Genomic DNA, 271,777 nt, shown 5'->3' on the forward strand with positions numbered 1-271,777 from the left:
TTATTTATTTGTCAAAGAAAGGGCAGAGAAAATACTGATCCCTGCTTCTAAGAAATGTTCAGCCCTTACGCCATGTACATGAGTTGTATCTACAGTCATTATTTACATACGTTGACACACAACCCCTGCCTTTTTTCCCTGTAGCCATATTCTTTAATGCAAGGATAGTCCTGTAATCAGGCAGACACCAAGGCCCAAGCTGCACAGCTCAGGGTTTTACATGCTGTGCCACCAGCTTATACTGGAGAAGAATCTGGTAATTTTATAGGTTTCCCTAGTTTGCAGTACACAAAAGCAAGGCCAAAACTTATTAACCAGTCAGGCAATGCCAAGACAACTGAGCTGGCCATGTTGGTGTCCATCTGCTCTAGGTATGATGCTGTAGGTACAAGCAGCAACTGTGGTGAAACACTGACTATATCACGAAATTGTAGACAGGAATGTCCTTGTGCTTCATGTTCACCAAGTCCTCCAGTGACTAACATTTCCTGAACCAGGCAGGAAGCACTCGTTTCCCTAAGTTATGTCATTCCCTACACTCTCACTGAGGAGTTCTATCAAAGCAGAAATAAAGAACTTGCATAATCACTACCAGGTTATTTCCAAATAAGCACATAATGACTGTGCAAATCATTACCATACATTGGTTTTTGAAATTTCTTTCCTGGAGAATTTCCCTGTATCCACTAACATCTCTTTCTAACTGCTCTAATTGCTCTGGTAGCTCTTCTGGTAATTCTGATTGTACCTGAAACAGTACTTCTGTTTCTGTCCACCTCCTCAGTTCTCCATTTTTTTCACCATGCAAGAAAATGTCCTCCAAACCCTAAACCCACAAATACTTCCTTGTAAATATTCCCTAATTTCATAACAAGAGCAATGCAGTGTGACAGCACAGGAAAGGGAGCTAAAAACTTAGAGTGTGCAAAATACCAAGCTTAAGTCTTCATCAAAAACTAAAAAAGAGCTTTGGATTTGGGTTCTATTTTTTAAAAAGCTCCCACCTTCAGCTTTTAATTTCCATTTTATTTCCAGTATGTTGTAGTGTTGGAAAAATACACAAGATCAGAGCCAAAATAAAGTAAGAGCTGGTCCTAATGTATGCTCAGCACTTTTGAAAACAGGAAGCCCCAAGAATTTGGGTTTGCAGTCAGCTTAGGTGGTTGGAAAACATATTCATATTCTCTAGGTGTTTTTCCAAACTGAACTTTCAACGTTTTTGACATATAAGCTTTAACAAAATCGGTAACTTTATGCTTAACTGGAACCCTAATCAACTCATATGACCCTTTTTTCATCTTTACTTACCATTGTGGTATTCACACTGCTTTTGCATTTAGAGACCCATAGTCCTCCTATACTCCCATAACAGAGATTAACGTAAGTGTAAAATTAAATGCCCAGTTCTATCAGTTTAACACACATCCCATACAATAAACTGTTTGGCTTCAATCCCACAAACTTTTACACCCCTAAGAAAATCAGTCTCTTTAAATTAGATGGAAGAAATAAAGTATTTGAAAGCTTCTCCTTGTGTGTTTCCAGAACCAGCTTGTTAGCTACACACTAACATGTGGTCTGTACAGATTTTATAGGTAAGGAGATGGCCATTTATCACTGACTTTCGCAGTGACAGGCTGTCACTCATACTATTTCATTTGCAATAATATCTCTTTTCATGATCTGCTCTCCTCAGGGAGACTTGTTTTGAATCTTTCATTAGTTGTAAACTAAAGCTCATGTGTTTTAAACAAAAGAACATCTTCCACGCTGCTCCCTGCCCCTCCTTGGCATGTCCCTGCCCATAGTGTGGCATGAAGGAGCCCAACACCTTCTCTCCTGGCTGCAGCTAAGCCTGACACGCCAGTCCAAACTTGTCCCTCCTGGGATGGGAACAGCAACAGCCAGGTGCCATCACATATCCATCCAGCACTCGGCCACTGCTGAGGGCAGGTTGTGCAGACAGACCTCTAGTCAAACACAGAGCGACTGCTGTTCCCTGTGTTTGGTGCTCCCATGCCTCAGATGGGCCAAGAGCAGCTCGCAAAGGAGTGGAGGACCACTGCAGTTAGGTCTGCCCCAGCCAATCTGTCATGGCACTGAGTTCCCTGTTTGACAGAATATCACTGTTCTGGAGAGCAAAATAAAAGAAAGCCACATAAACCAAGCAATTAGAGAGAAAGGTTTCATAACTGTGTGAATCTCAGAGCAACATCTATCAAGGATTATTAGTGTCACAGTGCAGAATTAAAATCCTTACTGCTAGGATTTCTCAGTCACTGCTGTCCTACTTCCTTCTATCCACTGACCTGTCCTAATATTTTAGTTTTGCAATTATAAAGGCTTGCCTCATTAACCATATCCCACCTATCAAATCAGTTTACCTTCCTAGTACAATATTTCATCATCTTAATCCTATTGTTCTGTGTTACATTGCTTACCACCTTTTATCAGATTTGGTGGTTTTTATCCGAGTTCCCTGCCTTTCATTTCTATTACGTCACACTGTTTATGCATTGTGTGTGTGTTTGCATTGTCCTCTGTAGACTATCTTGCATACAAAAAATATTTAAATGAGCAAAAATTCAAGGACAGACATGTAGAGTTTACACAAAGTTACTCTACAGATTCAGTCATTTTTGCTGAGCTAACTGAACAGTTGTTAGTAGTTGACAGCATCGGTACAATTCCCATACAAAACACAAAAGAAGACCTTTTCCCTGTCGTGGAAAGTTTTCTTTTAAATTATTAATCAACAATGTAGTTAGGATATACTAAAGATATATCATAAAGACATAGAGCAAAAAAATTGCACTTGAGTGGTTTCTTAGGAGCTTTTTACCCAGTTGTGCTACTCATGTTTCATTCTTCATTTTTATTTTTATAATTTTTTGTGAGGATTAGCAAGAGAATGATTCTTTATGGAAACACCTAAAGTGTTTAATTACCACAATTAAATTGCCTGGTTTTAATTTATTATCTAAACTAAGTTATTGACATTGTGGTACAGACTGCCTGATCATAAAGAAGTAGTAGATGAGGCCTTCTTCAAGCCACTGGAAAAAGTCTTACACTCACAGGCCCTTGTCCTCATGGGGGACCTGAACCACCCCATCTGTCAGAGGGACAGTACAGCAGGCAGCAAGCAATCCAGGAGGTTTCTGCAGTGCATTGATGATAACTTCCTGACACAGAAGAGGGACTTTGCTGGACCATGTGCACCAGTACATGCTGGGGACCAACTGGCTGGAAAGCAGCTTTGCAGAGAAGGACCTTGGGGTCCTGGTGGACAACAAGCTGGACACTAGCTAGAAAAGTGCCATTACAACAAAGAGGGCCAATGTTGGCCTAGGGTACATGAGGAAGAGCATCACCATCTGGTTGAGGCAGGTGATCATTCCCCTCTACTCAGCACTGGCGAGACATCTGGAGTGCTGGGTCTCATTCTAGGCTACCCAGTACAAGAGAGACATAGACATACTGGAGTGAATCCAGTGAAGGGCAGCAACAGTGGCTAAACAACTGGTGCATCTGTCATACAAGGAGAGGCCAAAAGAACTGTGATTGCTTAGCCTGGAGAAAAGAAGGCTCAGGAGGATCTTATGAATGAGTTGTATAAATACCTGATGGGGAGGAGTAAAGAAAACAGAGCCAGACCCTACTTGGTGGTGCTCGGTAACAGGACATGAGTCAATGGGCACACACTGAAATACAAGAAAGCCTATTTAAAAATAAGAAAAAACTTCTTGTAAGAGTGATTGAACACTGGAACAAATTACCCAGAGAGAGCGTACAGACACTGTCCTTGGAGATACTGAAAACCTGACTGGACACAGCCCTGACCTGCTCTGCACGAGACTGACCTGAGCAGCAATTTTGGACTGAGCAATCTCCAGCAGTGCCTTCCAACCTCAGCCTTTCCCTTTTTCTGTGAACTATCTTTATTTGAATGCTCAATGAGTAGGCTCCAATCACACAGCCTCAGGCACCCAGTCTGCACTTCCTTCAGTGCTCTGGATGTAAAGGTTAAAGTTCTTTCTCTAATCAATGGAAGAAGCTAATGGCTCCAGTGGCAAATTTTATCTGCCTAAGCATGAGGGGCTTCTAACTTAAAGCACAAGGTTGTTAGCTGAATTACATGGACTGGAATTCATCCATTGATTGTTCTGCTTACCGAAGGCTACAGTTCCAAATAACCTACCGAACAAGGGAATTTGACCGAAGTTCAAGTGTTGCGTTTATCAGAGAGCTATTATTCAAATAACTGGAGCTAGCACAAAGGTCTCATCCATGGCTGAGTATATTGCACCTTACTGCCATTCAGCTGAAGCACTGTAATGTTTTACCCTTAAGTAAATTGTCCGTGTGTCTGAGTCAGTTCTGAGTTTGGGGTTACATGATGCAGATGAGCCCTTTTAATATTTGCTGTGATCAGAAAGGAAGTCTAAGCCCCCATACAAACATTCATTCCTGCCTGCATCATCTTTCCTGCCTCCACCATGCTACCTCTAATGCACATTTGAACAAGCAGTAACCAACTCGCTAGCACAAAATAAAAAAGAATATGCTTTTTTTCATTGGATTGATTTTCTACTAGTTGAGCAATTTTGCATTTGCTTGGAGCAAGATCAGAGGAAGCACAGAGCCAGCCCAACAGAGAGGTCAGGATTGCAAGGCAAAGATCAGTAGGTAAAAAGGAGAAAAATGGGACAGAGTGAGGGGGTCGAACTGCCCTGGAGTCATCACTGCACCTCCAGACTGGCTCAAGTCCCACCATGTAGCTTTACCCTTAGCAACCAGCAATGATAATTCATAACATCCCCAGGCACAAACAGGTGACAAAAATGAGATTCTCAGTCACGGACAAAGAATATGACACTGGAAAAATGAACAACAATGTGAGTTTTCTTCTTTAAGCACATGGACAATGCAGCACAATGTACACAGGTATTCCCATTCAGGGATGAAGGCAGGAGAGCAGACAATCAGGGCTAACATCACTCACAGAACAGTGAAGGGTCCCATGTCATGTTGATAAGAGAAAAAGTTTGAGCAGGACCAAACAGGAGAGAAATATTTTGATCTACAGAAATAGGTTGACTGGATATACCAGCAGAAAAAAAAAGCCAAAGCAGGGGAAAAAGGTGTTCTGATAGCTGGTGCTTCACTTCAGACTTGCACTTATTTTCACCAGCATTGTTAAACTTTAAACAAAGTCCCACATAATCAAAACAACTGTTGAGAACAGAATGCTGCACCTGGTAATATGTAGCTCTGCTCTATACCTCCCAGGCCCTCCTACAATAAAAATCTACCCTTCTCAGTGTTATCTTGGCAAAACCATATATTTTTTCAAGCTAAAAATAAAAAATGCTGAAAATATGAAATTAAAATAAAAAAATAAATCCAGAAAAATATCATGTCTGTTCATTTAATTCTACACAGATTTTTTTTATCTCAAGTCTGAGAGTTGAATCACTCAGGTTAAAGAGATAGAAATGCACAATCTAATATGTAATTTTTTCTCACTGCCCTGTATAAACAGAACGGCATATTTTTTAGTGTTTTGTCTATTCCCATTTAAAACCTGGCTATCCCTCATTTAAAAATGGGAAGAAGCTGACAGCTCTCTCCATTTTTCTCTTGATATTCAGCTGTTGTTCTAAACATAAATTGTGCTTTGAGCACTTATTTGTCCACTGCGATGAAATGCACAGTTGTTACTGTTGAATTTTATTAAAAAATAGCAACTTGTCATTAAAAATTTCACTCTTCTAGGAAAATCATTGTCTTCCAATTATGTGTTAGGCAAAACTTTCAGAAAACTGGAGCTTTAAAACTGATTTAAAATTAAGTTTTCATTTGTAACAATGAAAGCTGTTTTCCAATTCAGCAAGGATGTCAATGAATAACTAACAGCATCTTCATGAGATATGTTCTTTTAGATTTGTATATGCAAAAAAGCAGTGAGTATAGTTCCCTAGCCCATATGTCTGTTTTGGTTAACTATTTGGGTGCCCTTGGTATGTCTTTGTCTCATGCCAGTCAGTACTCTCCCAGGTAATAAACATGCATGATTTGGAGCATGGTACGTGCTTGGGACTTGTCCACGTAGATACATTGAACTCAAAGTCCTCTTGGGGCAGAAGTAATGTTAGATATGGCAAGAAGAGCCACACTGTGAGTGACAGAGAACAGTTCTTGGCCTGTTTCATTAAATACATTAGAAGTGACCACAACATCCCTGGAAAGTATTTTGAAAAACTACCAGCCTGGTCAGTGGTAATTGTTTGAAACCTACATAAAACAAATAACTTCACTGTAGTGGCCCTTGCAGATCAGCCAGTACCCGTGCCCTGTGGCCAACAGTGCAGACATATAGCATAAGGATGATCTCCAGCTAAAAATTATGAGGGTATTTGTCTTCATCTTCCTGTTGTTATAATTTATTTGTTTTAAGCATTTAGTTTAGTATCTGTTGGGGAAAGGGGGTTCCAAATAAAGTTCACTTTCCTGAATTTATGATTAGCAAACAAGAAAATAATCAAGGCAAAGACAACTGCAAGTAAACACCAGAAAGCTATAATTATATTTGTTTGCTTTATTAGATTGCAAATAGGTGTTTTTCTCTCATCCAGTAATTCTGTGAAGTGAGTGAATCAATAAAAATAAATAAATGATGGTACAGTAGAAAGGCATTATCTACAGCATGAGCACAGGAGGGGTGAAATGAATTTATTTAGGTAGATGACATCAAACAAGTGCTAACATAACTTTTAATACCTCTTTTGCATCTTTAACTATTAGTAATTGTGTCCTGCTAGACAGCAGAGTCTCAGATTTTTAAAAACCTGTTCAGGATTTTTAGGATCCTTCAGCAATCTTTGTTTTAGTTTTTTTTACACTTGTAAACCTAGGAACTCTCATTACAGCCTCAGAGAGCCACTGAAATCCACGAGTTCAATGCAGTTCTCACCAGGGCAGCAGGTTTCTTAGAACCTTGGTCATGTCATTTCATGGAAATCTCACCTCGCATTAGGAAAAAGGCTCTAGAAGCCACTTTTGTGAAGAGCATAGAAAAAACTGTGCCATGCTCCTTTCCAAAGAAAAGGAAACGAAAAGAAAGGATTTCACAGCTGCAACAACACTTATGAATAAGTACTTCATAATCAGGGGAAGAGCTCATGGTTTAGGGGATAGATTTATTCATAATGAAGCTACAAGGAATGAGTTTTGACAACATCATTCAGTAATACACAAAATGTAGTGAATAAGTTGGAGAAGGAAGTCTTAAAGCAATTACACTTCTCATTTTATTGCTGCAGAAGACCTAGAGAACTAGTTCACTTGGCTAGAACATAAGCAAGGACAAATGATCAGGAGCAGCCCTGCGCAGAAGGGCTTGGGGGTCACTGATGGTTGAAAAGCTGCACATAAGCCAGCAATGTGCGCTTGCAGCTCAGAACGCCGAATGTATCCCAGGCTGCATCAAAAGAAATGTTACCAGCAGGTCAAGGGAGGTGATTCTGCCCCTCCACTCCACTCTGGTGAGATACCACCTGGAGTGCTGCATTCAGCTCTGGGGCCCTCAGCACAGGAGAGACACGGACCTGTTGGAATGGGTCCAGAGGAGGCCACAAAAATGATCAGAGGGCTGGAGCACCTCTCCTATTAGAAAAGGCTGAGATCTGGGGTTATTTAGCCTGGAGAAGAGAAGAGTCCAGGGAGATCCTGTTGTGGCCTTTCAATACTTAAAGGGGGCTTATAAGAAAGATGGGGACAGAAGTTTTAATAGGGCCTGTAGTGACAGGACAAGTAATGGTCTTAAACTAAAAGAAGGTAGATTCAGACTAGATATATGGAAGCATTTTTTTACAATGAGGATGGTGAAACACTGGAACAGGTTGCCCAGAGAGGTGGTAGATGCCACATCCCTGGAAACATTAAAGGTCAGGTTGGACAGGGCTCTGAGCAACCTTATCTAGTTGAAGATGTCCCAGCTCATTGCAGAGGGGGTTGGACTAGATGACCTTTAAAGGTCGCTTCCAACCCAAACCATTCTCTGATTCTAGGTACAGCTTCTGCAGGAGACCTGTGCAGGGGAAAAGAGCAGCAGGTACCAGCTTGAATTTGAAATGCAAGTTGGGTGAGAGCATATGCAAAATAACAGATAAGCAGAACTGTCCTGCTAATTCAGGACACCAGCCTTGAAAAAGGCAAATATTAAGAAATTCTGAGAACTACTAGATAAGATCCAATAAATCTAAACTTCTTTAAAGAAAGCTATCTCGGTGCAGAAAAGAGAAAAAATGAAACAATGGTAGGGAGGTAAAGGATCAGTCCTTCAGTGATCTTAAAATCAAATCCCATAGAAACTGCAAATGAGGCAAAACCGATACAGGGGAATTTGGAAGAACATATGCAGACAAAAGGAAAAAAGTACAAAGACCAAGGTCCAAAATAAGCCATTGCAAACAAGAGAAAACAAGCATACATAAATGGAAGCCCAGGGAAAGTTTTCCTGTTCCATGCTAAGAAGGCGCTTATGGTCCAGTGTCGTCAAGAAAGAAAAAAAATGCCACCTTCACGTCAGGCAGGTAATATAACTAGCATTGGTGAGAAACAAGTAAGAACTCAGATGCAGCAGGGGAAGAACAGGCTAGAAAATACTTTGATAAATTAGCTGTTTTCACATCAGTTGAGCCTAATGAATTTCACTCTCATGTGTGAAACAGAAGTTTCTGAACAACCTCAGAAGCATTAGCAGTTGTCACTGAGAACTCATGGAGGACGGAGAGATATTCCAGGAAATAAAGCAAACGCAACACTGACATTCTTCTTTCTTAGAAAAAAATTGAAGGAAATAATCAGCGTGTAAGCCCCTAGAAAATAACAAGGAGATAAATGGCAGTCAAGAAAAACAAGTCAAGATAATATCCTCTCTTCCTGTGACAGAGTAATGGTTCTCACAGACTGGGGAGAAGCACTACCTCTAAACACTTTGATTTCAGCATGGCTTTTGACACTGCCTCGCATGACTCTCACAGGCAAGCACAGACTGGAAGGTTCGCTACCACACCAAAGAGGTGCATCTAATGGATCCCCTATGAGGTCTGCCCTGGGTCTTATGATTGCACAGCTTATTGCTTGCACCGATGGTTTGGATGAAGGAATACATCTAGTTGGGCCACAGGAGGGGTCGCAAACACACCAGAAGACAGGATTAGAATTGTAATCTAAAGCCTCTTACCAAATATGAAAAACCGTCAGGAAGAAAAAAGATGCACTGCAGTGAGGACAAATAAATAAAGGTCTGTGCTTAAGTAGGAATTATCCACTACATAAATACAGTGTACAACAACCACTTCAGCAGTCATCATGGAGGAAAGGATTTGATGTTATGAATTACCATCTGAACTTGAGTCAACAATGTCACAAAAAAAGACAAATAGCATGTATAGACTAAAGACAAATAAGTTCTATAATCATGGGTATCACCAATCAGCATGGATGAATGCTTCTGTTAAGCCATGGTAGTACAGTAAAGCACAAGCATGGCATAGGAGAGCACCTTATCGTATCTTCCCATTGGAGACTTTAGGCTAAGTTAGACAAGCACCTGTTGGGAACTGTACAGCTGTGGCTGATCCTGCCTTTGGGTAGGTGATTGGACTCCATGGCCTTTCAAGGTCCTCTCAGCCTTATCACTTACAAGGTCTGCCACCAGTGAAACTCTCCAGAAGAGCTTAAAATTGCAGTGGCGGCACTGCCTTCACCTCTTGCAAGTGGAGTCCAACTCAGTCAGCCTCACACAGGACACCAGCTGTCGCAGCACAAACAAACTAGTAGGCTGCAACAAGGCTTTTACTACCAGTCAGATTCTACTGTCCATACTGTTTCTCCTTCCCCCAGAGATCACACCATACTGCTCCTCCTCAAGCCTCAGTGCTATTTAACTACTTAGCAGAATGAGCTACAGCTGCACATCATCAATGCTAATCAACCCACTGCCTTCATTCCTCTGCATTCACCCATACTTCCCTGGTGTTAGGATGGCAGTGGTGAATGCTGAGTGCTGTCCTGTAGACGCACACATGGTGAAATGTTCCTTTTCTTCTGCCTGTGAGTTCTGGTTTTGGAAAGGATCTCCACTCAAATACTGAACCTATGGTGTACTGCTTTGACACTTTGAAACTGAGACACAGGCATATATATATATATATCCTGATTTCCTTTAAAAAACCCCACTTTTATTGCATTTTGTCCCAGGAATTGGAAGGGAGAAGGGAGCAAAACCAAGCGGCCTGGCATCCGTCCAAAGTCCACAATGAAATACCTCCACAGATGAGGTAGTTAAAGCAAGCAGAGTAAAATCAGGACTTGAGAGTTGTATGGACAATTTCACTCCTGCCCTGCAAAGAAAATGACAAAACAAATTCAATTCAACAATATTGGCAGAATGAGTTGGGTGGATTAGAGATTTTAGAGACTGGACAAAAGCAGTCATGAGGGTTGTGGGAAGTTCCAGGGGGCTGCAGGTGAAGGCGCTTCTTTGTCTCTGCCCCTGCCGCACCCGCCTCCCACCCCACCCCACCCCAGCAGACCCCCCTCCTCCTTCCCCAAAAGGGACTGAACCCCAGCATCACCTACATTTCAGCCAGCTTCCAAACCCCAGTTGCACCCAAAGGACTCTCTATCCTCCTGCAGGAGCCTCCCTCCCATTCCCACTGTGCTGTCCCTCTACCTCCATCCCCAGCTTTTTGGATGGGTCGCCCTTGCACCTCTCTGGGGGGCTGGGCAGGGCTGGCATGGCCCCTGTTGGAGGCAGGGAAGGGAGCGAGGCACCAGGGCAATCTGTGCGGCCTGCAGGGACCTCTCTCCCTCGCACCATCACAGCAGCAACAGCAACAGCAGCAGCGAAGGTCTTTTCACGCAAGGGAAGAAGCGAAGAAAGAAGTTGCTACCTTCAGCGCTCTGCTCCTGCAGCCAGCTGCCTACTCTGAATTTATAGAAAGCCCATCCTGGCTTGTCTGTGGGGTTGACATACTGCAGTGCCTGCTGCCTAAATACTCTGCATTGTAACAGCTTTGCACCCTTCTCTTTGTCTTGGGGAGCAGATCATCCTTCTCGTCCCCAGACCTCTTGATTTGGGTTTTTTTGGATTTTTGCCATAAAAGAGTTCCAGTCTGTAGCAAAGCATGTGTAACAAACCTCCTCATGCTGTAGACATCCTCATCATACAAACAGCAAGAATTTGAACAAGATCATCAAGGAGAATATGATGCTGCTTTGAAATTGTTACTGAAGAAAATCCCAAGGAAAATAAATTAAAACTTCCCAAATTCCTATTTAATGAAATTACATAAGTAGTATCTGAAGCTACAGGTACTGGAACAGAAGTTACAGCTAAAATAAACAGTTTACATGTATTTTATATACAGAAGTTAGAATTCTTTCCTTCGTTGCATTCTTGAGTCTTACACACTAATTTAGCTACAATGCAGCAAAGCTCACACTGCAGTAATAGAATATTGATTGTACAATGTTCAGAGACAAAGAACTCATGTTGCTGAACTTTATACACATGCATGTTGTTGCAGCAAGAAATCTGCATCAATTTTCCTTGCCAAATATATCCAACCACAATGTGCCTGCTGGTGATTTAATTACAAAATATAGAATTTTTGGTGGGGGACAATCAAATTCACATTAAACTAAAATGCGAGTAATGGAAATGACCTTGAGAAAGGAAAAAAGATTAAATGTTCAAACCCAATAAAGTGTGATGTTCATTTAGTTCTACTTCTTTACTAGTTTATTAATATATAGAAATATACTTCAGAGTTGCCAGGAACTTCTGTAAAGATGAGTAATATCCCTGTAGTGAAGATTTCATAACCTAATTCAAAATAGCTTCCATTTTTGTAGGTCTTCATTGGTTTAAAGCCCACTGTTAAATGAGGGATAATGAACCAGCGGTCACTATGCATGCATTCCTTAGAACAGCTTCCCCGTACACTTCTTCAAAACAAATCAATCATAATACTGGAGTAATTTGAGAGTAACGCAGGCTGCTTACCTTGCACTCCTTGCTCCTGCCCAGAGGACACACATCTCACTCCACAACTGGGGGGGGGGCACCTCTAGCATCCACCTTGCTTCTGTTTCACCACTAAATCTCATCATCCTCCAAAAGATCCTCTCTTAACTCCTTTGTGTGTTTTCCTGACAGTGCCGTGAATATAACATCAACGTCACATGTATTTTAAGACAATTTCAATGAATTGGTAATTATACAAAAATGTATGCATAGTCAAGTTTTTCTTTGAGATTTTGTTTCTTTGTTGATGGTAGAGAGAGGATTCAGCATTTAGTCAGCTACCACTCGCAGCTCCTAGACAAAATACTGGACTGATGGTCTGATCCCCTAAAGCAATTTCCATATTTCTGTTTTCTCATTTGGAAGAGAATAACATTATTTTATTTGGTCACTGAGCAATACCCTACTAATGACGTATTATGAACATACACATCCATTGAGCATATTCAAGAAACTGTAAGTTCCTTTAAAAAATCTGTACACTGTTAAAATCATGGGAAATAACTTCAAGACACTCAGAATGCTTGCAGTAATTTTTTAATTGTGCAACGCATAGAACTTTATAAGCAAACAACTTGCATATTCCCAGATTTTTTAGTCCAGATGTATTTCAGTACCCCATGAAATAGTGTCTGCTGGTAAAATAATAACATAGAAATAGAGTGAGATCCTGCCCCCATCCATTTGTTTTTCCTCTCCCATTACACCTTTAACACCCTTTCATCCCGAAGAGACAAATGTTAACTTCTAGGTCATGAGTACTGCTCCCCACTTACAATATAGAGCAGGGGAGCAATATATATTGCAGCCTATTTGTTTGTAGTCTCCTCTGTGTTCCCATTAACTGTTAACTAAAAAAATTGACTTATGATTAATTTTAATCCTTTAGAGGAAGAGAGCTTAGTACCATTAGCTGTTCAAGTTCAACCTTCCCCTGATAAAAAAATATTTCCTTTAAAATGCTTATAGTTGCTTAGAACCTAAACATGTCTTAATCTTACCTAAGAGGAAAAACATAGTATCTGTCGTCTTGATTGGTATTCATTATGGTCTGCTATGTAATTACCTTAAAAATGTTTACAGAAGATACTGCTTGCAACCATCTTTGTATCCCTTCGTATTGTCCCTTCAAGGCATTAGTTTCATATACTATAAAGCGCAAGAAAGATGCCTTTATTACCACAATTCATTAGAATGTGCTAAACAGTGCCAAATGAAGAAGCATTTTTTTCCACAGACAATTATTGTTATTACCTAGTGCAATTGACATTTTGCTGAATAGAAAAAAAAAGAAAGTTTTCTTTTTAAATTAAGCTTTTGTGAAAAATAAGTGTGATTCTAAACCATAGTGCAGAAAAGCCTAAAGGCTCTTTACCTTTGCTACTTTGTATTTGAAATCCATTAACCTGCACCAGGATCAGCTTAACTAATATTGAATATTTTTGCAAGTGCACCAGCCTTATCTACCATCTAAGACACCTGTATACAAAAATAAAGCGACTTCTGCTGGAGGACCTAATTTCCAAAACATAATCTTCCTTCATTTGGAAATATATTTCTAGTGGATGGACAAAGGACACTTAACAGAATTTTCATTTTGCATCCCACTTTTTAATAGCTATCAGGATTCAAAAGACAAATGGAAAAACACCCACCTAGATTGTTATTGAGCTACTTCTGAGGTAAGAAAAAGCTGTGGAAGGGCCTGTCTGGAGTAGTCCCTTTAAGATTTTGGCTGGTGGAAAAGGAAGTCCTGCTGCAACACGGAGAGCTAAGGAGGCTTCACACAGGATAATGTTCTTAAACCCACTGAGCCAGATTTCCCACCACTTGGCTAAGTGAGGGGATAGCTCCTTTCCCCAGTCCGAATCCTTGTACCTGAGGAAAATGACCTCTGGTAAACAGCAGGCTATCTCTATTCATATCCTCCTGCAGGGAGCACAGAAGGAAGATGTTGTAGGACAAGAGGTTTAGTCCCAATTACCCGAAGTGACCAGCTTTTTGAGCCACTTCCCTCACATGCACGTGGTCCACTGAGCCCAGTATTTGTTGCCAGGCCTCTTCTCCAGCACAGAGAAAAGGACTGTCTGAAAGACTCTGTGTTTGCACAGGCAGAATTCGGGGTTGAGAGATGAGCATCATAAGACCTCAGCAACAGGGAAAGAGCAAAGCTTTGCATATCGCACATAAAATCAATAAGCTTTGTCTCAATAAGAATTACAAAAGCGAGGAAAGGCTCTAGAGAGGCTCTGAGTCAAGGAGTCCTGCAAAGGTATAAAATAAATTACGAAAAGAGCTTTCGGTGTCTGAGAAACAATGGCTGCAGTACAGGTGATGGAAGAACCAGACTGATCAAATTTCAGAACTCTTTAGGTTCAGTGAACAACAACAATTAACAAATAAAAATAGCATGTACCCAAGGAGCTGTGTTGTTGTGATAGGATGCTTCTTGAGGACTTCCAAAGCAGAGAGATTTTATTCATCCTGGGAAACAACCTATTTCTTTTAGCTACATCTCAAACAAAATAAAGGAGAATTATGAATCTGCAGTGTTAAATATCAAGGGTCAGCTATGATGGCATCATCAGAACTGGAAGTCCAGTGAACCGTAGCAATGACAATATTCTTCAAAATATGCTCAGGTGTAAGGGTCTTTTATGGGAAATCTGTGATCAAAACCAAGGGGGCACGGAATCATTGTGCTGGCTCATACCTACAGACACTTATCTTGCACTAAGGTATCTGGGAAGTTGCTTACATTTTCCAGTGTGGTTTCCCTCAGGGCCACATTGATCTTATGTGTATTGGATGGGCATCTGTATCATCTCCAGAAGTCAGAGAAAAACAAAACTCTGACATTAGAGGAAACTGCAATTTATGTGAGGGGAGACAGGAAAAGAAAACCAAAGAATCATGCATTAAGAGATGCCTGTGTCTAGGAAGGTATTACTCTCTTTCCAGTGACAAAGCCTTCTGCAATTAGTTCATGAATAGAACAAAGTAATTGGGGCAAACCTAAAAGAAGACAGCAGGCTGGATTTAGCCCCAGAAGATGATGTGTCAATCACATTTTTGCTCTAAATATGGGAGAGAATGTCCAATAGCAAAAACCACATGCCACAAATGTCAAAAAGATTTTTCAAAATATTTGGCAGCCTGTACTGTGGCTGACTCTGGACCATTTTAAAGTGAAGTAGCATGCCAATAAAAACAATTACCATCATCAGGGTTTTGTGTTAAGGTGCAGTTTGTGTAGTCAAAGAAAATGCAGACTTGATAATTTTTTTAAAAGGTGTCAAATGAGGGTGCATTCCTGTTTAGCACTGACACTAGCTGCACTGTTAGAACAAGCATGTGCACAAGGTAGGCAGACACAACACTGACACAGCCTATCTTGACTGCACTTTAGAAGAATTAGATTTCAAATAATGACATGGCTTTTCCCAGTAATGGAGGAGCTGATTTGCAAGCTGTGGCCAAAAACAAAGGTTGAGTTAAAGCTATGACAAAATTTAATTTAAAATGTCCAGAAGGATTCACAAGAACAAATTTTATTTTCCCCTCTCCTCTTTCCCTGAGTGGACATTTTGCCAAGTACCTAATAGTTTAACCTGAATAAGCCTCCTCCGTCCTCACAGCACTGAAGAGGGCAGCTCCCTCGCTCTTTGAGGTCCCCTCACATGGAAGAGAAACCCTAGTCCTTGCCCAGCTCTTCTCTTCTGGCATCCTCTCCCAAGATAAAGTGCTCCATTAAGACAAATCCATATAACAGAAGAAAGCAGATTACATACTTGGAAAGTGACAGGATTTTTTTCCTCCCAGAATGGAAAAACATTACTAATTGGTAAGGCCAGACTACAGGCCTTCAATTCTACTTCCAATTTAACATACTGATGTGAAACCTGGAAATCTACCCGTGCACAAGAAGGGATCAAAATGCCTTCAGAAGCCATAAATCTAGAAAATACTAGGCAAGTAGGAAATTAATTTTTAATGAATGTTATAGTTGTCCACAGAGTTCAACAGCACTCTTTCCAAAGGTATCTAAAAGGAAAACACCCTGGGACATGTTAAAAACGAATGCGGAGTTTGGCAATGTTTGGCAATGTATGTCATTGGGCAGATAAAGGGATGTTGAGGAGGTTGATGGACATTCATCTGTTAAACTGTGCGTTGAGAGGAAACACAACTGTTTTAACAACAGTTAAACATAACATTTTATTTTAATTTGAAATTAAAGACAACAGCAAAAGGATGCAAGGGTGAACCAGTCTAGACAACACAGGCAGAGCTCTGCCTGTGCTTAAAGCAATGTTTGGCCATGCAGGAAAGATTCAGAGCTGCTTATTGGCATTTAGGATAAATGAAGATTTAATTCATCACATTGCAGTAATTGATGCAATATACTGACTTGTAGTCAATTCTACAAAGCTTCTGGGTGTAGTTGTAATGAAACCACTGAAAAATGGAATTCAGGAGTAGTCAAAGTGAGAATACTTGAGCAGACAATCTACTCTTGTGTCTGAGGAGATTGGAGCAAGCAAATTCCAGCCTCATGAGATGTAATAGAAATTCCATTAATTTCAAAAGCATCCAATTGTCTTACAGTTGCAAAGAGGTCCCTTAGGGACAGAAACAGAAATAGGACTCTGAACAAACAACTCAAGATCATTTTTCCTTTTTTTTTTTTTCATTTTAATCACCAACTCCTTTAGTCATGCAAAAATACCACCTGCAACTTAGCACAGTTCCTTACTAAGGAAAGCAGCCCTCCCTTTCCCAATATTTGCAAAACATGGCATTCTAAAATAATCAGATTTCACTTTTGAATCAAATCTCTTCATATATTTTTTTTTATGTGTTAACATTAAATTAATGATATTGCAGTTCTTAATTATTTGGAACAATTAATAAAATTATATTTTCTGTGTGATGCTGTACTTCCTACTTTGTGTTGTTTTTTTCTATAGGTCTGAATAAAAAAGGGCTGTGAATATAACACTGAACTGACATCTTTACTGAACAATTCTTTCTGTGCGTTCTTGTGAATGCTGTAGATGTATATTATTCTTATGGATTTCAGTACATTTTAATCACTTTTTATTAGCAACTTATTTGAATGGCACTTTCATAAAAAAGCATTTTTTTCTGGTTTTGCAGATTGTGTAAATTTAATGTGTTCCATACCAGGACCCCAGTAAGATAAAGCATATAATGACATTAAAGAGTAATTTGAGTATTTTACTGGCTTTATATTCTGCCAGTATGTTTCATGCCTCATTTGGTAGAAAACTCATTAGACTAGTGCGAGGCATGTTTTAATGCAATAGGTTGAGACTTCTTTCCCAACTAACTTGAGTCCCTGCCTATTTTCAGTACTTTCATGCTCGAGTTCATAAATTGCAAACATTTAACTCTTCAGTTTGCTCTAGTCTCCTTTACATACCATTTATTGGTAGCTCTATATTTTGAGAGAGAAGGAAGAGACAAAGAGCAAATTATCCCTTTGGGCTCATGGAATAAATTTTGCCTTCATATAATCTGTATTCTTATGGGGTGTTATATTTTATTGAGCTCTCAATTTGTGAAAAAAGCATTCACTGAAACACAGAAATATCAATAGGGAAGAACACTTAAGAGCAAACAGCTGAATGGTTTCAAACCCAAACAGAGTTTTAGCCATGATTTCAGATCTGGTAGCTGAAATCAGTTGGAAGATCTGCTGCTAGGATCTAGTGTATTCAAACATCAGACATAAGTGATTGCTGAAGTGCTTACAAAGTGTAAAATAACATTACCACTAATTAATCAGAAATGGTGCATATGCATGCATATTGGTATGTATGTGCAGTGATATGTGTCCTGCACTAGGTTTCTTGGTTAACCAAATGACTGTCCAGCTAGTGGAAATTCAGGAGTGGGTCCTTCAGCAACACTGTGTTGAAAGCTCCAAAACTCCTAAGATACAAACATGCCTTGCCTGGCTCCAACGTTCAGAGAATTTACGAAGTCTAGTCCTGAAAGTACATACAGTAACTGGCAGGACAGCACTGAAATCTTATTTAGGTCATCCACCAGGAGTGCAGTCAGCAACATATTATTTGTGATTACAAAGCAAGAGCTGATAGGACTGTGGTTGCATCATGTACATAATAAGAGGTGGAAAATGCCAGTTCTAGTCTTGCAATGTAATTACTTGGGAACAAATTTTGAAATTTTTGGAAGTGGACAAATTTACAGTCTCAAGGCCGTGGCTATGTTAGAAGATCTAGAATGCACAAAATAAAAGCCTCCCTAATATTACATTTTTTTCCTAAAATTACATCCCTGGATAGGTTCATAGGATCAGAGAATCACAGAACAGTTGAGACTGGAAGGAACTTCTGGAGGCCACCCAGTCCAACCCCCTGCTAAAGCAGGGTTACCTAGAGCAGGCTACCCAGATCCATGTCCAGATGGCTTTTTAATATCTCCAAGGACAGAGGCTCCACAACCTCTCTGGGCAACTTGTGCCAGCACTCATTCCATTAACATGGGATAATTCAGGATGGATGGGGGTGTTTCCCCACTGGCTGAATGGAGAAAAGTCTTTTCCTCGTATCCCACCTGAACCTCTCTAGCTTGTTTCAGCCAATGCCCCTTGTCTGCCCAGCTCCTTCTTCGCAGTCACCTCCCATAGGTACCGAAGGGCTGCTGCTGTTAATCCCCCCAGAGCTGTCTCTCCCTGAGGCCTGCCTCTCCTCACAGGGCAACCCATTTCCAGAGGTTATTCACCATGCATTGGTCCCCACTGAATTTCACAAAGCTCCTGTTGCCTGTTCCTCCAGCCTGCCTTGCTCCCTGTGAATGACAGCCCTGCCTTTGAGATCCATGGATCTTCCCATCTGCTGTCACCTGCAGACTTGATGAGAGTGCAGACCATGTCTCCAGATCACTGATAAAGGTGTTACATGGGACAAGTCGCAGGACAGACCCCTGTAGTACCTCATTTGGTACCAGCCTCCAGGCAAAATACAATCCATTAACGACCGCCCTCCCATTGTGCAAATTGTCCCACCACATCTCAGCTATTCCAACAACACTGTAGGTTTGTGACAGAACACGGTGCTCAACATCCTCTGGCTTGTTTCCTTGGCTATGTGCCTTTGCACGAATACAGTTGAGGAGGTGTCCCTCTACATAAATTTCTGGAGCAGCCACTGGACCCCCACAGCCATTGGAATCTCTTTTATTGTAATTCTTTTTGTCAAGGGTGGAGCAAGTAGTCCACATCTTCATCCACCCCAGAGAAGTATTAAGAAAGATTTATGAAGAAAAGTATATGTAATTATCACCATTGATTTTACCAGGATTTGATATGTCATCACTTCTGATGCAATTCATACTTTTGCCTCGGATTCATGTGTAGACAGAACACGTTACTGTCAGCTGTTAGTGAGATTATTGTAACCAAAAGGTGTTGTCACAATAGCACAACTAAAGAAACAATTTATAGGAGTGATTTGTAGGTCAATAAATATCACAGTTGAAGGAAAAAGAAAATGAGCTTGTAGTTACTCAGAATTGTCTGCAAAAATTAAGAGTTCAAACAATAATGTAAGCACTCATAGAACTGACAGACAGAAGATAATTTCATTTTGTGCCTGTGATACCACCTGCACTCTTTTTGTTCGTTTCAGACCAAAAGCACTAAGAATGTTAAAATAGCTACACTAAAACATAATTTTAAAATTATCTGACAATTAAATATTTCCTTCTTCCTTGAAGAATACATGTCTGCTGGGGCAGAATCATTCAGTTCTGGATCAGTTACATATTTCTGAGATGTACAAATAGTTAATGATTCAAAAATCTAGTGGATCTGCTAGGCATTGCCTTTCCACCTCACTTCCAGTGAATTCTTTTGGCTCCTTTGGCTTTGAATTCCAATGTTCTGTTTCTCCCACATTATGGCATACGTTTTGTTTGGATCTACGTCATTGCCTATGTGGATCTAAAAATAATTTCAGGTTGCATCTAGAGATAACATTATTATAAATTAAATATCAACCTTTATGTAAAAGTAGAAACAAAAAGGCTCAATAATTAATCAAAAAAAAAAAAACCCAATATTTTTTTGTGTATCACATAACAAAGGGCAGTCTCTGTGTGAGGTTTGTTTGGTACTTTTTGAGATGACCTATATAATTAGCTTTGGCTTTTGTTTCTCTTCAGTAATGCAGGCATCTTATACTCATGCTGATAAATTCTTTATATTACACGACCATGTTTTCCAGATACATAATGCATCATGCATGGTTTGGGTATTTTTTGTTGTGTGTTTCATGCACAGTCCCATGTACTTCTGTTTTCCTGAGGGAGGTGGATTGAAGAAAATATGCAAACAGGAAAGAGAAAATGTTGGCACAGCATAGCACTTACTTATGCGGGCACACACAGCACATGTTCTCTTTGAGTTATGCAACAGTTGAATAATTCTGGCCCAGCACATCTGGTTTAAAACATTGGAACCACTTAAAAAGTTATACATAAAGCAGGAGAGGGAGAAATGAAAACAATATTTACTCCAGGGTCTTTAAACGCTGCACTTTTTTGAGAAATACATATTCTGCCAACTTGATTCTCCTTAACTTATTTGGATTCAAAAGTTACAGGTGAAGGTCACATCTGTAACATTCTATCAGAATTTTTGAGTGAAAAGTTGTTAAAAAGAAATTGTGTCCCCAGAATACAACAATGCAAAGAGCCAAGTTTATTTGCTTTTCTCAGGGTCCTGTGCACAGGAGGGACTCTCATGCAGGAAGGGACCCCTTGCTTCCCTATCATGGGTAACATTCTTCAGAGCCTTTAAGGTGCTGTGGCCAAGCTGCAGTATTCTAAAACTAATTAATCTGTGGCACATTTGTAAGAAGCATCTGCATCTCATTATAGATATATATATCGCTATAGTGAAAGAACAGCTTAATCTTTCTAAATATCTAGTCTTACAGGGTTTATTGCACAGCTTCTGGCATGCTGATTTTTCACTTTTTTGACTATTTCTCTAATGATTAACAAACTTTCTTACAAAGGTGCTAAGGTGAGCCCATTACTCAGTTTTAAGATAATTTAAATTGTGATTTTTTAACACCTGTGAAGTGAGACCTGCGACTAATGTGCAGGTGTGAGGCCCGGGTCAGAATTAGAGGACATGGCACTGCCCGTTGTCCTGCCATGGTGCCCCGTGGCTGACAGTGCTCACCAGCTGTGCTGGGATATTGGAGGCAAGCACACCAGAAATAGTAAGAAAGGCAGAGATAGGACTGTAATAAACACTACGTGACTGCAATAAATATTAAAACCGTATCCCAAATTACTGTGATTTAAGGTAAGACAACTAGCCATTTGTGACTGCTGCATAGATCAGGTGTTAAAATCTGGGGTTACAGAACAATAAAAATGCTACTGAGTTGTACTCCATTAATCTCACTGAAGATAAATTCTTCTCCTTTTCATATCCTCTCTTCCATGCACTAGTATTTTTCCAGTGGTACACATTAGTAGCTACAGAATAGAGTTCTTTGCAGATGAAGTGGAAATATTAATTTAAAAAAATGGGAGTCTACAGTTAGGTTCTGAAATCTCATTTTTTAAAAAAGTTGACCTTTCAGTATTGGTGTGAAAACCCAGAACTCTAAATCTTCAGTGCAAGCAGCACCTGGACAACTCAGATTTTGCATTTGTGTTCATCTCTTTATAATTTGAACAGTTTTTATAAATTACTTGTGCTACCTATGGTAGCATTTCCACAAAAAAAAAAACCCAAACAACCAAACTCTGAAAATAATTCTCAGTAGGCTTGAATGTTTGGGAAGTGGCTGCTTTACACACAAATACCTACAGCTATCTGTAGACATGACTATCAGTGTGTGAACAGTATTTGTTTTGCATTTCTTGTAATTTTGTTGTTTGTTTCTTGTTGGTTTTTTTCTCCTCTATTTATTTTCAGTTACCCGAATAAAGGCCAGGTCCAACGCCATATGATACATTTTTTTCACATCATAAATATTCACTGTGAGAAATTGCAAATAACCATTGTACCTAACAACTATTCAACTAATTTGGCACCTAATCATAACTAACAAATACTTGCACAGAAATGAATGCACAAACCACACATAGAAAACCAGTTTTAGCCATAACGTATTCACGTGGAATACAATACCAGCTCCAGTCCTTACACAAATATCTGCCCCAAATATAGTTTCCCCAAGATAGTTCTATTTTTTTTTTTCTTAAGTTTTTTTGTTTTGTTTTGCTATCAGCCAGAACAATGTTCACAGTGCACAGCAGAAAACAGCTAATTTAGGAGAATGAATCACCAAACCATTTCACAGCCTGTCAATATGATATCAATACTTGGAATTGCTATTGTTTCTGTCATTAACAACCCATTCAAATAAAGCTTCTTAACGAAGATATGTTATCAGGTGTGGTATGTTGCCATGACACATTCATTCTGGATGCCAGGAGAGATGCAGTCTTCAGAGGGAAATCTTTCCTTACTCACTTATCAAGGAGAGCTGTTGAAACCTTGACACTTCCAATTTGCAGAGATCTATGCAAACCTTTGCCTTGGCACAGATTCAAGCCTCCTGAATTTCACTGTGAGCTTTAGGTTTGAATTAGTTCAACCCCCACTGTAACACTCAGCCAAAATTGTTAATTTCTGCCAAATTCACAGAGTTTTGAATGGTTTCCATTTCTTGTTAAATCAGTACTGTATAGCTGGCTTAAAAATTGGTTCAGGTTTGGCAGTAAATTCGCAAATTAAATCTGACTCAGTTCTGTGCCCACACTAAATCATGCCTAGTAAGTGCAAACCCGCAGAGGGAGGGGGGAGCCGAGCTCCCACTGCGGGGAAGCTCTCGGGGGAGCCCAGCGGCAGGTTTGAAGAGCAAGTACCCCTTTGGCTGCAGCAGGCATCCCCTTCCACCCTGCTCTGTACTGAAATGACTTACTGGATGCTACTAAGAGGCACTCATCAGGACAAGCATACCCTGCTTTCTGCTGTGGAGATTCCTTCTCCCCAGACCCTGTCGCGCTTTCATTTCCTACGTTTCATGTAGCTGTTCTGTCCTCACGATAGTAATCAATATGCTCCCATCATCTAGTGCTGACTAAATTTCAAGGACAAAGCCCTCCTGATACCATTTTTCATCTGGATTAGAGCTGTCTGAGGCAGTTCCATCGCTGTGCCAGCTAACTGGGATTCAGGGCTCTGACTGACAAATGGGGGCATCTGCCTTTGGACAGCCATGGTTCCCACTGCCAGCTCTCTGCTCCCCCTCTCTGCCTCCACTGCAAGGGTGACACAAAGACTCTCATGTGCAGGCTGTGTACCACGTACTCAGGTAAGCTGGTACCCATTTCACATTGCCAGGCTACAAGCTAGGGGAGCCAAGCAAACAGCTGAGCCAGCCAACAGGAGGGGTGAGAAGCTCTAAAAAGCAGTAGGCTGAGCAGTCGGAGCCAGCAACAGCTAGAGCTTCCCCCTATTGTAAATCTGCAAAACTTCTGAAGGTAGCAAGTCAAGTGTCAGGAACATTAAACCACCTCTGCTGGATCTGGGGCTTTTTCCACAAAATTTAAGATGGGATATATTGCTAAAATTTTGCTAAAATTTTGAAAATTGTGAAATTGTAATTTTCCAAGTTTTCAATAATATTCTCTAATATAATACAAACTGCAGCCAACTAACAAATTTAGTTTTCTGATCGCAAATAAAGCATATCTTTTGCTCTTAATGGGCTGTGATTGATTCATATATGTTTCATCACCGTGAAGAAAAAACATGTATTCAAATCTTTGCTGTCAAGATAAGAGCAGAGTCCTACAACCATTTCAAAAGCATCCTTTATATTTTATTACAAAAAGAACATTGCAATAAATATATCTCCTATTCTACTCAAACTCATTTGGAAAATATTCCCTTATTTGGCAACATTCACAACGCCTAAAAAAAAAGCATATTTAAGTGTATCATAAAGTTGGCTTTTTCAGAAAATTCCAGCTCATGCTTAGATTAAATCTGGCGTCAGTGGCAACCAACTTGAACACTGTGTGCACCCAAATCTAAGCTGCAAAATCATTTGGCTTAACACACCAACAAAGTAATACAAAAAGAAGGTAAATGTTTAAAAACCTTTAATCTGAGTTTCCTTTACGGGATTCCCTGGGCAAAGCACACACACTCCCCCCCCCCCCCCCCCCCCCCCCCCCCCCCCCCCCCCGTTTCCCATTGTGTGTACCTGCTCTTTGTTTCAGAGCAGTGCAATGCAGATGAACATCAGCAATTGGTCTGAAAACAGTGTCTTCATTTATTTTTTATCATTTGTAATAAAAAGGAAACCCAAATCTTTTCCTCACAATGGATGTCATTGCTAGCAGCTCTATAGGCAAATCAGTGAGGAAACAGCTGTGTAAGGAGACCTGTCCCCCCCCCAGGAGGGGCGCGTTTTGCCTTGCAGGGCAGTTGCTCGGAGCAGGGCTGGCGGGGGCACCTGCAGGGACCAGACTCAGGTGGCCTACCTCCACATGGTGGTAGTTTCTGGATGGCTGGTCAAGCACCCAGACACTCGCAGGATAATTCTCCAAAAGCGTTGCACTTGAAGACTTGAGTTAGCTTGGCAAAAAAATAAAACACCTGGTGTTTTCATCTCCTTGTACTACATTAATTCTCTTCCTGCTTTTCTCACCTTCTTCTGATTGCTCTTCTCCTTCCTTCCTCCTCGGCCGCCTTTCTGCCTCAGGCAGATGTCAGAGGACAACTTTTATGGCAGGAGACCTCTATCTGTGGATGGCTGCTAAGTGTCACCTTTAGTCGAAAGAGGTATTGCTGATAATGGTAATAGACATGAGGCAAATGGTGGATTTTATCAGTGAAAAAGTAGACTATGTTTAGGAAATAGGCAGGGAGGGAAGAAAAGCCACGTGGTAGGGAGCTGGTGGGAGATGAGGGATCCCTTCACAGAGGGGACCACCCCCATCCCTTTGGCTAGAAAATGGGGAGCAGTGAACACCCTCCATTCCCATGCTCCTTTGCTTTATGCTTATCCTCCCTCCCTTCCTCATTTCTGTCTTACCAGTCCTCTCCCCTTCCTTCCTCTGCCCTGTTATTTCACACTTCATCCTCACTCTTCTGTCTTCTTGATTCTTTTCTTCTTTCCCACTTTCCATGTCTCAGAAACCTAATGTTCCTTACAGTGGAAAAGCCTGTCTTCCTCTCCAGGTTGAGGATGGAGTCAGTTTCCCCACCTGGGCTGTCCCATTGTTCCCCCAAACCTGCCCCCACAGTTCCCAAGGGACTGACTCCCAGCACAGGAGTGTCCTGCTTTGGCAGAAGGGCTCCCCCGGGGACTCCCCTGCACGCACTGGCAGCAGACACCTGGCTTGTTGGGACGTGATGGGCTGCCTGGGAACTATGCTCACAGCCAGCCCACATGCAGGCAGTTTCACTGGGAGGGTGGGCAGCAGCCCCCGAGGAGCCCCAGCTTCTCATATTTGCAGATGTTAGAGCAAAACACTTGATTTGTGTGAGATAAAAGCTGACGGAAATGCAGCGATGGGCCCTGAAACCAGCACACATTCCCAGTTACTAGAGGTAGGTGTTCTCTTTTGCAGTGTTTTCACATGCATCCCTTCAGGGATGGTACCAAAGGAACTTCACAGAGAGAGACCAGCAGGACAGCACGGATCACACGGAATGAGCACTGAGGAGGAAAAGTACAATGGTTTCTGAAGGAATGCTGCGTGCCTCAGTCTGCCTGCCTTTTGCTGCTTACAAGAAAATACTCCTTAATCAAATGCTTGTATTGAATGGATCCAAATCATCCTAACGGAAAAGTAGTGCATTTAATATGTCCTTAGTATGCTAGGATGGGTTCCATTAATCCTTCACATACTGTTAAGATTTCAGCCAACAGTCATTCATTGTATTAACACATCCTGGATTTTCTAGTCATTACTTTATCTCCTACTGTTTAACACGCCACCAAGCATTTCCAGTTCTGCCCTAGGATCTATTTCCTGCTTTATGCTAAACTTAAACCTTTTTCACATTCATTTTATAAATTCTTATTTCTTTTATAGAATTATTATGCTAATTCCAAGTCAATTTATGAACATTTAAGGATGCAGTTGTGATAGTATAACAAAATGTTATTGTTTTCACTCAGTTGTAACATTTACAATGCAGCTATTTTTATGAGGGATTAAACACCTCCAAATTTATGAAGGCTATTATGTTTTCAATGACAAAATTAAATGATAGTGAGAAGAGATAGGAATCGACACATTCAGACCAGGAGTAGAAAAAAGCTGAAATAATTGGGACGATCCTTTTGACAGAGAGAAACAGGGAACTCATTTTCTACAGTGCTGCACAAGCTTTACATCAGGATAAGCATGTCATCCAACAGACATTTCTGGGTTTCCCTGTCATTAAATTGGAGACAAATCAATGAGAACCTAACCCAAGAATTTTCTTCAAGATTAGAGGACATACTGTGTAGCTTTGGAAAAAGGACAATTTTTCTGTAATACTCTCTGGAAGGCTGTTCATGCAGGAAGTTATTCCAGAATAGCTTGGTTTACTATACGCTCATGTTGTTCAGCTTGTACATGTTGACAGTCCCTTATGAACAGGAGAAAAAAAAAAGGTAGAGAGAAAGAGGAAAATAGCACAAGGGTAAGAGAGACTTAGATCTGTGAAACTGGGAGGTTTCGAAGCAAGAAGAGTAAATTTGACATTTAGAAGGTGAGCAAAATCATCTGTTCAGGCAGAAGAGATTATGACCGTATGTGCATATGTGCAAAGGGATATACCATTCTAGGTATGCTGCAATATAGAAAATCACAGAAAAGGGGAGACTGTAATGTCCTTTAGCAATTTGTAGAAGAAATTAAATAGTGCATTGCTCTTTGCTCGCGGCAGGAAAGAAGAAAGGGACCTGTTGAGCAAGAGCTGGGTTATAAGTAAAAATAAAAAACCCTAACTCAAAAACTCATCAGGAGCAAGACCCTGCCACTTGCACAGGTGATACCTTGTTTCAGGGAAGGGCAAGGGCACGCTCCTGAGCTCTGAGCGTGGCCAAGGCTGGGGACCCTGCACTTGCAGAGGCTGGGCCAGGCAGCAGGATTCACTGGGAGTTCTGTCACAAGCCCCGAGGCTTCACCCCTCAAAGAAAGGAATGCACGGAGGATATACTACCCCCAGAAAATTCTTGGAGGCAGTCGAAGGGGAGTTTTCTTTCTTCCAAATGGCAAAGTGAGGCCATCCTACAGGAACCAAAGGATTTTTTTTTCATACTTCAGCAAGAGATAGTGTGTTTTGCTTTCCCTCCAGTGTAAGGTGTATGAGCTATCCCAGCAGAAATGCCCTTGCATCTCTTCTCTTTTTTTCCTGCTATTTTTCTTACTCTGGTCACACAAAGGTAAATTAGTATGCAGCGTGGAAGGCAGAGGGGAATGAGGCAGTCATAGCAGATTTATAAGAGGAGACTTTGGCATCTGGGATAACGTGATGCAAACAAGAATTCTGAATCACAGAAAGAAACTAGAGATGTACACTGCTCAAGAAGAACACAAAGATAACAAGTCAAAGGGGAAAATTATTTTCTTCAACACCAAAACAAGGCAGGGATATAGACAAAAAGACCTTTACATCTTCTTACAGATGGTACTATGAGTGTACAGTTGAGAATCATCAGCATTAAACCATAAGATATGAAGGTCACTTATCTAAACTTCCATCCAGTCTTAAGCAATGTAGATGTTAATATACACTCATTACTTTGAAAGCTCAGATGACTCATAAAATGGGAGCTAAAATCTTCCATTCCCCAGCATTATTGTAGCATTTTATTAGTTAAGGCTATAATACAGAGCGAATTCTCCCCATCATCAACATAACTTTTTTTCATGCTCTTTAAGAAATGAGGAGTTAGCAACAAAAGCCCCATTTCATTATTGTTAATTTTTTTTATTAGCTGCCATGTTTTTAAGCTGCCCCATCATCCTCCCTCTCAATTTCCATCAGTTTATTAAAAAAAACCCATGCAACTACAGCTGCTTTCCAAAATATTACTGTTGTTACTTGAAGCTTCTTAGTAACACCGAGGATCAAGTTTTGATTGCTTTCTCTCAGAGCTGAAGAGGCAGGACTAACCTGATCTTCTATGACAAGGTGACCCACTTAGGGGATGAAAGAAAGGCTGTTCATGTTGTCTACTTTTAGGAAAGCCTTGGACACCATCTTACACAGCATTGTCCTGGAGAAAATGGCTGCTTATGACTTGGATGAGTGTACGCTTCGCTAGGTAAAAACTGGCTGGATGGCTGAGCCCAAAGAGTGGTGATGAATGACGTTACCTCCAGATGGCAGCTGGTCACAAGTGTCTTGTCCGGGGTTCAGTATTGGGGCCAGTCCTTTATCAATGATCTGGACCAAGGAATCGAGCGCACCCTCAGTAAGTTGCAGACAATATCAGTTTGTGGGCAGAGTGTGGATCTGCTTGAGGGCAGGAAGGCTCTGCAGAGGGATCTGGACAGGCTGGACCAATGGGCCAAGGCCAGTTGTATGAGGTTCAACAAGGCTGAGTGCTGGGTCTACACCTGGGTCACAACAACCCCACGCAGCGCTACAGCCTTGGGGAAGGGTGGCTGGAAAGCTGCCCAGAAGAAAAGGACCTGGGGTGCTGGTTGATTCAGCCGGCTGAATGTGAGCCCACAGTGTGCCCAGGTGGCCATGAAGACCAACAGCATCCTGGCTTGTATCGAAAACAGTGTGGCCAGCAGGACTAGGGAGGTGATTGTCCCCCTGTACTGGGCACTGGTGAGGTCTCACCTCAAATACTCTGCTCAGTTTTGTGCCACTCACTTCAACAAAGACACTGAGGTGCTGGAGCATGCCTAGAGAAGGGCAATGAAGTTGATGAAGGGTCTAGAGAACAAGTCTTATGAGGAGCGTCTGAGGGAACTGGGACTGTTTAGTCTGTAGAAGAGGAGACTCAGGGAAGACCTTGTCGCTCTCTACAAGTGCCTGAAAGCAGACTGTAGAGAGGTGGGTGTCAGTCTCTTCTCCCAAGTAACAAGTGATGGGACAGGAGGAGATGGCCTCAGGTTGCACCAGGAGAGGTTTAGATTGGATATTTAGATTGGATATTAGGAAAAACTTCTTCACCAAAAAGGGCTGTCAAGCACTGGAACAGGCTGCCCAAGGAAGTGGTGGAATCACCATCCCTGGAGGTATTTAAAGGAGGTGTAGATGTGGTGCTTAGGGACATGGTTTAGTCATGGACTTGGCAGTGCTTGTTCACAGTTGGACTTGATGATCTCAAAGGTCTTTTCCAGCCTAAATGGTTCTGTGGTTCTATAACTTGTCTCCCAGTTAAGACACCTAAGTGCAGGTATTTTATCCACCAAATTCACATGTTGTCATCCAGTTAAGTATCTTTGGAGATGAATCACACTCTAAACCCTCAGTAGTGAGATTATATGGGAGTCTGTTAATATTTCAACAACATGTATGGCAATTCCAGTAATTCTTATTTTTTTCTAGAAGGCAATTGTACACAAGTGCATACAACAGTCCACATATTGATTGTGTACAAGTACATATGCACCCTAGAGCGTAACATTTTTCCCTGTAATGATAAAACTAAATGCATTTGTACAAGTGTTTTTCTTATTTCCACCCATGAGGGCAAGTGATAGTAGTAGATAATCTTTTCAATGGCATTGTACCTTTTCCTCTTCAGTTGCCACATTCTGCCTGTGCTGTTTTATCCTTTTCATGGTTGTCTGTTGCCACCTCTCTTGCAAAAAGCCACTGGCATCACTGGAAGCAAGGTTGTAACAGGTTAATTTATCACTGCCAGAGGTATTTTATTTCATTCTATCTATAATGACTGTTATTATTAAAGCACTTCTCTGACTACGAACTATTTACATGTTCACCATTTGATACTAGGGAAATCATTTGTGGTTTTGCAAGAGAAAATTAGCAGGGTCATGTAACTTTTCCACATCCTATTTTGTATTGTTAGGTGGAAACACAGCACTCTCTTCATACAGAGTAATTGCTGCCTGTAAAAGGGAACATTTGCTCCTCCCACTGCAAAGGCCATGGTTTTCATATTGATTTATCATTTTCTGTGGGCCAATTACCTCAGTGATTAGGAACTCCTGTGATTCTTTTAATGTGACTCAACAAAGCAGGTAAGCTTCCTACGCAAAGGTGCCCCTTGATTGAAAATTCACCAATGTGCCTCTGTTTCCCGGCACTGAATGCTTAGTCCTCATGCCTGTCAAATCACTCTGGGTTGCACTGAGAGCTTACTCTCAAGCTTTATATCCTCAGGGGATTCATATAGTTCCACCTCCCTATACACAGCAAAACCTTACCTACATGCAGAGATCTTCATGGAACTCCCTTAATATCTGACTTCATCATCAAATATATGAATCAGGGATACATAAAGTATGCAAGAGTTCTCCACAGAATTGATTTAAACACAAACCCCAAAGAAATACTTTAGCAACACTGAGATCACAGCTTACCTGATCATTCAATGCAATTAATGTCCAAATGTTGTTTGTCTGGCTTTGAATGCAGCCCTTTGAATGGAGAGGGTCTTTGTGAATAAGTCAGACTATGTCTTGACAACAAAAAGAGAAAGAAGTTTCTTCTGAACTACCAATTACACCTGCATAAACCAAACTCCCAGCTCTCTTGGTGAGCAAACTAACAGACAGACCTTATTCCCCAGGGCTTTCCACCAAAATGGCTTGCTCTTGATGTCCTAAGGGAAAGGTTCCCTCACCCCCTCCCTGTGCAAGGTGGAAGTGATGGGAACACTGACAGAACCACAGAAAACACTGAGGTAGTCAAAGCTCACAGCCCCGTTCCACCTCCCTCCATGCCCAGGCATTCAATTTATGGACTACCAAGGTCCATAAATTTAAGGCTGGTCCTGACAGTTTCATTGGGTCAGGACTACAGTGCTTAGTACTGTGCTGGATTCAGCTGCAAGCCTGGCTGATCTTTCTGGCTTGGCTTTCATCCTGAGCAAGGATGCCTCCAGGAAGTTTCAGCTCCAGCCACACTCATGCCCAGGAGATGGGCTGAACATACAAGCTGTATTATTGTCCCTCACCTCCGGGCTACAGTGCTGCTTTGAGGATGTTCTGGGTTTTTTTCTGATTTGGCCCTCCCCCACAAAATAGGCTTCTGCCAGTATATAACCTTATGCCTGCTGACAGCACAACAATTGAAGCTAGCTCGGTACTGTCATTAAACTGTCATCTAGTATAGCCAAATTTGAGGATACACTCTTTGCATCTACAATACATTGGCTTATGTAGACCAACCAGTGGTTCCTCATCACACTTTATTCTTCATGTCATGCCTCAGATGGCAATCCCTCCAACCCATCCTTCCAACCTGGGCGCTCACTGCAAACACACCCTTAACAGCTTGTATCAGAACAGGGGTTCCGGATTCCTGGTTTGTTATTGTTTTGGTTTTTTCTTAAACAAAGCCTACACAGGCCTATCACAAGTAATTTGCAATCTAAGAGAACATAAGCAATATAAGAACTCTGATGGAGTAGACCTGCAAATCAAAGTAGTTCTTTGAGCCATATCTGTCTACACTGGCAGGTCATGGGAACATTGCACTTACTCGGCACACATAAGAATAGTGACTGAATCAGTCTCTCAGTGCAGAGGTGGTCTTTCCTGTACATAAACTGTGGAGCAATTTTTACACCAGAAAAAAATAAATAGCATTAAGGTGATGAGTAATGGCAAAAAAACCCAAAAGGAAAACATCGTGCTCCCCATTCCTTGATGTCTTCTGGAAGTTGTGCATTTATCAAAGATCTGAGCCTGGCTAAAGAACTGGAAGAAATTCACACGTTGACTTTCATAAGAGGTGAAATTCAGTGACCTACTGGTTTACTTTTGGCCTTAAAATCTCAGATTACCTGTCCATCTAAAGCCTCGTACAAGGTCAAATTCATATTAAGGGCTTTTTGTGTGTGAAGATCCGAAAGATAAGCAAATTCAACCTGCACTTGTGTCCTGAAAGAGCAGCAGAGTCCAACAGTCTGATGCCTCCTAGCAACTCACTGGCTTAGTCTGCAAGTAAAAGTGAGAGCACAGAGCAGACAGATTTCCTGCCTGTCAGCCCAGTACAATTTTGTACTTTCCATCACACACAGCGGTAGTAATGCAAAGGTTAGCACGCCAAAGTGTGCAAATGCAGGAAAAAACAGGATCTGGTCCTTTTGCCAGGTGTCCTATCACAGCAGGGGGAACAGATGGGAAAATCAGCAAAATTTGGATGCACAAAATAGCTGCTCCATCGGGCAGCATGCTACCTATTTGAAAGTATGACCTTCCAGAAAAGAGCTTTCCACTAAATTTACTAGCTTAACATTGCTTTACATCAAAAAGTAAATGTAAATCAAAGAATTTGAGGGAAGCAACAAGTATGATACTTCTGGGTTTGTTCTTGAAAAGGCAAATTTACAACTGAATCAGTCATTAGAAAGTCAATTTGCAGCTGTGACAAACAAGGGAAGAGCCCTGGTATCACCAATAGTTATTAATGAACTTGGTAATCAAAAGCTGATGACTTTTTAACAAGTGTTATCTAACACACAAGAAAAATGCTGTTAAGTATGAAAAGTCTCTTTAATTACATATAGAGTTTAGAGGCTTGTGAAAAAACAAGCATATTGATTTGGGCCATGTCCTTTACCTGTCACTGAGAAGAATAATGCCATTGCTCAATTACTGCCAGCACCACCAGTGCCTGAGCTCTGGCTTGCCACAACACGTGGAGGCACAGGCTTCTGTTCTGGATCTTTCCATCAGGAAACTGTAGGTTCAAGGCAATTGCAAAACCAGTGCTGAGTGATTCTGTACAACTGGGTAATAGAGGTGTTGCAGGTTCCCAACTAAAACAATTTTAACTCTGGTGGGTGTTTTCTTTTTCCTGTGCAAGAGCCTTACAGAGCTGCCTATGTTGTGTCTTTTTATGAAACGCTGACAGTGACAAGGGCATATTTTATCCCTTGCAGGATTGTTAAAAAGGCACAGTCTGACAGGTTACCCAGAGAAGCTGTGGATGCCCCATCCCCACGAGTGTCCAAGGCCAGGCTGGATGGGGCTGTGAGCAACCTGGTCTAAAGGTAGGTGTCCTTGCCCATGGCAGGGGGGGTGGAACTAGATGGGTCTTTAAGGTCCCTTCCAACCCAAACCATTTGATGATGATGATGATGATGATGATGATGATGACAGTAAATTCCTGACCAGGTTTGTAATTTAGAATTCAGCAGGCTTTTGTTTCACTGCCTGTGATAAACAGCCTGCTTAAATGCTTTTAAATGTCTGTCCTGCTTTTCACCAAGATGGCAAATGTCTGTTTAAGAAAAAAAAGATCCTTCCCAACCTACACAGTTCTTTACATCTGTATTTTTATACCAAAATTTGAAATAACAAATACAAGATGAGTCTTTTTTTTATTTTCATAGGTAATGTGCTTTCTTAATATTTCCAGTGATTCTATTAAGTTCTTTTGGTGAATGAACTTAGCCTGCCCTAGTGAGTAACAAAGCCACATCCTACTACTACTACTCCATAGCAGGAGCACAGGAGAGTATTATAGTTTTATAAAATTGCACTTGCCGCTACATATTCTACACCGTCCCATCTACTGGCTTGTATAAAGAGTCTCATTGAGCTAAAAAAGCTAAGTCATGTTCACACTAGCTTGGAGGGTAGGGCTGGAGTGCAAGTCTTCTCTCACAGTGAGTGGGAGGAACCCTTCAGCCACAGAAGAATTAAAATCTCAGATGAATTATTTTCTATGCAGTATTTTCTTAAATAAATCAAATTTTGGTTTTGATTAAATTGAACCCTTTGTCCACTTATGTCTGAAAGACATGTATAACTGATCTGTCAAAAATATGGCATATATAAATTAAATTTCAATAGCATATACACAGTTATTGTTGACATATTGGAAAACTTCATTTCATAAAATGAAACCAGTTTAATTTAACAGAGAACTAAAGTAAAAATAGTTCTAAGGTGCAGGCCTCTGAACACTGGCTAAAAGCTCCTAGCAGGTGTGTATATAATGCGTATAAAAATATTTGGCATGAGTTTCTATGTATGTCCTCCCAGACTTCCTGGGTCCACTCAAATATGAAATAATATTTCCTATTTGGTTTTTTGATATTTTTTTTATTGAAAGATGAGTTCATACTTGATTGAATAGAAATTCTAGCTATGGCTAGGAGGAAGAGAAGGGAGGGAATGTGGTAAAGAATGAATCCCTGAAGTATCTTCACTTCACTTACCAGTTGTTTGAAAACAGAAGTAAAATCAACTTCTCCCTGGCTTCCTGAATGGCACTTTAACTGCATTGCTTATCCTGTAAATTTTCACTTCTTTGCCACCAGCATTGGAAGGCTTTTGTATGGATCACTTAGCGGTGCCCTGAGTAGCAATTTGGGTGTCATACAGGTGAGTATCTAAGCTGACAATCACAAACCGTGCAAACTCCAGTAGGAACTGAGACTGTTGTACCTCACAGGATTGATGTTTTACATTTGGTGCTGCCACTTGCTGTCGAGTCACATCTGGCTGCTTTTAATAAGATTATGGAGTACTGCACAACAGATTTTACACCTAATTGGCAAAAGTTGCAACACCTGACCCTGCAAAATGCATTCCTTCCAGGAGTTGCTCAGCTCACTGCAGGATCCAGTCTGTTTAGGCCTGTTACCATTCCCTGTGTATTAATTATCATTGCCATAGAAACAGACATAAAGTGCATTTGACTTAAGAAGGAAGCACAATTAATATTTTGTAGTTCCAATTTAAAATGTTATTAACCTTTCATAATCAGAACCAGATGCTCTCAAATTTTGAAATTATACAGTATTTTATTAAGTTTTGAAGCTGCCTCCATTAAAATCACTGGAGGTGTTAAAGACGTGCTTTTGACTTTTAATGGGAATGAGGTAAACTCCTAAGTACCTGAACTAACCACAGGAATTTTTTATGAATGATGGGGTATGATGCTGCCATGAGAATATGGAAAGAGTTTCACATATTTACAATACTAGAGAGTCTTGCTGTATTTATTGCTCACTTTCTCCTGGTCTAAGCATTTGAGAGGCCAAAAGGGGATGGTGAAGGGAGATGTATCAGCAAAAAACAGTGTGAAAAGGGCGTCGAATTATCGGATTATCAAAAGGAGATAAAAAGTTTAACATGTTTAATTACATCATTTTAATGAAATTTTTAATCCAAACCATTGTCCACCTTTATTTTGCCAAGCAGAACTGAATGCTGTAATTCTTGATACCTCTGGGACCAGTCACACTGCAGCAACTTGTTAGAAACACAGCGCATAGCAGTATGTCCAAACTGGCTAACAGTACGGTCAACCCTGTCTGCCGATACCCACCCGGCTCTACAGGAGGAAGCATTTCATTGCATTACCAGAACTGTCTTTGCACTATGCTTCTGGGTGGGAACACAGATTAATTTTTTTTTCATCAATATGCAGCTCATGGGCAGCTCAGAAGCACTGTGGGAAGGAGATGAGCCACCAAACTGCACAATGAGTAGCTACAGCTATGGTGGCTTTAGCATCTCCTTCTGAGCTCACTGTCTTAGGAAAAATCACAGCATAAAGGCAACATGCTCTGTGGTATGTTTCTGTGCACCAGATCTTTGAGTGTCTTCAGCTGCCTGCCAGCTTGAATCGCCAACACAAACATATACGCACACATGGGATACCCAATATGTGAGTTGTCCTGAGACCTCTGCAGCAGCTTGACTGACACCCTTGATGCAGTAAGTAAAGCTGGGGAAAACATGATAATATCCCGGCGTCTCAGTTCCCTTCACCTGTTGTAAATCTACATCCCATGTGTTTAAGAGGCTCTTGCTTTGCCCAGAAGGCAGAGTCAGAGGACCGGTGGAGTGCAGTCTGTGCTTACTGCTACCTCCATGCCTACATTTCTTCAAAGGCAAAATTCTTGCTGACTCCAACGGTGCAATATCAGAGGGAAGGTTCTCCTCAATATCATCTGGGGATCTGACCATCCTTGTTAGGTGTAATACCACAGATGATGCACACACTCCTGAAACAAAAACATTTTCTATCTCAGGAAACAGAACTGTAAAAACAAAATATTAATGATTCGTCTGGTAAAAGCTTCACAACATGTTTGATCACACAACAGTCAGAAACTGCCTTAACTTTCTCTGTTTTTAGTGCAAAGTACAACACAAAGCCTCCAAATGCAACAACCCCCCATAGAGAAATACCTCATATATAGATGCATTGTAATTCACACAGACTTTGTTAGGCTTACTTTTTGTACAACCCTGTCTTAAAAATCACACCTTAAAGTCACGTGTAGATTTGTAATTATGAGTAAATGACATGAATATCTTTAAGCTGCATTACAAACACAGTGAGAAAAGTCAACTTATTACCTAGAAAAACTTATTACCTAGAGTTATAAACTGCAGGTATATTAAGACCTTTTGTGGTAACAGATTCATAGTATGCTGTCCAGGAAATAAACACAAATGATTGTGAGTTTTTATTTTTCCCAGTCTAAAATAATGAATTGGTTGGTTGGTTTTGATGAAAAAAGGACATCCAAACAAACCAACTCCTTAACCCTGAAAGGAACCATCAAAAGTTTAACATGCACAAAACCACATACATTAATCTATACACATATGTGAATGTATCTATCTATCTACCTGTATGACATACAATGTAGTTTCAATACCTTTACTCCACTATTAGAAAATAAAGTCACGAAAAGCAATAAATACATGCTTATTTAAAATGGAATTAAATTTAGCCCAAACCTGTTTGCATACTTATAGCTGTACTCTTCTTTTAAGTAATAATTAGCATTCTTCCATCTATTTACATTTACATCAAAATGCAGCTATTAAATCATTATAAAGCATCCAAGGGAAACTGAGGATGTCTTACTCCTGTTTTATAGGCAGTTGGGCAGCAGAGACGGAAATGTATCAAGCAACAGTCCATAGGCACAGGATGAACCACTATTAGAGGCAGAAACCAAATTCAGAGATCTGAATGTATGGAAAATAAAGCATAATGTCTTGATTAATCAAAACTGCATAATTGTAGAAACATATTGGGAAAGATCTCCCCATGCCTGCCATGGGGCAGGGGAGGAGTTGGATTTTTTGTTGTCAAATTCAGAGACAGAGGAAAGCTCTGCCCCAGAATGGCTGAGCAGTTCTGTATTTGTATCAGATGTGGGTAAGAAAAGGTCCTGTCCCTGGGCTAACGTAGATTATTAGGGCTTTCAGTATCCAGTGTGAATGCCCCAAATACTCAGCTGCTACTCACTGCTAGTGCCTTCACTTCAAATAAATAAATAAACAAAATTATCACAAAAAGGTCTTGTATTCCTCTCAGTATAAACCAGGAAAAAAAAGAATTCTCAAAAATTTTCGTGGGAGGTAAAATATCCAGGGAGTTATATATGGGAAGTGTGAGCTCCTAAACAGGTATTTTTCTCCAAACCACGCTACTACTATATCTTTCTATCAGAGAAACTTGGAAGCAGTAGGGCTGGGAGATGCAGCCAAGTGCAGCCACCTGCAGATACGAGGAAACCCACAAAATATTTCCTGGAGCCACAGATGCAAATTTTTTGCTTCCTGCAGAGACTGAGGAGAAATAGGGGAGGAAAGGTTCAAATAGCAAAAAAATAAGAAGCAAGCTTTGGTGCTTAATTTACTGAAGGATGGAGAGATTAATAAAAAGGTGGCTAAATGCAAATGTAAATCTGTGTTCATTTGTCTTTTCTGGAAGGTCTAAAATATGCAGACTAAGCAGTAATGTATAGACCTTTGTTGTCCCTTGATTCAGGTTCACATCAATATTTCTTGTCTCAGAAATGTTCTCTCTCACTGAAAATGAGGTGCTCCTGACAGAAGGACTTCCATATTTTAGAAGCGTTTAGCCTAAGGATCTGAGCTGAAGTGAATATGAGTCATTAATGTGAAATGAAACTCAGTAAATAATTAAATCAATGGAAAAACTCCCACCAAATCTAGCTCCCCGTGGACTACAGCTCAGGCCGTAAGGCAGTAAGAATACATCCGGTGGAACAGAAATCCTGAGAGGAAAATGTATTTAGGAAAAAGTGTTTCCACATTCCTTAACGTGATTAAGAGCTATGGAAGGAATTCAACCATTTGGCACTGCAGTGCCCCTCGCGATGATGCAATGACCTACCTCAGCAAGAGCCCAACAGTAGCAATGTGCAACATTTGTGCAAGAGAGCAAACTGTTACTGGGGAGAGAAGCTATGTTCCTTGATTGCTGTGCATATGGGCAACAAATCCATATTTTCTGTCTGCGAAGACTTTTAAATTTAGTTTTCAAGGTAAAAGAAAAAGAAAACACGCTCTGCCTGAGAAATACACTAGCAGGAATGAACACATAGTACTGTAAACAGGAAGAGGTCAGATCCTTTCTTCTACTTGCAGATTTCTTCTCAAAGGCTTCATTAGAACAATGCCTAAAAATGCTGAACAATTTGTAAAGGTTGATTAAAAAGCAATACGGAGTCATTTGAGAAAAGTTGAGAAAAGCACCCACAGAAAAGGAAATGAAATATACTAGGAGTGTAAAAATATTTCTGCTTGTCATTTAAAGAAATATATCTGATTACGTCTTTCATCACTTGCCTTTTCCTGTTTTCCAGTATAGTAGAATTAAAGGAGCTTAGTGGGTCCCTTCAGCTGTACCATTTTGTTTGGCCACAGCTTTTAGAACACCCAAATTTGTAAGGCATTTTTCTGGACAAGAACTAGGGGTCGAGGGCTGCTTACCACCCAGGTTTCTTAAACAAAGACACAAAGCACAGACTGATTAAATAACTTGCACAAGGCAATATGAGAATTTGGAGCAGATCTGAGAAAAAAAACCCCACAGCTCCCCAGACAGGATTCAGCACTGTAACACCTAGACTACGCTTTTGTCACTACCCCAGTGTTATCATAAAAACAGAACAGGAATTAATTCTGACAAATAATCAATTATGTAAGCAAGGCAATCTGTCCTGGGGAAGGTACGTTTTAATCACCAGTTTCCCTCAGTCTTCAGCCAAAGGCCTGATGGCTATGGTATTATGAATCAAGAGCTCAGATCTTGCAGAACAATACAGAAAAAGATACATGTTCTTTAGTGTTATGACTTACCCGCACTTCATTAAGGGTAAAAAAATGCAATAATTTTTTCTGCATAACTGAAAGGCTAAGGTTCATTGGAAATTCAGGGCATGATTCCTGACTGCTTGTTACTTCCCAGTTCCTGGTATCCTGTTAAGAACAGGAGAAACACTGCTGGCTGGTCACACTTTTGAAATGATAATGAAAAAGGTAATTCTCTTGGAATTCATTAGATGCTACACAACATTCTACAATTATTCTGTTGAACAAAGGTGTGTCTAAAGCAAAATTAGTCTAACACCTCTAAATGATGCAGTCACATCTATTTTCAGTTGCCACACATAAGAGAGCTAGTCACGCTCTTAACATCATTTTTTGTTGTATGATTTTGTGGAAACTATTCTCTTTAAAACTCGTAAGATCTCTGTGTTCATTTAATTTCAACTGTTCTAAAGAAAGATATTAATATTTTGGCAAAGATACAAGGAAACATTGTTTGTAATGAGGACTGCCCAATAGCTGGATGAGTTCAAAGAATGCCTGCCTTTTTTAATTCAAGACTGAATAGCATTATAGCCTCTTTTGAATGCTGGGCTATAAAACCACCTGCCCGTACAGTTGTTCTAGGTTTTTCATTATTTTAGACTTCATTCTATGTGTTTGTTATTTTAAATTACAGTTCTGTAATTCACATCCACTGGCATTAGAGATGGAAACTGATAAATCTTAATGTCTGCTAAAGGATGTTGCACTCAAGGGAGAGCAAGAAGCATAAACAAGTTCACGTTAATGCCCTTGTCAATGATTTTTGTACAGCAGGTGGGTTGAAACTTGTGCTTGCTGATGATAGAGATATAAAATCATTGTGTCTGGAAGTCTTGGCTCAACATCTGTTACTTGTAAGGATCTGCTGGCCCATCTGATGGCTCTAACACTGTGTGCAGAGTACTTGTGCTGAAACATACTTGAAGATGAAGGAGCCACTACCAGGCACTCTCCTGGTGATGGACATCAGTGTAGGTGCTTTGTGAATCAGGACCCCAAAATCTTCCAGACTGACCAGAATAATGCAACCACTGATACATATATACAAAAAAGTTGACACCCTGTAATGCTTGTTAATACCTCCTTAAGAAAGTCCCACACATTCATGAACTATTATGAAATGGTCTAGGAAGGAAACACTTATTAAAAGACAAACTCCTTGCTGGGAGTTCCAGAGGTCTAGACCTGGTGTAGTGATTTTCCCTGAGATTTCCAGCACAGGTGAAGGGCCACTGACTTCTTCTTTCTCACCTGCATACTATGGAGATCCACAAAAACTTCTGCCTACAACCTTGCCACATGTTGCTAAGAATTTTCTATAAATCTAGTGAATTAAGATATCATGCAGCAGAAACCTGATGGCTTGCTCCAACTTTCTATTGCCCTTTCCTACAAATAGCATTGAATGTTCACACAGGGCATCTAGCTAAAAATGTAATATCTATTACATTTGTAAAGGTGCAGCCTAAATTGTTCTGTATGTATTTTCTTGTGTGGGAAAGCCTCTAATTCAAGCATGTTTATACAACCTGTCTAAATAATCATCCCCTTAAGTAACTTAAAAATTACATTTCTGACAAGTGGCTAATAAGTCACTAGGGTCAGCATAAACTTTTTCCTAAAAAGAATAAAGAGTGACAGAGATATGGGAACTGGGTTAATCAAATCACAGAATGCCAGCTTTATTTAAACAAAGTTAATGCTATCTGTAAAAAGTTTTCAGTGTTGAAAATCTGGAAACATTAGTGAGGAGTTCAGTAAACTACTTGTTGCTTCTGTTACTGGAGTCTCAAGGGAGAATTCGAAAAAAAACCCACACATCTATGCAATGCCACTACATTCAATCAACGGTATGCTCTGCTTTAAAAAAGATGTGGAAGAACTCAGCTGGAAATTGAGTGCCCATGTTCTCTTGCATTGACCACAACATATTTGTCTTAGTGCTCTGACAGTTGAACAAGCAGGTATGCATGAATGATGCTTAGAGATGGCACTTGTGTATGTAATGCTTCCCAAAACCTGTTCAAGGACACATCATCCTTGGAACACACAATTCCTAATTCTGTCAAGTTAGGGGCCTCCACGGGTTATCTGCCAGGTAATTGTCAGTTCTTTAACCTAAAGTTGTCTGGGGACAACTTCAGAGATCAATTGGAACACAGAGATTTTGGCTTTCTCCTCTCTATACACTCATCTCCTTCCAGCTGCAGGTTTTCCCACATCGCACCCTGCTTTCATGCATCCAGGTCCTCATCAAACGGTGATCCAGCCATAACATGGAGCAGTATAGGGCAGACTTGAACCAACTTACACTGAGCACTGCACAATCAAGGTCACCATAGTGCAAGGCCTGTTACAACAAGGGAATGCTTGTAAGCACTGCTGGCCCTCACCCTAGTTGCTTCCGCACTCCTGCCTCCCTGTCATCACGCTTCCGCTACTGCTTTCACTGCCAGCTGCAGCTAATCTGCCTGCACACATCCCTACTCAGCCTTCTCCATCCCACTTTGCTTGGAGGATTCCTGGCTTCACCCCAGTGTTGTGCTCAAAGCCATGCTGTAGCTCCCAGCAGCCTGTCCTGGGCCACCTCGCCCAGGGCTCAGGCTCGGTTCTCTCTACCTCTCTGGGAAGAGGTCTGCAGAAAGCACCAGTTACATCCTCGGAGTGCAGCAACGTACCTCACTGACTGCTGCCTGATCACAGGACTGGACAGACCAGAAAACACCAGGCATGCACATTGAGGGCATGGGAGGCCAATGGCAAAAAATGGGGACCCAAAGCAGCCCTGACATCCACACTGACCCAGCTTCTGAGCAATGCCCCAGGCACACATCCACATGCTCATCAGCAGGGTCAGGAACACACATGTGGATCCCAGAGGTGAGCAGCTGTGCTCCATCCTCTTTTCAGTCCAGAGAGGAATGACATCTCAGAGGGACCCGTAGCCCTGAATCACCACCTCTTCTCCTTGGACTGACTGACTCAGAGTACAGCTGGGTGAAGGTGATCTGTACGGGGGAACAGAATGAGAGCTAAGCCTGTCAGCAGGGCAAGGTATATTATGAAAGATTTGGGTGAGGTTTTACTCTCTAATTTCAGCTGTGACTTCCCAAGTGCTCAAATGGTATGTTGTCAGCTCACCTCTAGTTTTCTGCTTACCTTACCTCACCCCTGCTTTGAAAATGCAGACGAACCAAGGTAAAAATGCCATGCCACAATTGTAGTCTTGCAGTGTTCAAACCAGATGTCATTTTTCTTATGGTAGAGAGGCAAAAATAACAAGCTTTATGCTTGTTGTAAAAAATAATATGCCATAAAATGTTATTAAATGCACCTCCACTCAAATACTATTTCATCTAAGTCTCCCTCTCCCAAGAAGAAACTGAGATTAGTTTGATCCATTACTGGAAAATGATAAAATACTATGTGTTTTGCTCAGTAAAAATTATAGGTGATCTCTGTAATTTCTTTTTAACATTAGTCTCCCTCTACTATCCTTGTAAATTGTCATTTTTATTCTGTCACTAACCCAGCTATCTGCTAAAGATGCAGGAAAATTCCCTTTACAAAGACAGAGAAGATCTTGTCTTCACAGCCCTTTTCCTGCTTCACTGTCAGGGTGAGAGAAGAAGGGGAATGCTGTCCTGGTGACAGAAATCAGGTGATCTGTAGCCAGCTTCTGCACCAGCCTTTTGACAAGGAGGCGGCTGCAGGAGCAGAAGACATGCGCTTTGCCTGCCTCTGCTCACTTGGGTGAAGGGGACCGGCTCCTGTCACACCTTCCCATTTCCTCCTGCAGCCTTCGAGCATGCAGACTGACCCACAGCCCTGCCTGCAGGCATGAGATTCCACAAGGCGAACCATGGGGTGCCCCATACTCTCTATCCCACAATCACATATGTGATAAGGTGGGGACAGAGGGGAAGGGACACGATAGGGTAGCTGTGCCATAGCGTGCTGACAAAGCCATTCACTAACATGCTCTTGCTGACCTGTGGGCAGACAGAAATTAAGACGTGGCCTTCTGCCTTATTTTCTGATCTGTAGCTATAATAAAAATATCACTTTAACAGTTTAGGAACGGGCATTCTGTTCTTCTTGCTGGTGCTGCTGGCAATAAAGCATTTGGTAGAAAGTAGAGTTATGCTATATAACTTAACAGCATGTGGTGCTTTTTTACAGCAGAAAGGCATAGTGCCCCTTCAACCCACAAAAAATAAAACATAATTGCTTTGTAGTCTCAATTATAAAGACTATCTTATATCAAAACCTTGAGACTCTGGAGTAGGAAACATGACCGTGCTCCGTACAGAATGTGTTCATACTGGATATGAGCGTAGCACCTACAAGGCCCTCCAGATCGTGTCCCTTCATGCACCACAGTCAACCTAACATGAAGGAAAGCTGCTCTGGATTAAAATCTCTCTTCAATTGCTCCAAAGTTTGGGTTAAAATGTTGATCAAAAACCCAGAGAATGTTATATAATCTTACTCAAGTTTGCTAATAAATGCTATATATTCCAATTTCTGACTCCTTCCAAAAGAGATACAAAGTCATTCTGCCTTCTCCCATTATCTCTAGGACTTTTACCTTTATATTTATGGCAGATTGGAAGGTTTAGAAATATATCTGGCAATAGATTTTACTTTCATAAAAATAAAAAAATGCACTTAAAACAAGTTAGGAAAACAGAAAATATGGGGGGTTTTCATAAATCACTGTTTTCTGACTTGAGGGGATTTGTGCTGCTACTGGGAGGGGTTTGTACAGTGGCAACACAATGAACAAAGTCCATGAAATCTAAGTGAAAAAAACTGTAGCTAGAACTGGAATTGCAGTCTCAGATAAAAGGTGTCAACTAATAAAAAGATGAACTCTCATGGGACTTTCAGAGAAACACTTTTGCTCATTCCTTTTCTAGGCGTATATCAATGCAGTGTGATTCTACCTGTGTGAAAGGCAGAAAACAATTCCACTCCACTGCTTCTGGATCAGCAAGTGCCTTCTCATTTCACTTCTGGTGCCATCTTATTTCCTTGTGCACTGCTTCTTTTGAAATATCTCTTTTTTATCCATCTGCCCAAACACCTTTTTTCTGGTTAAGGAACACACGTGAGAAAAAAAATATGAATGCCCACTGATTTTAAACTGTGCAAATGAGGTATGCATCACTTTATTTTCTGGCTGTTCTATATATGCTGATACAAAGTCAGTTCTTGTAGAATCTAAGTTATTCATGAAGATAGTCTCATTTGCCCTAAACAATGCTCTGCTTTTAATTACATTGTCACAGAACAGCTGAACAAGTGTCAGGAGTCCACTCTGAAATACTAAAAAAAATTACTTGGCTCAGGCAAGACTTCTGTTTAATGCCAGGTTGTATTTAAACTATATATCTCTATATACATATGGAGTTAAAGATATAGGTGATAGCTCTGGTAGTGGTGCCACTTCTTGGCTGGTGTTGCATCAAAGGTACAGTTGCCTCTGTGAACTCCTTGGAAAGCAGAAACACAAGAAAACAATACAGCTGAACATAAAATCCCTGAAACTTAGACCTTGCTCCTTCCCATGCACTTCATAGAATAACAGAATCATTTATGTTGGAAAAGACCCTCAATACCATCAAGTCCAACCATTAACTTCTACCCCAAACCCTATTCTCTTGGGCCATATAAGCCCCACTGTTACAAAAGTTGCTCAAATCTTCTGCTTCTGCTTCTGTCAGTTTATTTTCTCCCAGACATTTATTTAGATATGTAAATGATGTACCTTAATGATGCAATGATCTGTCTTGGATCTACCTATATAGCATGGCAGAGGTCTTCATTCTGTGCTCCCTAGTCCTGTTTCTCTAATAACACAGATATGTTAGAGCTGTGTTTTCCTTGGAAACTATACCATAGAAAAGAGAGGTGAATTGTGTGCACAAGTATCATGTCGCTGCAGCTCACACATTTATCAGTGAGCTGGGAAGAGCTCCCAGGTGGTACATGGGCTTGCTTTTTCCACGTATTTCACAGTTATTTAGGATAGCAACGAAAAACGAACAATAATTTATTAGGTAAAGCTTTTTTTAACCTCTGTGAGACTGTGCTACTGCTCGGGCTACATTAAGCCTGACAGTGAAAAATCTGTTCCCTGTAATTGCAGATATGTAAACTGTAAAAGATCTACCTTAAATGGCTTCCCTTAACTGAAAGCTGTGACCTAAGTCTTACTAGAATACTTTGATAACAAGAAGCTTCCTTACAATTCATTCAGAATCATATTGTGACTAACAATAATTTAAAACAAATGGAAGACTGAGCCGCTGGAGTCTTAAAATCAAACCCCCGTTGAGGGCCTTTCTAAAAAAGTGTTTTCTTCCCACAAACCTGTAATGCAAGAGAAAAACAGATTGACCAACTAGTTACAAGTTTAAAAACTGACATTGAAATTGCCCTTAGGTTTTGTACCCGGTGCATCACCTCAGCTACAGAATCAGCTCTGCAAGACTGTCTTCTGGTTAGAACCTGCCAGGATGAAATCAAGTTACTTTTCATTAATATGGTACCTAGAAACGTCACACAAGGCACATTTATTCCTAAAGATTTCTGAGTTTTAAAAGTCTTGTTTTTAAATGATGTTTTTAAACACATTGCTTGGCAAACTTTGCATTCATTATAATATTAAAAAATAAATACTACCCTACAAAATAAATATTTTGTTAAAGAGTGCAATTGTGCTGAACTTTGTCAATTAAATGTTTACATGGGATTACAGTTCAGTCCTCAGAGATTTAGCTGTTTGGTTCTTTCAGTCATTGTTGATATATAGAAGAAGAAATTGTATAATTCTAGTAAGCTACTTTTAACTTCCAAATAGTATTTTCTAATTATTATTTAGGCCACTGACATTCAGAAGCCTGTGCTTACTTATTATGCTATAGGTGGGGTTATTTCCTTTTAAATCCATTTTTCTGTCCAAACCTCTTTAGTTGTTCACTGGTTTCCAAAGAAACAATGTCAGATATTCTCACAACTAGCAGTTTCCTGTAGTTTAAGTAACTCCTGTGCTAGAAAAATAATTTCTTCAGCTGAAAATTAGGCTTTTTATAAAGTGGTTACAATTACAAATAAGCAAAGTAATGTTTTACTACTATCTTTTCTACTTTTTCACACCCAATGGAAAACCAGCATACAGCATTTGCCCAAAGGAAAACTTGGGAGGCAGAGCTTAGCCTGATAAATTCCTGCCTCAGTGCATCCTTTAGGAATGTACTTAACTCTGTGTCTAAAAAGAATGTGACTGAAGGTTTGCAGGAATCAGGACTAAGAAGCCTAGTGCTTATGGCAGTGATGAATAAGCATACTAAATTTGCTCTGCAATAAATGGTAGCTTTCAAATCACAAAAGACATGTGAAAATCACCTTTGTGATTTGAAAGAAGAAAATATCGAAGTCCAGGTACTAAATAATAAATCCATCAGGGATTCAAATGACTCCGCTAATTAGTAACAGAGTCTGAAATTTTAATCTCTAGGTCACCCATTCAAATCCAGCTAAATTCAGTAATAAAAGGTTATTGCTGTTTAATGACAGCTTCCTGAACAAGCAAAAAGAGTGTGTTTAAAGGTACCCTTAAAGGAAGCCCAGGGACAGAGGGAGTCCTTTATGAATCCACTGATTTATGAAAGAAAAGACACTGTCATTAACGCCAGCTGCAACACATCAGTATTTCCCCCCACATTAATGGCAGAACTACAATAATGTTATATTTGAGTAAGCTGGGAAGTTTTTCCTCTTTAATTGCATTAAATTACCTCAGTTCTTCACAGTGATCCATAAGGCAACATGTCCAGATAGCCAAGAAGACCAACAGCATCCTGGCTTGTATCAGAAACAGTGTGGCCAGCAGGACTAGGGCAGTATTGTTCCCCTGTACTTGGCACTAGTGAGGCTGCACCTCAAATACTGTGTTTGCTTTTGGGCCCCTCGATTCATGAAAGACATTGAGGTGCTGGAGCATGTCCAGAGAAGGGCAATGAAGCTGGTGAAGGGTCTAGAGAACAAGTCTTATGAGGAGTGGCTGAGGGAACTGGGGTTGTGTAGCCTGGAGAAGAGAAGGCTCAGGGGGGATCTTATTGCTCTCTATAACTACGTGAAAGAAGGTTGTAGGCAGGTGGGGGTCAGTCTCTTCTCCCAGATCACAAGCTACAGGACAAGAAGAAATGGCCTCAAGTTGCACCAGGGGAGATTTAGGTTGGATATTAGGAAAGATTTCTTCACGGAAATAGTGGTTAAACACTGGAACAGGCTGCCCAGGGAAGTAGTGGAGTCACCATCCCTGGAGGTATTTAAAAGATGTGTAGATGTGGTGCTTAAGGACATGGTTTAGTGGTGGCCTTGGCCATCCTGAGTTAACAGTTGGGCTTGATGAACTTAAGGGTCTTTTCCAACCTAAATGATTCTGTGATTCTACGACTCTGTGAAGGAGCTTCCCCATGTACAACGCTCCTGTTTGCCTGAGTCACTGCACAGGAAAGGCTTTACATGAAGATGGCTTTTATAAGACAGAAATTTTTTTGTGAGGGTAATATAACAAGCAGGGCTCAAGGGGAAAGGAAAACATCCAAGATATCATGGGTCTGACTCCATCTTTTCTTACATCAGTTTTAAAAAAGCTTAACTGCGCAGGATTTCAGTACCTAGCGTGAACACTTCAGAGCGCGTGGGCACTGCCAGACCAGACTGTGGATATTATATCACCTCTTCACAGGGTAAAAAAAATGCTTGAAACAGTGCAAGGCACAGGATGGTCAGGTGTATAGGATTCATCCCCAATAAGGGTTAGATATATATCCTTGGGGGAAGAAAAAGATCATCCGTCAGCACTGCAGCCAAGAATACTGGTAATGAACTGCAGCTCAGTGCACCTCAACACAGCTTTTGAATCAGCTCTGTGACAGGAACTTGTCAGAGTGCAATTTAGTTACTTTTCATTAATGCAGTGGCTGGAAACTCATACAAGTCCTAAAGTTTTACTCAGTGCTTATGAGAGAATTGTAAGAGAGAAAAGCCTGTATTCACTAACTGTTCATGCTTTTTGAACAAGGATGCAGAACTACTAGCACATACTGCTCTCAGGCAAGACTGATCTTACTCTTAATAGTATACACCAGCTCATTCACTTGCCTGCTTCCCCGTCTGATTCAAAAACAAAACCTCCAGATCTTTCCTACACCTCTGGAAGAAACCACTGGTGCTTCTCCGCCGCTCCTGGGTGATTATCACAGGCATTACTCTATAAGCTCCAGGAGTTCTTTCTGTTGCTGAACTTTATCATCTCTTCCAGAAGAGATTCAGAACAAAAGCCCAAAGCAGCTGAACTTTATCACATCTGAAGGGGCTTATCTTTCTCCTCTGGCTACAGAGGAGTCCACAAAAATGGCCCTTACTAGACTAAGGGTAGCCTTCCTCCAGAGTGTATGCTTTCCCATTGCTTTGTTTACAAGCAGCCAGAAAAGGAAAGAGAATATCTGGCTGTGTAGGCTTTTTTTCCCAATGTTTATTAGTAACAAATTATATTATCAAATTATTTTTAACATATATTTACTGGAATATTTAGTGTCTTGACCTCCTGAATTATAGGCAAGTAGAACAACAAACAACAGAAGAGAAGAAGCATCCGCTAATATTAATGTCTGTATTAAAAACTAGTAATATCACCTTAGGAGACAGATATTTCTAAGACACCAATATTCAGACCATTTACAGAATCGAGAGGTCTATATCAATAGTTTTTATTTCATTTAAATTAGCTAGAAGATGGTTTAGATCACGGAGTACTGTAGAATACTTTCTGATACCTGCAATTGACTGCATTCCATATTGACTGAAGTTTCTCAGTAGCCTTTTCATGTATTCTAGTCTAACAAAGAAAACAATCAGGGTGAGGTAAAAGAAAGAGGGGAGCAGTGTTCTTGACTGGCCATAGCTGGGCACAAGGAAGAAGCTGGAGATTTAGTGGGATCACAGAATCACAGATCAGGACCTTGTTAAGAACCACTCAAAAAAGGGTCAAGCATAAATTTTCCTCTTCTTGGTGTGTTTCTTCACTTGTCAACATTATTTCAGTCCTGCATTGCACTATGTCCTAAAAATCCATCTTCTTCAAGGCCCAAACAGACCAGACCCTCTGACTCAGTACTTGAGACTGAGTGAAGCCAAGACACATTTTACCAGTTTACAGAGCACTACAGCCTAACCTCAAGATCCCTTTTGATGACAGAAACCAACCTGAGTATAATCAACTGCAGGATTACATTTATGTTTGTAAACATCTCTGTTCTGCACTTAAAAAAAAATAATGCAAGTGTATTTGCTTGTCCATTCGTTACAGTTTTATGCCTTTGAATAATGTCCACAGTGGAGTTTTTAGTGGTAGAACCACAGAATCACAGAATGGTTTGGGTTGAAAGGGACTTTAAAGACCATCCAGTTCCAAACCCATGGGATACCTCCCACTACACCAGGTTGCTCACAGCCCCATCCAGCCTGGCCTTGAACACTTCCAGGGATGGGGCATCCACAGCTGCTCTGCACAAGTTATAACTAGGTTATAACAGAAGTTATAACTAATAGATTTCCGTACAGTATAAAATAACTTATTTAAATCCTTTATTATTTTTTTCATTAAAAGCAAAGAGAAATGAAAATAAATTTTTACAGTTTATTGCTTTATTGTGGGATATGTGGGAGGAGAAAGGAAACAAGTGAGTGAAAAGGACACCCTATGAGGGGCCAGTACCCTACTTGGAGACAAGGCAATCTGGTGTACATTACTTGCAGTTATGCAAGGCTTGTTTAAAAGCTGTTTTAAGAAAAAGTCTGAACTGAACGAAAACTCACTCAAGTCTCTTTAGCGATACCTTGCTGATCAAACAGTTCAGTCAGGGAACTATCTTCTTTCCTACTACTTTTGTTCCGGTGAGAAACTTTTAGACAGGAATATTGTCTCTGTCAAGTTTCTACAGATAGTATGAGCGAGAAATTTTAGTAGTTGCCACTTCACAAGTCTTTCACTAGTATCAATCTAACCTACAGTAAAGGAAAAAACAGTGGCAATGGAGTGGTAAACACTGGAAATGTCATATGACTGAGTTAGTAATTGCCTTTCAAGTGAAATTTACCTTTGTAATTCATAGATGTATTGGGGTTTATTAATATTATTCATATTTATTCATTATTCATATATGTATTTGGTTTGTGTGGCAAGGTTTTGGTAGCAATGGGGCTACATGAATGGCTTCCATGAGAAGCTGCTAGAAGTTTCCTCTGTGTCCCATGGAGCCAATGCCAGCTGGCTCCAGGATGGACCCACCACTGGCCAAGGCTGAGCCCATCAGCAACAGTGGCAGCACCTCTGGGATAATGTATTTAAAAAGGGAGGTGGGAAAACCTGTGCAACAGCAATTGCAGCTGGAGAGAGGAGTGAGAACACGCGAGATCAACAACTCCACAGACACCCAGGTCACTGCAGAAGGAGGCAGGAGGTGCCCCAGGCACCGCAGCAGAGATTCCCCTGCAGCCCCTGGTGAAGCCCATGGTGAGGCAGGCTGTGCCCCTCAGCCCATGGAGGGTAACGCTGGAGCAGGTACCCACCTGCAGCCTGTGGAGGACCCCACGCCGGAGCAGGTGGATGCCCCAAGGAGGCTGTGACCCCGTGGGAAGCCCACACTGGAGCAGGCTCCTGGCAGGACCTGTGGCCCCGTGGAGAGAGGAGCCCAGGCTGGAGCAGGTTTGCTGGCAGGACTTGTGACCCCACAGGGGACCCACACTGGAGCAGTCTGTGCCTGAAGGATTACACCCTGTGGAAGGGACCCACACTGGGACAGTACATGAAGAACTGCAGCCCATGGGAAAGGCTTACATTGGTGAAGTTTGTGGAGGACTGCCTTCCAAGGGAGGGACCCCACACTGAAGCAGGGGAAGAGTGTGAGGAGTCCTTCCCTTGAGGAGGAAGGAAGAGCAGAAACAACGTGTGATCAACTAACCACAACCCCCACTCCCCATCCCCCTGTATCACTGTGGAGGGGAGGTAGAGAATTCAGGAGTAAAGTTAAGCCCAGGAAGAAGGGAAGGGTGGAGGGGGAAGATGTTTTAAGATTTAGTGTTTGTTTCTCATTATCCTACTCTGATTTGATTTAAAATAAATTAAATTAATTTTCCTCAAGTCTGTTTTGCCTGTGATGGTAATTAGCGAGTGATGTCTCCCTGTCCTTATCTTGACCCACAAGCCTTTTTTTGTACTTTCTTTCCCCTGCCCAGCTGAGGAGAGGAGTGATAGAGCACCTTTGGTGGGCACCTGCCACCCAGCCAGAGTCAACCCACTACAATATATTATTTTATTAGTCTTATAAAAAATCTGACTAGTATTTGTAAATCTTAAAGCTGATTACTTCCCATATTCCCAAATGCTTAGACTCTCTTTGGTACCCTGTCTAGTTCTCCATCTCAATGACGGGCATCTCAGATTAAATCACAGCTCAAAACTGAAGGAAAGCAAAGGATAAGTAACACTAGACAGGCCTGACACAGGACGCAACTCAGCAACTTCTATTTATGGATCCACTTTCCCCATCCACCCATCCTGTTTTGGGAAGGACAGTAAAGTAACTCATTTTAGGTTAGATTATTAACCTAAAGCAACCCATTCACATTTCCTAGTTCTTAATATTATGCCTGCTTTACCTATGTATTTAGGCATTAATCCTAGTGTCTAGTTCACTGTATTAACCATTCATGAGCCACTTCACAAACGTGGTAGCAACCCTTCTGCCCTGGTGGCTTAACCTCCAAGGCATTCTTATGCAGATTCAGCTGCAGGGACAGCACAGTTCCTATGCAGAATTTGTTGGTCTAGGCTTCAGAGCACACAGCTGACACTCCATGGCATGGATCATTTCCACATCACAGAAAGTAATCCAATTGACTAAAATAGGACAGAATTAGGCAGCGTCTAACAGCAGTAACAGTAATGAAACTGGCTTTAAGTAAGATTTCACCCATAATCTTGAAAGGCTTGTACCATGCCTGTATTTTCCCTGGTCACTATGCACCATCCTGGTCAACACCTGGCTGATCACAGGCCAGTAAGGTTAAGAAAATCTGGTGTGTAGAGAAGGTGAGGCATAGCTGTTTTAAGGTCTCCTTCTTGCCTCTGGCTAGTGCAAGAGACAACTATAAAGATATCCTGTCCTGGACAATAAATATGGGTCGTAACTCAAGCTGGCAACAAATAACATGTCGTGACAATATCTGGTTTCCTGACACAGTGCCTCAGGGACAGATTTTTATTCCCAAATGACTGCTTTCTACTCCCTACTTTTCCTTCCATGTACATTCAGCCCTAAGAACTCCTCTCTACCATTATCCTTCCAGCAGTTGGTGTACCATATGGTCCATATTCCATGGACAAATTATCCATATTTGTGTTGTCAGTCTTGAATTATTCAAGTAACTCATGGAAGAGAATTACTGGACTGGTGGCCCTTGCAGTATATGCCAACAGGGCCAACTCAAGGCTGGGGGGGATGTCTTCTGTGCAGGCTACAAAAGCATGGGAGAATGCCAGTTGGTTGGTCCTTCAGAACAACTAGATACAGGGGCACACTGTAGGCAAGTCTGTGGCCTGAAAGTCTGGCACCAGCCCATGCTCCTGATCTCCCATTTCTGCTATGAGATGCGGATGGGCAATGGCTTAAATGAAGTTATCACCTTTCTGCAAGACCACAGGATGGCTACATGTGGCACAAAAATGTCGGTGACAGAGTGATCAGCAAGAGGTGTAAAAAGACCTTGGTGGTAAAATTATGCCCCCTGAGATGCCTTGTGGAGGCCTTTGTACAGCCCCAGCAGGACTGTTAATAGGACAGGACTAGTGAGAGGACAAGTCAGCACGAGCCTTCACTAGCACAACAATCCAACCAGTACAGGTCTGGTCAGAAAGTCATTTCTCGAGTTTCTTTCCACTATATTCAGAGCTCTTTGCAGTTTTCTCAAACATTCTGATATATTTTTTGTAAATAGGGCATTGCTTTTTAGTAGTGTTGTATAAACAGTTTTCCACTAACATTCTGAGGCAAACACTTGACTATGAATTCTTCCAGCCACCTGAGTTCTATCAAATTGTCAGTATGAACTGAAACAGACAAGTAAACGTGAGGCAACGCAAGACAGAAAATCTTTCTCTGAAGAGAGGTGGTGAGGTTGTAGTAAAAGACAGCATGACACCAAACCACTGCTGATAAAGATCTTTAGATAGCCCATCCGTTTTTTTCAAAAGCAGTACTTGCAGCTCTCAAAAGAAGGCATGGAGAGGTCATGCCATCCCAAACCATTAGAGAAACATGACTTTTCCCTGCCTGCTAGCTAGGATGGATTTATTCTTTCTTCCACTCCAACTAGAGAGAAGAATAAATTACTTGCAGCTGCTTAAATGCTATGTGGTAAACTTTGTTGTCTATCAGGAAACACTCCTTACTGATCAAGAAAAAATCCTATCCTAATTTTAAAGATCTATTTCAGAGCAGTTTGTAAATCACTGTTCTCCTACTATTGAGCAAACAATAATGTGTATGCCCATGAAAAGAAACTGCCTCTGTGCTAACCTTTGGGTGCAAAAGTGGAACAACAAGGTAAACCTGCGTTTGATGGGTGATTCTAGGAACATGACAACCTTATCCAGATGCCTCATTCTGCTCTAATTAGAATGTGTCCTCTGTGTTCATACCTTAACAATTAACTTATTTTGCTATCTCTCATCTGTTGATTCAAAAACAAAAGGGGAAAGACACACCAAATTATTTTTATTTGAGCATAATATCTGATGCCAATAATGAGTCAAAAATAAGGAACAGACCATGAATATTTTTCAGATGTAGCCAGTTACTGGTTAACTTGAGAAAATACCAGATATTACCTCTTACAGTAGCTATCTAAATAGACTGATGTTCACCCACTGTTAGAAAAACTAACTATTCACTTTCCACTTTTGCAACTGCCTTGTAGGTTTATTCAAGAAAAGGCAGGTTTCCAACCTGCTGGCAGGGACATTAAAGGAACAGAGTGTATAAAAGAGAGCTAAAGAAATATACAAAAAGGCATGAAACTATGAAAAGCTTAGAGGACTTTTTTCCCCAACTTGTAGATTTGATTTACGTATAAACATTTACCCTTTTCTCAAGACAATACTCTACATTCGTGAAGATCTTCATGCGACAGATACCGGTCTGCAAGTGAAAAATACATTCTTCAGTCTCCAGCATCTTCTTTGAGTTAGGAGGGTTTCCGCACAAAACATTTGCTTCTGACTCAATAATTACCTTCCCTTTTCAGCCTTGATATTTTTCTGAGTCTCATTCTAAACAGAAATCTGCTTGTCCAAAAGCTGCTTGCTGCTGTATCACTTCTGTCATGCTTGAATCTGGGATCACACGCTGTCTGGTGCTTTTGAGGGACATAAAGCACTCAAAGATGACTTGAATTCAGGAAAGTATTACACACTGCAAGCTCAGAGCTGCAGCAATAGACCAGAGCATCAGATGACATGGAGGCAATACAGCTGTCAATAAAGCAGAAGACTCAGGGACAACTGGACATATGTGGAAGAGAAAGAAGACCTGTGTTTCAGGAAGACAGCCAAAAAAGTGAAATGAACTGGCCTGGGATAGATTGTCAGTGGTGTGCTAAAAGTTCTTGGATTAGTAACTGGGCACTGAAAACTAGGAAGAATTTAATTTCTAAGGAAAACAAAGCATAACTTTGCACGTCAAAACAACATTTCATCTAAGAATATCAAAGCAAACTCCATACATTAGGTCTCACTGTCAAATAGGTTAGCTCTTATTTTACAGCTGAGGAAACTAAGGCTCACCATCATACAGACAAAAAATGGCAAAGCCATTTTTCTTATCTAGGTTTTCAGTAAGATCCTGGTTTGACCAAACAGCAAGAGCAAAGGTCAGACTAGCTCTGATTTTTTCTCCATTATTTAGCCCAAGCAGTAAATCAAACAAGGGAGTTTCAGTAGGATAAAAGATCAGATTTGAACTGAGGCTGAAATTGCTGGATTTCATTTAGAGAAGACAAATAATTCACAACTGTGTAAGGTCTGAGCAGACACACGTGCACTGCACACACACCAGCTGGCAGTATGCAGCTGAGAGCCACTACTCTGGGAGTGATTTTAGCAAAGAAAAATTCACACAGCTTGTCAGGGGGTAGCTGCACACATCTGACACATTATCACTGCGTGCCAAGGTCAGTCAAAACACCCATGGCTCAGACAGGAAAATAAAAAAAAAAAAGATTAACTCTCCATCACCAACAGTTTTCTGTGGCTTGGGGTAAGAGAATCCATCATGAACTGATGGAACTGGCCACAATAATTTTGAACAAGATTCTGTGAAGAGGAAATGTGTAGTGATCCTAATTAGAAACACCGGAAAAAGGTGCATCAGTTTTTTTCAGATGACAGAGCCAGTAAACAGTGGAATATTTTTCAATAGGAAGTATTAACTAAGAAAAAAACTAAATACATAACCTCTGCTGCTTGTAACCCCAAAGCTGTGTAAGACCTACAGAAAGAGAAAGCTCAAAAACAAAGTAGATTTGGAGTGATGCCTCAGTCAATCAGGGTACAGTCAGTAAGCCACGTCTGTACTTGTTCTTTTAAAATGTGCTGTTGAGCAGAATTAACTCATCTAGTTAGGGAAACAACCACTAGGAAGAGAGGCACAAGGACACCACTTCAACTATTACATGAGGGCAATTTACATAATACACGTGGCATCACACATGGTTGGGGTGATAAAAGCTCAGGAACATTTTCAGCTTTGTTTTTTATGAAATAGCCAAGGAGCCATTAAATACGGAATTAAAAACATGTACAAATGAAGCACTCCTAATATAAAGAAATAAATGAGTAATTCACCGTGTCCTTTGTTTTTAAGATCTCCTATTAATACTTTCAGTCATCTGCTATAGCACACTTTTATTCCTTAGCAGGGTTATTGGTTTAGCAATAGTCTCTCTAGCCACTTTTCCTTGGGGCCGTATAGTAAAAGAGCCAGCTCTGGTTTGCAACCAAGATGTCCATTTATTCCCATCATCTGGCTGCTAAATACAGCTTTTGAACAGTGCAAAACCCAGCTCCAACGACTATGTCTTGTTTTCTGCCAGCGCATGTCTCCTCTGGTTCAGGAAAGTGATGCTACCTTGGAAAGGAAAGTAAGTCTGTTTTCCAAGGATCCTCACAAAATTTTGCCTCCTTGTCTTAATTTAATCTTGTCAGAATAAACTCTAAATTCATACCTGTAAATGTGGTACACAAACTTCATGACAGAAAAAAGCACTGCTGAGAGAAAGCATTTGCTACAGTCATAGTGCTGGCACAAGGTATTTTAGTGCTATTGGAGAAAATTAAGACTAAAGGAAAGCAAGGTAGTAAATTACTTTCAGTCACTCACAATCCACTGAGCTTTGTCCCTTAAATATATGCCATGTCTGGTGGCTTTCTGCCTTTACTGGGGATTGCAGCTACAGAAATGGGAGCCTGGAAGTGAAAGAACATATCAACCTCTATGTAACAGGAGTCTCTTCAATTCTGAGGGACAAGGGAAGATAATAGAGGTACTTCACATGGCTTTTAACAATCTCTTAAACATCTAAGGTCCAGATGGAATTTCATGGGGTTTCTCAAAACAACTTCATCTTTAATTGCTCTGAGAATAATTATACAAGATGCCTATCTGAATCTTAAATGAATGAAACACCATAAACGCTAACTTCCATTTCATAGCTTCAAGGATGTGACCATTGATAAACTGTTCTGGAAAGAGGGACAAAATTTTGTAGCTTTTTTTCTTTCCTTTATTTTCCTACCTCTCCCTTGCACACATAACAACTTGGCCTTGTTTGCTTGCTTTGAGGGACTGCAGAATGTCTATAACAGAAGCAATTAAAAAAAGATGAAAAGCAAGGATTAATTTAAGTGAGATATTCTCAAAAATGCCATCTGAGGTTGAGTATGATAGCTTCATTCTGGTACTGAACATGATCCTGCAAGTGGTCAGAGTTCAAATTCTAGACTCAGTTTTCTTGCAGTGTTGAAGAAAATGCTTTTAATCTTTCATGTTTTTATAGAATGAGAGTCAAGTATTTCCTTCAGGCAGCATTTCTTGCAGTTCATCTGTGCCTTCTGAAATCTTGAGGTGCAGAGAAAGGGCAGAGCTTTTCCGCTCTTAACTGGATGCTTAGCTGGATGCTTTTTAGCATACACACACCCCAAAAAGCACTGAAAGCTGCATGCACTACAGAGCCTCCCATTTCAGAAATGAATGATCCCTTCCCTCAGGTGGGGATGGAAAGAGTTAAGAAAGATAATTCCAAAGATACTGGTAGAAAAGAGACCTTTGGTAGCATGAATGGGCCATGCCAGAAGAGTTAAAGGAGTGAAGTAAGAAGGTCTGCAAGCTTACAGCTTCATATTCCTGTGACATTTCTACAGTATTTATAACGTTTGGCTATTAGCCACATTCATCCCATGTTTAACTAGAGGAAATGTTTGTTAAAGGCTGTCACAGAATTTAATTTTCTTTCTTCTGTTTTTCGTCCTCGGGTAGGAGATCAGTCTTCAACACCTGTCTCATTGGGAAGGCACTAAACTGGTTTCTCCTGTCTCAGTTTAGTGCCTTAGCTCGTAGGCTGTAGGCTTCTCTGGGAGTGAGGTGTTCTCACTTCAGGGCTGTAGAGCAACACCCTTTATGGAAAACTTTTCTCCTCTTTGCCCTCAGAGTCCTGCACTCCTCTCTGAGTCACAGCACCACTTCAAAAGGAAATGTGGTGGGGAACGTACACATTCTCCAGGATATTATTGCAAGGCAAAAGAGGATAATTTGAATCGCCTGAGACTGGAAAATGTGTTGAACATAGATGTCCAACTTCCTGAGCAAGTGCTTTAACCACAGTACTGTTAAATAAGTGGTCAACACTTCTTTCTTCTGAGCTCTTAAAGAAAAGCACGCAGCAGTCCCTTATTCTCAAAGCACTGAAGATCAAGCAAAGTTTTTGTGGCTGTGAATCACATTTTCCTCACACACTATACTAAAAACTGCAGCCAAGCACAAAAATCGGAGAGACAGAGCACATTTTATACACATCTGGTCCTCAAATGGCTGAAGCCTCCTTCCAAACAGCATGCTGGGTGTTATGAATCCAGCTTGTGAGCCCTAGGAAACCTATGTGTATGTCACGCTACTTACTCTACAAAAAACTGGATGTCTCCTGGGTTTGTGAATCATAACCCCAAAGGCAAGCCTGTTAAAAGCATCTCTGAAGAGCTGGGCAAAAGTGTTGCATTTTAAAAAGAAGCGGACAAGTAATTTTTTACAGTAGGCTTAACCAGAACGTAACACTGGGAACCCCTTGTAAGGTAGTGGTACTGTTACAAACTCACTGTTCAAAAAGATGTATCAGTCAGTATCTCTGCTTCAGCTGAACGTGCCTAAAAATGGGCCAACTGTTAATACTCTCCTTATCTGTTACATGTATCTTTCAGACCCTGTAAACTAATTCCCTATCACTAGGCAAGATCCAAGACTAGAACCACAACAGATTAGGCACAGCTGATTTTAGAAGAAAATTAAAAAAGCAAAAGAAACTGTAGCTATTTTTTTCCAGGCCTTTCAGTCAATATGCAGCAAATCTGCCCATTCAGAACATTTATTATAGGAAAAAGCCTTTGTCCCTTGATTATGCAAATCTCCCTCTCACTACCTCTCATGTATCAGTTCTACCTTTCTATAAATGCCTGACTTGTGCATGATTGCTGGAAAGTGATTCCTGATCCTGCAGCTGCACCCACAGAAGCAGCAGTTCGCTCCACGGGAGGGATGCAGCCCAGTGTTTTGTTGGTGTAACCAAACTGGATAGGACCTAGCCTTAACCAGCATAGCAAAATGACTGCCTGAAGACTCTTGGGTTTTTTTCCCATTTAGCAGATGTCATCCTGGAAATAATGCAGATCAATTAGGAAAAAGAAAAACCAAAAAAACAAGCAAAAACCCAAACCAAATGAAAACAAACGTGCACACACACACACACACACACACAAAAAAAAAAAAAAAAAAGAAAGAAAACAAAACAAACAAACAAACAAAAACCCCCACACCAACCCAAAGTGTCAGCCAGCTCAATGTTTCCACCAGCCGGACATGCTGGCAAAGCTGTATCAAAAGAGAGAGACTACTCGGGCTTTTCCACTGCTGTCACTAGGTTATTGCAAACATCAGGCTTCGTTTGTTCCTGCTTTATTTGGATTATTTTTTTTTTACACTATTTAAGCACCTATCAACATGGTTTACCTTTACAGCTGCATTGCCTGTTGGACACAGCCAGTCGAAACCAAGCATGTACAACCTTTGGTTCTACTATCACATGTTTTCCTGAGAAACTGCCCAGATTTTCATGTTCTTTGGAATATCTTGTACAGTTCTGTATTATGTCTAAAGCAAATTATTGAGAAAAAAACCCAAGGGACTTGTATAGTAATGTTGGATTGAGGCAGGGTGGTTTGGTTTTTTTTTCTTTCAGTCTTCATTGCCCTCATCTTGTAAACAGCTCCGCATCCCGGTAACTTTACATGCATCAATAGTCCCACTGAATAGTTCCCACATGACTTTGTTGGTAATTGCAACATCAAGTGCTAACAAAGGGAACGCTTTGCGTACAAAATTTAGGGTCCTGTCCAGAGGAGGAGTTCCATTTTAGGGCCTAGATTAGCGTCGTCCTTGGAATGACACCTCCTCACTGAGACTAGTAACAATTTCTGTCTTTGCATAGAAAATGCTGGTTGTTGCTTCCCTCAAGCTCATGAAAGGCGCAGGGTGTCCCAAAGATAGCGATGAGGGTGGCAATGAAACCCCTGGCACGGATTCACATTTAAGCCCTAGCACTTAGGATGGACACCAAAAGAAGGCAACAGGCTGGTGAGTGCAGAGGCTTCAGTTTAGGAGACACAGGAGCAGAGCCCTGTGTGATGGTACTTCCCACCCTTGCATCTGTTCATGAAGTGCTATAGAAACACGGCAGCCTTAGGAATTACTGTAGAACACTGAAGAAAGGCAGTTCTTCCAGCAATAAATTCTGCCTCCAAATATTATCACATAAGTAGCGATGAGTTTTGAGGGCAATCTGTGAAAAATATTGTACACCCACATACACAGCAACTGAAGCAGAATATGCTCACTGAAGCTGAGTGTGGTATTTCACCATTTAGGAAGCTCTTTCATTAGTCGACTGTCTTTCAATTGCTAAACTCTATATTTGCTACCTTAAATGTTGCTTTAAAAAAAAAAAAAAAAAGTCAGCATAGATTCTTATCTCCTTTTCCAAGCAGGCTAAATTCTTCAATCCTAAACAGTTTTATCTTGGCACAGCTATCAGGCCACGTTACACATTTCTGGGAAATGTGTGTTAAAATCAGAGTGCTTATTGTTTAGTTAAAGGAATACTCTTACATCTAAATGTGGGGAAATGCAACTGAGGAAAAAAATAGGATTTAAAAAAAAGCAGACCAAAACCTAAAGGAAATGACTGATTTTGCTGGATGCAAAACTGGGCCCCTGATCCTTCACTTTTACATATAGTCCTGAAATTTTACAGAAGTATTTACTTGTATACTGACGGGAGTTTTGCAGAACTCAATCCAACTATGTAACTGTCTTCTCTAAACCTGTTTTTAATTAATCTATTACATATTCTAACTTCTAAAGAATGGGATTTAGAAAAGCACTGGGCAGCAGCCTTACTTTATTCCTATTAAGTCAATGGTAAAACTCCCCTTAATTCCACCGGGAGTGGAATTAGCCCCATGCCAAGTCCATTTTCAAAATCATGTCTTTACAGTTTACGCAATGCCTTCTCCCTGCCCTTGTTTAAAGCACAGGCTTCCCTCTGCTGTTTTGTTTTGGTTTGGTTTATTTTCCCCCTTGCAAAACAAAGTCATGCAAATATACAAACCGTTCAGCCTCAGCATCTTAACTTCCGGGAACAGCACATCTCACTGTTTTCTTTGACTCTGTGGTTCACATTTTGGAGGAAACATTGAAGTTTACAGTGCTGAACCAGTGTGAAGGTCCAGGTAGGCTTCTAAGTATGTTCCAAAAAAAGCTGGAGATAAACCTCTGGGTGTTGGCTGGATTCCCTTTTCCAGTTAAAGTGGTCCAGCATTTTATTGTGTTTCCCTGCTTCTCACATCCCCACTGTTTATTGCACTGCTCTGTAACAGGAGCAAAATAATAAACCAGGTATCTTATTTTTTTAAAATGTTTCACAGGAGGCCTGGGGAGCTTGATGCAGCAATCCGATCAGCTATCAAACAGGACTTTTCTTTGGGCCAGCACATGTTGTTTTTTCATTTGCACTGGCGTAGAGGGAAAGTCGAATTCTCACACTCACATGGCTAGGTTCCCCCTACCTCCTTGCAAAAGATGGACCTTTTACCGGCAGAAAAATAAAACCGCACCGAAACCCCGGGTTCCTGACGGAGAGCACGGCTCCTCCTAGACCAGCGGGAAGGGCACTGCGCCCAGCGCCACCCGCCGCCGGGCCGGCTCACCCGGCCTGTGCGCACGTGTGAGCGTGTGCACACGCGTGTGCGCGCGTGTCCGTGAGCGTGCAAGCGCCCCCGCGCGCCGCTGTGGGGGGCACACGCGTGTCTGCATGTGTGTCGCTGGGCGTGCGGGCGCGCCGGCGAGTGCACGCTCACCTGGGACACAAGTGCGCACGTGGGTGCGCGTGCCCGCCGGCCGGCACGTGCCGGTGCCGTGCGCCCGCCTCGGGCCGCCGCCGCCCGCGGGGGACGGAGCGGCAACACCCGCCGCCCCGGCCAGGCGGGCCCCCCCCCCCCCCGCAGGGCAGGCAGCGCCCGGGCAGCGATCCGCCGGGCCGGCCCCCGGGGCCCGCGGCGCCGGGCAGCGCGGGAGGGCGGCAGAGAGGCGGTGCCCGCGCCCCGCCCCGCCCCGCCCTTGCCCCGCCCCGCCCTTGCCCCGCCCCCCTTCATTGGGCCGGCGGCCGCCCCGCCCCGCCCCCGACTGCCCGGCAGTTCCGCGCGGGCGGAGCGGGGAGCGGCACCCGCGGCGGCGGCGGCCCGGCGGCATGGGCTGGAGCTGACAGCGCCCGCCCCGCAGACGCCGAGCGCTGCCGGCGCGGAAGGGAAAAGTTGCCGTGTCCGCCCGGGGAAACTTTCTGCCGCCGAGGCGGGGAGGCGGCGGCGGCGGAGCCGAGCCCGGCCGTCCGGTCCGGTGCGGTGTGGTGCGGTCCCTGCGCGGCGGCGGCGGGGCGCGCTGCGCTGCGCTGTGCTGAGGCGGCGCGGGGGTCATGCCCGCCGCCAGCCTGCTGCCGCTCTTCGGTAGCGCGGCGGGGCCGGGGGCACTGGGCGGCCCCGCGGGCGGCGGCGCGGCCGGCGGAGGCAGGAAGGCGGCGGGCCCCGGCGCGTTCCGGCTGACGGAGAAGTTCGTGCTGCTGCTGGTGTTCAGCGCCTTCATCACCCTCTGCTTCGGGGCCATCTTCTTCCTGCCCGACTCCTCCAAGCTCCTCAGCGGCGTTTTCTTCCACTCGGCCGCCCTGCAGCCGCCGCCGCCGCCGCCCGGCGGGCAGCCCCGCGCCCCGCCGCAGCCCGGAGGCGGCCCGGCGCCGGCAGCGGCGGCGGCGGCCGCGGGCGGGGCGGGCAGCCTGGAGCGGATCCGCGCGGACCACGAGCGGGCTCTGCGGGAGGCCAAGGAGACGCTGCAGAAGCTGCCCGAGGAGATCCGCAGGGACATTCGCCAGGACAAGGAGAAACTTCTGCAGGACGCCCGCGGCAGGAAGGAGGCGGGCGCCCCCGGGCTGCCCCAGCGCCTCTTCCGCCAGCCCGTCGGCGCCGTGGGGCAGGAGCCCGCCGACCCCGCCGTCCGGCAGCGGAGGGCCAAAATCAAGGAGGTGGGTACCAGCGGCCGGGCCCGCTCCCGGGGACGCGCCTCGGTAACCCCGCGTGGGGCAACAGGTCGCTGCCGGCGGGGTGGGGGGCAGCCGTGAACCCTCCTGCCGCCTCCTCCTCCTCCAGCTCCCGGCGGAGGGGGCTTTCTGGCCGGCCCTCGCCCGCCCGCCGCCGCGCAGCTCGGCTTCCCCGCCGGCGGTGGCACCCGGGCAGCCCGCCGCGCGTCCTGCGCGCCCGCGGAGCCAGCGCTGCCTGCGGACCCCGCGCTGCCGGCGCCGGCGGCGTTACCGGGCTGCCCCCGCTGCTGCACGGAAACCCGGGGAGGAGGCAGAGCCCGGCGAGGGCCGGCAGGCTGCGGGGCGCCGCCGAGGCAGCAGCGGGCCGGCCGAGGACCGTGGAGGGACGGCGGCGCCCGGGAGCCCCATCGCCCCATGGCCCCACGGCGACGCGGGCCCGCCTGCGCGCCCCGTGGGGCATCCCGGGCTCGGCCGCCGCCGGTGGGAGCGCGGCGAGCGGCTGCGCGGGGTGCGGAGCTAGCGGGGCCGGCGCTCTCCCCGCACCGCACGGCGCCGGCGGCAGAGGCGGAGCTGGCCCGAGCCGTCCGGCGCTGCCCGAGCCCCCGCGCTCCCAAGTGCGCGGCGCGGCTGCGGTGCGGCGCTCCGGGGATGTCGCGATCTGCCTCGCGATTCGGCGGTTCGCTGTGCTGTGATACCGGCTGCCTAAAGGGTTGAGAGTGTTCGGCAAAATACAGTCCGTTTCGGTTGTAGCGGTGAAGCACGTGAGCTGTGTGCGTTTGACAGATCCCCTCAACCGCCTTCCCGTCGGTTCGTGCTGCTGGGTCGGTCCGGGCACCGCTTCAAAGTCCGTCCTCAGAAATTCCCCAAACTGTCTATAGGTAAGGCTGTCGCGAGCAAAGCTTGACCGGGCTCTCCGGCAGAATTTCCCTCATAATAGAGCCCAGCTTCCTGTCATTACTGGTCTGTTTATTTATCGAACTGACAGTTTCAGCCTCCTGCAGAGATTAGGGTGTATGAATTAATTAGTAGTATACGTTTCCTGTTCTGTGGTGGTGGAAAAGAGATAAGAGTGAGACTGTTAACTACGGAGTATTTCTATGTTTGTGAAGTATTGTTAGCCTTGCTTGGACTGATTTATTTTTATTGTGTGTTCGTACGGAGTGGTCTGAAAAGTGTGCCCTGACATCACATGGCGCATCAGCTAATAAGCTCTCGCAAATCTCAAGATGTGTTCTGTGCTCTGGAGTCCTTGCATCAGTTTAACTGTTTTAGCAAATTGTGCAGTGGTTGTAAGCAATAAATACCAATACAAAGGTATTTTGAAGGGAGAAACTCTCAGAAGTGTAAGGTATAGACCACTTCTCGAAGTGCACAGAGGCTATGTTGTCTTCTGGTTTAGTCACACAGCCTCCCTGAGGCGTATGGAACAATTAGAAATACCGGCAAAGTCCTTCTCCAGTTATCTGGAATTGCTGTGTAGAAGTATTTAGAAGTAACGAGGCTCCGGACATGATCTACATGATTCTGTAGTGTGGAAGGCTGCAACAAGTAAATAAGCAGGAGGAAGAATATAAAACTTAATATACTGCTGCTGCTGCTGGTCCCACTCCATGCCAACTAGTCCAAGTTATCTTTCATTGTATATGGATAGACATGAGTATGTGTGCATATGTTTGTATATATGTATGTGTATGTGCATTCATACCCCGGTATCTTCAGTTTTTCTTCCTTCCTTTCCATTCCATCACTCTTCTTTCTTCTCCACATCTACACAGGAGCCACCAACAACACAGTAATACCCCTAAAGCAGATTTTCAGCTGTGTAAGCGTAGGAGATGACAGAGAGACTGCACTTAGTTTCCAGCTTTTTATTTTTCCTTCAAATCTCAGTATAATCCCTCAATACTACGTGTTGTTTCTGGGAGTTTCCTTTCCTCCTGATTCAGTACGTGTCCTTAACATGTTGTTTACTTAATTACTTTTGCATTTTTGCGGTACCTTGACTGGTTTGATTTGCCTTTTTTGAAGAATACTGTTTATTTTTTTTTGCTTGTTTTTTTCCTTGGTTGTAAAATGTTTCCTATTCTGCATTAACTTGCTTCACAGTTTCATGTGTCGGCCTTTATGTTGCTTTTTTCTCTGTCTTTGCAAGCTCTCATCTACTTTTTTGTGTTGATGCTTTAAGGTCAAGCTGGAATTCTAATCTGCAGTCCTTTTAGAAAGAATTTTAAATTGTAACTTTTTAAAGTATGAACTTCTGTGCTATGCTGTACATGCACAGACACTGGAATTGTCCCTTAAAGCTCCTCTCCTTTTGCCTGGTAGTTGCATACTCATTTGAGCCTAGAATTTGCGCCTGCATTGTATGATCTATGTCATATAACTAGAACTCAAAATCTGAAACTGCTCCTGTGGATGTTTTGGCAGAAGGAAGCAGGCTACTTTAAAGGAAAAGAATGCCAAAAAATAAGGTTGTTCTTGCCTGCATTTCTGTCCTGGAAGAGCTGTGTCTCATAAACATGCTGACTTAAAGCTGAGAGGGGAGACAGCGTAGAGATGTTTTGTTCATTTACTGTTTAAAATTCTAGACTGAAATAAGTGTTTAGAAGTCTAGCCAGTACAACATGGTTTGCAATCACAAGACAATAAAACGCCATGACTTTATAGCATTTCTTAACAAAGTCTTAGTATAGAATTTTAAGCTTTTTTTCTAGGACATACTGTCATGTATTTTTGGAAAAAAAAAAAAAGTGAAACTCAAAAGGGGTGGGGATATAAAGATTCTTGAACCCTTTTTAGTATTGAAACTAACACATTATGACAAATGACTAGAAAAATAGGTTTCTAGAAACTTAATGAGCAAGTAAAAGACTTGTGGAAACATGGAGAAGTAGAGACAGTGTTGCTGTCACTGCCTTTGCCTTCCACTCCATCAAAACAATGTGGTTGCTTGCAAGGTCTGTGTGATAACCATCCCACCGTGTTACACACACAGGGCCTGCCTGTGCGCAGGTGTGCCTGTACGGGTAGGGGATGTGGGCCAGAGACACCAACGGGTGCTGCGATATTCCTCTGTTTCTCTTCTGATGATGAGTTACAGGCAAACTGCAAAGAAAGAGGGTCTGGCAGTGCTGCCGGCAGTGGGGTTTGCCCAGTACTTCCTGTTGTAAAACCGCTGTCAGTTGCTTGTGATTGCTGAATTTTTTACTGGCTGACCTAGTTGCCTGCTCTGAGCATCTTCCTCATGTCAGATGCTTCAGGAAGGCTTGAGCAAAGAGGCACAGCTGCCTTTGAGCATGCCAATCCACTTGTATTTTATCAGAACTGGAGTTCTTCGGGAAGTTCCACTGATGCTGTGGTGTGTCTGTGAGTTGGGGCAGAGTCTGGGTACTTGGTACACTGGTCTCTGTTTTGGTGTCCTAATAGGAGCGCCAGACTGTGAATGAGGAGTTTGTGGTTTATATGCCTGCTTTTCCACTCACTGATTTGAGAGATGGGCCCTCTTTTGAGTAAGTACCTCCTGTGACATCTGTTCCCCATCTGTAAAATAGGGGGAGTGGAAGGCAATGATGACTCCATTCCACTCAAATAAGCTGAAAATCTTCTGGTCTCTGGTCTTGTCCCTTTTGGTTGTGGCTGGACATCATTATTTCTGATGTCCAGGGAAGACTTGCAAGTGCATAGGCAGTTTGGAAAAAAGTGGCAGCTTGAAATGAACAAAAGAAGAGATGGTAATAACGATAGAGGAGAATGGTAATAGTAGGGACAGGTTATGGAGGCAGGAGATGCACTGTTTCAGTTAGGGAAATCTGACTTTAATCTCTTCCAAGTCTCATTCTTCTCACTTAACAACAACAACAAAAAATTGAATTATTTAGGTGTTAAGAAAATAGCAAAAACTGAACTCCTTTTATTTCAGAGGAAAGGAATAGAAAACGATGAATGAGGTAGCTCAGATACTAGAAGCAATATAATCACGTTAGTGCGGTGTTGTGCCCAGGCTAATTAATCCTGCTGAACAGCAAGTATTGGTGTTGGTGGAGCACCATAATAATGCAGCTTCTTGTACAAGGTAGCCAGCTTGGAAACTGTAGACATCATTGTTTGAAGCTGTTTGGGCATGTTTTCAGGATAAAAGCCTCCTTGGTAAACTGGAGTCGATGTCTGAAGAGCATGGTCATGCAGTGCTCCAAATACTTGCAGAGCTCTGAACTGTTGCAGTCATGTAGTACAAGTCTTGGAGAGGAGAATTTTATTTGTGATTCTACAGTCACTCCTGGGCACTAGTCCTTCGAACTCAACAGGGCAATGGTCAAAAGTTAGCAAAACGGATGTCACAGCATGAAGATTAATTCATGTTGTCTTTCTATAAAGAGCTGAATTGAGGTTGCATTGGTAGTGTGAATTCTGGAGCTTCTGAACTCCTCAGCATTCATTTTGTTTGTTTAATTGTTTTCTGTGGTGGCTTTTATGCAGTTCAGTTTAAGAAGTCTTAGTAATGTTGCAGGGAAGTTCAGAAATATCTGAAGGAAAAAAAGCTTCTAAGCATGGAAATAAAGTACTAATAATCAGAGATCTAATATGCACTTGACATAGCAGTACTTGGGCATAATCAGAACTCTCCGTTAACAAGCAGGAGTGACGGGGAAATTATAGGAGGTGGGTTGCTACTGAAGAAGGGTGGTTGGCCCCTTGTGCCTTCCTGCATGCTTTCACTGCTTGCTTTCCCACTGTCTGGTATGCTGGTGCTGCTGCCTGGGAGGGTCCAGTGCCAGGTTGGGGGTACATTTATTTCCTTTTGGTGATTTTTATGAGATGAACTGAGCTCGCTACTACTTGTTGCTGTTGGAAGAGGAGGGGGAGTCTCTTCTTACCACTTTTGACTGCCTTCTCCTACTGTCTACTTTGTGTTAATTCCACCGTAGTCCTCCATAAGCTGCTTCAGCTCACTAAACCAGCAGAAGACTGCCAGAGCAAAACAAGTTAGGTAGTTTTGGTGAGTTGAAGGCCTTAATAGGAGGGTGGACTTGGTGATAGTTTTGGCTGTGGTGAGGGAACAGTACCGCGTGGATGAAAAAGGTACAAAACCTCTTTGAGTAGCTTTGTTTTAGGAGCTGCCATCTGATCTTCTGGCCTAGCTTCTCCATTAAAACTGAAACTCTACAATGTGACATTTGCAAAAAGCAAAACTTCAATCTGCTGTAATAACCTTCTGTAGCAGGCTGAAGTGCTGTGCTTCAGGAGACTGTTACCTCCCAACCCCTTTTCACAGAACAGAAAAGGGGAAAAGAGACACAGTGGCAGGAATTACTGAAGCCCCAGCTCCTGTAGACTGAAATTCAGAGTGCATTTACTGGGAGGTTGTGGGGTCCTTCATGGGAGGGGGAGGGAAGGAGTTAAAATGTAGCTTTGAAAGTGAGTGGTTTGGGTTTCAAACAGAAAAAGCTGTGTTCCCTGATGGTGCATTTCTTCAGGAATAAGATACGGTGAAAGGAAAGGAGTTGACATGTAATGAGTAAGCAGTGTGATGAATCCTGGCAACATGCTGATGATGCAATGCATTTTGAAAGAAGTTTTCTTAAAGTACTTTGTGACCTTAATGCTGACATTGTTGCTCTCATTGAGTTTGTTGAAGGAGTTTAAAATTAATCTTGGCTGGTTTCCCCCCAAAGCTTTATTTATCTGCCTATAATCTTAAATATTTTTGTACCTACTAGTTCTTTTTGAGTGTTTTGCAGTACCTTCCTTCCTGATAAATATTGTTTATTGTAGTTCTTTTAGCTCTTTTCTTTTTGGAATGGTTTTATGAAAGACACTAAGGAGGTGAATTAAGTGCCTAAATACAGGGAATCAGATATGGTGGGTAGGTAGGTACCTTATAGCCCTAAGTTAAGGGCATCCTCATGGGGCTCACAGATGTTTTCCCTGGGTTTGTTGGGGAACTTGTGCTCTTAGGAAGTGGCACTTGTAGGTGGCAGGGGTTATCTTAAGGCATCTAAAATGTCACAAAAGAGTAAATTAAATTGCTTGCTTTAGGGATAATGGCAGTGCAAGACACAGAGAAGTGTCATATGAGTTACTAAGAGTATGATTCAGTGACTTAAGGAATCTCTCGCTTGCCAGCCAGACAGAAAGCTCCCTTCACTTTTATTGGGTTCATGGCCTGGTGAGGTAAGGAGCCAAAATGGCTTAGTGGAGGTGTGATGACCATGGGAGCAGTGGACCCCCCTTTAGCTAGTGTGTTTGAAAGGAGACTAAAGTGGAGGAGGATGGGACTGAGGCATCTTTTTGTCCACAAGACATGAAACAGGATATGCTTATTTCTGTATTTGCCAAATTAACATTCTTTCTGCTAGAAACCCTTAAGGTCTTTTTAGGGGAGGACATTGTTTTAGGTGAGTTGCTTTACTTGCCTTTTTGTTGTCTTTTGAGAACCTGACAGCTTCTTCTCAGTCAAATGACCCAAAGTTTCTGTCATATAGGCAAACACCTGTCTGATTTGAACATTGGTCATGAGATGGAGCAATGTCTCAGTGTGTGGCTGAGTGCATATTTGACTGGAATAGGGTGTGTTCCCATTGCTAGTTCATGTTTTTTTCAGCCTTATACCTGTTTTCTGTGAGCTAAGAATATTTAGTTTTCTTACATTAGGACTTGGTCTACATTCTCAACAGGTAGATTTACCAAAACTAACTGAATGTCCTATGTAAGTAGATCCTCAGAATTGTGGGGGAAATGAAAAGGTTTTAAATAGGCAGTGGAAAACATCTGGATATCAAAAAACCCAAGCACATGAGTAATTCTTTAACTGAAAACCCACGTGCACATTTTATGTAAAGGCAAAACGTAAATTCCAGATGCACAGGACTCTTTGTGAAAGCTAAATAAGGTGATGTAAAGACATGAGGTAAAGCTTAAAATGGAATGTCTCCTAAGTTTTGGCAAAAGTTATATTCTCATGGTGATGATTTTGTATTTGATGTTAGTGTAGCAGCCTATGGCAGCCATGAAATATAAAGAAATAAAGTATATCATGTTGGTGAATACAGTTGCTTAAGGCAGTAGTTCTGTGCTGTGGACAAACTGAAGCAGAAAATTTCCACCTGTTCATTAAAATCTGCCACTAAGGCCAAAAAATGTCTTATTCAGGGGGAAAATAAGAGTGGTGACAGCCAGGCTTTGATAGCTCCTTTGAATGTTAATGACAAGGAAATCATGGGGACAGGAGACAGCGCTTCATGTGGAAGTTAGTTAATGTCATGACAGAAGCACTTGTATGGCTGTTGGATGGACAGACCTTCTCTTAGAGCTATCTGAAGCATGCTGCTGTAGGAATTACCGAGTGTTAACTTTGTCTTTGGTTCGGTTATTCTTTTTTCTAGCCTGGGGAGCCAGTGTAGGTGCAAATTTCTGCAGTTTTCATCTTAAATATAAAATCTTAACAAGTAGTTCCTTTATTTACAAGTACAAAATGTTTCTTCCTAATTTATTTGGCAGTGTAAGTTATACTTCAGGAAAGTGGCTTTGATTCAGTGTTTGCTGCTGTCTAACAGTGCAGCACTTCTCTGGCAATAAACTGCCGGCTGAGATGGTACAGAGATGGTGAAACACTCTGGTTGTGTGCTTTTTTGGTAACTAACTCCACTATTCAGATGTGGCATGTTTTAGATGTTCAGTTTTGAAAGATTGGTCTATTTCTAAGTTATTTCTAGAACTGTCATTTTACAAATGAAGAAAATAATTGTTTAGGTGGACCTATGAATTAAGCAATGTGGGCAATGTACCAGATACTCAATATACTGGTTCCTTCTTTTGTGTGAAAATTGTCTTTATCCACAAAACATTTTTTTTTCCTCTTCTTGTTTGGTGTTTTGGGGTTTTTGTTAAACATGTGACACACTTCTAAGAAGCATCGCTGTTCTGTTTTCCATGACTTTTTATAATCAGGTCTTCAAGTCTGTCATGAAAACATAATTGGTAAGTAATAAAGTGCATGCTTGCCCAAACCAGATTAAATGAAACCTTTTACAGAATTGCAGTTAAGCCACTGTCATATCGCAGTGCTCAGCAGCCTTGCCTGCAGAATCCAGAAGACTTTACTACTGTGAGACAGCAGTTTGGTTTTCCAGTGTTGAGAGGGGTCTAGTGACTTGCACAGTGTGACAGGTTTAAGAGCAGAGCTTGATTGCCTGGATCCTGTTCAGTGGTTCACCGCTAAACCAGGAGCTGTTACTGTGTGCTGGAGGGTGAAGGCTGTCTTTGCTCATACCCATGCTGCAGATCTCTAGCCTGGGCATGTCAGCTCACTAGGATCAGTTTAAACCTGGGGTTTGGAGCCTGGTTCACGGCTACACATGGGCAGTTGTGGTTTGCCTCTAAACTGCTATTAATCGCACTGTTTATTACAGGGGGAGGCTAAACCTGAGACTCCCTGGTTCTATGTTCAGGTCACTAGTTGTAAGCTTTTTAAGCAATACTTGAAATCAAATGTTCTAGTCCAGCGCTGTTTTGAAGGCAGGCAGGCAGGGTAGTAAAATTCTGCCTTTCTTGCAGAAATCTTTTCTTGAAATCTTCAGTTTGAACTCTGTTGTAACCAAGAAATAATTGTACAAAATAATATGACAACTTGCTATAACTCTGCAGTAAGCTGATTGGATTTTATAGCTGGTGTTTATGAAGATACAGGTATTGCTCATTCCAGTGCCTCTAATTTTAAAAGCTTTTCAAACAGATTGGATGAGCACATAACCTGCTGTTACATTCTTACAACTGTTAAAAGTTAAACATTCACAGCCCTTGTGGGAACACTGAGATATGCAGTCTCTTATGCAAAGGTAACTACAAGTGTAAAATGTACTTTCATTTGTCCTCCCACTCCGTCTTGGAAACTATATGTACCTTGGCTTTTAAATTGTCTTAGGAATAAAGCAAGGGAATGGAAGTCTGGCTTCTAAGAAAGTTGCCCCCTCCTGCCCCCCCCCTTTTTTTTTAAATGCAAATCTCTAATAAGGTAAGGAAATACATAAAGATCGGAAGAGATGGTAGGTAATATTGAGCAAAGGACCAAAATGATTCTGTGCAATGAATGAGCTTATGACTATGGAACATCTGGCTATTACAAGACTTCCTGTGCACATCTTAAAAATTATTTCAGAAGAATCAACTTTTTTCTTTGATGCTGGGCAGAAGTTGCAATTTTAATGTAAAAGCATGCAGCTTTGAAATTCTCCTGTGAAGATACATATTGCTGGCATTTATGTTAGAGGCAGTACTGTGTATTGTTTATATGAGTAAAGTAGAAAAGAAAGACTGATACTTTTGTCCAGAATTTTACATCATCTGACTTGTATAGGGGTGATCTTACTGCTTGGCAACATAATCCCTCTTTTTAATTATTTATTCAAAGTCGATATGTGCTTTTAAAACATTACAATAAAATGGCATTAGATCAGTGTGGCTTGCTGCTTTAATTAGTATTCAGACCAATGTAAGGTTATTTTTTTTAAAGTATCTGCCTATTTTTCTTTTGCTTGGTCCACTGCATAATAAACATCTCTTCGCCTTTCGAAATTTCTTTTGTTCAGGGACTGCTTTCTTTCCAAGGAAATAAGAAGTAGCTGATGTAAAAGAATAACAAGCTAGAAAACATTTTGCTTTCAAAGTGTAGGGCTTAAGGAGATAGTAATTTTACTGTTCACTGATAAACACACGCAAATGCAGATCCAGTCTTTAACTCCACTGTCAGTTTTCTCACTGCCTTTGAGCACTGACATCTGTTGGTGCACTGAAGGGTGATACAAATGATAAAGCTTTGCCCATACTGCTGTCTGTGGGGAAATCTGTTGCTTGTTACTGTGGTTATAGTTCTCCACCCATCTGTGATTTTGAGAATTGCACTTGAAATTTTATGTTGGACCTAGATAATAATACTGGATTCTTCAAACTAAAGCTTAAAGAAGAGAAGTAGATTTTAATCATTTGCAGCAATGGATTTACACACACATGCAGACACCCGCTCAATCATGCAACAGTAAACCTAGTTACCATTTGGAGAGAGAAGAGTTATACATATTACGTATTTTAAAAGTCATAATACTTCAAAGCCACATTCTGCTTTCTTTGTTCTGGTGAGATTGTCTGAAGAATCACCATGGGAAAAACTATGCTATGTAAAGACAAACTGCAACTTGACTGGTATTTTTATGTCTTATTCTGTAAAGCTCTAGAGTAAACATGGCACTGAACCTGAACCGACTCTTCATGGAAATGTGTGTGATCTTGTCAAGGGCTGAAGTGACATCATGGATCAGGAAGGGCAATTTTAAAAAGTGACCTTTCCAAAGAAAAGCCCATAAGTCTTTTCATGCAGTTTCTTTAAAAAAATCACTGTATTCATATATTGAGATAGAGATGTATTTGTATCTCTATATATATGTTTTACTTAAGAGCCAAATATATTGTGCAGTTGTTAAATAATAGATTCTGTTGTCTGTAACTGAAGATGTAGTTTGTTGGGGCAAGCTCTGATCTGAATATACACCTTGAAAAAGTGAAAGGCATAGTTGTTTGGGTTTGGTGTATTTTTATACAAATAAACATTGAAATGGAAAAGGTAATTTATATATATGCTGCAAGCAAAATCCAGAACATTAGGATGAGCAAAGAAATCAGAGTACTTCAATAATCAGTTTAGTTCAAGTTTATTTTTTTCATTATGTAAATCTAAACCTTGCAGAAAGTAGATGCTCTGTGAGAACATTTTCAAACTTCATTGAATGGTTTTCATATGCAGCCTGATCAGCTGAAAGTATTACGGAGACATGGCTGTCCTGCGTTTATGCACACTGTAGTCCTCCCAACCTTCTGCTTACCACAGGATTTTGTTGTTGGGGGAGAGAGATTCAGACTCACCACTGGACCTCTGGAGGCCTGATCTCTTGCTTAGAGCAGGGCTGACTTCAAAATTAAATCCGGTTGCTCAGTCTTGTGCACTCAAGTGTGGAAAATCTCTGTGGAGGGAGATTCCGTAACCCCTCTGGACAAGCATATGCCAGTGTCTGAAGACCCTTATTGTAGGTTTTTGTTTGTTTGTTTAATTATTATTTTATCCAGTTAAAATATCTCTTGCTGCAACTGGTGACCACTGCCTTTTTTCCTTTCATTGTGCACCACTGGGAAGCGCTCGGCTATCTTTTCTCTGTAGGCACCCACTAAGTTATTAAGTTATCTTCTCTAGTCTGAACAAACCCATCACCATCTATCTCTTCTTGTATGTCATGTGTTCTCCACCTTTTTTTTTTTTTTTCTTTTAAATCTCCAGTTGGTACAAGGGAGCTGAAAACCAGGAACAGCCTCCCATCTGCAGCATCAGGAATGTTGCATAGAAAGTGTTAATTGCTTCCCATCACTAGCAACCACTCTTGCTAAAGTGGTGCAGCCCACTATACAATTATCCTTCATCACTGCAAGGATGCCTTGCTTGCTTGTGTTCTACAGGTTGTTTATCAGGACCCCCCAGGACATCTGTTGCAAAGCTGTTTTCTAGCCTCTAAGTTCCCATCATGTACTGTGGAAGGGGATTATCCCACATTAGGTATAAAATTTTTGCATTGGTTTTTATTTGGCTCCACAAGGCTTGTCAGTTCACTCCTCCAGCCTGTTGAGGTCCTTCAGATGGGAGCCTTACTCTCCAGCTTCATGATTGCTGGAGTTCGGTATTATCCGTGAAGCTGGGTGAGTGTGTTCTGCTCTGTTGTTCAGATTAAGCCCAGAGAAATGTCACTCATAGCTAGACGCTAGTTAGACTTTGACCTGTTAACTGCAGTCTTGAGCTTGTCAGTCCAGCCGCATTTTTCATCAACCTCATTGACCAGCTGTCTAGTCTATCATGCCTTTTTGGCTGCTGTAGTGCAAAGGCAGACTGCACCAAAAAACCTCACTGAAGTCAGGGTAAAGGATGTCTGCAGCTCTGTCTTCATCCACAGAGCCAGTGGCTTCATCACAAGTAACTGGGTTGGCTGAGCACATTTTGCCTTTGGGAAATGATGCTTGCTGTTCACAAAGGTATTTCTGTCCTTCATGTTCCTGGAAATAGAATCAAGGAGGATTTTCTCCATTTTCTCAGGGTTTGGAATAAGGCTGATGGGCCTGTAGTTCCCCTGTCTTCTGGACAAGCATACTCCACTGTTTTCTTGCTTTCTCCCTCAGTTACCAGGGTCCTCCTTTGCTTACTATGGCCTTTCAGAGGTGATCTAGAGAGCCCCTGCAATGACGTCAGCCAACTCCCTCAGCACTGTCAGAGGCATCTCATCTTGTCCCGTGGACTTGTGTGTGTCCATTTTGCTTAAGTGCTCTGTTCCTAGCTTGGTTTTCATTTGCCTGCCGCCTTTCCCCAGGCTCCTGCCACTTAAGCCCCGTGAGTGTGCCTTGCTGGTAAAGACCAAAGCAAAAAAGACACCGAGCGGTTGAGGCTTTTCATGTCCTTTGTGACTACTTTTCTGAACCTGTGGAGCAGTGGGTCCCTGTTTTGTTTGGTCCTTCTTTTGTTGCTGATGTACCCGTAGAGTTCTCTCCTGTCCCGTGGCAGCTTCCAGCTGAGCTTTGGCCTTCTCTCCCCTGGGCAGCCCCCCTGTACTGCTGCGGGACAGCCCCTGCCCACTCCTGCTCTGTGTGCTCCCCTGGTTTCTTCAGGTTTGCAGCCACTCTGCGCTCCTGCCATGGGACGCTGAAGACCAGTGAGGTCTCCTGGGCACCTTAGCCCAACAGGGAACTCTCCTGTTGGATCTTACAGATCGGGTCCCTGAACAAATGGAGCTTGTTGCCCTGAAGTCCAGGGTCTTTGCTACTTGTCTCCCTCAGTTCCTTCAGGATCCTAAACTTTCCCGTCTAGCATTTAAATAGGTTTGGGGTTTTAGACATTTCTCATTCATGCATTAATTGTTTTGAAGTGAGCTGTTATTATGGGAGGTGGGGTGGTAGAGGAAAATGGCATGTGGCCTTTCCTGCTAATATGCATCTGTGCTGCCTCTCTCAGTCTCATTAGGGAATGAAACAGGCAAATGCATGTTAGCTCAGCGGGTATTTTGAAATTTTTAAAAATGAGAAAATGTTTACTGGACAAACAGGTATAGTTAATACAGGGAGTTTCCATCAGAAATTTTGAAATACAAGCTATTGATGGAAAAATTGCGGCTTTTGCCACTTTTGTGGGTGTATATGGGTTACATACTTCTGATCGAAGTATCAGTTGTCTGATGTTTATACATTGCAAGTGTGAAGCTAAGGATGTGAAAGCTAATACAGTGTCAATTCACAAAGCTATAAGTTCGGAGTTTGCATTGTAACTGAAACAGACACCATTGATATAAATTTAAAGCACAGTTCTGCTTGATTTCTTACTTAAGGGTCTAATTGCTAGCTTGCAAACTTGTTTTATTAAATTTCCATTTGTGTGACTTGTTATGTGGTTTATGGCAGGCACTGTAAATATTTTTACAGTAGGGTTGTACTGTTGCACTGCACTACCAATTCATGAGAGTCCAACTCTTCAGCATTTGATTCTCTGTTGCTTTTGATATCACAGAGAGTTTTCTGGCTTTACAGAAGCTTGGTTTTGAAAATGAAGTATTCCTTTACACTGCCTCATGTTCAGTGTCCAAACTCGCTACTCACTTTAAAAAAGCATAGGTTTCTGTAGTGATTATATTATCAGCATTATGGTGATACATGAGCATCCCTTCAATTTGGCACGCCTATTCTGATTTTGTGATGTGCGAAGCAAAGCTCTTTCTAGCTATAGCAAGGGCTATATAACCTTGCTTTTGCCCCAGTTTTATGATCCTTTGTTATGGGAACAGTGATCACCCATAGTTTTTATTTGGCCCTTAATGCAAAAGTGTGGAAAGGTAGCTGTAAAACCTCCATAAGTACTTTCGGTAGGAACTGAGTAAGCCTAAGGAAAGGGCCTCCAGATTTTGGAAAGGAGTTAAGCTTGTTTTGACTTTCAGTTAGACTTTTTTTTTTCCTTAAATTTTCTTCTGTGTACGGAGGATTCATTTCATCAAGAAAGTAAGTTATTTTGAATCCTGTTTAGCAATCCAAAGCATGAGCAGTGGCTGTGCCTCCACTTTCACATTTTTGATCTGTGACTTCAAGTAAAAATTCAATATTTCATTTAACAATGTAAAGCAGATCCTGTAGTCTAAGCTATTGAAGTCATACCACTTGGGTCTCCTGCATGTGAAAAGAAATTTTAGATGAAAGGCCTTCTGGTTTGTATGTGCTGGGCATTGAAAAAAACTTTTTTTTTGGTAGCTGTAGTCTTGATGATAAGAACCAAGAAGGACACAACTATTACAAATTTATTTTAAACATATAATAGTGCACTACAGGATGTTACACATGTTCATTTCAGAGTGACTTTATAACAGCTTCCTGGTGTGCTAATTACCCATTGCTGTGTTCTGTGAGGGCGGGTACTTTGTGGCATTTTCTGTTTCCTTTTGTTTGAACACGGTACTTTTGTGATGCCTGTTTTATTCATTATTTGTCATGAAGAGTCTTTTCCACTTCAGATTCATTTGAGAAATTGTGGGTTTTGTTTCATGAGCAAGGAACAAGACCAGTGGCTGGTGCCAAAGAGAAGTCTCAAAATCAGCTTTGAAAGTCCTCTGCGTTCATATGAACACTGCAGTGCAAATAAATGGGGAGGTGGTCTACTACCACCATGTCAAACACACCTAGTTAACGTCTGTTTGACCAGCTCTGCCTTACGTCCACATGGAGAAACATTTCCCTAAGAACTTTGTGGCTGCTTTTGCTGCAGCTTCACCAATAGTGATTCTCTTGTACTTGGTAACTTCATGTTGCCTTTAGTCCTGTGCCTGTGTTACGTGGGCAACTTCTGCAGGCTGTAAAACAAGCTGTGAATGTGCTGTAATCGGAAAGAAAATAACTTATTCATAATTTCTCTTGGATATTCCTGCTGTGCTTTAATATCCAGTCTCAAATATGCTGTTTATAGAAAACATCCTGGGTGGCATTGTACCTGCTGTAATCAAAACAACTAGGAATTTGTTTCATGTTATCTTTTTTACCACCACCAGCCCCCCACAAAAAACCCCCGAACACTTCAATTTCTACTCCTGTGTTTTCCTTAGAAGGACTTGACTAAATGTCAGGATGTCTAGATGTTACATAGAAGGAAGAGAGAAACTTTGTGGGTTTTCTGATGGGATAAGGAACATTGAAAGATTGGGAAGGAAAACTTTCTTTTGTTTGAAAACTAGTAACTGAATGTGCCATGTTTTACCTCAAAAAACCCCAGAGGGGGGTTTGGAGCGGAGAAAGCTTTGTGTATGTATATATAAAAATACATCTGTTAATGAAAAAAAAAAGACTAAAGAAAAAGCTCATACCTTAATATGTGGAATTACTGCCAAAGCAGCAGAGCAAAGATACAATTATTACCATTTTTAAAAATATCGTAAAGATAGGATTGCAGCATACTATCTGTATTTATTTGCTCTTACTGCAATTAGCATGAATGTTTGACAGAGCCCTGGAACAGGCTGCCCAGAGAAGCTGTGGAGTCTCCTTCTCTGGAGATGTTCAAAACACACTGGGACGTGATCCTGTGCAGGTTAACCTGCTTTAGTAGGGGGTTGGGCTAGACGATCTCCAGAGGTGCCTTCCAACCCTGACCATTCTGTGTGATCCTGTGATTCACAGCCGTTCCACCTTTTGTATAAGACTGAAACCTGGGAAAGGCCTTCATCTTGGCTGGCAAGTAGGGAGGAAGTGTTTTGCAGGTCGAATGATAAAAGGTAGTTCTTGAAACGTACAGTATAGCTGTATATGAGGGTGTACTAATAACTATTGTATAAAATCTGATGTTTTATTATTCATTTACCTTTTGGCCTTTGGACTGCTGGGAATAAATAACATTTTAGATCAGGGGTCCTCAAACTATGGCCTGTGGGCTGGATACTGCCCCCCAGGGTCCTCAATCCGGCCCCCGGTATTTACAGACCCCCCTGCCGGGGGTTGGGGGGGAAACCAAGCAGCCACAGATGACTGCCTGCCACTGCATCTGCGTGCCAGCCCCCTGGTTAAAAAGCTTGAGGACCCCTGTTTTAGATCTTCAGAAGTGCTATTACTAATTAAATACAGACCTCTTTGGGCAAGGACAGCATTTGCTTGCAAGTCATATGTTTAAAAATAAATTTTATTCAGTATTTTATAGCTTACTGAAAATCCTTATCAGCAGTTTTCAATCAGCTTTTCATATAAGGAATTTGATAACAATTCATTTGCATGGTTAATCCATGTAGTTAAATCCCTCTCACTTTGGGATGTCACTCAGTTTCATTCATGCTCTCCAGCTTTTGTGATACGGTTAGTGATACTGAAGTAGTTATGACCTCAGTAATACCTCTGAGTGAATTTAGAAATATTTTGGTTTTTTCTAGTAGAATTTTCATTTCTTTTAGCATCTGTCCCTAAACCTACTTGATTCTGTTTCTACAGACAAATACTGAAAATATGTATTGTGTGGAAAAAATATTTTTTATGTCTTCATAACCTTTCAAGATCTATACAGTCAACCACTTTCTTGAAATCAGCACAAACCCATGTTCCTTTCATTCTCCCTTGAGCTTTGGTAGTATGCTTAAAAATCTAACTAGTCATGGCTCTGCCAGATCGGAACTCGAAGCAAATTCACTGAAACCCCCGTTCTTTTGTCATACACCTTGCCACTGAAAAATCCTTTTCCCTGAGGGCAGAGTGTGTGTGCTGGTGTTGACCGTAGAAGAGATGTATGTGCTCTTGGTGCCAAGCCTTTTGGATTGCAGGGGCCAAATAGTTCTGGAAATGAATGCAGATTGTGGAATATTCATACTTATCCTTGAAGCTTTGGTCATACAATGAACGTATATTCCTTTATTTGCTTTATAATGTGGATGACAGCCGAGCTACCTAAAACTATAGTTCACTTTGATCTGTAAAAACCACAGCTTGCATGAGCAAACTGATGACAGTGGTTTGCTTCCAAGAAGAAAAGTAGTGTACACATACGGGATCACCAGCAATCCCTCCAGCTGGGACGAGAGATTAAACTCTTGCGCACTATCTCCCTTCTTAGGCTACCCACAACACGGTCACTTCTTCAGTATTGAGAATGGGAACAGATAAGCATTGGGGCATTGCAGTGGATGAGAGCGTCCTTTCTTTATGGCCGTATCTGTCAGTTTCAAACAAGGCAAATGCTACTCCACAGGGACTGCTGTTGTCAAGAAAGAAAGCAGTAAGCAATTTCTCATAAAGTCACTGAAAAAACCAGCAGACTGCAAACATTAAACAGGGCGTGTGTTTTGCAAGACTGTAATTTTTGAATTTGAGTTTATTTAATACTGTCAGAAAACTTCAAATGCAGATGTATTTCTGAAGTGCTGCCTCTCTTGCAGACCCTTCTTTTCCCTTTCTGCTTGACATCCCCTTGGGTTTAGTCTGCAGTCTGATTACAGCGCTAGCTTGCACCAGCAGGCTTTATTGACTTTTAGAAGCAGGTATGTATGTTTGATGCTGACTTTAAAGCTTTCTCAGAAAATGTAAAATACTTGCTCAGTATTTACACTTGATAGTTTCTTGCTGTGGCTTCTGGTTATTACCTATTAACAAGCAGCAGTAGCATCATATATAAGGTAGGCATGGAGTCAGCTAGAGAAACTGAAAGTCTGAGCTACTGCATATTTTAATTATGCTGATGTGTTTGTGGGACCAGCAACAGGCCTAGTCTCTGGCTTTCTGTTGCCGGCCAGAGGCTGTGATACGAGACTTGCTCCAGTACCACCACACACCAGAGCAAGCCTTCTGTACTGTACTGCACGGCCCAAAGGCTTTCCTGCCATGTCTCACTGCTCTTGGATGGGATGTGAGAAGCTCGAGGCTTCAGCACTTCAGCTGTGGGCTCTGACTGGTGTGACACTTCTGGAGGGGTCCGCTTTGATTTAGCTGGAGCAATGGTTAGTGACCTACTTCAGAGTCAGTAGCAGATGAACACGCTGCCTAGTAGCTTTTGTCAAAGCTACTATGTTAGTACATGTAAAAGGACTAGACTCAAAGCTGATATCCTCTCAAAGAAATGACAGGCTTAAAAGAATATAGGCTATTAATGGGAACGAGTAGAATACAAGGAAATGAGCCTCTTCTCTCCAGCACAGGGTGAGGCAGTGATAGAGCTGAATTGTTTGTTTTTATGACTGACAGATGGGACAATAAGATTTCCCCTTCAATATCCACATCAGCACTTTGTTGCCTTCCTTATCTAGTGCAGGTAAATTTTTAACTCTCAGTTAACCATCCCAGCTAAAAATTTGTAAATAGGCTTAACCTGTTGTACGGCGGGTTGGCCCTGGCTGGATGTCAGGTGCCCACCAAAGCTGCTCTATCACTTCCCTCCTTAGCTGGGCAGGGGAGAGAAAATAGAATGAAAGGCTTCTGGGTCGAGATAGGACGGGGAGAGATCATTCACCAGTTACCATCATAGGCAAAACACACTTGAGTTGGTGAAATTAATTTAATTTATTACTAATCAAATCACAGTAGGATAATAAGAAATAAAACCAAAGCTTAAAAACTCCTTCCCCTCATCCCTCCCTTTTTCTTCCCAGGCTTAACTTCAGAGTTCTCCACCTCCTCCCCTCCAGCAGCACAGGGGGATGGGCAGTGAGGGCTGTGGTCAGTTCATCACACCTTGTTCCTGCTCTTCCTTCCTCCTCAGGGGGAGGGCTCCTCACACTCTTCCTCTGCCCCAGAGTGGGTCCCTTCCATGGGGCACAGTCTTTCAGGCACAGACTGCTCCAGTGTGGGTCCCCTGTTGGGGTCACAAGTCCTGCCAGCAAACCTGCTCCAGCCTGGGCTCCTCTCTCCATGGGGCCACAGGTCCTGCCAGGAGCCTGCTCCAGTGTGGGCTTCCCACGGGGTCACAGCCTCCTTGGGGCATCCACCTGCTCCGGCGTGGGGTCCTCCACAGGCTGCAGGTGGGTACCTGCTCCAGTGTTACCCTCCATGGGCTGAGGGGCACAGCCTGCCTCACCGTGGGCTTCACCAGGGGCTGCAGGGGAATCTCTGCTCCAGTGCCTGGGGCACCTCCTGCCTCCTTCTGCAGTGACCTGGGTGTCTGTGGAGTTGTTGATCTCGCGTGTTCTCACTCCTCTCTTCAGCTGCAATTGCTGTTGCACAGGTTTTCTCACCTCCCTTTTTAAATACATTATCCCAGAGGTGCTGCCACTGTTGCTGATGGGCTCAGCCTTGGCCAGTGGTGGGTCCATCCTGGAGCCAGCTGGCATTGGCTCCATGGGACACAGAGGAAACTTCTAGCAGCTTCTCATGGAAGCCACCCCTGTACCCCACCCCCAACTACCAAAACCTTGCCACACAAACCAAATACACCAGGCCTGTTTGTAACTACATGTACATCTTTTTTTGGGAGTAGCCACTACTGTTAAGAGCTGTTACTATGGCAACAAGATCAGTAGTATCGCACTAGCATGGGACACAGTGTTGAGTTGCCAAGTATGGAGTTCCATTGATGTAGGTACAAAGCATATCTTCCCTTCCTTAAGGTACACTGCTTGCTCATAACTTAATGAAAAATTTTCACCTTTAGTAACAGGCTTAACTTTTACATAACAGATCTCAGAGAACTCTTTATTATTATTTTTAAATGATGCTTTAGACCAGCAGCTTTTTATTGAAGTGACAAGCTAATTCTGTCAAGTCTGAATCTCCTGGCCACACAGCATCCTGTGTTTTGACTGCTATTTTAAAAGGTTATTTGCTTGTTAGAACAAATTCCACTTCCCTGTTAGGGTCTGGCCCTTAATTATATAGAGCAGTCAAATTTTTATTTTGACATACATTTCTTTGTACTAGCCCTTCAGCTCTTAGTTGAGATAAATACTGGTTTCCCATTTCATGAAACACTTATCTGATAAGTGTACAAAAAAAGTGTAAGTGAAAGTCAGTGGATTCTTGAATTAGGTGTCCTACTGTCTGTTCATAGTGGACTGTAGGTTACTTGTTCTAAATTAATACCATAGCTTTCAATGACAAATACTTCCTTTTACTTCTCCACGATGATGCATATGTAGATATGTTCTGGCAATACTGCATTGCTAAAAATTAAGAGCAATGAAGTAATTTAAGGTATTCTGAAGTAGCTTCTAACAACATGCTCCAAATCAATAAAGAATTGTTAAAATGAACTTGGGTATGCCAGAACAGAGGTCTCCAGGTTGCCTTTGTAACCCCCAACAGTCAAACAAAGGGAGCCCTGAAATATTCCATGTGCTTGGCAGACCTGAATCACTGTAGAGGGTGATGGGGCTTGCTTTTTATGATTAACAGGAAACAGCTAGGATGCATTGTGTTCTACTGTAAACGAGTGATGCCAGGACTTTCCAAAGTGTGCTGGTTTTAAATCAGACAAAGAAACAAACAAACAAAATTACTGTTGGAGATCCAAGTCATAATGTGCAGATGAGCTCTTTGTGGGTGGTCAGTCAGCTCCTGTGCATGTGGAAAATATAAATCAGCATTTTGTGAAAGTGGGCAGACAAGGCAGACTTACGGATGTGTCAAGAGGGGGTTTTTGTGATGGTTTTCTTTTCAGGTGGTCATTACAAGACAGAAACCTTGGAATGAGAAACCGATGTAGCTTTTCTGTGTTAGTCTTGAGCACAGCAGCAGGGGAGCATTTGGAAGAAATTAAATGCCTCTCAAATTCTTTGATGTCAGAGTGAAACATTTCACATTTTTGTGAAAATGTATTAGAATAACAACTATTTCTTCCCCTTTCATTTTTGAAGGGAGACATTATGAAAAAGTAAGTTCTATGAATGAATGAATCATGTTGCAGTTTTGAGAAGACTGGAAGAAGCTGTCTGAAAAATCTTGTATGTTCGACTTCTGTGCTTAAAAAGGGAGCTTTATATAGCACTGGCAAAATGTAATATCCTTAGAGGGACTGAAACCTCTGTTGTCCTAAACTGTCATCTCTAAGGCGTGTTAGTTTAACATGCTAGATGTTGCATTTGAATCCTTGAAAATTAAAAGCTCTGGTTTTCTGTAATTTGATAAAGTCCCTAAGTGTATGGAGACGGTGATATAATAGGTAACCTGAACATCAGTAGGAGTAAAAGGGTGCTGCTCATGAACATGGTGTAGAAACTGGGTGCTATGATAATACATGGCTATGTCATGTAAGGTTTTTATGGATGGATCTTATGAAATATTTCAGAGATCAGAATTGCTTCCCCATTTTAGAATACAGGAACTAAGCAGATCTAAAGCACTTTAGCTCCTTGTAATACACAAATAGTAGATAATTAGAAGGAAGCTAAATTGCACATCTGTCAGTCAGTCTGTTCTCCAAAATTCTTTACCAAAATGCTTAATAAAAGCATACTTTGTTTCAAAATTTTAGGATTAAATCAATTCAGCATTTTCCAGGGAAGTTATGTAATTGAGAGAAATAGTTAAGAATAAAACACTGATTTTTGTGGTGTATGTAGTGGTGTTATTTAAGCCTATTCTGAGAAATATTCCTGTTTATCAAATATAGGGCACATCAAATGAAACTACAAGGTGACAAAATCGGGACCAACCTGTTCTTTAAACATTATGCTGTAGAGCTGTAGAGCCCTTTTGCAGGACGTTGTGAATATCAAAAGTTTACACAAGTTCAGAACACAGTTGAGTAATTTAACAAAAGAAAACTCTACTGGGGATTATTAATCAGACAAGCATCACATCTGGCTCTGAAAGTCCCTAACTGTCAAGCTCTGAACACTCCTGTTAGTCATAGGAAGTATTTCTGTTTGCTTGTATTGTTCCTAAACTTTTGTTAGGGATAGGAGGGTGTAGTAGATAAGCCTTTTAGACTCTCATCTAGCAGTAATTTATTGTCTTGGGGATCTTCTGAGAACTGGAATCGTTGTTGACTGGCTTCTACTGAGAGAAAACTATCTTTGGGAGAGGAACAGCCACCAAGAAAAGGTCCTGCAGATAAATCTTGGAATTATTTCAGAGTGGCACAAACAGAATTCCTACCTGACTTAAATAGAATTACATTAGTATTACCCAGACACTCAGTTAATGAGCTATAAACATGGGGAAAGCTCTGTTCCATTCTGTACGTTGTTAGGATGTCAGGAGGTCTCCTCTAGCTGTTCCCTCACTGGCAGGAGGGAGAGCACCTCACTGCCTAAGTTGGATGCAGATATGAACAGAGCATCAACAGATTTATTATCCTGTTCCAAGATGCATTGATAATGTGCCCTCAAACACCTGATTTGTTTCCCCTTGTATTCCCTTCTCCTGCTTTTCCCTTTCCAAGTTCTTCCCATTTACCAGCCACATCGCTTCCCAATTAAACGTCTCAGCCGTTTTCCTTTCCCCACTGGCCTTGATTCAGTTGAACTGGTAAATTCTGTTAAGCTAGCACTCCCCTTGTGTTATCTCTAGTGCCTGCCTGCCCTTTCTCATGTTGCTGTCTTGTTAGTGGTGCCACAGGACTGGGTGAGCCATCTGCATGTATGATACACCTCCCCTGTTATCTGTAGCATCTCAGGCTTGGTGGTGTTATCTTGTTAGAGGCACCACAAGCCTGGGCGTGCCATTCGGGTGCTACCCTGACTTACAGAAAGTCTTGCAGTCTGTAATTCTTTGTGTCTGTGCCCCCCAAAAGATTGCAGAATAATATAGTTTACATATACTTCAGTGTTTACATAACTATAGATGTGGATGGGGATTTTCTAAAGTCTTTATATTGGGGTGACCACAGTTGTTTGCATTGGAGATTAGGGGACTTGGCAGCTGGAAAAGGGTAGACTTGGAAAAGGGATCAAGCCCAGAGCTGGATAGAAAACATTTCTTGTGGCAAAATTTGAGATTTAGGGAAGACATGTGAGACAAAAGAACAAATTATTTGTTTTTCAAAAGTGTTTCACCCCAAAATGGAATCTTCAGAATTTACAAAATTTCCTCATGGGCAGCCAGTAAATCAGAAATGAAAATTGATGGTGCCTGTCAAGCAGGCACTGGGGAAAATCAGTCCCTGCCTACTCTGCTCCTCACCCATCAACCTGCCTGGAAGGGACTTGTCAAATTCAGCTTTTTATCCACAGCAATTGAAGTTGATGTGGTTTTGGGTTTTTGTTTGTTTACTTTTTGGTGGGGTGAAGGGAAGCTGGTTTTTAAACCTGGACAGTTGGATCTTCAGCAGGGAATTTCTCCACCAGCTCTGTTCTACCAGACACTTTGTAGCTCAGTGAGTTGACATCTGTATTATTTTTTGGAAATTATTATGACAATTTGGATATTCACTTTTGCCACATAATTGGGCTTATCTTTGAAGTATTTCTTAGAAAAAGCTGCAGCAAAGTCCCTAGATTATTTTGGATAGTTTAGGCTGAACTATCCAAGACACTTTGAAGAAGAGCAAAGACTGTCTCTTCTGTATTGTAGTTTGAAGTACAATAAATATTTTCATCAATCTCCTTTGGGGAACTTTGAAATAAAGTGTGGAATCAACAGAGCTGATCTGGGAAACTTGTGTGGTTTTACATACCTGCCTGAAAAAAAGCAAGAGAATTGAAGGAAATGAATAGTATGTGTTGGAAAACAAGGGCCATCCACAGTCTTTTCTTTGCAGGTCTGTTAACTCTTATAGCTGGCTTCCCTGTTCTTGCTTAGGAAGGGACAGAAATTTCGGATAGTTGTTTGACTGCATTGTATTATGGAGGAGCAACACATCTTCTATATTTTTTTATGTTACCTTAGGTATTTCTGTGAGGCACCACACATGCTGAGAAACTGGTAAGTTTAGATGGCAGTGCAAAGCTAAGATTTTTGCCCATTGCAGGAACTGGGGTTGTTTAGTCTGGAGAAGAGACTAGGGGAAGACCTTGTCGCTCTCTACAACTACCTGAAAGGAGGTTGTAGTGAGGCAAGTGTCAGTCTCTTCTGCCAAGCAGCAAGTGATAGGACAAGAGAAGATGGCCTCAAATTGTGCCAGTGGAGTTTTAGATTAGATATTAGGATAAATTTCTTCACTGAAAGGACTGTCATGCTCTGGAACAGGCTGCCCAGGAAAGTGATGGAGTCACCATCCCTGGAGGTATTTAAAAGAGGCATAGATGTGGTGTTTAGGGACATGGTTTAGTGGTGGATTTGGCAGCGCTGGGTTAATGGTTGGACTCAATCATCTTAAAAGTCTTTTCCAGTCTAAACAAGTCTATGATACTATCATTCTATAATAAGTCTTTGCTGGGTGCATGCATTGGAAGGTGTCTCCTCCTAATGACACTACACTGCATGAAAGTCATCACACCATTAGCTGTGTTACAGATAGCGCAAACTGGAATTACGCTCCATTGTGCTGTGAAAGCTATAAGGCATGTGAAACACTTTCTGTTAACAGGATGGGAAGCGCAGCGTGAAATTTGGGCCAATATCAGCATCTGCTCTGAAATCTTTCAATATCCCATTAAGTTGACAGTGTGTGTCTTCTGGAAATTATTCCTGAGTGTTTGCCTTATCAGTAACAAATGTAACATTTGTGTGGTTTTCTCCTTTTCTATTTTACAAATGTGTCCAGGAGAAGCCCTTACTTTCTTTATGCTTTTACTTTTATCTTGTTCTCTTTTTTCATTTACAAACAAGTAGAGCTAATTTTTCAGCCTTTCCATTGAAGAAAATGCCTCCATGCTTCTTAATTGAATTCTTTCTATTTCTTCTGTATCTTCTACTTCCAGGAGACCGCTAGTATTCATCTTGGCTTTAACTGCATATCAGTTTTGCAGTTTTCCATTAATTTCCTTGTACAACTGAGCATCTGATTTCTTCTGCCTGTCATGAAAGCATGAGCACAGTCATTCTCCATAAGCCTGTGACAGCTCTTCTGAAATCCATGTAGAACTGATTAGATATTAACAGTACTATAATTTGTTATCTCATTTGTAAAGGCTTCTTGCTGAGGAACCTTCGGATATGTAAGAAAAATACCGTGTAAAGCATTCATATATCACTGGAAGAGATGCTACCTAGAGGGTTAAATTACTTCTAGTATGTAAAAGCAAATCTGTATATATTTTTAAGGTTGTTTTTAAATTTTATCCTTCTACAAAAGTATTCACTGCATATATATGCTTTTCAGTATAAAGGTGTCATTTCCAAGCTGTCATCCTTGACTTCAGCTTGACTGAAGAAAATTACAGGTACCAGTAGGTACATTTCATCAGCTGTTCTTGATGTGTTTATGTGACCTGGAAAGCTAACTTACAAATCTGGTTACTGTTCTGTAACATGTATGTACTCTGGTAGTGGATTTAAGCAAAAGAAGGTCTGAGTGTCATGTATTTTGGGAACTGCACCAGCACTGGGTGTGTCAGGATCCACAGTCCAGGTAATCACATAGAAGTTTCAAGAGGAAAACAAATGCCACACGAAGAATGATAATGTTTAGGTTTACAATATCAATTTTGAACATTATGATAAAATTGCTAAAGGAAAACAACTTGATACTCATTCTCTGTTGTGGTGGTTCTTTCAGAGCACAGAGATATGTGGTGACTAATTTACAACAACAAGTTCTCACCTCAGAAAATTTTCTGCAATACAACCCTGGAGATGGTTTGAGGGCTGCAGAAATAAATCTTTCTTAGAATAATTTTCTTCTTAAACCAAATGCAGCCCTGGGTAAGCTGTTTGATCAGTCTTGACCAAGATAAGTTGATGGAAATGTGAAATGGGCAGAAATCATGAATTCATATGTGACACTAGATCTTCTTCATGTTTCACCAGGGTCTGATCATCTTCATTGTTCTTGAATCTTTCTATACTAAGGCAATAAGCAGATAGCTCTTAATTTCTGGTCAGAAACAAGCTGGCAGTGTTTTGCATAGCTGGAGTAGTTTATTCAGTATGAAAAATACTTTGAAATATTTCTGAAAAAACCTTTAACAACTCATAATTCCCATCTGGAATATTTTAAACAGCTACAGTCTTGGGCTGGAATATGAGTTGTGTCCTTGTTGGTGGGAAGAAGCAGGTCAATTAACTTGCTCTATAAAATTGAGGTAAATACGTGCAACCCATACTGAATTTAGTGGGATCACAGAATAAGTTGGTCTAGAAGTCTGAGGAGGTCCCAGTCCAGCCCTGCCACAGCAGCTCAGTGTCGAGGTCAGGGGCTGGAAACGCCCCAAGGATGCAGCCCAGCACAGCCTCCCCTCGCTGGGCCCAGGGAAAAGCCTTTTCCTCAGGCCCACTCAACCTCTTCTGCATGGTCCCGCAGATGCCCCTTGTCTGCGGCTCCCTCTTGTTGGCCGCCTCCCTGCGGGTACGGGGGTCGTGGCCAGCCTGCCCAGGCTGAGCCAGCCCCATCCGCAGCCTCTCCTCACAGGGCGACAGCTCCAGCCATGACCAGCTCGGGCCCCACTCCCTGCAGGACTCCCGGCAGTTCATTGATCTCTTTCCTGGAGTGGGAGGCCCAAAACTGGATGCATTACCTAGATGTAGTCTCCTGAGCGCTGAGAACATGTGGATAATCCTGTCCCTTGAGGTGTGGGCTGGGGTCCTGCTGCTCAGGCACTGCTGGCACGTGCATGGCTCCCTGTGCACCAGAGTCCCAGGACTTTCCTTGCGGAGCTGCTCCCCAGCCTGTACCATCGCCAGGGGTCATGGACTTTGCTGCATTTGTCCCCAGTGAGTTCATGAAGTTCCCATGGGCCTGTTCCTCCAGCCTGGCTTGGCCGCTGTGAATGGCAGCCCTGACTCCCTGATGGGATTTCCCTTCCCCACCCCAACTTGGTGTCACCAGCAAACTTGATACGGGTGCACTACATCACATCCTTTAGGTCACTGATAAAGATGTTAAATGGAGAAAGGAAAAAGTCGTAAGTTAGTATAATCTGCTTTTGACCTCTGTGTAACTGTTTTTCAGCTGTTGGGAAATAGTCTCCAATCCTTTTGCTCTAATTTCAGGCTATTAGGCTGAAGATACTTCTCTGAGGGTGGTGGTAAATGATGCAGACTTAGTCTTTGATCCATGGAGCAACTGCATATCAGGTTAATCTATGTAAATACTTTTCAGTGAACAGGTTCTCTGACTTCCAAAAGTGCAAGTTTTGCCATGGCCACAATAATGAGCTTTACTAGTGGAGTACTTCACCTTTAACCAGATGCTGCTGAAGAGAGGAGAGGGGAGTGGAAAGGAAGCACTCGTTTGGGCGGGAGGAAAAGGAGAAAAACCCAGCTGACAATTAGTGGCACATGGGTAAGGATTTGATACAGTCTGGTATGGCTTCTTGTCAAAAGTCGCTGGCCTGAGCATGCAGAAATTGTTTATTACCAGTACCTACTCTTTTGGAAAGCTCAGAGTACCTGGATTTTGTGGATTCAGTGACAATGTCAAGCTTGGTAAGTTTCTTATTAACTGATAATAACTGAAAATCTAATAGTTTTTATAATTGCTTTGTGTTTTTACTTACTGTTGTAGCTACTTTACTAGGTTGGTGATAGTCCCAGATCTATTAATAATGCATGACTTCCTGTTTAATTTTTCTCCTTAAGAAAAAAACTACTAGAAAAATAATTTTAAAATACTTGCTTCAAAAGAATGCAATTAAATAAAAGAAAATACAATTAAAGAAAAATTGCACTTTAAAAACATGTCAGGAATTTTGCTTTTCAATGCCAGTCTGGCATTCCTACTGCAACTAAAACTTCTTAGTAGCGAGGATACTCTCATCTCTCACAGTTTCTGACATGTGCCCTGGTAGGGGAGCAGGACTGTGGGATGAACGTAGACTTATTGTGCAAGTGGAGAAAACTTCCGGTGGGTTCTTGTTTTGGTTGTTGTTCCTGTTTAGTTTTTGTTTTGAAAGACATCCTGGATAGGCCTGGATATCCTGACACTTTCCATACAATGGGGTGGTCAAATTTTTTTTTTACTTCCTCACTTAGTGGCAGAGTAAAATTTATAAATATGGGAGGGGAGCCTGTGAGTTCAAAATGTGGGAAAGAAAAATAAAACAGGTTCTTTAAATCCACCTTACTTCCTTTTTGTGGATTTTAATCATGCTCTGAAACAGCAGCTTGAATCACCTTGATGTTAATCACTTTATCTGGATGTGTTGTACTGCATAGCACTGTGCTTATTCTTTATTTGCATTGCCCCTGCTGAGATTGGGAACTTCAGCAGCAGCATTGCTATGTAGTGCCAGGTACCTAACGAACAAGCAGGAGATACAGTCTGTGCCAGGAATAATTTATAATCTAATTAGAAGCAAACCTTATCAAATAACTGTTTAAAGAACAGTAAGAAAAAATAGAGAACAAAAGCATGATTGTATCATGCAGTTGTGGGAGCCTAGTTGTTCACACTGTTTGGTTTGGTAGTTCTTGGAAACTGCAGCAAGTCATAAGTAGACCAGGAAAAAAAACCAAAAAAAACAGAAGACTCTGAGTGGGGTGAGTCTCTGTATACCACTATTCTGCATAAGAGTAGCATTTCCACAAATTGCTTTCTTTTTTCTTTCCATTTTGTGACATTAGTCAAATTATGCATGAACTTCAGAGGCTGCTACTAATTCTGCATAAGATCAAAGAAACAGGTTTTTTTACAACTCTGCAATGCTTTTCTGTTTTAAGTGAAAATACTTCAGCGTTCTTTCTGGTCATTGTCAGTATTGAACAATGACTTTAGTTCTTGCACGTTACCTTATGAGGTGTTATGTTTGTCTTTTAATGGCTGTTTCACTAATGCAAAACATCTGTGTGATCTGGTTCTTTAAAAATCAGCCATCAGTGACTCTCCTTAGAAAAATAACATTGGAGCATCACTGATTTGTCCATCCCAGAGTCTAATAAAAAAGAAATCCAAACTCCTGAAATAATAGGTTGTCTGAAGAAACATAATCTACCTCTTACACTAGTAATAAGGAAACAATTTTTCAGTCTATCTGTTAATAAAAAATTCAGATGGACTCTTAAGTGTTTGAAGAAGACTTAGCTTTGAAGAAATACAGCTGTCTTGAGTGACAAGCTGTAGGCTTCAGTTTTTTTCTGAAATGCAGATCTTGGTAACGGTTGCTAAGTTGTAAGACGGAGCTGTACAGCTTATTCTTTAGATTGCTCTTTTGTTTGTAACTGGATGACTTGGATGGCTCATTTAAGATTTCCCTCCTGTATATGTATACAGATGTAAATGGCAGCCGAAACAAGTTGAAAATAGAGCATCTTCAACATTAATGTCATCTATGCTCAATTTAGTAATGCTACACTTGAATACTATTTTTTTTCCCACTGTTTTTTTTTACAGTTAGGTAGTTACTGAGAATGTGTCATTGGTTACCCCACTAGTAACAGAGATGGAGGCCAAAGCAGTTCGACAGCATCTTAATTGGTGGTTTCAAGGCAGGTGTTTTCAGGAAAAACTCTTAAAATGCCTACAGAACATACTCAAATTCTAGCTTATCTGGGGAAGAAACAAACAAACATATCATCCAAACCCCTCAGTTTTAAAAGGAGATTTTTTTTAAAAGGAGATGGCATGTCCATTTTGCTTTCCGTATCTTGGGTGAAAGACATCTGAAGTTGAGCAAATTAATCTAAAACTGATCTGCTTCAGATGGTTCAAGGTAAGATGAATACTATTATATTAGATTTGGGTAACTGTATGGGCAACATTTTTGACCCACACTTTTTTTTCTTTCCCTGAAACTGATAATTTAATTTGGCTGAAATTAGCCAGACCTTCAGCTTCAGAAAGTGCAAGGACAGCGGTCTTCATGGCAAGATTATATGTTCTTGCCTTCCTAGTTTTTGTTAAGTCAAGGAAAGGGTCTCAAGCTAGTGTGCTTCTGTGTTGCACACAGTAGTCTGGTTTTCTTGTGTCTGTGGTGTTGGGATGGCAAGGTAAGAAGCAGGCTGTAGATACAGCTTGAACTGAATATTACTATTTAGAATACACAGGTGAGCTTTGGTATTCATTCAAGTTTCTCTGCCTTATCACCCTGTGACTTCTACTATGCAATAGTTAAAGCACTATGGCCTAGCTCTCAGAAACTAACTGTAAAGCGTTCTGGTATCTTCAGTTTTTCAGTAAATTAATTTTAGAAGTGCTTTACTGCTCAGTAAAGAGAGGTATGCCTCACAAATGAGTAAAATATAGCTTGTTGTCATTTAATATTTTGGTATGTTGTACAAACATTTTCAAATTAATTCTTTTTTTTTTGGTGCAGACATATCAAAGCATCAGGGCTGCTGTTCTTATTAATTATTTCTTACATGAAATAGGCTTATTTTTCCTGTGTGCTTGTGCATTAAATAAAATATGCAGCAATAGAATAAGTGTAGAAAATACCTTACCTGCAGATTTCTCATTTTCTTTAATTACCTTTTAATTAGAATTCTTGTTACAGAATTAATAAGGTAATTGATTCCTTTTAAAGTGTGTAACAGAATGAAGCACTGTGCAGTGTTTGTCCCCGGTTGACAAATGATGCCCAGAACAGCATATGATGAATATTAGTTGGATAGTTTAATACACTACTAAAGAGGCTTACAAGCTACTGTGAGGAGTAGAAAATACAAGAATAAAAGCTTATCTGTAACTTAACACATGTGGGAATAATACTTAGCATTTCTGTCAGGCTTTCTGTTTGAGAATTTTGAAGTGCTTTGCAATACAAATGATGAATTAATCCCCAGAATAGTCCTTAATGTTTTTATTTTCCCTCTTAGTTCCTTTTTTACATGCAGATATTAGACTTCTTACTTTAATTTAGTTTTGCTGGCAAGAAGTGAATTATTTGTAGGATCCTGAAATGCTGAGAAGTAGCAGGAGTTTGCTCATATATCCCTTTAATAGAGCATTAAATACAGAACCATATAAAATGTTTCATGATATGATATGTGTGTTTAATATTAACAGAGAATCCTGTAAATGAGTTTGGCTACCTTAGCTGTACTGTCATTTTAAGAGTTGTAAGTATTTGCCCCACTTGCTGTGTGACAGTACCCTATGCTGTGGGTAGCGCTCTCGGACAAATGTCTGAGTTGTTCGGAGTTCTTGCCATGAGTTAAATGGCAGGTGCCTACATGTTCCCCAAATCTCTAGCTGCTACTTAGTGGAAAACAGCAACTATGAATCCTTGTTACTGGCCCATTAACTAACACAAAAGCCTCTTTCAGCGGTTTACTTGGCTAAGTGGAAGTCCTGTTGGGAAGCACTTGCAGGAACATCTCCAGCCTGCATGGGCTTCGGAGCATGGTTGTCATCCACCTGCTAAATTAGAAATGGTGACGCTTTGGCAGTGACTTAAACAAACATTGACAGTGTGTAGCTTGCTTTTAACTCGGGATGATGCCATTAGGAGAAGAGGTTATAAACACCAGAAATCTGTCAGGCTCCTGCTTTGCAGTAATCTTCCTGCTGACGAGTAAGAAGTGGCTGTATACATATGAAGGATCCTAGTGACAGGATTTATTTTCTGTGTCTTGAAGGAGAAAAACAAATGTCTGTTTCCAGTAAAGAAAGTATGTTGTTATTTGTATCTTCTGTCAGACTAGGATTCAAGGAAAAAAGTAAACAGTATCCAATGAGATGAATCTTCCTTGGATATTTGAGATTATTTTTTTTTTCAGCTTTGTTTCTGGAATAAGAAATCATAACTAAAAATGAAGAGCTTGAAATAAAACTCTGAAACTATAGTTGCAAAATTTTAATATGAAATCAAACTTTAGACACAATTCTACCTACAGAAAACCTGATCTGAATATAAACCAGTTTTAGCTAGTTTTCTAGTGAATCTTGGTCTTCAGCCAAGCAGTTAACTTTGAGGTTTTGTTTTGTGAAAAGTTGCTTAAAACTAATGTTGTCAGCAATCTAGCATAAGGGCAGGCAGTGTAACTGAAAAAAAACCCCAAAAAGCAGACACATACCACACTTAGTCATAGTTGTGTGTCTGCTTAGATAAGGTTATGAACTAATTAGTGAAGTAACTGCAGTAGAACACCCTACATTTTTACATAGAATTTCCACTATAGAGCATGTCTGGACAGAGTAAAAAGCTGTGAATTCTGATAACAACTTTCAAAATCCAATTTATTTTTTTTTTTTAAGGCAATTCAAGGTAGTTATAAGTGATCGAAACACTTTCACATGGAAAAGACATTGGAATGTGTTAAAATTACATGCAGAACTGCAGGGAAAGATTGAAATAAAAGGTTTGAAGTACTATTGAAACAATAATAGTGAATAATGACAAAATTAATAAACGTCATGCTCCAAAACAAGGGAAGTTGTCCAATGATTTCACAATGTAGTTGTGCTTCCTAATCCTAGAAAAAAAAGTGTTATGTATTGAGATCTAGAGAAAAATTAATCTATTACTTCATGTTTCCAAGATGCAAATTATTCAAGACAAGACCAATAAACTCAATTACTTCAGAACTGCAATATTACACTAAATACCATTACAAAGATGATGAAACACAGATGTAAATACTTTTAATAACTAAAGTAAAAAAGATAGTTTGTGTATTGCCAAAAATTATTCAGTGTGATAATCAGTAGATTTTGTAAGCATATTAAGCAGAGCTCTTCTATACATGGCATGATTTTATGAAAACTGATAGTAAATCAGCTGAAGGAGATCATACAGTTTTTCACAGAGAAATCCTGATTAGTGACAGTACCTTCAAAGGTACTGTTATGTTTACTAATAACAGATTTCGGGAGTGATTGTGAAGTTTTTTATCTGTACTGCAATCTGGCTGGTGCTTGATGACTGTAAAAACAGTTGAGAATATGTCTTTCAATGGAGGTTGGGCAAGATGGCCTCTAGAGTCCCTTCCAGCTTTAACCCTTCTGTGATTCTGATTCATCAGGTCTCACTTAGGTTCAGTTGTTGGTTAACAGTAATGGGAGTGGAAAGTAAGGAAGTATGGCTTTCTAAAGCTTGAGGTTTTGCTGAGGGTTAATATAATATTGACATCAGAGTGAAGAAACCAGCTGGGGGTTGTGTTGTGGTCACAAACTTCCCACACTGAACATGCTATGAGACATTGTGGTAGGGTCACCTAGGCCAGCAGCCAAGCACCCACACAGCTGTTGGCCCACCAGGTGGGCTGCAGGAGAGAAAGGGAAGAACGAAAGCAAGAAATCTGGTGGGTCGAGGTAAAGACCACTATGTAGGTAAAGGAAGGAGGGGGCAGGGACAAGTGATGCAATGGCAGTCACTCAACCACATCCCACAAACAGACTGATGTCCAGTCTCTGAGCAGCAGCCACCTTAGAAAGCCCCTCCTTCTTTCTCTGCCCCGGTTTTTATTGCTGAACATGATATTACATGGTAGGGAGTATCCCCTTGGCCAGCTGGGGTCAGCTGTTCCAGCTGTGTCCCCTCCCAGCCTCTGGCTAACCCCCCCATTCTACTTGTCGCAGGGAGTGGGAAACGGATGGGAGCTGTAAAAAGAGAAAGCCTTGATGTTGTACAAGCACTGTTCCTTGATGTTGTACAAGCACTGTTCAGCAATAGCCAAAACATTGCTGCTTTATCAGCATTATTTCAGTCACAAATTCAAAACACCATATGGGCTGCTGTGAAGGATGCTAACTCCATCCTGGCCAGACCCAGTACAGTCAGCACCATGCAAGTTGATTTGTACAGGAGGAAAGTGGAATGTGTATTGACATTTCTTACTAATTCTGGGGACTTTTTTCACTTCCCTTGCTGATACTGTGAACAAATCAAGTTTGTTCAGCAACAGGAAGGAGAGAAGATTCCGGGAGACTAGGGTGAATGAATGTGTAGCTCTGGTAAAGAGAAGTTTAGAAGGTGAGAATAATTTAAATGTGTAAAAAGTACAGTGTAAACTGAGAAATAGTAGAGGTTAGACAAGCAAGCTGTCATGTTTTCTTCAGAGTTTTGTTTTGGTTTTTAACTGGTCTCTTCATTTCTTGGGCTTCTAGTACCTTAGCCTTCTGCCTTCATCCCTTGTCTTGGCATGGTTTGAATGGCTCTGTTGAAAGTCAGCGTGGTACTATTTCATGCAATGAAAACTTTTTTCATTTAATATCCCAGTTCTAGAAGGTGCTTGAATTCTTTTCCTGACATCATCTTTACATCTCCCCAGCTTGTATGTAACTGCTAAAAATAAACCTTATGAAGTTCTTATTATTTTAATTTCACCTGGTGCTTTTTGCACCTAAACACCACAATCACTGTGCTGCTTCATCATCTTTTTGTTTTCTGGCAACATTTGCTGCCTGAACTCTTGGGTACTCCTGTTTGACTAGAACTGTATTTTGCACATTTCAAGTGGGTTAGGTGTCCTCTGTAGACTTTGTGTTAGAGTGTTTTGGAAGGTGGCGGTAACTAAAATACTAACAAACAGGAGTGTGTTCTCATCATCTTTTGGTTGGCCAGCATTATAGCTGTAGAAAAGGTCTTTGTTTCTGCTTCTGGAGAACAAATTGGATATTTTTTTTTACTTTATTTCACTTTATTTTTTTTAATATTCAGTGGATTGAGAAGGATTTTAAAATTGTATTTCAAAATGCTTCCGTTAAAGACAGACATGCACAGGGTCCTTTTGTGCGTAATGTCAGACCTTCATCTTTTGCTTCTAAGTGACTTTGCTGATACCAATTACAATAGCACACTTTGTTATTCTTCAACAGATATGGGGTAGTATTGTGGCATTTTCTGACTTTGTATGTAAAAATCAGCGCCCCATTTTTTTCTGAAGATGTAAAGCCAAACAGCTTACTAGTAAAACAGTGCTAGCTAGTCAAGCCTTTGGCTGCTACTTTTGATTGCGAGTGACCCGAGACAGAGCTCCATTGGAAACAGACTTTGCTGTTGTAGACATGGGGCTTCCAGTGAGCTATCAGGCTCTTCTCAAGTTTGAAGTTAATGAACATATCTTAGTAAAACTAGAAGGACTGAGGAATACATCTATGCAAATGTAACTCTGCCTGTTGACATCCTGGAGAACTAGTAAGGAATTATTTGAAAGCACTTGGGTGAAATAATTTTATTAGTTACATTGTAGAGGAGTATGAGAGTATCTGAAATCATCTGGTCAAAAGCTGTTAGACTCTTCATCATGAGGAATTTCTTTTTAACAGGATTCATAATGTGGTGTTGAAATACAGATGTTCTCTGTAACTGTGGTCTTTCAAAAGTACTTGTAAGAGTAGTCAGAGATGTGATCAGAAGGGCCTTTGTGAATTAAAGAAATGTAGAGACATTGATTTGGGGATGTCTCATGCAAACAGAAAAGTAAATGGATTTTTCAAAAACCTGTTAAAATTAATTCATGAGGTACCAGTGCTAGGAGTTTTTTCTAAGCAAATTAATAATTTTCAGTGAGCTGGGTCTATTCAAATTGCTACTCAATATTTTAGAATTTTTCTATTCTTATGTAGAAAATAAAACTATTAACAAATAGGAAATGTTTTTAATAGGAAACAATACAGTTTTATAATTTCCACAGGGGGAAAAGCATGTAGACTATTCTGATGTATTGCATTCTAGAAATTGAGACTTCTTGCTAGGTTCGAAGCCCAAACTCACTTGTCCAGCAGGCAGTGTCGATTAAGGTAGTTTTTGTAGGCTACTGTATCTATGGGCTATTTTCCTAGTAAGTACAGTAACACTGATTCCTAGGAAGTTTTGGCTAAATAGCCATTAACATTTGTGTATAGTTGGAAAAACTCGGGTCCTTTTGAAACACTAGAGGGCTCACTGAGTGCTTTTGGAGTTGAATTTTACTTTCCATGTTGTGTCCATAAACCCCCAAAATGTCTAAAGCAAGGATGTTCTAAAAGTGCATTTTCTTAGGAGAAAGCTTACTTACTAAGCTTGGTGGTTTTATCTAAATCTAGATTTTCTGGAAGAGTTCTAAATTAACACTTTGATTAGCCAAAAGAGATTAATTAGGTCTCTTGCTCAGTAGATTCTGGTGGGTTTTTCTTTTCCACAGAAATATTTCTTAAAGTTTTGGGGTTTTTCCAAGTCACTTGTCTGTCTGGCTTTTTGGATTCACGTATTATAATTTCCTGAGAAGCAATTAGACAAAAACGTACCTGAGTACTTGGACTCAGCAAAATAGGAGAATGCTTTGGGGGAAAAAATACCCTAAACCAAAACACTTGTTATTCATTAAATGCAATAATAAATACTATTAGTAAGTAGTCTGTGTGGGATAGCTTCCTGTCTTAATATCTAGGAGCTGACGAGCAACAGGGTAGTGAGAGTGGTTTCAATTGACAACTCACACATGCATTTACAATGCGATAAGATCAAAATGTCATTCAGTTGGAAAAACTAAAGGCAGCTGAGCACAAATAGGACATCTTGTAGCGTCATGCACTTTGTGACTGTTGTGGTTGAACTGAGCTGAATTGAAGCTGTTCCTGCCTTTCCTGCTTGCTAACTGATACCCCTGTAAACATGAAGTCTACCACATGGCTGCCTATTACCAGTTCTGCGTTGGGACAAAATATCCTGTCCTTGGAGAGCACTTAAGCTGTTTTGCAATGAAGTGAAGCAAGGGACACCACTCCTGCCATCCAGCATATCAGTGGCATTCATGGCCTGAGACCATTTCCTCAGAGCCTCTTACTCATTGCCTTTCAGCTGAGGTCTGACACCAGGCTAACCTTCTGGTTGAAAATGCTCAGGTATTAAATGCAGGTGCCAATCTTTCCATTTGTACATCTGGGGCTGTAAGGGCTCTGGAGTAAATTAACATCCCTGAATTTTCCTGCAGTATAGATGCACATTTGTGCTTCCATAAATAGCAAATAAATGTTTATTCTCACAAGTGCAGCAGTACTCTAGAAAATCAGTTGTCATTTATTATAGTCTGGTTTAATCTATATTTTTAATTGATGTAATTTCTCTACGTGATTTGAGCAAAGGGAAGAGGAAGGAAGTGCAAGACTTCTATTATCATTGTGCCCCAAGGCTGTTTTTTTTTAAATTTAGGATTATAACTGTTATTTAACAAAATTATCCTTGACACACATGGCCTCAAGAAGAGGTCTGAAAGCAAGGGCAGAACAGTGTTGTCAGCTGACAGCCTGAAGCAGTATCTTTGAAAAGGTCTGAAATTGTCACTTTTTGTCTAGAAGATGACCTCTGGCATTCCCAGCACTGCTGTGCCTTGTGGAAGAGGGGAGGAGGGGCAATGCAGAGGCAAGATCTTTTTTTCTGTTATGTAAAGTCAGGCTGCTTGTGGTGACCATTAAGGAAGACTCTTCCTGAGGAGGTGTTAAAGGTGGTGGTTGGTAAAGGGAGGTGTTGGACCTGCTGGCGTGGCAGTGGTTCTTCACCAGGCCTGCAGAGCTGGGTGCATTGTCCTCACTGCATGTTTGAGAAGGGACAGGTAGGGTCCTGGCTGTGCACCTGGGCAACCCCCAAAAAGGACAATTTGGGCTTGCTTGGGCTGATCATGGTGGTAGAGAGTGTGAAGGGGTCCTTGAGTCAACCTGCTGTCCCGGCTTCTGACGTGATTGTTCTCTGCTCTTACTGCAGAGCTGCTGCGCTAGGTTCCCTGAAGCAGTTTCTCAAAGCGGTATTTATTTGTGGTGCACCTCTTGATGCAGAACATGGTTTTGTAGTGATATGTGTTTAGTTGTGAAAGTTTTCAGCTATTTGTGGAAAATGACATGTGAAAGTAGCTACTGATACATACAATGGCATTTGTAGTCATAGAAGATTATATCATAATAACCTCAAAACCTTTCCTAGGTGTTCTGCCTGCCCCCTTTAGCTTCCTCCTGTTATTAGCCATACCAAGTTTCATTTTGCTAGTTTTATGCCTGAGAGTCTCTGCCAGAATCTGAAAACTACCGTAAGCTTAATTTTGACCTTAAAAATTCTTACTTTAGGAGAAAAAACTAATTTAAAAATGTTACTTCCTCAGTTTGAGGTGTATGCATAATGGAAATAAAATCTTACTTGAATTGATATCTAACACAGTAAATTCCCTTCCTAAAAATTAATTGGTTTTCAGTGTGTCTTGACCATAAGCATGCAGATAACGGTAGGGGTGGGTGGGACAGACAGAATTCTGACAATAACTATCACAGTGCCACCCAGAAAACAGTGCCACTGTTATTCTGTATTGAGTATTTCATATTTCTAATATAACTCATATAACATGAATTTAATTAAGCATTGGATTAGATGTGTTTAATGTTGAGAATTTTCTCAAGTCAGTATTTGCTGTGGCTTCTTGCTAAATCAACATTGTAATCCTGCTTTCCTTTCTCTACAGATGATGAAACATGCCTGGGATAATTATAAGCGTTATGCATGGGGATTAAATGAACTGAAACCTATATCTAAGCAAGGACATTCAAGCAATTTATTTGGTGAGTAGAGTGTATTTTTGTGCTTAGTGACGTTAGCATAAAACGGTAAATCAGATGAAAAGCTTATAGGTGATAAACATGTTCTTTCTACCCTCTGTCATTCAGTGTGGTGTTTCTTATGTATAAAAGTAACAGTAAATGACGGTGATGCTTGCTATGACTTTTATAGATTACCATCTGAATGAGAATAAATGAAGCGTGTCATTGCTGTGTGCTAAAGGTGTAGTTTTGTTGTATTAGATACTACCCTGCCTTAAACTTTTCCTGTGAAGTGGAACTCATTGACACCACATTCAATAAGCAGGAAACAAAAACTGTAAGGGGGGGGTAAATCCAGAACAAGGAATAAAGCATACTCTTCACAGTCATGAAGGTAGCTGAAGCTGTCTACAGTTCTCAGGAATTTATTTCCATTCCTTAAAAAACTTGTTAGTCTGTATCAGTCAGGTTTCCTTATCAGGCTTTCTCTTTCATGACTATAACCATTATTTGCCCCTCTAAATGTTGCACGGGAGATGCTTAAATAACGACCAAGTTGTTATCAGTGTAGATCAAATAGTTGGCTGAAAAGTTCTAGTAGGAGAGGCACACTGCTGAAATCTGGTGTAATAAGACTTCTTCAGTGTCGAGGTGGGACATAGGGCTGGATAAATAGCAGCTGAAGAGCAACAGCATTCTGAGGAGGCATGAGAAAGCAGTCCTATGAACTGTCATCATCTTCAGTTTTGTAGAAAAACAAAGAATTAAACTGTTTGACAGCAATCTTTATATTCAAATATCTTCTGTTTTCCAAATAGCTGGAAAATTAACTCATTTCTACAGCTGAGACAAAATCAATACATTATTTTGATTTTAACAAGAACTTATTTTGTTGAATGTTTGGAAAATATAGTTTGAAGTGGAAACGTTTCCTAAAACAGCCTAAATAGAACACTTATCAAATCCTCAACTATACTTAGAAGTTGCTAAGAGAGAGCAGTTGTGATTACAAAAATAATTTTGAAAATGCATCTACATTGGTCTTGCTGCACTGCTTGTCTACCCGAGGTAACATAAAAAATGTTACTAGGTAATTATTATATAGTTAGTGATTGGACTTTAAGCACAAATTGGGTGCTTGAAACCAAAGTAGTCTGAGTGAACTTCAGGGTTAAGTGGGGCTTCTGTTTTCTTCTTTTCTTGAAAACTAAAATTTGTTATTAACTTCATGCAGATGACTGATAGTTGTGCAATTTAATATCATATTTGAAGAACTACTTAACACAATCCTGTTTTCTTTGTGTTCTTGGAGGACAGCAAAAGGGCACGTGATGTCTTGAAAATTAAAATGCTCAGTGTAGTTTAATTTGGAATCAAAAGTGGTATAAAAGTTTACGAGGTTTGAGTTCTTAATGATATTGCATGGATTTGCAGAAAACCGTGTAGATGTATTATTGACTCTGGAAATTCTTAAGCAGGAGTTCTGTGGATGTTGCATAAGAATAAGTCACTGCAGACACTATTCAGTGTGAAACAGGACAAGTGTTGAATTTGAAAACAAAACTGCATTTAAAGGAGTAAGAGCCAGAGTCAGTCTACATGTAGATTGCTTTCTCATTGTGGTCATCTACTATAAGATCTTACTGCTGAGGAGATTTCCGAAGGAACATCTTCACTCTTGTTGATCTTGGTGGCAAATCAAAATAAGCATTAGGTCTCTTTCTGCTGAATTGCTTTACAGAATACTGAAGAACAACACATCTGCGAGTAGTCGTGTCTCATAAGCTACCCTTTCCTGAATCCATAATCTCCTTTTGGTTTTTAGAAACAAAACTCTGTCCTCAGATGATTAGATCTGATCTGTACCTTCATGTTTGAATTCAACAAATGCCTTTTTAATAAAGCAATAAAAGTATGATCTTGTTTTTCTTTTTTTCCTTTTTCTTTTTTTTCTTTTTTTTGTCAAATAATTTAACCTCTCTTTCCTTTTGAAAGGAAAAACATGTTTCCTTATTGTCTTTGTTTCTGGTTCTTATTTAAAAAAAAAATAATGCAAATGTTGACTACTTTTAAAGGTAACTCTAAATTGAATTAGTTGAGAATAGGTTACTTCCAGCTCTGTGTCCTGCAAATCTCCTGACAGCCTTCAGAAATCAAGTAAGACCTTCAGTTCACTGTCATCCACCATAACTATCTCCAATTTGCCATGATTGTCTTTTCTTCTTGCTTCTGGGTCTCAATTTTACAAAAAATAGCAAGTTTCTGATTGTCTTAACAGCAGTAAAATACAGCATATTTCATTAGCCAGCTGTTTAATTTTGAACACTTCCCCTCCTATGAATTCATTGATGCAGTTAATGGTATTTTGCGTATACTGGGAGTGTCTCTTATGGGATAGAGACTTTAAATACCTGATTGTGGGGAACAGCAAGTTCCAATACTGTAGCTCGCTGGTGCTTAATGTTGTGTAGGTTATAGTCACTATAGCTCTGACACAGAAGGGGATGGTTGTTGTCAAATGATACTGCTTCTAAGCTGAATTTTGGAGGTAAAAATGCTTTAGACATTACAAGCATGATAAGGCATTTTATAGATAGAATATATTGGCGTTTGTGTCTTGAAGACAAGACACAACTGTCACGTTTCTCTGAAACACAAAAATAACATGGGGTTTTCAGAAGCGTTGTTACACATAATGTGACTGTTAAGCAATACCATCATGAATTTGGCAACTACTCTGACACTATTGTTAGTCTAGGGGAAGAGGAACATGGCCAGTGGGATGATGATGGGAGAAAGGATAGTGACAACTGGTGGTTTTGACCTCATCAGGGGAAGGAAAAGCATCTTGCTTTAGCACCTTGTACAAATTAAGAGTAGAAGAGCTCTTCTGTAGCTGAGGACTTCTTGCTGAACTTTAAAATGACATTTTATATGTCCTAAACCCAGGGCATGAAATGTAACTTTTGAAGACAAAGGACTTGCCTTGATCTCATTGGTATTCTGTGAGTAGTGTGGGTACAGAGTATATTTAATAAGTTGAGAGACTCTTTAGACTGGTAGACTGTAGACGTATTCATACTATGAGCAGAAATTGCCTCCTTTCACATGTGCACGCTAAAAATAATTCACTTTCAGAGAAAGGCTGAAACGTATGTAAGCTGAAATATTTCTATTTCAAGCCAAAGCCACATACTTGTTTCTGACCATTGCAGTCTTTTCAGCACATCCATGTAATGTTTTGATTTCCTTTTTATTTGCCACTTTATCTTTTACCACGTTGTCTTGGAAAGTAACTAACATTGTTGTGGGTTTTTAATAGTTTACTCCAAGTATGAATAATTCAGTTACAATAACAACTGTTTGAACAGGCAGAAGTGAAAAGTCATCAGTTGTTGTCTCTGTAGCATTCTTATTAGTTTAATTCCAGTAAGTGTACAACTATTTCTAGGCTAATCAAGTAAATTGGACTAGCTAATCATCAGTTTGCACCATAGCTGTGCATTAGCAAAACAAGGCATGTCTCTTATGCTGGTATGACTTCTGCTGTGAGTACTAATAGTTCTCTGCCCAGACCTGGCAGAAAGTAGGCCCTGAGTAAGTGCTGTTAATTTTAAATAATTTGATCTTTAACATTTCAGATTTACTATCAACAATACTTGCTAAAATAGAGCTTTATCCATGTACCCTCCTCGTGTGGAAGTGGCAGAATCACAATTTTGCCAATTTTTTTGCAGCGCCCCACCACCAGCCCCTCAGCCCAGGAGTTATTCCTCTCCAAGCCTTCTGTACTAATTTTTAAAACTAATAAACATTGTGGTACTAGCGGAGAGCTCTTTCTAGAAGTGTTTTCTGTACCTAAGCATGTGTTACTAAAGGGTTTTAAAATTATCTGTAACTGTATTTCATGTGCAGAATTGCCAGTTTAATAATATTGTAACTTGTGGGCATAGTATAATTAATCTCTGCAAGTGAAAAAGGACCTTTTCTGGAAGGGAAAAGGGAGGCATTTAAGAAATACCCACAATCTGCAAAGCCAAAGTACTATAATTTAGCAAGATCCTGTTCCTCCCACTTTGAACTGATTTTTGTAGTTTCTTGTATGGGGTACTGAGGTGTATGACAATTTTTTAAAGCCTGCCAAATTTCATATTCAGAACTGTCTTGCGGTGTACAACAATGTATTTTTAACCTGTGAGTTTATGTAGCTTTAGAAAATAAATTGTGTATGTATTTAAACAATATGTTAATCTAAATTGAAAAACTTCAACATCTTTCCTCCACACACACACAAACACACACACACCCCATCTTGTTTGTCTTCACTGTTGCTGCTGGATTCCTTGGAATTTTAGCATTCAGTACGCAGTCTTAATTTTGGAAATAAGCCTGACCTCTTTCCCAACTAAATGAATAGAAACTAGTCTAAAGAATAACATTAGCAGATACGTGGATGAATGACTCAACACAGCATTTGTGAGAGGAGGTCATGCTGCGCAACTGCTGGGTTTTTTTCAAAGAAGATGGTCAGGATGAAGACAGGTTTATTATCTTTTTAGATTAAAAAAAAAAAAACCAAACATTTTTCAGGATTGTTACTGGCCTCTTGCAGGGATCCATTGCTGCTGAGGCCACGGTCTCAAATTACTTATCACAGCGCTGGAAAACCAAGTGACCCGAGTGACAGTTTGGCAGCGCTAACAAGTTACTTGAGGTAGCTATGGCAATGGCAAACTGCAAACAGTTCCACGAACCCAGCGGATTCCCCGACAGATTGTAATTGCACTTCAAAATAGCAAATGAGGTCTAACATACCTAAACTTAAACTTGCACGTAGTGGCACGGAACGTACAATTCTAAGTTAATACACAGAACTGGTGAACTTGAACTCTTAAGTAGTAAAGCGCGAAGGCTTTTCAATGCAATATATGGAGGCCCATGAAAAGTGGCATAGATGGAATGAACAAGGATTTTTTGTCCCATGTGGGGAGCAATAGGCTTTGTAAGGGGTGGAAATACCAAATCAGTAGGAGTCATGTTCAAACAAATAAAAGGTGGTTCATAATGGAACATGTAAAAAGCCGCCTGGCTGGCCGAGCCCAAAGAGTGGTGGTGGAGTTACACCCAGCTGCTGGCTGGTCACAAGTGTGTTCCCCAGGGCTCAGTATTGGGGCCAGTCCTGTTTAATATCTTTATCAACAATCTGGACGTGGGGATTGGGTGCACCCTCAGTAATTTTGCAGATGACACCAAGTTGTGGGGGAGTGTTGATCTGCTTGAGGGCAGGAAGACTGCAGAGGGATCTGGACAGGCTGGACCGATGGGCCAAGGCCAGTTGTATGAGGCTCGACAAGGCTGGGTGCTGGGCCCTGCACCTGGGTCACAACAACCACACACAGCGCTACAGGCTTGGGGAAGGGTGGCTGGAAAGCTGCCTGGTGGAAAAGGACTTCGGGGTGTTGGTTGATTCAGCCGGCTGAATGTGAGCCCACAGTGTGCCCAGGTAGCCACAAAGGTCAAAAAGCATCCTGGCTTGTATCGAAAACAATGTGGCCAGCAGGACTAGGGACGTGATTGTCCCCCTGTACTCCACACTGGTGAGGCCACATCTCAAGTACTGTTTTCAGTTTTGGTTTGCTTGCTTTCAGCAACAGGGATGCTGAGGTGCTGGAGCGTGTCCAGAGAAGGGCAATGAAGCTGGTGAAGGGTCTAGAGAACAAGTCTTATGAGGAGTGGCTAAGGGAACAGGGGTTGTTTAGCCTGGAGGAGACTCAGGGGGGACCTCATCGCTGTCTACAAGTACTTGAAGGCAGATTGTAGTGAAGTGGGTATCAGTCTCTTCAGTAACAAGTAGTAAGTGATAGGATAGGAGGAGATGGCCTCAGGTTGCACCAGGATTGGGTATTAGGAAAAAATTCTTCACCAAAAGGGCTGTCAAGCATTGGAACAGGCTGCCCAGGGAAGTGGTGGAGGTATTTAAAGGAGGTGTAGATGTGGTGCTTAGGGACACGGTTTAGTGATGGACTTGGCAGTGCTTGTTCACAGTTGACTTGATGATCTCAAAGGTCTTTTCCAGCCTAAATGATTCTATGATTCTATGTAGCTGAGCTTGTGTTGTATGATGTATGCAAGCTGTACGATGCCGAGGGCTTCCACAGAAAGCAAAGAGATGAGTGATGTAAGAATAATTTATCAAGCACTATTAAATACACAAGCTGGCTCTAAAATGCACAGATGTGCAAAATACTAGAGATTAGAAGACTATTCTAGAAATACCACAGCATTATTTCATGGTACACATATGAAAAGCTAATAGCACAGCATTATTTCATGGTACACATATGAAAAGCTAGATCAGTAAAAAAATTGAAATTGTTTCTTTTCCACTCTTACCAGCTGGTAATAGTGACTGAAATTAAAAACATGAGGGTTGCTGGGGCGTTGCCAGTACTTGAGTAAGAGTTTCATGTTTTGGCATAGCACACTTTAACAATTAATCACTCTTGACACTTTAAATTGGTAATGATATTGGATAGGAACCTTTTCACTGAACTTTAAATAAAGGAAAATACTGTTTTAAAATCCAAGTCAGCTTGTGAAACAGCTCTCTAAGAAACCTACAGCTCAAGTCAAAACATAGGCTTGACAAAATCAATATATATTCTTGAATATGTTGACAACAACGTAGTTCGGAGTTGTTAATATACAATGTATATGCATATAAAGCTGAAAAAAATAGATGCTTGATTGATTTTTTTGAATTTGCATATTTAGTGATACAAAGTATCTGATCTTACTCCCCATGTTAAGATCTGAACTGTTCTTAATGACCAGATAAGGAAAAAATTGTGACACTTGTATTTGTGTATTTTTTTGGCTGGAATTTTGAGTCTGAAAGGAAAAACTGGAGGAAGATTTCATAGGATACATCTGCTTTCACTGAGCTTCTTCAACTTACAATAACTGGAAGGTGACAAAACAAGTTTGCCTCACTGGCTGAAAACAACGAAGAGTCTAAGATCAGGGTGGGGCTGAGTCCAATTCAAATATAGCGATGTATACAATTTTTTTTTCTTTTCCACAAATAGTAGAAAGTAGCCCAAAAGAGCAGTTCTTCTGACAATAGAGGAAACTTTTTTTGAACATTTTAACTTTGAAGGGATGTTCACTATTGTTTGTATGTGCTGAATTTCCATCATACTAAAAAAATTACAAATATAAATGTCCTATATTAATTTTTGTACTTCATATCAGAAACAAAAAATTTAACTGTCTTTCTGGAAGAAAACCCCAACATTCCATTAATCTTCTACAGTCAATCAAGAACAAGAAATCCTAGCTTATGACTCTTGTTGGATGGCGAACTATTATAGGTGAGGGAGCTGACATATACCATGATCTGAGGCCATTTCATAGTTCATCTTTCCTTATCTTCCATTTTTTTTTATATGCTTTGCCACAGTTTCCTTCCATTCTGAATATGACACAAACTTAGAAAAAGAAAAGGAGTTGAATTTGGGAAGAGTAAGGAGCTTGGCTTCCATCTTGTTATAGATGGTGCGTTAGGACACATCTGAAACTTTCCTCCATGTAATGTTCTATATGATATGCTTGCAGATTACAAATCTTCATCTGTTTCACATATATGTATGCGTATCTGTGTGTGTGTGTGTATCTATATCTCCAAACATATTTGGTGATGAGGAATGTGGATATTCTGGAGAACTGTGCCGCCTTAGTTGCTGGCTGGGGTTAAACCGTGACAAGAACCAAACCACAAACTTGTTGTACAAGGGATGGGAGGAAAGTTGTAAACAAACTGTTAAGTGTGTCAGCATACACTGATTCTAGCATCCTCGCTGTATTCTATTTCAGGCTTTTTTGGCTAAAATATAAGCCATGTCTAAAAGCCTGGGCTAGACAAATAAAAGCTTATTTTGGCCCACCCTCCAAATAGTTTGGCCATAAGCCAGTTGTGGTTCTTAAGCCATATGGCCACATAAGTTCAGTCACAGAGCTGTACTAATAAGCTTGTCCCTGCAGTGACACCCTGGAAGTTATTAATCTTCTGATCACTTTTTAAATTCTGCTCTTCCCACCCACCCGTGAGGTGCTACTTCATTCTCTAATGTGATCTCCTTTTCTTATTAGCGTTCTTATTACCTTTGCATGGTTAAATATTAAAAAGCATGCTGTTTAAATGGACACACTGTGCATTAACCAGAGGTGATCTAGACTGCTCTATGCTTTATATGATGCTATTCTGAAATGCTGGGTAATCAGTCATCTTAGTTAATCATCCACAAATCTTGTTAGCAGCAGGTTCTTTTTTATTTTCTTCCAGATCATTGCAAAGGATTTCAAGTGTTAAACTGGAAAGGATGCTCTGTAGATGCTGCTGGTTCTTATAATTAGTCTAAATAGTCCACTTGAAATTCCATGTTGACTGATTTATTTTGCTCTCTCTTCAGTTAACTAGCTTGTAGGCTCTTTTATATGTTCTCTATTAATCACTTATATGGAATAAATGATGCTGTTAGCAAAGAGGAGAGAAAAACAAGCAGATTTGACAAAGGAAGTGAAATGGAGCATATATGACTACTTGGTCTGGAGGTTTTGGTAGCGACTAATGATGTTTTGCTTTGGTAGGCTTGTACATCTGGTTATCTCTTTTATCATCAAAATTACTCACTTCAAGCTTGTGTTTTATGAATGTCAAGTCCATTTTCTCTACCTTGAGTACGGTATTTTTTTACTATCTGAAAAATGTATCTGTAATTACCTGAGATGTATGAATTTGCTCTGGGTATTGCTTGTGATATCTCCCTTCTTTCTACGATAGCTATGAAACTCTGCCGCGGTGACTGCATCTTTGCTGGCACTTTTTGTAACCCAATGCTCACTATTAGCCAAATTCATAGCAGTACCTTAGGTGTATCACAAAACAGTCCTTCTGTTCAAATATTCTGTGTCACGTGAGTGTGTATTGTAATTGTCTAGCAATAATCTTTGCCTCTTGTAGACCATGACTCCTGTGTAATTCCTTGGGAACATTGTGTTGGAACTAACGTGAGTGATAACTGTATTTAATAATTTATGTGGTGTGCTTTGAGAAGCATAGCATATATAGGCTTGTGAAATATTTGGTTTTATTCCATAATAAGAAATGTTCATTTAACTTCTTTGTGTTCCTTTTTTGTAATTATTATTTTATTTCCTCCCACTCCCTTTGTTTGTCTAACTGGTTATGAATGAGCAGCTACACAATTTCTTACACTCTTAATTTTGGATTATCCTGTTGGCTAACAGTGTAAACTGCAGTTGTTCTGAAGTCGTAATTTTGGCCTCTAAACTGACACTTTAAAAATGCATTCAGTGTTCTTTTATCAAGAATTTTGAAGTATAACTGTTCAAGACAAACCTGACTATTTAATTGCCACATTAATTGCTTTATCCTGTTTTCTGAAGCCTTCAGAATAATAGCAAAAGTTGTTTCAAATAAAGTAAGATCTACCTGAGATTCTTCCATTTTCTTCTGTCTGCCTGCAGGGAGAGGTCTATGCTCTAAGCAGGCCATGGAGGCCAAATTCGGGGGGAGGGAAATAAAAATCATAGGAAGTGTGTGACTCCAAGGGTGATTTCTCAATAGGGTTGAATTCTCCTCTTTTTCTTCTGACTCAGTAGTGAATTGCAGCTCAAGTACTAATCCTTGAAATTGAAAGCTCAGTTGTTCAGAAGCAGTGTTAGTTGTATTACAAGAGGACTGACTGTCACAAAGAATGTCATTGCAGGTTAGCCTATCACAGTCCACTCAAGCAAATCAGGTTATAGGTGATTTTTCAGTAAGTAGTGCTCAGTTGTAAAAGTTCACCAGGAGCTGCTTTTGTTGTATAGAGTTACTAAGCATTTCCAGAGTCTTTGCAGAAGTGTTCTTGAGAACGTGTCCTCCAGCAGTTTTCCACAATAGCTCTCACTTTCTCATGCGCTCCGGAAAAATACAAGTTAGCTAGCCAAGTTTAAAGGAATGTTTTTCCTTTAGTATGAGAGAAGGGCAGCCAAGATCCAAATAAGCTCTGGGTTGATGTGATGTTCTTCTTACCAAAGTACGCTGCAGTGTTATTAGTGGACTATCTGGGGGAAAACATATAGATAGCTTCCTTCAGAGTATGAAAGGGATGTTCCAAAAAGGATGGTATAAACAATTAACAGCTGCTAAAAGGAGAGAGACCATCTGGTTCTGTTAAGTGTACCAAGTAACTGTCATAATAATCTCAAGTATTACTTTGTTTAAGATGGTACAAATGGAAAATTATTTCCTACCTGGAAGCTTAAGAAAGGAATGTGATGTCAATCCTGATATATGCAGGTCTCCGATAACTTCTCCTTTTCATGAGAAAGCAGGAAACCTTGATGGTAGTAAACATATGAGTTGATGAAATAGTGGATTTCCTACTTAAACATGAGTAATTGAATTCTGATACTTCGTAAGTCTACAAAACTAAGTTTACCTTTTCACCAGGTATTTCAGAGGCAAGGTGGTAATCAAGTTCTGTAAAGTTAGTTGTAGCTACTGTCTTATTATTTGCCCAGTGCAATCAATTCCTGAATAGTCAACTGTCCACCTGAGTCATTAGCCCTGCTGCGGGAGAGATTGGACCTCATGACTTCCTCTGTGCCTTACAACCTAAATTATTTTGCAGTTCTTAATGTTTCTTTCTGTATTTAAGGTCTGCTCTAAAGTATATCTTAACAGTAGTTTCCATTGATAATGAAGATTGCTGGAGCCAAGTTCGTAAAGATAAAATTGAGTAAAGTGGCTAAAATTGAATTTTTTTACACTATTCAGTAAACAGGAATTGAAACTCTTCCTAGAAAAATGGTGTTTTGAAAAGGTCATAGCAAATTTGAAGGAAGTATGGGAAAAGTCATTTGAGTGGGTTTATTTTCTCCTCCACCCTCCACATTAACCTTTCATATGGGTTCATGAACATTTAATCCATGCCAAAGTGAACATACTGCTGACGTTTCATCTTGCAGTGTTAGATGAAGGCTAGCTCATGCATCTCCATAACAGGGGTAAATGGGTGCCACTTTTGCAAACAACCAGAACTTGCTCTGAAAACTGGCATCTGGCAGTGTCTCTCCTGAGCTGAGAAATTCATGTGTGCAAGTGTGCATTTGCTCCCCCAGTGCTATCTTGTGCAGGTTACATGGTGATGCACGGTATCAGAAAAAAAGTTTTTCGGAGAGAGTACTTTCTAGAGGGCTTTATTAACTGAAATGTGATCAGTACTTACCAGCTTCTTAAAGTTTTATGCATATTATTGAGTATGAAAACAAAAAAGCAACTGATTTTTTTCACTCCAAACTGGAAGAAACAGTCGTTTCTCTACCATATGTAATGAGTTACATTTTATGGTTAACTGTTCTATCAGTGTTTAAAAATGCAAAATCGGGGCTGAAAATGCAGTACATCTTCTGCTCTTCAAAACTTCATTAGTAGAAGAAATACTTAAATATTATGGTGTTGTGTTGTGGCATAGGAATCAAAGTTAAGGCTGTAAATTGCTAGTTGCCAACTTGAATGCTTATATGCCCATTTTTTAATTGCATTAATTGAAATTGGATTTTGAAATTAATTAAAATTAATCAGATTTAACTGAAAAGCCTTCCAATGGAAAGTAAATCACTGGCTCTTCATGTATTTCAGGTAACATTCAAGGAGCAACAATAGTGGATGCCCTTGATACACTATACATCATGGAAATGAAAGAGGAATTCAAGGAAGCCAAGGAGTGGGTTGAAAAAAACTTAGATTTCAATGTGGTAAGTAGCATTGCTGATAAACATTTAATGCTCTGTTCGGTCTCCAGGGGCCAACTGAAGACTGGGTTTTGATAGTGCAAGCATGATACAAGGCTACAGAATTTAGATTGTTGATAGACAAAAGAAGGTAGGGAGCAGAATTATAATAAACTTACTGCTCTGCTTATATGCAGTTTTTCAGTCTGAGAGGTTTAGGTAGATGGGAGGCAACGAGCTGGCCTGAAGGAAGGAATAAGGTTATCGTTGTAAAGCAACAGAGACCTTTCAGCTCTTTTGGACGCAAGAACTGGGATACTTCAAGCGTTAATTTTTTAGTTATGTAAACATTTTATATGTTTGCTTTGTGAAATCTTCCACAAATGTGACTTGTGTTTAGAGAAAACTACACACCATAAATACCCTTTAAATTCCTTTCTGTATACTACTGAAGTTGAACCCCATGAGTTAAGCTGAACTACTGACACAAACTGAGCTGCTTTAGTCTTAAGAGGCATCAGATCACAACTGCATGTATAAATCTTCCTATTAACTGGTAAATATGCAGCTGAGAACAGAGTTCATCAAAGTTCATTATTAAAGTTTCTATTCTAGAAAGGCCCTGAACAGGACAGAACCTCTGTAAAAATTCAATTAAATTGAAATGGCCTGGTTTTTGGTTTGTTTGTTTTTTTTCTTTTGGGGGTCAGAGTACTTGTTATTGCTGGGTATAGAGAGCCAATGGAGTACTTCTGCTGATCAGTGTAGGAAAGTAGGAAAGTATTGTGGGCACAGTACACTGAGCTTAAAAGCTCTTGTAGGTGATGTATGCAATGGCAGAAACACTTTCTGAAAACAAAGTACTCTTTCTAATATGTTATGCAAAAGTCAGGATTAATTATGTTCTCCTACATGCTTGAGAATTAATTATCATTTTAAGAAGGAGAAGTTAAGAAGAGTGGATATTATATAGTTTATATAAGCAGCAATTTAGTGTGCATTAATGTTTACATTAATAGTGTAAATACAGGATATTAATTTGTGCTTCCAAGTAGTGTCAGATGTCTGAATGACATGCTGACTGTAACTTGTGCATAAGATCTTTTTTTTCTAAAGGAATTTTTGTAATATTAAAATCCTTTCTTATTAGCTTAACATTATTAAGATGTTTAAAAATGTAAGAACAAAACATCATAGAAAATAGCAAACTCCACTTTAAAGGAAGAGCTGAGCTCCACTTGGAGTAACACCATAAAGCGCTGTAGAGTGATTTACATTAATAACACTAAAATATTCAGGTTTATATAAATCTTGCTAGATTTTTTACTGGAAACTTCTAGATGGTATTGCCTACAGCTTCAACTCCTCTTGTTAATTTATGTACTTTTTAAAATTAGGTAGCCTTTTTTTTCCCCCCCTCAGTAATGCTTAAAAGCTATGAAGTCTTTCAAAATGTCTGAAATTTTGTATGGCATTAGTTGGTCAATGCCACAATCCAGCATTTACCAAAACTTACAGGTAATACTGATATTCCTGTAAATAGCTGCCTTGAGTTTGACACCTCACAAAAGATTTTTTTTAATCTTCATGATCATATAGAATTGAATTCTACATTGACAACAGTAATGAATAGATGAATTTTCCCGAAATGGAACGAGCAAACGACAATAAATAACTTGGTATCAGTTTGTTTAATGGCTGAATTGTTTGAAGCTGCTCAGCTTGCACTCATTTAGTTTTCCACTTTAAATATAAGTTCTAGTTTCAAATGTTGCTTTGTATTTGTATCTTACAGTTTAAAGTTGGAAATTACTTAGCACAAAGAACAGCAGGGCCCTCTCTTTTGTGTTTAACCATTTATCATTTATTAGGCATTACTTGACATTTTCTGCATTAATGTTTTGTACACTTACTTGCTCCTGTTTTAGAAACCTTTCTCCCATGAAAGTGATTTAGTTTTTAATAACTGACACACTGACATATCTTTAAGTGTTATTTCTTGTGAGTAGTATAAAACATGTTTCTGTTTATTTCCTGGGCAGTGACTGCTTAATCGTCTTTTGGGGAAGCATGTTTGGCCTTTATTTATATAAATAGAATTATTTTTTCTCTCCACTTAATCGTAGAACTATGCTTTTAAAATCTTTAATTTTTTTTAAGATGTTCTTTACAAAAATAGCTGTGACTACTCTGTAGCAGAATCTTTTCTCTTTATATTCTTTGTCAATGCAGCTGGATAAAGCAAGTTTTCCTCTCTAGAAGTTTGTAATACATCAGATATTCGTGTATATGTTGAACTATTTGGCCAGCACTCAATCATTCTCATCACCTGATCATAAAAGCTTCCAGATGTCACTTTCTAAAGTAGGCAGTAGTTCATCCACATAAAAGGATTTGTAGAATAAAGATGACTTAATGAGAATTGGCATCATCTTGTCACATATATATGTTTCAGTTCCTCAATTCAATGAATTACTATTCAGGGTTACTCTTGTTTACCTTTCTGAAGAAAGCAAACTGTTTTGATTTCGAAGGAAAATTCTAGTTAAGTAAATGCCACCTTTCTCAGCAAAGTTGTGAATTTTGGTAAGCTTGTGAGTGGAGGTGTTTGGAAGCTTCCCCATTTGGCTTAGGCGATTTTTATTATAGCTGGAGCTGTTAGCCCTGTGATTTTATAACTGAGATATCCACATAAGCAATGCTTGGAGGTTTTTTCTTTTATAACTGCTGAAATTCCTTGTGTTTTATACCTTGTTGAAGTTTCAGCTAAACTTGAGTGGTCCTTCAGGAATTAAGTTGGATTTTCTGTTAATATTCTAGGAGATTTAGACATACATATACCTTTGGAAAAAGTTGATGTTTGCCGTGGCTAAATCCATGGTCTTTGCATCGTGGATTTGTGCTCTGTTTTCTATTAAATCACTTCACCTCCATGGAGGTGTATAGTTTTGCTCTTCAGTTAATATGGCTGAGGGTTTGGCCTGACCTCCCCACGCATGCTGCTGCTTGCACACCCCTTCCATGGTGCTCGTGCGTGGCCGTGCCTGAGGCTGCACTGGGACAGGTTGTACATCAGCACTTGCAACGGAGGAGAAAGGAGCCAGTCTTTCATGGGATGACTAGGGAGCTTGGCTGTTTCCTAGCTACAGCTACACACTGCTGCATGCTTTTTTGGGTTTATTTTTTCATAGTTTGCTTTAGAACCTGCACACACAGAGAGCATTCATAGCTTTCTGAAAGAGTTTCTGTACCACCACCCAACTTCTGCTTCATGCTGGGGAGAAAAAAAGCTATTGGCCTCTGCAGTGCAAAGGGTGAACCCCAATGAATCCATACTTGGGAAGAGAGATTGGAAGAAGGATCTTAATGAGACACATGAAGGGGTCAGGGTTAGGAGAGGAGTGGTGTGGGGGTTGAGCCGCATGGCACAGCAGTGAAGGACTGGGAGTTCTTAAGTATTAGAACTGATGGCGCTTTGCTTCTACACCCAGACACACCCCAGCTTCTTTAGGGTGAGAGACTTAACTGATCCCTCCCCTTCTTCTTCAGCCCTGCTAAATTCCTTCCCTGCAAAAGGACACTCTTGCCCCTACTGCATACTGAGAACAGTCCTTGGCCTACATGTTGTCCTAAAGTGTGCCTGGGCATTGGCTGGAATGACAGGGGCCCAGACCAGACCAGAAGGTGCTAACTAATTAAATGGTATGTGGGATGGTGCTTGAATTCATGACCTGACTCACTGATCAACTGTCTGATGTGCGTGTAGTCAGACAGGACCAGAATGGGAACAAGGTATGGAGCAGGAAGCTGTGTGCTTGTTGAGACAATAGGAAAATGGTTATTCTACTAGGAGATTATCTCAAAGGTGAATTTGGAGTCAAACTAAAATAACCTTCCTGTTGGTTATTAGTGGATTTTGCTTTGTTTGCCTCATCCCTCTCTGTTTTTTGTCAAAATGAAGGATGGTGGGAAGTTATGATTGCTCAGTCAGATGAAAGTCGCAGCAGTCTGTGCAGCAGCTCTACCTATGTGGATATAATTTAGCTGACTTTAGTTGACATTTTGTGTGAGCACTGACTCGTTGCATATTATGTGTCTCATCACAGATACTTTCCATTGTTAACTGCATAGGACGATCAACCTAGGAAAGAGTTGCTGTTGTGCTGTGGGGAAAGTGTGAAGAGCGTTTCGTTATTTGCTCTTGCAAATAGGTACTAAATGAGTTTGAGGAACTGCATAAAGAGAAGAGAATGAATAAGACAGCAAGGATACGTTCAGTCTTGTGTACTGCCAGCACTCTTAAGCAAATCTGTTTACAGAGGTCAGTCAGTCACTGTTATCTGATTTTATAAGCCACCCTGAAGCTTGAAGGCTTACTTAGCAGTTCTGATTTTCATCTTTGTACCTAGCTTTGCAAGTTCAAGTATCTTTTGAAAAAGCTTCGAGTGCATCTCCATGCAATGTAGAAGTTTTGTGTGTAATATATCTACTACTTTAGGAAGTAGAAAAGAGTGGAAAAAAAGTATAGAAACTTGGAACTTAAGTTTATCTCTACTGCCATGTACAGATTAACATACAACTTTTCCAAGATCACAGAATAACAAATATTATTTGTATCTTATTATTAATGCTTCCAGCATTTATATTTAGCTCAAATCTGTCATGGTGGGGCAGTCAGTAACAGGGCAAACTTTCAGAATCGAGATTGTTAATTTCTAACTTCAGCACGTACAAATTTAATTCCTACTACTCTCAAACCGTAGGCATTATGATCGACCTGTTAATATATTTAACAGATCATAACCTAGTGATCTGGCTTGGACGCAGATAGGGTTGTGGCACTTTATTTTTGGTGTTTTTCTCTCTTTAAGTGAGAAAATTAGAAAGTTTCCTAATATAACAATTTGTGGCTGAATAGCTTTACTATTAAAAAAAAAAAGCAGCACGTGGGAGGTGCGAGCAATTTGACTTCAAGTAAATGTACAATGGGTCTGTGAAGAACCTTAAGAAAGTCAGCAGCTGAAAATGGTTCTTTAGTTTGTAAGACTATGTCGCAGCACTCTCCAGACTATCAAGCTGCAGCAAGGTCTTTTACCATCTCATGCCAGCATACTCTTCATGCCAGTCCCTCTGCTGCCTTCTCCTCATCTCACCTCATCCAGGGCACACTCTCTCTTCTCTTACTTCTTCCTCTCTCTGCTTCTTCCTGAGCTGCTCTCTCTTCATTGGCTCTCAACCACTTAACCAGCCACAGCTGCACCTTATCTACATTGGCCAACCCACCGCCCCTGAAGCCAGCCCACAGCTGTATATATTAACCCAGCTTCATTCCTCTACAATTCCCCCCCTTTGTTTTTTTTTCCCCCTTTTCTTTTTTAACAGGACTATATGTTTACTACTTTGCCATATAATTTATTAGTACACTCTAAATACCAGACTTCAAAGTGACTTGATTTTGGTTTGATTACGAATAAGAAATTATTTTGATGGGCTGAAAGGAGATCTTGCACATTTATTATTAAATCCAGTTCTTTTGCTACTAGAGTTCGTTAATGCCTTTAGTAGCACTTTATTTTTGTTCCTGTTTAAGATCTTAAAGTTTGTCATGTGGGGACTTTATCAAGGTTAAATAACATATTATGCAATAACCAAGCTTTGACAATTGCAATAAGAAGGTGGCTAAAATGGTTTCCCTTGTCTATGGGAACAGAGTATTTTAGCAGGCTGCCACTAAATTTCATTTGTGGAATACAAATGAAACTTACTTCCCCCACAATTGCAAGTAATTAAAATGTTGTTAAATTACAGTAGCTTAAAGTGAGCTCTTGTGATACTCTTGGTGTCTCTATCATACTTCCCAGACTGCTTGAAAATGCTAGAATTTGTTGTTCCCAACCTTTGCGGTTTAACTGGGAGATATTATTTAAAAGTAATAATAATAATAATTACTTCTCTCATTTCACTGGAAACATGGTTCCTTTGTGTCCATTTTTTAGTCTAGAATTATGCACATTATTCAGCTTTGCTCAGTGTGGAGTCCCTGGTGTTCTCTTGCACAGCTTGTTAACCTGCAGGATATGGGCTGTTTACAACAGTACGGTATGGTATGTAGGTGTGGGGGGAGTACCTATAGTCCTTGTACATAGGAGCAATAGATGGAAATGCAGATGAGGTAACTGAAGTTTTATTACACTCTTGATGAGACAAGAAAAAGAGAACTGAAAGAAAGAAAGTTTTGGAAAGAACCTGTGCAAAAAAGACTGAAACAATTATTTGGTAGGATTTGTAGCCTTATTTGGATCTTTATAAAAACAAGGAGAGTAAGCTTTTTATCAGATTTAAATTAAGATATTGGGTATAAATTATTGTGAATACATTCATCCATGTAAAAAGCACACAGTATTTTCTCCAATTGAATTATGAATGGCAGAGCAAGTACCAGTGTTAATGAGTGCCAGGTGGAAGCTTATACTAGATAAATAGAATTTGGTTGTATTTCAAATGAAATATTTCAAAATCAAATATTTCAGAAGAAAACATAGACAAATTGTTTTGGCCTTGGTCTACAAATTTATGGAAAGGAAGACTTTCAGGAATGATGCATTAAGGAAATGATTCAGAAGGATGTGAATACTGATTTTTGGGAAGCTGGAGGAGTCAAAGGAAAAAGGCTTCAGGAGAGCCCAGCTGACAGTAGTTTTGTCGTCTGAACAGTGCTTTCAACACTAAATTCAACCACAGCTCGTTGAAGCTTTAACAGTTTACCAGTTGTAGATTAATTCTCTGGTTTACAGAAGGGCGAGGGAAGTGGTGAGATGCAGCTGAGATCAGATTGGCCCTGTTGTATGTTTGCAAATAAAGTACAAATGCAGGGTAACATAAACTAGCTAATGTAACAATTCCTCCCTACCCCATTTGGGAATAGTTGTTGCTTTTGGAAGATGGGGCTTCCTAAGGTATAGTCAACCTCCCTTTCTTTAAAAGGAGTGACTTTAATAGGTTTAGTGGTTAAACCTGTAACATCCTGCAGCTTCTTGAGTGTTTCCAAGCTATGGTTCTTCTCTTGCTTAAAAAAAATCTTATTTTATATGCTTATTTTAGCATTTCTCCTTGTCAAGCCAAAATGTGGTAACACACAGCTGTTTCGTCCTTTTGATTGTAGAGACTTGCTTATTCGCATAGCCTGAATTTGAGAAGGAGCGGTTTCCACCATAAGTAAATAGGTTCACTTTGGTGTTATGTGTCTAGCCAGCAAACGTAAAGGATGTTACACCTCTTTGTCAAAAGAATTTTGTCTTTAGAAGCCAATCAAGGAAACCACATGAAATTCCATACAGTTGTCAAGTTTTAACCTTGCATCATGTAATGGATACATATATTGCTTTTCGTTTCCACTTTCTGTCAGTATGGTGAACTGCAGTCACAATTTCTCTGGATTTCATTTAGTGCTTGGATGATACCATTTATGATTCACTTATCAGAAGATCAAATAGCGAATGATAAATTATTGAACAAATGTAAGATGAAAGACCAAGTTACTCATATACTTCAATTAACATAAAAGCCCTGGAAGTAAAACAAAAATACGTTCCCAATATACATATCCCTTTCCCAAGCATCTACATACTTTAAGAATCCTTTATACAAGGGAGGTCTCCAAAATCAGCAGCCAGAGTAAGATGATATTGCATAGGAACAGTAAGAGCTTAGCACAGACCATGTACTAAAAAAGGTGTTTCAGATATCGTCATACACAACACATGGCTGTGCTGCCTAATTGGAGTACTAATGAAAAGACTGTAAAATTAGAAAGAATATCTATCCAGTTGGTCAGAGCCATATTACATACTTGGGATTTTACAAAAGGAACATCATAGTCATTTTAAAATAAGCCTATCCAGTCACTTCTCTTTACAGAAGTTCCATTAGATATAATGGAATTAATTCAACCGTATCTCAGACCTGCTATATAATGATAAAATGATGGTTTGAAAGAGAAGACTAAACTTAAAATAAAAAAATAAAGTAATTCTGGCCTCTTCAGCTGCTGAAGTAGAAACTTTGGGAAGTGAAGATGGAGGGGTTTGCTATATGTCTTGGCACTGTTAAATAGATCATAAGGTATTTGAGTACAGCTGGATAGCTGGATCCAAGAGCAAAATAAAAATTAACATTGCTTACTTAGGATCTGAATGCTGAGTAGAAATATACAGATTCATTTGTGCAAATTCTGTGTGGATGATGACTAGAAATGTGAAAAGAGGGTAGTGATCAAAGTATGGCACCTTAAGCGTGTAATACAAAAAATTTAAAAAACAAAAACAAAATAACAAAAAAACCCAAACAAAAACCCCCACCAAATCAAAACATAAAGAAGGGTAAAGTTGGTATAGCAGAAATTGCTGCTTTTACAAGTTCACTTTTCTTAACAGACTTCTTCACATGAACTTTCCATGTAAAGATGAATCTTTCTTTGACATGAAATTATAAAACTTCTTGAACTGTTTTGCAAATTGCTGTAATTCCTGTGCTTTCTGAGAATACTACTACCTTGATGTAATGAGTTTAAGAATGACTGTGTATTAAGCATACAACATTCAAATCTACCATTAATGAAATGTCTGTCCATTTCATTAATTGCATCTGCTTTAGTGGCTTGTGTAAAAGTTTTAGTAAGAGACAAGGATTTCAAACAAAGGTTCAGAGATGTGTACAAGTAAGGTATTGGAAATCTGTTAACGTTAAAATAATGGTTAACTTCAAGAAATACCCTGAAAGATCACCACTTCAGCAAACATTCAGGATTACAGTGCAATTAATCTTTGTGGTTTGACATTAAAATCTTTATTCACATTACTTCAGAGTCTTTTAGTCTGTAACTGATTTCCAGAAGCAGATGTTGGTGCATACGTACTGAGCTTTTCTTAAAGGGCCTTTGCATTCCTGGAAAGATAGTAATGGTTTGCGAGTTAAATGGCCATATTAAATCCAGAAAGGCAAAATGTAAGGTACTGGAGACAAAATATTCAGCTCATATATCACTTCAAGCAATTCAAAATGAAAAAGTAATTTAATTCAATCCTCACAGGAAACACAAGTGTCTGGGATATCTGATTAACTCATTTCCTTGTCTAATACCTACCTCTTTACAGCTTCAACTTTCCCACATCAAAGAAAAGTTCTTGGCATGTGCTGAGGCTCAGGACTGAAATGGAAAGAACTTGAGCTTCTGAAGAAGGTTCTTAAAGTGAAATACTATTTTTAGGCATTTCAGCTAGCTCAAGCTCCAGGGAAAAGAAGCTGCCCCTATTAGTCCTTTTAATCATCCTTTCTTCAGTCTGATCAGGTCAGCCTTTCTTAAGTCTGATCAGTTCTTTACAAGCTGTTTTATGCATTGGATGTAGTTAAGGTAGACTTCTTCATTTAATGTAGAGTTTTTACATAGGTAGCCTGCTTAGATGAACAGGTGTATTGTCTAGTTAGTTCAGAACTCTAGAGGATTTAAATGTTTTTATATCCATCTCCCCAGGTTTGCCATATATCATGGTATATTAAAAGGAAACACAAAGAAAAGGCACTAGTTAAAGTTGAATTGAATACCTGTTCCCGGTTATTTCATTCTCCTTCTTGCTGTATTCAGTGAGACGATGACTGAACACTTGGAAGCAGAAATATCAGTTTAATTTTGGAAACAGAAAGTAAACCTTTTTTGCCTTTGTAGTTTCTTTCAGAAAGAATAAGAGTAGACCAGTAGTGGGATAGCAGTGGGTGAGGAGGTCCTGTAGAGTTTTAGTACACTTAAGATAAACTTAGAAAAAAATCATGTTCTAAACAGTGCAAGACAGCAAGATCACTTTTTCAGTTTCCAGTCTTAACACGTGATGCCAGGTCTGAGTTTTCAGCAGGCAGATGTGTGATGGCTTTATTTCATCTGCCTCTTTGAATTGTGCTCGTGTGTATACAAAACCTACACAGCACACATATATATAATGTACACATTATATATTAATCAGAGCAATTCTGTGAATGGAATTATATCCTGAATTTTTAGAGGGGGAGGAGCAGGACAGATTTTAGAGGAGAAAAGTTAAATGCGTCAGGGCAAGTGGACAAGCATTGTAGCAAGTCTGTGAGTGTTTTTTGAAGTCTGTACCTTTATAACTGATAAAACACTGCACAACTCTGCAATGTGTCTAGATACTTTTCCTTAATCAGAGTGCCTTGCAAACTGTAAAGCATGAAGTAATACTTCTAATAAGTAACCTAGTGCTGTTTTCTTCTGCAAAGGCAGTTTACTGGAATTTAAAATCCATAGAAAAGAGGGAGCAACAACTTCTTTGCTCCTACATAAACTGGTATCTGCATGTTTAAACTGGAAAAGTACAAAAAATAGCTGAATGAGAAAAGCCTGCAAGCCCTTTGGAAGAAAATCCTGCAGCCCCACCATGCATTGATTTATATTAAATATAGCTCTAATGTATTTCACAAATAGAAGATGGAAAAGACCATTCAACAGAAGCAAGAGCAACCCAGAACACACAAAAGTCAAACACCTGTTTATGTGCCCAAAAGTTTAGAGTTTAGAAGATTGACTGCTGGGTGCTATTTTTCTACAGAAATACAAAAATATAAAAAGTAGTATTACATAAAAAAGTGAAAAATAAGAAACTTCGATAGATGAGCTTTCAACTGAATGCCTATTGAGTAGATTGAATGTTGTGTGTCAGAGTAAAATTGGAATTGACTTAGTAAAGAGCAAGAGAATGTAGCAATCATGAGACTCGGATTCTTTATTTAGGTTTGCATTTTAAAAAGGCAGAGAAGAATGTGCTTTGACTTTTGGGATAGATAATGGCTGTATCTGTACTGCTTAATACAACGAACCTAGTCTCTATCATTGGTAAAGACCAGGCCAGCTTCAGAAGGGCTGTCACCATCATAGTGAAAGATCATCTGCTTCCTTGTGAATACATGTCATGATTACATTTTTATCATGAACATATAATTGACTCATTCTAATATTATACACATGTGCCCCATTTTACAATAACTTATGTTTAGACTGTGAGTCGCATTTAGGGTGAGGTTGAGGTAGTGTGGGACATGATCTGAGAGTACTTTTTGTGTCTGAGTGCTGAATCATCTGCAGGGAATTAGATATGTGGATTTAGAGGATGACTTGTGTCGAAATAATTCTTTGTTAATAAGAAGAGGAGAAGAAAATACTTCAAAATGCTCTTAAGTTCACTTACGTTGGCTTTCCCTACATCATCTCTGTTTTGCCATTTACAGCTGGTGTAGCTTAATACCTGCATGTATATAAAAGACAAAAACAAACAAACAAAACCATACAGAAAAATATCAGGGAATAAAACTATGTTTGTTTATTTCAACAGAATGCTGAAATTTCAGTATTTGAAGTGAACATTCGTTTTGTTGGTGGACTACTTTCAGCTTACTATCTTTCAGGAGAAGAGGTAAGATATTTCCACATAGTTTATCTGAAATATCGTCATCTAGATAAGTAGTTAACTTTTAGTTTAATAATTTTTATTTATCCAATTTATACTTGTTTAGAACTTTGAAAATGGCTTGTACAGCAGACATCTGTCCAGTGGCTTTTCTTACTTCTGTTACTGTTGCTTACTGTAAGTCTTAAAGCTATTACTTCTTGTAAGTGTTTTGGGGTTGGTGTTTTTTTCCTGAGTTGAAACCATACCCAGTACATTCTTACTGGGCTTTGTGCTGGTGTATGTAATTACGGAGTTCCTATGCCATGGTAGTGGTAGATTTGGTGCATCAGGTTCCTGATTCACAAATTGGTTTCGAGCATATCCTTTCACTCCTGTAAACAATCCTTGTGTTGGCCTTCCTGAAGCTGAAGCATCAACTCATATGGAAAAGACATGTTAAGAACAAAAAGATAACTGGTAAGCCTATACATGTGAATGTCTTTAAAACATTAATATCCCATTGATCTCTATTGCCTGTCATGGTTCCTGGAGAGGATGAAGAAGCAATTTCATCTAAGAGCTTTGACTAATGCAATATTATTTCTGTAATATATTTGGAGAAGCTATACTGAGTCACAGGTACTGTGATACTTTAAATTTTTAGCTTGGCACTTGAGAAGTCTTTTATCTTACTAGCTTAAATGCTTTTTCCTGTCTCTGGATTATAGCAGTATTTTATTGTAGGATTAACACAAGTTTAATACTCTTTAATCATAAGTTGCATTTACCATTGGATTTCTTAAAATCCAAAACATTTTCTGGTGGAAACTCCACAAAACCCTAAAGATGTATTATTCTCTTTCATATGTCAATTTCCCACATACTGGCTAAAGCTCTGTTTTGAACCTGTCTCTTCAACCTAAATTCTATGGTGTGCATGTTGGTTTTTGTTAATTTTTTTCATTATGTTAAAGCTGTCTTAGCAGGTACTTACTGGGTCATGTACCTGACAAAGCAGTTATAAGGAGACAGTGTTCCTCTAATATTTTCACATCCTAAGTAGACTTACCTGTTTATTTCCCATTATCCTGTCCTGAGCATATGTGATCTTGAAAAGACACTCATGTTTTAGAATATACAGGTTTTCATATTTTTACTGTTTTGTAATTTTCTGCAGAAAAAAAATTGCACTTACACCCATTTCAAGTTCACACTTAAAAGTAATGAAAAAATCTGAGAGGTGCTTGGTAGCGCATTTCTAGATCTTTACTAAATATAATTTTGCTGTTTCACCTCTGACTCTTGAAGGAAATCCCTTGTGCTCCTCCAGTAACTCAGTGCCCAGAAAAGTGTATGTAAGGATGTCTAGAACTGAAAGCTCTTCCTTCTGCGATGAAACAGTTCTATCTTTCACTGCAGATCTGTGTCTTACAAACAGGAGCGAACTTTTCCAGTATAACCTATTGCTGCATTTTAATTAACCAGTTCTGACAGAAGCAGAGGATGCTTCTTGGCAGACAGTGAGCTGGCAGAGGACTGCACGCAAGCCTTTATATCAAGCGACAGTTGTCTGCCAGTAAATGCTTCAACCATTTGTTATCTGTTGTTGATTTCATCTGTGCTGATGGTTTATATCTTGTGTCTGTTAACGTGCAGTCTCACTTTCAATCAGTGTGTATAGTTTCTCCTAAATAACACCTAGTCATTGCTCCTCAGCCATTCCTTCAGCTTTAAAGAGGCAGCTTTACCACCACCTCTTGCACTAGATTGATAGCAACACTGGTGTTCAAATAAAACTCTTTTACAAATGAAATGAGGAAGCATTTAAAACAAAGTGTTTCACACCATGAATAATTAATTGGAACTCTTTGCAGTAGGATATTGGTTATACTGGATGCTAATGTCCATTCTAAAAATGCATGGACTTATCAATGAAAGTAGAGTGGGCTCCTAAATGCAAAGTTGATGTGTATGATTAAGGAGCATCCTGAGCTCTTGCAGACTGGGAAAGACACCGTCCATGCTTGCCACTGGTTTTCATACTCTTTGATAGACACCTGCTGTCCAAGACAGAATGATTTTCCTAGACTAATAGCTGTCCTCAAGGCTTAGAGAGTGCAGCTCAGCACGCTCTGCCTTTATCAGATTGGGGAAACTTCCTGATTTGTCTCCAAAATCCAAGATACTGAAGCAATAGCCAAGGGCTGCCTTATGGGAAGAGCAGGGTGTAGCAGTTTTGAGGGCAGAGCCGCTGTGCAGCAGTGTGAGGTTTCCCGTGTTGTGAGAGTCTGTCCTTTGCTGGTGCTGCTGGCAGGTGTGGAAGGGACTGAGGGCCCCAGAGGCTGGCTGCCACTGCAGAAAATATATCTTTAGTCATCTGCTAATCCATTATGTTAGGAGGCCTTCCTAAGGAGGTGGAACAACCTGTGTGCAGACTGGAGGATTAAGCTTTCTCAGTTAAAAGCTCATTTAATTCTTTATCAGATTAACTATTTAAAAAGCTTATGTTTGCTGTGCTCACTTATCAATATCCTAATTAAAGCAAGCTGTGTTTCAGTAAAAGGAGTGACAGAAATAATTATTGTTTGTACTTCTGAATTACATTTCTGTGGGTAATGATCCAAAGCTGCAACACATTGTATGTTCCATAATCATTTGCATGTCTAACTAATCATGATTAAAGAATATCCTATCATACTGAGTAGTTCCTAAAACATCCTGCTCACGTAATAGTTCATTTAGATAAAGGCACCAATGTGAATAATTCTAAAAATGATCAAATTGGATACTTTGCCACTTGGTAACTGTGTGTGGTGCTCACTTGCAAATAGAGCTATGAGATGCATTCTATTAAACTTTTTACAATTTATGCTTTACTAGGATTAATATGAAAAACCTAAAAGTGGTAGAAGAATGTTGTACACTTTAAGTCACTTTTAAAATTTATTTTATGGTTGCTATTTAAACCCCTGCTAGAATTCCATCAGTTATCAAATTTTACTTGAATAACAGCTACAAATACCAGAAAACTTGGTTTCAAGATGAGTAACCTTTCAAGGACTGCTTTTTTGTTTCTTTGGGTTTTGTTTTTAAGTCCCTTGTAGTAATATTGCATGTGAATGCTTCCCTTCCATTTTTCCATGAGTCAGTGGCTGTACGAGATTATTAAAATGCACCTGTCTCCTTTAAAGCACTACTAGTATTGATTTGTTTGCTTGTTTGCATGAAAGCCTCTGGAGAAACCTATAATATGGTAATTTTAACCCATATGAACAAGGCAGATATTTTTGCAAACTTTCTTGATCATTTTGTTTTAATTAAACCCAAAGTCATTAGTAGACATGCACTTCCTTTTCTAAACAATTTGGTATGCAACCTTTTTTTGGTTTTGTACTGGCATAAGATGTCCAGTAAGGGAGAGGTTTGGTTTACAACTGCTTTGATGTACTTACTAGTCTGATTCTGGTACATCAAGGCTCAGGAGCATTGCATGCAATAAGATCCCCTGTTCTGCAAACCCACGTAATTGGTTTTTTTCTCTTGCTTGAAATACACTCCCAAATGTAGTCATATAAGGAGATCATTTGTTAACTTCTAGAGGAGGACAATGCTATATCCTCTAACAGCAGCTAAGAACTTTCTTGGAATTCATGGAGATGAGAAACACTATTTCTGAGCACTATGATCTTCATTGTTGGGGCTAACTGTGATACTGGTGATGAAAGTCATGGTAAGCATATGGCACTGCTTGTAGAGGATATACAAGTCTAAATACTGTTCTGGATAGCTCTTCTAATTTACTGATGCCTGGTTCTTATAGGTACTGTTAAAGCTGTTTAATAAGGGGACTGTTTTACTTGAAGGCTCGTTCCACAGTCAGGGAATACATTGCATAGGCAGAAATAGAAGGAGCTTTAAATAATTGCTGTTTGTATGAGTAGCAAAAAAGTAAATCTAAAATGCTCTGAAGTGAATAAGGAGCATGTGAGTTTCAGATCCAGCTGGTAAGTTCCCACATTCCTTTGAAGCTTTTCCAGTTTTTGAATGGGATGAGTAATATTTTTTTTTCCCCCAGAGTTAAAATATTTTTGATTCAGCAGCTGTTCTTCCTGCATAATAAAACCTTCTCTTTTCTAGGACTAAAAATAGTTATTTTCACTGGAGGAAGACAAAATAAAGTTGGCAATGATGTTCATGTTGCCATTTCTTTCCATGGTATGAAGCAGAAGTGTGATAGTTTTTTTTTATTTTTTTTTTTACTTTGGCAGTATATCTTGTTTAAAAGATCACAAGTTTATCCTGATCATGATAAAGGAATAAAAAACCCACAAAAAACTGTTCTTCATGATGATAAATGTTGGGCTTTCTAAGTTTCATCTATTACTCTTTGACCAACTGTTAATTAGAAGTAAAAAAGGTGGGGTAAAAAAAGTGTTGATGTATCACCTAACTAGTTTACATCTGCATTTTAGGAGTTACAGTGCCACTATTCAGCTTCATTTGATGATCTTGGCCTCCTGTCTGACTTCAGACCTAATAACTGCCCACTTAAAACAACCATGCATCAGTGATGGTAGTGCTGTCTTATTAATGAGCAGCAGACATGAAATAGTGATGCAGATGCTATTGATCTAGAGCTGCCTTTGCCAGGCTAACCACAAAACATTGCTGACTTCATGTAGTGCTAAGACAGTCTCCAGAATTTAGCTGTAGCTGGTTTTATCTTGCTCTCCCTCTCTTGTAGAGGTCTGCCTTCACAGAGAATATTTAAATTCCATAAATACAAAAAATACGATTAATCATTTAGCAATCTTGAGTAGTAGGGAGACAAAGTTTGTCACCTATACAAAAGTATTGGCTCATTTCTGCAAATCAGGAATGTAAGTTCCAGTATAGGTGCCTTGGGGATCTTGCCTCACCAGTGTGAGAATTGACCACATGTTTTATCTCCTGCTTCCTTTCACCTAATGATGCTAATTAACAAGAGGTCTTTTCCTTTTATTTCTTGGAAGCTTGATTTCTAATGCTGTTTGAAACTCCAGTCATACTGTATCAGCTTGATCACTTCTGTGTGAATGCCACTTAACTCCTCCTTTAGCATCTTCATAGACTGGCAGTAGAATTCCCTGTTTGATAGAAACTAGAAGACTGCAATTGCCTGTAGTTTTCTACCCCCTTGTTTTCAGATTTGGGTCCTGTTTGCCACCTACCAGCCATCTGCTGCCGCTTTAAGTGATGTATCAGTACTTCAGTGGTATTATCTTTCAGTTCTTTTGGAGCTCTGGTACCTTGATGATTTGTTTCATTTTTATCAATTTATGATTTTTTTTGTTGTTAATTTCCATAGAGTCCTGGAGTCACCTAGCTTAGAAGGGACCTCAGGAGGTCATCTAGTCCAGCTTTGATATTGGGACAGTGCATTAGGCTTGTCCTTTTAAAAATCTCCTTGCATGGTAATCTGCCTAGGCTCTTCAAGACTGAACACTGGGGCAAATACAGGTTTTCTGCAATGGCTTCATTTCATGAACTGTGCTCTTTTACACAGACATCTTTTATTTTTTCCTCCTGACTCTCTAGCAGGCCTTATGTTTCTCTTTTTTTGTTAACTTTTTTTTTTAACTGTAAAAAATTGTTCTTCAAAAATTACTTTTAGCTTGACCTAATGGTTTTTCATTTTACTTGTCAAGCATCATCAGTTTCTGTATTCCTTAATTGGACTTAATATACTCTTGCTTTTAATTACCTTCTTTGCAGTTACACCAAAAGAAGATAGAAGTCATCTGAGCCTTTTGGTTTAAGAATCTTGTAACTCTGAACCTCATCTTTTATCCTCCAAGTCAGCTCCAAGCATTTTACCCATTTGGCTGCTCCTTTCTAAGTTCATTTCAGCTGGTCTTGATTCTCTTTCCAAACTTAAACATTACTAGAGTGAACCTTTTGTTTATAACAGCATGTTGAATTGGAGCATGTGGCCCCTGTTAGCCAGCAATATGTCAAACTAAGTCAAGAACTACTTTTTCTTTTATAGCCTGAGTTTCTGCAAGAAGCTGTCATTACAGTGTATAAAAGCATGGTTTATATCCACTCAGATGTGGCATTGAACAGCCTACTTGGGGGCAGAGAAGGATTTAAAATCTCCTGTGTTTCCCACAATTGCAGGCTGTAATCTCCATTAGTATTTCAGTCTCTTCACCACGTTTAATAGATCTAACGGTGTTCTTTTCCTGTGCTAGCTGTGTCAAAATGTACCACAGAATCCCTATGGATTCACATTCTGGACATAACCTTAACTCCTAAAATTTTCTTTGATGTAGAATGTTCTTCTGCTGTTGCAAGCAGACTGCCCTTCAGTCCTCTATTTCTGTCTCTTTAAGTTCTTGCAGTGCAATTACACTGTCGCTGTTGATGATACCCATCTTTTAAATAGGTTCTCTATACTCCAGAAACTTCCTAATTCCTAGTCCTTCTGTCTCCTTTTTCCTGATGCTACTTGCTCAGCTACTCTGTACAACTCTGCCTTTCAAGCTAGCCCCACACATAATTCTGAGGAAACTTCAAAGAATGGTAAGAGAGATGCTGATTTCCGGTCTTGCACTGAATTCAAATTTTGCGTCTTTGTTTTCCTTTTCTGCTTTGGAGTTACTGATACCACATATACATACCATGACTGGGAACTCTTACTCAGCATTAAGTACATGAAGCCTTGTGGAACTTCTGCCGCCTGTACACCGGGCATGCAATCAACTGCCATCACCAACAATTTTTGTGTCTCATAATAAAGACCCTCAGGCTAGTCTACTAACCTGCAAAGTGAAAATAGTGGCAATTTACATTAATTCATGAGTTACTGTCTGCTGGAGTTCAGCAATGGGCATGTTTCTCTTTCAGATGTCAGCCACATGAATATCCGCAGCAGGGGGACAGAGAAGCTATGGTGACAGCCTGCTGCAGCTGCCATAACTAAGCCCACTATGAAACCAGGGGCCAGAGCCCTGATTTTGGTCTGAGAAACATGAGTTTAGAACTCCAACACGTACATAACCACATTCTTCACTTTTAGTGGTTTCCCTTTTGCATAACTGAAAGGAGTTGGTTTGTTTGGGGTGTTTTTTCAAAACAGCAAGAAAAGTTGGTTTGTCCTATGGAAAACCTATTTGACGTGTTTTTGCATACATGTGTTGGCTTCAGAAATAACTAAACTGAAGAGCTTTATTGCTCGTTACATTAATTTTAACAAAAATCCCTGCTCACCTCCAGACTACTGTAGTCTGATGCTGAAGCTGGTAAAGTTAGAAAGGAGAATGGATGGTAATGAGAGCTAAGTAATATCTGATTGTGTTTGTAACAGCTGGTGTTTGACATGAGCTCATGAGCTATATTATTAAGTAGAATTCAAGCAGCTGAGAGGGAGCTGGTTTGTTTGTTCTGAGGATTTGGCTTTCAACCAGCTCCTGCCATTTAATTTGATTGTGGTTCTACAGAAGAGTTGGAGAGGGCATATCTACCAGAAAATACTAGTGTGGTTGCTTTCCTTTTGAGCAGCAGCTCTAGATAGACCCAAAAGAAGGATTCTTTGCATGTGAGTTAATATACTATACAGAAAAAATTATATGTTATTAACAGTCTGTCCAGAGTCACCAGGCATCTGCAAGAAGTTTACAAGATGTTTGTCTCAGTATTCAGTTCTGTCATATTGCAGCATCAAATGCGATTGCAATAATAAAGAGTAAAAGGAAAGTAAAAACATATTGTCCAAAGAGTTGGGGGGATTGACCTGTTATGCAAATTTAATAGAAAATGTGCAACATATGGTTAAATACAAGGTTCTGTGTAGCCATTTGCAAGCAGTGTTGAGATTGTTGCAAATATACTATGTAAAGAATAATCCTTATATATAATTTTACAGCTGAGAATTTGACTTATTTCTGCAGATGAAAGCAACATAAAAATATCTCAGTCGGTGCTGACAGTGGGAATATATCAGCATTAGTTTACCCTCCTTTAATTCTAGGCTATATAAAATATTTGGGAAAGTATATTATCTCTGTGGATGTATTGGGAAAGTGCAATTAGGTAATAGGTAATAAATGTTATTGAATCATCATAGTGTTTTTTTCTTTTTTGCCCCGTCACCCCCCCCCCCCCCCCCCCCGAAAAAAAAAAAAAAAGTACAGATGAAATAGTATGTATTTGCATTTTACTCTGGGCATGGAGTAACTCTTTATTATTTCACTTAAATATTTCACAATGTATAGCCAGTTTATATAAGATTCCATTTTGTGCTTTGTCTCCATAGACTGAGTCTGATCCAGACATTATTTTTCATGAAGTTGGGAGTTAAGTAGATCATAATGTCCTCTCCTTATTAGCTTAAAAAAGATAAAATCATAAACCATCCAGTAGAAGATTCCTGTGTTTTTCATTCTGTTAGAAACTACTAAGGCATTCTATCAGATTCCCAAATATGACTTTAGCAAAGAATACTTTTGTATCCTTTTGCAAAAACTGTATTACTTCTATTAAAGAATATGTAAGCATTAATTAATTCTAAGTATTTTAAATACAAGTCAAGTGACTAGTAATCTTTGGTGAAATTGGGAAAGTTCCTTATCCAATTTGCTGTTTGAAGGATCAGATTAGAGGTTTGTTACAAAACACCACTTTGTGCCACATGCAAGCCCTGCTGCTTCAAGCTAACTGAAAATCATTGAGAAAATTGAATGCCTGAAATCAGAAGCAGACATTATTGCTATTCTTGTGTGCCCTTCGTGCCTCCAGCAATAGCTACAGATAATGGCATCTTTGCTGCAGAAGAAACAGATATTCTTTTAGTCTCCTTTGGATTTAGCAATACATCTTGCTTAGCAGATCAAACCTGAAACAGATACAAACAAGGTTCACTGGCTTTAAATTAGGGAGAACTCTTGCAATCAATTTATGGAGAGTACTAATTGGCCTGTGTTGGGTTTTGTTGGGGTTTTTTGTTTTTGTTTTGTTTTGGTTTTTTTGTCAAGATCTATTGTTTGTGTATTTCAAACACCGTAAATCTGTAAGATTTGAAAGGAAAGATAATGAGGGAGCTTTTTCCCAGGTCTTTCAGAAATGGGAGGAATCCGCATGCAATTTGGATTTCCCATTTGTTTGTAAAAATGCAACAGTTGAATAAATGTTGATGAATGTTGTGGTTCTAAATGAGTGCAGTTCTTGACTCTCCCATACCAAAAGCTTGCCTCTGCCATATGCAGGCTGTATTTGCACCCTGTGTGCAAATGATTGAGAAGGAATTTAGAAAAGATGTTCACATGAAAAATCCTGTGCCACTGGCAGCACAACAGATGCCAAGGGGAATGTGGGGTTTTGGCAGGTGATTGCCCCTGAACGGAGCTGTCATGAAGTATTTGAAAGACAAATCTTTGTTTTCCTCAAATCAATTAATATAAGGGCTTATTTTGCATAGGGCTAAGTGCACAGAAATGGGCAAACTGCAAGCTTTTCTTAAGCCAAAGACTGAGAAGCAGGCAAATAAAATCACTCCTATTAAGATTTGAAAGGTGAAAAAGAAGAGTAGTATTCAGTGCCAGTGTTTCATAGAAACCTTCCTTGCTTTCCTCAAGGAAAAATATTTTAAGGTGTATTTAAACAACAGATTCAGTTTCTTGACTCACTTGTTTACATTCAAAGTCTTACGTCAACAAGCATTGTATTCCCATAGGTGTTAGCTCGTCAGCTATCTTACTGTTTAATTTTCTAGTAAAAATATCAGGTATAAGAGAGATTGGGAGATGGTAAAATATTCCAAAGAACTGTTTGGATATGTTTGATGTGTTCAGCTCTGATATTCTTCACTCAACACCTTTGATTGCTTACTTTAACTCACCTGACCTTGCTAAGTTCTTCAAACAGTAACTAATTAGGACGGTACAGTATGAGGGGAGACTTGTCGTTCAGCTACATGAAGGTGCAAAAGCTTAACATCAAAAAACCCCAATCTTATGTAAACTGACAAAACTCTACAGCGAAGATCACTTCAGCAGCATTGTTACTGGGGTAGAGTCAACCTTCAATTAACAAAAAGCAATCTTCTTTCAGGCGTCAAGGGCCAGTTCAGTTGTTTTTTATGATTCAGATACATTAAACTACTAAAAAGGCTCTGTAACTAGTTAATCTGAAGCAATTGATATGTCTGGTTTGTTTCTTTTCTTCAGCCTTTAGGCAGTCATCTGCTTTTGCAGGCTAAGCAAAATAACTACACTAGTTGTTTTTGGAAGCTGGTTCAGTCCAGTTAGTGCTTTAAAGTCATGTTGTCCCCTGGGGGGCAAGTTGTCCTTAATTTTTGCAAGCATGACTAGATAATTTTACAGTCCAGTAGATCCTCAGGATCATCATGTGAAAAGGATATGCTGTGAACTTCATTCTCTTCCATTTTTCTTTGCAAACTCTTTTGTTTTCTTCAAACCAACAGCTGCGGAACGAAGTCAGCAGCTCACAATGCCATTTCTTAAAGGATGCTATTTTCCCCAACTTGTTCTTTAAAAACACTATTCATCATATAAAGTCAATTTCAGTCTTTTTCCTTTTGTCATGCAAAACCAGTGAGTAACTCAAACCTTCTCATCATCATTTGCTGCTTGTAGGGTATCTCTTACAAACATCATTCAGTCTGCACTCAGTTTTTTCTCTCCAGAGTTGCTTTTGTTTCCTTTTATATTCTAGAGGGAAGAACAAATAATCTGCCTGATTCCAGGCAAGATCAATAACTGCTGAGATGCTCTGGGCAAACATTGCCACACGGCTGCAGGAGGCTATGGCGATGGTACTCAGCCTGTCTGGGCGGACTTACTCCCAATGTTAAAGCCATCAGCCTTTCTGATTTGCTTGAAGGTTGTGTGTTAAATTAATATGGTTATTAACTGACCTAAGGCCAAAAGTAAAGACTTACTGAGATAGAAAGAACTCCTTACTCAACCAATTTTTTTCTTGACAGAGAGTTGAGTGTAGCTGGTGCTAAGATGCCCCTTTTCTAAATCATACTTTCAAGATTTCTTTTTCTTTATATATATCTATTTCCAGCATATAATTTCAGTTAAGATGTCCTAATGTTTTAATTCTTATGCCATCAAATATAAAAAAAATAATTTAGTGAAACCTGCAAAGTACTGTCTCTAGGAATGGCTATGTGAAGTGTTCAGTCAAAGAGTAAAATAGAACACTAAAGTCATGTCATGAGTCTGGGTAAAAACAGAGAGAGTTTACATAAGTGTCATGTCTTTTTTTTTTTTTTTTTTTCTTTCCTCTTCCTTCAGGTGGGGGGATGGAAAGCAATCTAATGATACCTATGTTAGTACGTGTACTTGAAATATTTGTGAATACTTCTAACCGTTATTTCCTTCAAATATATACTGCATTAAAAAATAATGTTAATCTTTTGAGAGAACAAGTTACGGCTGTTTAATTGCAGGAATGATTTTGAGGTGTAAGTGTAAAAAAGTTTTAACTGCAGGGAATTCAGAGAAGCAGCTGAGTTGCTCATAAATTTATGACTTGCTGGCAGCACTGCTTTTCAGTCAGAGCGCTTATTTCTGACTTAAGAATTGGAAATGTCTGCTTGCCACCTTGCGTTTTAGTCACTTTAGTTTTATGGCTTGTCCAGTAAGAGAAATAGTCTTACAGTAAACAGAAAGGAATTGAATTAGTCTGCCTGATGATTTAACTTACAACATAAAAGCAGCTTTTAAAATCATAGTTCTCTCCTGAAACCTCCTATTGGGCTTACATTATAAAAAAAAAAACAACAAAAACAAACCAAAAAAAAAACCCGCACTGGAGAGTTGACATTTCTTATATTTAATTTAAGGGAAATACACAAATGTTTAGGCTTCCTTTGGATGTGCCTGTTACTCATCAGACAATTCAGTGACTATTGTCTTTCAGAGAAATCTCAACAATAAGAAAGCAAGCACTGAGTTAAGTAACCATCATCTTCCCTTCCCTTCCTGCTATACAAAGGAAGTTTTTTCTTGTTATGTTACTTACATAAAAAGCCAGCTAGATGGTGTGTCAGAAGTCCTTTGGAGGAAGGAACCTGCAGAGTATGTTAATTTTTAACATGTTCCTCTCCCCTGAAAAATAACTTCTTAGGCATGTATCATTAGTGCAACTGCTAGTGTTACAAAACTCACCTGTCATGGAGTCAAGCTAAGCTGTTCGCACATCCAAGCTGAATTTACCCAAATGGCACCTTCTGGATCCCAGTGTTTTTAATGGAATTTACCAAAACAAATGAAAGTAGTTTCTACGATGTTAGTGGTTGTGACAGTTAATCAACATGTAATCTGATAAACCACTGAAACATAGGGCTGGAACAGATAAAACTCTTGGTTCCTTTTCCATATATATAAAAGGAAACAGAAGTAATCTGTAGCTGCGGGTGGTAAAGATCGATGAGTTCTATGATCAAATGGCTTGATCCTAAGTGATCCACGCTGTAAATCTTACAGAGTGACGGTTGGTATTGTCTTTGTACTTGTGATCATTTTACTTTTTATGAAATTTATGATGTATCTGGTATCTGAGATCACAAAACCTGGAAATTCCTGTGTCAGCTTCAGTCTTGGTATAAGGATTAAAAGAAATGCTTCACTGTTTAAACGTGAGACAGCCTTAATATACAACATTAATTTTCAGTGGATACTCATTATATTTGATATATGTTTAAAGAGTAGGAAAAACACGGTAAAAGAGTAGTTTAAAATTTATTCTTCCTGTATCCATGAACATATCAAATTAATGGTCAGTGGAATTGCCCATGTGTGAAGATGAACAGAGGCTCTCTGGTAAAGGACATTAGAGTAAAATTTAATGCAAATGAGGCTCCTTAAGCTTTTTGTGTTTAATGAAGACTGTGTAAAGCCCAACCTCATGACTTGTTCTTAAAACTTCGGCTTTCAAACTTGTCAGTTTGGATTCTCATCCTGCTTTGTTCCTTGTCCTAGTCCTTTTGTCACCTGTGTTGCATGTAGTTCATTAGTTATTGGCTGTTACTATTATTAGTTTACTGTTTCCTTCTTTCCAAAGCAAACCTTTCAAGAGGAGATTCTCGTTGATAAATAGTTTGTTCAGTGTCTACTGAAGCTATACCTTGGACAGAAGTCACTTAGAAATATACTGTGACACTGCCCTGTACATGCCCTAATACTGTGTCATAATATGTGTATAACAATTATATATACCTTTCAGCAGAGATTCCCTCTGAACATCAGGAAACACGTTTTTATTATGAAGGTGACCAAGCACTGCACAGGTTGCCCAGAAAGATTGTTGAGTCTTCATCCTTGGAGATATTCAAAAGCTGTCTGGATATGGTCTTGGGCAGTTGGCTCTAGGTGGTCCTGTTGAGCAGGGGGTTAGACCTTCAGAGGCGTCTCCACAGGTCCCTTCCAACCTAAACCATTCTGTAATACTGTGAACTTTCACTCACAGTTTCATGAAAACACAGCCCCTTGGCTATCTGGAGCACTTTGCATGGAAACAGCAGTGAAAAGGAAAACGTTCCTTTCTTAGGGCCACGGCACTACCACTGCAGACCCGTGACAATTGCTCAGCAGCAGTAGGAGTAACTCTCTCCAGAAGGAACAAACCCCAGGCTGGCTGAAGAAGAGCTGTTCTGTGCTACTTGGTTTGAGGATATTGTCAGTATAAATTTTAACCATTTGAGGACTAGCGTCTGAGTGATATAAATACCTGACTTAAGATACTTGTGATAGTGTCAGATGGAGACTGTGATGATTCAGGAAGATGACCCTTTTGAGTGGGACCTGGGCAAAAAGACAGAGTAGGTGTTTTTTTTCCGTTGGCTTGGCAAGCTGACCAGGTACCCATTTGCTAGTGGGCGGTTCAAGGAAGATGGCAGAATACGGGAGATCCTAGGCCTTGGGCCCTTTTGTCCAAGGATCCTTTTGATTCTAACTGTTGAGAGTCATTTCATTAAGCTATTATTCTGTTGGATAATGTTGGAGTAAGATATTAAAGTGAATAAATGAAGTTAGGAAAAAATGGAGAAGAATAATAATGAATGTAGGCATACTTGGTATCCTGTTCACATTATTATATATTTGTTAAGTATCATTTAAAATTATTTCCATTAAGACCAGGAGAAAATTTACAAGTATCATGTAACACTGGATGAAACAAACAGCTCTCCATTGCTATTAATGTCAGAAATTACATATATTAAATATATATAAATATAAATAGAATATCCTTTACATATGCAGAGTGATTTTAGCCTTTTCTGTGCTTGCCACCATGGTCTAGGAGCATGCTTTAGAGTGAAGGCTTCACTCTGAGTCGCTTAATGGTATTAGAATTAAAAGATAGAGTTGAATTTACAAGGCCAGGAATTAATCTTCTCTTAGCACTTTATGCTACATTAAGGATGTAATTATTGATTCACCATGCGAAGTTTATTAGGCTCCTCCACCCCACCCCCTGCTTTCACACAGATGGTGTTGCAAATCACCTCTCAACGGTCACCTGCTTGAAAGGAGAGTTTCATATGCAAAGTGCTGTTCTTTGTTTAGATATGATAGCTTGCAAGACATAAATGAGGCAGCTATTTAAATTTGTTGTTACAGCAGTTGGGCTGGGTACACAAGATTAAATAAAAAGAAAATTAGGAAGCAGATGCTTGTGGCTTAACAGAGGAATTGTGCTAAAAGATACTCTTCATTACTGGTGGATATGAGTAATTTTACTAAGGCAGCTGTTTCCTTAATCAGGAAAAACACAAAACCTCTAAGATGACATCCAGATGTTTTCTGTATCGCTTCACAATATAATGAGTTTTCGTTGTATACGCCACATTTTTAATTCCTTTCGTCTTTACTTACATCCAATATATTTTCAAATACAGTTATTATCTTCCATAACTGTAGAAGACCTGAGTGCTAAATACATGACATATTTTGTGCTCTTGACATCCTTGCCGGGTGTTAGTCTGCAAGCTGCTTCTAGGGCTGACAGTGTCTGTCACCAGCATCCAAGCATTTGAATATCGGACTTCTGCAGGTTTGAGGAGGGTTTGTTTTGTTGGGGATGGAAGAGTCTCAGTAAGGAGTTTTTTAGTGGTAGTGTCTGTTCATTCTTCAGTTGTGCAGTTGTATAGTGCCCCTTACAGTGCTGCCTGTTCAAAGCAGGACAGACTATAATGTTAATATGTATATAGTGGGTTAATATCCTGTTACAGTTATGTGGGTATTTGGTAAAAACAGATTTAGAACTTCCACCAGTGCTTAGGTGTGGGCTCAGTCCTCTGTCATGCGCTGCTGACAGTTTTAATGCCTGCTAGCTTACCATCTGCCCTTGCTAGAAACACATGCTTTATTTGACTGGAGACCTGGGATTCCAGGCTTTCTGTTGCTGACAGGATATAAGAGTAGCATCCCAAATCTTTGACACTGATTTACTGACACTGAGCTGTTTCATAATTTATTTATTTGGGAGTTGTGGGATTTCAGAATCTTAAGATTTAAGCGCATCTTTTGTAGGCGGAGTCTTGTTACCTGTGGTTTGGGCCTCAGGAGCCAGCTGCCAGTGTGCAGTTGATCTGCACATATGCAGCAAATCCAACGCATTCCTCATTGTGCATGCTGTGTATCGCACCTCTTGAAAAATTAAGGCTGCCCTGAGCTTGGGGTAAGGAATTCTCAAAGGCGTTTATACCTAACAAATTCCTTTTATTACAGGCAATCATTAAAGTTTGTTTACTACATTCATCACCACCTTTTCTTGAATTATCACAACAGAGATATTATTAAACAGTCAGTTCATGAGCTTTCCAAGTACTAATGGGTTGTAGCTAAGCTTTTAATTGTGCAAGTATACATAAGCTTTAAAAAAAATTAATGCTTTCTTGACATTAGTAGATAAATTAGCAGTTACTTTTTCTCTTGTGGTCTGAAAGTTTTCTTCCTGTTAAATAGTTCCTGGAGTTTATGTCTGTGTAAGCAATCTTAAACACACATGAGTAGCACAAAAGGAAATAACTAAATATAACTGGAACAAACTCTTCCTTCATGAGTTTTAATTCTGCAGTTGTTTAGCAATTCCTTCCTTCATTCCAATTTTAAAGTGCAAGTCAGTTGTGTATAAGTTACTGTATATTAATATTTCTTTGTTTTATGCATTGCCTTCTTTCTGCTGGTTTGTACCATTTATTACTGGCCTTCCTGAAATAAGAATTTCAAACACAATATATCTACTTAGAAATTCTTCAGTTAAAAAACAACTGAAGTAATTACATGTGTTAGCCACTAACTGGGGGTGGGGGGGTGGGATTGCTTGTTGCTACATACATTTGGATTAAATCTGGAAATCTCTCACTAATCCAGTTACTTCCATTTGATTAAGTTCTCTACAGTCTTTTCTACAGAGGGTGACTCTTCATGGTACTATGTGACTTCTCTGGTACAATAATCAGCTAGAAAAGAAAATTAATTTTCTTGCTGTCAGTGAAGCCATAACAAAAAAGGCTGATGGAATACAAGAAGACGGTTTTAATTTTTATTTTTCTTTTAAAGTGGATTTGCTTCTATGAGCTGGTGACCAGCATACTGGAGTATTCTGGAAAGACCAGTAGAAATCTAAAAGCTTACCCATGTTTGTTATTTCCTCAGGTTGTGAAAAAGACAAATACTGCTTTAGCAGTCTGCAGGTGAGAGTGAGTTGTTGCTCTTAGATACCACAAGTTGCCTGAATCTCTCCAGTAAAGTTATTTGCATACTTCTACAATCACAGTTGTCAAAAGCACCTCCCTGAATTGCCGTGTCATCTTGGGTGCCAAAAGCTTTTGCAAGGTTTGAGCGCTCTGATGCCTGCTGCTCTCACAGATGTGTCAAAGCTTTGGATTGCTGTGCTGAAGATCTCAGTATAAATACAACCCTGTGGTGGTTTCAGCCTTAGATGGGGATGGAAAGTCCCCTTTTGCTACAGGATCTATATTTTCCAGGCTCTCTCCACTGAAAACCATTTGTATTTTAACATGTTCCAGCCCAGCACTGTATGACAGTAGACGCTGAGCAAGATTGTGGGAACGGCTGCAGACTGTCATTATTTTAAAATGAGACATTCCTCCTGCTTCATACAGCTGCGATGTTGTTTATATGTGTGAGGGAGAGATTTACATGAAAACCAGTGCTTCTTTGAGAACTTTTATGAGAGGGGAGCGTCTGAGATTATTTCCCAAACTAAGTTTTTTTCCGGTTTAGTCCTTATCCTGGGATTCTGACATCTAACCCCAAGATACCCCTGCACTGTTCTGTGTAACAGTTTAACTTGTGCTGCCTCTGCCGGCATCCCGATGGGATTAGAAACCCAACCAGTTGCATTTTGCTAATCTCCAGGGAGGGAGGGACTTGTTTAAATTCTCAATAAAATTCTGCTCTGTCTGGTGAATATCCTCATGTGAAGGTGTGACAAACCATGCTTTGTAAAGGAGCTAAAACATGCTTTGTTTCCTTCATGGTGCTTTTACAGAATTGGTGCCACTTGAAATTTCCAGCTCATGGTCAGGTTTTCACTGTCCAGGCTGACTGGACAGTGTTGGTGGGTTTGGCTCGGGCAGCACAGGCGGTGTGGGATGCTGTAGGGTGTTCAGTGCAGTGGTGCCCCTTTGCCTCTGGAGGGAAACTTGCCACATCCAGCCAAGCTTCAGAGCTCCAGGTTGGTACAACCCCAGGTGAACCAGGCCTGCTCCACTCAGCCATCAGTGACCCTCCAGTCGTGGGGACTGAGAGGAGCTTATTAGCTCTGAGCAAAGTAGTACAGATGGGCAAAGGTGCTTTGGGTCTGATGCTACACTTGTAAACCAGAAAGCCTTCCCAAAACTCAGTGCTGAAGAGCATGATGCTGGCTCTGGTGTCGGTGTATGCAGTCATGCTGATTGGCTCTGGCTTGTCTTTGACCACTGTAGGCGTAGCCTCAAGCTGAGCTGCTTGTTTTTAAGGCACTGTCCTGTTCTGTATCCTGGTAGGATGACATGAGGCTGCGTGCAGCCCTGGGCTGGAGGTAGGCTCATGCACTGACGTGGCATTTCACGTGTGCTCTGCTCAGGTCTGGCAGGACCAGGGCTGGCCCAGAGCTGGCAAGTTGGTCTTGGACCCAGTCTGTTTCCTGGGGAAAAATGCTCAAAACAAGTTCTCGGCACTTCAGGCTCTGGGTGTACAATAAACACTACTACAGCTGCGAAGATCCTAGATGAAGTCCATTGGGTGCCTTCCATTGGTACTAGTTACCACACTGATATGACTCATTACAGTGCTTGTTTCTAGAAATGTCAACTGTCTCCTCACCTTGTAGCGCAGATAATTCATAACTGACTGGGCTCAGCCAGGAGTAATTGAGGACTGAATGAAATTAAACTCAAAACCACCTGCTAGTGTCAAGGTGACAGTAATTGTAAAAGCAGTAATTGCTTCTGAATTAATGCCAGCAGCTGGGTAACTTATCCAGGTGTCATAAACACTGGAAATATATTATAAGAAATGGTTTCAAATAATAGGCCACTTAAGTGTGGCAGCACTTGGTATTGAAGATAGTGGAAGAATTCAGCTTAAGCTATTTTGAGTATTCTGGTATGTCTCATGGAGCGCCACAATTTTTTGTAGCATTTCTAATCTTTCATTTAAAAATAAACCAAATGCAAATGTAGCAAAAATTCTGGATTGTCTTTCAAGAAAGAAGGTATTGGAACACATTCTTCTAAGAGAGTTCTCTTCTGTTAGCAGATCACTTTAAACCTATCAGCATTTGTTACACTGAAAGGATTTCTATTCAGTGTTCTGAAGAGCAGCAAAGTGGCCTGTCCCTGTTAATTTTTCTGCTCTGGTTTCCTGCTTTTGCACTGAAATACCCGTTCCTTACCCTACTGGGAAAGGCAGTCAGGTACAGAAAAGAAAGCAATAAATCTTACTTAGTGGTTTGTCAGTTTCTATTTGTAAACATAATACAAAGATGAAAAATGCTTAATTTGACAGAATTAGAAATGTGGAGAAAATGTCTTTGTCAATTGAAAAAAAAAAAAATAGGATTGTTTCCTTTGGTATTAAAATCTAACTTCTGGTTTCCCTTGTATGGAGGACCTTTTCAGGCAGAGTTCTGACCGTTCTTTAATTTATGATATTGTACCATGTTATGCTCTTTTTAAATTAGATATGCCTCATACAGAATTCTAATATATTTCTTTGTTTCCTGTATTTTTTTTCCTGGTTAGGAACAGCAATTAAATGTATGATGGGATAATCTAACATTTTCAAAGGGGTTTGTCATTCCAGCCAGAGGAAACATTTTTGTTTATCCAGAGGAGATAACATTCTTGCACTATAATGAAAGCCACTGCTCACCAGATGACAGCTCTGGTCTTACCCCTGTCGTTGCATCTTTGCAGGCAGATCCTCATTTCCCTGTGGGAACGCTGTTCTTCCTAATAAGATTTGATAATGGGCACAAGAGTCTGCAAAATCTGATTGATTGTGGGATTTGGTCTTGTAAAACAGAGTTCTGGATGTATCACCTCTTTTAACAATCTCTTTTAAAAGAAAAAGACTTGTTCTTTAAAGCCATTTAAAAAGAAAATAAAATCAGAAGCCACAGTTGGTACCTGGATGCCACAAGGTTGTGTAGAGAACAAAAGTAACTGCTTTAAATTAAGTGGGTATTTGGAAAACTTGGTTCATTAAATTCACAAATTCTTTTTCATCCATTTTTTTTTCTCTGTTCAAAACCTCTGCATTTGCATCAGTGGCACAAAGTAAGCAGAACCGAAAAAAAAAACCCATACCCAAACTGCTTTTCTAAGCAGAATGCCTCACTGAATTAAGGTCACATTTGAGACAAATAAGGAAACTTTTATTAGGAAAGCTGCTGATGGAAGTTCTGTATATGTAAATGTGGTTACTTTCCTTCCCTTTTTCGGTAATAATGCTGGCAGTCCTACTAGAATGAAACATGCAGATTATAGTTCCTGAGGGAATGGATAACTTTTGGCATGGGGATCACGATGTGCACAGGTACAGTGTTGTGCAAAAGCATACCTCCTAGCAGCTTGTGCAGAGGTGGTGTGGCAGGGGAGTTCCTGGGTTAGTTTGTTCTCTCCTATGAAGACCAGAAGTATTTATATGTACTTAAAAAATAATTGAGAGCATCTAATGGAGTAAGAAAGTAACATTTTGCTCTCTGGCTTGGTGCATGTGTGTTAACTGTGGAATGAACAGACAGTAACAGGAAAGCCAAGTATACGCAGCAGCGAGGTAGATTTCTTGTTTATGTATTACTGCTTACTCAAATGTTGTTCAAAGACTTGCTGGAATAATAGTGATGGTTTGGGCTGACTTTGTAAGGCACTTGAGATTGGTAACTTGAAGGATGACAAAGGTGCTGCTTTACTGAGCATTGAGTTTATTGTAATTAACAATTTACAGCCTACTAATATAAACCGAGATCTCAATAGAAACTAGTAATTCTACCTTCTATATAATTATTATATGACTATAGTAAGTATTTAATTTTCTTTAGTGCTAATTTTGAGTAGAACTGCAGAGTGTGAAGGAGTCTGCGTACTTATTCCATAGGGGAGTCCTCCTTACACAGGACCTTCACATGGTGAGAATCAAGATCACACAAGTTTGTTAAGAGACCTTACATAAAAATTTAAAAAAGGTTAATAATACTTTTGAGTTTCAAAAGGATTATCTCACATCCAAAATCTATCTTCTGGCAAAAAGTAGGTTAGAGAGAAATGCTTGAGAAAGCGTTTAATATCCCACCTAACTCCACGGAGTTACATCACAGATCATTTCTGATTGGTTTCAATTATCATTTTCTTCCTAAATCACAGTGCTTCACTTGGAATGATTTTCTTTGTTGTAGTGTAGTATCTAGCCGAGTTAAATGTCAGTGCAGTTTCTAGTGGTTTGGTTGTTTTTTAAAGGCATCAATAGTACTTTCCTCTGAATCTTCAATTTAAAAGAAGGGATTGATAACAGTGTGACTTATCACACCACCTGATGAAAGGACAGCTGATACGTCATGTAAATAACTCTGCAGTCCCTCTTCCTTAAAAAAGCTTGCAGTCTAGATAGGATAGAGCACTGGAACAAGTCATGGATGTCTTGGGAGTGTTTAGGATAGAGCACTGGAACAAGTCATGGATGTCTTGGGAGTGTTTTTTAGACTTGTAGGTAAGAGCACTAAGTGTGGGGTGAAGGGTGGGTGCAGGTGTGGGGCTGTGACAGCTTCTGCCAGGTCTGATCCAGCTGCAGTAGTTCAGGTAAGTAAGCCTGCATTACTGCTGGCTGAGCATCCATCAGGAGAGGCCAAGAAAAGTCCTCAAGCCTCTCAAGGTGACCACCGGGATGGGAAGTTTTGCTACAGGTCTTTTCCTTTATTGTATATAATGTCTCTCATTTCTGTGCTCTCTCACTTCTGCCTTTACTCTGTGCATCTCCATAATGGCTGTCATACTTTTTGCTTATCAAAAAATGGCTGTACTGGGTGATAGTGGGGAGAGATTAGGACTTGGCAAAAAGTTGAATTTCATGTAAACGGTAGAGACATTAAGTACAGATTTCTGTTGTTCATTTACTTACATTATCTGGGGGAAAAAAAAAAATCTTACCTTGTGCAATTATTTCTTGTCCAGTATTAGAAGTTTCTGCAAAAGAAAAATGCAGTGAGCATTGTGGACAGTGTGCCATAATTATAACACTCGCTTTTCCTATTATTATTTTTAACTGTTAAAGCTGCAAATTGAAAAACGAAGTGGTTCCTTTAGTAATCTTCACCCCTTTACCCTTGCTGAAAGAGCATAATTTTGCTGCATGAAGTTGCTATTTATTGCGTTCATTCACTGTATTGTAGTATTCTTGTCATTCTTGTTTATACTGTTCTACCTAATAGTGATTTAGCAGTCAGCTGTTCAGCCACATTAAATTAGCCCTAGAGAAAACTGGGTAATGTCCATAGATTACTTTTTTTTTTTTTTTTTAAACTTTGGAAGAGGAAAGAAAATCACTAACATGCATTAGTAATAACCTGTTGAAATTTTCATGTAAACAAGAAGTGCATCTTCACCTCAAGACTTGTTCCAAAATTGTAAGATGGTTTAAAAATAATTTTGTAGTTCTCTTTTCCTAGTTGCCTACTAGGAAAATTGTTTACCACATTGGAAGAGTGCATTTTGGACAAGAAAGAAGTTAGAATGCCTGGCTTCACTGTATGTTTTAATGTCGGTGTTCAGAGCGCTGTGCTTATCAGGAGTGAATTACAATTTCCTTGCATATCCGTATGTGGAACAGTATTTCCTTACTGCTTCATGTCAGATGTGTTTATTTTTTGATAACTATTATTTTTGACATTTCTATGAGGTAGGCAATTTTATTTTGAAAGAAATTGGGTTGTTAATTTATAAAAGAAATGCAATAGAATTGAAAAAATGTGAGACTTGGTAGAAATATTTGAAAGTAAAGCGTTATTGCTGTACATCAAATCTTTAATTAAGATACTAAAATGTTATATTTTTGTCCAGAAGCAATTATTGTAACAGACCTCTTTCTGAGCTTGCATGTAATCTTTTTAATGATGAAGGATTAATATAGCCTGTAAAGTACAGCAGTTACTGAGCCTTGCTGCCACTGCTGTGGTTAAATAAGTATGTGCCTTTTCAAAGGGAGATTTCCTCTTGCCCTTAAAAACACATCTAGAAAGAGTACAGATGGCACCTTTAACCACATTCCAAAAAATAAAATATCTACCAGCTTTACATATGGCAAAAAATAGGGTTTTACACTGCATAGCAGATGCTTCTACAGAAATTCAGGGTCCTTATGTGCCCGTTGCTTGGGAGGGTCATTGTAACCACTCTCCTGTTAATACTTCCAGTGTTTCAGGACAGAGGTGCTAAGGTAAGCTGATGAGTTGATTGCAGCATATGTTGTGAAAGGCTGAGGGGGCTTCTCTTGTGCTGGAAGAGCAAAGCATAGGTTTGGGTTCAACAGACCGAAGGTAAAAAAATGTGGCTGCGTAGTGTAACAAGGGGAAAGCTTGTGTGCTCCTGGTGGGTTACTGTCGCTTGCTCCTCTCAAGGAAATCTGCCTATAGATAATTACATTTAGCGTCAACTGTTTCTGAGTGTCCCTCAAGGTTTTAACCCTTGGGGAGACTGAATTATGTGCTGGATGAAGATCACAAATCCATAACTTAATTCTCAGCAGAATCCCACACACCTGGTAAACCAAGGAGTCAGAAATAACATGGATTATGAAGGGATTTCCAAGCAAATTGTTTTCTGTGCTGCCTTGCTTCAAGTTTCTCCCAGCACTCACATGCCATCCACTTGAAAAAGTTTTCTGACTCCAGCCATAATTTGGCTTCAAATTACTTAACCTCACTCAAAATGTCTTGTACTGTAATTCTAAATCTTTGAGTCTTGTCACAGAAATCTTGAGATCCGTGTCATATGAAGACACTGTGGGGTAGCCTGGAGCCTCTTTATGGTGACATGATTATCCTGGAGTTCTATATTCTCTCCTGATCATATATTTTTCAATAATAAAAAACTTTTCTCAAAGTGGCTTGTAGAAAGTGGGATTTTATAAACTGTATTTTATTGGTGTCAAAATAAATTTCTTCATTACTTTCTTTTGACCAGCAAATGTCTTTATGTTTTCACGTGAGTGTATATGCATTGTTTTTCCTTCTCTGAAAATTTGCTGTACTGTACTACATGATAAGGTGCATTAGGTGTACATTGATTTCTAATACTTCAATAAATAAAAATTCATCATAAATATGTCTGAGGGAGAAAAATGAATTGAAGGGAGGCATTATTAGAAAGAGAACAATGAAGGTGACTTTGCTATTTTGGCCTCTACACCTGGGATAATCCCTTTCATTGTTGCGCAGGATCCCAGTGTAATTCCAAGCAAATAGGCCTTGAACATCCACATATTGAAATCACTAAATAGGTTTCTATATTTAAGTTGGAACAATATTGCTTCTAATTAAAAACTGTCTTACTAGAGCACTTGGTGCTCAAAAAGTCAGGTTAATGTAACCTGAGCTTAGCTTGCAGTTGAAGGACAGCAAATTCCTCTTTGTTCTAGCTTTGTAACTATTACTTTGGACGTTAAAAGTTCCTGGTGTTAAATTGCTTGTCACTCCTGTGGGCATATGTTAAACATTTGGGGTCTTTCCACTTCTTGTTTTTAACATGAAACCTGAAACTCTTCAGATACTAAAGATCAGTTAAGTCTTCAGTTACCTACACAGATATATTCCATTTTTTTAATCAATCATGGCATTGGTACCACCTGGGCATAAGCCAGCTGAGTCCATAAAGACTGTACTGCAGATTTATTTTTTTTTTTTGAGGAGGGGAGTGGAGGTAAGGGGAGGTGGTTTTGCCGCAGATTGCCCGTGCAGCACGTTCATAGTACGGCAGGTACCTGGTGATCCAGCCCTAGTTCCTGCAGCGTGCTGAGCCACTGCAAATAAACCCCATGCAGAGCAAAGGCAACATTTCTGTGGCTGTGTGCCTGCCACTCTGGGAGGAGGTGTCGCACTGATGGCCTCGGTTTGATTCTGGGGATGCCAGATGCAGGTTGTCTGGCAACATTGCTGTGTGATCCTTCTGTGTGAGTTCTGCTGTTGCTGTGTGCAATGGAAAGCAGGTTGTGCTGCTCTCATTCTTTTGACTGTAAAAAAGCAGGGATGCCTCATCGTGCTGAGATGACTGGTACTGTACGCTTAGTAATAGTATTATCTAAATTAATTCAGTGGGAGCAACAATCCATTTTCCAACCCTTTGTTTCTTCTTTACTTCCAGGTTTTCCGAAAAAAGGCAGTGGAGCTTGGAGAGAAATTGCTGCCTGCTTTCAATACTCCCACTGGCATACCTTGGGCACTGCTTAATATCAAAAGGTAAAACAACTGCTTTTTGGTAACTAAAGCATATTAAAAAGTTCTGCTGAAACCATCTTCACCACAGAACCGTTACAATTGCTGCAGAGTTTATGCCATTCCAGCTAGGTAAAAATTGACACAACATCCTTGGTTCTACAGTTTAAATTGGGAAATTTAAGTAGCTATATGTTACATGCACAGGAATGCGTATAGAAAGACATTTATTCCTCTCAGAACTGACTGCTTTTTTATCAGTTAGTATGTTGCTCATCACTTTTCCTGAAGTCCTTCATTGCTTTTAGTGTTGTTACAGGTAGGGTAAAAGCAAAGGGTCATGTGCTACTCTGAAAAGATAAGGTTTCCAGCCACTTTGTACTCCGGTTTTTCCCTGATCTCAAATGTAGCATCAGCATGTCCTTCGTATTGAGAAGCAAGAGTAATACCTGCTACAAGTGACTTATCTCCCAGGGAGTAACTCTGCCTTGGCCAGTTGTGGTTTGAAGGTATATGTTTGCTGTAGGAGGTGCACGCTCTTCTGCAGTTCCTCTGGCCTCCAGTGTCTTGACTCCAGACAGATGTCAGCCGCTCCTGGTCCATCTCAGGACTGCTAGCAGTGACACTGTGCTGGTAAAGAAAACGTTTTCCTTGCACAGCCTGGGGAAGAATATTGAAAGTTACATCTGTGGGGTATGTTTGTGTATTCATAAGGACACATCAGCTTTCTTCGTACTGTGAATAAACCCCAGCACCATCTGTCACAAGAAAGCAAATCAAGAAGAATTTCACATGTGCATGTGGTGGTGTTGTCTTGTGGTTTTTTTCACGATTCCCTCTTTGACAGTCAGCATCTTCCACTGTTCTCTGCCTGATCTGTATTTATGGGTATGCTTTTTCCCCGTAGTGGGATGTACGCTGGCATGTTTGCTTGGTTTGCTGTGTTTGCTTCAGGGTTCTCAGTAAACTTCTCAGAGCCAGTCCTACAGAAACCCCTGGTATGTCAGTTCAGACAGGCTTATCTTCTGCCTTCCTTTCAAACAGAAGCAAGGTGGGAGGCAAAGAGCAGGTCTGTGTGCAGGAGCAGGAGGGAGGGAGTGGCTCCTGAACTTTCTCATCTTTGAAGGGGCTGATTAACTGCTGCCTGGTGATGATCCTTGGACTTTGACTTACATGCGTGCTAATGATTTCTTCTCAACAGACTTTAATGAGTTCTGCACGAGTTCAATAGCATAACAGCTAAATGTTGGCATAGGTTTGTAATTGCAACACAAAAGTCAGTACCTTTTTCTACAGAGTATATGTAAACATGTTTAAGGTGTTTAGTCTAAAAAATTGTCTTATATGTAGCCCTTATCTAAATCCCTGCTTATCTACTAAATATATCAATGGTGTTTGCAGATAGGTCAAATTCTGTGGTAGGTCTTTATGGTTTTGTTCCTAGCTGCTCACACTGCTGTGGTGCACTACATGTGTCAGCCACAAGCACTGCAAGGTGGTAATGCAAAAGGGATTCATTTCCTATCTGGCATGAAAGTAGAAAAGAATGTCTGCCAAGATAAGTTCCTTTGCTATGGCAGAAAAAGTTACATTAAATGCTGGATTCTTGGTTATTCATTCTGAATCCTTGCACATCTGTCTAGATTTGACCTTCAATATATGACTTTCATAATACTGTGTGTAAACAAATACGCTGTCATCCAGGCTTAGGAAATGCTAAGCCACTGAAGCCTGCATATATTACAGATATAATATGCCTCATTTCTGATTAGTACTTATTTGATTTTGTTTTGATTTATGCTTTAAATTGGAGAACACTCACAATAGATTGTGGGTGTCATTGGTTATTTTTCAATACTATTTTTGGATTAACAGATGACCTGGATATTTGTTTCACTATGCAAATGTTCTTCACAAAATAGTTTTTCTCTGCGCACCCTGTATCATCATAGCCAGACTTGCTCTCTCCTTGTGTGTCTGTGTGTAAACGTATATATGTGCTTTTGTCTGAGTGTGTCCTTAGATACACTGAAGGCATACTCCTGAACTCTTGTACTCTTTCTCTTTTCCACTGTTTTTCTTCATGCTGATTCTTTCCTCACAGCTTAATGACCATGGAACACTGTGGAGCCCTAATAATCAAATATGTTAAGAAGTTCACTGTACTATTCTTCAGCTAAAATTATTAGCCAATTCTTAAGTGTGATTGTTTATAAAATTTCCTTTTGTCTCTGAAGTACATTTTAAGTAGTTAGATTGGTAGTTTGTGCTGGGATTTCCTTTTCTTTGTTTCTAAATGTTTCAGTTGCATTTCCATATTTTGATGTTCTTGATACTGTTCTGTATCTTCAGTTCATCTTCAGCATCTGTTTTTCATTCTTCTTATACTGCCAAAGCTGAAGTGCCTTTTATGGCTCACTCGCTTATTTGAGTAACCAGTGTTGTGTATCACTTGTTGACTATTCTGGCTGAAAACACTGGTACAAAGAGAGGCTGCAGGGGGAGAATGTGTATAAAGTGGTGGTGGCTTGACAAATAGGTTTGAGTTGTCTTTTGGGGTTAAGGAGCCCAAGCTGGCAAAGCTGCTTTTATTTTTTTAATTATTTTCCTCCATCACTCAAATCCTTTGTTAAGCTATTTTGTCTTCAGTACTTCTAAAACACCAACTATAACAGCTTCTTAAAATACTGCTAGTTCATGATCCTTTTCTTCTCAGTGAGCCATGACAATCTGGCTTCTTCATGCTAAAATTTTATTTCCCTTTCTAAAAACTTCAAGTAATTTATCACTGAGCAATTGGATTTCTTGTGCATTTCTGTAATGTGCCTCTCAGTTTTATAGAAATAAAAAACCCCCCTGAAATTATAACTCTCGTAGCGAGTTAAGTAAGCTTAACAAATATCCGGCTTGCATCATGTTCACATGATCAAGTAATCCTTTTAATGTACCTATTTTTACCTCTGTAACTATTAAAATGAAGCTGTATGGGGCTTCTATGTATGCAATGATGCTCAGCTGTGAAATTCACAGAAGAACCCAGATTATTGTTAGGCTGTTGGGTAAGTCAGGAATAAATTTCTGGGTCTAAGATCCTGTACAGTATTTTTTCTCTTTTGGATGGAAATTGCCTCTTTAGGTCAATTTTTCCCCTCCTGAAAGCAGACCTGTATGGTTTTTTTAGTCACTATTAGTTCCAGTAAGACCACATTACTGCTTTCTAGTAAGCAACCCAGAAGCGTTCTTATATGAAAGAATATTTTTCCTATAAAATGTTTGCTGTCTATGCATTGACCAGTTGAATAAGTTGTTTTAAGGTTATTTATTATCCCGTGTGTGCTACGATGTAAAAATATTGCTAGGTAGTAAGGTGCCTGGCTTTTTATGAAGAATCAATGTATCATATAACCTTTAAGTACACCTGAAACTTTGAAAAACAGTTAGGCCTTACCTTAATGAACAAGTTTTCAACTGGAGTAAATAATATTTTTATTTCTGGAAGCAGGAGAAACTGGAAATGGGTTTTTTGGACGTCCAGCCTGTTTGCAAGTGTTGTGGCTAAGGGGGAACTGTGCCTGTTCTACTGGCTTAGTGACAAAATAGTAAATAGTGTAAGCATTTGTGGATATAGGGATCATGGAAAGTTCTGTATAGCAGGAAAAGCTGTGAGGTATGGGTGGAGTGGGTCAGGGCAGGAAAGCTGAAGAGAAGTCAAGAAGGATGAGTTTGAAATCAGTTTGTTTAATTTGTATTAAAAGCAAACCACAGGGGGTAGTAAGTTTTACTCAACATAAATGTAAAACGTTTGCTGTGCCTGATGTCAGCTCAGGATTCTTTGCCTTTTACACTTTAACATTGGTTGTACATTAACAATGGACCTTAGTTGAATTCTATATTGCATATTTTATGAAGTGAGATAGCAGAAGCCTTGCTAAATTGTTTCCACAAAGCAGTTACTCATTTGTAGGTAGCTGAGGATGGAAGTGACAAAGCTGGAGTATTTATTCTATTGGGATGTTGTCAGAATGATTTTAAAGCAAGGTCCTCTTCTGAGTTCTTTTAAGAATTATTACTCTTTTTTAAATTGCTACATTTTGTACAGAATATTTAAGTTATGCCACAGGCCTTTCCAGGCCTCAGTGTTTGAACAAAAGTTTCTTGGATCTACTGAGCCCACAGAGCCACTGAATGGATTCAGAACAAGAAGGTACACCCACAGCACAGCTTCAAAACCAATCTTTTTTTCCTTCACATTACTTGAAAAAAAGAAAGTAACCAGGAAAAATATACCTGTCTTTATTATTATTGTTATTATTGTTATTATTGTTTTTATTGTTATTATTATTATTTATTTTGAATGCTTTAAGTTTTACCACCAACTAAAGTTCCTGTTCCGTGACAGCAGTACCAAGCGGGATGGCTCTCCCCCACCAGCCTGGCAGCTTTGGAGAGGGATTTTACACTAAAATGCTACAGTGTCTGCCAGGGTGACAGATGCACAGGTGGTGTTTTCTTCTGGGGCATACAGTCTGGTATTTCAGAGTGCTGGCAGTATTTGAGGTTGTGGACATTTAAAGGAGCTTATCTCTCGGCACCTTCTACCTAGGAGGAAATGTGGCTGGATAAAGCAGCAACCAGGGTCCTTGGACAGCACAACTTGCTTTAAAATACTTTGAAGTTTCAAAGTAATTCCGAAATTACTTTGGAAACATGTGAAAGGTCTCATGTGCCTAAATCACTTGAGGAATAGATGGCCTTTAAAATGTCTTTAGTGTGCTACCTCATTAGAAAAACTCCGGCATTCCTAAGAAATGATTATAGTGTATAACAGAATGTTTCTCTTTGAGCTCTGGGACTTCTTCCAAAACATAATCAGTGCACTTCAGAGTATATTCCTTTATAGTTTGTAAATGAATCTTAATGCATTGAAAAAGTTTGAAAATATAAAGAAGAAAGGATCCAAACATGTAAATTCAATAAACCTTTTGGTCAGCTTAATTCCTCCATTTACACTATCAGAAATGCCTGAAATGTGATTGTTGCATTATTTCACAAAATCTTCCTAAGTATTGACTTGTTTGTATATTATTCTTTAACAGAATTAGTGGTCATGCTTTTACTTGTCCTAGTGACTCAACAAGCACATTCTTGCAGAGATTCAAGCAGGGCAGCTAATTTAAATTTTCTAATTTGTGCTATTAACTCTCATGTCTAAATGAAGTTTTTTTAAAGACTACAGAGTTTAATATAGCTTACTTTCCAAATTTGACTGGCAAAAATAAACCTGTTTTTTAAAGGGGTTTTAAAGAGGAAAACCTTACATTCTCTGCATGGTTTATCATTGCAGGACCATGCAGAAGTTGTGTTTAGATGGAATCTTTAACTTTATTCCTTCTGTATAACCTGGGCATAATTTTAGAGGTCAAAATCAAAACTAACTGAGAAAAAAAAGCCAGAAGTATTCAATTTTGCACACTTAATAAAGGCTTTGTGTGTGTGGTTTTGGCAAATACTCCCCTGATGTAATAAAGTGGTAATGGTAACAAAAAGGATTTGGTTATTTGGTTAAACACTATTTCCCCTGTAGCAAAATAGACCTACTGAAACTAAACTTTTTGCTTCAGGTGTTTAGATCACAGTGTGGACTTGTATTAGCACTGGATGCAAAGAGATAAATCCTAGCTGAACTTTACCTATCTGAAAATATTTGTCTGGTGTTAAACATATGTTTTAGATTGCAAACATAAAGCATAGAATGATTTACCTTCTAGAGATACTGATCTCTTCCCATTGATTAAAGAAGACCTTAGGCAAATAATTCAAAGAACTAACTTTTTGAGTTGAGGAACTGAATTCCATCCTAATTTATAAGTAACTAGTGACAAGGATGATTTCAGCAAAGGGTACATTTTTTCAGCACTGACATTTCAGGTGCTGGTTAACCCCCTGGTTCATTGCATGATTCATAAACAAGTTTACATTTCTTGAGTCAGTACTGAATGCAAAATAAACTTGAAAAATAATTTTGTTTGGGGCATTTTGATATCACCATGTTGTATGTTGTCTGATTAGCAATTCCATTGGTTTAGAACATGTTAGAACACCACAGCAAGCAAATTGCTTGCTTTTTGCCTCACCTAAAATGAGTAGCCAGTTCTTCATTGAATGACTAGTGCTTTATATTCAATAAGAATCAAATGAACTATTACAAAATTATACTTAATGAAAAAAAAATTCCTTTTTTGCTTTGAGTTTTCATAAATAATTCTTCCATGGTCACACATAAAAGTAAAAAAATTGGTCTGAGAGTGTTATTAAAATTTAGATTTTCTGATTGTAGGTATCAGTACATACCAGTGCAGTTTTCAGGGTACATACTTTTGACCTGTGGTGCTGTCTGATTTGCCATTGAGCAATGCAAAAAATCTCATTATAAAAGTATCAGAAAAAATCCCTGAGATAGTTCAAAGAACATCTCTTTTGGTGATAGCCCATAACGTTAAGCTGTATTATTCAAACAGCAGCTTCAATTCAGTATTGTAACACTGAATTTGTCTGGGAGACTGCCCTCTGGCAGTAACGCAGGAAGGGTTTGGGACCTAGTACTGCTGCTGCAAAATACCTTTCTCAGTTCAAGTGCTTTCTTTATAGCCAAAGAAAAGAGATCCCAGTCCTGAATTCTAAGTATAAACACTAACTCTTTCCCCACAGTTTAGCGCACTGTAAAATGAATGTAAATACAAGTTCATCATTATCATACTACTTATCTGTGTCAAACCCTTTGTAAGGATTAGTAATGTGATTCCTCAGCACTAAAATGTATGATTGCAAACACTTTTAGATTTCTGTGGTGCTAACAATAGGTAGTGTTCTTTTGTAAAACAAGACAAACCTCGTCCCACAGAAGCCAGCTGGTTGCAGGAGGGTCTTGATTTTCACTTCATTGGTTTTGCCACCCTCCACAGCAAGGTATTTTCACCAGGGTATCAAAACCTTCAAACCTTCCCCAGCTATCATAAATGTTTGTCTTGATGGCTTAATTAAAAAAAAAAAAAAAAAGGCTTTTTTGTGTGTGTTATTTATAAAGAAGATAAGATTCTGTGCCAGAAAGGGGAGGGATTTGAATCAGGTTAAGCAGGTTGCGCTCTTTTGTGTTTTGCCCTAGAAGAAATAAGGAGTAGGAAGTTCCTCGTGGTCACCTATGGCCTGTACCAATAGGTGGCATGTACCAGCCAGATACTTCAAATTTTCTACTAGTCTGGTTGTAAATTAACATGTCCCTCTGTGATAGGATATAGGAACCATGGAGATAGAGTGGATAGTGATGAGTGTGGGAAAGTTGCATTAGATCCACAGTTGGCTTCCTGGTAGTTACAAAATGCTCTTGCTCCCCAAAGAAATCTGCTTGCAAGAATTTGAAAGTGCATTTATTGAAAATAAAATTTTATAAAGTAGTATATAGATGCTGGTGTCGCTTGTGCTCTAGCTTTAGCTGGATAACTGCTGTTACCACCTCAGTATTAGCAGATAATTAGGAGTTATTTGTATGATGTCCTTTCCCACTGCCTAGGAGATGCAAAGGAACCCTTAGTATTGAGTTGTCAAACATATTTGAGAGCTGGAGTTGCACGTAAATGTGTGTAGGATGAGGCGCAGTTCAAGATGAGACATGTTCCTATGTTTTACCAGCGCAGCAGGAGCTAGCTCCCATCACAGTCATTAGGGAGCCAGGCACTACAAAGTAGTTTAAGGAGCAGTTCTCCTGCCCCGAAATAAACGCCTGGTGCCTGCCCCCATGGAGCTGTCCTGCGTCACCGTATTGACTGTGCTGGGAACTCCGGCACCTAAGTGTAGGCACATTAATCTTTGCGCTGGTTAGAGATCATTTCCCTTCCAATTGGTTGTATCATGTATGTCTTAATTTTAATCTGCGTCCAGTAAATTATAATCTTATAATAGATGAAATGTGACTGTTGGAAGAGGCTTCCTTCAGAGGGAAGAGAATCAATTCTTACAGACTTCAGGTTCTGTTAAATAAATAGAGTGCAAGCACTGCTCGATCACTTCCACCACAATTCAAATCACCTCAGTGAAACACGTCATCTAAAAATTATAGTTGTGTTAGGATTGTTTCACCTAAGAATTTTCTAACTGACAAATTGTAAAGACACAAGTTACTTTGTGTATTTGATACTATGTATGTACATTTGTGGGATTTTTGCCTGCAAAATCCATCACTCATTTCTCATTAGGGAACTCTTTAAGTGACCATGAGAAGAGGGGAGAAGGCATCTACAAAGTGTTTTGTTTGTGTACATTAGCTGGAATTACTTAAATACTTCTCTCTGGCTAAATTCTCACATTGTGCAGGTCATTCTTAAAAATAATTATTTCAAAATGGAAAGGTATGTGGGTTGTTTGGATATTTTTTTCATACTCTGGTTTATGCATCTTTATGATGTAGTAGATAATAAGGATTGAGGTCTACCAAGCACTATACTTTGACTGTCTGACTAAATCGTTGGTATAAGGGTATGATACCTGTTCAGCGTTACAAGACTGGAGGAACGAGGTTTTTCCTTAACATCCAAAGTAAGGACCATTTAAAGTTCCAAAATAAGCACTAGATTAAATGGGTGACTAATGCTTGTTACTCTGTATTCTTATTGTCCTAAAATAACGAGTGTGAAGAAAAGTTGCTAACTGAATCTTAAACTTCTCGTTACAGAGCTTAATAATCCTATTAATACTCTGAAACTTGCATTTTGTGTTTTTCAGTTTCATTATACCAGTCCTGATGGGCATTTTTAATGCCATCTTTAGAAGCCTGTTTAATTTTCAGCTGACTAGTCATAACTGCCTATGACATCTTTTGTTTTTCTGAAATTCATGGCATACCCATTTTCATGGATACATCAGATACTGTTCCAGTGTACTTTTCCATTTAGTCTTTTACAATGACCTTAACCTATCTTGCGCTGATTTGTTATTTCATCTTTTTCTTTAGAAATAAGTCCATTATATCAGAATAAGAAGAACATTTATGCAGATTGGTTTTTGGATTTTGATTTTAACAGACACTATTGTTGATTATTTGTTAATTGTTCAGTTATGTTTAACATTTGGTGAGATTTGCAGGGTTTCCTTTCTTTTAAGGAATCTTAAAATGATGGAAGGATTTTTGTCTTCCTTGCGAACATAATTGCTGATTGTTGGTTGCGTTTTCTCAGGGTTGTGATGACCAGCTTCATACACCCAGCTGAATACAGAACACATCCTTGTATTTAAGCAGTATCAGCAGTAAATGCAGACACCTGTAGTGCTGTAATTGTTACTGTATTACCGTAGTGTTAAGTCAATGTGGGTTTGGTTGAAAGATAGCTACATTGTTTCTCATAATGTCTCTTTAGCATCCAGACTTTATTTGAATCTTTAATCTAAGTTGCAAGTATTTATCACAAGCTGCTGAGATCATCCAGTGCCTTTTAGCTGTATGTTTTCTGTAAATCAAGAACTGTTGCAATTCATCTTTGATCATGCTCTAATTTATGTATTTTCTAACCCTGCTACTCCTCTTCCCTGCTGGCTGTCCTCTTTTGAACCATTTTTATTTTGGAGGAGAAGCAGACTGGTGATGATTTTCAGCTCTGATGGGAGCTTTTTTCTACTGAACTGTGATTCTGCCCTTGCCCCCACATGTTGTATAAAATGAGTCTGAATCCTGGATGCATCATGTTTCCCAGATCCATGGGATGCGTCTCTGAGTCTTTTTTTCAGATGTTTTAGTTTCATAGCTTGCAAAAATTAATGCTGGCGAACTGTACTGGGTGTTGTCCCACATATGTCTTCTGAGACTTCTAGACTGACTGTTTTTCAGCCCCTCCTTTTCCTCCTTCCCTCCTCCCTCAGATTTTTGAGGTTATTTAGTTGATCTGCTTCTCTGCCTCTCTGCAGCACCCAAAATGGGATATATGCTAGAGTTGCTGCCTTAAGGCAAGATGCTTTATGGAAGAGTTGGTCCATAAATCCTACTTCTCCTAGTATATTATCATATAATACACTGTTCCTTAAGGTCTTGAAGGTGTTCAAGTACTTCGGTATTCTAGAAGGTGATAATCAAACTATTCTTAGGCATATTTTGGTATACATTCAGGGGCGGGGTGTATGTATCTATACACACATATAGGTGTTATATATATGTAGATATATATAAAACATAATAATGTTTAGCAGTGTAAGGCAAATTGGGTTTCTTTAGGGAAGTTTGGGAGAAAAGGATAAATACAGAAAAGGTTGTACTAGGCTTTGCTGCTGAAGGCTGTATATTGTTTTTAAGTTCCTCTGCTTGTCTCCAGTTTCTCTCAAATACAGAATCACTTGTTTTTTACCATCCTCTGGAAGACTTTAGAAACATTTTTAAAAGGAAACAACCCACAAGCTCAAAACATTTGCAGCCTTCATTTGCTATTAAATATTCAGTCTTCCTTTTCTGACACCCAAACCTGACCATGTGAAGACTTCTATTAGATCAAAATAAAATAGGTTGCTGCTCTTTGGAAGCCATTATGTCATAATTCTCATATTTGTACACTCGTTCTTATCTTTTAGAAGAAGGGAAAAGAGAGAAAATAAGTATTTTTTAAGCAGAAATGAGGCTGGAGAAATAAAACATCTTTCAGGCATGAATGGAAAATGAAAAAAGGGGCATTGATTTTACTTGGCTCTCCTTTCTTCAGATGAGAAGCCTTGAAAAATCCTTTCCATCTTATAAAAATGGGGTTTGATACTAATACAGATATGGACATGAGAAAACATGCTTCTTGAGTGCTGCATTAGTTATCTGTACAGTATTTATAACTGAACAGTCTTGACCAGAACTCTGATGAACTTTAGTATGTATTTCTATAGAGTTGTTTTCCCTTACTAGCTCTTAAAATTTCTCGCAATTTGTTCTCTGTGAAGGCTAGACAGGTATGGAGCACTTTTAGTAGTTTCTAATGGCAAAGTCAGCTGATGAAGAAATTTTAAAAGTCTCAGCAGTGAAGTCTTTCAACGATGCAACTATAAGTAAAACCTCTTTTCTAGTTGAAAAGATACTGAAATACTATCCATTTCTGAATTCTGTCATTAAGAAGATTCTTTAAAAATTCATTTTTAAGCCTATGTAGTTTTTCTACTAACTATGTTAAGTCAAATTATAATTTATAATTTATTTGCCTTATTACAACACTTCATTAAAATGTCAGAAGGTACAGCTTCTAGGCAGGGTATTGCACCGAGAACTATGCATGCAGCGCTTTTCGCATATGGAAATAGCTACAGCAGTTCTGTTCTGCAGCATGAATTAACAAAGATTGATTGCAATCTGTTTTTATTAACTCAAGGAAGAAAAGCAGTGTAGCGATATTAAGAAAATTAATTATAACTTTCTAATCTGGTAATTAATGTGCAGCTGGGCGTGAGTGCAGTTAGTGCAATTCAGTAATTTGGCAGTCCTGACAAATTATCATCATCTGTTTTAAGGTAGTCAACTGTTCTTTAATCTTTGCTCAAATTTGTATAATCTTTTCTGTTTCAGAATGGTTTTAACAATTTAGATGTTAGATATGGCCTTTTACTATAACAATGTGAACTGAAGTTCAGTTGTATTTTTTAGAACCCTCTTTTATTCTTTTTCAGTGTTGTACTGAAATTTTTTATGAAGCAGTTGTATGAAACAGTGATTACTGGTAATTGACCTGCATATGTTGAATAATCTTAAAATGCTACTGAGAATTTAATGTACCCTGTAAATTGAGATGCTTCCAATTAAATAGAGTTCTTAGGATAATCACTTTCAAAACTAATCAAGTAATATGATGGTGTTACTAAAACTCTTGTTGACTTAATTATGACAAATTAATAAACCTAACCAACGCAATTACTGTAATGTTCATATCAGTTCACATTTTTCATAACCTATCCATAAATGTTTTTTCAGAAACACAAAGGGAAAATTGAATTTACCTAGGTGTATTGAATTAGCATGACAAGGTGACTTGAGTGGGGGAGTGTTTGTGCCCTCCTTGCCTTCTTTATGAGGTGTGAAGGTTACTGTGAATCACCCCATGCTCAGTGCCTCCCATCTATTAGGAAATCAAATGCTACTGAACAAAAATTAGAACTAGGATCCTAGCAGTGGTATTGATAAGAGAAAATGTTCTTAAGCAGTCTGGCTGGCTTTGATACTATCAAATATGATCTCCTGGAATAATGCTAGTAAACAAAGCACTGTAATCTTGCCAATAGGGTTTATCTTTAGTATTATTTTTAACAATTTAAGGGGAAAAAGCATAAAGCATTATGTAGATCAGACTCTGAAAACCATCCAAAACTGCTCAGTATCCTTACACTGTTAGTGAACAGCTAGTTTAAAAAACCTACTTTATTTACATAAGACTTTGGATGGGGGGGTTGCTTGTCTTGTTTTAGGGCCTTTGTTGCTGTTGTTGAAGTGTTCATTAGGAATGCATTAGAGAAGGTGTTCTGGGAGATGAAAAGCCAGGAGTTTTCAGCTCAGTGAATCTGTCCTTTCGATTGTTTTGTGACATGTTTCAACAGGAGAAAAGACAGACAGCCTTTGCCAGAACAGCCACTTGCTTAGTACTTAAGGCATTCCCCAGGAGTTTAGCAGGCATGGGTTTGAACCTCCTCAGCAGGAGAATTGAACCGAGGTCTTTCACTTCTTGGACACATGCTTTAGCTCTTTTAGGAAGATTATTGCTTCCTTTAAAAGAAATCATTAGCTATACAGCTTAAATCAGTCTGATCATACTGATAGATGGGTGGTAGGTATGTTATGGCTTACGGGCTTGTGAATAATTAAGATCAAGGAATCAATGTGGATTTCTTCATTAGCAGGTTAGTTCAGCGCAGGAGTGAGCTTTTGAGGTGTTTCTCCCAGTCTTCCCTACTTGCTGTGCTGTGGTTTATGCTTACACACAGAAGTGCCTAAAGCTGGGTATTTGCTCTACACCATTGATCTACTTGTTCTCAGGACATGTGGAGATCACAAATCTGGTCTCAGATACCTAAAGGAAAGCAAAGCCTTGTATGTCTTTTGTTTGATCCAGCTCAAGCTGAACAGAGAGAAAGCCAGATCAAAGATTTTAAGCAGAAATTAAAATATTTTATTATGCCATAACAACAATAAAATATATAAGGGATGGAAGGAAGGAGTTACTGACACTCTAATCAAATAAAAGCCTTGAAATTTTATAAAGGACCTACTAGGAATTTCTGGTTTAGTGGTAGAGAGTAAGATTCAAGCAGATCTCATATTTGATTTGCTTCACGCATAACTTCTGGACAAAAAAAACAACTGAACAAACAGCCCAACCTCTTGGAACCTGAAAATTATCTGAGGTTTGTTGGTTGGCATTAATGTCTGTGAATACTGCATGGTGCTGTTTACCATCTTATGCCTTCTTCTAATTTATGTTTCAGAGCCAGTGTCATGTCAGTGTCATGGTTTTAGAATCCTGAAATATTCTATATTGTTCTCCCTATCAAAAATTTGTCATTGAATGAATTAGCTTGATTTTCAAAATAAAAAATGGACAACAATATCATTTATTGCATTAGTCATATTGAACAATTAATTTTGGAACAAATTAAATTAATAAAGAATATAGCAGATTTGGTAGTTTTTTCTGTTTAGACACATGGTTATGAACAATTCGTATTTCCATTATTTTTGTCTGCTTCAAACCATTTTGAAAGTATCTTAAGTTTTTGTATTGTTTTATTTTCATATTTGCTGAGTGTTTACTTTGCACTCACCAGTGTAACAGAACTTTCATGAGCATTCACAGTAATAAAGCTCAGTTTGCATATGGCAAATTAAGAATAGTTACATGACATGCAGCTGTTTGGAGAAAGAGATATTTTGAAGTGTCTTATGTGTTCTTTGAAGTCATTCTGTGATGAATTAGTCACTCCAGTACTGTAAATCAGTTTGATCACGCTATAACTTTCAGTTAGATCAGCTATATTTCCATTGTGTGCTTTCATGTACTACCAGGTATTATGACTGACAAAGATTACACATTACAGAATTAGTTTGTAGATATGTAGCATAAAATATAACCTTAAGTGATCCAGTATTGTCATGCATTCAGCTGTGCTGATGAAATGGATGGTTGCAGAACTGACGTGTGTAGTGAAGTCCAAGAGATCCTCCAAAAGCAGATTCAGTCATACATATGAATGCCTCAAGGCTTTTTGTAGCTGTCGGTGGTTTTTCCTCATAGTACTGAGAGATATGGAGTGTTAACTGCAAAACTTCAATCTTTCTGACCAGTTTTGATAGATAGTTTGGCTTTTAATGTCTTTTTTCTTTCTTTGTTTTTTTTTAAGAAAAACTTCTAACAGTTTTCTGTCTCCTGATTGCTGATGAGTTGCATGTACATATACCTTTGAAAGCCGATCCTCTGTCATATCTTTGGGTCTCTGCTATGATGGCCAGCATGATGTTCATATTGAGGAAGAAACCATAAAAGAAGAGGGTGAATTCTTCCATCAGGAGAAATGAGGATTACCAAAGAATCTGTATCTGCTGAGATCGTTTTGGATTTTGTGTATGATATTTTGCAATGGGTTGTTGCTAAAAAATCTGTATGTGTTCAAACTAACTGTATGGCATTATCATATTGATGTTATGGCAGGGTGAGCTTTTCAAGTGAGTGTGACTTTTGCTACTGGAGCCTGCCAGTGTTAGGGTGATTATTAGATGCTGTGTAGGCTGGCTGTCTGCTATTTTTTTTCCTAGTATTTTCATATAATTTGGAATTACTATAGCAGAGAGCTAATGCCTGGCTACTCAACCTTAAGACGGACCCAACGAGCAAAATTTCCATGGTCATGTTCTGCTCTGACTGACCTTTAACTCATTACAGGCGTACTTGTGTAAGGACAGAGAAGAGCAGGAGCATGTCTTTATGTTGTGGAAGACATGCAACCTGACTTCTTAGTCCTGTGGGCTGATGTGAACTCTCTTTTAAGTGTTGAGTTAGGTGGACACACCTAGCCAACATCCAAAATATGTGGTGTTCTTGCTCTAATCTCACATTAAACGATGAGTGACCTTGTGTTTGCTGCTTTTGATGAGCAGACCTTGCTCACTGTAGTACACCATAACCTAACTGAGTAGACCTGGCTTGGAGGATATGGTATAACTTAATATAATTTTTAAAGACTTATCAGAATAGTCACTTTGCTCTCTATTAAAGAATCTGCTGCCCACTAACAAGTAGTAAAAAAAAAAAACACCAAAAAAAAAAAACCTCAGCAGTAAATGCCATAAACACATGATGTCACAGTAGGAATCCAGATAGCAGAGGGTAAAGACAAAATGAGATTTGTACAATGGTGGGGTAGTTTCAGAGCTATTGAGTAGGAAATAAAAAGAGGCTTGTGAGCCACCTAAGCAGTTTGTTCCAGAAATTTGCCTCCATTGGTTTAAACTTCATGTTAAAATTACATTTTTATTGTTACAACACTGACACATCTTTATGAGAAAGTTAATAGGAGGGAACAATCTTTCAGCAAATTAAATGAAAGGCTACTGTTTCCAATTGACATCTATGAAACTGCTGCTACATTCCTTGCAGTAGTGCTTAGAGAAATAAATGAGCAAATATTCATTATAATCGAGCTTTAATGGTATCCATATGCTATATATCTTGCTATGGTGCTCATGTTGTGTGTTGTATGAAAAAAATGAGTACTAGTCTGTCAAAGGCCCATTAATGTAAATGTCTTGATTCAGTCCTTAGCCTTGGTGAGGCTCGTGTGTTTTGAATATATCCCAGCAAATCGTGGTTGGTGCAGCAAATCTGAGAGTCTTTCTGGTTGACCTTTCAGGTTGTCCATTTCATGTCATACAGCATACTTTCTAGATAACAAAATCTACTGGAGCAAAGAAGATTTAAAAAATTTATCATTTTGATTTTGATTCTTTTCAAATTAATATTTTCTAACAGACATTAGAACGTGCAGTTTTTCAGCAATGTTGTTTCACATCATGGCATGATATTTTACTAAAGCCATAAATTAACTATTTTCTCGATCTTCTACCCAGATTTCATTTTGTAAATTAATTGAGTTTTGCTTAACTATGTTTTAGTCAGCATTGTGTTAACAGCTAATGGCTTTTGGACCTGTCTTTGAAGACTTAATTCTGTCACTTTAGTATTAAGCCTGTTGTATGGTTAAGGTTTACTGTCATCCAAGGTTTTTGTGAGAACTACAAGTTCACAAGCTTGCTTTTGAGTAATTAAAGTTTGGACAGTGGTTCAATCTTGCTCCTTTTACTCCATTTAATGAAGTCTAAACTGTCCAATTTTTGCATGACGTACTGGTTCTTCTGAATGATGTACCACAGATGCTTTGAGAAGGCATAGCTTAAAAATTCAAAAAGGACTCTTTATGAGCTTTACTTGCTTCCCTACTCTGATAATACACAGAGATGAGATGCTGTGAAATTTTTATTAGTAAACAAGCTTTAATTCATCAGGAATGTATGATTTAGCTTTGTATTGCTTTATCAGAAGTTTATTGGGAGGTTTCAGAAATTAAATAATGACAGAAAATAAGGCAGAAATCATGTCATCAATCCATATGCTCCAATACAGAGCACTTAAGCTGTGCCTCAGTTATCCTAGACAGATGTTCGTCTAGCCATTTCTTCAAGACCTGCAACATGGACATTCCATGCTTTTCCAAGGAAGCTGATCCCGGTGCTTCTGTATCTTCACTACTGGGAGTGTTCTGGGGTGGCTGTTATTTTCTCTGATGTCTAGCGTGGAACTTAAATACTTCACTATTTTGGTGGAAGATTTATCCCCCTTTACGTGTTGGAAGAAGACTATTGCCATGTCTAACCCATTATCCATTAACAAGATCACTCTTCCTGCCCTCAGCCATGGGGCAATACTTTCTCTGTTCCTCATAATCCTTGTTACTCTTCTCTAAGCTTTCTAAAATTTGTCGCTGTCTGTCTGTAGCTGGTCAAGGAAGGCCTTTCCATGAATGAATAACATATGCCCGTCAGCACCCTCATTCCTCAGTTGACATTTAAGCCATGTCATACAGCTCACAACATGCCTTGTTTGCATTTCCGCTTAACAGCCTGCTCATTTCTAAAACCTCCTTCCCCATACCTGCTTCTCCAAGCTTTTGGGGATGCTTCCGTAGCAAACTCTAATCCTAGATTTCTTCATGAGTTCTCCAGACCTCTTTTCCATACACATTTTTTGAGTCACCAAAATACTTGTCTTATCAGAGCAGCTCTGGTGTACGGTCAGTATCACTTACGTTTGTTTCCTCTCACTCAAGCACAACGGAAAGAGAAGACAAATGTTGGACAAAACCATGGCATCCCCATCACTTTTATGTATGTTTTATGCTATTCTATACCACATCAGTACTTGATCCTCTGATATGGGAGACTATGTTTCAGTATTTCTTGAGCCTCTTTGAAGTGAACAACTGGTTTATTTTTTCTTTTTTTCCTTTTATGATCCTTTGTAATTGTATAGCTTTTTGTGTGTGAGCCAAGTTGGTTTGTCGATAATCAGTCACATATTGACTAAATATGTCTTAGGTACTTCAGAGGATTAGAAAAAGACCTGTTGCTGACCACAGAGATAGCAGCTCCAGCGGAAGTTGCTCTTTGTGCTCGCCTTTTAGGGAGAACAAGGGATCCTGGCCTTTATATTCGATCCCTGCATTCACCCACACGTCAGACATCCTTTGCAAGTCTGTCTACCTGAAAGAGACGGGAGTGAGAAAGGGGAGCCGTCTCCACTTCTGTGTTTGCTCTGATCATTTTGACTTGGACCAGGGTGTTGCTCTCATACTCACAAATTTGTAATATTGTAAGAATCAAGAAATTAAATCGTTTTGATAGAGTCAACAGACTCTATTTGAAGTTACTTATAAGAGACCTAAAACCAGCTTATTTTGATGGCTTTTGAGTTCAAAGTTTCTCTAGTACCCAGAAGATAATTGTGCTCTTGACCAAAAATTCTTTTTTTTACTATCTTTCAAAAGGGTCAAGACAACTAACCAATATGCCATATCTATCCAGAATATACTCCGTTCCCGACAAGGTCTTAATTTTAGTTGAAGAACAAGTATGCCACTTCTTACATGATGATCCTTGCAAGATACTCCATTCTATACCATATTATTCCAGTCTACAGCTGGAAATACAAAAAAGGAAAAAAAAAAAAAAAAAGCTTAAAATACATATTCTTGCACTAAAGCCATTAAAAGCAGTGAGGCATTACAAGCAACATTTAAAACCTTTACGCAAATGTTTTCCTAGAATTCAGGTATAAACTTGATTTTCTTAAATGCTTTGTAAAACTATAGCATCATTGTTCTTATTGATAATTTGATAAAGAAAAATAGCAAGCTAATTTCCCTGTGTAAATTGTTCAATATGGAGAAGCTTTTTCAACACGGTTAATGCAACAGTATATGCCAGTGCAGGAAAAAAAACTACACATATAATCTCCAGCAGGTTTCCAAGGATTCCAGAAGCATGGGGGTTTTGTGAGCCTTTGATTGTTCTATCATTTTAAATAGTAATCCTTTCATGCTGATTTCACTTTATCCTTTTTCTTACTTTCATTATATTGATTAAAATCCCATTATGGTTAAGAAAAGCTTATTTGACTGCTTGATGCCAGCCCCTTTATTATCTGATAATCTCGTTTACAGAATCCTCCAAGGAACATCTTTAAGTGTGGTCATGAGTGCGAGGATTGTGATCTTGTTTTTTTAACAAGTACTTTTAGAAGAAATGTTTGATACTTCTTATTTTTCTGCTCTGCCAAGGTAGCGTAGGTATTTCTGCCTTTTTCAACTCTATTGAATTATTAGGTAACTGGATGGAAAACTCTTTTCCTTCTTCAGGATATTCACTACTTGAAGGTATCATTGTATCGTAATTTAAAGCATGGATTACTGCAAAACGATTATGGAACAAAATTACTTTTTCTTTAAAAATACAAGTCTTGCCTAATCTGGCTGTGCTGAGTTTTTGAGGTAATGTTTGTCCTTTTTTTTTAATTCTTCTCTTTATGGTATAATCAGATTGTCCTGGATCATAATTTTTAGTGCATATCTGAGGATTAAGCTGTATTGTGCTGTGCCTTGCTATCTGAGATAGTCAGCATCATTGGTTTCTTGTAAATAGCTCATCTATAACATGAGAAGCAGCTGTGTAGAATTATTTGTTGCATGAAGTAACAAGTGAATTAAAGGTGAAATTTTGGTTTGGTGGAACACAGCTAAATAACAGCTGATAGAGACTGTACCACAGGAAAAGTGTGATGGAGATACTTTCCTCAGGTGAAAATCAGGTGTGTATTAGATTGGGGTGAGGGGCTGGCGAGTGTCCATCTGCCTGCTATACAGTAGAAAATATTCCTATTTAATCATACCTTAGTTAATGAATTTGATCATGATTTAGCCATTGGTTGATATTCCTTGATTACACAAACAACGAGGGACTTGATTCATTTGTACATATGTGATCCAATGAAATCAGATGTCATGTTTATTAAACCATATTCCATTTTGTTTGGAGCACAAGCATAACATTTAGAATCAGAAACTGATAAATAACATGGATGTTTTCCACTAGCCTAGCGATACGCCTGAAACTAATGTCATTTGAGGACAATAGGGATAGCTCTTTATTGTTAAATTGACTGGTACACCCTGAATAATATGTATCTCTATAAATGTATGAAGGGAGGGAAAAGGAACCTGTAAATTGCACGTAAGTGCGTACTTCTCTTTTTTTAAAGTAATTGACTTAGATCTTCATTTTCAAAATTGATAGGCATTGAAGGATGAAAATGTGCATAGCAAATGTGTCAGGTGCTGGGAAAAGAAACTGAAACAGTCTTTTTTTACATCGTATTACTCATTTCCAGAAAGAGAACCAGTTCTCAGTTCCCAAATCTGAATGGTGTTAATGGAAAGAATTTATACACTATGGATTCCCCATATTCATATTCACCTGTGGTCTCTCCAATATTGGCAATTACAGAAGTTTAATGCTTGATCAGTACCTTTTGAAGCCACCAGGAAGGAGTGTTTCTGTTGGCTGTGAGTAAGGATCAAGCCCTTAGTGATGGGCACTGAGAAAAACAAATGTTTATCTGATCCCAGAACAAATGGATTTATATGACACTGCAACGTGTCGGTAAAGAGGAAGAAGATTGAAGCAGACTGGAAAAAAGGGACATTTATACCTTTCTTAAAGCATTTGTCAAAACAGATTATGTCTTTAGCAACACTAGTCTGAAAAAGACTACTTCAGGTTTTTTTATCTGGAAGAGCTGTCGCTTTCAGTGAACCAGAATGCCATTTCAGTAGTGTTTCATACAGCTGTCACAGCATCTGTGAAAGCAGATACTGAAGGGAGAGGTTTCACTTGACAACAGTGGTGTCTCTGTATTGTACATTTAGGTTGATACACATATCTGCAAATGCATATGCAAGTGTAATTTATGGCATTTGTAAGTTAACGTTATATCAGATGAGTATTGCAGCTGCAAGTCTTGTGTGACAAGCTGTCCAGTATCTGAAACCACTGTTGATCCAACAGCTGTATTAAAAGGAGAAATAATTGACTGTCAGTCAGAAAGCCTTTGGCGTAGGCTCCTCACAATGAATAGTAGCTACAAAACTGCTTAAAACAGACCTTTGCAACTAGTCAGCCAATTATTTTTAATAACGGAGCCGTGCAGTTAGTGTCATGATTTTGATTCTCACTTCAAACATTTAATGGTACTACATGCAATATCAAGCACAATAAATGTGACTAAAGGCTTTGAAAGGCTTCTTAAGTGCCTGTGAATCCACTTAAAATATTTTCTTGAAATGAGAAACCAATAAAAGCTAATTGAGTTCAGAAAAGTAGAAGATTAAAACCACTGTTTAAAGTTACTGTCTGGTGGTAAGGAATGAGTATGATTGGATAAACAAGAGTGATAGATATTTAAAATGACTGAGATTGAGATTAGGGCGATCTAGGTATTAAAAAATTAGTGTTGGAAAGTGGGAATTAGGGACTGGGAAGTTTCATGTAGCCTGTCACTTGCCATCCGTTGTTTTGATGCTTTGAATCTTTACCTTCTCTGGAAAGTCCCTGATCAGACTGAAAAGACCGAATACTCAGATTTTGTCCTGTCCAGAAGGTCATTAGTGGCGTTGAAAAAGTGACTCTGACTCATCTGGTAGAGAAGCCACTGTTTTCACAATAATTCAGTACACTAATATTCTTGACTGAGTTGTGAGTGTCCTTAAGCTGAACTGGAGGTGACCACTGTTGTAGAATCTCCATCATAGAAATGCATCTTGCTGCTGCTACTTGAGGCTCTGTGGAGAGAACCTGAAGATCTCAAGTGACTGACAGCAGAGGGAATAATATCTGGTAACACAGAAGTTGAGTGGAAGAGCAAGATGAGGGTTGTGGGAGCAGAAAGATAGAGGAGCAGCAAAAAAAACCCAAACCAACAAATACATCAAGAAAAAAGAAATGGGCAAGTTCTGAATTCTAGCATCAATTTTCCACAGTGTTTCTGTGTTACCTAGTCACTTCCAAATGCAAACTGCTCAACACTCATCCTCATAACAAATTATTTTACAAAGGAAATTAGTAAAGTTGATTTGTGCTTGGACAATGCGATTGATATGGTACAAGAATAATTTAGAAAAGCTCAAATAGGAGTTATTAGTAAAGGAATGCTGATGCGAGACAGAAACTCACTGAAGTCAGAAGTTAATGAACTAATCAGTGTGGAGGGGGGTTTTACAGCAAACCCTCAGCAGAAAAAAAAAAAAAAAAGATAACCTTTAAGCTGAGTGTTTGAAAAGTGATATAAAACTGGATGCAGAGTCTTACAGAGAGATGTACTGAGCAAAGTAGATCGACAGTGCTGATGCCATGGCTGAGGTGGTTTAAGGCAGCAAGTACTCTTACTTAATGTGAAATGTAAAGTTCCAAAATAAGCTTTATAGTTAAACAAACAAGGTTAGTTCATCTTTTAGTATTAAAAGGCATGGCAGAGAAGAAGAGAACATATATATGGTCTTTCTCATGGACTCAATTTTTTTTTCCCAGTGAATCTGCTAAGAATGTGTTTTCTATTGGCTTCTCAGAACCAGGAGGTTTGGGAGTTTTTCTTGCTTTGTTGGTTTTTGAGGTTTTTTTACAGATGGAAGGTCTTTTTGTTTGGTTGTTTAGTTGGGTTTGGTTTTGGAAGATTTTTTAGACTGTCACTAACACTGAGTTATACCAGTTGCTACAGTAGGGAATTTTATTGTAATACCGTCGTCTTTTACACCGTGTAACTTATTGTTGCATGGATGGCAGAACTGTAGACTTCCATTCATGAGTTTTGATTTCCTGTTATTTTCAGTTTTCTTCAGGGACCTGATTAAAAGTAGTCTGTGCTGGTGCTTATTATCTCTAGCCTTGCTCTGTTGTGTTGTATTCCCTCTTGCTTTCCTAGCTCTTGGAATTGATTAATTAAACCTTTAGTGCATAAAGTAATAGGAAACATGAATTGTTTAGTTTATTCATTAGTGTGTTGTGGGAGACATGTAGGTCTGTGCCATGCTCAGATAACTTTTATCAGAAATCATTACAGTAGCAAGTACAGTTTTAGTACAGATTTAGACGGTGACACTGCAAGTTACCTTTAAGTACTTGACATGTCTCATATTGACATTTCAAGTCATGTACTGCTTGGCTAATAATTGTCTCTCCCTTTCTCACACTCCTCCATGTGGGTGCGTACGTGTGAGCTTACTGCTCTGTTGGTTTACTGCAGGGTGCCAGTTCCATAAGCTTTGATGCTCCTTTAGAGCACCAGTAACGCGAGAAGTGTCACAGGGCAGACAGCCATAAGGAAAGGACTGTACAAGCCCTACCTGTAAAGTCCTACAGAAATTCAGTCTTTTTCCACAGAGAAATGCTACGGGAATTTGACATTAAAAAAAAGCAGCCCAACAGTCTGAATGAACCGGTAAGAATAAGATACTCCGATTATTCTAAGCATCAATACAGTATTGTTAATTCCAGACGTTCAGAAACCATGTATTAGATCACAGAAGAGGTATCTGATGGTGTCTGGTGGTTTTTTGAGCCCATGGAGGAAGTGTTTTATTTTTATTCTCAGTAGCTGCCAGGCTTCAATGCGTACAGTAAAGCATGATCTTCCCACGAGCAATGTCACTGACCTTCACTTATTCTCTGCTGCTCTCCAGAGGCAGATGAGACTGTCTCTTCTTCGTCTTGATATTCCCGTACATTTTGGTCTCCACCTGTGTCTTGGCTCCTTCTGCTCCCCCTGCCGCTGTTCCCATTCATTTCAGTATTTCCCCAGGAGAGCAAGTACATTTCACCACAGAGGCACTGGTCCTCTTGCCATGGTAGTAAGTTTCATGGTAGCATTGAACAATATCTTTTTTTACTGAGTGAAGAGTACTTAGTGGGGTTTCATGGACTGTGACTTGGACGTGGAGCAGGCATAACTCTCTAGGCTCCCTTGTGTGTTTATATGCACACTTCTCCAACACCTCCTCCACCGCTAACTTGATTCTTCTGAGAGGTGGGGATCTGTTCTGGCAGAGGCCACAGCACAAGTTGATACTGGAAATTTTGTACTTCATGCACCTTCTGCTCAATTCTGCTTTTACATTAACGGTGCTTTTCAGTCTCTGTTGCTGTGTTGTCCAGTCGGAAGAGAAATTGCCTGTCAGATGGTCACCTGGAGGAAGATCAGCCCACTTGATAGTGTTCCATGACTGTTGAGCATTTTAACCTTTTGCCTCAAGTACAGTAAGGAAATAGTGACCATTCTAGGATAGCTTCAAAGGTTGCTAGGTAGTTTTCCCTAAACGGGACAAAAATATTGGGAGAAGGATAACTTTTGCTCTTGAAAAATTTAACCACAGATAGTGCACCTGATGTGCCTAGGTACTGTAAGTTCTCTAAAACAACTACTAATCTTCAAGAACTACAAAACTATTCTGACTGGTCCTGACTTCCTAAAAATGACAAGGGGAGCAAGGAGACCATTTCTGCTTCTACTGCCCTTTTACGGGTGGGCATCTCTGTAATGTTTGGATTAGAAAGCATGCCACATACATTGCCTTTGAAGGACCTGATGAACCTCATGGAGGAAAGGAGGGATCTTGTTTTAAGATCTGTTTGATATTAGCATATATTTGGAGCTGCGCTAGTAGTTTCTCGTGTGATGAACAGTCAGCCACCCACATTTCCAGCCAGATAATGATGTGCATGTGCCTTCAGTACAAATGGATGCATCTCCTGTACTGGCAGAACTGAACTGGCCAGGAGATCAGCATATATTAATGCTGATACTGCATATGACTAGACAGATAAATAAAATTAATGTTCTCAAACTAATAGCTCTTGAGGCTATGCCTCTTAATTATCTCACTTGTTACAGTCAAAAAAACATTCATGTTCTGTCTGACATTACAGCACAGAATTTTTTTAATTCCCTGTCGTACTGTAAAATTGAGTAACCACTTTTGTTGTTAGTTTTCGTACTGCAGTTGCTGATGGTGCTAATTCACAGTCTGCTGCCTCCTGCTAAATCAACATCCCTGGAAATCACCTCACCAGGTAATAGCTGGTGTCAGTCAGTCTTCAGAGAGGGCAACTGAGTGGAGCAGGAGGCCACCAGCTGGGCAATGATTAGGCAAGGGCAGTAGTTACACACTCATTGTCACAGCTGAAAAACTAACCAGCTGTTAGCATTTGCCTAAATGATTCTCCTAACAAAGTGGAATAAAACAGACATCAAAAACTACCACATAGGCTGGCTAGCTGATTTAAGTTTCTTTTTCTGCTGTCTCCAGCTGTCAAGACATTGTGTGAGAGATGCTTAATCAGATCATAATTATTTTATTTTCTCAGGAAAGGGATACAGTGGAAAAGTCAGATCTCCAGTAGAAGTCTGTCTGCCTTGGTTGGTGCTGTCTGGGGGGAGATAGGGACCACGTAGGCTGCAGAAAGTTAATTGCCATTTATTAGAAGTTGGACAGGAAGATGTTTCACACTTGCTACTGGGGCTAGAAGTGCACAGCGGCTCTGCTAGCCCTGTCACAGGTTCCCCCGATTGAATTTGCCCACAAGGTGCTGTTCTGGCAGCTTCTACCACTAGACTTGGGTGGAAGAGTTGAGTACCAGTGGTGTAAACAAACGTGGGATTTCTGTGTTTCTATCTTTCTTCTGTTAGATAGGTGTTCAGATGATTTGCCAGGTATGGGGAAAGGAAAAACATATTAAATATCTTTGAAGTCTTAACAAATAAATCATTGATTTCAGTGCTTGTGAAGACAGGCCCTGAAAACAAGATCCCATATGTTGTACTCTTGGGGGTGGTAGGCGAAGGAAAATTAAGAGAAAAAAATAATCTTTTGGGAATGTAATTTATCAAATACAGCAGTTGAAACTTTAGCAAGCGTTGCCTGTATGCTCTGTGGTTGGGGTTTTTGTTTGTTTTAAAAAGTATGAGCCTCTAATAAAATAATTTAATTCTTCATCACATTTCCTTTATAAATTAAATCATAACCCATAGTTTAATAGCATTATTAGTTAGCTGCAATACTGAAAGCAGAAAGATGAAGAGAACCTTTTCTAACAGCAGATCCCCCTTTAACTTCCCAGTGTGGTCCATGGTCCTGAATTTAGCTTCTCTCTTGGCAAGCTGCTGGGAAGGGATGTGTGTCTAATGATCAGCATTGGTTTCTGGGAAGAGAAGAAGCTGCTTTTAATTTATTTTTTGTGACATATTGACAAATGGTTCTATTCAGAGCAAAATAAAAAATCATTCTTATGAAAGCGTTTTCAGATGTGGCAATCCTAAATCATGCATGAAACATTAGATATGCTATGAAAATAACCTCTGAGTATCATCCTTTTGGCTGCCGTAGTGACTCCCTTAGCTAGGGCATCAGGATCACAGTATGCAGCTATAGTGTCCATGAAATATTTCTTCTGTTATTTTCTTATTTTTATGTTGAGGTGTGTGTCACAAAGTATATTTAACTGTTTGGTTTTGAGTTCAGTCATTTGCCTAGGAAATGCTGAAAGCAATTAAGTTTCATTTAGCATTTTGACGTATTTTGTGCCATCTAGGGCTCTATAGCAACTTAAATCTTTTAAATATATTTTGTTTAAAATGAAAATAGGTACTGAGTATGTAAATGAAAATCTGACCCTTTACTGACTTAATTTGTTCTAAGGAGACTCAGTTGACTTAATTAAATTAAAATATTATGAAAGACTGGTAGTGGCAGAAAAGAAATAGACTAAAGCCTTTTGTAATGTATAAATACTTTATTGGAAATGCAATGACTGGCCATTATGTAGTTATACTGACCTTTTATAAAAGGAATACATTTGGGTTGTTTTTTTTTTAAAAAAGCCATCCATAGAAATCATGACTGATTCTGCCAAAATGGAATGTGCCTTTCGACATTTTTCTCACTGGATTGAAATATGGCAGAGAAAATAATAATAAGTTGACATGTATTATATCTATGAGAGAAATTTTGGACATTATGCATTATGTTAACTTGCTTGTTTTACTAATTCACAATATGTGGCACTGTCTGTATGGCTTTGCCTGGCTATGTATAGAAGATTCATGGACTTTGTGGTATCCTTTTCATGTCACGGTACTGTAGAAAAGTTTTCTGTATTTATTTTTTGAATTTAATCTGCCAAAAGTTATCTTGCAATATTTTATAAAAATGTCATGCAAATGTGACCAGTACAAAAAAAGGACCATTAAAAATAAATTGTGAGCTAGGAGAAACCTTATTTTAAAATTTAAGAAGTAAGAATATAACATTACAAAGTGTTTAACTCCAATCCTACTTTTTGTTATATTTATTAGCCTGTAAAGAGTTAAAAAAATCCATCTAATACCTGTGAAGTTAATTGAAATCTTGAGGAGATTTGGGCACCTGGCAGGGGGTAACTGTAGGTGAGGCTGGTCTCCCTGGGTTTGCTCTGTAAAAGGAGAGACTCCACCTTCAGCTTAATCTCCTCTGTGAAGTGATTTAATTTTGTTATCTCCCTGTACTGATTGTCGGGGGAGCCTCAGAGATTCATTTCTGTGAATGCCCTTGCTGGAGTTGCACTGCTCTTGCATCTTCGCTGCAGTCAGACCCGTCTCTGGTGCACAGTGTCCATGTGCTGAATGACAGTCTGGGGTGTGAGCCGTGCAGCCTCATCGCCTGTGGCTGTGATCTTAAGGCTGAAACATGGAAAAGTGATCATTATGCTTTCAAAATTGTCTGAGGACCACAGACGTCCTTTTGGAGGAGAAGCGGGGGATGACGGTTTTTTTCACAAAAAAAGCTGGTAATTTTACTTTATTTGTAAGACATTTACACTTGTGGGTTGAGACTCAAGAAGCGTGAAGTGGTCCTGGGGAACAGGGCGGGGGAAGAAAGAGAAAAAAGCTGCAGGAAAGTTTGTGTGGCCTTTGCATCACCCTCCCCCTTTTTCCTGACCTCCGTTTGGGAAGGTCCCTCTCCCTAATGGATGTCAGAGGAGTGGCTCATGCTGCAGAGCAAGGGAAGCAACCCAGGGACTGCAGGCTGGGCTGGGCATCTGCTTGTGCAGGTTCCTGTTAAAACAAGATGAAGCCCAACCAATTTCAGTTGTAAATTGTATTCTCTGGGCAGATCCCCCTGTTCCTTCAGCACTCCTGGAAGTACCAGGGCACAACCTGTATGCTCCAGCTTGAGTCTCATGGCTCTGGGGAATTTAAATGGACCCCTCGTAGTGCCATGTTCTCATTTCTCTGTCACAGTGTTTTGCATTTTCACCTGCCGTCATAGTTGGAGCAGCTTTTTCGCATAAATGATCAGGATTAGTGCAGTCCAAAGGAGCTATAGGGAATTATTTTCATATTTAATCCTGAAACCTTTTGCAACTGTGGCTGTTGGACTTTTCACATTGTTGCTGCTAGAGCTCTTTTATTCTGGCCTTTTGCCTTTTTTTACTGGCTAAGTCTGCAGGAGGATACTGACAATTAGGTTGTGCTTTTACATTTTGCATTAAACATTGAAGTTCTGAGGTCTCTGCCTCCAGCTTGTGGAGTTGTCCTGGCAGCCTCCAGGAAAGGTTGGGGAATAATAAACTGTCTCCAGGGACTGAAACAGTTCTGCTCACTGATGGCAAAATTTTGATTTGGTGAGTGTTTTGACCCTTTGAAGTATTTATGCAGTTTCCCTGAGGATTTGCTGTTCCTTTCAGTTGAAAATTACCTGCTGCTTTGTATATATTTGGGACATAATGTAATTTTTAAAAAATTTTGTCAATATTGTTGTGCCTCTGAATTTCAGTAATTTAAAGGAAAAAAACTTTACATATTTATGTTTCCTCTGTGGTTCCCTCTCCTGGTACGTTCTGTACATTTTGGAAGAGATACTGATCTCATAGCTCCTGTTCCCAGTACAGAAGGAGCAGCAGTGGTCTACTGGAAAGATACTGAGCTGAGTTACCAGCAGCCCAGGCCAGTCAGACCCATATCTCCTGAGAATGAATGACAGTGGAATTACAAACACTGTTACAGATTCTGTGGCAGTCAGTGTTCAGTAGCAAAGTGTATAAAATAAATGGGAAATACCATAAACCAGTGATGGTCCTGCTTTAATACACTTTTCTGATTCAGATCCTCATTTCAAATTTCAGTTAATTACGTAATGCTGGTGATGACACTAGTTATAATGATTTAGAAGAAAGCTCTAAAGTTCTATTAATATTTTACAGAAATTTTAATGGATTTTAAGTAGTATAAACAATGTCATTTTAGACACAATGATTAAATAGTACCCTGTAAACTGAAATTATTTTAGTACTGGTCTGGAACTTCAAACAAGTTTAAGTAGTGTGGCTTCTTCCTTCCTTCCAGAAGTATATAGAAGGAGTTTTGTTTAGTACAAGTTGTAGTGAGTATCAACATAATAAAATTGAAAAATACAGTGACGAAATAAATTACAAAAAGAAAGCAAGGTAACAGAATGCAGCTAATAAAAGGGGTGAGTGTCATACCTGGGCCCCCTTTGCTGTCTTCTGCCAGTGGTGGTACGTATCTATCTCTTTCTGAAGAGTGCATTTGTCAGCTTACAAGGCATCTGGGACTTTATACCATTTTGGAAGAATAACTGAGTGAAAGTAAGCTGCAAAATATTTTCAGTGCTTTACAGATTTTTGCTTTGGTTGAAACGAGTGATTTGCACATAAGTTTGTGCAGCTCACAAACAGAGCCGCAAGCCACCTTTTGAAAATCCCCCAAATTTGATCATTCTTTGGGTTCAGATACCTACTGCGGTTTCTTGACCTGAGTAATGGGTGTCCTTGGAAGAAAAACTGTAAGAACTTGCAATGTTATACATAGTTTGCTAAAACTTGGAGCAGAAATAAAACCTTACACCAGACCCCAGGCTTGCATCTCAAAATTTCAGGAAGACAGCCCATAAATACATAACAGAAGAATAAATAGATACCCAGCATTGACTTTATGGCTGAAGAGTAAATAGGTACCTAGCACTGACTTTTTTTAACTTTGGAGAATTTTCTGGTCACCCCAATAATAATATTGGTGAAGAGCTTGAAAAATGTCTGAGTTGGGAACACTGGATGTCTGATGTCATGCATGGGCAGAAATCAGTATTATACTATGCCTGGTTATTAAGATTTACGGAGCTATTACACTTATTTATGGCATGTTATTTTCTAGGGCACCTAGTGATTTATAAATGTACTCATTGTTTATAATCCTTGACACAGAATTCTTTTTCCATTTCACCATATCCCTTCATCTGTTCAGGTTCTGTGCTGCTTAAGGTCTGTTTTGTCAAAAAGTATACAATATTTAGGAAAAAAATTGGGGGGCGGGGGGGGAAGAACAGCCTTTGCAGTTTCATTTTTTTAAGTCAAGAGACTGTTAATCAAAAGCCAAAGTCTACTTTGTCTCATCAAAGATCAGAGAGTATGAAATCTCTCTTATTCGGTATGCTGAGAGCTTTGTTGACTATCTCCCAGGCTCTGGCAGTGACCCTTCAGGAGCTGGCTGCATAGCTGTGCGTGCTGGGCTGTCACCTTCAAATAAGGATAGAGCTAAATGGAACCAGAAGCAATACTGTGGCTGCTCCAGTTAGTGTGAGAGAATATGGAAAACTTACCTGTTCTGGTGCTTCCAAAGGTGCAATATATGAGAGAATGTATGAGGTTGCATGAAAAATAGTTAAGGCACTGAACTGGATTTCTTGGATTCTGCCATTTGTTGAAACGAGTTGGTCAGTTTTGACTTAGAGCACCCATCTGAGACTAAACCAACAGATATCCTTGTTATTTTGCAAATTTGCCAGAAATATGTTGACGCCTTTTTTTTTCCTAATCAGCCGTCCCAACTGAAAACAATGAAAGCTACATTAAGTAGTACTTAGATGCAACATAGGTGTTTCTTTCTACTTTCCTTGCATTAAGAGTAAAGAATGCAAGTTTATAGTTTTCAAACCATCTTAAGCAAGAAGAATCTTCCACTTGTGATAAAGCACATCACTGCATGCAGAAAACCTCAGCAGCCATGACTGGAAATTTTTCTGGTTAACAAAACGTAGTACATCAAAATGTTCTGACAGGTTGTGTTGATATCAGCAGGTGTTGTGGTGGAATAGAAGTAGGGACTTTATTATGTTTTCTGCCAAGTTTGGTTGGCCCCTTGCTGCAGGAACAGCCTAATGTTTCCACTTTGAGATTTACTGAGAAATAATAGAAAAAAAGTGGGCTTTTGCCATGACACGGTAACTTTTCAAAACCTTAAAATATTCCACTTTATAATCTGGTGAGCTTTATTTACCCATAGTATCTTATGTCATATCTTTTAATCTGGATGATTTGGAAACAAACTAAAATATTTTCATCTAGAAGTCAGCAGTTATGCAGAACTTGGGCCAGTGTGTCCCAGAGCTGTCACCTGTTCTTGGGTGTATAACAAGTCTGTAGGTGTAAGCTCTCCAGTCTGTAGATGAGGTTTCCAGACATGTTGTCTGCAGTACTCACCTTGATCCTCTTTTTTGTAATATCTTCACACTTTTATGTCACCATTTGGAAAAATTGTGACCCATGGTGGATTGAAGTCCAGACAGCTTGTAAACCAGGTGGGTTTTTCTCTTCACTTTTGCTTTCCTCAAAGGTCAAAAGATTGCTCTTAAAATGAGATATTCAGATCCCATAAAACTTGTGTTCTGTTTCTGTCACACAAATATCATATCAAAGTTGGACTGCGTGCATCTTTGCAGCACCCTGATTTCATTATGTTATTGATTTTGTCTGCAGCAATGGAGATTAGAAACATCTTTCTCCTTTGGAGTTTTGGCCAATCATTTGCATCAGGGGACTTCCATGTGTGCCAGCCTCTTGCACCTTTATGGTCAGCTGGGGGAGCCTCATTTGAGCTCTTTCCTTTTGCTTTCCCAAGTTCTCCCTCCACTCAGCACTCAGATAAGCTTAGTCACTTCAACGCTTTATGATGTGGGAAAAAGAAAATCTATAGCATACCTGTGGGGAGTGTTTGACAGATGCTATGGTACTTCAGAAATGGGACAATATGTGTCTGCCTGTCAGGAGATAATATTCTGGCTTTATTTTTGGTGGCACTTGAGTGAGTTCCAATGGTGCTTTCAGCTCAAGGCCAGGCAGCTAAAGGTGTTGCAGTTTAGAGCCGTAACATTTAAGCAGAACACAAAATGTGTTATCTGTAGCCTTTACTCTGCTTTTAAAGTTTAATGACTTGTTTTTATTTTGTGTGTGTGTGGCAGAAATCTCAAAACAATATGTTAATGTAACTGGTGGGGAAATCAATTTAATGGAGTCTTAATTTCATTATATCAGTTAAATTTCGCTTACAGATAGTTGACCTTTTGAGAAAGAAATTTTAATACAACTGAGGACTTCCAGCACGATGAACTAAAGATGGGGTTTCTTGGTTTTTTGCTTTGTTTTGGTTTTTTTCATAATATGAGTCATATTTTAACTCAGGAAGAATACCCAATTTTCATGGTTGTGCAAGTGCTAAATGATGACTGTAGTGGCTGTTTATGTGTGGAAGTAAAACCAATCTTTTATATATGTATGGAGTGTGTTTAATGCTGTTTACAACTTGAAAATGAGGAAGACATTCCAGTACCTAATAAGTGTATTTGTATTGAACGTTCATGGTCTAATATGTCATTATTCACCTAGATGCTCCAAAAAGATAACTGGCTTTTCTTTAATTTCATGTTTATTTCTGAATATTGCTGCTGGAAATTTCAAGGGAAAAAACCACCTTTTTGTAATGAAATTTTAGCAGACTTCTAGTCCTGAATCTCAACCATCGTTAGTTTCTAGTGGGGATTTAGCAATAAATGTGCTTTTCTTTACACTCAGCACAAAAACTGAGATAAATTTTGCTGTGAAGCATCTTTAGGTCTTAATTAAAACTGAAGTTACTCATCCTGGTAAGAGTCCCTGGCCAGACAATGCCTACATGTCCTACTCTGTTAAATTTTCAGGCATTAAGAAAGACATACTGCATGTAATACTTTAACTTTAATGCATATATACAGCATAGGCTTTAAGTTAATAAAAAATTGCACTGCAGAAGGAAGAGTTAGAATTGGAGAAGGTTGTGTTAAATACAGGGAAAACAGGTGAAGTATGAGAAAATACTTCTCATACTTCACCTGTTTTCCCTATGTTTAACAGGGGAATGTTTTCTCATACTCAGTGGGTTTTGTAGTGTCTTTAAACATGATATCGTACAGTGAAACAGTGGTACAGTGATGTGTGTGATGGAGCTATTCACGAGCTAAAAGATTGGCTTGTTGCAAGAAGCCATTCTACAAGCCCAAGAACTGGACCAGAGTAACTCAGGGTCTTGCGGTGAAGTCATGAAAGGCTGCCAAAGCATGGTTCCTTATGCAGTTATTAAGTACATTTTAAATTAATTATCTTCTCTTGATAACAGTATATCTACTACCTGTCAGATTTGTTAGCATTGCATCATAGACTCTCATGGTTATTTTCTGTATTTCTCTTCCCCCCATCTTAGTGGAATCGGTCGAAATTGGCCGTGGGCCTCTGGCGGCAGCAGCATTTTGGCAGAATTTGGGACTTTGCATCTGGAGTTCGTACACTTGAGCCACCTGTCTGGAAATCCTGTCTTTGCTGAAAAGGTTAGACTGTTCAGTCAAAATCATGTTGTAAAAGATAAATCATGTGTTAGGAGGCTAATACCTCTGAGGAGAGATTTGGATTTTCCTCAGTCGAAAGCATTTATCACAGGAAGTAGGTATTTTCTGGATGTTTCCCTAATCACCTTTGCGTGGCTTTTCTATTCAAAAATCTGTTCCAAAATCATTTTGATGCATCTTCTTGTATCTAGCACTTACTCAGATCTATGAAATATACCATTTCTGTTTATGTTCTAAATTAGTATCACATTAAAAAATCGGACTGTAAAACTTTCTTCAGCACTTCACCTGCATGTGGTGAAAACAAAAATTATTATATTGGGGTTAATATGTGATGACTACATTGTGTGATTTCAGCAAGTTTAGTCTTCAATATGCTGTATGATATCACTGCTGTCAGGGAGGTCTGAAACCCCTTCTACCCCACTGACCTTTAAAGAAATGTGCTTTGAACTTTCTTTGGGGCAAGAAAATAAACTAAAAAAACATCCTTTGATGAAAAAGTTGTGCTTACTAAGTCTTCCAAAATTTGGTGACATTGTCTCCTGGATACTTTTTTTTTATGTGAGCTGTGAACAGCAATTGCTCTTCTCCTTTCCTCAATTCCCACCTAACCAATTTTGCTTTGCTTTTTGGTATGTAAGTAGTCAGTGAGGTATGTTCTTTATAATAGACTGTATCATTTACCTTTTTTTTTTTTTTCCTAATTGAAACTTCCACTTGTTTTGGTTTTGTATTCTTAGTGCAACTGCCCCATGTTAGCTAAAACTGATGTTATCTATCTAATAATGAGACTCCAAATATTTAGCAGTAGCTGTAAAAGTGATGGTGAAATGTAAAATGAGTACTTGTTGTACCAAACTTAAAGGATTGAATGACATTGCTGCAATACCATTGTCAGCACTGGAATAAGTTTTGTGAAACAAACAGTTAGGGATTTTAATGTATTTAGAGGTGAATTTGAAGATAGAGTTTCTCTTAAACAAATCTGAACTGTGGGGGAAGGATGGGGAGTGTGACAGCACCAAGAAACAGCCAGAAACAGACATACTAGAAAACTTAATTATCTTTTGACATTTATGGTAATTTAATGTATAACATCTGTTCTACTAAGAGACAATTAAAGTATGATGAAAGTATGTATATTAAAAATCCTAGCCTATGGTTCTCTTCCAAAGTGGCATCAAGCTATAGCTGCAAAATGCTGGAAATCTGTGTGTGTAAGCTGCTCTTAAAACCCTTTAGAGATTGCAATTCCACAGCCCTCCAAGGCAATCCATTCCAGGGCTGGTATGCTTGATAAAAAAGAAGAAACATAAGCATAAGCTTTGCATGGAAGAATTCATTAAATGTGGTCTAGGACTCGTTGCAGTCTGCATTTGTGCAATGACTGTTAGCAATGTAGTGTCAACATTGCAGAAGGCAGTTTGTGTACAACAGAAACCCTTCTGTGGCTTGGTGTAAGTTAATTTATCTTCTTTCTCAGCAGCTAGCTCACTTGATCTCTAAGCATGCAGGGTGTTATAATGAACCTGTCAGTACTTTTTTGTTATGATTTCTGGTCTGTGGTGCTCAGGATCTTCATTCTCCCAAGTTGCTCCATTTGCTTTTTTTTGTGAATGTTAAAATTCAGTATAAATAATTTCATGTGCTCTGCAATGGATTGTGCTGCTGGGTGAATCCAGCTGCAGAGCATCTGGGCTGTAATTGTTTCCCTGGGCCTCTCATTTGTAGCAAGCTCCTTAACAGTGCCAGTGGAGTGCTCAGGGCTGCGTGGGCTCTTGCTGGGCAAGCTGCTTGTATGAATCTCAGTTCCAGCAGTACTCTCTCCTTTCCAGGCAAAACTGTTCTCTTCTGCATCTGAACTAGGTGATAGGCTTAATATTTAATAGCATTTCTGATTTGGGTATATGAGGAACATCGTGCTGAAGTGGCTGAGCTTAGTTAAGGCAACTAGCCTCCATGAATTTCAGTGTCCTGTGGAGGGGCGAGATACACTGTATGGCAAGTCCTGAGCTTCGGAGCTTGCTTCTGTTGTGTTGTTTCATTACTGATACTTGACAGAGAAACTCCAGAGGTTTTGAGGAGCTCATTTATATGATGATATCAGCTTAGAGATCTTTTTTAATAGTAATATGATTGCACAGAAGTATTCAGGTATATGTGTTGAATAAGACTATTTTTTTTTTTATTTTTAGGCATATTTGCAATGTAAGACTTTTGTGCCCACGCTGTTTTATTTTGTGGGGGGAAAATGGATCAGTGCTCAGTGTTTTGTACCCTTCCAACAGGTAATGAATATTCGAAAAGTTCTAAATCGATTGGATAAACCAGAGGGCCTTTACCCCAACTATCTAAATCCAAGCAGCGGCCAATGGGGCCAGCGTAAGTAGATCACTTCTTTGGTACTGTGACCTGTCTATCAGTGTGCTGTTTGCAGTCATTAACCTCTTTCAACCATTGTTATGGGTTTTGTATATATATATATATAAAGAACTTCGTAAAGTATAAAAGCTCACATTATATCTGAGGTTCTATACAAAGTAACAAATACTACAAATATAAAAATAATAATCCTACTTGCCGTCCATTTTTTGATCTTTCAGTATGGCTTATGCAAGCAGGGAAATGTCTGAATATGTATCCGTTTGGAAGGGAATTTGTAGACTACAAAAGTCTTCTATTCAAAAATATAAAGTGTTTTCTAAAGTAGATGTTTAAGGAAACATTATCAGCTTGCCTGAATCAAATTCTATGTTTTAGAGCGGTGTGGCTCTACTGAAGATAAAAAAAAATAAAAAATCAAACAAATCTTTCCAGTTAATACTAGCTGTGATTTCTGTTGAATTTTAATGCCAACAACTGAGGAAGCAAACTAAACAGAACTGTGTCATGGCATTAATCCCCTTGGAACCATTTCTGGACCAAGATTAGAAGGGAGAGAGTAAATAAAATGCTTGACGTATTTGATCTTCTTAGACCCTTCCTGATGATTGAGACCTTTCTTGTACTTTGCCTTCTCCGATCTTCATAACCTGTTCAAAGCCTACATAGTGTGCAGGGTCACGATTCTAGAGCCCCTACTTCTTTTGCACTTTGCCCTTCTTAGATTCAGTCTACCACCATCCCATTCATGTGATTCAATGTTCTCATATTTTTTCCTCCCTACATTATTGAAAGAAAAAAAGCAAGATATGCTGTCTTGGCCTGAAAAGACACACACAGATGAGATGGTCCTGTAGATTACCGGTGATGGAGCTGGTTAGACAATACAAGGGAGGGAAAGGACTGAAGAAGTTTTTGAATATAATTGTTTAGGATGCAGCTAAGGTGGAAGTGAGGTTCTGGAGTCCTTATGGAACCGGCTACAGTCTGGATGGGTAAGAGAACTTTCACAAAGGCAAAGAGCAAGTGTTTTATTGAATAAAAGAGTTTTCTGAATGCTTTATTTCACTCTTTGAATTAAAGAGATGTCCAAAAAGGTGGTGCTGCTCAGTTGTATTGTCCCATCAAGGCAAATGCCATTTCCCTTTATGAATTAGAAGTGTGCTTGTCATTTTAAAAAGCCTTCTAGTCTGCTACCCTGTGAGGGCTTCCTTCAGGTCACCATGTCACAAGGCCTGTGGCAGCCCAGCATACATAACCATCAACTCCAGTTGGCATGTTGGTATAAACTCTAACTTCCACTTACAGATATGAGAGATGTATACCCGCTTGTTATCCATGTTTGTTTAGCACAGCTTTGTAAAACATTGAAACGTCCCACTGGAAGTCTTGATCCTACAGCAGTAGGAACAGGGTTTGGTTAGAAGGCCACTCAGCATCTGTGAGCCAGGGCCAGTTACTTCCCTGCTCGGCTTCTGTCAGCCACAGAAACACAGCTTTTTGGTGAGCTGCATGAGAGCAGGTCTTTCTAGTAGCTGACACCATTAGTGGCTTTGTCTAATTTATTTTAAAGCAGTCAAATATTTACTCTGCCTTATGGCCTTTGCCATTTCCGTATATTAATATATTTGTGTCTTACATACTCCTCGCTCACATTAATTGCTAGTTTTTGTTGGTGTGCACAGGAAAAGTTACAGTTTATACAAGCTTTGCTTTCCAATAGGATGTAGTGTTAACAAAGAAATCGCTTCCTGCACTTGTGAATGATGGATGCGGATGGTGATGCAGGTCAGCCCTTAGCATTCTGAAGCATCAAAAGCAAATTCCATCATGTTGTGTCTTCCATTTCAGTTGCCTCTGTTTGCAGACACTGATTTATTATTTTTTTTTTCCCATAGCAGATCAGAATGTAAGACTTGAGGGATGTTTTATTTGAGATTGCTCTTCTAGGCTGTTTTCAGTTGATTACAACAGGAAAAAAAAATTGACTTAGACTCTTGATTGGTACAAGACAGAAGTATTCTTTCTCACACATCAAGTGGGGAGGGAGGAATGGTTTCTGAACATTTCTTCTCTAGTAGTGCTGTAACTGTGAAGGACACTGCTGGATCACTGCCATTGTTCCTGTAAATTCATTTAGCCCTTGTTATTTTGACAGTAAACTGACAGTGATTTGCCGCAGCGTGCATCAATTGGATTTGTCTACTGCAATAATGTATATAATAACAGGGCTTATTATTGATGAAACTGTGCTTGTGCTATTTAGTTTGCAAATGTCAGAGGTTTCTATGGTAATTTATTTAGGAAACCGTAAAGGTCATTTAAATGCTGCTGTTCAAAGATCAGCCTTCGATCATAGAAAATGTTCCCATTTTTTTAAGAAGCCTCTTTTCCTTTTGGATCATGAACATTTAATTAAATAAATGGTGTATTCTTTCCAGAAATTTAATATATCTCATTCAAAAGAGGAGCTGGGGTGGGGGAAAGCCATTTATAACCGAGGTTTCATGGTACAATGTATTAGTTAGGCAAAGGGACAGGATACATTTGGAAAACTAAACTATTTATGTCACAGTCTAGTGGAGGGAAAAGGCACTGTTAATACCCTTTTTTCTATTCAAAATTTATCTTCTACATTTGCATGGCTTTGCAACCTATTCAGAAGGTGAAAGGAGGTATTCCGTTAGAAGAGTTTAAAATAAGGAGTTTAAAAATAAAATATCTGTGTTCTTTTGAATTCCACCAACAGAGGCATAACTTTGAGGCTAAGATCAGAGTTAGGTGTTGGGAAGTGTGAGCTCTGTACCACTAACCCTTCTGCATCTCACTTTACAAGCCTGGATTACTCCATGCATGTTTTGCTTTTCTCATGCCCAGAATTTTGCAGTATGACTCATGGGCTTGCTGTGTGATATATGTAACCACATCTCCACCCTGGATGTCTTGAGTCAAATTAGCGGACCCCTTCCTCACTGTAAAATTGACGATTATACATGAGTAGATAAAGCACTTTGAAAACTTTTCAGTGAAGGCTTGATAAATGCCAAATTCCTTAATGTTACCAGGCAGCGCCAACTTCAAAAAGAAAACCTCTAGCTAGTGTTCTTAGTTTAATGGAGCTTAGAGAAACACTTCACACACACACACTTTTATACACACACACACATATAATTGTAGTAGTGTTACGGCAATCTATGCTGAAATTGTGATAGCCCATTAAAATTTAGCCAGGAATTTTTTAGGCTCCTCTTAGGACAGCAAGTGAGTGCAACCTTCTGCAAGCAGCTGAGAGCATCACTTTCACATCACTGGTGCAACTGACATCAAACAGTCTGACTTGCGTGGTGCTAGTGTTTGCAGGGTCATGTCCGAAATGTGTGTAGTTAAATAATCACAGCATCTGTAAGTGCAGGGCAGAATAAAGCAATGTGATAGCAGTAATCCTGTGTAGATGTGGCACTCTTTTTTTTTTTTTTTTTCTTTTTTTTTCTTTTTTTTTTTTTCCTTCCAGAACGACTGCTGAGCTCTGAGAGCAGCCAGATATTCAAAAATGTAGTATTATTTTAAAACATATGGGTCAGCATTTTGAAATACCATTAAATAACCTGAAATTCAAGTCCGCAGTAAGGAGCTAAAATATTTTGGCCTTATTTAGAAAGTGACTTAAATGGGGCATTAATTAATTCTACTTTTTTCCCTGTTTTTAGAATAAAAACCCCTCAGATTAACAGATTTTTGTGTGGGATAGACTACATGAATTAGATGTTAAACATATAAATTCTTGTTGCTTTGCCGTGAACTCCTGTGGCACGATGTGAATATTAGGTAACTATGATGCTTTAGCTTGATGAAAAAGCAATTAAAGAAATAATTCTCTCTATATACCAGTTAAGTTTTTCTTGAGTTTCCAGGTTTGCATTTATCGAAGATTGTTGTAGGAAGAGATCATTAAATTCCCTGTTTGAAATTGTAATTGTATTTTATTGTCCAGGCTGAAGATGAAATTGCTGTTCAATCTCTTTCTTCCCTCTTAAGATCACGTCTCCATTGGAGGGCTTGGGGATAGCTTTTATGAATATTTGCTCAAGGCATGGCTGATGTCGGACAAGACAGATGAAGAAGGCAAGAAAATGTATTATGATGCTGTTCAGGTAAGTAAGATATTTAAATCTTCCTTTCCATAATAATCTGATCTATAATAATCCTAGAGAGACAGGTACTGGGGACAATGTGAGAGATTTATATCTTTGCCACCACAGTGTGTGTTTTTTAAAGAATTAGTTTCTCTTTTAAAAAGGCTTCATCAAATATAAATGCTAGAGGAATACAGACGCTGGGAATGGGGAAAGTCTTGAAATATAGCTATTTGTTTTCCAACTGCAATACAGTCAGTTCTCTCCAATACTGGAGCAGAAAAGTATACAATACACAACAAAAAAATACATCTATAAGTAGCTCTTAGGTAGAAATTCAGTTCTTTTTTCCTCAGTCTTTCCTAAATATATTCCTTTTGTCCTTTTTCCTTATATCCAGGAGGGAGTTCCTGTCTTGTGTTTTGACCTCATATTTCAGCCATTAGAATATTTTGATTGTGGTCAACACAGGGTTCAATATATTATGGTAGATAATTACAAGTGAAAATAGATTTTTTTTGTTGCACAATGACTTTTTGTTACAAGAGGCATCTATTTGCCAGCTTCTGTGAAACAGCCAGTTATTCAAATTGGACACAAGAGAAAGTTTTCAAAAATCAGAACTGTTCATACTTACATATCTATGCGGTATTTTATTTACGATCCTTCTGATATGCAATTTGCTTTGTTATTGATGCTACTTCCTTAATATGCTGTTTTGGGAGAAATAATGGTTTTATGACACCAGATTGAGGTTTGAGAAGTATTAAGTTTAAATTCATATTTACAGACTTTCCTTCCAGTCTTGGGCAAATGACCTATTTTCTTGGTTCTTTGCTTTCAGAGATATATATATACATATAAAAGAGGATAATATTACTTCTTTTTTCCCCATCCTTTCATCTGTTTTGACTGGAAGCTCTCTAGGGTCAGAACTTTTATCTGTTAGTAACTCTATGTATGTACAGTGCCTCTGCAGACAAGGCTTCAAGATGCTAAGCAGTATCTGCTAATTCTTTTGTACATCTGGAAATACGCTGTCCCTAGGGAAGAGACATAAGTCTCCTTTTACTTCCCATACCACAAAAAGGGGTGGCATTAAAAGAATACAGCCCTGGCTTATTGCAAGTATCTTTTTTTTTTTTTTTTTTTTTTTTTTCATGAGAGAGAAAAGTCATATGCAATGATTTAAGTCATATGTAATGATTTAAGGGAGAGTGTGATCTCTGGTGGTAGTAAATTTGACGGCCAAATATCCTCTGCTAAGAAAATCCAGCCTTTAATTTTGTAAGTGCAGATTTGGATGCAGTCAGCCTCATTTTCACAGCTAACGTGGTTTCAGCTTCAGAGCAAAAGGTGGATTTTAAATCAGGTTTAAGTGCATTCGGGCCTATAATATAAGAACAGTGATACTGTAATAGCTCAGCCATTAGGTTGGCAGCCAAAAAGAGAGAACAAAGTGTCTGAGAATACAGTATCAATTCATCTTGCCACGGAAGGCATTTGGAAACACCTCAAAGCTGCTTCTAGTCTTCTACTCCCACTGTCTTAATAACATCAGGTTTTTTCTTCTAAAGACAGTCTTACACAGGGTAAGCACTAGTGCATACAAGCATGCAGTAAAAAAAAGGTGGGTTTGCTAGTACAGCTGTTCTGGAAACCACCTCAGGTAGCCTATCCCAGTTGTGGTGTGACCATCACCCTTGTTGGCAGGACAGCAAGTGCCTCCCATTCTGCTGGGGAGCAGCAGGGGCACATTGATCCCAATTGACAACAGAGAGCCCAGGAGAGCCCAGTGCCTTGATGGCCAGCGCTGGGCTGCCCCAACTAAGGCTGAAGGTTCCCCATCCCCTGACTTGAGCACAGCTGGAGTGAGGTACGTCAGGAAGCTCCTCTTGCCTTATGCCCCGTGAGCGGGTGTCCCATCCCGTGTCAGCTGCACAGGGTCAGTGTGCCTGCCCCCCGCCCCGAGCCAGCCCACACCGCCCAGCGGGTGGAGAGCTGCCTGCTGGTGCCTGGTCATCGGGAAAGAGGGCCAGGAGTGCTCCGAGGGGAGTCCGTATGGAGTGCGGCAGCGTGGCTTTGTTTAAACTCACACATTAGCTACACCAGGATAACAAGCTCCTCGGGTACAAAAGTTGTCTTAGGCTCCTGAGGTCCCCACAGGGAGCAGAAGTGGTGATGGCCACCACACTGGGCAGCCACTTCTCCCTGCTCGGGGTTGAGCTGGGGGAGCAGAACTGCCCAGTCAGCAGCAGCACCGCATGTGGCAATATCAACGGCAGGGTCTGAGCTCTGCTGTATATGACTAGACTTAAAGTACCTATTATCTTAATATTTTTAGTAGTACTAGCTCTTAAGCAGCCCAAGCGTTATGTCTGTCCAGAGTATCAGCGTTTGAGAGGGCTGAATGATCGCTGCATGTGTGCTAGGATTCACCGTGCTGCTGGCTGAATGCTATTTCCAGTATTTTCTGAGTGATGGTGTTCATGTTCTCTGTTTTCTATACCGAGGTACATCTGTACCCAAGCTGAAAGTGTATACGCAGCGTGTGGAGGTACAGTTGGATGTTGTCACGTAGCTTGTTCAGAAAACAGCGGGGAAGTTGCAGTCTCACCGAAACTGCAGAGTGCTTGGGCCCCATTGAGATGTCGGGTTATTCTCCAGAGTAACTAGCCTGTTTTGCAATCCATCCTGACATTGGCTTTATTGCTATCGATCCCTTACTTATCTAAATTAAAGCTAATTTAAGTGTCTGCCCAAGCTGCAGTCTTGCTTTATGACTAAGCCTACATAGTTTGGGCATTCCGAGTCTGCTTCGTATTTTCTTAGATAAATTTCCCCTGACACTTTCAGAATCTTTTTAAGACTACGCCAAAGGGAAGAGCATGATTATTCCTGGCCGTTCAGTTCAGCACATACCCACCAAATTCTGAAAGAGCAATGTGAAGGTCTGATGCCTAAATCAATATTATCCGCTATCCAGAAACCACAAATGAGAATATATGACGAGTTATAGTTCACTGTGAAAAGCTGAAATTTATTTAGATGAAGCTTTGGGGTTATTTCTTACATTTTTCTGTAACTCATATTAAAAACAAAGTCTTCTTTCTATTAGAATTTTTGTAGCACCCATAGATTGTTTTATGGCTTAAGTTAAAAGTAATAACTAAGATGTCAAACTAGATTTAAAAACTTTTTCTGCTTGCCTTGAATAAGATGGGTATTTGGCTGACGCCATTTAAAGAGGAGTTTATTTCTTATGGGAAAAGGGACAGAGATAGTGTTATTTTGAATACCAGAGCATAATATGAATGTATTTATAAGGCTGTCAGGGGGGATTCGTAAACTCTAGAATTTGCACAAAAAGACAAGTGAATGTATTTTTAATGTAAGTTATTTTTCTCTTTTGAAAAGCAATGCATATAATGTCCTGCTTCACATAATACAGGAAGTAAGAGATCTTCTTAAACTGATTACAATGGATAGCATGCAACATTTAGGTACAGAACAAACATGTATTCAGCTTTTAATCATATTTTGAGGATGTAACTGCCCATAGAATGATCTATCAGTCTTTGCAAGTACCCAAGAGAGGAACCATCCCACTCTTTTCAGATAACGCAGCTGATCTCTGAGACACAACTGAGTAGGTTTAGTAAGAGAACATGGTAATTCAGAATGAAAATGGACCTTGTGGGTTCACTTATATCCAGTCTAGCAACAGCAGTGTCACATGCAACTGCATGAAATCCTCCCCTCTTGAACGTGTCAGCCCTCATTTTCTAAGCTGAAGGGCAATTTTCCCACTACTCCTGTTAATAGGTTGTCTCACACCTGGTGTCTGATGACGAGGTATCTTTTCCAAATTTTCACGTTACATTTATTTATGGCCACTGCTGCAAGCTTTCTGCACCTTAAATATTTCTTCTTCCTCTTTCTGATGCTGCCTTCATCCCCTCCTCAGTGTGTTTCTAGAGAAGTGGCATACCTAAAGGCTGTAAGGAGAGCAGTAGCTCAGCCCAGAGGAACTTAAAGAGGGAGAATCCCTTGCCAGCCCTTCCCAAGCAGCTTGGTTCAGTACAGCCCTCGGTGGCCCTCTGGTATCTGAGAGGTAAAGCCACCGTGATCTGCAGTTTTACCTTTAGACAGGGGAGTTTACTTTTAGACATTTAGATTGTTTAATTTCTCTGACTGGGTAAAAACTGCTCAGAAGATTGTAACAAGAAAACGAGTGATCTCTGGAGAACCTAGCGTGTGGAAGTAGAAACAATGGATGTAGCAAAAAGTATAGGTGTTGTGAAGCAGTGCCAGGGCTGCTCTCTGCCAAATTTCAACTGCAGCCAGCCTGCTGCTAGCCTGGGTTGCATGGCTAAAGAACGCAGTAACCTTTTGTGGGTATCAAAAGGTGAAAACGTAATTTTTGGCCTCAGGATTTTGAGTATTCACAACAGAAAATGTATAGGATCACTTTTTAATATTTTTTTGTAGTTTTTTTCTTTTTTTCACATTGCTAACTTTTTAGACTAGCCTTGATTTACTCAGTTTGTACTCTGCCAAAGGAAGCTCTATGGCTCTGATTTTTATTTTTTTTTTGGGGGGGGTGGGTGGGGATATTTAATTGTCAGCATTAAGTAGTGAATATTTTTAAGAGCTGTCAAGATTTCAGCCTTTCAGATAAATAGAACAAATCCATGCAGATTCCTTTCTCATTGAAATGAGGGAGAGAACAAAGTGTTATTAGCAAACTGAAAACATGATATTGGCAGATAGGCCCTTTTCATCTCCAGAGTTTCCTGAGAGTCTATTTGAGTGTGGTGACAGTCTGGTGGTTGGTCTGTGCTGATTGCAGTTTCCATTAAGTTGCTTGAAGTGGTTTGCTTTGTGATCATAGTGATCTTAACTACATAACTGATGTGGACAATGACAGAACTGCAACAACTCAATTAGAACAGTTTGTCATACTGGGTAAAGCCAAAAATCTATTAATGATTTGAACATTCAGTACTTGAGAACTTCTTGGCATTGAAGGAAACACGTAAGTAGAGGAGGCAGGGTGCTGCAGTGGGAGCCTGTCTTACAAGGAAAGAGTTGGTAGAGGGAACGCAGTATTCCCCCTACATACATTTGGGGGGGCAGGGGAGAAGGTATGGCCTATAACTTGAATGTGTAAAAATTACTAAACAGGCAGTTTATTTACATCTTTTGTCAGCTGTCATGTTTAAAATATTTATCACCCAGCTGCACTGGTGTTCTGCACGTAGCGATAGTATAGCTGCATTATGTAGGAACACAAGATTCATTACGCTTAACAGACGAGAACATCCAGAGGACTTGCTGCTCTTTTTTATTCCTTCAGTATATTTCCCCTCTTGACAGGAGTTTTGAGGCTCTCTACAACTGCTTACAGAAAGGATCAAGACTAAAGACAGGCTTCTGCAGATTTTTAAATTGTTGATAACATACTTATAGCTGCACGATGTCAATGTTTTGGACTATAGAAAGTACTTACTAAAAAGTTTGCTTGCTTATGGACTGTCAGGAGAAACAGCAAGATATAATGGTCTTAGAACTCTTTAAGGAGGATTTTAACTAAAAAGTCCTGCGACAGAAATTGTCCCCTTTTTGCTCATGGCTTTGCTCTTGTTCTCAGAGCAGCTGTTTCCTTACTACTTGTGCTGTTTTCCCTTCCTTTTTTGACAGAAAAAAGCTTGTCAGGAGTGATAGATATTTATTCTAGAATTTTCAGGAAATATATAATATAACATTTTAAGAATTACTTGCTTTGATTCATGCTATTCTTTCAATACTGTTTTAGGCATGTGACTAAAACTAGCCTTCTGGTAGCAGACAGCATTAAGTACATTTAGTGCAAGAGCATTGGTGCTCTTAGAGACTCTAACAGATGTATACAAGGGGCGGGAAAAATGGATCTTCAGACAAAAGTTAATTATCAGTTTTCCCCTAGAAATTAATCATCCTTTTAGTGATCAGATGGATAGGTATCATAGTAGTTAAATGTTGCCAATGTTTCCATTTTAAAAATTTAGGTATTCGTATTTCATTTCACATGTCAGCTTGTCTGTATAACACATCCTAAGTCCAAAAGCAGTAAGTGCCTTATTGCTTTCAAAACATTCTTATCTATTGTGTTTAAACAAATGAACATTCTTCTTTGTTCAGATTTTGGTTTTTTCAAGCACAGTTTAGAGAGCAGTGAGGATCTCAGGGTAAGAAGATGGCAGAAGTATTTAAATAAATTGTTAACAAGAACTTGACCTTCCTATTCTGTCCTTTTTCTGACTGTATGCTTTCACATTTCATGCATCTTGTAATACATATTTAAATCCTGTATGAAGGATATTTAAGCAAGCAGAATCAACTAATAAATAACATTTAAAAAAAGAAGTGCCATGGTTTTCTGCCATCTCCAAAACAGCAATAATAATGGAAAAAATGCAAATCTTAAACTCATTGGAATTTTGGATGAACAATAAATTTGATAAATTATAAAGATTGCTGAAGAAAAGTATTTATTGCATTAGATGAGCTCAACAGTGAAAGCATGAGGGAAGTAACTTAAAGTGAAGAAAACAGGCAATTGACTTATAAATGCACAGCCCTGCCTGCTGTGTGCCATTTCAAAGCAATAAAATGTATTGGTGAAAGCCGTAAATAATAAAATGAATAAGCAAGCAATTGACATTATACATCTTTGAATTATTGGACATATCACATGGTAGAATCCTCTTTCATACTCACTGTTGCTTCAAATCATGAAAATACTGTTTATGAAGAAGATTCCTAGGGGAAGAAAAATATATTAGAATTTTGAACTGAGCTAATTTATAGTGCTTTGTTGTAAAGAATCCTGCAGACTTGTAATTATCCCCCAAACAAACATTATTAAACCCTGGAAATTTAGAACCAGGATCATATTTTTGAAGTTTCAAATTTATTAAGGTATGGAAATACTTAACTATGACTTGCAAGACAGTTTTCTCTCTAGCTGCAGTGACATCTTGAGGTGGGAAACGAAACACCTGGTTTTTGTGTTAAAACATCAGAAGTCATTGAAATTCATTAATCATAATTAGACAGTTGTTGTAAAAGGAGAGGTAAAATGCCTAAGTGCTAGAGGAAGTGGAACTGCAGTTTTACATTGCATTTTGAGGTTTGCAGTTTGTTATCCCTGCTCTTTTAGCAGAGTTAACTTTTTTTGTGGCACTTTTATTTTGAATTGAGAAACTTTGAGTTGCAGAACATTTTTCCTGAGAAGCCTCCATCTGTGCTCTGTAGGCATCTCAGTTAATATTTTGATTACCTGTCAGCGTAATCCACCAAGAGGATACCCTCTATGAAACGTAAGCTTGTTGATAGCGGTTTTTTACTCGTTTGGACGGTGAGATGACTTCAGTTCTGTATCCTCTGTTTCTCTATAAACAATCCAGTTCAACATCCCGAACAACTCAAATGATAAATTAAGGACTTCCCAATCCCAAAATCAAGTCAGGGATTGAGGAAGGGGGTGTTGAAAACAGCATTTAAGCTGTGTGAAAGGCTTAAAGGAGTGAAGAACTGAATGAAAGAAAACGGGTATTTATTGGCAGGGTTCAGTTCTGCTTTATTTTGTGAGGGTAGTAAGGACTGGCAGTATAACGCGAAGGTTAAGGGACAGGCTGTTAAGCAGAGAACACAAAACATATCGTCTTAAGAAGGGGGGCAGGAGGGGGAGGATATCGGGTTGGGAAAAACTGAAGAGTTTCTCTTTTGTGCTGTCAATAACAGAGATTAGGCACACGTACAATTTGCAATCCTGTAAGCTAAGCAATTCCGAATGTCTTATTCACTACAGTTCTTTCAATGTGACAGATAGGCAAGGGCATAATTTTTAACGTGCAAATCCATAAGAAAGATGCCAGGAGTAATACAAGGTGCACTTCAGTCACAAGTCAAACTGTAAAAGGGACTGTTATTAATGCTTCTAATTGAGTGCTCAAGCATTTTTACAGTTGTTTTATAGAAGGAATAATTTCCCACAAGATGGAAGATAAAGCCAAAGGCTTTATTGCAGCAAGGACAATAAGCAGAGCCTTACATAAGAACATGAAAAAAATATAAATTGCCAGGAATCATATCAGCTGTCTGTAAGAGCTTGTATGTATGCAACAAACCATATGCCGTATCAGCTTTACATGTAGTAAATTTATTTCTTGAAATATCTGGCAAATGTTTATTTTCCTTTAGTTGCCTTTCCTTCCTCTCCTTTTTTGTCCACTACAGTCAAAAAATCAGGTTGTCTCAATTTTTTGTTGTTGTTTTTTGTTTGGTTGGTTTGGTTTGGTTTTTGGTCACTTCCAGGTTGCTCCCTTTGGGAACAGACATTTACAGCCACTTTTTTTTTTTTTTTTTTTTTTTGCAACCTTTTAGGTTGCACAGTCTCTCTTCTTTACTTTGGTGGAAAGGAAGAAATTACTATTTGAATTGCAGAAACACATTCTGGAAAAAAGTAAAATGAAATGTCCATTTACTATACCAGCTCCAGACAATTGTCCATCAATAATGGATTTTCAGCTAATCAAAGACAACGTTCTTCTAGCTTTTTTGATTATTTGCAGATTCTGTATATTGGTTTGTACTGACAATATTTATTACAGTAAAATTAAATAATAATCTCTATAGTGATAAATATGACACCACCTGATGTGCAAGCGGTGCAGGAAGGAGTTATTCATAGGTGGGGACCAAGCTGTAATAGAGCTGCAGCTCAAATAAATGTGTCTTTTTTAAGTGTGATAATTATATCAGGATAAAAGTAAATTAATTCCAAGTGTGAAATTCTGAATTAAGTCTACCAAACAGGGCTTTTCATTTGGGTGGATCCTTGTCACCACACTACCTATTCTCCTTTTATAACAACTTGGTTTAGTAACTTGATTTCCCTGGCAGAACTGTGCCCGCAGCACTGCAGAGAGCAAGTAGCATTTCCCTATGGGATTGTAACGCCTTTCCACCCTACCACTCATGTTTGGAGACCCTTATATCTTCATTTAAACTGATAGTATTTCTTCCTCATCCTAGTACTTTCTCAACTTTGCATTCAAGTTTTTATACTTAAAACAATTGCCCACATATTCCCGCCAGTGATTTAGTCCTGCTCTGAACCTCAAGTTTATTTAGAAACTGAATGTCTTTCAGAAAGTTCAATACAGCCTGATGGCACTTACAAACCTTGTGAAACTCACTGAAAAATATTTTGATGTGCTGCTTACAGAAGTACATACCATTATATTATAACCACAAAAATATTTAGAATGTGAATAGCGTTTTTGTGAATTTCCAATAGATGGATGATATATGGCACTTTGGCAGTTTGGGTATAGATTCAGAATTGATAATTGTAAGAGTACTGATTTTTGTTTATTGTTTACTTTGAAAAAATTTTATTATACAAATTCATTTTACAGACATTATACATTCCAGAAGTAGTGCTTTAACAATATTTGGAAGTAAATTCTGAAATTAAACTATAGTTAGGTTGGACTTGTGGGGAAAAGGAAGGTTTTACTGTGTCTTAGTGCTGCAAATACTGTTATTGATACAGGAGTTCAAAATTTCAGTGAATGCATTTATCAATAGTTAACGTTGGGGAGTTTCTTTTATGTGTTTAACTCATGCAGGAGAGACATTTTTTTTTAAGATCAAAAGCATCTACATTTTTAAGGCTTTCTAAGTATGCTGATTTTTTTTAAAACAACTTTCTTTTTTATGTTGAGATCCTGAAACAAGCGGAACACGCCTAACATTCATTATAATCTAACATTTCTATGGCATGCTGGAATTGTTCCAAACTTTATGCAACTTTAATACTGCAAATTCATTAGCAAGCCTTTGGAGAGTGTTGTTTCAGGGCAAGCGGTTAGTCTGTCTCTTCTCAGTCAGAGGGCAGATGAATAGTGATGAGAGAAGGGGAACTGGGTTCTGACAAAAACAGTTTCCCTAGCTCAGACTGAAAATGGCCCATGAAGCAACTTCTCGGGTTCAGTTGGGCAGCCCCACTGTGAGCTGCCTGGCGGTGGTTTTGCGAGCTCCACTGGTGTACTTACAAAAAGAGCTACAAGTCCTCTGGGAAGAGACGCTCCGCTGCCTTTCATGCTTTACAAAAGCTGTTTGGTTGAGATCACTTTGCTTAAATCATGTAACTACTACAAACTATGACTTCATAAGTATATAACTTCAAACGCAGATTAGGCTTTACCAAGTTACAGTGTTTGTTTTCCTGTCTTCAAGAATAAGAATTTGCTGAGTGCTGATGGACTTGCAAGTTCGGCACACTGGGGCTTATGGCTTCTGATAGCATATCAAAGGGTACTTGGATTTCACGTCTTGGCAGAAGTGATTAGTTACCTAGCTTGCCATTAATAAAGGTATATGCAACCAGTATAGGTCTTATCTAGCCCTCAGGGACCTGTGGTTATAAAAAGTATGACAAGGCAATTTGAGAATCTGTAATATATCAAATAACTACGTAATAGAAATAGCTTTAAATAAGATGCTTACATAATAAAAATATTTTTTAATAGGCATATGTACTAGTTCTTAATAGGACCCATTTATAAAACCAAGATAATTTGCTTTACTAAACATGAATATTCAATCTGGAAACATATTTTTATTTTGTGACGTTCTTAGCATCAGTTAGCATCAATTTGTTAGTTTCTTGACACCAGTTTGTTAGAATAATTTTTTAATTTCCCAAGTGGAAGTCATCTTTTTTTGGCCTGAACTTTAATTTTGAGCCAAGAGAACAGGAAAAAAACCCCGCAAACTCTGAAAGACTAATTGCTATCGCAGAATCCATTTTCATAGTACAAAATTCAACTCTGCTCTAGTTACTATAGTTCTGAAGGTACATGATTACTGTTATTTCCATCAGGTACAATAATACTTCATTCTGTCTTTCATTATTTTTTTACTAAAATAAATGTAATATATGTAAATTTAGTCATCCATCTATTTTTATATTTGTTTATTTTTTAAATAAATTCTGATTCAGCTGCTAAGTAACCAGTAGAGTTACCGACTATTGCCAGAATTGTTAATTTGGTGACATAGGGATTACCATGCTGAAAGGCTTAATGAAATGTCATTAAGTTAAAAGGTTTTTTTTATTTCTGAACATGGTTTTACATAGCTTATTTTTCAGAATGCCTAAGTATTCTGAAAGCTGTTTCCCGCAAAATTGTTGTGTGCTTTCACACTTTAACCCTTTCATATTAAATTCTTCTTTTTATATGTTAAAGTATGCAGGATTTGTTTAAAGCACAGGAATCTTCATTGTTTACTGCAGCTGTAAAATTTAGGTATGTCTTTCAGTAGGTATCTGGTGCTAAAACCATACAATTAAGGAGAAAACAAAGGGATTGAGTTTTCTGAGCCAGTAGTGGGTCTGGAGCTGGGCAGGAAACATCCTTACTAAGTGCTTTGCACCAATATTAGTGGAAAACCAGGTGTAGCTTTCCGTGTGACATTCTTGGCACAACAAACCTACTCAGTAAGTAAAACTTGTACAATTATTCTGCTGATGCTTCTAGTTCAGAGCAGATTTTTCATGCTTATGAAAACAACCTTTACGGATGTTTAAATGGGAAGAAGTAACTACAATCAATACCTTCTCTTTATAACATTTTTTTAAAATCCTGGCTTTTTTCTTGTTAATACTTCTCTGTACTGATATTTTATTCATGTTTTTTCTCTTGTATAATGCATATTAAGTATTGTTTCTGAATCTCAGGATTTCAATAGAATAAACCAGAGCACTGCTGGATAACTGAATGTATGATAGCATTGTTCATCTCCTCTCCATTACCACTTAAAGAGTAATAGCCTACTTTCGGTGTGGGCTTCTAATTAACATGCTCTTCTGCATCTCCTCTATTGTTTTAGTTCTGTTCCTTCCACAAGGGAAGGTTGTTGTCCTGGATTTTGTGATCAATGACCATACATTGCTAACAGCACCAACTTCTAATTCTCTCTAGGAGATTAGTGTATTTTTATCCTGCCTGGGTTTTTTTTCCAGAAATCACAGTGAGACCCTACTCCTGATTGATAACTACAGAGGAATTGAGTTTGGGATGGAAAACTCATGGGACTTTGGGAATACCATATAGAGTCAGAGCCCTAATATCATTCAATGCACTCGTTGAGTCAGGCGTTTAGAATATGAGTTATGTTTGCATATAAGTGGCATGAAGTTATATCAATAACCACATCCTTTAAGTCAGAATTAAAATGGGAAGTATGGAACCTGAAGCGATGGCTAATGACCATTAAAAGTGAAATTACCCAAAATTGCTCAAAGTAGAAAGGGAAAGAAGTAAAATAATTTTAAAATTGAATTGTATTTTTCAGGTCTTTTCAATATTTTAATAAAATGTACTGCATAAGTTGCCCAGAGTTGTAGCAAAATGAATCATTGTTACTCATGTATGCTAATCTGTGTTGGTTTGGTTGCACTTTGAGGTTATGCTAGATCATATTATCTATTTTACTTTATAAGCAAAGGTGATACGGAGAAGAGCCAACCAACATACAAGACAATTTTGTCTTTGTCCCACATGCTTTACCAAATGGTACATTTGGTTTGAAATCACATACTTTTGCAGGCTATAGAGACCCACCTAATTCGAAAATCAAGTGGGGGGCTGACATACATCGCTGAGTGGAAGGGTGGACTGCTTGAACACAAGATGGGACATCTCACTTGTTTTGCTGGAGGCATGTTTGCTCTAGGAGCGGACGGAGCACCTAATGACAAGACAGGCCATCACATTGAGCTTGGTGCTGAAATTGCTAGGACTTGCCATGAATCCTATGATCGTACAAGTAAGTACTGTATCGCAGAGTTTAGTTTCACAGTTTGACTTTGTGGAGGCACCCACTGGTATTTTTGCACAATGCTGAATGAAAGTTGTATGATGATGAGAACTTTTTATCCTTTCTGAGCAAATCCTGCTTTGCTCTTAGAGTAACTTTAAGAACGGCTGCTCTGTTTTATAAATAATTTCTGTGCACCTGAATCATATCTACTCACTCTAGTAATTAACATGATAGCTTTTGTTTCACTTTGCCAATTTCTGTATAGCCGAATACAAATCAGAGAGGGACCCTGTTCACTTATGCATCAATATAGCTATTAATCATGTGTTATGCACAAAAAATTATTTTATGCTCAGTTCTGGTGGTATAACGCTGCACACAATAGAATTGCACAAAGAAGGTGGATTTCTGTGCAGAAAATTTCTCTGGATTCTTTCATCTTCTTATAGAAATAAACCTGGCAGCATTTCAGGTCCAGAGTGTATTTTCCAGTTTGACATAGAAAAGTAAATATCCTTGTCTTTTAAGCAAAATTTCACATGTTGCTGTTCATATGAAGTCTTCCAGAATGCAAATGTTAGCATCACTATTCAAACTGGAACTGCTGTTTAGGGCACTGATGAAGAACAGCTTTCTCCTACTCTGAAGTATTTACAAAATATTAAAAACAGAAGGAGCTGCAGTATCGTCCAGAAATTATATACCTTTTGGGTAACCTGGCTTTGTGCCACAGGAAAGGATCATTGATTTGGTAGATGACATAGTTGAAAGCCTTTCTTAATGCCTTCATTTTAGCATGTGATTTTATATTTGCTAGGCATGAAACTGGGACCGGAAGCCTTCAGATTTGATGGTGGTGTTGAGGCCATTGCTACAAGACAAAATGAAAAATACTACATCCTACGACCAGAAGTCATAGAGACCTACATGTACATGTGGCGGCTCACTCATGACCCAAAGTACAGGCAGTGGGGATGGGAAGCTGTAGAGGTAATGTTCTATTGGACTTTTTTCTTACTAAATCCTAACGTCTTGTTAAATGAGCTACTGAATGATATCTGGATGTAGTTTAGCAGTTGGAGAGTAAATATTTATTTTAAGTTAGTAATATCAACTCAAATTTCCAGAGATTCATTTACTAAATTGATGAACTGAGATTGTTTTTACAAAACCAAATAGTGCTGGTATTGTGTTATTAGAAAAATACCTTGGGATTTCTCCTTCTTAAATACTTCTGAGATCAGGGTCATATTTGGATGTACTGCTCAAGATGTTAAGGATCACTGCATGTGAATGGAAAGTGCGGATGTGTGTCAAATTTGAGACTTGGACATGGAAATAAGCTTTATGATATGTATTTTCAACAGTAATGTACAAAGGTGATTTTAATTAAGGTGATGAAGGCCAAAATGAAGTACTAGATAGCACCGAATGTTTAAAAAATGGGTCACTTTCAAAAAGCATAGGTCATCTAGGCTGAACTCCATTAATGATAACAACCTCTTCTAGGCTTAAATTTCTGTGTCCCACTAGCCATTGAGTTTCAACCATCACGCTGAACCTAGCTATTCAGTTTTGTCTAGCACAAGCCTTCCAAGAGAGCAGCTAGTCTATACTGCAAAAATTGGCTTGCCAAATCCATTGTTTCCCTTATTTCAGTGGTCAATCACTCTTACTGTTAGAGAGGAGAGCCTTTGCATTTACCATGTTTTATTCTCTGGGTATGGGTATTGCGCTCCTAGAGTTCACTTATTTTATCCTCACACTAACGTTCCCCTTGCTAAATTACCTGCCTTTAACTCTTACTTTGGAATTTTTAAGATTGAGATATCACAGGAGATACAAGAAGCTGAAGAACATTATTTTCGCAGCTCTGTATATTTAAGAAAAATGAAAAAAGAAAAAAAGAAAACAAAACCCTGTGCAGTATTTTTTTCATTCAGTGACCTCTCCTTTGCAGAGTTATTGCTGCCCAGGATTTCAAAAATGTCCTGTCTGTCAGTTTGCCCAATGCCCCTTGCTCCTAGGAGTACGTGACTATAACTTTCTTGGACGGGCCTACACAAGTAGTTGTAGAAGGTTGCTTTATACTAAGGGAAGAACATTTAGACTCATGTCGTCCAATTTCTCACCACCAAAGGACCCTACTACAGAGCTGTTAATGGGGTATGACTCCACATACCTGGCTGTGACACGACATCCGCCAGTCACCTGGCTCGCTCAACAGCAACCAGGATCTGTAATTGTATTCAGTATTCACTGTGTGATATAGTGAATGTGTGGCAAATGTTGTTGAGTGTTGTGAAAAAAAGAGCGATTCAGTTTTGGTAATTAGATATTCTTGAAGAATGAAATCTGTGGTAAAATCTGCTTTCCGTAAAAGAATAGCTGCTAGCATTAACTATACTTCTACTCTCTAATTTCTCCTTGTTTGAATATTCACAGCAATTCCGTATCTGCAGTCAACACTGTATTCAGCTAGGTAGACAGTGGTTATTTAGGACATTTTACTTGCCTCCCTCGGGTGTTGGCTCTATCAGCCCTGAAACAATATGCTCCTCAGTTAATGATTCCAAAGCAATTTTTTTAAAAAAATTATTTGGATATTTTAGATAAATAATGTAATTTAGAGCGCTGTTTCCTTACTTTCTTCTTTGCTAGCGCTACCCATAGGCATGCATTTTACTACTGGAATCTTCCCAGGCAGATTATAACTGGAATATTTACAATGGCTGTTTAGGGAAGTCATCCCACCAGGCTTCAGCAATGCCAAGTGCTCCTTCTTCAGGAGATGTTTTTCCTGACTCATTGTTGCTGCCCACACTGATAGCATTGTTATAAACAATTGAAATGTTTTCCTTGTTATTATTGTGTACCCTGTTGGTTCAGTTTGTTTGTGTTTACTTCACGTTTGTACACTCGTTTACCTTCTTAGCATTCCCCATGTGTTCCTTGTTTAACATTTTTGTAGTTATTCTTTTCTGGCTCTAAGGCAGTGGATTACAGCCCACGTGTGGGAGATGCAGCTGGTCACATTGTGTACAGGCCCATCTTCTACTGTCCTAATACACAGTTGCGTGTTTCACATAAACAAACAGCTTCACAGAATGTATAGTCAGCTGTAGGTTCCAAATCTTTTTTTTTTCTTTTTTCTCTTCTTTCTTGATATTTATACCCATACAGCTCCACCTGATAATGTATTATTTTTTGTTCTAGCATGTGTCATGATACTGCAACTATTTCATAAATTCTGCTCCCTCTTGCTCCCTGTTCTTGCACCAGAAAGCACGTCAATCCACCCTTTTTGTTCTTGGGGAAGTCCCTGACTACTGACTATAGCTGGTTTAATTATCAACATCTGTTGCACAGAGAGGAAGCTGAGATTGAAACAAGAAAAAAGGGGGAACATTCAGACCATTTGTTGTTGCCCAGAAAAGCTGGGCAGGTCTTCAGGTGTTTCATGTTCATTTTCAATTCATGACACTGGCAATAAGAACTCATCAGGTTTGTTCCCCTGTGCCCTTGTAGTAGAAAAGGAGGCTGTTCTGTAAGTCGTGACTTCTAAACTTTCCAACAAGTCTATTAATTCTTTCTCTAAAAACATGCTCTAGCCTCTCTATTTTTTTCTTTAGAAACTTGCTTTGCTGCTTTAATTTTGAGTCCAAGATCATTCTGTATGTACTTCAGCAGCTGGAGAAAATGCGGTTACGACCAACAGCAATATCCACTATTTCTGAGTCAGAAAGGTTTTATCAGCTTAGCTCATGAAAGTCTCCCTTTCTGCATTATAAATGTGGCACATATTTTGAATTCATAGCACTTCCTTTGTTTTTTTGCCTTTATGATACTTTGAGACTGTCAGCCAGTTTTCCCTCTGCTTGATGTTTTCCATTACTGTAGCATAACTGATCATAGCTACCTTCATTTTCTGACAACTACTAATTTTAAAAGTGTTTGTTTCTTCCCACTCACCAGTACCCCGAACGTCACTGTACTCTGAAACTGCAGGTATGGGCGCAAAAAGCCATGACTGCCAGTTAAATGAGGGTGACAACCAAGAGCTTTTTTATTGTGCTAAGGCTGCACATGAATGTCCTGTTCCTTCAGTTAAGTGGCAAGTAGCTTTGAGGGGTAAGATATTTCACATTTTCATCAAGTGGATAGCACCAGGTGGCTAACAGGGTGCAAGTTAACCTCTTAGTTTACATCATAGCAGTGTGTTCAAGTACCTATATGGTGTATCTCTACAGCAAACTCATAAAGAAGGCTCTAACTACATGTTAGAGCGTGTAAACCACAAATTCAATTTGCTTTTATTTTACCTCACCCTGTTTAGAACACAGATATTTCCTTGAATAATAGCCTTATCCTTCTAGTTCAAGTTCCCTTTCTGCTGTGCCCTGGAAAACATAATCTTATGTTTGACGTTGAAAATCCAGACACAGATTCAGCATTCTGAATTCGTTGCAGGTTGAAGTAGACAAGAGGGAAGGAGTACCAGCCAGGGGAAATTACTTGTTTAAACTTAAGTATATTTGTCACTTAGTAAAAGTGTCCAGGAAAATTAAAGAACATAAAGACACACAAGAAAAGAAAAATAGGCCTGTTTATATTTTAAAGGATCTCTCCTGGAGAAAAATCCCTTTTAAATATACAATAGGCAGCTTACTCTCTAGTGAAAACTATGGAGAGACTGACGTGCAAGCTAAATATATGCAGATAGCTATAGGGACTCCAGCAAAACCAAGGACATGTAGGATATCTGCTCACACACACATCTTGAGCAGCCTTTAGAGCAGCTGGAGGTGATGGATACCTCAGTAATTATTACTGACTTTTAGTCCCATCTTTCGTCAGAAAATGCTTATTCTTATCTTGCAGCTTTTTGCTATATGTGGTTTGAAATGCAGCATCTTTCCCTAAATAAAATGTACACATCCTGTAATCACTTCAGTGATGTTTTTAATAACTTCAGAAATGGAAAAACTAGTTGTCTTCCATCTCTCCATCGGGAGTTTGATAAAACTCCAGGTATTTCAGCTTGAAAGTTGTTGCTCCAATACCTGCCTCCACAGCAGGCACCATGTTTCAGAGTAGTGTGGTCCTGAGTAAATGTGGTAATCCACCCTGCTTACTGTCGTTTTCATTGTTAGAATTTATTTAAGGCTAAAGACCATTTTCTGATTTTTTTTTAATATAATGCATTGTTTTAAATGTAATCATCTTTGATTCTCTTCATTCCTTTATTATACTGCATGATAGCAAAGAGTTATTATAAAAGAGTAAGAAAAATTAAGAGTCTAATAATACTTTTGACCTTGTTAAATAGGTAAATTATAAAGAAAAAAGATGAATGAATATTTTTAAACAGCAGTGACAAAAGAAATAATATTCAAATAAGGTATTGGATAGCAGTGTATTTAAAGAAGTTATGGCTTGTACATAGGCATATAGGTACTACCTTTCTAATGCAAACACCTGTCTAAAATAAAGCAAAGAAGCAAGGTTTATTAAATAATATAACTGTATATACCTTCTACACTTCCAGCACCAGGTACATGTTCTTTGCTTTCTGTCCAGTCTTCATCTGATCTTTTTTCTCCTTCAAAATCAGCTGATCATATAGAACATTTCTGTGGGCAGAAAAGGAATTATATTTTTAGGTGGTCCATGTGCTCCTTTTCATTGTAAAATAGGAATCAATCATCTGTTTTACACCTCTTAACTGAATACACAGTTTGGAAACTAGTTAGAGAAAAACACATTCTTATTCCTACATCTAAAACGTGTTGCATTAATTTCAGCTACGTATTAGCTTTCCATCTACTCCTGTGGAATATATAGCTTTTTCAGAAAGGTATCAAAGCAAAATAGTACCTACTGCAGAAAAGAAAACTCAGTCACAGCCCAATAGCAGAGCTTTCCCATTGAAAAACGAAAAATTGCAAAGAGAAACTAAACCACTTACATAGAAAATGGAGAGTTGCCTTACTTTTTTTGAAGCAGCTGTCAGGAGGTACGGAAAAGACTGGTCTTTATCACGGTACTCAGTTCTATCACAACAATTTTTAAGCACTAAAATATGACCAAGAAAGGTATATGTGACATGATCTCTGAAGTCTGATAGTCAAGCCTGTGAGAAAGAGGCTATTATTATTCCTATTAAAAAGAGGAAAAAGAAAATAATTGAAAATCCATATGTCTTTACATCCATATATCCCTATATCTTTCCTTCTGAAAACTGGTTTGTGTTCACTTCTTTTATTAACTTATTATTTGGTTCTCTTCTAAATGTAAAATTAGACATGTGTGCCTATGTCTTTGTAAAAAGAGTTTTCTACCTAGAGCTTTATCTGGTTTTCAACTCTTCAACAAAGTGACAATTTGAGGGCAGGGCCTAGTTTTATTGTCAAAGAAGATAAAAATGGCAGCTGATTAATTTTGTTAATCCCACTGTTGGTTTCCCCCCCCCCCCCCCTCTTCAGGCACTGGAAAAACACTGCAGAGTAGATGGCGGCTATTCTGGCATTAGAGATGTTTACAACAATCATGAAAGCCATGATGATGTGCAGCAAAGTTTCTTTCTTTCAGAGACACTCAAGTAAGTTAAGAGAGTTGACTTTGATTAATATGAAGTAGTTCTATGTATCATCTTTACAGACAAGTATTTATCATTGGTACCCTTGACATTCACAGAACAAAATCTGACTGAAATAGTAGAGCTTTTCTTAGGTGACGGGAAGCCAAATTGCCTTTATTTTTTTTCTTTCTGTATCAATAAACTAAATCCTGTGACTTCTGGAAATTTTCTTTACTTCTGATAAAGGTACTTTATAGTCTCAGTTGAGAAATTACATCTCTTTGTTTTGATAGGATCTAATTATATATGCCAACAGTAGTGAAACAAAATGACTAAACAGAGGACTTATCAGGCTTGTATTACTTTTCATTTTTAAAACTACAGAAAAAGAAAACAGAAGTCATCTTGCATGGTAAGCTCGCAGGGCCTCTCCTAAGTTTTTAATGAAATAAATAATGAAATAAAGGAAGCATTGTCTTGGTCTTTCCACTTTTTTTTTTTTTTTTTTTTTGGTGCTGTGCAAGAAGAAGTTGCAAAGACCAGAAGGAAGCAATCACATCATTTCAACAGAAATTATAATACTCAAGTAAAATAAATATTGTAAATACAGTTATATACATGGTGGGGGGTTTTTGGGTGGGTTTTTTGAGATGGTGCACTCCTCCTACTGTGTCTTTTAAATTGGCCTATCAGAATTAGACCAAGAAAAGCCTTCGGGAAAGTATGGTCATTAAGAAAAAATAAAATGTCACTTGGTAAGCAGACTTCCATCCCTAAGAAGACTTCAATAATCATGCTACAGTAGCTACTACCTCGTATCGTGACATAAGTAAAATATTGGATTTGTTTATTGGTTACTGATGGGTTTAATAGACACCATCTTAGTAAATGGGTGCCCAAGCTACTGGTCTAGTACTGGTTTTCTTCTTTAAAAATCCTAAGCCAGAGGTTGTTCTTAAAATATTGTAGTCCAATCTTGTCTTGCTTCTCATTCCTACACTTTGATATACGTGGACATTCAGGAGGAAGAAACTTACTGTGGTTGTGTATTATCAAAACAATGTGTAATAAAATTACTGAGGATGAAATGGAAGTGAACTGATATTTAACTTTGATAGCCTAAATGTCTTTGTATTCTGTCAGGATAGAGGCACTCTTTTGTTGGTCTCCAGTTGCTATTGCCCTTAAGTCCAATCTGAGTTGAGTAGCCCCAAAGTTTTGTGCTAATCATTGTGGTGCTGGGACTTACTGCTGTTTTGTCATTGGTCAGCTTTTCCTGTTGGTATATTCATCTAGGGATCAGGTGTTTATGCTTTCCTGATAACTGTTGTAGTTTCACTTGCCTGATGTCATCACATTTCCTACTTTTTTTCTTGCCAGGTACTTGTATTTGCTGTTTTCTGAAGATGATCTTCTTCCATTTGAACACTGGGTCTTCAACACAGAGGCTCATCCTCTCCCTGTTCTTCACAAAGACTATGGGAATACAGAAGAAAACCAGAAATAGATGAAGATTAAGTTACACTTTGTTTATTTCTTATGTTTCTTTCCAGGACTTGGGCACATGATTTGGTTTTAAATTCCTGAGTTTTTAAATCAAGTGTTTTGCAGTCTGTTTTCTTTAACAGTAAATTATTATGAATGGACCCAAACTAATTATGATAAAACCTCAGTCCTCTAATCCAGCTGAGCCACTTCTTTGAAGAGAAATAGGACATCTCTCCAGATTTTGTTAGGCTGCAGTATCGTCCTGGCCAAAAAGAGCAGAGGGTCTGCATGTTACTTGTTCCCTGTTATGCTTGTAAGTTGACTGCAAAATTCTTTTCTCCTCTGTGAGGAGATGTCTGCTTTAAGCTGTAATATTTTGCCATGTTGCAAAAAGCCATATTGAATTAAGTATAAAAAGCTTTTTCTTTTTTTTTTTTTTCTGTGTTAATTTGTTTTGTGTGTCATCCAAAACAAATCTTGTGACTGTGACAGCCTCTTCTTATGCGGGTCTATCATTACTTGGTAAAGTATCTGATGTATTTCATTGTCAATGAAGTCTACATTAGGAATATTTTAATCTCATGCAGATACGGCTCGGAAACTGTAGTATACGTTGAAGTTAGACTTAACTAGTTTCTATGAATTTAGCACATTAGTTAGCAGACCTTAGTTTTTCAGGTTTTGATTAGAATATTGTAATAGAATAAATTGTTTCCTCCCTTTTCTAAGTGATGTTATTCTCATGCCTTTAGTCAGGCTACTATGGAGTAAAAAAAGATAGTAATTTCTTATTAAGAAAGGGAGTCTTACCTTCTTTATGTATTTTGTCCAGTAGCTTTCATTTGATCGGATGGTGAAAAGGCAAAAAAAAATACTCAATGACATTTTCCTGGAAGCTGAGAATTATACCAGAGACAATTTGTTTGGTTTTCTGGGACTTTAGCAAACATTCAGCTGAGTTCAGACTTGATAGTATATTGTCACAAAGCAATTTAATGTATCTACATGAATAAAGCTAAATGTTCAGATGCGTTGAGGAAGGTAAAAGAAGATAATCAGAGGGGAAATTATCCAGGATAGAACTAAAACTTTCTGAAAGCACCAAGTCTGTCATGTTTAAGTGAGAGAAACACAGTATGCTTAAAAATATTCCCTAGATTAGAGGCCTGGTTTACTAAGAAAGATAACAGCTTTGCCAAAAATGTTTTACTTTGTGGCATAACCAAAGGGAAAAAAAAATAAAGATGAGGCACTATTCATTCCTGTTTCTATTTAAGTGTGGTTTGGAGTGGTTTACACAATTATTAAGTCTACCTATGTTTTCATTTAGTGACAGGATGACTTTCACACATTTTGAGTAGGGTATAACACCTGGCTTCCCATTCAGAGAAAGTACATTATTTACCGATTGGACTGCAGCAAAACAAATATGGTTCTGTACAGTAATCTTCTTGAAAGGTATTTAGTAAGATAGCTCACGTGCCCAGCACAGCTGAGGAAGCACATTTGTTTAGGCATTACAGAGTATGTTTTTTCTAGACTGATAGAGGTCTACAATGTAGGTTTTCTTATGTAGAAGCCAAGAACAAAGACGTTTTTGTGTATAGCAGCTGAAAGCTGACCTCTAAACTTTACCCCTTCACTCTCTGGAATCTGCAAAGACAGCACTGCCTCTCTGCTTCCCCTGCACAGAGAAGATGGCATGTGCCACACGAGCTGCCAAAGACACGTATGTAGGCGGCAAGGCAAGAGGATCTTCAGTGATGCTGATCCTTCCCTCGCAGGCCTGGCAGAGCTGAGCATTCATACATGGAAGATAGTAGGGGTACCCTGCTGAGCCTAGGCCACCCAGCACTGGGAGAAGGGATTCAAATGTAAATTTTACCTGCAGGTAAAGCCTGCTTATGTGGAACCAGCACTGGCTCAAGGCTTTTTGCTTTGCTGCTTTTTTATTGCTATTTTCTTTTTTAAAGTATGGATTCCCTCATGTCACAATAACAGTTTGCTGAAACTGAATGAACAAGGCTGAAGTTTTGGCTCTCCTCTCTTGAGAAGCAGAACTTTTGCTGATTTTGATACTTCAAATTTGTATCATTGGAGGACTAAAATATTTCACTGTATTTCTTCAGAAAGAGCATTTAAGGAAGCCTTCCCCCCTCCCATGTACCACAGAGAAAGTACAGCTGTGGAATAAAAACAGAAATTCTGTTCCCTTTTTAACCAAAAAGTAATAATAATTACTTCTGTTTCGGTTATTTTTATTGGGTCATCTGCTGCTATTTACCCCATGGTTGTGCATGTGCTACTATAGGCCTCATATCACTTAAATAGCTACAATAGCTCAGACAAAAAAAGTCTTTGAGAAATGTGTTTTGTAAGCCTCTTTTTACATGGTTTTCTTAACCACAGTATGCTTCCCCCAGATGTGTCTAGTGATCTTGCCTTTACCTAACAAGCTGCAGAGAACCAGGAGAACAAGGTAGCTCTTCTCTGTGTTGCAAAAAGCAGGCTACTCTTGTGTGCATTGGGTCCTATGTACTTAAATATAAGCATCATGACTGTTTCCTTGTAATACAGACATTTAGTATGAATATTTTTTTAGTTTGAGAGTTACAATGATATGAAAGAGCACAAATTTGACATGACTGGTATGGGTATTCAGGTTGTATGTACAAACTGCACTATACTGTACCTTTTGTAAACTAATGTAAGTAGACGAGAAGATTGTACAACGTGTAGATTTGCCAACTGTAAGAAAAAACCTTTTCATAAACTGAGAATATATTGATTTTTCTTTTTCTTTTTTTTTTATAACCCCAAAACACCAAAGTTAGAGCAATCATTTTGAAACAGTCCGTACTTAACACTGCCTGTTAGATTGCCGAGAAACCATGCATTTTATTTCCCATTCACTTAACTAGCTGCATGGAAGTGGCTAGTGATGCTGTTCCCAGTCATTCATAAGAGCAAAAGAACTTGCTTTTTTGTTTGGGGGCGGGCAGAACAGGGGACGGGACACACAGACAGGACATGACAACACGGGATGACATTACCTTTGTATAAACACACTGCCTATACTTTTTCCATTTTGTTGTAGCATAATAATGCATTTAAATCTGCATATGTTAAGTTCTAAGAGGCAGATCACTAAGTGGCACCCACATTGCTTCATGGGGAAAAAGTTTTGGTTGTTTGTGAGATAAGTATTGCATATGTGTTGGTTGTACACAGATTTTTGCAATGCCCAATGGCTCACTGTTTCTATGGTGACTTCATCATACATATTATCCATTTCTGTCATGCATTTAAATTGTTTTTGATTGGTACATAGTCCGTTTAGTCTTTTCATCTTTATATAAACTGAAATTATGGAATACATAATAGATCAAGATGCTTAATTTTGAAGAACTTATATTTGTAAAAATTTCTCTATTGTGAATAAAGTCTTTTAATATATCTGTTCAACTTGTTATAATTTTTCCTAAGTGTGTTGCAGAAGTAACTACAGGAGTCTGCTGCATAGTCTGGTTTGGCTGCTATACTCATGATTTTTTCTCAGCAGATTGGTTTGGTACAGATTAGTACTCTGTGTACTTGTTAAGATACTGTTGTTAATTAATGTCAGCGTACAGAATTGCTAGCACAGAAATGAATTTCTGGGAGTTCTTGTCAATAAAATTCAGCATACCAAATGTATTTTGGTAGAAAGTGAACCTACTAATGAAAAGCAAGAAGCTGGGAAGTCAGAGGTGGCAGGCAGTAAGCGCAGTGAAGGTCAGTTGCTCCAATTCACATTTTGCACAATACAAGCGGGCTTCAGCTAGATGCCATTTAGAAGCAGACACTGGAGCAGAGATGACAAGGCTGTCACAGTGCCCAGCATTACATGATTATGTAATGAAATGCTATCGTTAGTCCATGCTGCAGAGGGGAGAGGAACAGTTGTCATAGGAACTGTAACTACATTTTGTCTTGGAAGGATGTTAAGATCTCCAGTCTAGATACTGAAATAACAGCTACACCTCACACCTAACCTTGTTTTCTCTGTTTAGTAGGAAGCCTTATCCAAAGATGATAGTGTAATAAACTACTGTGATTTTACAGAACAGTCTCAGTAGAATAAATTTCTGTCAGAGAACTTACTCATTAGACCTGCTCTAAGTAATTTTTGAGGGTAGCTCTTAAATCTGGTGTCTCGTTTTTCCAGCATGGTTGTCGGTGTGCAGCTACACAGTGCAATCCTTGGAGCAGCCACAGGCAGTCCCCTCCGGTAGCTGGCTCCAGGATCACACAAACTGCTTCTCAACAAGCTGAACACGAACTAATGCAAACCTTACTACAGATCATTATTCACAAGAGATGTAAATACAAGCCTGGGTTAGAATTTCAACCAATTCAGTCTCTTAATTGGGTGCTTGGTGTGGTTTGTTTTCTTCAGGGGAAAAAGGAACTAGGACCGAGTTGACAGTTAGTCAAGACAAACAGGATTTGCCCTGCCATCTGCACTGCCCTACAGTCTTGCTCTATCAAGAGGAACTCAGCACTTGTATGACAACGTCTGCTATAGAAACAGCCCTTCATCTAATCCACCCTAATCCTGGGATTAGTCTATTCTGGTTGATCTCAAAAGTAGGGTGAAAGATTATTCATCAAAAAAGCAGTCTGCCAAATGCAGGAAATGGTCACCGAGAATCAAGAGTTCTTGTCCAAGTACTACAAGAATAGATATAACACAGGGGCTTGCTCTGTCCTGGTTTTGTGCATTCATACATGTACAAAGTGGTGGATGGAGCAAGTCACGGAGCTGCAGAATCCAGTTAAAGCCCAGCAGGCTGTTAGCATTCAAAAGTACCTCAAAAACCAGCAGTTTGATCCTCATTTCTCAAGTATCTGCTCCTTTATCTGCACCAGCTCTCACACACCCTGTACGCAAAATCACCATAATTAACCTCCCCTTTGGAAGCCCCTCTGCCAAACTTTCATGTGCTCTCCAAACTGCCTGTGCATGCTTTGTGGCTGATTTGTGGAAGATTGTTTGCCTTTCACCATTCCCACACTGACATTTTACAGGACATTAAAGACCCTTCTGGTTAATATTTTCTCTTCAATTGTGCATTACTTTCACACTGTCAATCAGAGTAGCAGAGCTACTATTAGTCTTAAGCATATCAAGTTTAAAAAACATACCCTAATAAAATTGTCAGTGTGACTTATTATACTGTCATGTTCTGACCATTGATTCATCTGCCAAGGAGCATCACTCTGACAAGGGGACTTGCTGGTACTCCAGAACTTCAGGGAGGTGCTATGGTTGGCAATGCACATGAGCCTAAAGTTATTTGTCTGGGCCATGTGTGATAGTTAAAGGATCATGATGCTGCAAACAGTGATCCTACAGTAGTGGCAGGTTATGTCATTTTAAAAAGTTCTATCAGCACATACCCAAAGGAGCGCACAGGCAATGGCATACTGAGACACCATGTAATACCCTGGCCCAACTACCCCCAGATCCATGGAGTCAGCCCATCAAAGGCCCATCTCCACACTCCCAGAGGAGCAAAGGAGCACACAGGCAGGTGGGAACCCATGTAAGGGACTCCTGTGGAAAGGACACCCTGTCCAGCCCGCCTCCCAGGGCTGTCCCAGGAGAGCCTCAACCCTGGTGCCCAGGTGTTCAGCTATCAGAATGAGTCAACAAGAGCAAATCAGAGCACCCTTGAGTGGGGGTCAGTGTCAAGGGGTATGCAGGGGGAGAGCATTTTGGCATTATGCAAGACTTATGGGATATTTAGAGGAAGTATCAAATGTGGGCTGTGTTGCTGGTTGACCTCAGCTGGTTTGAACTGCTAATCTCTACCTGCTAAATACTTGCTATTTAATAACCAACACATTCCCTCCCAAACAACTTTCTATTTTGATGCTTGTTCCTTGAGGAACCTCAGCTCTGTGAAACATTCTGTGCTTCAGTCCTATTTTTCTCAGTCCAGTGCTTTATGTTTGCTGCTGGGGGCACCTCTGCTTCCCTTGGCTCCAAGTACCTCAAGTACCCCGGGCCCTTCTCTAAGGTGGAGACCATTCTCACCAAGGTGTGTTCTCAGAGCTCACTCCTCTGCTGCTACTCACAGGTCACTGCTGCTTGCTCCTAGCATGTTAAATCCCTCAACTTCCCAAAACTCAGAATAAAAGTAGGCTTATAACCTTGTTGCTTTCACATTTGCTATGTCCAATTGCATATTCAACCCCATGGGAAAAGTTGTTGCTATGTACTGTGAAGAGCTATGTCCATAAGCCTCATACCATTCCCTCAGTTTGCAATTTAAAATATTACAATCCTCTGCTTCAAAAGTACAGTGCAAAGAATTATATCTCAAGGGGACAAAGTAAGGGATGAGCAAAACTATACCAAATGCTGTATTTACAAGAGGTTTTATTGTAGTTTGATTATCTTTTAGCTGCAGCTAAATGGTCAACCACAGTTGCTTTCTATTCCGTTCACTTCTGGGTTTGATGTAATTCCCAGCTCCTCTTGTACATGTTTCAAATTATTTTCCTCAGACATTTGCATTTAGTTTTCCATTGCTAACAACTAGCCATAAGTGCTCCATCTTTAAACAGAAAACCAAAACCCAATAGAAAAACAACAAAAAAACCCCAGAAAAAAATAATTTTACTTTAAATATTGAGCTACAACTGCATCGTACACAAGTAAGCAGAAACAGAACTTACTCTAAAAAGATATTTTTCATGTGCAGTTCCAATCATTACAGTTTACACAACACCTCCTAATCTACAACTGCACAAGAGTTTCAAGATTTGTCTCTGCCATCCTCAAAGACACCACCCAGAGCTAACAAGGGCAGCAGCAGCAAATTAATACTACAACACTCCATAGTCATTCTGGCCAGGAGCTGACAGATAGATCACAGGACAAACCCAGGGAAAGCAAAACAATGGCTCAAAATACCACCAAGAGTTCAACATCCAGACGTATTTACTATGCTGTTAGGAAGGACAGAGGGAGAAGAGACTCAAACCATCAGTTCAAGCATCACAGAGCTCCTTCTTTGTGGTTGAGGAACCAGAGGACTGGTCATCTGATATTTTCTCTGAGTACATAGGAGTTTGCCACCAGTCTCCTTTGCTGCCTGTCCATGCGTAACTGCTGCCCCTCAGTGCGGGTGATCCTCAGTGCAAGTGACACACAGTCCTGCTGCCCGCCCTTGTGCCACTACACAGCGTGGCACAATGGTGCCTGGGTGCTGCAGACCAACTCCTTTGGGCACGCCACAACAGAGCCACTGGTGATGCCCCAAAAGCCTCTGCTCCCAGCCCCTCACTTGTAATCCACCTAACACTGACTCTAATGACTCAGATTTCTAACCCAGAATCACACAACAAAGAGGGTTTGACCACTTCCAAGCCTTCCCCAATGAATTTAAGGCTACTGCACCTTCTAGTCAATGAGTGGCTTCTACTCTGTTCAGAGTGAAACCTACTGAGACATATCATACAAGTCCTAAGGAAAAATCCTCCATTCCCTGGGGCTACATGAAAAACTGAGGACAGAGCTGATTAGGGGAGCAGATTTGCTAGTTGTGAAGCCATAGTTTTTTTGCAAATGCACCTTTCAGTTACAGAAGTTTTTTCTGACCACCGCTGTCATCCGCTGACCAGAAATGCCATCCAGAAAGCCAGAGACTCAGGTACTCACTAGGGCAGCAAAAGATGCAGGTCAAGTGCCTGGTCCAAACTGTAGAGACCCAAACCTGATTCCATGGGGTCACTGAGCTCTCCTACACCCCCACCCCACCCAGGCACCTCCTCAATCCCACTGACATGCCAGAGCAGGACCCAGCAATAGGAGCAAGGCCTTTGGAAGTGCTCAGCTGCAACAGAGCCAGGTATTGCTCACAGCATCCCAGCCAAGAAATGCCACGGAGCTGCGTGCTGCCAGTGTTGTATGGGAAGCAAGGTTACCTTAACAGCTTGGCTTCTTCTGGAGTCCAGTCATTTCTCCAGAAGCTCTGCAGCCCAAGAAAAAGTGCTGCTGTATTTTGTTTCAGTATTTTAACATTAAGCAGCAAATTGCCAAGAAGTAGCTTCAAACATTCTTTCCCCACTGCAAGTTACAACGCAAAGCCAGCTCTCACCACTGTGGTCCCTGTGTTTGGGAGTGACCACACAGGCTAAAAGCAAGCATGAACAAATCAAAACTTGCCTAAGAGCAAACAACATCTGCCCCACTAGCAGTTAACTGCACCAAGGACTGACAATAACGACTGAGCATTAATCAACCACCACCCACAGAAGTTGGGAACAGAGTGCTCCCCTCTCCACTGTGCCAAACTCCCTTCCTCATGTCCCAGAGTTCAGAAAAACACAAGAGGACAGCTCCTAAAAAAAGGAGGGGTGATTTCTCACAGCACAGCAGAGGTGCTGCTCAGACAGCCCAGGAAGCTAATTTTGGTGGCTTAGCTCAAACACAACCCACACCAGCAATTAAAAGCAAAAAAGAAGGAGCCTTAGCAGGCTGAGAGAGTAGGAGCTTAAAAGAAAGATGCTTGGGGAAAAATGAGAGTTTCTACAGAAAAAAAACTTGTTCTTTCTTCCTTTTCTCATGAAGCACCTTCTTACTGTAAGTGTCATTGCAAGAATACAGAGATACAAAACTATTTAGAAAACACCTTCATGGTCTGATGAGATGGAAAAAGAGAGTTTATCATCTTATTGATCACTCTCTCCTGACACTCACAGGTGTAAACAAGGGTGAGAAGATAAGCCAGGACCTACATAAGGAGCAACTACCTGGGTGGCCTCCTTAAGGTCTCCCAGCAAGACCAGGGTGCAGCAATTCAAGAGTGCCTCTCTCAATTTCTGCAAGGGCCCTCAGCTGTCACCATAACTATACCCACCCTGAGAGCTCTACAGACAGTAAGTATGAGTGAGGGCAGTTGGTGTTGCACCCACATCTAAAGCCCTGAAAAAGCTACACTGAATTACAGGAAATAGAGGCTATAGACAAAAATAATGACTTTTTCAATTTGCTGGTTTTGTCTCATGCTTATCTCTGACCAAATAACCACTGAAGTACTCTGATTTTTTTTCTTAGATCTGAAATTTAATAATTTGTCCAGTAAAATGCTATTGTCCACATCTTACTTTAATCCAAAACCTGAACATTTCTCAACAAAAACAAAAAAGTGAGAGTACATATAGACTCCGTTAGTGCTTTATATTCAGATATATTTACAGGATTTGATAGACTCTAATGTAAGTCTCAGTATCTCATTCTCATTTCTTCCCGTTCCAAAGCAAAAAGGAGGAAAAAACAGCCTCACACTGAAGTGTATGAACATTTCCTGGCCAGAGAATTAATTGGCTGCTCATGGTCACAACTTGTTTGGGGCACTAAATCTTCTATCTTTATACCCATGCTGTCACCAACATGGGGGCTAACTGGGGAAAATTTCTTACATCAATAAACTTTTTTTTTTTTCTAAAAATAACTTGTACAGCTAGAAAACCAGCTCCATTTAAGTCAATGGCAAAACTCCTGTTTAGTTTAGTGAAGTCAATTTTTCACTCAAAAAAAGCAATTTCATAGACTTTTACATGGAGATTTATGGAGCAGATACAGCCTAAGGAAAGCTCGAGGAAAAGACAGCATAGGTGCTACGTCTCCTCTTTTCCTTCTTTTCTTTTTCAGTATCCTATGGATGATCTATTTTTCAAATATGGTTATTTTAGACAATAAACACTGTCTGGATTTATTCTCATTGAGCAAACTATCCATTTTCTTATCATTCAGAGCTATGTCTTACCTAGCAAAAACAAATCAGCACCTTCAATTCAGCTGATGTTTGGCTTTAATTAAAACATGCATGTCTTAACATGAACAGCTTCAACAATATTTGAAGTTTTCTTTTCTCTATCATTCTCAAATGTTTAATATATCACATATCAGGTTCTTTTTCCTCTCCCTCTCCCAATGCTGGCTGCTAGACATACATAAAGCCAAATCCCCGCCTTTCATAATCTGCATACAAAATCTTGCAGCCTCTCTCCATTTCTCAGTAAAAGTTAAACAGCCAGATACAGTAGTGAATTCTCTATTTTGTGGGTCTCCATTAATTTTATAAAATATGCTGCAGAACACTTACAAGCATGCCATAAATATTATATGTTAAAATAAAAGCACTCTCGTCAAATAAGCGACCACTTTGAAATGCATTATTAATAACACCCATTTATACTACATAATGCCATAAAGTTAGAGCAGCTTATACAGACACATTCTCTTCCTGAAAATTTTTACAATAGAAGATAAGATGTATGTAAGTCACTGGGCAATTATTCAAATGAGAAAAGGGCATAGGGAGATCAGTGGTGGAAAGATAAAGCAAAATAAGTTGCTGAAAGCATCAGGTTGGAAGGAAGGTGGTAAAGAGACAATGATGTAACTTTTACAAGCAGAAGCCACTAAACCAGGCAAGGTGAACCACGATAATGGTGAGATACTTAGGAATGGAGGAGGAGACCGAGAGATAATAAGTGTGTCACCCACACACCCCCAAACTGGGCACTTAAAAAAAAAAAGTCATGTTCAGACAGGCCAAGAATTGAATTACAGTGAAAATGGTACTGCTGTCTCAGAGATGACTCCTCCTTTCCAGGGCAGAGGCATGCAGAACAGACACACCAAGCAGGGCAGCTACAGCATCCTGTGCTGCATCTACAGGGGCACCAACTTTGGAAACCAAACATAAGAGTCAACCATTGAAAATATGACCTGCTAACTCCAACTAGGAAAAAACCCAAAAATAAACAAACAAAAAAACAAACCCCAACCAAACAATTATTTCCCTGATGTGATGCTGCATTGCAGACTGACCTCCTGTCCTCTCATGGCTCCCAAATTGCCCTCTCTCCTCCTGGTGTATCCACAGGCTCAGTGCTTCTCCATGGCGCAAGTGAGTGCTGGTAGCACAAAAGAACCCAACTGCCAGGGAAAAATGAAAATATTCATGTATAGCTTTCCTTCCACAGCTTATTACAATGCAGTACATGCTACATCCAGGTTTTTTCTTACTCTGTGTTAAAACAACAAAAGAAACAAACAAACCCCAAGAGCTGATAATTTTTTCCCCTGTTGCAAAGATGGCAGTCACAGGTTGTTGGTTGCTCATCAACACGAGAGTTACCCAGCAATTTTTATCACTCACCCCAGCTCTCTGCTCAGCCTTATACACTTCACAGCCCGCCTGAACCCTGTCCTGGTTTTGGCCCCTCACTCGATTTGCCCTTTCACCAGGAGGGAGGTATCTATAGACTTTCTCCAAGTAAATCTGTTAAGTGAGATGCACACAGACCCTTTAAAGATTAGGAGAGATGGAGATTTCCGTGAGCTCATACAGCTCTTCCGTGCCTACCCAGACCTAGAGCATTTGCACAGCTTCCTAAGTTTGAACAGGCTTTTTGTAAATCCCGCTGGTAAAGCACAGCCCAGGCCACAAAGCACAAGGATTAGTACTCAGGCTGGAGTGATCGCTGTACATTTCAGCGCGTCCCAGGCCATAGCTGTTTGTAGTGTTTAGTGAAGAGCCCCAAATGGCTGTAAACAACATTATTCACAGATTTGCAGCGTGATGAGCTGATTAAAAGCACAGAAGCAGTGTGTATGATAGTACAGCCACAGCAGCATCTTCAGAGTAATTTAGGGGAACATTTTAAAGAGGCACAAGTCATTTTACTGTCTCCAGTTACCAGCAATAATCTGTAAATAATTCATTAAGAAAGAGCAGCCTGCACATCATGACCACTCAGAGGAACCAGAAAGCCCACAAAAATGAAAATAGAAACATGATCATTATATTAATTACTGATAATGTAAGGTTTAGCAACTCCATTTCATACTATAATATCCCGGCTTCAAAAAGACTAATAGCAAAGACTTCTTATGAACCAAAGTGCCAGTAGAAATAAGCCAGTCTCATCATTTAGCTTTCTTAAGAGCTTAAAAATGCTGAAAACAACCTGGTTAGGCAGAAAATGGACATTTCTGGTTTTTCAGTCCATTCACACCAGTAAACACACATTATTCACACCATAGAACCAATGCATTTTTGATAGTTCCACTGTTTCTTTATAAAGCACACCCTCGAACCTTTGAAAAGCAGAGGCCATGTCCGAGTCAACCCAGCTTACCCTCAAACCTCCTCTTTTCCCTCTGCCCCACCTTCAAAACTAAAACACCCCCCACAACAAAACCTGTTGTCGTTCTCCAACATGAGGGATCAAACTGCTCCAAGCTAATTTTACGTAAAATCTTTATCTCTTTTCATGCATTTTTTAGCATCCACCTTGTCCTTGCCAGGTCTCGGTCTCATTTCAGGCCACCTCTAGACCTTGAGGGGAGCCGCTGCTCAGCCCACACCACAGAGCAGCCCTGACCATCCTTGAACTTGAGGATTTTCACAACGTTTTCACCAGTAACAAGGGGAGTTTTTCTTACATAATTTTACCCAGTCTCCTTTTATCTTTGCGTTTTTAACAGGAAAGTCCTGGGAAATAAGTTCTCAGGCACACTTCATTTATGCCTTCAGTCCAGCTTATTTGTCCAAAGAGGCAGGTACCTTAGAAGGTCACATACTTCATCTGAGTCTCATAATGCCTAGTCCCACTGGCCCTAATCTTTTTTATCTTACTATTATGTATCTTAAAAATCAAAGGTTGCTTGCTTTTCTTTCAGGATTATATTCCACTCTCTCTTTCCCCAGGAAAGATGTGAAGGCTGAAATATACTTATGGAGCAAATATATCTGCCATAGAAGAAGAGAGGAGGAAAAACTCTTATTCAAACATGGAAATAAAGCAGCACGACACTGGAGTGCTATTTTCTGGTACTTCACATGGGGAGAAGAAAACCCTCTACAAACTAGCCAAGAATTAGATCTGTGTTTACTGAAGGGAGCATGTACACCAGGCACACAAAATGACTCACCCAATATACAGAGCCAGGCAGTCAAACCCCTTCAGCACAGCTGCCAATTCTCAACTCCACTCCGCTTTCCAGCTGCTAAACAATATTCTTCATCCCACCCCCATGCAAGACATGAGCCAATTTTACTTTTATGAGACTAAATTACCTCTATTCATCTCCTGTCATGGTAAATGAGTTACTAGTGAGCTCTCTCATTTCTCAAAATTTTATTCACAAAAGACTTGTCTTTATAATCCCATTTACCTGTATGCGAAGAAATACATGCTGTTTATACAAGCACAAATAAATTGGGTATGATTTCTTTCGCTTTAAGTTGCTGTTTCTTTTACTGCAGGGGAGTAGAGAAGCATGAGTAGTAAAAGAGAAAAAAAATTAGAAGTGCAGGGATTATGGCTAACATGCCTTAAATAGGAAAAAGTATTCCCAGTTTCAGGAGGCAGACTCAGAGAGATGTCACCGTGAAGTAACAACCACAGCACGCATCTCTTAACATGCAGGAGCTGACTCAGGATGCCTCCTGCATCCTCTCTTTCCATTCCTATGAGGAAAGGAGGAAAAATCACACACCGTACAGATCAGGAGTCTGCAACACAAGAGCGTAAGGATGACATTAAATAAATTAAAAGGCGCAAAAATGTACCCAAAGGGATATCAGGGGATACTTGTCTTCATCTTTCACTAAACACTGTGAGACATGGCAAGTAAATGATCATGCCCTGACAATGTCTCTGGATAAAACTGTAAATTTCTAGCTATAATCCATTTTGAAATGGTCATTTAGTCTGCCCATATTAGTTTGTGCCTCTCTGAGGGCTCTCTAACCTGTCAGGCTGATTTGAACCAGATTTTTCTCCAGAGGTGAAGCACTTGAGTCCCACTAACAATGGCACACCTGCAAGTTCTGAAAAATACATAGGTAAAAAAAGGAGAAGATATTAACAATAGCCACAGACTTTTGATCCTATCAAAGAATGGTGGTGGGGTCGGGGTGGTAAATCAGTTGTGAATACAGAGCTACTAATTTTAGGAAATATAGAGACCACACAGTCAGACATCAGTAACTGCACCCAGCACCACCGGCTGCTCTCAACAAGAGGGACACCAGTGAGGAACAGAGACACAGCTGCACCCCAGTAGGGGCTGCACTGTTTCAGAGGCAGCAAGGAGAACACTTAGCAGGGGCCAGGGTCCTGGCTGTGCTGTGCAAGGTCAAGTCTGGAAGGAAACATCTTTGAGCAAAGGACAGGGATCTTTTCAGCATCTGTACCTGCAACCCAGTTATTTTCACTTTGTGGGAGTGCCCAAAATGTGCTAGGTCCTTCTCCTAGGCTGAGGGAGGGGTAATTCCTTCCATTGAGAGTTTACGATTTAGCAAAATAAATTGAAATCTCAATTACTAATTAAGTACCTTTTTTCCTGTCTTGTGACCTTTTCCTGATTATTTTTTCCTTTTCTGGTGACTTGGAAACTATAGCCACACCAGCAGTTCTGTAGCCAAAAGTTTAAAAAACCCTTGTGAGAACAATGTAAAGGAGATTAATATTTAACAACTGTTTCTCCTTCACCAAACAGAAATAAACAAGGCCCTGGTAGGTGATTGGGTTTGAGTTTTATTTTAGGGTAGGAAAGAGGAGGAAGGGTCTTTTAGTTAAGTCTACTACAGTTCAGTGGACTTTGAATTCCCAAGTTTTTAATTAAAACATGGATCAAAGTAACAATGAATGCCAGTTGGAAAGTTTGCATTCATCTGAAAACAGAGACCAACCAGTCCAGAGCTTTCCAAACACGTCACATTCAGCAGCCCCACAAGGGATGAGGAGGAACAGCACAGACCTGCTCAGCCAGCTGGGCTGTCAAGTGGCTTTTATTTCCCCCTGCGAGAGAGCAGCAAAGGTGTTGAGCAGACAGATGATGAAAAAGATGGGGGGGGAGAGGGCAAAACATCAGAGGAAACAGATTCATAAGAACAATTTAATTTAGAACATAAAATTAATCCAACAAAATAGAGGAACAGATGCGAAGGGATTTGAAACTCCTTCTTGGATCATATCCCCTTAACTTTACTATACTCACAATCTGAATGTGATCTTATTTATTCATAATATTGAAACCATATTAATTAAGCAATAAAATACTCCAGACAGCTTATTGTTAGGATTATTTACATAATGTGTGTATTAAAGTGGGAAGAGGAGAAATTAGTAGCTCTATCCTGAGAGGTGATGAGATGCTGGAGAAAACAATTCCTGGCTTTTTATAGCATGAAGGATTCCTCTTGCTGTTGGAGCACTTGCCACAGACAGTTTTTCAAAGAACTTTGCTAATTAAGACATGTACTTAGCCAAATATTTGCTCGTATATCTCAGTGTTGCTATGTCCCCTGTGAAGCTGAGAAACCCAAGGCAAACAGATGCATAAGGAGATCTGAAACGTTTCCCATCTCTGACCCCACTAGGTTGTCTTCTGCTTTAACCACAAGGTGATTAGTACAGCAAGGATTAACAGACACAAATCTGGATGAGCCCTCTGGGGAGCCTGCCAAGGAATACGCTGCCTTTCCAAGTGGAAGACATGCCACTCTTCACTCTGCCATTTACCTGCTGTGGGACACTGGGAAGCAAACTAACGATCTCAAGGATGCTGGTTTTGCCTCCGAGGTAGCAGAACAGAGGTCCCACTACTAACCTCCTCTGCTACCTTCTGCAAGCCAGGCCTGTCTTGTTACAGAGCTAGGGTGTGCAGGACCTGGCTGAATTTTGCATTTTAAATTAAGATCAGGAAGGAGAAGTAGTCCATCAGCAGAGGCTTACCTGAATATTTGGGGCAACAGGCAATACAAAAGTAATTTTCTCTGTCCATGCAAAAGCTCTCTTACTTTACAACCCTTGCACAACCTTCAAGTTTAGCAGTGGTGGTTCCACAATTTCTTCCAGCAGGGATTACCACTAGCCCTACACACCTTAAAACTGAATCCAGCTTTAAGGGACACCACTGATCTCCTAAGTACTAACAAGTACAGGTCAGGCCATCATGCCTGTGTAATTTACTAATGCGAGTGACTTCACTATTCTTCATTGTTTTCCTTTGGAGAGGGATGAAGCATTTCCACTTGATCTTTTCTCCATGGTTTTAATCTTCCTAATTCCGTGTGCCAGCCATTCCCTGAGGAGCAGTGAGGAACAAGATCTAACTGATGCCCAAGTGAGTACAGCTGAGGGAGGAAGCTGGAATGGAATGCATTTCATGGGTATCTGCTTGCTCTCAATGACCAGCATCAGCAGCACAATGCTTGAGAAACCTTGAGTTTTTAATAAACTCACTGACTAACTTCACAGAACTTCAGGGCTGAGTAAACATAAAAGAATGCACCTGCAAAAAATACACTTACTTGTTTTAAACACCCCTTCTCCAAATATAAAAGTTTACTCTCATCTTGGGACTGGAGACAGTAAAATATTTCTTCCTGACATCACTGCATTTACCAATATTCTTTAGTCTGTTTGCAAGTGACTTAAAAGCTTTTTTGTGTAGGTAAAAGCACCTTGTATGAGGAATACCCAGTCATGCTGGGAGCCCTATGTACATATTACAGTAATTAAGAGTGAAGATTTCATCACTGATGTGGACAAACTTACTCTCTCCATTGTAAATTCTAGACACATCTTTACTCTTGGAAGAGAAAACTATTTTATTGATCTCCCTTCAGAGACTAATTGAAGGAAGAAGATTTCAAAGGGCTGGTAAGAAAAAAAATTATTCAGCCACAAGGCCATTACTGACAATATGCTAGGATGCTGCAATTATTCTGTCTAGCTTTTGGTGCAGCTGCTCAAAAAGACCTTCCTCCTCTGAATCGTTTCCAAAAAATTTGCTTTTCTCCCACAACCAAGATATTTATATTGAAAACTGTTTTCTACCTTGCTCTCAAGTAAACACCTTGTCTATACATACAGCAACAAAAGTTTTATGGTTGGATTGCTATATCGAAATCCAGAAAGCCTATGTTTGGTCAGTCATAAAAAGACATGGCTTTGAGGAACGAATAGAAGCATTTCTAACAAAGCAGGAGATTACTGATTTAACCCAGTTACCTGGGAGGCCCGAATCTGAAATGCTATTTTAAATCGTGTCATTAGACAATAAGGAATTAGAATTATTCATTGTGTCTCACCTAACCTTATTACAGCCTCCGCTAGGAATAATTATTTTAAAATGTTTCTTGCTCTTCAGAACCTAAGGGCACAATTTTTGAGTCTTCCTGAGCTCCACTGTGGCTCCCAGCACAAAGTGAACCCACTTAGGAATTATTTTTATTTGCAGCAGAGAAACACAGGTGGCTGCTGCTACATTTACCTATCGGCCCAGCCCCAGCCAATGCCATCACATCACAGTCTGTGGCTGTCCCCCTTACATCCCTTCCCATCACAAAGATTCATTTCCCCAGATGGGGGGATCCCACCTTTCAAGTCAGGGCAATGTTACTGCTACCAAATCATTACAAAGCAAACCTGTCAAATATCAGGTGTTTTCCCAGCTTGTTTAACCCTTTTCCACAGAAATGCAGAGATAATGAAATGTGTATCATTATATGCAGTTTGCAACTCATGTAAGTTTTGGAGAAACACCTCACAGACCCCACATCCAACCTCTGGCAGACAAAGCCTTTCCAAGTTATTTTTCATAGGGAATACAATACTTCATTTGCAGAAAATGGATAATTGCAAGTATTTCTTTCAACATCTCGTCTGATTTGTTAAGATTAGAGTGTATTTAATAAGAAATGTGATGTCAGCAAAATATACTGCATAAGGTTCTGGCAATAATGTTAGCACAGCTGCAGGAGATTCTCAAATCACTCTTTAAAGGAGTAACTAGTAGAGACAGTAATATTTCAGATTTTTTCCACAAGTATAAAGTACAGTTCCAATGAAAAAGTGTGATGTGACTTCTATCAGTCAGGTCTTGACTTGTCTAATAATACTACTTTTTCCACTAGCGTAAATTAGCTTGTTCAGGGGTGACCTTTGTCTTTTCAAGGATTTTTAATGCCTTTATGAAAAGGTATAGGGAGCTGCTACCCAAAAGAAGTTGAGGTGAAAGACACTCTCCTCTGGTTTTTTATACTCAGAGGTTCCATCTCCGGAGAAAAGTCACTAAAAAAAAAAAATAAAATTCTAAAGAGTGATTGAAATCACAAATAGAAGTGACAGTCAACTGGAAGGGGCAATCTTTTCTGAGTCATACTGGACTTCACTGGAGACAGTCTATCAAGCTCTTCTACTGTTTAAGCATGGGAATGATTCTTCCACAACTAAAAAGCTTTAGAAGTTTCCACAATATTACATCCTTAGCTGAGGAATTTTTTTTTGCATTGTTCTGATCTAAAATCATGATCAGTACGAAATAGGTGTAAACACTGGTCCTGTTTCCTTGTAAGCCAATTAAGACTTCTGGAGATGATTCAGAACTGAAATAATCTCTCCTGGGATTATCAGGCCTAAAGTAATTTCATCTGAACAAATAAACAGATTGTGATGCATTTCCTGATTAGCCAAAAGAGCACAGCAAGACAAGATTAAGTAAACCAGCTGACGTAAAAGCAAGATAGAACATCTCATCTAAGTGAACTGTGGAAGTGCTAAATAAAATGCATGAGGAAAACGGCAGAAGCATTTGTGTGTATGTTTCTTTCTTTTTCAAAGAAGCTCTTCTTATAAGTCATAAATAAATGATATTTTAGGTTTATAGAGTTCCAGTAAACATCATTTGGTAGTTACATTTGTAATCTCAGATTTAAAGGGATTTTCAAGCTACTTTATCAATGCATCACACTGGTCCAAATCAAGCCACAAATTTAAAACAACATAAACAATCGAAATGTAAGCAATATATATAATATAATCACATCACCAATTTGCAACAATATAAAACTTTTCTGTTTGAGCTTTGACCAATGTGCCCCAGAAACTTTGGTCTGCCATCTGAAAGCTGACCTCTCATTCAAACCACCAGAGACAAAGACTATTCCTGTTAATGGAGGAAATGGGCAAGGTTTCCTTTCTGTGCTTAGCTAGTTTCTTTTTAAAAAAAAAACTAATTTTTTTACACTCATTCAGGAAACCTTTTATATAGTACTAAGAACTCGGGATGATTCTTCAGTAATTCTACATATTGTTATCCTCAAAGAACAAAGAGGGTTCATGAATAATGATTTGGACATATGGATATCCTTATAGCACGCTACCAATCGCCTAGCACCTTCATTTCATTTAACTGGGAATACGAGAGAAGGATAAAGATTGTACCAGTTTTTCCAATGGGGAATGTAGATCTGGTTTTGGTTTAGGGGCTGGCAGGTTTTGGGTTGGTTTTGCAAGTTCTAGTCCTACACGCAGCACCATAAAATTCCAACCCGTTCCAGTAGCACATTAAGCAATTTGTTATCTCAGTTTCTTTACAGGGGGAAAATGCAAAATGAATCTTTTTAGGGCACCCAGAAGCATGCCTCCTTCTACAGTTGGGGTCCACTCCCTCACTGCTATGATTCATACCAAAGATTTTTCACTCTTCCCCCCAAGCTGGTGCTGGTTATAGCCTCAGTACCACAATCACTTGTTTACTCCTCCTTACGCTAAGAAATGGCCTGTTTGTCAGAACAAACAGCAATTTTATAGTATTTCATAAGTAAAAGATCAGTGACTGCCCTCTTAGAGGCAAGTTTTGCCTCTGCACACACACACTACACACATAACTCACAGTTTTAAACTCCACTGCCTAAGCTTAAGTCAAACAGTAAGATGTCTAAAACACACCAAAACACACCAGGCAAACAGAAGTTATTTTTGCCCTGTTGTGAAGCAAAACAAAAAAAATGTACATTTAATTAGAAGCAATTGTGTGTGAACTGTTTTACACCCACTCAGCGTTGCCACAGCCTCTAGTTTGTGCGGTGAGCTCCGACAGCACTGTGCTGCCACCCTCTGTCCTCAGTCTTCTTAAGCATCACCAATTAATGCTGGGGCAATATTAACTTCTCCTCAATCTGGGAATCGGTGAAGGTTAAAATCTACATCATAAAAGTAGCTGATGAGTTATCAGAGCATAAGAGAGAGCTTGTTTTGCTTCCCAAGCATATGAAGCCTTGCTGAGCATCCTGTGCTATCTGTAACACTGTGGTTACGGGACCGTTTGGGAAGCCCATGGTAAAAAGGTCAGCCTGGAGGAAGAGCCCCAGTGAAGCAGGCTTGTGTGTACCCCAGCTGCCCTCGGCATATGAAGAAAGGAACAAAGCCTGAAGCTAAGCCCACCTTCGTAAAGACCTGACCACTACTTCTCTGGTGATTTTTGTTTAGATTCTTAAAGCCACCAGGTCTGTCTTACTAGTCCACATTTACTCTGCGATAGCTTTTGAAAAAAATAAATTTGAGCATTGTTACATACATACATTTCCTGTATTTCTGGGTATGCTTATTCAATATTATGTTTGAAACAACTGGAGAAACATGCTTTCCCTTGCACACCCCAAAGCGTCCCAAAAGGGCAGCTGTTTTGCAAGGCTTGTTAGCATAAAGAGAGGCTCAGGATCTTCCCCATCACACTGACAGACACTGACTGGCCCTGGGTATTTTCTATGAAATTGAGAACTAGGATTATTTTTTCCACAGAATATTCTCCCAGACTGGAATTCTTGAAGCATTTTGATTGAACATTTGTCACTTTTTGAGAGAGGAAGGAGCACTTAATGTAGCTGGAAAACTGAAAACCAACACAGACTTTCAACAATAAGGGAAGAAGAGCAGTATCTTAACAACCAAACAGAATGACAAAACAGCTTCCACCTTCCTGGCTAAAGCGTGCCTGGCTACAGCCCTTCAACTCAATGCCAAGTAACTCTTCCAGTCCCATGTTTAGGCAGGCTCTATCAAGAATCATGACAAGAGAGACTAGATTAATAAACTCTGAACAGTAATTAGGTCAAATACACATCTTTCTAGCCTAGCTATATAACAGCAAGGAAAAGCAGCCCTGTGGGAGACCTGAACAAAACACAAACAGGCCCAAAGTGTCCTCATTTGTCAATCTCAGCTTTCCATAAGAACTGCCAATGTTGCTTTTGAGGACTTCTGTCTGTTCTGAAAGGAACACATAAAGCAGAACATAGAGCAGAAAACAAGGATAAATGCCAATAAGACTTTCTCTTCTGTGTGCTTTGTCCATGGGAAGGCAAAAATACAGACTGTAATCTGCCAAAATGAGCTCGAGTCCAAACAAAGACAACTATTTCTCAAGGGGCTGTCAAGCATTACAATATTTCACTGTAAAGCAGCAAGCTTACATGGAAAGGATTTTGCATGGTGCCAGCAATGCATGAACGCTTTGTGAAGCCTAGCTTTAGGCATACTTGGAACACCTAAATAGAACTTTACAAACTACAGTGGGAAGGAAAAAAAACCAAAAACTAGATCTTCAGGGTGAGGCAAAGTCATTCCAGGGTATGTAGATATTTCTAGATCACTTTGCAACATCCTGCTTGCCCTTCAGTGTTTTGCTGTTTCTGTTCATTTTTAGATTGTCTCCCTAACGGCACTATTTTGTCTTAAAACGTTTGGAAGTCATAAGTGCCCTTTTGCACTCATTAAGCTCTCAGCAGAAAGTTGCTATAAGTAAAAAGTCAGGGTGTCAAAGTGCCTGGCAAGAAAGCAGAAAGCATGGAAGGGGTGCAAGGAAAACACAAGGGCATGTGTCAGGCACCTCCTTCCCAGGGCAGTGGAGAATTCATAAATTGGCCAGGGGTCACTACACAGTTGCTAATGCCAACCTCCTGTTAGCAGGCTGCTAAACTCTGTTCGGGTGGGGAGTGGAAGGAAAGGTCAGAAAAGCAAACATCCCTCTCTTATACAGCTACAGCTCCCAGACATGCAAACAGAGGGATAAAACCACTGTCATCTTACATTTAGGAAGGTCAATTTTGCTGGTGCTTGTAGCTTTACCACAAGCTGTAAGGGCCACAGCGAGCAGTAGACAGTTGTGTGCACACATGCACGCACCCGCATACACAGGGAAAGGTAAGATCTAAATAAAGACATTCTAGCTATGCATTGACTTTTAGGGCTAAAGGGACACTGTAGAAACTGTAATAGGTGTGACTTACTTGGAGACCTTGTAATCACAATCCTTAGAAACCCTCATGAGATACAAGTAATGCATATATTCACATGCATCCCCACTAGTACATAAAATTTACTGCAGAAAAAAAATCAACAATTTCACGTACATCAATGACAGCCTTTTTCCCAGAGGAAAAAAAAACATCCTTATATAAAAAGGCTTTATTCATTGATCTTAAGAGAGAAGAAAACATTGCTTTTCTCCTGTTGCTCAACAGCAGCTTCAAAATAGCTCTTAGAAGACAAGAACTTTCCTAGCACTTCCCTAGCCCTCTGACCCAGCACTGCTCCTTCACTTTTTCTCCTTGCAAATATACTGGTTTTCCAAATTAAACCACAAAGTACAGCACCAGCATGGAGACAGTCTCTTGACTTCGTACTCCTTCCCCTCTGGCTCTCAACACAAGCATGCCTGAGGCTCCACCGTTCTTAGAAAGGTCTTAGTAGAGACTGAGCTGAAAGAAATTCTACCCTGCTTACTGGCTATCTGCAACTACTACCACAACACCATTTTTCTATCAGTTACCAACTAATTTTCTCTGATTCAGCTTTCATCCTTTTCAGCACCAAAACCACTCCTGAAATTCCAGATGGCATCTGCCTTAGCAAAGTTTGTATTGCTATACTTAAGCTTATTTTGCTTTGTCTCTATTTTTTGACTCAATTACATCTTTATTCACAAACCCATGCAGACCTGGTCATGACAGTTGAGTATATTGCTCTCTGTGGTCCAAAAATCTGTTCACAACCTCCTATCTTCCATGAAGATATTTAAAAAAAACAAAACAACACACACAAAAAAAACCCCAAACACAACAACCACACATCCATGCAAAATTGTTTGTACTTTTAGTTTCTACATCTGTAGCAATGAGGCCTCTATCTTCACCATACACTCTGTGAAAGGCTACCGTCTCCTCTGCTCTAATGCTACTGCTTGAATTTTATGGTGCATCTCTTACTTCTGATAAAGATGACAAAGGCACACAAATTAACTATAGGACATACACATGCAACCCACAGATACCAAAATAAAAAGGACATTGCTCTTTCTGCACAACTTTGGTATGAGAGCTCTTTAATCACCATTATTTATCACGCAAATTAAGCACCCAGGTTGCTTGAATATAGTCAGGTGAGGGTTTCCCTCCCTCCCAATCTGCCATCCTGCACTTTGCTGTTGTTTGGAGGGAACCTGTCAGTGGCTCTAGCTTTTAAGCTCGGGGTTTAGTTTTCTCCTAGCAGTCAGACTTAGCTGGCAGAGAAGATGACAGCCTGACAGCCTTCTGTTAGTGCTAAAGCACTGTCTAATGCACCTGCTATCAGAGGTAATTTTTCAGAGAAACCTAGAGATAATTTTTCAATTTGCTGTCTAGTCAATCAATTGCAGCTCAGTAATCAAGACAATGGCTATAAATTGAAATGTGTGGAGTGTATAAGTGGAGTGACGGTTTCACGCTGCACATCTGAATCTGAGAAGAGTAATAGTATTTTCCCTTAAGCCTATGGAAACCCCAGAAGGACCTCTGAATTTAAAAGGGTAGCAGCAAATTACAGCTGCTGATACTCTTGAAGATTATTCTTGCTTCTGACAAAACTAGCAGGGAAATAGGTGTAGGCAGGCTTCAGTAAAAGCAATGTGCTGTGGAAAGGCATAGTGGAGATCATACCCTTTTTATAGAAGCACTGAAGGAAATTTTAGGACTGTTGTAAATTGTGCAATACCTCTAATTCACAGACACCACTGTTGCTCTTCACTTCCTTAAAAGATTTTTAAACGAAACGTACATCCCAAAGGCAACTATATCATTATCATGTCAGTAACTCTCATATGAATAGTTTGGAACACAGTTCTAGCTAGATTTTTGCTCCAATTTTTAATATATGTTTGGTTAAGGAAGCTGGAAAACTAGGAAAAATATAACAGGAAAAGAAATAAAGTCCAGGTACCTGATACTATGACCTTAATATGTAACCAAAAAAAATTTGGGCAAAGTTCTATCAGGTAGAAAGGATTTCAGCTATAAGCAAAGCAGGTCCTTCCCATTTCCTCTGGTTCCCAAGAAACAGGGTTTCCTCTGAGACTGCCAAACACCTAAGAGATCATTTGCAAGGCCCCAGAGTTTGGCTATCAAAAGAAGGATTCATTTTCACATAAAATTAGAATGAAGGTTATATACGCTGCACTTCCAGAGATGGAGAGTCCTCCTGTATGTCATCATTTTTAATTCATTAGTCATTTCTATGTTTTTATGTTTACTTTCAAAAGTTTTACAACCAAAAAGCTTGAAGGTGACATAGCAATCTTCTGTTTCCTTTATTCTGAATTACATGGGTAGGATAGAAAATTACATGTCTTTCTAAAGAAGAGAGACGAAAAAAGATAAAAAAGGAATAAATAGCTATTTTCCATACTAATCTCAGAATACAGGTAACTGAAAACAACTGCCCTAGTGAGTATAACTTCTCCCAGAGGCAAAGACCACACCACTACAGCAAAAAACCAGACATACATTTTACTGTTTACACGGGTATGTTCTCCAGGCTTGGGCAAAGCAACTCCTCGCTGAAAAGGGAACAGAATTTCAACAGGCTACACCATGTCCATATGTTCAAAAGGTTTTACCTAAAGGAATCTTATATGCTTAGCAGTTATAAAAATGTAAGAAAAGGAACAGCAGCAGGGACAGGCTAGTTTGTTGCCTGCCTAGAATTTGGCATCAGTGTATCTTGTATAAACCCTGTAAGACAGTGTCTCCATCTCAAACGATTTAGAGCCTGCTTGGAAAAGACACACAGGGAGCAATATTACTGAAATCCCAAAAGGAAAAAGTGTTTATAATCTGTTTAATTGGTTCCATAGTAACACAGGAAGTCTACACCCAAGTGAACAATCCTCTGACCAGTGCTTTGCTCACAAGCCTATCATTCCCTTTAGCCCCTAAAGGAGGTTGAGTATCTAAAGGGGGCTCACATATTTTGCTTTTATGCTGCTGAAATGAAGCTGAAGAACCGTCTGCAATTTCTTGTGGAACAGTGTAAAAATTAGTAAACCAGGATAGATGTAGCTAATATTACAGTTACACATGACTTATTTTGCCAAAGAACGTTTGCAAAAAAAAAAAGAAACCAGATGTTTCACTGCTTTGGACAGATGCACCATTTTAGAGGCAATAATTTAAATTCACTGTCAGAATAAGCGTACTTGCACTTTAGCCTGGTAATTTATCTGTCTGGGGAAACAGTTTTTGCATAGTGAGCACTGCCTACTTTGTTATTGCATGCTTAATAGAATTGACACTGCAGGCTGTAAAAGTCCAGTTCATGAACACACAAGATCAAGAAAAAACAGTTTGGAGACACTTCTGGTTTTATTAATACATTGATTTGTAGAACAGCTTTTAAAAATCAGATCTCTATTCTAAGAAAAAATAAGAACACTCGATCTAAAGCCACGTATTGGATTTCTTGGAGCTTAGTAATGGGTATTCACTTCAGGTATATAAACCTGAAAAAAAAAGCTGTACATCCAGTTTAAATATTTTGTTGGCTTTGTTAACCATTTGTAAACAAGCATGTGGGCCAGGGATCCATCTGTTTGTCCCATGCCTAAATATATGTTTGTGGCAAGTTATTTATACCAAAAGGTTTTTGAAAAATAAGAAAAGCATTTCTAGGTCCACAAACTTTGTTCAGTGTGTCTCCCAAGACCTCTGTTTTCTCACAGTCATCATCTGCTCCATGAAAAGTACCTCTTGAGGCACTTGTGTGAGAAAATAGGCATAGCAGATTCAAGCTGGTAATAATAAGTAGCACCTAAAATATCTACAATCAGAAAAAACCCAACAACATGACTATGCAGGGTAGCAATTTAGGCCAGTGCATGAGACATCATGAGCCAGTTTTGGTTTTCTAATATTTCAGTATTTTCTCTCCAATCCAGCCTAACCTGGCTTTACTCACATACAATACTAAAAACCTAACATCAGATCTTGTCTCTGCTGCAGTGATATAAACCTTTGTCTCTCACATCATGGCGGGTATCTCCCCATTCCTCCAGTATAATTCTTCCATTTTCTCCCTTTATATGGACAGAGCCATAGAGTTTGCTTCTGTTGCCCAGCATTTCTGACATGCCTGACATGATAAAAAAAAATACCAACACACGACAACAACAAAAAGGGGGGGTGGGAGGTGGGTGGGGGGTGGGCAGGGAGAGAGAAGTAAAGTCACTTACTATACAAATCCATAAATCCAGAAGACAAAACAGTCATCCGGTGTGAGAGTCCATGATATCTAGGGAACTCCTCTGGCAGTTTCCTATACCACTGGGTAAAGCTCTGACCATTGCCAAATTTGCTGCAACAAATCCCAGCTTGCTCTTGACATGCTCAGAGAGACAAGCCAGGCTTGTTTCCAAGAGAGTATGCAACCATGAGTTACCTGTGGAATTAGGTACCCATTTATCTTTCACATTTCCTGATGCCCCACTTGGACTCCGCTGGTGCCCAACAATCCCTTTGTTAAGCATCTAACCAGCAGGCACTACCTCAAAAGCCTAGGAACCTAGCTCCAGGTTGAATATTCCCTTTTTTTTTTTTTTTTTTTTGTCAAAAGGTCAGTAATGCAACAGCAGCTCCTGAGCTCGCTAGATTATTTGAGCCAAATCCCACTAGTCTTATTAACATACCAACAACAATCTGACAGTTTACCAAGAGTTTGTTTTCACTCCTCTAGACTAATTAAAACCAGGTTAGTCCAAACATTAAGCTGGAACACCAGATGCAGAAGATGCTGTTAAAAATGCATCCATGTGAAGTACAGGTGAGTTACCTGTGCAGTACCCATGCAGTACTTCTAGACTTTTAGGTTGGTTACAATTTACCCTGGAGGCATTATTACCATTTTATTGGACCATGTGTTTCACTGTGTCAAGTTCTAACAGAAGAATCAAAATCAAAAAAAACCTGCTTCTTCACTCTGTATTTTAAACAGAACTGCAAGTTGTTCTGCACTTAAAACAGCAGTTCAGGTCATTTCCCTTTTTGCTTGATCAAGGCAAGAACCTCTGTAACAAGAATTTTCAGGTACTTCACCAAATTTTGTGCAGTAAGTTAATGGTCACACTGACCAAATGCTCCTCTTTGCCAAGATCCTTTTCAGGCAGTAACTTGGACTTTAGGAGTGCTAATAGCCTCTCTGGTTTCCACAGAAGAATTTCCAAAGGTCCATGAAGACTGTCTATCTCCTTCACTAACAGAACAGCAGAAGCAAGATTAGCTCCTTTGTGAAGATTCCATTTTAATGTAAAAGAGGTAATAACAGTGTCTCAGAAAAAAAAAAAAAAAAAAAAAAAAGGCAGGTCCTTCCTAGCCAAAGAGATCTCTAAATAGAAAGACTGGATGATAAGAAAGGCACAAGTTATAAAAACTCTTTTCATTATTTTTTTTAAAAGAGATGTAGGAATTGAATATTAAAGTAATTCAGTGCTGCCCTCCTCACCCCCCGAACAATCCTACAAAGAAGGCAAGAGCACAGCACAAGGCACAACAATGAATTAGTTAGACAAGTTCCCAGACAGCAGCACCCACAAAACCTCCTTCAGCTGGTTTCAAAGCTATTCTGATGATTTAGGAGGTAAAGCAGAAGACAGGATAGATGAAACACCAGAGTAACACACCACCTCAGCTTTGTACGCTAAATGCTCAAGGAAGGCACACAAAAGGAGCAAAGCAGGGAAACCTTCTCCCTTGTTACCCATCTGAGTATGAGCACTGTTCACCTTGGAGTATTTGATGTCTGGAAAGGCAGCAGCCATCAACCATCACTTCTCAATAGACAAGACCGAAAACTTCTGGCAGTATCATGCCAGAAGTGGGATTTCCCATAACAAATGGCATTCACAGTGTACTTGCTTATACAAATAACTCATGGGTCTGTCTGTAGGCCTTCTGTATCCAGCTTTCTGTCCTAAATCAAGCCACAGAATACTGAAATTTTTAAATGATCAATATAACCTTGGCCTAAACATCCAGTAATTTCAACCTCATCCTTTATCTTACCCCTCAAAGCAATTTAACAGTTAGATGCAGAAATATGAATAAATTATAAATCCTTGTTTCTCACCTTCCACACAAGTATCCTCGTCACCACTGAAGAGGGGTGGGTATAAAGACACTGTACATTTTTCCTGGTTGAGCCATTCAATGTATAATAAAGGGAAATCAAGATTAATTGAGCCAGGAGAAGAGCACAAAAGACTGTGACTCTACATAAACTGTAAGCTACAGTCATGTCTGTTGGCGGGGAAGAATTCATTCTCTTCGTTTTCTCCACTAATTGTTTAATTTCAATACAGAAAAGTCCTCAAAGCAAGGACCAGAGCAAGGGAGTGACCTTATCAATAATTAGAAAACAGCTGAAAAAGTTTGTTATTGCAATCAGCTTCAGCTTGTGTCCTGTTTCCTAGAAGAGTGCTCTGACAGAGATCATGGATACACCTTACACAGAAAGCTAAATAGTGCCAGAGCCTATTCTCTGGCCCTGATAGCAGCTGTACAGACCAGCCACATCCACAGCATTAAATCTGTTTCCCTCCAGAATAGTTGTGCCCCATTCAAAAAACACATTGGCAACAGTCCTTGGCCTATGCTGGGAGAGCACTTTTAGACCCACCCAAGAAGCCAGATAACATACTAACAAATTAATATCCAGATACCATTCGATTTGCTGGTATAGGCACAACTATGAATCCTGTTACTCATTTCTCTGCCATTGAGATACATAGCAACATGGAGCAGTTCAGCAGACGTGCACTTCTGAGCTGCTGGAAGACTTAATTTTAGAAAGATGGTGACTACAGACTACAAGTTAGGTATTTCTGCTGTTGAAAAACAATCCAATAAAAATTGCAAATGTTCCTTATTAACTCATTTTTTTTTATTCAGGACTCTTCTTGGAGTGATTAGGAGAAATACACCTTGCTCAGCTGCTACCATCTATGTAATTATTTAGCTTTGCCATGCAGTTCTTTATGCTTTTTTTTCTTGATTACTTAGCTGTTCAGAGCCTACCAATATAAACAAAACACTAAAGCAAAACATTTATATATAAATATGTTTGTTGGGAAATGAGTGAATAAGGCAGGGCAGGCTCTGAAAATAGGATTCCCTCTCCCCCATAACTAAATACTTAAAAACAGTCACCACATGAAATCTTGTCAAAAAAGAATTCAGGAGCACTGTGTCAGGTGGCATACTCTCAACCCACATATTATTTGCTATTTTGCATCACTCCTCACAACTGGGCTTCAACATTAAAAGACAAATGTTGCATGACAGGTCTCAGACAGAAGATTTATTTGGTGGACTTCACCCTCAAACCAAGAATCTAGCATGCACACTTTCAATCACAACTATTTCCTCTCTTTACTCCTCCACACTCCCCTACCTGCAAGGAAACAGCTACCAAGGTTCACAAGAACAAACCACCGCACCAATATCTGATAGAGAGCACAAACCCTGCAGCAAGCGTATGAGCTATTCTGATTGTATATGCTTGTAGTCATCACCAATTCTTACCGGCACCAGTGAGGGTACATTCGGGGGTTCTACAGTGATGCTATTTGGCTCTGATTTTGAGCCAAAAACCCTAGGAAAACTACTACAGAATGTCCAGTTTAGCTTTAAAAGTTCTTCCTCAGAGAACTGTTTTCAATTGCCTCAGATCAATCACACCTTGAGATTAGCAATCATAAATCCACACCACCGATGTTTTAGAATGAAGGATTTGATTTTGATAAAAATACAGATAATTTTTAAGAAAATAAAGTCAAGGGACAAAGTTGTTGGAAGTTACCTCAACCTAAGCCAAAAAGACAGGAGAGCCTCTTCATAAAACAAAGCAGTCAACCTCCATGTTTTTATAACCTGTTTCGGCACTCCTGAAGTATACCCTCTCTGCCAGGTGCCGGCTCATTGCAGTCACTTCCCTATCAATCTGTCTGCTGTATCTTTGGAAAGGTCAAGTAGGATGAGGGCCCTTTCCAGTGCTCTTTCAAAGCACTTCATTCCCTTCCAGAAAGGGCGAAAGCTCTCAGGTGACAAGCTAATTAATTCAGTCTTTTCAGCTGTGCAGAACTGTGACATTTGTAATTTATCCTGAAAAAAAAAAAAAAATATAATTTAAACCTGTTGAAAACAACACCACATCCCTTATCAAAATCTTGTATCACACTGTTTTATTCAGATGACACTTCAAATGTGTCAGGTTAACACTTTGTACATATTTGTATTCTATGCTTCCCTCTTTCAAAGATGGCTCCAGCACTACCACATACAAATAACATACATATTTATATTAAAAAATAAATTATAGTATTTCACAGCAGTGGCTAAAAACCCTTAAGCAGAGCTACTGTAAACTATAATTTTAGGACTATTACTCTAGCATTTTCCATAAAACAAGGTTTTTCATTTCTACCCATGAGACTGCTGCTTCAAAAACAGCATAGCTAATGTATTTCAGTCAGCCATGGTACAAATTTATTTTATATCAAAACAGGAATTCTTTGTGTGCTCAGATAGAGAACTGAGATTTTCCTTCAGGAAAAGTGAAGGTCATCCTTGCGAACAAGAGATGTATATAAGAACATGAGCACTGCAGAGCAAGTTCAGAGAAACTTTAAATGCAATAAATATTTAGAATCATTTCTGACAGATGCCCAGAGCTTAGACTAAATGAAAACAAGCCAAATGCAGATAATTTTTTTGTTGTGTTCAAAAGTGTCTTTGTTTTCCTTAAATGCAGAAACACACAACAGGGATCGCTATCACTTTAGCAGGATGGGACCCTTGTAATGGCTTTAAATGGACAAGGCTGAGTCAACCATTAAAACAGGTCTAGTTCAGATATGATCTGCCCTTCAGATAAAGGGATTCCTGTATACAGTCTGCCTTCTGTCAAAACGAGCAACCAGAGCAATTTTTCAGCTGCAGGTACATTTCCCTTAGGCCAAGGCAGAACATAACCATTTACCATGCAAGTCCTTGCAGTAGAAAGCCATGACAGCTGTATGGATGCTGGTGCACACAGTTCTTGAGTCTAAGCCCCCTTGATAATAAATATCTCTTGCTTTTTTCGGTGGCTCAGGATGTCCTAGATCCTTTGGAGAAATAACAACTGTTTAATATTAATAGCATTTAAGAATCAGAGTGATTTACTGTAGCTTTTCATCAAATTGCTCTGCTTATATTTCTGGAAAGAGAACGTCCTTTCCAGTCTTATGTTCCGAAGTCATCAACTCTTGTCCTCTGCTGTCCCCACAGCCCTATCAAATAATTTATTTTAACAGCAGATCAAGTACTAGACAAGGCTTAGATAATTTTTAAGCTCTATTACTCCTGCTGGAAAGCTGTTTCAGAACTTGAACACTGTGGTGGTTTGTAACTTTCTTCGGTGTTTACTAACCTTATACCCAGCTGTTCTGGGCCTAACACCATATCCTGTACCTTAAATGGGCTTCCTTCTACCACAATGTTTACCACCTTGATGTACTTATGATCAATAAACATTTTGGTTTTCAGTCTCATGTCTCAGGTAATGACTTACTTCCTAAACTAAGTCAGTCAAGTCCTCTCAAGAAAATAGGCTCTCCATTCCCCCAGTTCCTGACGAACTCATTTATGTTTGGACTCATCTTTCCTGGTAGCAGCTACTGGAGTTGTCTGTTAGTCATCTTAGAACTGTATCTGCCTTTCCCATGGCTGTATCAGCACTGGTAGCCTAGTCAGGTGGCAATAAGATAATATACTCTCAGTTTATTCCCTTCAGATTACCTACTGTCCCCAGGTTTTTACACAGCAATGCACAAAATTGTTTCACTGCTGTAACTCCAGCCTTATTTGTTTCTGGTCTATACACTGATCTTTCTTAGCATTCTCCAACTGGAGTAAGCAAAAATATTTTAAGAGTCAAAAAAATCTATGCTTGCAAAAATACACTGATAGTGTCTTTTCACCCAAAAATTTTGCCTTAGAAATAAATCTTTCAAAGAGCTGTAGAATAATTTAAGTTGAAAGGGATCTCTGGACATCATTTGATCCTACCTCTCACTCAAAGCAGGGTCAACTCAGACATTAGATCAGATGGCTCAGGCTCATCCCCCGCATAGCTCTGAACCTCTTCAAGGGTAAAATTTTGCCATTATCTCCACACAATTTGATCTGCTGTTTGACCTTGCTCACTGTGAAAAAAGCTCTTCATAACATCTAATTAGAATTACCTTTGTTTCAATGTGTGTCTTTTTACTCCCATCCTACCACTGTGCACCTCTGTGAATGGTGTGGCTTCTACCAGTGCCACATTTTTCTACTAATTTGTGTCTTCTCATGTAATGAATTACTCCCCAGCATTGTACCAATTGCTTTACCAAGTGCTTTACTGAACTACGGAGAACTTAACAAAACAAAAAACCAACCATGTCAGACTGACACAATCTACTGTTAGTAAACACATACATCACATTTCATCTCTATTTTCCCTTTATGTGCAAGTCCCTACATACCCTGACTTCAGAGTTGGTTATAAAGGCTTCTATATTTTGACAGTCAAACAGGTCTGTAGCAATCTGGATCACATTTCCTTGATTAGTAGCATATGTACTACTTTCCTATTATTTTAGGGTAGCATCTAAGTTTTTTAAATCAGATAATCTTTGTTTCCAAACATTCTCAAAGAAAATTTGTATTTTAGCTTCATTTAACTGTGTTCTAACTGGATTACTGTATTTAACTGCATTACTTTACTAGAAACTAAGGCAAACTGCTCCCTTTGTTCCGGTGTCATACTAATACCACTTCTAATTGCTAGTCCGTTTCTACTGCACAGTACCGCTATATCATCCCTCACTCTATTTCCTTTCCTTCAAAGCAAGTCAGCTACAGCAGCTTTTGGTCAGCTGTCAGTCTTGACAGTGTCAACTTTATAGGCCGCATTAATTATTTACAGTTTAGGTTTAATCCCTTTTACCTAGTTGAGCTCTGCCACTTCTTTTTACTCAGCAGGTCCCACAACTATTGTCAAAGATCAAATACCTCCAGATACCTTCAGCTGCAAAGCCTCCCTCTTCACATCAACGCACAGCTCTCCAATAGTGTGCAAATTACCACCAAACCAAGCAAAACCTCACGTAGATAAATTAATGTATCCTCTAGAGAAAATAATTGCCTCTTTAGCAAGAACAAGTTTCATCTAAACATCCTTATTTACTGCTTTCTCTTCCTTAGTCACCTCAGTAACTGCCAGCTGTTGAGCTTTCTAAAGTTTTTCCCTCAGCTGGCTCTGCCCCATTTACCCTGAGCAGCTAGCTCTGAGCTATCATCAAAAGTAGGGAGTCTCGTTATGTCAGCTGCAAGGTTATTAGTTTAACTAATAATGCATAGCTCCCGAAAGGGAACTAAATTGCAAACGACCCCACTACCACACAACAAACGAGCAAATTCTCTTCACCCAAAGAAACCAGGATGGCTCCTTCCTCACCCAGGACAAGCCTCTTGCAGAATCTCAGGCTCACCATAACTTGTTCACTGCACCCACCCATCCTGGGAAGCAGAAGGAGGCAATGACTAGCCAAGCAAGTCCAATGCACTGAGGCCCATGAAGCCAGCAGGGTTGCCAGGAGGCAGCTGGGCCACTGCCAAGGCTTTGGCCAACCAAGGAAACGGTATGGAGATGCTGGTGAGACCAGGCTGGAGGTGGCTGTAGCAGTGCGAGATGCAGCCGCCCATGATGGACAGTGCCACCACGGATGGTGGGATACTGCAGGGGGCTACACTCGAGATGTGTGAGCTGTAGGTAGACTTCACAGAGAACTGGGAAACTGGAGGGGAGTGATGAGGACATTTTGTGGAGTACAATCTAGCAAAGCAAATATCACATAGGTTGTTATTGTTACCAATCTACAAGAAGGGCAGGAAGGAGGATCAGGGAAAACCACAGGCCTGTCAGCCTGCCCTCGGTGCTAGGGAAGGATTTGGAGCAGGTCATTACATGGCACATGCAGGACAACCTGGGGATCAGGCCCAGCCAGCATGGGTTTATGAAAGGCAGGTCCAGCTTGACAAACCTGATCTCCTTATACGACAAGATGATTCACTTAGTGGGTGAGGGAAAGGCTGTGGGTGTTGTCAACCTGGACCTTAGTAAAAGCCTTTGACACAGTCTCCTATTGCATTCTCCTGGAGAAGCTGGCTGCTCATGGCTTGGACAGGTGTCCTCTACACTGCATAAAAAACTGGGTGGATGGTTGAGCACAAAGAGTGGTGATGAATGGAGTTACATCCAGCTGGCAGCTGGTCACAAGTGGTGTTCCCCAGGGCTCAGTATTGGGGCCAGTTCTGTTTAATATATTTATCGACGATCTGGACAAAGGGATCGAGTGCACTGTCAGTAAGCTGGCACACAACACAAAGTTGCAGGGGGGTGTTGATCTGCCAGAGGGCAGGAAGGCTCTGCAGAGGGATCTGGGCAGGCTGGACTGATGGGCCAAGGCCAGTTGTATGAGGTTCAACAAGGCTGAGTGCTGGGCCCTGCACCTGGGTCACAACAACCCCACGCAGCGCTACAGGCTTGGGGAAGGGTGGCTGGAAAGCTGCCCAGAAGAAAAGGACCTGGGGGTGTTGGTTGACAGCCAGCTGAACATGAGCCCACAGTGTGCCCAGGTGGCCATAAAGGCCCACAGCATCTGGGCTTGTATCTGAAACAGTGTGGCCAGCAGGACTAGGGACGTGATTGTCCCCCTGTACTGGGCACTGGTGAGGCTGCACCTGGAATACTGCATTTGGTTTTGGGTCCCTCACTACAAGAAAGATGTTGAGGTGCTGGAGCATGTCCAGAGAAGGGCAATGAAGCTGGTGAAGGGTCTAGTGAACAAGTCCTTTGAGGAGTGGCTGAGGGAACAGGTTGTGTAGCCTGGAGAGGAGGGGGCTAAGAGGGGATCTTACCGCTTTCTCTATAACTACATGAAAGGAGGCTGTAGGCAGGCAGGGGTCAGTCTCTTCTCCCAAGTAACAAGCAATAGGACAAGAGGAGATGGCTTCAATTTGTGCCAGGGGAGGTTTAGATTGGGTATTAAGGAAGACTGGCCCCAGTACTGAGCCCTGGGGAACACCACTTGTGACCAGTTGCAGTAGGATGTAACTCCATTTACTAGCACTCTTTGGGCTCAGCCATCCACCCAGCTTTTTACACAAAATGATCTGCGCTACCCTTTTTTCAAAATAAAATCTGAATGCTTTGTAATGAAAACTTCAGTTTACTAGCATAGTTTTACAGAAGATAGTTTTTATAGCTACAGTTTTTATGAATTCTGAATGTGCTCACCATTAGCCAAATCACATATACATAATAAGAGCTTTTTAAGGACATGAAGTCAAAAGTCTCAGAACATTTTCAGCAACTAAACCTTGTAATATACTTGTCATCCAGGTATTACTGGCTTTCTAGTGTGAAAATTAACACCTTAATCTAAACATGAACAAGACCGTTAAATGACTCACTCAGGATTCCACAGTAGATGATAGCATAGCCAAAACCTGAGCACCATGATTCCCAGATGCTGAGCAAAAGGCCTGAGCACTTCTGCATATCTGGGGATTGTGAAGTCTTCCGATGAACAAGAAGTGGAGAAAATAAATACAAACAAGCTTATGTCCATTTTCCTAGTGAACATAAACACTTCCAGATTCGCTGAAATGTCTTGCAACAAATTCTGGACCATATAAAGAAAATCATTGAAACTGGATTGACAATGACTACAATTTTTTACCTTGATCTCAGCACAGAAACAGTTTTTTATTATGTGAACTTTAGCGTTGCTGTGTGAAGCACTCTTTGGAAAAAGAGAATCTGGCAAAATATAACCACTGGTGTTTCATTTATGCACCATCTGCATAAGTAACAATCTCCATTTGTCAGAAGAAATTCAGACATTGCTTTTTTGTGACTACAAAAACAAGCTGGCAGTTCACTCAGTGATTAAACTATAGTAACAATGCACTTCACGCTGATCACTGTTATATTGTACTTTTATTACATTTGTTGATACTTTAAGTACCCCAAATTGGGCAAAAGAGCATAAACTATAATATTCAGAAAGGAAATTATTATTCGAATCATCATTTATGTTTCTCAGTTTGAGTAAAGTGTTCACAAAACACTTAAAATATAGGGCGAGACCTTCTGTTTCTACAAATCAGTGCTGCTCCATTGGCTTCAGTGAAGAAACAGTGATTTACAGTCCTTGAGGATCAGACTTACAACACTTTTTCATTCTGCTAGTTTGCAGAGATGGGACAATCAAAATAGACTGTCATATTAGATTCTTACAAGTACAGAGCTTTTTAGCTTGTAAATGTGCTGTATTAGAAAAGTTATAACTAATACCTGTGAAATGGGATGCAGTTCCTTTACTAGAGTGCAGGAAGGACTTCAAAATATTAGAGAAAATAGTATTTTGCTTTCTTATGCAGACAGTCAAAAATAATCTCTTACCATAACACCTCAGTAAAGTTGACTAGATTCATTTGAAAGAAAAAATTACAAAGTTATCCAGCCATACTTAGAAAATGTCCATGCCACAATAAAGTAATCATCTCTACTAATCTCCCTTGTGCCATTCTCATTCTTTTATGTAATTATTTACTTATTACTGTATTTATTTGCATAATATTTTGTATTTATTTTATTTATCACTTCTACTATTTTATATGCATTATCCACAAAATTGTAAAATATACAGAAATATTAACTGTTTGGGATGGTTTTAGTTAACCCAAACATCCTTTGATGCATCTAGATTTTTCTGGATGTATTGGTGCCTAGAATTATTACAGTCCTGTAGAGGTAAATCTTATTAAAATTACTTTTCTTATTCTGTTCAACATCAGCCTGATACATGCAGGCTTTAATGCCTTTCTGTTCCATACTAGGATCCACCATATATCTCAATAAAAAAACCCACTACAGTAATATGAGGACAGCTGGCTTACATCACCAGCTGTCCTCCTACTTTCTTCTAGAGATGAAACAAGGAGATAGTCCAGTTCAGAAAATGCAAATGTTCAACTTTCACTCCCAAACCACTCAAGTTCTGTGTTAAGGCTGGAAAGTTTCTGAAATGTTTCTGCTCAAAGTTTAAACAGTGGGATAGTGTTGTCAGTGTTTATAGACTGCAAACTGAACAAATTGACCAAAAAGAGAGCTGAAGAGATAACTGTGAGGGTTTACTATCTATCTGGATTGTCAATGAACTTTACAGCCAGAAGTTACATACTTTTATGTAAACACTTCTCCTCCCTTCTGCTAGAGCAGGAACTTGGTATTCAGGACAGAATGACAGTCATTAATGCATGCCTGGTCGCTTGTTTGATATCTGAAGGTCTTTGAAGACACTGGGAAGGAAAAATGACTCATATAAACTGAGATTAATATTAGATTTCAACTGCAGATGGCAGCAAATCCCCAAATATATCTGTAGTCTCACCCAGGTAATCTTTGATCCATATACAAAGAAGAAAAAAACATGCTTTAGCATATTAGAAATAAACAAAATCGTATTTAAAAATTATTTAAATAATTTGCTAAATTAGAGGGTGACACAGCTGACAGAAACATGCAAGATTTTTTATTAAACATCCAAATGCCAGTGGATGATGAGAGATGACAGCTCCCCCAGTGAAGGTGCCAATCACTTGCATAAAGAGTCCTAGAAAAAATGACAGTGAGCATGGGCTGTAGATTCTCCCTGCCTTCTGTCAGGCCCTCTAGCAGTCCCTGCAGCTCTGCAGTTAGCAGCAGGAGGAAGGAAGTCTGGTAAAACAGGACACCTACGTGTCCTTGCCTCATAATCTAATTCTCGGGGCGCATGGACATCTACTGAGGACACTAGTGTTGAGACAGATGGCAGTCAAAATGGAGCCAGCAAAATTTCCAGCCAGGAGACCAGCCTCAACACCTACACACTGGGAGCAGATCAAGGGGAGGTAATCCACATCTGCCTTCACAGAGGAAACTGATGGTGTGAGAATACGTGCACCCTAGCAAAAGATGGGCTTGCAATGACATCACTGAGTTAAGGTTGTGCTAAAAGTAGCACTGGCAGGACCCTGAAAACAGAGCGGGAGGATGATCTGAATGCATCTAAACCCAGCAGCTTAGTGGGTCCATTAGTAAAAAGGTGATCTTGAAGAACAAGGAAAAGATTCACCCCAGGATATAGCCTAAATGGTGCTTTTCTAGATGTTATTTTCAGGAAGCCTGATATTGCTTAATGGCCTTGGGGACATTAACTGAGGACAAGGTTGTCGCATCAGTTAAAAATCTGGCTCTTTGTTTCTGTACTTTCCTGAGATAACTTACAGTGGTAGACATAGGACGTTCAACCCATCACTGAAGCAAGGAGCAGTGAGACAGTGTAGTTGTAGGCAGTGATCAGATCAGGTCTTATATTTTAACCCACACGAGGGGAATTTAGGGCTCATTTTTATTATCCTCTCATCCAGGAGGAGCCCTGGACCCATGCATCACTGAAAGGCATGCCAACAACTTCCATTCATCCATGCTGCTGACTAACTTTTTTTCATATTTTGACAGGCCTATACAGATTGAAGAGGTATAGCCGCTTTCTTCTAAACCATTAGATACTAGTTATAGGTAATTATTAGCAAAGTTAATTGCAGTAGATTATTTGATAGTATGTTTCTTTGTTGTCTTTTCCATGCCCTTTTACTTCAACTCTTCCCTTTGCCTTTTGTGTATACACTTACACACAAAACATTTGTTTCATATTTCCCTAACACAGTGGGTATTTCTCATTTAAGCTTCTTTTAGTTTTCATTTCCTTTTCTGTCTTAAAGGCTGGGACATCACAGGAGCTGCATTTTAATGCACCTTACCTGCGGTGCAAAGCTTTCTCAAAGGGCAAGTTGTGCATTGGAAATATAGTTTGATTCCAGAAATCATATAATTGAGGCTTTGAAATCCATCAGCTGAAAAACAGTCCTATGGCCTGATTTGTAGCACTTATGCATGGTTTCTTTGTAGTTTCCTCGGCACCAAATACATCCTGGTATATATAAGAAGATAATGGGTGGAAAAAAACATTGAAGTCAATCTCAGAATTGCTACTGAAGTTAGCGGAGTGAGGATTTCATACTAAATCTGCAGCCCAGTGACCCTCCTATGATTGCTCTAACAGCTTGCCTATTTTTTCTTCCCCAAATGAAAGGAAAGAATGCTGGTAGAAACTCAGCAAGACTTTGGGGCTTCTACTTCCCAAATAAGCTTTCTGCTTTAAATCCAATTCTTCTTGGCACCGTGCTTCAGTGTGACTCCTGAGGGTTGAACCCAGCAGGAACAGAGACATAAGGGCTCTGTCCAACCATGCCTGACCCCGGGCTCTTCCCACAGCAAACCCAACATTTCAGTGCCACTTCTGTAACAGGAGCAAGGTGGAAAGACAGAGTAGCTACCTATTTTGGAAACCGTTATTGGGATTTAGTGTTCTTTTCTCTGGGAGTGATGGGAAGAACAATTCAAAAGCATTTCCTTTGGAAATGTCAGTGCCTTGAAGGTACCCATAGGTCTTAACAGCCCTGATCAGCCTCTTCTGGTGCCTTCCCCACCCCTGTCCATGGGGAAAGGAGACCTTTTTCAGCTCAGCATGAGGCTGTCAGTCCCTGCCTGGGCAGCACTGGAGCAGTGCCAATCTCTCACCTCTGTCCCTGTCCCTGCCTCCTGGATGCACGTGGACCTGTGCTGTGGGCAGCCTGTCTCCTGGATGGCCCCTTGAATACTGTGTTTGATTTTGGGCCTCACACTACAAGGAAAACACTGAGGTGCTGGAGCATGTCCAGAGAAGGACAATGAAGCTGGTGAAGGGTCTAGTAAACAAGTCCTATGAGGAGTGGCTGAGGGAACTGGGGTTGTGTAGTCTGGAGAGGAGGAGGCTCGGGGGGATCTTAATCTCTCTTTATAACTACGTGAAAAGAGGTTGTAGGCAGGCAGGGGTTGGTCTCTTCTCCCAAGTAACAAGAGAGAACAAGAGGAAATGGCTTCAAGTTGTGCCAGGGGAGGTTTAGATTGATATTGGGAAAAATTTCTTCACCAAAAGGGTTATCAAGCATTGGAACAGGCTGCCCAGGTTAAGTTGTTGATTCACCATCCCTGGAGCTATTTAAAAGATGTGTAGATGTGGTACTTAGGGACATGGTTTAGTGATGGACTTGGAAGTTCTGGGTTAATGGTTGGACTAGATGATCGTATAGGTATTTTCCAACCTAAGTGATTCTATGATTCTATTTCCACCTGCGCGTGTAGAGTTGAAAAAATTGGTTGAACTACAGAGAAGTGACAACTGTTTGCACTCACTGAATTGTACTGTGAGGCTACAGCTTCTTAAGGAACATTAAGACTATTGTCGCTATGTTGAACTTGCACTATTTTGTCTTACAGCCTTTATCATTCTGCAGGTTGCAGACTTGAACTTATTCAGTGAATATCAAAGCTCTTGGAAGGAAGGAAAAGCACATACTGTAGGTTTTGCCAGACTTCCACACGGAATGCTGGCAATCTTCAGATATGTACCTTTCCCTTAGACTATCATGGCAACACATTTTTTTATACTTTCCTTCTCTTCCCCAGTATGTTTTTTAGCAGCAATGACCTTTTACATGTCTCTAAATACTGCCTTCAAACTGCTAGCAACCATTGCATGAAACAAAGTGGCTTTTTGGGTGCAGGACTCTTCCAGGGGGTAATCATTAGTCTGATGTGCTTTGCATTTTGAAGTAACTCTGCTTTAGAATACCTTTCCCTCAACTAAAGTGAGCAGATGCCAAGCAAACACATATCACAACATTCCCTGGGAAAACTAAATAAAACAAGAATAAAATCTGTGTTAAAACCGAGCAAAGCTGATGGAAGATTTTTGCTGCCCTAGGCAGATAAAAATTGTAATTCTCTTTCCTTATCAGTACTCGCTCTCTTTCAAATTTTTCACCCTGCCCTGTGCAGCTGTTACCTCTTTGGGCTCTGACAAATTTTGTAGGGAGATCTAAATCCTCAGATATGTGCACTGTTTCTGCGCCCGAGAATGCTGCTTCAGTAGCAGCAATAGAAAAAGGGAACGTGTGTCTACATGTCTACTGTCCTGACCAATAATCCGAGCTATTAGCTTGAATCCAAGCATTGGGCACCCTAACTAACTGGTATTAACAACAAAGGAAAAAATTATGTCTCAAAAATTATAATATACCCAAAACATTGTTAAAAACTACAGTCTTGTTCTTATTGGGTGAGTCCTTGTCTCTTTAATCTTCAACCCTCAGTCACCTAATTTACAGCATACATCCCTGACATCACAGTTGAGGAATGCCAGCCCTAGAACTGATGAAAGGAAAGGTTTCATGATACACATAGGATGCATACAGATGTCACATCTGTGTCACATTTGTCACATGTAACAAATTCTGATTATACAAAACAGGTTCCCACTGACATATGTGCAGATTCAAAATGCAATGACCTTCTTCCTGAGTTGTGACAAACTTCTGAGAAAAGTTGCTTAAAAACAAAACAGCTGGTTCCTTCTGAAGCCTCCAAGGTCTTCATCGGAGCCTCAGTACAACACAAATCAATGGGTTTAAGCACAGGTATTACTGGCTGTGAAGAGCAGCAGAAGGGCAGCACATGCCTTCACCAGGTAACATGTTTTGATAAAAAAATCAATTCTGATGCTCCCATGTTTGTAATTCCAGTATTGTTTATATTCTAAATACAGTCTGTGAGACTGGATAGCTTAAAAGGCAATTGCAGCTTTTATTTTACAGTATTTCCTGTAAAAATGTTGGTAATTTTTTTTAATTATTCTTACCACATCTTGCATGTTTTTAAGAGTAAGTCTATGGAAATTATTTATAAGTATGAATTTACTTAGCCTTAGGGAAAGCTGTGGTTTAGTATGTGTGAGGCAGTAAATACAAAGAAAAAATTTTCTCTTAAAATTCAGTACATCTTACATGCTTTTCCAGCAAAATGCCCAGCTTTTTTAAAAATACACAGATCCATAGAATCATTTAGGTTGGAAAAGATATTTAAGATCATCAAGTCCAACCTTCAACATACACATATGAGATTCACTTTTCAATGTTATGTTGTACCAGAAATACTCATAACAAGGGAGGATTTTCCCTTTCCTTTTCTTTCTGCTTTGTGTTTATTTACAGTTAATTTACTGTATAGGCAATTTATTTATGTATGCTTAGCATAAGCTTGTTTATGCATATCCATTGGCACTTTTTAAAAAGGAGCCTTACAGTACCAGGAAGCCACATTGCTCACAAGATAGATTTTAAAAAACAAACAAACAAACAAACAAACCTGACTCATTTAGAGCTGTCAGCATTTGTATGTTCAAGGCTGCATCTAGCTGTTGCCTGTCGACAGTGAGTCAGAAATACAGCCAGGTCTGCAGTCTGTGAGAAAGTACACAGGTCACAAAACACCTTCCCTCTCAGGACAACAAAACCTCTCCTTTTTCTGTGACATTGCTCAGTAGCTGATAGCTTTAATGTCTCACAGACGGGTGATGGAGCTTGGAAAAACAGGAACTCACTGGTAGGTTTTGGTGTGAATATTAACTTGTGCAGCCTTCAGTCTGCAGCCTTCAGTCTTCTTTTATGCATTTCAGCAGACAACTGAGGAACCTGCTTCTCCTGGGTTGTCTTTCAAGCTCAGTGGACAGGTACCAGAGGCCCACAAGCACCACCTCTGGGAAGAGAAAGCACCCAGCAGGAGGAACAGAGCAATTCACATATTGCAGAGCTCTTGTCTCTGGCTGCTTTCAGTTCCATACATCCAACAGAGAACTTTAGGTGAATACGCCACATCACCCTGAAATGCAATTCTTTGGCAATTAAACAAACCTATATTGGGTGCTTATGTGACTGGAAAGGGAGCTGGTTCAGAAGCTGGACCACTTGAAAATTAATCTTATTTATCAAAAAACAATAGCTATTTTTTGTCTGATCCCTTATACCAATGCAATATCTATGAAAGTGAATGCCTACAGAAAGTAGTTGCAGGAACATGCAGCCAGGAATGAGAAGATAGGACTGTAGCAGCTTAGCCTAGGGAAGCTTTGACTGCCACAAAACAGTTTTGCTACCAAGATAATTTAAGCCAACACAAAAATCTGATGCTGCTGTCCTGCACACAGCTTTGCATTGGTCCCTCATACTGCTGCCTGTAGTGTTCATATTGACCTTTTGATGAGTCAATTTGGAAGCTCACTTAATAGAAAATTAAATCAGAAAGAAAAATGTACAGTTTCTACATCTTTCAGTACCCAAACTAGCTCACAAATGGGTAAGTAAAAATTCTGTGCCTAAGAAAAGAAAGGTGACTGTGCAGCTGTGGAAAGGAAGGAAAAAATGCCATAGGACTGCAGCAGCACCAACCTAGCCTAACTTCAGTCACTATGGAGTTGCATACCCAAGGTGTGGTTAAATGAACACCTTAAGCCAGCAGAAATTGGCACTGCTACCAAAAGCAGCAGCTCTGTCTGCCACCCAGCCCCTGCCCTGGTGCTGGCACAGCCATTTGTGCTGCCCTCCAGCAAGTCTTTATCAGAGAATTGAGCCAAGTTAAAAAAAAAACTTACTTCCCATGATGAGTTTTCAGTTGGATCAGAGGATGTGCTACATTTTTCATAATAAAGTGCAAATTCAGTGCTGAGCTGTGGATTTTTGGTACCTCTCTAAATTTGCACTATGTCTATGAAATGAGTACATTTAAATGGCCTCCATAGCAAGACCTCTGTGACTAGAGTTGATAACAGATCTCCATATAGAGTCATAGCATGGTTTGGGTTGGAAGGGACCTTAAAGGTCATCTAGTTCCAAGCCCCCTGCCATGGGCAGGGACACCTTCCACTAGAACAGGTTGCTCACAGCCCCATCCAGCCTGGCCTGGAACACTTCCAGGGATGGGGCATCCACAGCTTCTCTGGGCAGCCTGTGCCTCACCACCCTCACAGTGAAGAATTTCTTCCTTATATCTAATCTAAATCTACCCTCTTTCAGCTTAAATCCATTCTCCCTTGTCCTATCACTACATGCTCTTGTAAAAAGCCCCTCTCCAGCTTTCTTGTAGGCCCCCTTTAGGTAATGGAAGGCTGCTATAAGGTCTCCCCAGAGCTTTGTCTTCTCCAGCCCGAAGTATATAGAAGTATTTACCTTACTGTCATGTGCAGTGAGTACCTTCTGAAGAGTTTTTTAACATCCATTTCCTAAAATTTATCAGCAACAAAAAATCCAATTGGGCTTCTACATTAGAATGCAGTATTAAAAGGTATGACCATGTGACATTTATCGAATAATGCAACTATGTTTGTTATAACTGTAAGAATACTCGAGGCATTTTGTACTGATTACTTAATCCTGTATACTTAACACTGATTTCATTGTGTTAGTGGTCCAGGACATTTCTTATTACTTAGCTGTATTACTCTGAATTTAATTCCTCAAGAATATATTTAAGTAAGATTAACACAGCCTATGTACCACATACTTATTTTGTGTTAGCTATACTACCCTCCTTAGGTAAAAAAGCAGAAGGTTAGGCAGTGAACTGTGAAACTAACTTGCACAAATAGGTGACCTATATTTGGCAGAAAAATTTTCATTGCTGCTTCTTTCTCTACAGATAATTTTAACATGTTCTGTACTTTCCACCTATGTGACTTTCATGAGCACTGTGTGGGAACATAGTATCACAAGACATTATACTTTCTGTCTCAGATATGAGAAGAGATGGGTATGATATTACTTAATGGAATGTGCATAAATCAAAGCATGCATGATTATACGTACTGACAACAGGATGTGCTTTTCTTGGTATCTTCATACGTAAAGATATGTCCTTCAACATCTTGATGCAAAGGATTTTCCAATGGAAGTCTTTTTCCCTGTTGCCAAAAGCAGCCCTGAAGAGGAGTTCCATAAACTTCAAACTTCTGTACGTGAACTAGATTGGCTAGAGCTACCTGCTGTCTGCAGGAATTGAAGTCACCTCAACACAGCTGACAACTGAGCACAGTGTCAGGCACACCTGATGAGTCTGCCCAGGAGCAGCCCCCAAGCAAGTCACAAGCTGGTGGTCAGGCAGCTGTTCAGCAAGACGGGAGGCACAGCATGCTTTATCTTCAGCCATGTCAGAGACCTCTCTTTCTGCAGAATATAGAACACAGAAGAACGTGATGTTGGTATAGGTAGACATATATAATTCCATAATTATAGAAGTTCACCTTGAAGTTCAGCATCTCAGCTCCTCAGGTTTTCAATACACTTTGTAAAAGTCACTAAATACTTCCCACAGTTCTCAGAAAATTACTCCAAGCCTCCTAACTCCTGTGATTTATAGTTAGTTGTATGTTTGCCCATTCTTTCTTTAAGCATCTGAATTCAAAATACATGATTAACAAATCTTTTTTTTCAAACTGTGTGCTTTATTAGTTTGAATAAAGAGTTAAACTGTATAAGTAACACATAATTTGTGAAGTCTCATAGTATTGCCAAATAGAAATAAATGTTCCCTTTAACAAGACTAAACATTAGCATTTGTTAAGACTATTTCATGCCACGTTTTATTTCAAAATTTGGGCATCTTAACTGCATCCATACAGTCCGACATGCTTTTTAACTTCTACTTTTAAAATACTGCAAGTTAATTACAGGCAAAACCATTATACCTATGATTGTATATCTATATCCATTTGATGGCATTTCAGCCATTCATTAAGTCAGAAATTTACTGACGTTACTGAATAGTGCAATTGAAGTTTTCCATTTGTTTATTTATCATTCAGGCAAAACGTGTACATGCATTAACTTAAGCCACTACCTCTTTTTTCCAGTAGTATGTCAGAAATCAAGTTGAAGCCATTATCCATTATTGCCTTCTCTCCATATATCGGATGTACAATTACCAGAAGACACAAATTATGTGCATCAGTGGGGAAGGACGTTATTTTCTATAAGAATAGCTGTAATTGGGTGGATGGCTTTAGCCATGACTGAACAAACTAGTTTGTAGTGTAGTACAGCAATGAGCAATCAAGGAGCAAATCTGGGAAGTCTCCAAGAAAGTTCTGTAAACCAGGGTACCATCGTTTCTTCTACAGAAAATAAAAAATGCTATTCATGGGTGTCATGTGCAAGGAGCTCACTGTGGCTAAAAATTTATTCCGTTTGCTTCCTTTCATCCTCTTGATGGCAGTTGTATAGCTGTTTGTTATTAGGATACGTGGACCCAAGTGTTACCTCCGTCTCTGTGTTATCTGGTTTCAAGATCTGTCTACTTCTGTTCACATGAAAATGATGTAAAAGTAGACATTGATCAGAACTAGAGCAAAGATTGGTCTTTCTGAGACTCTGCCAGGTAATTTTTACCGTGAAGTGCCAACTGTAGTCTACTCCTGTCTCCCAAGTATTAGCGGACTACATATTAACATATAACTGGTCTGCAGTAGGCATAAAATTTCCTAAAATAATTCCTTCTATTGTCAGTCAAGGAAAGAAGTAATTCATTCACCATGGCCCAACAATGTTCACTGAGACAGAGCAAAGACAGCCCCAGGTTACTGAAGTGACCTAGTTTCATCCTATATATTCACCACAGAGCAGCATTAAAAATCCTCTGACAAGTCAAAGAAAGACTGAAATTTGAAAGTGGTAAACAGGAAGTTTTACAGCAGGAAGAGGCAGCCAAATAACAGTTACTTTTTAAAAATACTGTAATATTACCTTGAAAAAACTTGGGTAGTTTTTATCACTGCAAGTGTTTGTAGTGTACAGTTCATTGGTAAACAACAGTTCCTTCACATCCCTAAATTAATTACTTTTTGCTTGTACAGGAATCAGGAATATAAGGCTGGCGTGGTGCCTCAGCCCATGTTATTCGAGAGATCCCAGCTACTTTGTGTCAATATTTCTATTGTGAATTTCCTCTGCCAAAACTTTTAAAAAAATATGGAGAAAGTCAAGCTGTAGCCATTTTTGTAGTATAAATACATTTTGTAACATAAATACAGTGTTTAATACGTTAGGAAAACACTGTTTCTGATATCATTTGGGGCAACCTGAAAAAATGGTTTTTGTTCAGGGTTCTGTTCTGTCTGTAGTGGTGACGCTGCTATCCCCCCAGCCTGTGAGCAGCTGAGGCATGTTCTTGGTATAACCCTGAGCGTAGCTGACTTGCCTCATGGTTGTACACAGGTAAGGCTGTAGAGAAGAACCTCCTTCTACTTCTGTCCTGTACTTTTCTGTTGCCAAGAGAGAGTACAGCAGGTGACTTTCCCAGTACCTCTGTTGTGAAGGATTGTTTAAGACAGCGTTTTCATGATAAGACAGGTTGTATGTTGGAAACCTTAATTTAAAAGCCTGATTTAATCTTTTAGACTCTGGGCTGTCTAGCGAATATTATAAAGTGCTCTGAAGCAAGATCTCTACAGAAAGAGGTATCTTTCATCTTATATGATGATTTTATATGAAAGCGTTTCTGCTGCTCTGGTCAGGCTTAACTTTGGTGTCATCCTGTACATCTGGAAGGGAAGCACTTCCCTTTGTTATATAAAATTCTTTTGTGTTATACAGAAAGAAATCTGTCTGAAAAAGAGCTCTTTCTATCATCTTTCCACCTCCTACACAGATGGACTTAAAGGAAAAAAGCTTTCCATAAAACTTGATTAAATTAAAAAAAAATACTTTCCTCTTTGCTCTCCTTCTTTTGTTCCTCAAACCCTGGCAATAGAATTACCTCAATTCTTAAATTAAGAGAACCAAAGTCACAGAAAATAGCTGTGTTTTGTTAAATTATTATTTTAAGAATATCATCTGTTGTTTTGGTTATTGTCCTTTGCTAGGAAAAGGGATGTTTATCACTTAGGAGGATGAGTCAGGTAGTATGAGATATGTTAAAGGCTGCAGGATAAACACCATCTATACTGCTGGTTAACCTAATAGCTACTTGCCAGAAGTGTGTTCAACTGATCCTAACAAAAGCAAGGAACCAGAGGGAGGGACATGTCAGATAACCCTTTAATAATACCAAAACAACCCACTAAAAATGCAAGCTAATGCCTGTTGCTAATGCTTTCTTTTGAAGCTAGTCAGAATGGATTTGCAAACGCATTATTGGAGCGTGTTCTGCCTGAAGAGGAGAAGGTTTAGGGGGTATCTAACAGCAATGTGCTAATACCTGCAAGGGGACTATCAAGAAGGTGGAGCCTTGTAGTGATGCATTGCAGAAGCATTTATGACAGCGGCATAAACTGAAACAAGACAGGTTCTAACTGGATGTAAGGAAAAACTTTCTCCATGAGGACATCAGGCAGTGTAGCAGCAGGGCCTGGAGAAGTTGCCCTGCCTCCATCACTGGAGGTTTTTCAGCCCTGACCAGGCAAAGCCTGGCCTTGCAGCTGAACCCATTCAGGACAGGAGGCTGGACTCAAGACCCCCTGGGTTCCTTCGTAACCTAAATTATTCTAGGACTGCTTAGAATTACAAACCTGTCTGGGTATGATTACTTTGTGTCTTTACTTGGCAGAAACATACTTGAAGTAAATGGTCTTTTGGTTTAATAAAGGGATTTTTAGCTGGCGTGGTCTATTGACTTCATGTCTAATGTTAAAATTCCACAAGACGTTGCAAGAGCTATTAGAGAGTGGAACTGTCATCAGCAAAAAAGGGGTTTGCTCTAACAGTTGCCTTTCCATGGCCTTTCTTTGCAAGTGGCATGGGGAAGTAAAATCCAAGAAATGAGCATTGCATACAATAATGCATGGAATTGCTATCATTCTTAGATACACTTAACTGCCTTAAAAAAGAACTACAAAGAGTAAGTTATGCTAAAATGGATTAACATAAACATATATGAATTATTTCTATGGTTGAGATGTAATCCTGCTTTTTAGGAGTCATTTTACCAGAAAACATTGCAAGTAAAACTTCTCAAGGGATTGGGAGTATAACTTTATATGCAATTCTTTAAAGGTGTTCCATGAATTTTAAGTTTAAATTTGTAGTATTTGTGTGAAATATGTTAGTTTTCAAGTGGAGACAGTGACACTATAGTAGAAACATTGCAGAGGAAAAAGACAGCTTACAAAGAAAATAATAATGAAAGACATATTTTAGAAGAAAATTATGAAAGACTGATTCATTATCACTCAATATTTTTTTTAATATATGTGTGCAAGACTGAAAAGGGATGAGTGACATTCTGCAGTGAAGAGGCACTGCTGTACAGAGGTACTGTTCATCGCTGAAGGGTTTGGGAAGTAAAGAAAATACCTCAGAGAGAACGAAAGGATCCAAGAAAAAAGAAGTCTTTGCTTCATTACATAATAGTGAGGTAGTAATACTTGGTGAACAAGTAATGCAAAATTATTACAGGAATTTTGCGCTTGTTAAGATGTCAAATCTTGATTAAATTAGTCTTATGTAATTAGTCTCCTAGATCTGTTCTTTTTCTATACATTTGTTTTGAGTTCATAACATGAAACTGATATCAGAAAGAACTTCCAACAGCATTGTAAAAATAGTTTTCTCTAGGTGATACACATTGAACTGAAGGTCTGAATCTGTCTTTGAGAGGGAAGGATACTCAGTCTCACTATCTACTCTGGCATCCTGACAAACCAAAAATAACCGTGTCACCCGCACTCTAAATTAGCTCTATACTATTAGAACTACTGATTTTTCGGAGTGCTAGGTGTCAGTTAAAGGGGCTTGTCAGTGGCATTCTGTATCAGCTGTGTATCGAAAACAATGCTGATAGGTTATTTGTTCCTTCTCTAGGGAGAAACGATGTTTGGCTAAGTTAGGACCCTCTAGTCTAAGAGTGGCATCTGGTGAAGGCAGCTTCACCACTGTGCTCACTGAGGACAAATAAAATGCAGAAGCTGCAGGAATTCAAACAGAGGTTAATATTCTTCTCTTCAGCCATGTCAAACCCATTCCATTTTTCATGCTTAGTTTTTCAAATATGGAAATAATTGGAGCTGCAAAAATAATAAGCTCTCCTGAAGTAAACATGCATCTTTTTTGTATATGGCTTTCTCCTCTCTCTTTCATTTTTATAGAAGTGGTGTGACAGAAGACCATATTTTCAACAGCATGTTACATTAAATATTTAGTGGTTTTTTATAAACTGATTTTAAAATTACTTGGTGTTTGGCATAACCTAAGTTTCTTTAGCATGGATCTTCTACCTGATCCTAACAGAAGTGTGCTACATAGCACACTGTAGAAATTCTAAGATATATGCATAGAAGTGAAATGTACACAGGTACAAATGTAGAATCAGCTGAAACTTTATTATTAAAAAAAGAAATAAGTTTAATCCGGCTCATAATTGAAGGTATTATAGCCTATTAATGGCATAATACTTGTTTTTTAAAATTGTACTTTCATAAGTAGTTGAAAATAAGCATCTTAACATTCTTTTTAGTATAAGTTCATTATTTTTTCCCTAAATACTTGACCTGACAAAGCTAAGCAAGTTCTCTCAGCTGCAATTTGGAATTATATTTTTCTTTCTCTAAGGGGAAATTTATGATGGAAGTAAATACCATGATGTATTCCCATTGAAATCGATTTTTCTTTTTCCACCACTGAGGGGATGCACCTGCACTCTAATTTGGACTGTCTTAACTACCATGTAGCTCTTTGAATGACACCAAAATATTTACAAACAACCAACAAGAAATATCCAATTTAACTAAATATTTATGGAGTAACTTAAGTAATTGAAGACTAGATCAAAAATAAGCAGTGGTATAGTTTGCTTTATTCTTCATCATTGAAAAGGAAAATAAATGGAAAGTAATTTACAAAGCAAACACAATGAGAAGTGCATGATAATCATGGAAAGGCTGACTGATAATTCTGAAAGAGCTGTTTTGTAATGAAAATTGAGTTTGAGTGGTGGGCACTATTTCTAAATCAGACACTTTTGTCCCTGAGTGATGTTAGATGAGAGTTAAGCAGCTGAATTATGTATTATTATCAAATAAATATTAATTTATTGCATAAAGAATTTAAATACTCTTTTAATAAAAAAAAAGCTGTGAACTTTCAGTGGTTTTCATACTTTGCATACCTACCAGATGACAAAAAACACTCTATATTCTTTCCCCAAATATGATTTACATCTTTTACTGGGCTTTAATGTTCCAGATTTCTCAAAAATAGAATAAGAATTGTGCCACAGTCTTTTTTACTCCAAAAATTTTATTTCAGAGTACAAGTATCATATTCCTGTGTATGTCAAGTAGCTTATAATATAAATTGGAAATCTGCATTTACCTGTATATTTACATAGTGTAGTTATGAGCAATAATATAAATTACTGTCTTATTAAAGTGACCTTTCACCTAGGCAAGCACATGTTAATATTCTTCCCCCATACATATATGGGTTACATGTGGCCCTGAAGGCTGCCTTTAACACTACTATATTATGGAGACATATCTTTTAGAATCAAGGCTTTTCCCACTCTTTCTGTAGGAGATGATGTAAGCCTATCTTTATTACAATTCCTGCTCTGGCAAATTTGACATCTCTCCAGAGTACACACTGTATGGCAGCTACATGGAGCAGAATCAGCCCCTTACTTCTCAGTATCTACTTGGCCTTGCTCTGTTCTGGGTGGATGCCAAACTGAGAGCTACTTGCTTCTGTGATGGACCCATTTGCGCTGCAGCAGAAGCGCTAGCTCAGAAAAAAAAGCTTCTGAAAGGCAAATTATTTTGCCATTAATTAAACCAAGTGTTAGAGAGTTAAGGCTTCTTTATGAGTGTTGGTATGTTTTATAATACAAATATGTGAAGCTACCATACAAGCTTTTTCCTCAGGTAATTTCCCAAGACTCTGCCTAGGTAGTCACTAAGTAAGGAAGTTTAGTCTGGCATCTGGAAACTGCTGTGGCAAACAGTGCAGAAGCCAGCTGCACAGCGCATGGGGAGATAGAGCTTCCCATAGACATAGAGTTTATTCGTTATAAGAGATCTTTAAAACAGCGATCTGTTTTTAGTGAATGAAAGTTTTGCTCAGTTACTATTGCATATACACTAATCTTATAAGGAGAAACCTGGCATTTGAAATTACACAGACATACTTGCAAAAGTACTTCAGAAGAAGTGAGGGAGTTTTGTAGACAAACTGGACTGTCAAAAACATTAGAATTACTGGATTTTCTTCAAAGTTGGGTTTGAATATTAAGTTTCCAAAGACCACAGATTTTTAAATTCCAAAAGATTAAGCTGTAATTATTCCTATTACTTTTATTGTGCTTTTTTGATTTTTCAGTCTCAAGTAATTCAACTGGTTCCACTAAGCTTGGCAAGAAAAGAAAAAAACAGAAAAACAACAAACCACCACCTTTAAACTAAAATTAACATCTACGAATGTCACATCTGAATGATGTTAAAAAAGCCATGGATAACTTAACTGTGGAAAAATAATACCTCTACCTAAAATAATAAAAAAAAAAAATTAACACCTATGAATGTCATATCTGAATGATGTTAAAAAAAGCCATGGATAACTTCACTGTGGAAAAATAATACCTCTACCTAAAATAAAATAAAAAACAAAACAAAACAAAAAAACCCCCAAACTTTTATCCGTCTGTAAAACATTGGTAAATGGGGTCTCTTCTGTTTAACTGAAGATCAGCTGGGAAGAGGGCTCCTTTTTACTAAAAAAAATTATTTTTTATTTCTCTTGACTGATTTCCTTTCTAACATTCTCTGAAAGTTATAGTAGGCTTGAAAAACTAGGTAGCAAAAGCACCTTGTAGAAGTACATTTCTTCTTTTGGCTGGCAGAGTGTGTGGCAAGGCACTCATCAGGTAAAAGCTGATCTCAAAGAGATTACTTGAATACTCAAAGCTAAGTATGTACCTGCTGAGCTATGGTTGTAATCACCAAGCTCACCTTAACTGGATGAAGACTTGGAGTGAATTCTTTATCTTGCTCTTCTGAGACACCACAGTACTTCATCACAGTCTTTGACTTAATTCTTTGTGGAGTACTTGATATTCAAATGCTGGGTTTTATTACTTTCCTTTCTTAGTGTTATAAATATTTTCTTCATTTTATTTAGCTTTATATAGTTCTATTCTTACAGATCAGGCAACTTTTAATGTTCAAAAAATGGATTTATGTGAAAGTTGATGAACTCGTTGTGAGTAACTAGCTCAGCATCCAAAGAGCAGTAATAATGATTTCTAAATTATTCTCTCAATATCTAACAGGGTATGCTTACAAGTAAGTAAACTAGATTTTATTATAGTAATTAAGGGCACTTGTAACTAAGAAGTAAAAATGAACAGTGATCTAAAAAATTACTATCAGTGATATGTAATCTTTACAATTTTGCCCTACTGCTCAAGGGAGTTTGTGGAAAAACATAGCTCTTAATTTGCTTTGTCTAAAATGCCTGTTCTTAAACTTCATAAACAATAACTTGCAAATTTGGGGTCTATTCTGGTCATAGAAATCATCTGTATTTTTTCTCTCACTCTCAAAAACATTTTTCAATAAATTATTTGCAATTTTTTTCCATAATATTTAAAAATAATCACGTCTGTGCTTATAAACTAGCTTGATTGTGCACCAAACAGTACACTATGCCCTTTATGAAATTTATATGCATGATATACTGAAACACAAATTTGTGCTGATTTTGGGAAGAACTTATTTTAGCTTTCAAAGGTAGCCCATTGTCAAATTATATCTTCCACCTTGGTTCAGAACCAGGCCTATGCAACACTAATCCTGATCTTTTCCAAATTTTTAAATATTGTTGAAGCAGCTGGGTTCCTGTCAAGAACTGGGAACCAAACATTCTGCTGAATGCAAGCTGTGTCGCCATTGATTTGAGGTTGCGCATAATGGGACATTTTCAGGCCCGATGCACTTTAATCCAGCTAGCTGATGACCCTGTACTCTTCACTATTCAAATCAAATCTGGATGTTTGGCAAGCAGGTCTCAAAACATCACCTCTATGAATAACAACAGTACAGTCACCAGATAATAAGTACGACAATGATAGCAGGTTATCTTATTCAGGGCAGATAAACTTTGCTCTTTTTCTCCTCCCCCTGATGGTTTTAGTTACCGTATCAGTTTCAATAGACTACAATCAAGAGGTACGCCTCTTGATTTTGACAGGTTAATTGATGACCAGTAATAAACTCAAAGTGCACTTTTTTATCCCCCCTTAATCACAGGTTTTCTGTAACACTTCTGTGAAATGGAACTTTCAGCCAGCAACCTGCATATGCAAATTAATCTTAAAATATTTCAGTTCTCAACACATATAATTTCAAAAGAAGCCTTCAGCTATTTGCAGGTGTCCTGGTTTCAGCCAGGTTAGTTAATTTTCTTCTTAGTAGTTAGTGCAGTGCTGTGCTTTGGCTTTGGTGTGAGAACAATGTTGACAGCACACTGATGGTTTTAGTTGCTGCTACATAATCTTTATACTAAGTCAAGGACTTTTCAGTTTCTCGGGCCCTGCAAGCGAGAGAGCTGGAGAGGCACAGGACATTGGGAGGGGACACAGCCGGGACAGGTGACCTGAACAAGCCAAGGAGGTATTCCATACCATGGCACATCATGCTTGGTATATGAACTGGGGGGCTTAGCTGGGGCTGGGGGGATCGTTGCCCAGGGTCTGGCTGGGCATCAGTCAGTGGATCGTGAGCAACTGTATTGTGCATCACCTGTTTTCTTTCCTCCTTTCCCTTTGGATTTCATTCCTGTCCCACTTTCCCGCCTTTTCATGATAACTTTTATTATTATTACTATTGTTCTTTCACTTTTATTTTATTTCGATTATTAAATTGTTCTTATCTCAGCCTTCAAGTTTTATGTTCCTTTCTGATTCTCCTCCCCATCCCTCTGGGTGAGGGGGGAGCGAATTAGCAGCTGAGTGGCACTTAGTTACCAGCCAGGGTTAAACCATGATAGCAGGTAATAAAAACTTTACAAAAGCCATTTTAATTTTAATATTGACACTTTGGCAAAGCTTTGGGGGTTTTGGCACAATTTTAGCAAAACCATAAATCCACCACTGTTAATTTTCTGGAAAGATGCCAGTCTATCTTTCTTCCTTCTTGAAGCGTAACCGAAATCCTCTCTAGCCTCCAAATCTGTATGCTGGATTCCCCCAACATGCGTTGGCAAGATGCAGCAATTTGAATTCTTACGTGTCAGGGAGTAGACTGGCGGTAACTATGTGGGCCAGAAAATCCTCAACCAATGTTGGAGATTAATTAGGCACATTCAAAGTAAAACCCTTCAAGCAACAAATCTCTCAATTTCCAATACCATCATAGTGAGAAATACAGATTACAAATATTGTCCATGTTGCTCTGCAGAATGACCCTGAGGGCAGGATCAGAGCTACACCAGCCATCTGTCTGAACTTTGCTACTGGAGCATTTCTGTGGCTGCTTCCACGCAATCCCATTGATACTGAGGGAGAAGGAAAACCTAAGCCATCCTGGTGCTTTTGGTGCCTTTACCTGCACCGTAGATGAGACATGCCACACAGTGCAGCTTTCATCTGTCCCATCCAACCTTCCACTGATGACCTAAAAAGAAAAAAAATCTGTTTCATCCATTATGCCTGTCACAAGACAGCATGAATTTTATAAGCATCCTGAAGTCTGAATGAGTACATACATGGGACAATAAGAATGCCAGCATAGAGCAGTGAACTAAATCCTCAGCCAGCTTAACTCTGTACCAGTGCTCCTGTAAGGAACAGGTTCAAGCTGCTGAGAGCAGTGACACTGCTGTTTCCTGCTGATGATTTTTTCCCCAAAGATGTATTACAGATGTGATAAATAGCAGCTGTGGCAATAACCATGCCAAAACCAACCAAACATCATTAGCCAGCCAGATTTTCCCCGGAAGATCACTGTTCCAAGTCGTCTTCTCAGTCATAGTTGTTTAGTATTGTTTATCATATATTAATATTCTGAATGATATTTTATCAGTCAGAAATCTTTTTACATTTTAGCCTGTAAAGCTGTTTTTTCCTCTAAAAAGAAAACAAGTGCATAAATTTCTGTACAACAGAATAATGTAATATGTAAATGATGTCAGGATTGAGCTAGGCAAGTCATACTAACATACCAAAATAATCTTCACTGGCTACTGCTAAAAGGCAATGGCAGATTTCCTTGTATTTATCTCCTTTCTGAGTTCAACACTCATATTAGAAATTACACAGCCCCACCCACAGCACTCCCATTCAATTCTGTCCTTAGAGGAATGTTACAGAAGTTAGCAAGGTTACTTAACACATCCCTGGAAGAAGCTCTGATGATATACCAAAGGTCACTGCTCCTTTCAATAGGAATGCTTTCATCCTAATGAAGATAAATATGAATGTATTAATTGAATTAACTGAAATGCATTCATTTTCCACTCTGAACAATCTCCTTAATGAATTCTTGTCAGAGGAGCACAGGAATGTAGAAGATCAACAGTCTATGATAAAGACCTTCAAATTCAACTGTTACTTAATACATCAATTTTTGTCCTATCTGCCATTTTGTCCATAAGCAAAACCAAAACCACTTTCTAACATACTTGGATAAAAGTATCCTAGGCAGCTGATTAAATTTTTATTCCAGTGTAGAAAGCAAGACTGAATCCCTCTTCTGCAGTAGATAAGTCAGTATAATAAGAATTACACTAAATTTAGCATATATTGATAAAATTGTGTTTTCATGTGTGGAAATGTGCCAGAACTTGAGTTTGAGCAGAGAAATTAAATGAAGCTTTCTTTGCACCCCTAAATTTATTTGTAGCATAAAGTTAAAAAGATTGATTTGCAACATTAAGATCAGGATTTGGCCTGCTGTATTCCAGGGAGTGGAAAACAAGGTTGATTTACACAGGTTATGCAGGAAGGCATGGCAGTTCTTTTAATGTCTGCCAAATTTCTTATGAGGGTCCTGCTTAGCAGACCTGGTTTGAAAAACAAGTTCCTTGGCCTCCTATTCCTCACCACGAAGGCCAGCCCTGCCCCAGAGGGCCCAAGCTTACACAACGAGACACCTCTGTTCCCTTCCTCCAGTCCATTCACCATTCCTCTCAAGTACCCACCCCAACTGAGCTGCTAGCTTCCCTGGTTTAGGTCTAATTTTTTCTACCTGAAAAAAGCATGCATAATTTAAAAAAAGGAGAAAAACATAAAATGAGAAAACTTGTTAAGAAGAAGCTTGAAGCAGTATCTAATATGCTAAAACTTTGTGGATGACATGAAAGACTACAAGAACTATTATAACCTGTTTAAGGACTGTATTGGCAGGTTAGAGCAAATGCATACTATTTATATAAAAAAAAATCCTTGAGAAAAGACAAAATGAAACATGATTTAAAGTAAGAAGGCTTACTTCAGAAAGTATATTTTATCAGCCAAAATGCTGGCTCTAAGCCAGAAATTAAGTGACTAATTACTAAAAGCTTGTATCTGAGAGGTTCCATAGGGTTATGTGCTACATTTTGATGCAGACAGCTGGCACAAAATATTCTATAAGGGAACTATTAACACTTACATGAATTTTCAGCATGAGCTCTGGCTTCGTAATGACCAGTTGTCTTACTAATTTTCTGTCCACTGGCAAGCTCTGATAGGTTTAGTTTTCTGCTTTGACAGGAAAAGCGCTAAAAAAATGATAAAAAAAAGAGTTGTTTTTTTATATGTCTAGGTGCTTTCTCAATGTTGGTAAATGCCTTCCTGTCCTGGTAAATTAGGATTTTAAAAAGAAAAAGTTGTAAGAATTACTAGAAAGACTAAGGTTGATACTTAACTGGGGATTCATTCAATCTTCCCCATCTGTGCAGCTAAAGAGAACAGAAATGTACTGGATAATCTTTTCTAAAACAAGAGGAAAAAAAATTATACTAAGTAGACTCTTATAGCATCTTTTACCCAGCTGTATCTCAGCAACTTCCAGAAAAGCAGTGAGTGATATGACCAACATTTATTTTGTGTGACTCCTATGTCAAAATGACTGCCATGTGTAAGCAGTGGGATGTTTTACCAAGGCATTAGTTTTTCTTTTTTCCTACTTCTACAGGTGTTTTTATTTCCTTTGTCTGAAAAACAGAACTGTATTTTCTCTATATTTTTTATTTTCTTTAAAATATAGCTTCTCTGCTACAAAAAAAAAAAAAGTGGATCAAGCTTAACAACAAAAGTAAAGATAAATTATAAGATAACAGAAGTATTGAAAAAAAGAGAGCTACATCAGAAGAAAGATAGAGCCTTACACTTTTCATATTGGTCTTTCTCCTTTACACTGGACTTTTCCATCCTTAACTACTCTTTTATGCTTGAAATTAAAATAATATAAAAATCTTTACTGAATGAAAATAATTGATGTAAAAGAGTGGGCTATTGTTAATTTTTCTAATAAAAAGCCATGTGCCCCCAACCTCATGTTTCCATGTGAGGATAAAAATGCCATGCAAGAGATTATACAAGTGAATTGAAAGAAAGACAGAATTATCTGGAGATAATTGCTCATGGGAATTTTTCTGTGTGCCAGTGCACATCTCTACAGAATCTGGAAAATTAACTTCCAAAGAATCAGCAAAAAACCCAACTGTTCAAATAGGCTTGTTCACAAGTTGCAGCCGAAACACTTTCTCTTCCATCATATCTTGACAGTAGTTCCAGTTTGGACACATGCATGAGATGGCAGCATTCCTTTTAGATACTGGTGACCTAAAGTATCTTCCACCACTAACAGTTTCCAAGATGGACAACTGGACATAATAAAAAACACAGCAGCTTCATCTATATCAGACGTGTGTTCACCATTCTCTGCTTATTTATTTGAAATATTCAATTTATATCAGGTTTCCCATACACATTAGTTCAAGACTTACAGGCGTTAAGTCTTTCAAGCTTTTAAGGCCAAGACAGCATACAGCATTAAAATCAAAACCCCAAAAGACATAAGGCCCAAAGGTCTACCAGGTAGAGCGCTAAACCTGTATTTGTCACTCTGTACCGCTGACTCATTATTGACTGAAAGCTTACTTGCATACATAGAAGCAAGAGGGTAATTGATTGAATTACTCAGATGAGTGTCCTGAAATGTTGACCTGATTGTGTACCTTACATAGATCAGTCTTGCTAACCCACAAATTAAAAGGTCATGAGATTATTTCAAAGCTATTAGGATGTTTAGTTTTTATTTTTGTTTGATTCTTCATCTGCCCCCTGCATATCCTTCATGGTTACGTACGCAAACACAGCAAGGCAATTTTGGCTACTCTTGTATTTCATAGATCTGAAAATATGTCCCTCTTTATATCATTATCTACAGCTAACAGAAGAAGCCCTTGTTACTTCTATACTTTTAAAACAAAATTGTTTTGTATGTTTTCTTACACAGAAATCTCAGCATCGTAGATTAACCTCAGCCTTAGCAACGAGGCCTTTATGTTAAAGTAGGACATCATGGGCTTATTCAGTTATTATATTCCATCAGGTTTGTTTGGAACAGAAAATTAAAGCAGGAATGACAGATACGTTTAAGCTGTGTTGTTATTTTGAGTATTTATACTATTTTTTTAAATGGTGAATTATTACTTTATGAAATTAATTAAACCTGTCTATAAACTTAAGGTATGTATATAATAAAAGGTTAGTTTAGCATTCTGGTAGAAATGATGAGGCTTTTTCTTAAGAGTCTCCATATTTTAAGTATTTCGTTACTAAATACTTGCATCATTCAACCATTCAATGAAAATGAAAGAGACAATTGTGATACGAACACCTTTATTCATACACATTTGCAAATTATTTGAAAACTCAGTGTTCAGAGTTGTAGCTGCAAGCTTACAAATTAAACAGCAGAAACCTGCAAAGACCAGTAGGTCAAATTGCTTGTGAACTGTCCTTTCAGTAAAAGCTGCTGACTTTCTGACGTCTTCAGAGTTGTCAAAAGACATTATCACAAAGCAAGCTTAGCCCTAGTAACACTTTCCGTCTATAAAGAACCAGAGAGGGAGTATTGTGCCTATGGCTTGAAAATAAGACATACAGTGATTGCACACATTTATCTTAGTCAAAGCTGTGATGAGATAAATAAAGGGGGTTTTGTACCCACAGAAATCTGTCAGCCATAATATTCCCAGCAGATTGAATGTAAATGAAATCTTCGTGGTTTTGCAAACCTCAGTTATGGTATTTCATAATTTTAGAAAACATAGACACATACACACATTTGAACAACAAATACACTGATAAATAGACAGGCAGTAGAATACAAAAAAGCACAGGTAGACTTCCATATAGACAGTGTTGTTGATTTTACATCAAAAAACCCAAAACTATAAAGTCATTGTATGTGTTGCACATATGCTGCTATATATGCCTAGCAGATACACAAAAATACAGTCTTAAAGCATACATTCACTAACAATATTTTCAATTTTATAAAAAAATCTTCCATATGCATACACCAAGAACTCTCCTACATAATGCCTATACTCACAGGGAGACACTGGA

General features: G+C 39.4%; 1 protein-coding gene across 3 annotated transcripts; it reads left to right on the forward strand.

The window, feature by feature from the left end:
• Positions 1 to 62,587: 62,587 nt before the first annotated feature.
• On the forward strand, positions 62,588 to 214,402 carry MAN1A1 (mannosidase alpha class 1A member 1). 3 transcript variants are annotated; one of them, XM_055714849.1, is made up of 12 exons: positions 62,589 to 63,472; positions 101,849 to 101,945; positions 113,635 to 113,750; positions 125,123 to 125,203; positions 150,057 to 150,151; positions 183,340 to 183,463; positions 185,773 to 185,866; positions 189,902 to 190,017; positions 202,665 to 202,884; positions 203,696 to 203,868; positions 209,364 to 209,479; positions 210,839 to 214,402. In XM_055714849.1, the coding sequence occupies exons 1-12, from the start codon at positions 62,873 to 62,875 to the stop codon at positions 210,963 to 210,965; spliced, it is 1,959 nt and encodes a 652-aa protein (XP_055570824.1). In that variant the 5' UTR covers positions 62,589 to 62,872; the 3' UTR covers positions 210,966 to 214,402. The 3 variants fall into 3 exon arrangements, with proteins under 3 accessions (XP_055570825.1, XP_055570824.1, XP_005445745.2); XM_005445688.4 differs by lacking the exon at positions 62,589 to 63,472 and adding an exon at positions 90,944 to 90,970; XM_055714850.1 differs by lacking the exon at positions 209,364 to 209,479 and having other exon boundaries at positions 62,588 to 63,472; positions 210,839 to 211,058.
• The last annotated feature ends 57,375 nt before the right edge of the window (positions 214,403 to 271,777 follow it).

The sequence above is a fragment of the Falco cherrug genome, chromosome 6, assembly GCF_023634085.1.
Source record: "Falco cherrug isolate bFalChe1 chromosome 6, bFalChe1.pri, whole genome shotgun sequence".
Lineage (NCBI taxonomy): Eukaryota > Metazoa > Chordata > Aves > Falconiformes > Falconidae > Falco > Falco cherrug.

Excerpts from the sequence above, each read along its gene's own strand:
- MAN1A1 (XM_055714849.1), top strand. The coding sequence starts at position 62,873 with ATGCCCGCCGCCAGCCTGCTGCCGCTCTTCGGTAGCGCGGCGGGGCCG. Across the intron at positions 113,751-125,122 it reads AAAACTTAGATTTCAATGTG|AATGCTGAAATTTCAGTATT; the intron begins GTAAGTAGCATT and ends TTATTTCAACAG. Across the intron at positions 203,869-209,363 it reads GGGGATGGGAAGCTGTAGAG|GCACTGGAAAAACACTGCAG; the intron begins GTAATGTTCTAT and ends CCCCCTCTTCAG.